The sequence below is a fragment of the Drosophila takahashii genome, chromosome 3L, assembly GCF_030179915.1.
Source record: "Drosophila takahashii strain IR98-3 E-12201 chromosome 3L, DtakHiC1v2, whole genome shotgun sequence".
Classification (NCBI taxonomy): Eukaryota; Metazoa; Arthropoda; class Insecta; order Diptera; family Drosophilidae; genus Drosophila; species Drosophila takahashii.
In genome coordinates, this window is record NC_091680.1 from 27,588,573 (window position 1) to 27,852,492 (window position 263,920).

At 36.6% G+C, this 263,920-nt stretch overlaps 8 protein-coding genes across 25 annotated transcripts; 5 read left to right on the plus strand and 3 right to left on the minus strand.

Moving 5' to 3' along the window:
* The first annotated feature begins 54,481 nt into the window (after window positions 1–54,481).
* On the plus strand, window positions 54,482–152,503 carry LOC108058107 (uncharacterized). Of its 2 annotated transcripts, XM_044392582.2 has the most exons (14): window positions 54,482–54,951; window positions 81,109–81,379; window positions 81,732–81,868; window positions 87,799–87,924; window positions 95,147–95,251; window positions 97,758–97,849; window positions 100,554–100,790; window positions 101,683–101,841; window positions 112,662–112,840; window positions 129,534–129,721; window positions 135,558–136,208; window positions 137,586–138,517; window positions 144,336–144,694; window positions 151,580–152,503. In XM_044392582.2, exons 2-14 carry the CDS (start codon window positions 81,109–81,111, stop codon window positions 151,930–151,932), a joined length of 3,789 nt encoding a protein of 1,262 aa, XP_044248517.1. In that variant the 5' UTR covers window positions 54,482–54,951; the 3' UTR covers window positions 151,933–152,503. The 2 variants fall into 2 exon arrangements, with proteins under 2 accessions (XP_044248517.1, XP_070071495.1); XM_070215394.1 differs by lacking the exons at window positions 54,482–54,951; window positions 81,109–81,379; window positions 81,732–81,868; ... (5 more) ...; window positions 112,662–112,840; window positions 129,534–129,721 and adding an exon at window positions 134,732–135,376.
* Window positions 152,504–158,389: 5,886 nt separating this feature from the next.
* On the plus strand, window positions 158,390–199,330 carry LOC108058109 (heparan sulfate 2-O-sulfotransferase pipe). Of its 14 annotated transcripts, XM_017142631.3 has the most exons (7): window positions 158,399–158,678; window positions 180,143–180,309; window positions 186,428–186,486; window positions 190,620–190,937; window positions 190,996–191,240; window positions 191,300–191,454; window positions 191,514–191,701. In XM_017142631.3, the coding sequence occupies exons 1-7, from the start codon at window positions 158,590–158,592 to the stop codon at window positions 191,690–191,692; spliced, it is 1,212 nt and encodes a 403-aa protein (XP_016998120.1). In that variant the 5' UTR covers window positions 158,399–158,589; the 3' UTR covers window positions 191,693–191,701. The 14 variants fall into 14 exon arrangements, 13 of the variants coding, with proteins under 13 accessions (XP_070070561.1, XP_016998122.1, XP_016998121.2 ...); XM_070214460.1 differs by lacking the exons at window positions 190,620–190,937; window positions 190,996–191,240; window positions 191,300–191,454; window positions 191,514–191,701 and adding exons at window positions 188,850–189,691; window positions 189,748–189,902; window positions 189,959–190,268 and having other exon boundaries at window positions 158,390–158,678; XM_017142633.3 differs by lacking the exons at window positions 190,620–190,937; window positions 190,996–191,240; window positions 191,300–191,454; window positions 191,514–191,701 and adding exons at window positions 197,289–197,848; window positions 197,915–198,069; window positions 199,155–199,330 and having other exon boundaries at window positions 158,393–158,678.
* Window positions 193,872–194,837, plus strand: LOC108058116 (heparan sulfate 2-O-sulfotransferase pipe-like). Its single transcript, XM_017142644.3, has 2 exons — window positions 193,872–193,995; window positions 194,143–194,837. The coding sequence occupies exons 1-2, from the start codon at window positions 193,878–193,880 to the stop codon at window positions 194,367–194,369; spliced, it is 345 nt and encodes a 114-aa protein (XP_016998133.1). The 5' UTR covers window positions 193,872–193,877; the 3' UTR covers window positions 194,370–194,837.
* Window positions 195,521–196,106, plus strand: LOC108058117 (heparan sulfate 2-O-sulfotransferase pipe-like). The gene is made up of 2 exons (XM_017142645.2): window positions 195,521–195,647; window positions 195,714–196,106. The coding sequence occupies exons 1-2, from the start codon at window positions 195,521–195,523 to the stop codon at window positions 195,902–195,904; spliced, it is 318 nt and encodes a 105-aa protein (XP_016998134.1). The 3' UTR covers window positions 195,905–196,106.
* A 130-nt stretch (window positions 199,331–199,460) lies between the features above and the next one.
* On the plus strand, window positions 199,461–200,857 carry LOC108058113 (heparan sulfate 2-O-sulfotransferase pipe-like). Its single transcript, XM_017142642.3, has 4 exons — window positions 199,461–199,549; window positions 199,634–200,193; window positions 200,294–200,448; window positions 200,524–200,857. The coding sequence occupies exons 2-4, from the start codon at window positions 199,634–199,636 to the stop codon at window positions 200,733–200,735; spliced, it is 927 nt and encodes a 308-aa protein (XP_016998131.1). The 5' UTR covers window positions 199,461–199,549; the 3' UTR covers window positions 200,736–200,857.
* On the minus strand, window positions 200,842–217,879 carry fal (SAM and HD domain containing deoxynucleoside triphosphate triphosphohydrolase falten). 3 transcript variants are annotated; one of them, XM_070214459.1, is made up of 6 exons: window positions 217,002–217,818; window positions 216,858–216,934; window positions 205,851–206,017; window positions 205,622–205,793; window positions 201,450–202,150; window positions 200,842–201,390 (listed from the first exon to the last, which is right to left on the minus strand). In XM_070214459.1, exons 1-6 carry the CDS (start codon window positions 217,744–217,746, stop codon window positions 201,324–201,326), a joined length of 1,929 nt encoding a protein of 642 aa, XP_070070560.1. In that variant the 5' UTR covers window positions 217,747–217,818; the 3' UTR covers window positions 200,842–201,323. The 3 variants fall into 3 exon arrangements, with proteins under 3 accessions (XP_070070560.1, XP_044248515.1, XP_016993489.2); XM_044392580.2 differs by lacking the exons at window positions 216,858–216,934; window positions 217,002–217,818 and adding an exon at window positions 209,708–210,009; XM_017138000.3 differs by lacking the exons at window positions 200,842–201,390; window positions 201,450–202,150; window positions 205,622–205,793; window positions 205,851–206,017 and adding exons at window positions 216,445–216,575; window positions 216,629–216,796 and having other exon boundaries at window positions 217,002–217,879.
* LOC138912989 (keratin, type II cytoskeletal 60 kDa, component III-like) lies at window positions 206,374–207,246 on the minus strand. 2 transcript variants are annotated; one of them, XM_070215095.1, is made up of 3 exons: window positions 207,063–207,246; window positions 206,800–206,864; window positions 206,374–206,743 (listed from the first exon to the last, which is right to left on the minus strand). In XM_070215095.1, the coding sequence occupies exons 1-3, from the start codon at window positions 207,171–207,173 to the stop codon at window positions 206,452–206,454; spliced, it is 468 nt and encodes a 155-aa protein (XP_070071196.1). In that variant the 5' UTR covers window positions 207,174–207,246; the 3' UTR covers window positions 206,374–206,451. The 2 variants fall into 2 exon arrangements, with proteins under 2 accessions (XP_070071196.1, XP_070071195.1); XM_070215094.1 differs by having other exon boundaries at window positions 206,378–206,743; window positions 206,800–207,008; window positions 207,063–207,242.
* A 13,096-nt stretch (window positions 217,880–230,975) lies between the features above and the next one.
* Window positions 230,976–233,007, minus strand: LOC123002421 (uncharacterized). Its single transcript, XM_070214949.1, has 7 exons — window positions 232,888–233,007; window positions 232,728–232,814; window positions 232,447–232,656; window positions 232,220–232,358; window positions 231,976–232,163; window positions 231,755–231,917; window positions 230,976–231,700 (listed from the first exon to the last, which is right to left on the minus strand). Exons 1-7 carry the CDS (start codon window positions 232,939–232,941, stop codon window positions 231,225–231,227), a joined length of 1,317 nt encoding a protein of 438 aa, XP_070071050.1. The 5' UTR covers window positions 232,942–233,007; the 3' UTR covers window positions 230,976–231,224.
* Between the last annotated feature and the right edge of the window lie 30,913 nt (window positions 233,008–263,920).

Here is a 263,920-nt window from a genome sequence, read left to right on the forward strand (position 1 = left end):
CACATTATATATAACTATATAAATCGAAGCAGAGACTAAAAGAGCTGCCATTTTGTTTGGGGTTTTCGGTTGCCTTGTTCTCTGTCTCTATATTTTCCGCAGCTTCCCTCCCTCAATTTTCGCCTGCCTTTGGTCTGCCGCTGTCTCTGACAATTTTCTTTTTCGGTTTTCCCTTATTTTTTCAGGTTTGGCTGCTGTTGCCACTCGTCGAATGTGTTTTGCCTTTTGTTCAAATTTATTGTCTATGTTTTTGAGGGAGAGAAAGGGGGACTATGGGTCTTATGGCATACAAATCGTTTGCCTCTACCAAAGTTTATCGATCTCTGTTTGTCTGCCTGTTTTTCGAGGGCCTTTGTAGCCTGTTTGTTTCCGGTTCTCAGACTTCGCCAGTCGAAGTAATTATGTTTTATCGCAAATGGGTCTTGAACATAAATGCAGTATTTAAGGTTTTGAGATATTTAACGCAGCAGTTAATTGAATGAAGTTCTTTTGAAAACCCTCGGCCAATGTTTATGATTTTGCTGGCCCTCCCTCTCTGACACTCCATCTCTCCTACATGTGTATATTTTGCACATATACCCAACAAAGTCGCAGGCATATAAATAAATTTCTAGTGTAGGCGTTGAAGGGCAGTGTACGGGGTTTTAGACATATATCAAATTGACAAACGCTTGACACAACTGATTGATCATAGTAGAACTCAATGTGAGGAAATAAAGCGACAAAAATGTTTCCTTAGAATATAGGAATGTGTTAGGCTGAAGCCAGAAAACAAGAGAGAACGCTATAGTCGGGTTCGTGTCCCGACTATCTAATACCCGTCACTCAGCTAAAGGGAGTGCGAGGGAGATAGATACATAAACAATGTTGATTGCAAATAATTTTTTAATGAATGGTCCGATTTGAAAAATGTCTTCTACATTTCGATAGGCATAAATATACACAACAAAATTGCATTTATACTTCTCGGAAATCTTTAAAGGCGGCCGCCAGACACATTTTAAAATCGTTAGTGGGCGATTGTGGGCGTTAGAGGGGGCGTGGCGCTCGGCTAAAATAAACTTGCGCTGCGTAGGAAGCCAAAGAATATGTGTGGGAAATCTCAACCTTCTAGCTTTTGTAGTTTCTGAGATCTCAGCGTTCATACAGACGGACAGACAGACAGACGGACAGACGGACATGGCTAGATCGACTCGGCTAGTGACCCTGATCAAGAATATATATACTTTATGGGGTCGGAAACGCTTCCTTCTAGCTGTTACATACTTTTGCACGAATCTAGTATACCCTTTTACTCTACGAGTAACGGGTATAAATACGAAGATTTTTGGTTGTGTTATGGTCAAGCGATTACACAAGTCAATGTATATTGCTTACTGAGTACTTTCGAACTCTTTCTTTGCTATCCTGACCGTGATCCTGGCCGGATTTTATTGGTCAAAGATTTATTTAAGAAGTATTTTATATTCAGTTTAAGCTACGAATAACTACCGTATTACTATTTACATCATAGGATGATTCATGAACGATGTATTCATCCGTATTGATCTTACTTCAAGAAGGAAAAACAAGCCTATGTTAACACTAGGTCCATGCTCAATAAATGGATGTTTTGGTACCATGTTTTTGGTCAATTTAGGTGTTTAGCAGACACATGACTTATAAAAAGGATTTCTTCTTACCCAATTTAACTTTGCCTTCACACATTCTCATAAGTTTGCGGGCATTCATTTGTAACTTTTTAACGAGCTTCCTTCTAGCTGTTACATACTTTTGCACGAATCTAGTATACCCTTTAACTCTACGAGTAACGGGTATAATAAAACTGCGATTAGTTTTAACTTCACAAAACAAACAATAGAACGGCTGAATTCCAATGACTTTTAATGCTGCGTTCCGACTATTACAATTTCGAAACGAAACGATACAATGAAACGATACTACAGTGTCGCAGTCAGATTTGGCTATTTTAAATCAGAGCAATGCACTATAGGCTGGATGACCACTTTTTGTGGCCTTAATTAATAACGTAAAAACGAAGCAACAATTTTATTTATTTATTTATTTAAAGTTAGCAAATATCTGCCAACATAAACATAGTACCCTACTCACATCAAGTGGAAGGGGGCAGGGACAGGTAAGTTAGGATGTTTGTTACAATTAAATTAACAGAGCATTCCGAGAATATCAAAAAATACAGTTCATTATATTGCGAACATAAAACGCGAAATGGATCATGTAACTCAAAGTTAGTTTTACAAATATCGAGGGCAATTGGTCGAAAGTGCCGAGTAGACCTTACAGGAATGGAGAAACGAATTTGACCAAGAAGGTAGCTTGAATTTACAAGTCCAGTAATTAATTTGTGCAGGAACATAACACCATGGCACGTTCGACGATCCTTGAGGGAGGGCAGGTTAAGTAGACGCAGTCTATCCACGTACGATGGCAGGTGTCGATGTGTTTCCCAGTTTAAACCACGTAGAGCAAACAGGTATTTTTTTTTTAATTGCATATATAATATTAAATTTATGTTTTTTATGAAAAAATGGGCATGGTCACGCCTTTTTTCAAAAAAAAAATTTTTTTTATGACAAAAATAAACTTTAAAAATTATATTTTTGTATTGTTTTGTTTATAATAAAAAGAATATAATTACCAAAAAAAAATTGAGTGACTTCCATTTTTTTGTTAAGTGCAATCGAGTTTTAATTATTAAAATCAATATAAGAAACACAAAACATTCAAAAATACTTTTTAACAAAGTTATTCTTTTGAAAAGATGGTGTTAAAAAATTTTTTAATTACTAATATATAAATAGAAAGATACCTGTATACCGTTCATTAAAAATATCATCGCAATTGACATTTGTGCACCAATTTTGCGTGTGTTTTGCCGTTTTAGGTCGAGGCCTTTAAATACAGATTTTGGAAAAAGTGGGCAAAAGTGGACCTTCAAATTACATTCATATGACAAGAATCGAAATCCCCACAACACAGTATAAATATTAAGGTGAAACTAGGTCACATTCTCTTTGTTTGTCTATTTAAAGATGAGTTTTTATTTCGAAAACATTGCAATGTTTAATACCTACACACAAAAAAAAAACTTGGTAAAATCAACTGTAATAATTGTCAAACAGGCCCCAACCAGCAAAATTGTCAATTCTACTAAGTAAATTGTCATTTCACAACAACAAAATACACACAATTAGCAAAGACACAAACCCAAAGCAAAAACAAAATACACGTAACTATTTTAATAGTTGCGTAACTATCTTTGTTGGTCAATTTTACCAAACAAATTTTTTTGTGTGTATGTAAGTAAATTCATAATTCCAAAGGTATATAAAAATCTGTAGCTAGGTAAGGTAAAAGGTACTCAATTATTTGTATACCTAGGTAAGGTAAAAGGTACCACTAAATTGTACCTAGGTACATACCTAGGTAAAAGTATCTAGGTATGTCCCAACACTGATAGTTTATAGTGTATTGCTAATGATTCCTAATTTGACAGACCCTATATCCTTAAGTTTTGACGTAAGTCGGGTCTATAGAAAACATATTAAAAACGAAGAAGCATGTATAAATAATGTAGGGGAGAGGTCTGCAGGTTGGGACGGTCAGTAGGTTGAGACACTCAATTTTTTCAAAACTTATCCACTAAATAAATTGTTTTTATACCCTTGCAGAGGGTATTATGATTTCAGTCAGAAGTTTGCAACGCAGTGAAGGAGACGTTTCCGACCCCATAAAGTATATATATTCTTGATCAGCATCACAAGACGAGTCGATCTAGCCATGCCCGTCTGTCCGTCTGTCTGTTTCTACACTCAAAAAATTTTTTTTCCTAAATTTTAGAAAATCGCCATAAAATGAAATTTTTTCTTAATTTTAGAAAATTTTCTGAATTTTAGAAATTGTTTTCTTGAATCTAGGAAAAAAGACCATAAAAACAGAATTTTATGAAAAACCTTTCTAAAATTTAGAAAAATGATTTTTTTTTCTTAAATCAATGGTGTTTTTTCCTAGTTTGCTCTCCAAAAGTTTTCTTAAATTAATGGCGATTTCGCCATTAAACTAAGAAAAAATGTACTTCAGCCCTTCCTATAATCTAGAAAGTCGCCATAAAAAATACGGTAAATTTTTCTAAATTTTAAGAATTTTTCTGAATTAAAACAAATGTTTTCTTGAAAACAAAAAAGTATAATTAGAAAATCACCATAGATTTAAGAAAAACTTTTTGTATTTCTTTTATGCTTCTCACTGTTTCTTCGAAACGAAAAAGAAGAAGACAAGGGGTTAGTCCGCGGCGCGTTGCGACGACAGTTTTGGCGTATGTATGTATATGTTTATGTGTGTTTGTGCGTATGATCGAGAATTTTCTTGTGCGTAGCTGTAACTTTTATTGCGTTGTTGTTTTGGAAATGCAGTCTCTCGCGAGAGAGTTGCTTGCGTTGCGCTGCATTTTGAACCCTTGTGCTCAGTTTTGGATGAGCATTCAAAGTAATAAGTTTGTGTTGAGCCCATTTCAGAAAGTTAAAGTGCGATCCCTCTAAGAGGCAATTAATAGGTAAGCAATTTAAATAAATTTAAATATAAATTTGGTAAGTGTGTGAAAATTTATGGTAAGCAAAGGCCATACTATTGCAGGCCGCAAATACTATCCTTCTCTAATATTAATTTTTATTTTCGATTGCAGGAATAATTTCAATTTCAGGTATTGTTGATAATTTGGCAGTAAGTAAATTTTAATAATAGGTAATATATTAAATACCTACTTAATATTAATATTAATAATTTTTATCTTTTTTGTTTTCTTTTCTTTTTTCTTTTTTGTTTAGGAAATATTTATAATGTAATTTTTATCATTTTTTGTTTTCTTTTCTCTTTTTTCTTTAGGAAATATTTATTATCTTATTTTTATCTTTTTTGTTTTGTTTTCCTTTTTTGTTTAGGAAATATTCATAATTTTCTTTTCATCCTTTTTATTTTCTTTTCTCTTTCTTGTTTAGGAAATAAAATAGTAAAATAAATATGTATACATTTTATTAAAATAAATAAAATTTTCTGAAAATAAAAAAAGTCCTTTCTTATTTTAAGAAAAAAAATTCTATTTTCAAGAAAAGTACTTTCTGGATTTAAGGAAATTTTTCGCAATTTTATGGCAATTTTTCTTGATTTTAGAAAAGTATTTCTGCTTTTCAGAAATTTTTTTCTAAATTTTAGAAAATTCCTTTCTAAAAAATACGCTAAATCGCCATCGACTGAAATTCATGGCGAATTTCTTGATTTAATGGCGATTTCGGGCTGTTTTTTTTTTGAGTGTACGCAAACTAGTCTCTCATTTTTTGAGCTATCGGGACGAAACTTTCGCAAAAGTCTTCTTTCTATTGCAGGTAGTATATATGTCGGAACCGACCGGATCGGACAACTATATCTTATAGCTCCCATAGGAAGGATCGGAAAAAAAAACTTTAAAAAATTCTAGCTTCGGTGTTTTTTGAAATATTACCTTCTACCTTCGGCGATGTTATTTTTTTAATATTTCTGAATTTTGAATTCATTATTTAAAAAATCGGACTACTATATCATATAGCTGCCATAGGAACGATCGGAAAATTAACAGAAAAGTAATAGGAAATAAATCACTATAGACGGCAGTCCATGTAGTGACGAAGCGCACCAGGAGAGTGTGCGAAGGCGACTACTATACATATATGAAATAAAAACAACTCTTAACGAGGTAAAAAACTAGTGACGACCGCACCTTCAACATACAAAAGTTCTGATATCAACATTTGTGACGAAAAATTATTACACTCGTCATTAAATAGACTTTCTAATATTTTCTCATTCGGCCCGCCCTAGCAAACTATTCCAGCCTTTTTCCCTTCACAGGCATTTTCTATTGCAGCGTGCCGAATGAGAAAATATTAGAAAGTCTATTTAATGACGAGTGTAATAATTTTTCGTCACAAATGTTGATATCAGAACTTTTGTATGTTGAAGGTGCGGTCGTCACTAGTTTTTTACCTCGTTAAGAGGTGTTTTTATTTGATATCAGAAGTTTTTGTTTGTTTACATTTGCTCTCATAGGAGCTAATATATACATTTAAATTTAAATTGGTCAATCATAATTTTTAAACTATTGTATTTTAACAAATTAAGTTAAAAATGCGTTGAAGTATTTCAAAATACCTTTTAATCGAGGTATAGCACATGTCTGTACCTTTAGTAGTGTAGAACTTACAAACTAACGAAATTTAGCTTTTTCCCGCTAAAGTAGCGGCTTTTTCCAAAAGTCGTAGAACAAAAGATTCCTATATGGAACTCTTAAGTGCAAATTTACTGATTCCATGACCCTAAAATACAGTTCGGATACCCTCCCACAAAATTCAATACTCAGGGAGCGTTAGTTGTTCTGAGCTGGCAAAAGTGGCTATTTTCGTTTCTGAATAACTTTTAAACGCGATTTTTTACATAAACATGATATATACCAAAATTTAAGGAATCTTAAGGGCTATACAGTTTAAAGTTGTAAGGAAAATCGTTAGAGCCGTTTTTGAGAAAATTAAAAAAAAGCTAAAAGAAAAGTTTAAACAAATTTTCTTTTGTTCATATATTTTTGACTATTACATTTACACAAATTGCATATAGAAAGCGTTTATAGCATTTAAAAATACCTTTCAAACGAGATGCAGCACAAGTCTGTAGCTTTGGTAGTATAGAAGTTACGGCTTTCCGAATTTTAGCTATTTATAGCTGTTTTCCCGCTAAACTAGCGGGTTTTTCTAAAAGTGGTAGAACAAAAGTTTTTTATATCGATGTGATGAACGTCATATCAAATTTTCAGAACTTAAAAAACATATTTTGGACAAGTGGACAAGTGGACAAACTGACAAACAGAATTAAATTTTCATTTTGGGAAGAAGAAGAAAATCTTATTTTGGCTATAACTTTTGAACGGAGCGTCGGATTTTATCATATGACCCCTCATTCGACGGGTATTTTTAATAGGAACACAACTAAAACATTGCGATGGGGCATTTATGGTTTTCTTAAAGTCTTGGTATGCAATCCTTTAAGTTTTTGCAATACCTTTCGATTGGTGTATTACTCATTACGATCTGACTATCACAGCAGATTTTCATTTCTTCGTGTATATAGAGTAGTCGCCTTCGCACACTCTCCTGGTGCGCTTCGTCACTACATGGACTGCCGTCCATAGTGATACACGAAGAAATGAAAATCTGCTGAATGAGAAAATATTAGAAAGTGTATTTAATGACGAGTGTAATAATTTTTCGTCACAAATGTTGATATCAGAACTTTTGTATGTTGAAGGTGCGATCGTCACTAGTTTTTTACCTCGTTAAGAGGTGCTTTTATTTGATTCTATATTCTTTGGTTTTTATTGTATTATCTTCTACTCTAGGATATCAAATAAAAACACCTCTTAACGAGGTAAAAAACTAGTGACGATCGCACCTTCAACATACAAAAGTTCTGATATCAACATTTGTGACGAAAAATTATTACACTCGTCATTAAATAGACTTTCTAATATTTTCTCATTCGGCCCGCCCTAGCAGACTATTCCAGCCTTTTTCCCTTCACAGGCATTTTCTATTGCATCGTGCCGAATGAAAAAATATTAGAAAGTCTATTTAATGATGAGTGTAATAATTTTTCGTCACAAATGTTGATATCAGAACTTTTGTATGTTGAAGGTGCGATCGTCACTAGTTTTTTACCTCGTTAAGAGGTGTTTTTATTTGATATCAGAAGTTTTTGTTTGTTTACATTTGCTCTCATAGGAGCTAATATATACATTTAAATTTAAATTGGTCAATCATAATTTGTAAGCCATTGTATTTAAACAAATTAAGTTAAAAAGTATTTCAAAATACCTTTTAAACGAGGTATGGCACATGTCTGTACCTTTAGTAGTGTAGAACTTACAAACTAACGAAATTTAGCCATTTTTAGCTTTTTTCCCGCTAAAGTAGCGGCTTTTTCCAAAAGTCGTAGAACAAAAGATTCCTATATGGAACTCTTAAGTGCAAATTTACTGATTCCATGACCCTAAAATACAGTTCGGATACCCTCCCACAAAATTCAATACTCAGGGAGCGTTAGTTGTTCTGAGCTGGCAAAAGTGGCTATTTTCGTTTCTGAATAACTTTTAAACGCGATTTTTTACATAAACATGATATATACCAAAATTTAAGGAATCTTAAGGGCTATACAGTTTAAAGTTGTAAGGAAAATCGTTAGAGCCGTTTTTGAGAAAATTAAAAAAAAGCTAAAAGAAAAGTTTAAACAAATTTTCTTTTGTTCATATATTTTTGACTATTACATTTACACAAATTGCATATAGAAAGCGTTTATAGCATTTAAAAATACCTTTCAAACGAGATGCAGCACAAGTCTGTAGCTTTGGTAGTATAGAAGTTACGGCTTTCCGAATTTTAGCTATTTATAGCTGTTTTCCCGCTAAACTAGCGGGTTTTTCTAAAAGTGGTAGAACAAAAGTTTTTTATATCGATGTGATGAACGTCATATCAAATTTTCAGAACTTAAAAAACATATTTTGGACAAGTGGACAAGTGGACAAACTGACAAACAGAATTAAATTTTCATTTTGGGAAGAAGAAGAAAATCTTATTTTGGCTATAACTTTTGAACGGAGCGTCGGATTTTATCATATGACCCCTCATTCGACGGGTATTTTTAATAGGAACACAACTAAAACATTGCGATGGGGCATTTATGGTTTTCTTAAAGTCTTGGTATGCAATCCTTTAAGTTTTTGCAATACCTTTCGATTGGTGTATTACTCATTACGATCTGACTATCACAGCAGATTTTCATTTCTTCGTGTATATAGAGTAGTCGCCTTCGCACACTCTCCTGGTGCGCTTCGTCACTACATGGACTGCCGTCCATAGTGATACACGAAGAAATGAAAATCTGCTGAATGAGAAAATATTAGAAAGTGTATTTAATGACGAGTGTAATAATTTTTCGTCACAAATGTTGATATCAGAACTTTTGTATGTTGAAGGTGCGATCGTCACTAGTTTTTTACCTCGTTAAGAGGTGCTTTTATTTGATTCTATATTCTTTGGTTTTTATTGTATTATCTTCTACTCTAGGATATCAAATAAAAACACCTCTTAACGAGGTAAAAAACTAGTGACGATCGCACCTTCAACATACAAAAGTTCTGATATCAACATTTGTGACGAAAAATTATTACACTCGTCATTAAATAGACTTTCTAATATTTTCTCATTCGGCCCGCCCTAGCAGACTATTCCAGCCTTTTTCCCTTCACAGGCATTTTCTATTGCATCGTGCCGAATGAAAAAATATTAGAAAGTCTATTTAATGATGAGTGTAATAATTTTTCGTCACAAATGTTGATATCAGAACTTTTGTATGTTGAAGGTGCGATCGTCACTAGTTTTTTACCTCGTTAAGAGGTGTTTTTATTTGATATCAGAAGTTTTTGTTTGTTTACATTTGCTCTCATAGGAGCTAATATATACATTTAAATTTAAATTGGTCAATCATAATTTGTAAGCCATTGTATTTAAACAAATTAAGTTAAAAAGTATTTCAAAATACCTTTTAAACGAGGTATGGCACATGTCTGTACCTTTAGTAGTGTAGAACTTACAAACTAACGAAATTTAGCCATTTTTAGCTTTTTTCCCGCTAAAGTAGCGGCTTTTTCCAAAAGTCGTAGAACAAAAGATTCCTATATGGAACTCTTAAGTGCAAATTTACTGATTCCATGACCCTAAAATACAGTTCGGATACCCTCACACAAAATTCAATACTCAGGAAGCTTTAGTTGTACGAGCTGGCAAAAGTGGCTATTTTCGTATAAAAATAACTTTTAAACGTGACTTTTTACAGTAATGTGTTACATACCAAAATTTTAGGAATCTCAAGGGCTATACAGTTTAACGTTTTCAAGAAAATCGTTAGAGCCGTTTTTGAGAAAAATAAAAAAAAGCTAAAAAAAAGTTTTCAAAAATTGTCTTTTGTTCATATCTTTTTAACTATTACATTTACACAAATTGCATATAAAAGGTGTTTATAGCATTTAAAAATACCTTTCAAACGAGATGCAGCACAAGTCTGTAGCTTTAGTAGTATAGAAGTTACGGCTTTCCGAATTTTAGCTATTTATAGCTGTTTTCCCGCTAAACTAGCGGGTTTTTCCAAAAGTGGTAGAACAAAAGTTTTTTATATCGATGTGATGAACGTCATATCAAATTTTCAGAACTTAAAAAACATATTTTGGACAAGTGGACAAGTGGACAAGTGGACAAGTGGACAAGTGGACAAGTGGACAAGCGGACAAGTGGACAAGTGGACAAACTGACAAACAGAATTAAATTTTCATTTTGGGAAGAAGAAGAAGAAAATCTTATTTTGGCTATAACTTTGGAACGGAGCGACGGATTTTGACAAATGACCCCTCATTCGACGGGTATTTTCAAAAGGAATACAACTAAAACATTGCGAGGGGGCATTTATCCCCACCGGCCCCAACAGCTCCAATTTTCGAAATTTTCACTTTTTCACTTTCACCGCTCTCTCTCCCAAGCCAATTGATTTTCTTAAAGTCTTGGTATGCAATCCTTTAAGTTTTTGCAATACCTTTCGATTGGTGTATTACTCATTACGATCGGACTATCACAGCAGATTTTCAATTTTGCGGCTATATAATAGTAGTCGCCTTCGCACACTCTCCTGGTGCGCTTCGTCACTACATGGACTGCCGTCCATAGTGATGACTCTTTTTAAATATTTCCGAATTTTAATTTTAATTTGATCAAAATCGGACGACTATATCGTATAGCTGCCATAGGAACGATCGGAAAGTTAATGAGAAATATTAGAAAATTGAACATTTTTGCGATTTGTTAATTAATAGGAATGATCTGCAAGGGTATATAAGCTTCGGCTGGCCGAAGCTTACTTCCTTTCTTGTTTTTTTTGTAGTCCTTTTTAGTGACAAAACTTTTGTGGAAAGCATTATAAGCCAGGCTCTAGCCAGATTTAAGCTGTGAGAGTCGTGTACCATTTTTCACAAAAAAGTTTTTGTCTACTTTTTTCAAAATTCCATTTAAAATTATAACGTCCTTAAATTAACTTGGTAAGAGATTTAAAACATTATTAATCAAAAAGGCCTTAGGCCAACAGAGGTCGCTTTCTGCCTAGTACATTTCTTTGATATTAGGGGAAAAGTGAATGTTCAAAGAGCCTTTTGATTTTAGTTGTTATTTGGTCTAAGTTCTTAGAAAATGGATAGGAAATAATTTAGGACGAACTAAAATTGATTAAATTAACATAAATAAATAGTTCCTTATAGTTTGGAGTACTTTTTGTGTGAGTATTATTGACTTTTAAAAGTGTCCTAACTTACAGACCTCCTTTTCAAAATGTCGTTTTTGGCACTTTTCAAAAAAATTTTTTTTTCAGTTTTCCCTAAGGAAAACAAATATTTTTTTTTGTTTTTTATTAAGCTAATAGACTAACCTTTCGATCAGTACCAAATGCGTAAAGTTTCATAAGTGAATGTCGAAATTGCAGATTAAAAACAAAAGGTGTACCAACCTACAGACCCCTACAATATTTGCCGAAAAGTATTCCCTATTAAAGTTTTAAAATTCAAAGGTTCTAGTTATTTTATTAAAAATACATTAAACAAAAACTTTACAATTATGAAAAAGCTTTAGATACACACAAAAAACCAAGAAAGAACGGTATCGTCGACTACTTCGACTATCAGATACCCGCTACTCAGCTAAAGGGAGTGCGACTGGGATGGAGATTTGCAGTCGTCAAAGCTAATGGCCCCATCCAGCGGTCGCTACTGACTCCATCCAGCGGCCATTTCATTTTTGGCTCATAACTTTTTAATGGATTGTCCGATGTCTAAATGTATTAATAGGCACAACAAAATGTAAATTAAACCTGTAAAGAGATATTTGTAAAATTAAACAAGAAAGGAAGCTACCTTCGGCCAGCCGAAGCTTATATACCCTTGTAGATAATGTAATGCTTACTCGGTGCAGTTCCAGGGATTCCAGATTCAGCGTTTCTATTTTAATTTTGTTTATACATAAGTAGTCGAGAATCAAAACGCCTACTTCCTACAAAGTTACAATGAATTTTCTTATATTAGTTTGCATTTTCCTATGGGAGCCTTAAGATATAGTGGTCCGATCCGGCTCGCTCCGACATATGTACTACCTGCAATAGAAAGAAGTCTTTCGGGAAAGTTTCATCGCGAAGGCTTTAAAACTGAGAGACTAGTTCGCATAGAAACGGACAGACGGACATGGCTAGATAGACTCGGCTATTGGTGCTGATCCAGAATATATATACTTTATGTGGTCGGAAACGTCTCCTTCACTGCGTTGCGAACATCTGACTAAAATTATAATACCCTCTACAAGGGTAAAAAATAAAATGCTTATACATATGAACACATGAATTCCGAATATAAATGGAAAACTAAATTGTAAAGCGTGCACTGTACAGAAAACTGCAAGCCCTCATCTCCAAAACGGAAACGGGAAGGCTACACTGTTTGCCAGCAATTCAAAAGATCTGAGGATAAGGCCATTGAGTAATACTCTAACTACTCTCGGACTCACCCCCGAAATTCGCGAAAAAAGTATCCTCGATGAACCGCGATTTCTTAAGAACTCTCATAACTATGGATGACTACATGTGTATTTTTATCATGATTATATCCATATTATCCATATTTTTATATCCAAGGGGAATTATATTAAATTCTTAAGAAATCGCGGTCCATCGAGGATACTTTTTTCGCAAATTTCGGGGGTGAGTCCACTTATCCAGAGTATTACCGGCCATTGCAATCTGCAGTTACTGGGGAAAATCTTTGAAAACATCAGGGAACACAACAAATATGATGGCACATCTCAAGCTAACGAATTTGTCGAGCCCATACTCTTCAGATTCAAAACGGAAAAAAGTAATCAATTATTTTTTCTTTCTTAATGGCCCAGTTTGTAAAAATATATTCTTATTTAAAAACATCGATGTTTTTTGTTCCGGTCTGTCTCCTGCTCTTGGTAGCAATCTTTTAACTAAAATTAAAATACCCTCTGCAAAGGTATATTTATGTTCAGTTTTATATGTGTAAAAACAAATGCAAATATACGCCAATCCAATAGAAATGTACATTTTTAGTCAAAACCATCGAAAAACATCCATGTTTTTTGACATAAACATCGAAAACATCGATGTTCCCATAAATCGATTTTTCTCCACCTCTACACAAAGAAAATTATCAAAAGTTTTAGGTGCAAAATAAGGGGTGAAACATTTTAAAAAGTAAAACGCTTTATACAAATTTGTTTTTCTTTGCAATTTTAAAACGTGGTCATTTTTATTTTTAAAACATTTTTATATGAAAACGGCACCTAAAACGTTGTATAATTTTCTCTGTGTACCCACAATCCCCCACTAACGATTTTAAAATGTGTCTGGCGGCCGCCTTTAAAGATTTCCGAGAAGTATAAATGCAATTTTGTTGTGTATATTTATCAAATAAAAACACCTCTTAACGAGGTAAAAAACTAGTGACGACCGCACCTTCAACATACAAAAGTTCTGATATCAACATTTGTGACGAAAAATTATTACACTCGTCATTAAATAGACTTTCTAATATTTTCTCATTCGGCCCGCCCTAGCAAACTATTCCAGCCTTTTTCCCTTTACAGGCATTTTCTATTGCAGCGTGACGAATGAGAAAAGATTAGAAAGTCTATTTAATGACGAGTGTAATAATTTTTCGTCACAAATGTTGATATCAGAACTTTTGTATGTTGAAGGTGCGGTCGTCACTAGTTTTTTACCTCGTTAAGAGGTGTTTTTATTTGATATCAGAAGTTTTTGTTTGTTTACATTTGCTCTCATAGGAGCTAATATATACATTTAAATTTAAATTGGTCAATCATAATTTTTAAACTATTGTATTTTAACAAATTAAGTTAAAAAGGCGTTGAAGTATTTCAAAATACCTTTTAAACGAGGTATAGCACATGTCTGTACCTTTAGTAGTGTAGAACTTACAAACTAACGAAATTTAGCTATTTATAGCTTTTTCCCGCTAAAGTAGCGGCTTATTCCAAAAGTCGTAGAACAAAAGATTCCTATATGGAACTCTTAAGTGCAAATTTACTGATTCCATGACCCTAAAATACAGTTCGGATACCCTCCCACAAAATTCAATACTCAGGGAGCGTTAATTGTTCGAGCTGGCAAAAGTGGCTATTTTCGTATAAAAATAACTTTTAAACGTGACTTTTTACAGTAATGTGTTATATACCAAAATTTAAGGAATCTCAAGGGCTATACAGTTTAAGGTTTTAAAGAAAATCGTTAGAGCCGTTTTTGAGAAAAATAAAAAAAAGCTAAAAAAAAGTTTTAAAAAATTGTCTTTTGTTCATATTTTTTTAATTATTACATTTACACAAATTGCATATAGAAGGCGTTTATAGCATTTAAAAATACCTTTCAAACGAGATGCAGCACAAGTCTGTAGCTTTAGTAGTATATAAGTTACGGATTTCCGAATTTTAGCTATTTATAGCTGTTTTCCCGCTAAACTAGCGAGTTTTTCCAAAAGTGGTAGAACAAAAGTTTTTCATATCGATGTGATGAACGTCATATCAAATTTTCAAAACTTAAAAAACATGTTTTGGACAAACTGACAAACTGACAAACTGACAAACAGAATTAAATTTTCATTTTGGGAAGACGAAGGAAATCTTATTTTGGCTATAACTTTTGAACGTCGGATTTTGACAAATGACCCCTCATTCGACGGGTATTTTCAAAAGGAATACAACTAAAACATTTCGAAGGGGCTTTTATCCCCACCGGCCCCAGCAGCTCCAAATTTCGAAATTTTCACTTTTTCACTTTCACCGCTCTCTCTCCCAAGCCAATTAATTTTCTTAGAGTCTTGGTATGCAATCCTGTTAGTTTTCGCAATACCTTTCGATAGGTGTATCATTCATTATGATCGGACCATCACAGTAGATTTTCATTTCTTCGTGTATATATAGTAGTCGCCTTCGCACACTCTCCTGGTGCGCTTCGTCACTACATGGACTGCCGTCCATAGTGATACCTATTGAAATGTAGAAGACATTTTTCAAATCGGACCATTCATTAAAAAGTTATACGCAATCAAAAAATGTTATATATCCATCTCCCTCGTACTCCCTTTAGCCGAATGACGGGTATTAGATAGTCGGGACACGAACCCGACTATAGCGTTCTCTCTTGTTTTAAATATTTATTTTCTAAAGGCTAATTTCATGCCCAACGCGTTTTTCTTACTAAATATTTTGTTGGTCTTCAACCTTCGTGGTATTTAGCAAAACATCGAACATTCCTTTTGGGTTGAAAATAGTAGAGGGTACTATATGATAACACATGGTCTTCATTTTGTTTCTTATGACATCTGCATGTTGGTAGAACTATTGGTCATAGTCGCAGTATTGGTTGCGCTCATGGTCGAATCTGTAAGCGAGAGCTCGATGAGCCAGATTGCAGTCATACTAAGCAAAATGGCCTAAGTAGCGGTTAAGGGCGGCAAACAAAAATTTGGAAACGCGAAATTTTTAAGGAATAATGGAATAGTAGAAATCAAGGAAGTAAAATAGTAAGAAGGAACAAAATAAATGAACAATTTTCTAAAAAGCTTTTCTACTATTATATTTGTTAAATACTATTCAATGACCAAAAAAAAAAAAAACAAATTACATGCACACAAAAAAATTTGCTTGGTAAAATTAACCAACAAAGATAGTTACGTAACTATTAAAATAGTAACGTGTATTTTGTTTTTGCTTTGGGTTTGTGTCTTTGCTAATTGTGTGTATTTTGTTGTTGTGGAATGACTATTTACTTAGTAGAATTGACAATTTTGCTGGTTGGGGCCTGTTCGACAATTATTACCAGGGCTGTGAACCCATATTATTTTTGCATGGGTTCGGTTCGGGGTTCAAACCTAATCGACAGATAATGTTCCGGTTTGCGAACCGGTTCAATGATGAGCCGGAGCAGGGTTCAGGTTCGAACCAGGGTTCACAAAAATAAATTTTTTTTTAATGATATAATAAAGTTAACATTTATTTCCATGTATTTTCATTGAAATATGTACCATAACATTAGGACTTATAAGTAAAGTTTCAAGATTTATGATTTATTAATTTTATTAATTTAGTAATTTTAATGTGGTCATACTGCGAAAAGTTTTGGAAGATGATAGTTATATATTATTAGATTGTTTGAGTTAGATGCAGTCATTGCATAGACAAAATATTTGGGCATTTTTATTTCCCTTAGTAAATAAACTTTACGTTAATATAATCAGAAAACCCCCCACAATGTTGAAAAAAAAACACGAACACACAAAATAAATTTTTCGTGAACCGAACCAAATATCAAAAAAAAAAGTTCCGGTTCGGTTCCGGTTCAATTATAAAAAAATTCGGCGCTTCGTTTTACGGTTCGGTTCGTTTTCTAAAAAAAGTGAACCACTCCGGTTCGGAGTGGTTCAGCTCCGGAGTGGTTCACAGCCCTGATTATTACAGTTGATTTTACCAAGTTTTTTTTTTGTGTGTGGAAATTTACGAAAGTATTAAAGTACTATTTTATAGCCGTTACTCTGAGTGTAAAAGGGTATATTGTATTCGTGCAAAAGTATGTAACAGCTAGAAGAAAGCATTTCCGACCCTATAAATATATATTCTTGATCAGGGTCACTAGCCGAGTCGATCTAGCCATGTCCGTCTGTCCGTCTGTCTGTCTGCTGTCTGTATGAACGCTGAGATCTCGGAAACTATAAAAGCTAGAAAGTTCTTTGGCTTCCTACGCAGCGCAAATTTTTTTTCAGCCGAGAGCCACGCCCCACTTATGCCCACAATCGTCCTAAACGATTTTAAAAGGTGTCAGCTCCCTTAAGCTGAGTGCCGGGTATCTGATAGTGGGGGCATCCGTTCCCTTTTGTTATATGTTGATTTTACATATTTTTTTGATTGTGTGTAATTAATTAATTTCTAAAAGTAATTTTAGTGATAGGGTCCAAACTCAAGGTAGTAGAAAACATTATAAAAACAATTATTAAATATTAAAAATCCAATTAAATTTACTAGAGCTATATTGCTCCAAAAAAAATAATTGAATTTTACTTGCAACTTTTGGTATATTTTAAGGAAAAAAAGTATTTTAAAGTATATACTTAAGAACACGACGGTATTTTAATTGTTAAGGCTCTACATTAAATTTTATTTCACTTTAATCGCTGTATAAGTTAAATCGTTTCTTTCCCCATAATTTTTATGAGTCAACCACACATTTTCAATAATTTTTTTTGATAATTTTCCTTTATTTTTACACTTTGTTATAGGGGGATTCCCTAAACTGTTGAATTGCTGAATTGTTGAATTTTGGTCAGCTGTTAATCAGCTGTTCCATACAAAGTCAACTTTCAGAAATCTCAACAATTCAACAGCCTCGGGGCTGTTGAAAATTTTGTTGAATTGCTGAAAAGCCAGAGTTGCCACCTTTTTTTAAAAGTCGTGACAACTCTGTAACATTTTAGTATCACCAGTACGCATTATTTATTTTAAAATCAACCTAGAAAGCATATTTGTGGTTCTTTTTACCTTGGTAACACTTTTAGACAGTAACTAGCAATAATAAATCAAATTTTACATGCTTTAAGTTCCGTGAAATTTTTCAACAAATAACAGCTGTTTGAAAATTCAACAGGAACCATTTTGGGTCGTTCCCTTAATTTTTTTTTTGTTGAATTTTCAACAATTTAGAAATTCAACAGTTTAGGAAATCCCCCTTTTTTATTTAATTTAATTTTTGATACTATCGATAGTATCGATAGTGGCCACCATCGATAGCCAAAAACATCGATAGTGTCCACTATCGATTTTTTAACAACCCTAGTCCTTACCTCTACACCCTTAAATCGTTCAGTGTCTTGAACTCCGTAGCTTAAGATCTTCGTCAGATTTACATTGCCGACCCACCTGAGAATCAAAATGCTTCGCCACAAACTCGAAGATTTACATTGCCGACCCACCTGAGAATCAAAATGCTTTGCCACAAACTCGGAGGAAAGGCAATCTCTGCTGCTGCATTGGCAGTTGGCCGTAAAATACTTACATTCCGGCTTCCGCTGCGCATTTCCACAAACAATTGCTGAATCGACCGCATCCTTTTCGTCCTCGTGCTTAATGGGCTGGGCTATTTCGGTGAAACCGTTCGTGGGAAGGGGGAAATCATTTTTATAAATATTTTCCACAGGAGCCACGGGTCCTGAACGTCCTGAATGAGTATCAGACCTTTTTCCTGCGTGTGTGCGCGATTTTGCTGCTCATCAATTGACACGGCAACGTGCATTTAATTTTTTATGCATGAAGTGTAAATTAAAATTAAATTGACTGTGCGGTGTCCAGTGTTTTACGTTAGAAAAGCATTCCCGGCGGCCACCGCTGGGTATGAATAATAAAAAATGATTATGGCGCAAAACTTAAAGTTGCCAGCGACCTCAGGAATGCTTTTTTCCCCCATTTATTTTTATATTTATATGTATACACTCGCTCCTTGTTTCCTTTTTTGTGTTGCCGCCGCTGCTGTTGTTGTTTTTAATTAAGTTATAAAATATTAATTTGCCCTGTTTTTATGGTTGTTTGTCCGCGTTGCTGCTGCTGCGGTTGACATGCATTTTGTGGTCGAAATCGCGCAGTGCCAATCCAGAGCCTTTCCCTGCATCCATCCTCCAGGGCCTTGGCCAGTGAAATATCAGCCAGTTTCGGCCAGGCTTACTGCGCCTCCAGCTTCCAGGCGAAGTACTGGTAAATCATCCAGCTTTTACACTGAAAAGTGGCTTTATGCCTTTTAAAGTTCATATTGCCTTGAAAATAATAATTTTTCTTATTAATAATTAAAATGCATTCTGACGAGCTGTTGGTTAATAGCCAATGGTTTTATATATTTCTCATATTTTAATATATCTAATAGTGCTATTTTCATAGAACTGGCTGTCAGGAGTTGCCTTTTAGCATTTTACGCGTCACACTGTGGGGCGCCTAGCACAAAAAGCCTGCCAAAATGTTTTTTTTTTTTTTTAAGATTTTCCAAAATGTTGCAATGCAACTTTAAAAACAATTTAATTCTCTATGAGTCAAAATCTGCCAAGTGGGCCACCCCTGTTCCGAAGGTCCGATTTTCATCGAACTTTTTTACTTTTCCGGTTCACAACGAAAATATAAGAACTTCATTTGAACGGTTTTGCGAAATTTTGAGTTTTACCGGAGTTATAGGGGTCAAAACATGGCATTTTTGACACTTTTTCGAAAAAGTTGCACTCAGTCATTAATTCATAACTTCGGAACGGTTAGAGATATCTTTATGATGTTTTCACTAATCGCTCAAGAATTATTATGGCTTTCCATAAAAAAATGTAAAAAAAAATTAAAAATTTTTGTTCTTAAAAATAAATCAACATTTTTTTTTAGTTTTTATTTTTTTCAGTGTTCTTCACCAGCTATAGAGTTTAAAACCATTTGAAAATAAAGTTTGATTCATTACGAAAAAGAACCAAAAAAAAAAAAGAGTGGCCCGGCCAAAGGTTTTTCGCAATATCGATTTGAAGAAGGGCGCACAGCGGTTTCCCATACAAAAACGGCTTGCTCATGAAAATTGGCTGGTCAACACATGCCGTTGCGCGCGTAGCGTCAGCCGACTGCAGCTGTCAATGAGGCACTTCTTGTCGTTTTGTATGGGAATCCGCTGTGCGCCCTTCTTCAAATCGATATTGCGAAAAACCTTTGTCCGGGCCACTCTTTTTTTTTTTTGGATCTTTTTCGTAATGAATCAAACTTCATTTTCAAATGGTTTTAAACTCTATAGCTGGTGAAGAACACTGAAAAAAATAAAAACTAAAAAAAAATGTTGATTTATTTTTAAGAAAAATAAATTTTAATTTTTTTTTACATTTTTTTATGGAAAGCCATAATAATTCTTGAGCGATTAGTGAAAACACCATAAAGATATCTTTTACCGTTCCGAAGTTATGAATTAATGACTGAGTGCAACTTTTTCGAAAAAGTGTCAAAAATGCCATGTTTTGACCCCTATAACTCCGGTAAAACTCAAAATTTCGCAAAACCGTTCAAATGAAGTTCTTATATTTTCGTTGTGAACCGGAAAAGTAAAAAAGTTCGATGAAAATCGGACCTTCGGAACAGGGGTGGCCCACTTGGCAGATTTTGACTCTATACAAATCCAAAGGAAAGAGTGATCTGTGATGAATGGTTCTCCCACTACAGATTTATAAAGTGGATTTTTCGAAACATAATTTTAGCCAATAAGAAAAAAAGGTATTTTTACACATCTTTAAAATTTTTCTGAAAGCGCCCAAGGGCCTAAGTTGTATATGTAACGATTGAAATTTTAAGAGCAACCAATTCTTAAAATATTAAAAAAACCATAAAAATTTTAGATACATAATTACTATTTTTTTTATTTTTTTAAAAGGGGTCCAAAAAAATTTGGATTTTTTGGATATTTTTGGACGTAAAGTAGTGTTACACCCTAGATCCCCGTTTAATTCTTATTTTTTTAAAAAGTTTAGATATTTAACTACATTTTCTGAAAAAATTAGCCTGCCCTTTTGTGCCTCTTCTGAGAAAACCGCAGTTTAAGTTAGCAAGAAATGTTCATAATTTGAAATATCGTCAGCCCTGGTAATCCGCGCCCCTTATCATCATGAAGATATTTTACTTATGTGAAGGTATTGATCAAGATAATGATAAATTAATAAACAAATTTGGGTTTAAAATTTTAAATTATGTTATTTTACTAAAAATACAGATATGAAATAAATACCGGTTTCTACCAGTTTTTTTTTTAAATAAGCTATATTTCCTTGATTGATTCTATGACATCTATAAGATATCATTGACCAATTAAAAAAAAAAGGTAATCATAGAGCTAAAATGATAAATTATGCCTTAATCCCAATTTATATGAACCAATATTGAAATAGAACCGAGACATTCCCCTTTGTAATAAGCGTTTATATGGCAGCTATAAGTTATAGTTGACCGATTTGAATAATTTTTTTTTTCAAAAATCAAGTTAAATTAAAAAAATATTGGAAAACTTAGAACCCTATAACTAATTTATTTATATTTTTTTTCTTAAAAAAAAATTTTTTTTTTTCTTAAAAATTTTCTACAACAAAAAAATTTCACTAAAAAAATTCACCTTATGATGTTTTTTTACATATTTAATTGCCTTTAAGAATGCCCCATCAAAAGATATTCGCTATAGGGCTTCGCTGATTTAAGGCAGTTTTTTGGCTTTTTCGCCCCACTGTGCGTCATTTAATTCGCTTCGATTTGCTGCCTTTTTCCGTCATATGCAAAAATTCTCAGATTTCCGGGACGCAGGGAGTTGACAACTGTTGCCCGGATTCAAGTTCTGGTAGTTGAGCTGAACCTGGTGCTCTTGACTATAATTTGCGATGGTATAGTTGGCTGCGTATTCGATTTCCCTTATCGCTGACTGAGTTTGCATGCTCCTGATTTTATAGAAAAGTTGAAAGTCCTACTTCACGCAATTTAATTTTTTTGACGCTTTTACACTAAGGCCTAGTACTCACTTCAATCAAAAAGCCAACGAAACGAAAATTTCTATACAAAATTTTGTATTTAAGAAAAAACAATGTAATGCCGGCCTAACAAACTTTTGTGAAGTGATTTCGAAATCGAAGTCGTTCTAGTATTAATATGTTTTTCAATCACTACACACAACAAAATTTTATTGGTAAAATTTACCTTTACGGATAGTTACGTAACTATTAAAATAGTTACGTGTATTTTGTTTTTGCTTTGGGTGTGTGTCATTGCTCATTGTGTGTATTTTGTTGTTGTGGAAGAACTATTTACTTAGTAGAATTGACAATTTTGCTGGTTGGGGCCTGTTTGACAATTATTACAGTTGATTTTACCAAGTTTTTTTTTGTGTGTATGGTATTAAAATCATTTTTAGCAAGAAATTAAAAATAGTCGTCTTACGAAACAAATTCACCTTGTTCTGAATTTAAAATATATTGTTGCATATTTTTAGACACTTAAAGTGACTTTAAGAAAGAAATGCTTTTGGCACCCTTCAACATTTTAGTTTGTTGTCTTTTTTGACAATAATATAATTATTATTATTATGGTAATACCCCAGCATGAAACAAATTCACCCTGACTTTTTATCATTTTTTTTTTGCAAAGAACAAGCTAAATTTAAAATATATTTAACCAACACTTTTAAATGATCTTTTTGCTCCGAAGCCAATTCAACATTCCACTATGGGGAAAAAGTCCGTTTTTTTGGCATAAACGCAAAAAATAAAAGTTACTAATTTAAAAAACAAATATTTTATTTTAATAGTAAAACGGTTAAACTTATTAGAACAATTTAAAAAAAAATTTTACGTGCCACCGATAATTTGTTGTAGCCTATCAAAGTCTATCGATTAACGTGCTCATCTCTAAGAAAAAAGCGCGCTAATTTTACTCCAAAGTTTCCCATCGTCGTGCAAAGTGTTCAGAGGGCGAAAAATTAAACAAAAATATGGAAAATTTACGTCAAGGTATGCTTAAATACTTCTCAAAACAAATTGTGTTGTAACTGTTTGCATTGTCCTGTTGTTTAATGTCTTGTGTATGTCTCTTTTAGCCGAAAACTAACAAAAGTTATTGTGTTCTGTTAAGCTTTAGTTAAGAATCTACGCCGATCGACGCAAGGTTGTAATATAAATGTATTAACAAAATGATAAAGAAACAGGTGTTATCATTGCTTTTTGCCCGTTTTTGCCCCTTTTTCAATAAATCACTGTTTAGCTGCATATGAATTCCGATGTTACAAACGATATTGAAAGTACGGAGGAAGACGAAGATGGTGAAATCAATTTCTTTGATTTGGATAGTGTTTATTTGGAAGCAGAACCTGAAGAAGAATGATTGAAGTTGGTGTCTAGGTATGGCAAACCCAATTTTTTAACTTTCTTGCTTGTTTCAGAGAGTTTCGATGGAGAATAATTAAATTTTATTTTATTAATATTATATCTTACATAAGTTATCTATATAAAAATGTTTTTTATTAATAAAAAAAATATTCTTACAAATTTTTAGGGGGTTGACCATAATGGGGAGGTGGTGGGTGGGTGGCTGTGGGTGGTGTTTTTACAACCGTATGGTTTTTTCAAAAAATGGAAAAAACCGAAATTCTATTTGTGCATAAGGAGTATATATTATAATTTTCAAGGCCCTATCTTTAAAACTAGAGTTTATGCCAAAAAAACGGAATTTTTCCCCATAGTGCATTCGTGGGAAGAGGAAGGACCTTTACTAATCTATTTAAGACGCTTCCTGTCTGGTTTATCTCTTCATCCATTTCATTTATTCATTGACAACTTGATAATCCCTGCCTGCAACTGTTAATCCTGCTTCACTTTTTTTACTTCCGTGCCATATCTGCCATCATCCACTTCCGTCTGTTGGTTCTAATCTCACAATTCCACAACCTAACCCAACTTTCATTGCTGTTGCTGCTAAAGACTGTAACATGACAGCTGTCATATGTTGCTATTCCCCTACATATATAAATCCTATACATATAGCACATTTCACAGCATTTTTTTTTCTATTTTACAATCCTTTGTCCCTCTCTGTTTTGTTCGTTTCTCTTTGTGTTTAGCATTCAATGTTTCCACGCACATGCACGTGCTGTGCTCTGTCCTTCTCTCATCCCGTATCGCTCTCTTTTGGAATATCTATCCTACGAGAGCTTTTCTTTTTCTCCGTTCTCTCGCCAGCTGACTGGAAACTGTGCTCAGTTTTTAAATAAAACATTTGGCTCTCGGTTTCCTAAATTTTCCTGATTTTCCATGCTCGAGATTTTCATTTGTACTGCTCTACATTTGTTCGCTGTCTTTGGTAGCGAGAGGAGCACAATTTTCTGTTGGAAAGTAGCGCTCTACAATTTCAAAGGTCTTTGTTTCAAGAATAGGCTTTATTGAACTGATGACGTAAACACCTGTGCTGCGTTCATTTATTTTTTATCTATTTACCCGTGAGAAACCACCTGATATCCATCACTTTGCTAGTTTATGTAGGAGGTGAGGACCTCAATAATTTGCGGCGCTTTTAAAAAAGAATGAATAAGTACTTTTTAAATTTTATTTAAAAAAAACCATGACTTTTAATTACCACAGCTTCTAAAGCTAATGAAACCAATTTTAAGAAGTTGAGATTGTTAGTTTACTATACTAAGGCCTATGGGGATAAATCCTTGAAAACGTATGGAAATTCAGTGTTTAAAGCCTTCTTTAACTTATGTAATCATGCGAACGAGGAAGCTGCTATAAAGAAAAGGAACAGTCTACATTTTTATGGGCCTAAAAACAGTGATAAATTTTTGACGGAAACGTAGTCTACACAAAAAAATTTGCTTGGTAAAATTGACCAACAAAGATAGTTACGTAACTATTAAAAAAGTTACGTGTATTTTGTTTTTGCTTTGGGTTTATGTCTTTGCTAATTGTGTGTATTTTGTTGTTGTGGAATGACCATTTACTTAGTAGAATTGACAATTTTGCTGGTTGGGGTCTGTTTGACAATTATTACAGTTGATTTTCCCAAGTTTTTTTTTTGTGTGTAGGGAGAACTCTAAGAAATATTGCAAAAGAAACTAGATCTTAAAAACCACTTTTGAATTTGATGAAAAATATCACAGTACCCTAAATTTTATACACTGAAATGCACGCAAAAAAGTAATAAATTGTTTGGGCGGAGAATAATCTTTGGGCATTTCTGAACCATATTGTCAAAGAAACTATATGCCTGAAGCCCTGTTTGACCCTCCGCATTAGCAAGAGAAAAATACTGGTATTTCGTTGTACCTTTGAGAAAAATATCATAGTTCCACAGCGTGGCTTAACAGGTAGAGGCCTTGCGACTTTGAATTTAAAATATTACAAAGCACCCATAAAATTTAAGATCACCTCGTGCTTCTAGAACAATGGCTAGCAGACTGGCGCATAAACGATAATAAACAAAAATGCAAACACGTTATCCCTGATGAACAATTTTATGCCACAAACAACTAAAGAAACATTGAAGCTTTAAAGCCCTTTAGAGTACAAAATACTCTTGTATAAAACCAATTTGGACATATGGTTCCGAGCCAGCAACTTAGAAATAATCCAGACAGCTAAATCAAAGATGTAAAGATATAACTGGAGCACCGTGGTATAAACGGAATGAAAATATTCATAAAGAATTAAAAATTGGCTCAGTTAAAGGCGAAAGCAAAGTATAATCTCAAGGTCCAAGCCCATCCTAATGTCCTTGCGCGGTTTCTAATCTATAACACTAGCTATACACGGCTACGGCGAAGAGATCTACCCTCCCAGCAACAATAGGACCCTTTATAATTAGATTTTCGTAAGTAAATCAATTTAATTTATTTCATGCCCGAATGCGACCTCCTGAATTTTTCTTGCCTTTTAATATAGGAATTTCCTATGTAAAGCGGTTGCAAAAGTTTCAGCATATATTAATTTTTTTCTGGCTTTTTGGATGTACTGATAGTAAGGCCCAGCTCTTAATAAAAGCGAATGGGCAGCCAATTCCATAGAAAAAGTGTACATTTTTATTGTGTAAGGGTCCGATTGGGAAGAACTTGCTTGCCCGAGTTTGAACCCACCAAATGACATGCTCCTAATATTTTTATAACCGTTACTCGTAGACTAAAAAGTAATGCAAAAGTATGTGACAACTAGAAGGATGCGTTTTCGACCCTATAAAGTATATATATTCTTGATCAGGGTCACTAGCCGAGTCGATCTAGCCATGTGTGTCTGTCCGTCTGTCTGTCTGTATGAACGCTGAGATCTCGGAAACTACAAAATCTAACAAGAGAGAACGCTATAGTCGGGTTGGTGTCCCGACTATCTAATACCCGTCATTCAGCTGAAGGGGTGGACAGGGGTGTACTCGGGTTAGTGTCCCGACTATCGTAACTCAGATAAAGGGAGTGCGAGGGAGATAGATATATAAAAAATTTTGATTGCGTATAACTTGTTAATGAATGGTCTGATTTGAAAAATGTCTTCTACATTTCGATAGGTATAAATATACACAACAAAATTTATACTTCTCGAAAACCTTTAAAAATGTGGGCGCAGGACACATTTTAAAATCGTTAGTGGCTTAGCTTAACCTTCTAGCTTTTGTAGTTTCCGAGATCTCAGCGTTCATACAGACGGACATGGCTAGATCGACTCGGCTAGTGACCCCGATCAAGAATATATGGGGTCGCAAACGCTTCCTTCTAGCTGTTACATACTTTTGCACGAATACAATATACCCTTTTACTCTACGAGTAACGGGTATAAAAAGTGGGGAAAACCCACACATATTCTTTGGCTTCCTACGCAGCGCAAGTTTGTTTCAGCCGAGCGCCACGCCCCTTCTAATGCCCACAATCGCCTTAAACGATATTAAAAGTGTCTGGCGCCTTCGCGTATTAAAAATTAATATAATACCGATCGAAATGTAGAATAAATTTTTTCAAATCGGACCATTTTTTTTATATATATATCCATTTCATATCTTCATCTCCCTCGCATAGTCGGAGCACCCGACTATAGCGTTCTTTCTTGTCTTCCTGTTGAACTTCATGTGCTCGCTTATGATGGCTAGATGGGGCCTAGCGGTTAGTGTGTTTGCGAAGGAGAAGACATCATGAGTTGTTCGTAATCATGCCTTGTGTTAAGATTTCAAAGTAAATCTAAGTAAAAGATTAAATAAGAAATTTAATTTTATGTTAAACGGTCATACAAACAAAAAAACGTTCTTTAATGAAGAAAAAATTATCAAATAAATTATTAAATACACAAAAAAACAAGAAAGGAAGCTAGCTTCGGCCAGCCGAAGCTTATATACCCTTGCAGATCATTCCTATTAATTAACAAATCGCAAAAATGTTCAATTTTCTAATATTTCTCATTATTTTCCGATCGTTCCTATGGCAGCTATATGATATAGTCGTCCGATTTTGATCAAATTAAAATTGAAATTCGGAAATATTTAAAAAGAGTTATATCCTAGAGTAGAAGAAAATACAATAAAAACCAAAGAAGCTAGAATTTATTTCCTATTACTTTTCTATTAATTTTCCCATCGTTCCTATGGCAGCTATATGACATAGTCGTCCAATTTTTTAAATATTTAATTCGAAATTCAGAAATATTTAAAAAATAACATCCGCAAAAGTAGAAGGTAATATTTCAAAAAACACCGAAGCTAGAATTTTTTTAACGTTTTCTTTTCCGATCCTTCCTATGGGAGCTATAAGATATAGTTGTCCGATCCGGTTGGTTCCGACATATATACTACCTGCAATAGAAAGAAGACTTTTGGGAAAGTTTCGTCCCGATAGCTCAAAAACTGAGAGACTAGTTTGCGTAGAAACAGACAGACGGACAGACGGACGGACAGACGGACAGACGGAAACGTCTCCTTCACTGCGTTGCAAACTTCTGACTGCAATCATAATACCCTCTGCAAGGGTATAAAAACAATAATATTTTTTCAAATACTTACTTACTTACGTTTTATGGAAAGTATTCTTCTTCTTAAAGTAATCGAGTCAAGTAATTACCTTTGGTGAGCGGTTTGCGACGGTCATTCGGTGCTTTAGATAATAATTCAATCTGAGTTTAAAGGCCCGCCCACTTCATAATAAATAACAACATAATCATAATCAATACCTGTCAAATGCATAAGCTGCCAATTTAGAGCAGTCGACAAAGGAGAAAATACAAATCACAATGGCTGCAAGAACAACCAAAACAACAACTCGACATCCGTTTTGCTGGCCCTTCAATAATGACATTTTCCACGGGGCGGGAAAAAAACCTAGAAAAGCGGAAGAGTGCGGCAGCGAGCCCGCTCATTAATGTTGTTTTTTGTCCCCTTCTTTTTATATTCCGCTTTTCTTGGCTGGCCAAACTACTTCAATTATTTGCTTTGCTTCCATTTTTGCCATTGAATAGAATTTAACGCTCATTGTTTGGCTGTTCCGCCTGGGTCTCCTTTTATTTTTTCCTTTCGCCCACCATCCAACCCCATCATCATCGTCATCATCGTTTGGACCCCTTTGTTCTACGCTAATTAAAAGAATTTCCAGCAGGTGTTTGTGGTTTGTCCAAAGCAAAGATGGAGAGCCAGAGAGAATGGAAGCTGCGGGAATACTGAAAATAGTTTTTGTATTTAAGCTACCGCAAAAGCTTTACAAAAAATTATTAGTTCACAGGTTTATTTTTAGCTAATTGACTTGAATTGATTCGAAATAACTTCATTTGTAGGTCAGCCAGGCCCATGTTAGATTTATCTTCGCCCTGCAATTTGTCAGGTTAATTTATCCACCAATCACCCCGAGTTCGGCAGCACTTAAAATTCTCTTTATTATTCTTCTTTTTTATTCCTTTGTCAGGCGCTGGCCCAGAAAATGTATTTTTGAGGCTATTTCTGGCGCTAGGCATTTGCATAAAATGCTTTCGAAGAAACATAAAATAGGGAGAACAGACCGAGCGCGGTTTTAAACGCCCGCGTGTTTATATGAAGAAAATCTCCTTCAATTGCGACGGATTTAATTTTTTCCTCAATGTGTTCGCTCTGGGTATCTTTGGCAGCTAACGAAGTGTAAATATTTACACAGTAGAATCTGATAGAAGTGGTTTAAATTCTATTTGGGCCGCAGAGTGTTTTACGCAATCATCTATTTGTAATTTGTTTTTAATGTGTGTGGCAAAGAACTTTGTTTTTGTTTTGCCATTATTCGGGAGGTGTCTATCTAACTGGATTTTCAAGGTTGAATGGTCCTTTAATGGATTTATTGTCTGTGATGGATGCGACAGGGAGGTGAAAGGTGATACAGATTTACAATTGTTGAAATATTTGCCACAATAGATCTGTTTAGAATTATTGTTTTCTATCTACCAGGGGACTACAGTATTTAAAAGATAAAAATTGCTTAAAACTGGAATGTAGGGGAGAAGGGGCCACGAATAGTAAGAAAAGTTTGGTTAGACGTAGCAGCTTAAGTAAGGAGCCATCGGAATGAGACTGGTATCATCGGAAAGACTGTTCTTTTGGTTTTAACTTTTTTCCACATAATTTTGAAGTCAATTGCAATCCCTTACCACTATAGGGTAAAAGAGATAATGTTCATAACATTTTTTTGGACACTAATCCTTTGATCTAAAATGGAGTACATTTGTTGTACTTTTCTTTCTAACCCTAATTTGCTATTAAAAAGGCGGGTAAAGCTCTTTGATGCGGAGCTCCACATCTTTGTAGGTTTATTATTTTTATACCCGTTACTCGTAGAGTAAAAGGGTATATTGTATTCGTTCAAAAGTATGTAACAGTGAGAAGGAAGGGTTTCCGACCCTATAAAGTATATATATTCTTGATCAGGGTCACTAGCCGAGTCGATATAGCAATGTCCGTCTGTCTGTCTGTCTGTCTGTCGGTCTGTATGAACGCTGAGATCTCAGAAACTACAAAAGCTAGAAAATTGAAATTTCCCACCCATATTCTTGGGCTTCCTTTTGAAGTCAATTGCAATCCCTTACCACTATAGGGTAAAAGAGATAATGTTCATAAAATTTTTTTGGACTCTTTGGACACTAATCCTTTGATCTAAAATGGAGTACATTTGTTGTACTTTTCTTTCTAACCCTAATTTGCTATTAAAAAGGCGGGTATAGCTCTTTGATGCGGAGCTCCACATCTTTGTAGGTTTATTATTTTTATACCCGTTACTCGTAGAGTAAAAGGGTATATTGTATTCGTTCAAAAGTATGTAACAGTGAGAAGGAAGCGTTTCCGACCCTATAAAGTATATATATTCTTGATCAGGGTCACTAGCCGAGTCGATATAGCAATGTCCGTCTGTCTGTCTGTCTGTCTGTCCGTCTGTATGAACGCTGAGATCTCAGAAACTACAAAAGCTAGAAGGTTGAAATTTCCCACCCATATTCTTGGGCTTCCTGCGCAGCGCAAGTTTATTTCAGCCGGGCGCCACGCCCCCCTTAACGCCCACTAACGATTTTCAAATGTGTCTGGCGCCCACATCTTTAAAGATTTCCGAAAAGTATAAATTCCATATTGTTACGTATATTTATACCTATCAAAATGTAGACAACCTTTCTTAAATCGGACCATTCATTAAAAAGTTATGCGCAATCAAAAAAATGTTATTTATCCATCTCCCTCGCACTTTCTTTAGCTGAGTGACGGGTATTGGATAGTCGGGACACCCACCCGACTATAGCGTTCTCTCTTGTTCTTTCTTGACTTCTACAATTCCATTATTCCTTAAAAATTTCGCCCAGTAAATAATATTTCTTTATGAATATTCTTAAGAATTCGCGGTCCGTCGAGAATAATTTTTTCGCGAATTTTGGAGGTGAGGACCGTAAACTAGAGTAACAAACTTGCGCTGCGTAGGAAGCCAAAAAATATGTGTGGGTAATCCCAACTTTCTAGCTTTTGTAGTTTCCGAGATCTCAGCGTTCATACAGACAGACAGACGGACAGGCAGACGGACAGACAGACGGACAGACAGACGGTAAGACGGACATGGCTAGATCGACTCGGCTAGTGACCCTGATCAAGAATATATATACTTTATGGGGTCGGAAACGCTTCCTTCTAGCTGTTACATACTTTTGCACGAATACAATGTACCCTTTCACTATATATACGAGTAACTGGTATAAACACATGAAATAAGCCGAGTTAATAGCTTAAACTGAACCTCCCTTTCGAGCGATTTTCCTTTATATTTGTTTAAGAACTTCATCCATCCATTTAATGAGCCCAGCGACTAGACGACTTAAGTAAAATACTCAAGTCATGACCTACCGCAACCTTGTACTCCCCCGCAGTTTTCACACCTCTTTCCTTTCAACATGAGGATTTTGTAATTTCAATATAATTTTCTTTCACGCACACAAAGACTCGCACATTACGTATACGACCCGGTGACGCAATGCGCTTGTGGTAAAGCAAAGAGCCGATTGTGTGTGTGTGCTTGTGCGAATACTTGCTACAGCTGCTTTTGTTTGCTAATATAATATTTTGTAGCATACTTAGCAGCGCGGTACCGGCTTGATTTTCCACCTCTTCACTCCGGAATTTTCTTTTTCTGCTTATTTGTAAGCCTTTGCAGTTCACTCAACTTTTACTTTACCCTGGTCGGTTACCTGTGCAAAGTCTAGACGAAACTCTGGCACACACACGCTCGTATAAATACCGACTTAATATGATAGACGCGTTAAAACCCTTTTTACTTTATTTTATATTTCTTTGCTGGCTCTCCCTCCTTTTCGTTGCTGCGTTGCTGTGGCAATTTAAGCAACAAACATTAAAACGATAACAAATTTCCACATGCCAGCGCTGAGATTACAAATTACGACACAAAACACAAGCCATGGTCGTGGCTAAAAGGGGAGGTGTCCCACAGAGGGCGGGTTATACGAAGTGTAAGAGGGTGGTGTCATAACTTCAAAACAGTTGCAATTATATAATGAGGCTCCGTGTTGGCGCTGAGAGTTATCAAACATATGTTGGCCGGTGCCTGGCTTTTGTGTGCATCGCTTCCAGAGGGTTGATTAAGTAGTTGGAGCATATGTACACAGAGAAAATAAGATTTTTTTAAATGTTTTAAAATGTCATTTGTAGGGGAGTGTAGGGTAATTTGACGAGTAGGGTAATGTGCCGAACTTGACGAATCTCACATATGACGTCACGATAAAAATTCCAAATAAATGTAGTCGTCTCCTCTCATCGTGTCGACAATGTTTTTACAGTAATATTATTAAGAAGTCCCGTAATTTGTTCGTGTGGTAATTTTTTCTAAAAAGATGGTGCACAAACTAGCAAACCTATTCAATTTATTTGTGTTTCAGCAGTTCCAGAGCGAACATGAGTGAAAAATAAAATCAGATAAATATATGCTCGTACAAATGAGATCTTAATCAACAGTTTTTGGTACTTGGCGTTTTTTTTGTTTGCGCCGTTTGAGAGTGACACCGTTTTTGCTTCAAGTGTACCTTGTAGGGTATCGTGACGAACCTTTTATATTGTATGGTGACAAATATTTTTTATTCACAAATTTTAGTTGTTATTGTTTATTTTGTGTAAAAACCTCTAATATTACCTGATAACATTAAATGCTGCAGTTTTATTGTAGTTATACCCGTTACTCGTAGAGTAAAGGGGTATATTAGATTCGTGCAAAAGTATGTAACAGCAAAGAGAATACATTATATAGAGAGGGCATAACTCTGACTTTCTGTTCAAACTGTTGTCGGCAAGGGGAAAAGGGGAAAAGAGCTTGTTCTATTTTTAGAATTCGTTTATTGAGTACACATTGCATAAGTGTAAGTGGGCTTTGTGTGTATGTGTTCGAGAACGTGGCAACACATTTTCGAGAAAATTTCATTTTTGTAATTTCTATAATCTAGGGCCAACAACATTTAAAAGTCAATAAGGGTTTTCTGTCCAACATTTTCAACTCGGTCTATGGTCGTGCTGGTTAAAGCGTTGATCAGCGATGTTGATGCGAGTTCGATCCCCGCAAGGGGCAGACGTTTTCTAATGTTGTTTTTTTCTTTTTTTTATGTCTCGAAATATATATACTTTTTTTTTTATTATTTTAGTTAAAAGCTAAACAATTTTTTTATATTTCTTTTCTTGTAGATTAACATCTTAAGATTATACAAAAAAGTTTTAAGTCAATCTAAAAGAACTTTGGAAGCTAGGATGTAATTAGTACTAGTAAAATTTTTCTAAAAAAAATCATTTTTGATTTTGCACGGCTTAATAAAATATTTAAAGTAAAAAAAAAAAATAAAACTTCCCAGGGCGGGTTTTTTCTATTCTTAAACGAAATGTAATTTTTGGCGCAAAACGTCTTTTTAAAGTGCTCTATACGTGTTTTACATATGACATGTTTTTCTCGAAACCACGTTTTTAAAAGTCCGTGTTCATCGGCATTTCTAAACGGCTCAACCGATCGTTTTTAAATTTGTCGCATATTTTTCTGCATAAAAAAAACCCGCCCCCAGGGAATCGTTTTTTTTTTTAAACTTTAAAAATTTTTTTGTTAAGCCCAAGTTCAAATTTTTTAGCTGAAAAACGCATTCTTGACTTTGGAAAATCAAAAAAAAATTCTTAAAATTAAAATAGTAAAGAACGGGCTTCCTAAGGGCTGGTTTTTTTTAATTCTTAAGCGAAATGTAAAAACAAATGTAAAAATGGAAATCCAATAATTTTTGGCGGTGGTAAAGAAATTATTCGAAGAATAATTCAAAAGGTTTGAATTAAATCCATCTTACCAGTTTTTATAGAAAAAATCAACAAAAAAATTACAAAATAGAAAAAAAACAAAATACTCTTAAAAAACAAAAAAAAAAACTCGCAAGAAATTGAAATTCTACAACGGGATTCGATCCCCGTACCGCTTAGATTGGTAGTCAGATGTCTTATCCACTGGGCCAAATGGCTAGCAGTGCTGCGGCCGAATAGATTTCAAGTAGAATCGAGCAGTGCGGGTTCTACTGTTAAAATGCGGGTTCCACCGCTAGAACCCGCCATACGACAGACTCTTTTGTATGACATGTCCTCTCTATATATTTATACTCTTTGGTAACAGGTAGAAGGAAGCGTTTGCGACCCTATAAACTATATATATTCTTGATCAGGATCACTAGCCGAGTCGATCTAGCCATGTCCGTCTGTCCGTCTGTCTGTCCGTCTGTCTGTCTGTCTGTATGAACGCTGAGATCTCGGAGACTATAAAAGCTACACACAAAAAAAAACTATGTAAAATTAACATAGAAAAATAGTATTTAACTATTTTCTGAATTTTTCATGTATTTTGTTGTTTTATTTTTTGGGTCATTGAATAGTATTTAACAATTAAAATAGTAGAAAACCTATTTACGAAATTTGCATGTATTAACTACTTTTTTCCTTCATATATTTTGTTGTTTTAAAAATACGATTATAAATTGTATGTCAACTATTTTTCTGGACTTAGGGTGGTTAGAGTATCCGACTCATAATCTCTGGGTCGTGAGTTCAAATCCCGTTTTTGCAGATGATATTTTTCTTTTTTTTTTTTTGTTAAATGTTGATTTCAAGTCTATAGATTTTCCTCTACAAAAAGCATTCTTCTGTGGCCTAGTGGTTAGAGTGCTTGCCACATAGGGGGGTAAAATCGCCACACCACACGGGCAATTTCGTCACCTGAAAAATGTAGGGAACTTTACGCCTGTAAGTATGCTACACTGATCAAGCGTACCATTTTTGTTGACGTCCTATATTTGTTGCTGCTGCCGGTAGTCTGTTCGTTAGCCAGCTCGTCAAATAAAGAATATGTATTTAAAATAGGTGCGAATAGGTACTTTTTTTAGAAATAATTATTTTTCTTCCGAAATTAATCACTAACGCAGAAATGCACATTATAGCACTGTATATTATATAAAAAATCGTGTATGTTATTCCTTTTGAATTGTGGCATACAGAAAAAATTTCGTCAAGAACTTAATGTAGCTTTTGAACTGTTAAAACCCATTTAATATTATAGCTTAATTATCTTGGCCTTCTGTGCAAAAAAATGCATTGGTTGTGTCATGCCGTCTTTAGGGACTAAAACAAAAAAAATCATATATTTTTAAGACTTATGGATTCCGAGATATTGCAGGTGACGAAATTGCCCCTGTGACGAAATTACCCCACTCTCCTCTATCTGTGAAATGTAAGTGTCTATAAATAACTTCCATATAAATTAATATAACAAATTAAATTAAAAATAAAATAAGTTAAAAACATAATTAAAAAAACAACAATTTTTTTCGGGGTAAATACTATTTTGTAGGTCATCTACTATTTTATAGGTAATCTACTATTTTTTTGGGGCATTTTCTATTTTTTATGGGTTGGGGCAGTTTTCACTATTAAATAGTTGATTTTACATAGTTTTTTTTTTTGTGTGTAGAAGATTGACATTATGCATGCAGATTCTAGGAGTTCCTACGCAGCGCAAGTTTGTTTTAAAAGGGTGCCACGCCCCCTGTAACGACCACAATCGCTTATATACGATTTTAAAAATTTCAATATTTCGGAAAAGTAAAAATGCAGTTTTATTGTATTTATCAATACCTAACGAAATGTAGAAGAAATTTTTTAAATCGGACCATTCGTTAAAAAGCGACGGCGGGTCAAAGTTTTTATCTTCATCTCCTTCGCACTCCCTTTAGCTGAGTAACGGGTATCTGATAGTCGGAGCACCCGACTATAGCGTTCTCTCTTGTTTTGTATTGGTTTTAGTCGTGCCGTCAGTTGGATAGGATGTCTCACGCCAAAAGCTGTGGGATCTAACTCCAATGGATTTTCGAATCGTACTTTTACAAAAATATGCTAAGTAGATGTGAGCAACTTTCTGCTTTTACACTTTTAAAAAATATTGATTTTTGGTAAAGTTACATTAAAAAACAAATCGTTCGTCACATTACCCTACAATTTTTAAAAGTGCAAAAAAAGAATGGTTCACGCCAAACGCTGTAGGATTTAGCTGCGTTGGAATTTCTAATCGTACTTTCACAGAAATATGCTCAGTGGATGTAAGCAACTTTTTGCTTTTACACTTTTTAAAAATATTGATTTTTGGAAAAATTACATTCAAAAATCGAATCGTTCGTCACCTTACCCTACACTCCCCTATTAAAAAAAATTTTTAACCATACAAATTTTAAAACTTACAATTTTAAATAACTATTTAAATACAAAAGTTTTTAAAAATCAAAAAAAAATTATGCATTGCAAAAGCTAATTGGGAAACATAAACGTTTTAAAATTATTTGGTCAAGTAAACATTAGAAAATAAATATTTCCGAGATCTCAGCGTTCATACACACAAAAAAAACTTGGTAAAATCAACTGTTATAATTGTCAATCAGTAAATAGTTACTTTCACAACAACAAATACACACAATTAGCAAAGAGACACACCTATATCCTTGACAAAATTGATAATTTTTTGTGGTTGGGGTCTTTTTGACAATTTTTTTTGTGTGTACAGTCAGACAGACAGACAGACGGACATGGCTATATCGACCCTGATCAATAATATATATATTTTATAGGGTCGGAAACGCTTCCTTCTCCCTGTTACATAAAAATTATTTATAATTTTGAACGGTTAAAAAAATATTTAAAGCTAAAAAATAAAAAAAAATCCCAAGAAAAAAATCTATTCTTAAACAAAATGTAAAAGCAGAACGGAAATCCTATATTTTTTGGCGGAGATACAGTGAACATGTGTGTTTTACGTTTGCGTTTTTCTCGAAACCACGTTTTGAAAATCCGTGTTCATTGGCATATCTAAACGAATCAACCAATCGTCTTCAAACTTGTCGTATATTTTTCTGGGAAGAATTAGTTTATTTTTTGGCTTTAAGTATTTTTTTTAAGCAAAATGTCGAATTTTTTAGGCGAAAAACGCAATTTTGACTTTGGGAGATCAAAGAAAATTCTTGAAAATAAAAAATAAAATCTTTTGTAATACATCAACTTTTTGATATAAGCTTTTCAAAACTAATCTCGCATCCCTCTTTAGAACATGTGTGTTTGCTTTGGTTCTTTTTTAGTTTATAATACATTTCCTGCGGCGCTTTTTGCGAATCCCTCTCTAGTTCCAGTGTGAGAAATGGTGGGAAGAGGTGGGGTCTCAACTTTTGCAACTATCGGAAGTCGTTAGCACTTTCACACAAACGCCAGAAGTGTAAGAATCAGTAGATGAAACAGTAGGGCAGACGGTATCCACATTCACCCAGCGCCTCATCATTAATGGGAACAGCAGCAGTTGCAACCCCCACATTCAATCCGTTCATAAAGCCCACACTATGCCGAATCTTTCAACTTCCTGGTCAGGGGCTGCCATGTTTGATTTCTTGCTTTATATGTAGGCTAACTTGTGTTTGCCGCTGTCAACTTGCGAAATTCGCCCGAGTTCCCTCCCTGATCCAAACGTCCTACTACGCCCACAATGTTGGCACATTAATTAATTGAAATGCTGCCGGCCATCCACTGAGCGAGAGGGATGTACCCGAAGAGAAAGGGAGGGCGATAGAGCAGTAGAAAGGGAGGGAAAGGGAACATAGTGCACGAGTATGTTCTGCTTGTTAGTTTAACTAGCGCCCGGCAATTAAACGAAAATTAATTATGCTACCTCGTAACAGAAGCAGAGGCAGCCCCAAGCAAAAAGCGTTAGCCTTGAACTTAGCAACCACAATTTAGTTGAAACATTTTACTGGCACTCTTGCACACTTTCATAAAACACCTACACGTGAAGGAAAATTAAGGTGGAGCGTTACACTTAAATTAGTCTTAACCCCTAAAAGATTAACAAAAGCGAGCGTGATGAACTTATAATTTTTAAATTGATTTAGTTATGTTGGGGGTGAAATAATACTAAGAACTCGTTTAAAAAACTTAATAATTTTTAAGAACCATGTGTATTTATTCTATGTGTTTATACATAGTGGTACGTCCACCTAAGGCCGCAAGATGCAAATGGAAAGGGTTAAAATTTCCAGTAACCGAAGTGTCCCTTTCTGAGGAAGCCAATCAGCTGGCTTTTCTCGAATGCCGAGGCCAGCGGAAATGTTGCCACCAGCCTTCCAGAGGCCCTGTCCCCTATCTCCTATCTCTGGCTAATACCTACTTAACTTTGACTTTGGTGACAGGCGACGGCTTTAATCAATGCCACGTCCCTGCCACCAGCGCAAGGTTAAAAAGTTCGTCCGGGCCATCTTTCCCCGTCTTTCTCCCCCTCTTTCTCCCTATCTTTCTCATTCCACAGTTTCTAGGGATGGCAGGGGGCGGGGTCGGGGTGCGAAAACGAGGGAAATTCATAATCCGCGCAAATCATTTTTCATTTTTTCGCTATTTCTCGGGAAAGGCAGCAAGAATTCTGGCCATCAATCAATTTCATGCTGCTTGAAGATGTAAAACTGCTTAAGTTACGTTGTACTTACATTTCACTTCACGGAGTTCTAGCGGTCTAAAGTCCCCCTTCACTAGCTTTTTATTCTCGAGCGCCACTGACTATTTTTTTTCTATATATTTTCCTTCTGGGTGTGTGGGGCTTGTCTTAAAAGCCAAGAGTCAGGCAAGCATAAACTCATTTCTATGCCCACTAAGGGTGAAGGATATAAGGGGTGAATTGGGCTTAATGAAAAAGGGTAATATGTTAAGAAAATTCTTAATTTCTGATTTAGTGAATTAAATTTTAAAATGAATCAATTTCAATTGAAAGAAAAAGCCTTAAGTTTTTCAATTAAAAATACATTGTTCAAAAAAAAGCAAGCATTTTTAGATACAACAACATTTATGTTTTTTAAATTCTCTTTCTAAAAAATAAAAATTTAAGCAATTCACGCCAAATAACACATTTTACTAGTTAAGAATTATTCCTTCATATCTTGGTATGGTTTTAAATTTGATTTAATTTCGCTTCCCCTTTTGAGTGCAATCTTATTTTAAATTTTATTCATAAGCCATTTAATAATGGGCTTCTCCTCTAGCCCTGATAAATTCGCACAACCTTCGAGGGCATTTATTTTGGCCATCATCCATCAACGTTTCCTTCACACTTGTTAAGTTTTCGCTTGGTCGTTACGTTTCGTTAGTCTCGTCTGGCCAGCTTCTTCCCATTCCGAATCCAAGGCTCCCTCGATTTTGGTTCTGATCCACCCAGGGGCCCCCAAACTGCCACTAAATATTGGTTCGTTTTCCAGGCCCTCGACTGCATTCTTTGCCGCCTTCCCATTTCTGGGCCACCTTGTGTCGCTGCTGTTACATTTTTATGATTTATGCCTTGGTCGGCAGTGTCATGAGCCCAATTAACATTTTGGTCCTGTCCAGCGGACCAACATTTTCTGGCTTGTCAACATTTTCGGGTCTCGTTTTTTCGTTTTTCGGCTTTCCCTTCTTCTCGGGGCTTTCTTTTGATACTCGTAATTTGATTGCTAACTGAGCTCTATTGCATTTGCCACTGCCTGCTTTCTGTGCCAAAAGTTCACAGCAATTATTTGCATATGGTAGGTCCCTTGGGTGGCGTGGAAAGTGGGTGGTCGAGTGGGCGTTTCACTGGGTGGTTGTACGGATGGGCGGATGGGGGGCTTAGTGTTGCGCTTCCAACTCTCTTTGCTCATTTGCTTTTCACAGTTGCCGCACAAAGTAAATTTTCGCGATGAGGGCCAGCGACTTTTATCTTTTTTAATATTATTCGAGTTTTCTACTCTCGTTTTATCAGCAATTGTCTTGAGTGCAGTGGGTGGGTGGTTTTATAATTTTTTGGGGCGGTCGGGGGCTTTTCGACACGTCAATTAGCTGGCTGCGAAGTTTTCAGCAGGCAAATCCCCAGGTGTAGACTAGCTTGTCTTTCGACTCATGCACTTTATACTTGTAATCGCTAACAACAACAGCCCGAACACGCATGCATACACTCAAAAAAAAATTTTAGAAAATCGCCTATGGATTTGCTTTACTGGCGATTTTTTTCTATATTTCTGGAATATTTCTTGAATTTAATGAATTTTGATTAATTGGAAGAAAATTTTCTTTACCAGTAGAAAATTTTTTTATTTTAAAGAAAAAAATCGCCAGTGAAGCAAATCCATAGGCGATTTTCTAAAATTCAGGGCGATTCATTTTCTGAGTGTAGTTAATAAATGCTAACAGCCGAATGGAAAACACGATGGGCGGGGAAACTAGAGCTGCTCCAGTGATGCGATAATACATAGATAGGAAAAGTAATAATTATTATTAAATAAATTAGTATTAGAAATACTAACTGTGGTCAAAAGTAGCAGTGAATGACAAATACATATATTGAAATTATATCAATTGGATATTGTAGTACATATATATATTCATATATCTCTAAAGATTATAAAATGAAAGACCGATTTTTAGGGGGATACGACCACAGCCTAAACCATAAGAGCCAGAGCAGCAAAATTTTTTCACAGTATTCCATTGGGGGCGTAGGCGCCCACTAAGGTCCGACATGTCCCCCCAGTGGCCCCAAACAGCTCCAATATCCATATTTAGAGCAAAAAATCATTAGATTTACTTAAGCTTAGCTTCTAAAGTGGTTGGAATTTCGAAATTTTGATTTTGCAGAATTTTAGGTCTTGAAAGGGCCTAATTAGAAATCTAAAAGAAATTTCGATATCCCCCATAATTTGGGGGCTACATTTAAAATTAACTTTTCGATTTAAAAAATCTAAACCGCTGCTCCGATCGAGATGATTTTTTGGTAAATGGTTATTCTATGGCCCAAATGCTTAAGTTTAATTTTTTAAGTTTTTAACATTTTTTTAAAGTATTTTTAACGAATTTATTTTGATTTCCTAAGTTATTGCGTTGCATTTTGTGGGGGCCCGCCGAGAGAGCGAAACCCAGAGAGCGGATGGCAAGAGAGCGACGGCCGAGAGAGCAACAGCCAAGAAATGGGGTGGTGTAGTGCTGCAAGGAAAGGGGAGGGGAAAGAGGCAATTTAAGTTAAATTTGTTTTGGATTTTAAAAACTTAAACTCCGATCAAAATGATTTTCGATCAATAGTCAGTCCTGTGGATCAAATGCTTCGGTTTTATTTTTCATTTTGTAGCAGAAGTAAGAACCTTTTTTAATTTCCACCATGGAAGAAAATAGAAAATTACTACAAATTCTGTAAGCAAAGCCAAAATGTTTCCAAGTTCAATATTAATCTTAAGATTCGAACTTTTGACCAAATACTTATGTACATATGTATATTTGGATATGTTTTGATTTGCTTATATGTATGTACAATACATGTACATACACACAATGTGTGTGTATGTTTCTATTCGAATGTAGATAATGTGCTTAAATACAAATAAAATAATTTATTTCCTTTCAGCCAATGCAAAATTGGAAGAGTTTAAAATTAATAATTATCAATCAAATGTTTAATCGGAAAATAATAAGTTACTTCGCTACTTTTGTATGGGATGTCAATCTTTTCGTGTGTGTACAAATGTTTTCGTTTCATTCAAAACAATAAATTTAAAAATAACAAATTAGAATTTAGAAACAAGTGTAAACTTGCGCGCAAATTAAAATTGCATTGATAACATTGTAACTGATAGAAGGTATAAAAATGCACTTCTTTTACTTAGATCGCATTCATTTATTATATAGCTCTACCAGTAGTCTTCGGAATCTCTCTCTTGAAGAATCTTCTAGAAAGGATGTTTACACAAAGGGTTTCAACAAACGCGCAAATAAGATATAAGAAAGTCCTGACAACCTAATTTCCAAACTGCAAACTAATTTTGAGCGAACGAAGTCGCTCCGGGTATAGCTAGTATCTTATAAATATACGTTAACCCTAATAAATAGCAAATTGACCAGCTCATATTGGCTTGATCTTTTATCAAAATACTTACTGTGCAAAATGTAGGTACTAGCTCTTCAGTAAGTTTTACTATATTGAAGGTAAAATTGCTTTGGGGTCATTGAACCCCTTGCTCAAGAGGTAAAATTAATCGAAACTCTCCACGCACCTCGTGTCACAATATATGTACCTTATCACGATCCCAACTCTGGGTCACGCACATTCTGTTTAATCTGCCGTTAAGCCAAAGCGCCTGCCTTGGTTCTACTGTCTCGACTTTTGGCAATTTAGTTTATTTATAGCTCTACGAAATATGAGCTCATGTTCGGGCTTATGTTCGCTATAAGTGCGAGCGAGAGGGCCACACTAACATGCTCTGCTGACACATCATAATTTCTGTCAGTGTATGGGTGTGTGTACCAGTGTGAGTGTGTCATCGTGTTCATGTTTCCAGTTCATGTTGTAATAGGGGGATTCCCTAAACTGTTGAATTGCTGAATTGTTGAAAATTCAATAAAAAATTTCAGCAATTAAGGGAACGACCCAAAATGGTTCCGGTTGAATTTTCAAACAGCTGTTATTTGTTGAAAAGTTTCACGGAACTTAAAGCATGTAAAGCATGATTTATTATTGCTAGTTACTGTCTAAAAGTGTTACCAAGGTAAAAAGAACCACAAATATGCTTTCTAAGTTGATTTTAAAATAAATAATGCGTACTGGTGATACTAAAATGTTACAGAGTTGCCACGACTTTTAAAAAAAGGTGACAACTCTGGCTTTTCAGCAATTCAACAAAATTTTCAGCAGCCCCAAGGCTGATGAATTGCTGAAATTTCTGAAAGTTGACTTTGTATGGAACAGCTGATTAACAGCTGACCAAAATTCAACAATTCAGCAATTCAACAGTTTAGGGAATCCCCCTAATATTTTAATGTGTGAAGCGACAACTGCTGCCGATGTCGTTTTCGAAAGGAAGCTGCCCAAGGTGAGGGGTATGTAAAGCTCCCGACACAGAATTAGGTATAAATCAAGCATTCTGATAGCATTAATTTAACGTTTTACCAGAGCCTTATATCATCTCAATATGCTGGCAGAGATCACATTCTAAGTGCTTTGCAGAGAGTAGGAATTCGGTAAATTACATTAGAGATAAATATGGGTTTTCGAGGCATGTGCTTAAAAAGAGAGTCCTTAATATTTGTCGTTTAGCGGAAGGATATTTAATTTTATTGCATACTTGAAGATTTTCTATTCATAAAAATGAATGTATTTAACAATAAACGAACAAAAAAAAATATTTTTACGAATTTCTAATGCCAAGTCTATGCCTTTTAAGTTGCTATTTACAGAATTCTTATACACTTTTACAACAAGTCACTAATTGAATTTTTCTTCTTAGTATTCTAGCGTTTTCAATAGTCTGAATTATTGGTTTCATAATTAACCTTGTTGATAACCCACTTCAGATCTCCCACTACCTAACTCTATTGGATGAATCATTCAATTTCATTGCGTTATCAATTCCCTGTTGGGTGTCAGGAACCTGAATCAACAGAGAACAAAGCCCGCCCGAAAGTCACAAACCCTTTCATTCATCATCGGCGCCTGGCAGTTGGCAAATTTGCACAAGCCAGGTAGACGGATGGGCATAAGGACAGAGCCAGCCGGGGCCGAAATACAATTAAAACCGAATCTAAACTCAAATTTTAAATCTTAAAACTTATCAGTTACCTTTTCGGCCAGCAGCAGCCTCAAACTGTAAACTTTCCATAGAATCTTTAAGTTTGCAGCTGGATCTTTGGTCAAAAGATACGGACGTACTCCATACACACGCACCTTTTGGCAAACACACTCAATTATAGATACAGACAGACAGACCCACAAACTTTCGTGGAAAACTTCTTGGCCACTTTGAAAATGAAGCGAATCTCGTCTGCCACTTCCCCAATTCGATTCCTGGCATTTGCTGTGCTCGGCAAAATGCATTTGCCATTCCAAACTAGTTCCAATTGATTAAGTTTCTGGTTAATGGATTGTTTACATACCTAAGCAGGCCGACTCCTCATGGATTGCAAGGCTGCAACTTTTGGCAATCACCACTGAATAGTAATTACGAATTCACAGCCTGACTTAATCTTCGATGAAGTCCGGAAGCAAAATTTATTTGGCCATCGGCGAAGGCCTGAAGTATTTAAGAGTCAAAATTTAATATTTTCCATTTGCAGGGTAAAAACGAATAAAGTTTGATTGCAATTTATGGTGGCGGCTGTAGAAGTTTAGTCATTTATTCAATTGCGAATCAACTTAAATATCTGATAGTCGAAGTACTCGACTATGAGATACCTGTTACTCAGCTAAAGGGAGTGCGAGGGAGATAGAGATATGCAGTCGTCAATGCTAGTGGCTCCATCTAGAGGCCTATAGAGGGTATAAATAAACACAGCAAAATGGCATTAAACCATTAATAAAATCTGAAAAAATGTGGGCGCCAGGCTTTTTTAGTAATCCTTTAAAGCGACTGTGGGCGAGGGATTGGCGCTCGGATGAAACAAACTTGCGCTGCGTAGGAAGAATATATATATGTTATATATATGTGATTAGATCTCAGCGTTCATACAGGCGGATATGGCTAGATTGACTCGGCTAGTGATCCTGATCAAGAATGTATATGCTTTAGAGGATCGGAAACGCTTCCTTCTCCCTGTGCACGAATACAATATATTATTTTACTGTACATTATAATTATATAGGATTATTATATAAGAAGCAACCGGGTTTTTCTCTGTGTGCCCACTAAAAACTGTATAATTATTTTCCTTTATGCCATAAAGCAGATTAAAAAACTTTTGTTTTTAATTAGAAGAAGCTCTGTTTCGGGCAACAAAAGAAGGCATGGAACTTCAGAGTAACTTTGCAAACAGTTCTTTGCGCGCATATAAATTACATGGAGAAAGAAAAGCGTGAAAAGCGCGAAAAGCGAGCAACATTCTTGCCAAAAAATGAATGAAATAAAACCAGATGAAAATCAAAATTAATGCAAAGCGCTCTTACAGCAGACTATGCGGCGTATGCGCAATGAGCTCTGCAATTCTTGGCCAAATTACGCATACGCCCCATGGGTAAGTGTGTGCCCATTGCGGGCTGCTTTTAAGTTGCGCCAGGGAATGTGAATTAATTTTGTTTTAATTAAGTTCTTATAAGTTTATTAAATTTAACAAGCATGTCTCAGGAACACATGCTCACCCACCAGAATTCGGTGCGACCAAAGAACTGACAACTATGAGGAGGAACATGGTGACGACTACGACTCCTGGCACATAAAACGTTTCAAAATTAATTAACAACTTATTTACATTATGACGGTTCTTAAGGTGCTTTGGATTGCGCTTGTGTGTATGTCGCCGTAACAAGATAGATGAGTACTCATGTCGGAAATCCTTTGACGAGAATTAAAGTGGTCCTAAAACTTATGAGGATTAAGTTCTTTAATTAAATTTTTATTAAACTCCAAGAAAAGCGTTCAGCTACAGTCAGCAGATTTAAATCCAACGTTTGCGCAATAAATATGTATTAATTTAGACAAAATCAATCAAAAAACTTAGGAAGCTACTTGAATGAACTGCGAAAATCAATAAAACAACAAATTGAGGTGATTAAATATGTTCAATTCAGTCAACATAGTCCCAAACTCAAGTAGTTTTCCGTTCAGCTGGGCTAGCTAGCTAAATTAATATATTAAGTCCGTAAGCTTCAATCCTTTTATGCATTTTCAATTAGCATAAACTTTTAAGTTGCGCAAAAGCCGACTCAGTGAAAATGGGCAAAACCCGTTCAACCAAATTAGATGTTCAATTTTCTATTCGGGTGTCGGTGTGATTTCGTTTGATTGTGTTGGCGTAGGCCAATTTTGTGCTTATCGTTTCATTGTTTATGTTAATTTTAGCTCATTTAATTTTAGTATTTTACAGTGGGCTCTGCCAGGCGTCCTGCCCAGTTTCCCTGAAATGTTTTGCGGTCCGTTTATCGCCTGATGCGAGGCAGCAAATGAAATGCGGTATGCAAATTGTGACGTTTTTGTAAAACACCAAATAAGCTTCTAATTAAGTTTTCATGATTGCTGGCATAACAATGTTTCGGGGTTGAATTGGGAGCCGGACCTTTTGGGGTGGTACGTGGATTTCGTTTCAAATATTTGCACAGTGAGGCGGTATGAAACTTCTCGTTTTAGAGCAAATACAAGTGAAGATTATCTGTGCGCAATTAAATATCTGTGTTCTAGGCGATTTTATTTAACGCTTTAAGCGAGCGTTGATAAAAACCATTTGTCCCCACCCAAATTAAGTTGACATTCACTTATCAACAGCAAATCGCTTTGGGAATTTATTCTCCGGCCACTGAGAGCTTTTTGCTTTCACTTCCCCCAGCCGCCAATGCCATTAACTCATTTTGCATGTCAGCTGAGCTCAAAAAAGTGAAATTCCGATGCATTAGGTTGACTGTATCCTCGGTTCTCCCACCCCCATGGGCCTTTCCCCCGAGACTTGACACTAAAAAAATATGGAAAGCAAGTCGGAGCATCGAAACAATGAAGGAAAATGTCGTGCATAATTTAAAAGAAAATTCTGCGGAAAACGATGTCAAGGTATCGCTGACTGAATTCTTCGGGGCTTGGCTATGACTATGATAATAATGGTGCATGTCCCAAGAGGATTTTCCTTTGATGCATTAGCTAGCAGATGTTTAATTTTGCAGTACATTCGGTAACACGAGAAATTCGAAATATTTAACATATAGATTTTAAGATCCATTAATAATGTCTTGAGTTAATAGTTCGATACGTTATCAAAGGTTTGCTTGTACATGTTAGATGGCACAGTAAATTAAAATTGAGCCAAACGAAAATGTGTCTTTTTCCTTTTACCTGTTACACGCCTTCCAATGAATATAATTTGCCACTTTACACTACGAGACACACGTTATACAGTTTTTTGATGTTCATTGTAGGGAAGATAAAAATTAATAATATTAACATATTTTTAATATCAACCTTCTGAACTTTTTGCATCTTGAGGTAAAAATTACATGTTTTCCTTGGTTGCGTTGTATATTGCTGCCGTATTCTTATGGCAGCTCCTTAAATAAACTTTTAAAGATTTTCCAACCCATTTGAGAGTTAACTTTTGTGTACTTAAATAGAAAAGTTTGCTCTTTTTCCTCTGTTCTCAGTCGACCTCTACCCGTTTCATAAATCTATTTGCCATTCAAATGCAAACGCTTTGCTCATAAAATTCTCCGAGCTGCAAATAAAAATATTCCAACAAGTCTGTATATACATAAAGCATTTGTCAACGGTTCCGCTCAAGCTTCCCGTTCCCCGCCCGCGTTTACCATCCCCTTTTCGTGCCGCTTTGCCTTTGGCGAGTCATTGAGGCGGCTGCTGCGTTGATCCTGTTCCTTGTTGAAAGCTGCATTTCCGGTCACTAATACAAGTCAAAGTACAAAGTTGCTTGGCTGCCTGACCTCCTACACAAGCCCACTCAACACTGCACTTAGAGAATTGGTGCTATTTGTATAAATTACAAATTTTAATTATTAATCGTATAATCGTGAAAAGGTTTCACTGGTCATGATTAGTTGATTTCTAATATTTTTCATTGAATTTAAGATCGCTCCTATGCTAGCCATTAATGAAACTATGAATAATAGAACTGGGAGTGGCGGTTAGAAAAAAATTATATCAATAAAATAATTAGCGGGCAAACTCTTTTCATAACTTTTTAATGTCGTCTTCGATGAGGATTTGGTCGATTTTATTTTGTAAACTGGTGATATCGAAACAAAACCTCATTTACACATTTACAAAATCTTTAAAGTGCGGGGGCTCTGTAGAATCATACATGGTCTTTATAGGCACTATAATGAAACTTACGAAATCTCTAGCTTTAAAAATGTGGTAGCCAGAGTAACAGATTCCGATTAGTTCAAATGGCGCCATCCCTTACTTTCAAATAACTTTTAATTTCAATTCTATTATGTAGCCGCAGACGACTCTTTACCTCGTGCTTTTGTTTTAATTAAAATTCAAAACAAAACCTGATTTATTTAAAAATGTGGGGGTTAAGCATACATTTTTCCAAAAATATCAAAACGTGTAAATATCAATGTGTACAATGAGTCAACAATTTGTATTTATAACTAAATTGTTTTCCGCAGTTTAAATTTTAAAAACAGCTATTTTAAACTTTTTACTACACCCAAAAAAAAAATCCTGAGTGTCAATTTAATAACTGTGGGTTAAAATGACACTGCCCCTAGGATCAAATTTTTGAGGTCAATTTGCTCCCAAATGAGTGTCAAAAGTACACCGCATTTTCAGAAAAAACGTATTTGATACTAAATAGTGTCATTTTGATAAAACTAGGTTCACATCGATCCCAATAATTATCATTTTTGATTTTCGAAGTTCGAAGTTCGATTTCGTTTATACTAGTCAAGAGTTCGCTCGCGCGCAAAATGGTTCGATGGCCCAGTTGGTAAGGCGTCTGCCTCTGATGCGAGAGGTCCCCGGTTCGAAACCCAGATAAATCAGAGTAGGTAAAAAGTTTTTAAAATGCAAATATATCATTTTAAGAACAAAAATGTTAAGTTGTGTTAGATTACTGATAAAAAAAAAAATAATGGTGTTGCGAGCGGGATTCGAACCTCGTTCCCCCGAGCACAAAATAATATCAGAACCTAGCGCCTTGGCCCCTGAGCCATGCCCATATTAATTTTTGCCTTGGCAGAATGGTTACAGGAGCTTTCAAGCAAATGTCAAATTTTATTTAATACTAAGAAAATGACACCGGCTAGTGGCTCTTTGACACCAAAAAGGGTCAAATTAATATTTTCGAAAGTATTAAAGTGACACCAGAATAGGGTCAATTTAATGACGTTCGGATCAAAGATATTTTTCCACTCAATAGTGTCACATTGACACCTAAATAGGGGCATATTGATGACTACTTTTTTTTGGGTGTAGCAAATTTGAAACACATTTAATCATACGTTTCTTGCCGTGGCCTCTTGGCTCTTCTCCACTCTTAACTCCCTGCCACGGCACTTAGCCAACGCCATTTTGGGCGGCCATCTCATCTATCCAGTCTCTACCCAATTCTCGCAGACCCTCTCTCTCTAGCTCTCTATATCCGTCACTATCTCTCTGTATGTCTCCGTGCCTCGCTGATGATTTAAGTGCACTTTGATGCACATTTTTCGTTGCTACTTGCAACAGAAGCAGCATCAGCAGCTGCCCCAGATAATTTAATTAAATTATACGCTTCCTTACGTGCGTGGGTGAATGGAGGGGTGTGGCAGGGCAGGGGATCAGGGGGTCAGGGAGTAATGGGTTAAGGGGGGCTCGCATTTTAATAAGGTTTGTTGGTTAGCTAGTTTTGAGGTTGAGCTGAGTGTAGTTTTGGTTTAGTTTTATGCGCCCAGACCCCAGCCTCTTTGTGCTTTTTGGGCTGCTAGCCATCTGGGTTGGAAAAGTAAAGGAAAGTGGGAGCGAGAAAGTGAGGAGAAAAGGGCGACGGGACGGTCGAGTAACTTAGCTTAAATGGATATTAAACCCATTTTTTGATTAAGTCATTAAAGCATCTACAATTACAAATAAATAAGAAAATCCCATGAAGTCCCATGAAGTAAATACAAAATATTTAAGACATAATATTGTTAAGCAGAAAGGATTTTTTAAACTAATGTGGAAATATAAATAATCGCCTTTTCCTTGACCATTCATTCCAAATGTCAAGGAGATGCTTACCTTGGGTAAAATAAATAAATGGCAATGCGTAAAAAAAAAATAAAAACGGAAATGCAAACTCATATGGAACATAATATTTTCATATAGCAGCTTCCATAAATCTACGTCCTTGTCGTAAATACCACCTCTTCATCATAATAGAAATTTATTGCATTTTATACCACTTTTGGGTACCTCGTCTTTCTCATAACCAGCAAAAAAGTGTTGAAAGTTATTCGTCAATGTCGAAACACGGTTGTTTGTGCAACACACGGTTGTCAGCGCAAGCCGCAACCGACATAAGATATATAAACAAAAAATAAAAAACAGAAGGCAAAACCCTTTTGGTGTTCATAAAGTCATCATGTTTTCATATTTGAAGACTGCAACCACATTGCTGTTTACTCATGTTCTTTAAGTAGTAACTGCCCAAAAAAAGTCGCTGCACGAACACTTTTTGAACAGCAAAAGGTAAACAAACTCCCGCAAAATTCCCAGCAAACAAACTTCAACTTTAACACACCCAAAATGTCTTCATTTTCACCTGTTTTCAACTGTTGTGCCTCCTTTGCCTTTCACATAACGCCTAACACAGTTGCAAACAACAACACAACGTAGCAAAAGAAAAACCTCAGACCCAAACATATTTGCATAAACAGAACCACACTTTGATGGTTTTGCGGAACTGAGGAAGAAGTCCAAGGTGTTTCAACTATTGTATAAAGTTGGAGTATTTGGATGCTAATTTTCTGTGGACTTGGAATTTAGATGCGTTAATTATGTTTAAAAAGAATTATATATTTGCTTTTACATTAGTTTTCGCTGAAAATTTCAACTATTTTTGTTTGTATACAAATGTGTTAAATTATAATGAGTACATTGTGGCCAAAAAGAGTGTTCTAATTTCGTCGTAAAGCATCTAAAACCTTTGGAGTACTCTCAACATTTCTTGCTGTTGTGCGACTGTGCTTGGCATCATCAGGTTAGTGTTTAACCTCTGCAGAGTGCTGCAGTCCACTCAAAAAGTCTTTGACTTGCTTTTCCACTACCCCTTTTGCCAAACTGGGACCGAGTAAAAAACTGAGGCAAACCAACCAGTAAACCAAGGCAGCCAGTCAGGCAGAGTTAACCAGTCGCCGTAGTCGTCATCATCATTATCCTCGTCGTCATCATAATCCCCGTAGCCGCTGTTGCTCGGCACAGCTTTTAGCCACTCGGCTTGCTCTTTAACGCGTTAACGGGTTAAGTTGCCTTTTGTGACCATGTTTTTGTTTTTAGCCGTGCCTAAAACAACAAGGGCGCGCCACAACAAAAGACGTTCTTGACATCATATTTTTTGTTAAGACTAGGATTTAAAACGATTTTTAAATTCCACCAAAAATAGACTATATTTTTTAAAATATTTTAAAATAGCTATTAATTTTTTGAAAATAGTATAAACTTACAATGCATTTAACTTAACAATCACACTTCAAACGATAGAACTTACGAAACTGTACTAGGACAGAAAAACTGAACACAAGAGTGTTATGTGTAATTAGTCGCGCTAATTTAGCCATAAGATGTGGGGCTACCCTGCTAAATGACTTTATGGTCACATTTTAAGGTCAATTCCGAGGTGACTTAAAGCCACCGCAGCCGCTAACCGACAGATTTATCCTATTTTAATCGACTGAGGGAAACGAGAAAAACGCTGCGACTCCGGAAACTTAATTTTTCCGAGCGCAACAACTGCGGCTACTTCAATTCTTTGACCGCGCATTCATCTCACTTGCAGGCGGGATGAGAAAAAAGACCAGAAAGAGCTTCCTGAGTGACAGTAGCTGACGGCCCCCCGATGTATATAGGCGTGGTGTTTTGTCTAGGATCTTTCTCGACTTCTCCCTGCTGGTTTTCCAAGCTGCCCACTTTTGACTGCGAGCTGTCGCACTGCCTGCGGCTTTAATTTTCTCCGGAAAAACTGTTAAATTTTCAAAGGTTACACACAAAAAAAAATGGATAGGAATCGTAGGTCAATTTGACCTTTTTTAATATCCTTTTTAACTTAATATGGGGCCAGGTAAATGTGATATGATCGAAAAATTAAGAACGATGTTTCGGTAATGAAGTACATCAGTTTGAATTTCGAATACGTCTTTCTCGCTTCCACTCATGTCATTTTGCTCGCCATATTGATTCCTGCGCTCTTTTTCGAAGTTAGAGAATCTCCGAAAGAGAGAATTCGGCAAAATGATATTATTTAATGTAAATTTTATGAATATTTCAGGTAGAATGTATATGAGTATGAATTACCTGAAAATTACCTGGACTTATCCATTTTACGGCGACGTGCTTTTTTTTGTGTGTACAAATTATACATGTTTTGATATCTATGTATGGAAATACTACAGAAAATAAGTCTAAACAAATGAATAATTTAATGTACATTGATGTCTTTCTGAATTAACGTAAGTTCTTAAAACTCGTTTTGGAAATGGTTTTGACTAAACTCTTTCACGCACTTAAATATTATATCTCAATGATTCCCAGAAATTTAAGCATTTTTACTTGGCCCAAGTTTATGGCACGTAAAACTTACTTAAGGCCATTACCATTCCCTAGAAGCCAACGACTTCTCCTAGGGCAATCATTATTTGCTTAGCACATCACTCGTCTTAAAGGGAAGCGAACCCTATTTTCTGGATTTCATTTCAAAGGGTTTTTTCCACGCCTTCTGCGGCATTTTTCTCCCGCAGAACTTTGTCATAATTTTGCAGCGAGGCACGTCGTCTTCTCCGTACTCCGGACTCCTGACTCCTGCGAATCCCCAGAATCCTCTGACGCCTGGCCCCGGGCCTTGGCTAGGCTGTCAGCGTGATAACTCCTTTTCGTGTTAAACATTTTCAACTCGCCTTAAGAGCGAGGCGGTGTGTGCGAGGGTTGTACGGGTTCTTTGGGTTGTATGGGTTATGCAGCAGCTGTCGCCTGTGCGGACGCACACAAACAACCTACACTCACACTCATGTGCACTGAAAGAAACTTTATGGTGGATTCACAAAAGTCGTGTAAGACAGCCATTCCAAGTCTATTTATACACAGATTTCTGAATTTCGTAATAATTTATTTATTTAAGAGTATGTTTTAAGGCTCTCACATAAATCCACGAGTTGTTGTATTAACGAGGGCACAATGGAACTTCCATAGCTCGAATTTTTGTGATATGAAAATAGAGCGTAAAGTAAAAGTGAGAAGCAATGTTATAATTTGAAGAACGTCAAATTATTAATAGTTTTTTTATTATTTTTTCGTATTTATTGACTTTACTTATACAGCTGATTTCTTTCAAAATAAGAGTTTTTTTATAATTTTCGCAATATAGATTGCACCTCAATAAGCTAAATAGAAGTATATGCTTTGTGCATCCTAAAGTACAACGTTATTTGAAGTAGATATAAACTATTTCTATGTTTGCTGCATATTTTTCACGGTGCAGCGATGCTTTCCTGTCGACCTCGGTCACACTCTGACTCTCGAGCGTCCATTGGATGGCAGGATGGTGGCAGGAGGCCTCCTCCTCGTGTCCTGCGAGGCTACGACTCTTTTGGAGTCAACTGCATGTCAGTTTTGTTCGCTCCTCCAGCTTTCGCCTGCTTTTGATTACAATGCTGGTTATGTTCTCACCCTCGGCGAGTGCAAGTGCGAGTGTGTGTGGCAGCCTCGTCCTGCTGGAACCAGGATCCAGGATCCCGGCATCGTTTGCCTCTGATAACACGTTAAGTGCGCTTGTTTATCCAGCAAGATAATTTGGACAAGTGTCACCTCTCGGATTTTCACGCGCCGGCTGAAAAATAAAAAGTAACCCCTGCGAAAATGTCGCAACTTTTCCGAAATATGTATGTATGCATGCATGCAGGGTCCCCGAGACTAACTAACTAGCTGCAGTCGGGGGTTAACTGCTGGATCAGGTGCAACTCCAGGTCCGGGTCCTGGCTTGTCTCATTTTATTTTGCGGTACCCGCCGTAATTTCGCCAGCCAACCGTTTTCGCAGCACACTTTTTGTTTTTCGGCAGAGGAGCATACGCGTAATTGGTGTTTGTGGTTAGTTTCGGGGTTATCCGCAGCATAAGGTGGATGTCACCTGCTGGCAGAGCGGGTGTTGGCACTTTAATGTTGGCTTAGGCCGATACTAAGCCTGGATATGCTGTTTCCATTTATGACATTTCAAAGGGTCTGTGAAGTCAAAAAACCTAAATACATTTTAATGTATCTAAAAGATTATAGCTATTTGATAGATTTTATTAATAAATTGTCTTTCCTTCTTGGAAAATAGTATAATCAACACTGTAACACCAAAACATGATAGTAGATCGAATTATTTTCACAAAAGGCCAAGTGTGTAAAAATATATGTTTATTTTCGATAAAAGCTGAAATTTTAAAAAGGTACTTCATATTCTTTTTGGAAGGCATTTCTACCATTTCTGTATGTTCAGGAAATATCGAAAATCCGAGCTTATCCTGAGCATCACAATGCCGTGCCAAAATTAACCCACATTAACCGGAGTCAAGTTGAAATCGAGAACAGAATAGCCCGGAAAAATGCGCATGTCCAACCGAATCCCTGACGCATGCAACATTTTTTGACAGCAATCAGATGTTTTGGAATGTTGGCGCCCAGGCACTCACACAGACGCACCGCAAACGCTCACACAGACGGGGAGAGCTTTGTTTTTGTTAACCTTGCCTAACGACGAATGGCGAAAACAAAACAAAAACGTGGAGAGGCGAAAGCGAGAGGCCGATGAGGGAGAGCACGGGCAGAGCATCGGAACGCGGAGAGAAATCGTGAATTGCGCAGGCGTAGAAAATCCGCTGAATGGAAGTGGGAGAAAAGCGGAAAACTCAGAGAGAGCGGCGAAAGCTTCTTTTTAGGCCTGCCTTTCGGGGCGTCCAGGATTCCGAGTTTGTGGCCAAGTCATTACGTTCGAACGTCAGTAGTTGGAACAAGGACGCGTAACGTGCAGAATCCCCAGCGCGCAGCCTTAAAAATCGCAAAAAATCGCCCAAGCGCGCTGTCACTAGGCGGATAAATAAAAAATTAAATTATTATGCAGCCATATACAAAAAATAGCTGTGCTGTCTATATCAAAGAGTTTCAAGTGCTTTAGTGCTTCTGTGTGTTATTGTGTTTTACCCAAGGGAAAATTGTGCCAAATCAGCAGATAGTCGTTACGTATACGCAACGTGTGCGGAGTGTTGTTTTATTGATTGCCAGGCATTAAAGCCACATTTAAACAAAAGGGAAAATGCTGATGAAACAGTGTAGCTTTAAAGAGCAGCCTCTTTTCTGAGGCCTGAGCAGTGAAATGTATGCAGCTAACAGTCAAGGTCGCCGACGCCTCATGTCACCCACAAAAACATAGGGATCTAAAAAAATAAAAACAATAATAATAAAAAGAAGCGAATCGTTTTCGCAAGGCATTGTGAAGTCATCAGCAGCTCATCAACAAAGCGAACTTAAAGTAAGCAAAGTGCCAAGTCAGTTCCAAAAATCGAAAATACCTTACGTGATACATTTGAAAGAAATGGGAAAATTCGGTGCGAAAAGGAGGTAATCCCACCGAGGCAGCCCTCCTTAGTGTGTGTACCACAAGCTTATCTGCTCGGTTAGACACACATGGATACATTATGTACTCTATATAAAGGCGGATATATATAGAGGGAGGGCAATCCTTAAGCCGGCTACAAAGACAAGTCTGCAGGCAGCCTCTTGTCGCTGGATTTTCGTATTCTTTTTTCTAGGACAACGAACCGAGTATCAACTGTTGGATTATTTTTGTATTGGTTATTTTCGTGCGCCCCAGCTGACATAGTTTTTGGCTTTTGTCTATTATTTGTGGCCTGTGACTGCATTACAGGTAGGCCTGCCAAACGAACTTTGAGACAGGTCAGGTCACAGAGTCAGGCTTGAGTGCTTGAGTAATGAAAATGTGACTTTTCAGCTTTGTTTTTGAGTCTATTGCAGGCAAATGCAATGGAATTGAGTGGATAATACACGCAAACGACTTTCTCTTCAGGGATCTAAGTTTTTAATTTAAATATATAAAAAGAAATCTAGTCAAATAAAAATTAAACAAATTATTATAATGGCTTATTGCTGTTAAACTTGTGAGAAAAAAAACAAATGAAGTTCACTTATAAAAGCGAAATAGATAGATAGAGGGAGATGGAGATATAAAACTTTGATCGGGCATAACTTTTTAACGAATGGTCCGATTTGAAAATTTCTTCGATCACTTCGATAGGTATAATAAATAAAACTGCATTTATACTACCCCAAAACCTTTAAAAATGTGGGCGCTAGCCACATTTTAAAAACGTTTGTGGGCGATTGTGGGCGTTGGAGGGGCCTGGCTCTCGGCTAAAATAAACTTGCGCTGCGTAGGAAGCCCAAGAATATGTGTGGGTAATCCCAACTTTCTAGCTTTTGTAGTTTCCGAGATCCCAGCGTTCATACGGACGGACAGACAGACAGACAGACAGACAGACAGACAGACAGACAGACAGACAGACAGACATGGCTACATGGGTATGATCAAGAATATATATACTTTATAGGATCGGAAACGCTTCCTTCTCCCTGTTTCATACTTTTGCACGAATACAGTATACTCTTTTACTCTACGAGTAACGGGTATAATAATGGAAAAGCAACTACACAGGTCGACAAAATAAAAACTTTTTCTTCAAGTACTTGATGATTGGACAATCTTGAAGTAAAGGTTCAAAGTACCTTTTTCAATAAATTATGGCTCAGGGCTACGAAGGGTTTTCTTACTATTAAGTCGCAAAAAGTGCCTAAAAATCGAAAATTTGGAACTTTGACCACGGACTTCTCAAAACTTCGACGTGATGGAAAGTTTCCAAGTATGAGGTAGTAATCTACAGCTGAAATCCTTTCAGGTTTGGTGGCTTTTATTTTTGGGCTTTTTTTTTTGTCGACCAGTGTTATAGCTTCTGTGTTTTTTGTTATATATTATTTTATTTTTGATTCTCCTGAATTTGTTTGAAAAAAAAAACGGAATACTATAACGGATAGCTGTCATAGAAACTTTTGGAAAATGATTTACAATATAGTACGAAAATAGATATAATTTTATTTTGGAATTGCAAACATTCTAAGTTTTTTTTTTCCAATATTTTTTTTTTGTAATAGTTCTACAATAAATTATTTATTTAATAGCAATAATCTGATGTACATAAACTTCGGCTCGCCGAAGCTAGCTTCCTTTCTTGTTCTGAGAGTTCTAAGATCTTAGAAGAGCTTATTTGCCATTAACTTCATGGAAGTGACGTCAAATAAATTCTTATAATATATTTGATATGTTACGTTTTTAAAGGAATCCCAACACTTTTTTGCTTATCAATGTACCCTCCACTTGTCTCAAGTTAATTTTGGTTTAAAGAATCTTGATGACGACCCATTATGCGTTATATACCAACTTTGTCATTGTACGAGTACGAGAAAAAGGAGGGAACACATCAACCCACATCAAGTGGAGGTTCCCGCCCACGTGGCGTATGAGTTATGCATTATGGCTTGCCGCTCCGAGACTTTCCCCAAATATATTTCCATCATCTCAGGCACTTTGTTTGCTTTACGCATTACCACAAATATTTGCCCATCGGACAACATATTCTTGTGTTGTCTTCTGGGTTTTTCTGCTGTTCTTCTGTTTTTCTGTGATTTTATACTTGTTTGTTACTTTGGCTTGTGGGCCGTGCGAGAACGAGGTCAGAACTAAAATCTAAGCCGTAAGCTCTAGGCAAAACAGCTGATGTCAGCAGAAAATGTGTGCACGTAACGTGTTTTTTGTTTCAGACTCTCTCGAGAACTGCACAGAAATAAAATACTGAGCACTTAAACGTTTTCACAGTAATTTTGTTTTACTAAAAAAGAGAATGTTAAACGTTGTCAAATAATTTTCTGAAGTGGTAATTTGCTATAGGAAATTTATGGCATTCAACAAAGTCTATAAACCAAAAAAAAAAGAGACACATTTTCTAAATGTTTGTAAATTATTAAGTAAATTTTTAAAATTCGTCATTTTAATTTAAGATAATTCTATTATAAATTAAAATCGATCTTTGAGTGCAATTATTATTTTGATTATTTTTTGGTATTAACTAAAATGTTTTTCATATATCCTTGAACTGCAAAATGAAATTAGTCTTTATGAAAAATCGTCAAGGCGGTGATTAAGCTTAGTTACATTTTTCCAAGTGCATAGGCAGACATACAAGTCACCGAAATGTAGGCGTGGCTATGGAGGTAGTTTGCCAACAGCCACTCGACCATGGCCGAGAGCAGTGTCAAAGACTTTTTGCGGGCTTTGATTTATCAGCAGTGCACCCCGCAGGCGACTGCACCCACACTCGTGGACCAGTTCCGAGTTCTCTGGCATAAATTAAGTGTTTATTTTGGCTTCAGCTGGGATATCGTTACATTTTATGCATGCCAAACTCCCCCGACTGGTCATCATAAATTTGTTTTCAGTAGCCCTCTTCTAGGCGATATGTGCTGTGTGTGCTTGTAACGAAAGTGTGCCACATCTGAAAGGGAAATGTTCGGAATTGATGAAAGTATTCCCATTGATTTTATTCAGCTGGGTCTTGGAAAAAAATATTAATCTGCTGATTTTAATTACTTAAAGTGAAATTTTAAAAATGTCTAGTACATTTATCAGAAAATATTTATTGGCTTACAACATTTAATTTGAAAATTTATGCTGGGATTTGGAGAAAAGTATCTCCTAGTCTACACTATTTTTATAAAAATAGTAACTTCAATTACTCAAAGTGAAAATTTAAAATGGTTCAAGATAATATCCATTTATCAGAAATAAATTGTTGCCTTACAACATTATTTTAAATATCTTGCATTAAATTGTTATGTAATATACATAAAATGTAGAAAAAATAAACAGAAAATAACTTATTAAAAACATAGTAAAACAAATGTACTCATACAAAAAAGAGTATTGCAGGCAGCTCTATTAATATGACTAATAAACATTTTTGTTGCCACTTGGCCGCGCACACAAGATTCATGTTATATATAAAAGCTTCTTCCATATTTAAAGCTAATGCCGTATGCACATTTCAATCTCGAACCGGAAAAACGCAAAAAGAAGTGAAAGGTGACGGGGAAAAAAGGAAACTCTCACTGATTTATGTTCTAGTTTTCCTGGCGATTTCTCGCTTTTTTCTGCGATTTCATTTTTCCGTTTTTGCCCTCTCTAACTAGTTTTTGAGAGTTGTGCAGCAGCATTTTACTCCAATTAAATTTTCATGCCATATGAGCATTTCGCACAGCAACTGGGACAACAACAAGGACGAGAGTGGCGCACAACGCGACGCTATTTTCAATTTCCGCTGCAAAGAAGTACAGAAAGGAATGCGATTTTTAACACAATTTCACTTTGCCGAGCCAACAACAGGCGGCGAGTGTGCTACTGTGTGAGTACTTGGCATAGAAAACGTTGACGACTAAAAACAACAGACCAGACCCCATCGAAAACCCATACCTATGCCCATGCCCATGCCCGACCAATTCCATCCGACCCAAAACCCGACGACCCGACACATCGACCCAGAAAAGCCCTCCGCCTCACTCACCGACTGACAGTTCAAGTCAAAATGCCCTTTTATTGAGATGTAAGTATTTTTGGGTCATTTCCGAATTGTGTTTGCGCAACAGAGGTAGACACTGGCAGAGTGAGAGGGCACGGCCAGAGTTTAAATATTAAAAACCTTGTAACAAAACTACTACGAAGCCCGAGAAAATCAATAGCCAACAGCGGCCAGAGTTGAAGGCTAAGCGTGGCCCCTACAAAATAAAAAAAACGAGGCAGTGGAAAAAAACATTTAGCCATCAACCAAAATGGGCTTTTGCATGCATAGATACACGAGACTTGCGAAGGATGGACACACATGATGAAAAAGGATACACATGCCTGCGAAAAAATAAAACAAGTAAAAAAGAGTGAAAACAGACAAGTTTTTAAAAAGCTTGTTTTATTGGCATTTAGCTCCGGCTTGTTTGAGAACACCATATAACATGATATTGTAATGTAAATATTTAAGCCAACACTGTTTTTCGTACAATACCTTGGAGTTGTAAAGCACGGATTTCATCACAAGTTGACAAGCGATTTAATGGATTTTAAGTTTTCATAATAATTAACAAAACAACTTTAAAAGAATAAATGGCTGCTGGCACCATGGATGCTTAAAACTGAATTTTTTATTGTTTTTTTTAGGGTGTTGGGTGTGCCCAACTTTGGTTTTTTGGAGTCCTTGCTATACTTAGGAACGTGTAGGCGATAGAACATAAGTTTTTTTAAGACTTTTTTTTTAGCAGCCCCCAAAGTCATGGGAAGTGAATATGTATGGCAGTGGCGGATCTAGGATTTGGTTTTGGGGGGTGATATCAGAAGAATTTTTTGTTGCATACTTTTTGGAGCATACCGTGGATCCGCGCATGATGTATGGCTTGTGGAAAATATGAAAAGTTCGATTTTGTGTTCCCGTATATTTTAGACACGACAAGTAGCAGAAAAGGAAAGCACACTATTTTGGATATTATGTGCCAACTCTTCGTAGACCCGAAATCCCGTATAACATCAATCAAATTTAAGTATCAGACATATGTAGCACACCGTTATCCAAATGCGGAACCGGGATCCATTTGCTGGCCAACATATCAAATCTAAATTACCATAATGTGACCGACATTTTATTCGGGGTTTCCGTGATACTGGTACTTTCACTTTGACTTTTACCGACCCCCCAGCTATTTTATGAGTCCCTCCTTTCAAGTGAACTCTTCTTTGGGCCATTTTGACTGCTCTTGGCCCTCTCGCGTGTATGAGCTTAATATATCGCGGCCTTATAATGTACGTTCTGCTGTTTGCTCTTTGCCTTGCATGCTGAAAATGGAACTCGGAACTCTCGGGGTAAAAACAAATTACATATGAGTTTGGTCCCCGTTCCACGTTCTCCACAGCCCTCCACCCCTTTTTGCGTTTTTCACAGTCGCTTCAAGGCCACAAAAGCGGTCAGGCCGTAGTCGGTCAAAGTTGGTTGCTGTTTGGGTTTAGCTTTGCAATTATATTGTACTGTGTTTCCTTTTTTCGGAGGGGCAAACTCTCGGCTCTAATGAAAAATGTTTGCAGGCAGAGCGGCTGCTTTTCATGTTTTCATAAATAATTAAATTTCTCGTTTTGTTTGGCCTTTGTGTGCAGCAAGAGCGCAATAAAAAATAAAATTGAAATGGGCACAGGGTCGCCACTAATTAGGAGCGTATTTCACTGGACTTCGTTCCCAGAACGGATGCATTAAATTTGCAGAGAACAGAGTGGGTGGGAGCGGGGCGGGGGGAGTGTTCGAGGGCTCAGTTCAAGTTGCTTCTTGTCAAGTTGCTGTTGCCAATTATGCAAAGTTTTCGGAAGCAACTTGACGTGGCCAATTGCAAACTGAAGCACTTGGCCTGGCTTTTTCAGGGCTCGGAGTATCTGTTTTCGATAGAGTGCCCAATGGCCATTTGACAAGATAAGAAACATAAAATAAACAATGTTGTCTTTGAGGCTGGCCAATAAAAATTTTGATATTGTTTGTTTTTACTTTTTTACAAACATTTTTTAAGCATAAATATGACCTAAAAGAAATTATAATTTCCGAGTTCCATGCATTCCCATTTCAGTTTATTGATTAAAATAGGTAGCAATTTCGTCACTTGACAGTTTCGTTTGCCAGCTAACTTCTCACATTCTCGACTTGGCCACAATTACCCAATGCAACTGAACAATCTGTAAGGGAATATATAAAACTTTGTCCTGATTAAATCGATGACAACCTTTTCCGGCAAGTTTCGTTTTTGCTTTCGTGGCTCGAGACTCTAGTAAGTTTTTCTTTTCGTTTTTTCTAAAACGAAATTGAACTGTGCCATTGGCAGGCCCAAGAGGGCTGTTGTTTGTTGTTGGCTGTTACACTCGTCCGCCCGCCACGCCCTCTTTCTCCTTGGAAAGATGTAACTTCTACGGGCTCCTACGTGTCCGTTGCGCTCTGTTTGCGTGAGGCGGAGGAATGCAAGGACCTGCGAGTCCACGGCTCCATCTCCCTTTTTCACTTACATGCCATTTCATTTTCCGGCTTTTCTATTTCTATTTCGCTTTATTTTTATTTTTGTTGCCAAAGTTTATAAGTTTCGCAGAATTTTCTGCTGTGCCATCGGTTTTGGCCGTTGTCCCAAAAGTCAAGCATCAATTTGATCAACTCTTGGCGCCAGTCTTTAATATGTTTTCAATTTTTTCCTTCTTTTACTCCAAGACATACTGCAGTTTCCTCATATCTCGGCAAAATCCTCAACCAGTTTATTGTTTTTCTTGCTCAGAGCTTGTTACACGCCATTTAGTTTCACTCTGCATATGAAAAGGGAAGAGGGAAATGTTTGCCGGAGCCACAACAAATGCAAAATGAGAAAATATTTCGACTGCGTTTAAAAATTTTCCTGCAGATGGCAATACTTTCACGCACATGACATGAACTTTCGAATAAATTTGCAGACAAAGTTAGTTTGGAAGCGAATTTTCTTGGTCACAGCAATTGCTTTTTGTGTCCCGTCTTGTTTTTATTGCTGAGCAGCTAATTTGAAAGTTTTTTCAGAAATAAGAAATCAAGAGATTGATGCTGGACAAATTGCAAAAGTCACGTAAATTGTATTGCATTCTATGCTAAAATAAAATCGTCATTTACTAAATATTATTTTATAAAAGTAAATTCAAATTCGTGCTGTGATAATATTTTTCTGCTGTCATATATTTCGGTTTGGCGTTTGTTCAATCACAAATACCGGTCAACCGGCAGCAATTGTTATCTATCGTCCTTGGTTTGTGGCTGTCAAAAAATGCCATCAATTAATTTTAAAAGTGGAATTATGAATGAAAAAAACTAAATATAAACTCGTTTATAGGTTCGCAAACAGAAAAAGAATTTAAATGGAAAATGCTTGAAAGCCCTAAAGCAAATTTGAGCCTTTTTTGTGATTTTTGTTTGGCGTAATTTGATTTGCATAAAAACTAAATAAATTGCCAAGATAAAACTCCACAAAGCTATGACAGCAAGTGCTCAGACAAATGAAAAAAGGGATACGTGATACTCAGTTACTGGCCACAGAAAATCAAGTGCCAATAAATACCAAAAATTCTACAATAAACACGCGCCAGGATAAAAGTGCAGGGCACGTTGGAATTGGAAACGAGTGGATATCAAACATTCAGCTGGTTCATAAACAACTGATTCTCAAGAGAAAAGGGGACTTACTCCTTTGTATATTTATTTGCTTCCAAAGTAGAGGTGGAGAATAATCGATTTTTGGGAACATTAATGTTTTCGATGTTTATCTCAAAAAAACATCGATGTTTTTGACCAAAAATTGACATTTCTATTGGATTGGCGTATATTTCCATTTGTTTTTACACATATAAAAATGAACATACATATACCTTTGCAGAGGGTATTTTAATTTCAGCTAAAAGATTGCTACCAAGAGCAGGAGACAAACCGGAACGAAAAACATCGATGTTTTTAAATAAAAAAAAATTTTTAAAAACTGGGCCATTAAGAAAGAAAAAATAATTGATTACTTTTTCCGTTTTGAATCTGAAGAGTATGGGCTCTACAAATTCGCTGCTTGAGATGTTCCATCATATTTGTTGTGTTCCCTGATGTTTTCAAAGATTTTCCCCAGTAACTGCAGATTGCAATGGCCGGTAATACTCTGGATAAGTGGACTCACCCCCGAAATTCGCTAAAAAAATATCCTCGATGGATCGCGATTTCTTAAGAATTTAATATAATCCCCCTTAGACAGCGATTTCTTTTGATTATCATAATAAGTCATACAAATAATTTCGGTTTCTAGGCGTGTATTTTTAACTTGTTCAAATTTGACGAAGTGTAGCTTCCAAACTAATGTAGGAATTCAATGCCGTGTATAAGAAAGTTAGAGTCTTTTATGGTTGAAATCCGTTTACCACAACTCAAGTAAGGAATTAAAAAAATGTTAAAATCGGTTTTTACACTTACAAAAAAATTGGATCCATAAAGAAAAATTTAAGTGCCATTTTCTTAATCAGGAAGACGTACCTTACCGGAAAACAAAGTTTTCTTTATTGGTATATTTCATCGATTTTTTTTGTAAACTGGTGTAATAGAACAAATATTATTTGAGCTAAACTAAAAATTTTGAGTATAGTTTGATTATTTTTATGAGAAACACAATCAATATACGCAAAAGTTAGTTTTTGGGTATTTTTCTACCCGTTACTCGTAGAGTAAAAGGGTATACTGTATTTGTGCAAAAGTATGTAACAGCTAGAAGAAAGCGTTTCCGACCCCATAAAGTTTATATATTCTTGATCAGGGTCAGTAGCCGAGTCGATCTAGCCATGTCCGTCTGTCAGTCTGTATGAACGCTGAGATTTAGGAAACTACAAAAGGTTGAGATTTTCCTCACATATTTTGGGCCTCCTACGCAGCGAAAGTTTATTTCTCTTTCTCTCTCTAACGCCCACAATCGCCCATTAACGATTTTAAAATGTGTCCTGCACCCACATCTTAAAAGATTTCCGAGAAGTATAAATACAATTTTGTTGTGTATATTTATACCTATCGAAATGTAGAAGACATTTTTCAAATCGGACTATTCATTAAAAAATTATTTGCAATCAACATTGTTTATATATCTATCTCCCTCGCACTGCCTTTAGCTGAGTGACGGGTATTAGATAGTCGGGACACCAACCCGACTATAGCATTCTCTCTTGTTTTATACTGAATCCCTCATTTACATGTTAAAGTATTAAATTAAAAGCAAAACAGGCAGCGATTCAGGGCTAGAAATCCACTTTACAAAACCGTGAGAATAAATGTCCCGAGCGACATGTCCCAAACGAATGTGTTTGAAACTGCATAAAAGAAAACAAGAAAGGAAGCTAGCTTCGGCCAGCCGAAGCTTAAATACCCTTGCAGATCATTCCTATTAATTAACAAATCGCAAAAATGTTCAATTAATATCATTAATCTCATTAATTTTCCGATCGTTCCTATGGCAGCTATATGATATAGTCGTCCGATTTTGATCAAATTAAAATTGAAATTCGGAAATATTTAAAAAGAGTCATATCCTAGAGTAGAAGATAATACAATAAAAACGAAAGAAGCTAGAATTTATTTCCTATTACTTTTCCATTAATTTCCCGATCGTTCCTATGGCAGCTATATGATATAGTAGTCCGATTTTTTAAATAATTAATTCGAAATTCAGAAATATTTAAAAAATAACATCCCCAAAAGTAGAAGGTGATATTTCAAAAAACACCGAAGCTAGAATTTTTTTTAACGTTTTTTTCTCCGATCCTTCCTATGGGAGCTATAAGATATAGTTGTCCGATCCGGTCGGTTCCGACATATATACTACCTGCAATAGAAAGAAGACTTTTGGGAAAGTTTCATCCCGATAGCTCAAAAACTGAGAGACTAGTTTGCGTAGAAACAGACAGACGGACAGACGGACAGACGGACAGACGGACAGACGGACAGACGGTCAGACGGACAGACGGACAGACGGACATGGCTAGATCGACTCGTCTAGTGATGCTGATCAAGAATATATATACTTTATGGGGTCGGAAACGTCTCCTTCACTGCGTTGCAAACTTCTGACTGAAATCATAATACCCTCTGCAAGGGTATAACAAGCATACAATTTTTGAGTAAAACCAAAAACGGTTCACGGGTTGCAAAAAATAAAAATCCCATTTTTATACCCTTGCAAAGGGTATTATAATTTCAGACAGATGTTTGCAACGCAGCGAAGGAGACGTTTCCGACCACATAAGGTATATATATTCTTGATCAGCACCAATAGCCGAGTCTATCTAGCCATGTCCATCTGTCTGATAGTTTTTGGCGGAGATACAGTGGTCACAAATATCACAAAAAAATATATCTTTGGTGTTTTTTGACATATAACCTTTTACTTTTGGCCAGGGATCGCACGTAAGAATTACTTTTTTAAAAAAATTGACAAATAAGTCTTATTTTTCAATTTTTATTATAAAAGTTGACAAATAACTCTTATGCTTCAATTTTGTTGATTTTTATAATAAAAATTGAAGCATAAGAGTTATTTGTCAACTTTTATAATAAAATAAAGATTGAATTGAAATAACTCTTGAACTGTGGGGTACATTGGTTTAAAATTTATATATGTATAATCTACGCTTTAATACCTTTCTGTTGATATGCCATATGTCCCCAACATATTTTTTATAATAATAATATTTTTTACATCATCAAAAATATTTTGGGGACATATGGCATATCAACAGAAAGGTATTAAAGCGTAGATTATACATATATAAATTTTAAACCAATGCACCCCACAGTTCAAGAGTTATTTCAATTCAATTTTTATTATAAAAGTTGACAAATATTTGTTGATTTTTATAATAAAAATTGGAGCATAAGAGTTATTTGTCAACTTTTATAATAAAAATTGAAAAATAAGACTTATTTGTCAATTTTTTTAAAAAAGTAATTCTTACTTGCGATCCCTGCTTTTGGCAATACCGTTTTTATATAATTCTGTATTTTAAATTAAAGTTTAATAAAATCCAACGTCTATATCATATAGCTGCCATAGGAACGATCGAAAAATTAATGGGAATTAATTAATTATTGCTTCGTTGGTTTTTAAATTATTATTATTTAATTCTACTCTGGGATATAACTGTTTTTAAATATTTACGAATTTGGATTTTAATTTTATCAAAATTGAACTACTAAATCATATAGCTGCCAAAAGAAAAAATAGGAAATTTAACATTTTTGCGAATTATTCATAGGAATGATCTGCAAGGGTATACATGCTACATGTTTAAGTGCGTTTTTTTCGAAACCACGCAAGTCCGGCCGTTATCAGCACTTTTAAACGGCTTAAATCAAAAAGTCAATTTTTTTAAGCTAAATAACGCATTTTTGACTTTGGAAGATTAAGTAAAATCCTTAAAAATAACAAAATTAGAAAATTGAGCTCCCCAGGGGACGGGATTTTGACATTTTTAAGCGATATGTAAAAGTTAGTTGATATTTTGATGTCGAAGACCCTACAAACAAAAACAAATGTACAACAAAACAAGAGAGAACGCTATAGTCGAATTGGTGTCCCGACTATCTAATAACCGTCACTCAGCTAAAGGGACTATCCCGACTATCTAATAATCGTAACTCAGCTAAAGGAAGTGCGAGGGAGATAGATATATAAACAATTTTGATTGCGTATAACTTTTTAATGAATGGTCCGATTTGAAAAATGTCATTGACATTTCGATAGGTACAAATATACACAACAAAATTGCATTTATACTTCTCAGAAGTCTTTAAAGATGTGGGCGCAGGACACATTTTAAAATCGTTAGTGGGCGATTGTGGGCGTTAGAGGGGGCGTGGCGCACGGTTGAAATCAACTTGCGTTACGTAGGAGGCCCAAGAATATTTGTGGAAAATCTCAATCTTCTAGCTTTTGTAGTTTTTGAGATCTCAGCGTTCATAAGGACAGACAGACAGACGGACAGACGGACATGGCTAGATCGACTCGGCTTGGGATCCTGATCAAGAATAAAAATACTTTATGGGGTCGGAAATGCTTCCTTCTAGCTGTTACATACTTTTGCACGAATACAATATACCCTTTTACTCTACGAGTAACAGGTATACAAATAGGACAAAACGACAAACACACATTTAGGTCTCGTTCAATGAGTACTGGAAAAAATAAACAAAAAAAATTAAATAGGCGTTTGGTCTATTTTATTAGGTATTGACAAAACAAATAAATTTCAGTTAAGGTTGTCGCCACCATTTTTGTTTAAAATTTATGTGCGTTCTACGGTGTGGGCGTGGCACAAATGAGTAACAAACTTTTGTTTAAGCAGGAGATCAGGAATCAGAATGTTTAATCACAACTCTTTGGTTCTTATCGTTTCGATTCACACGGACAGACCGACATGGCTAGATTGACTCGGTTAGTAATCCTGATCGAGAATATGTATAATTTATACGGCCGGAAATACGGTAAAAACTTCCGACTGTTGTCGAATATGGTTAATAATATATTTGTTTACAATTCTTACAAATACCGCATCAAAATGAATGCGAAATTGAATACCCTTATCCAATAGTGAGCTTTTTTCTTTTAAGTTTTTTGGTGGGAAAGTTCATTTTCCAATAGGCGCCAATATCGCTTTGATTGTACGCTCCCTAAAAACTAGGCCATAGTATTCAACAAAAACAGACGACGGCAAAAATTGAGGACGTTGCCGCTCGCTCCTTTCTCCGCTTCCTCTCTATTTTCCACAATTTCCCCTTTTTTCTAGTGGAGCTTGTCAAGTGGCTGCTTCAGAGCGTACTGTTCTGAGCAATGTGGACTAAGTTGAGCTCGGCTGCTCTTCTATTGATTGCATTAAAGTCGGAGAAAGTCGGGATACAACGAAGTATTAGTTTTACGTACATTAAAATTCAATTTACGTCCGTTCGATTTAGCTGCCGTCTTCTGACAGTTGGAATTTTAATTAAAGCCACCAATGACAGGCTGATAAGGGTCATTGATTAGGAAACATGGCCGAGCAGTTGAATTGGCAGCCAAGTGTGCCCATATAAATGGGGTGAAAAACCTACAAATTCTAAACACACACATAGCACAGTAGGACATAATCAAACATTAACCGGGAAAAAGTAAATGTCACTAAAGTAATTTATTGTTCAAGGTGTAGCCACAAATTAAATCAAAGTTGTTGGCGAAGAGGTTACTTCGGTTAGGCTGGGCTAATTAAAGAAGCATAAATAAAATTAGGGGAGTGTAGGGTAAGGTGACGAACGATTCGTTTTTTGAATGTTACTCTTCTAAAAGTCAATATTTTTCAAAAGTGTAAACGCAGAACGTTGCCTACATCTACTGAGCATACCCCTGTAAAATTCGGATTCGAAACTCCAATGCAGCCAAATCCCACAGGGTTTGGCGTGAACCCTTCTTTTTTTGCACTTTCAAAAGTTGTAGGGTAATGTGACGAACGATTTGTTCTTTAATGTAACTTTTTCAAAAATCAATATTTTTTTAAGTGTCACTATTAAAAACAACAATAAAACTGCAGCAGTAAATGTTATCTGGTATTATTATATTTTTTTTTACAAATAATCAACGATAACAATTAAAATTCCTGAATAAAGAAAGTTCGTCACAATACCCTTCAAAAAGTTCGTCACGATACCTTACAAGGTAGACTTGGAGCAAAAACGGTGTCACTCTCAAACGGCGCAAAAGAAAAAAACGCGAGGTACCAAAAACTGTTGATAAAGATCTCATGTATACGTGCATATATTTGCCTGATTTTATTTTCCACTAATCTTTGCTCTGGCACTGCTGAAACACAAGTAAATTGAATAGGTTTGCTAGTTTGCGCACCACATTTTTAGCGAAAATTACCTCACGAACAAATTACGGGACTTCTTATTAATATTACTGTAAATATATTGTCGACACGATAAGGGGAGACGACTACATTTATTTGGAATTTTTGTCGTGACGTCATATATGAGATTCGACGAGTTCGTCACATTATCCTACTCGTCAAATTACCCTACACTCCCCTATAGTTTGAGAACTACAAAATGAGAAAAAAATACAAAATAATGATAATCAAATTAATTTAAGTAATATTATTTTGGGATTCAAAAACGGAATGATTCGTTTTTTTAAATGAGATTTGCTTACCAAGATTTTCATAAAAAAGTTTCAGTTCAAGCAACAATATTTGTATATATTTTGGAGCTAAATTTAGTTTTTAATATTCCTAAAAACAAGGTAACTTAACTGATTCTGGTTTATTTTCTAATTTAAAATATATACAAATTTATTAAAAATTTACTCTCCCTTACAACACTTCTTTGAGTGGTTCTTCATTAAGATATTCGGCGTATTCAGGTGCAAAACATTGCCAACATTTTTGACTAATTAAGTCATTCAGCGCAGAGGTGAGGAGTCGGCTTCGTGGTTGTCTGACATTTTGGCCGTAATGTTCAGGTGACACGCAAACACGTAGACAATCAACGCCATCAGAGGCCATGACAATGGGGATCCTTGCCATTTCGGGCCGAAACAGAATAATTCCGAGAGTCGGGCTTAGCATATTTGAAAGTTTTGTCGCAGGCCTCCCAATTGCTGTTACTGCTACTGCCATTATTATAGTTATTTGTCAGCACTAGTGGAGTTAGAAAGTGGCGCTGACTAAACAAATTAGCACATTTTCATGTTGTTATGCAATGGAATTGCTAGTTTCCGTTCTGCTTTAGCGTTTGCCTTTCCAGGTGACAACCAGGTGAAGTGTCCTAATGAAGGTAAGAGGAAAATGGCTACAAATGGGCTATGACCCTTAACATCGGCGGGTAGGTCTCGGATTTTTGGCCTCTTAATGAGCAGCGTTTCACAAATATGGCGAGGACATCTGTGGAAATTGGCCAGGATTACCTCAGTTGGGGTTGCGCTTGTATAATATGTGTGCAGATTATTATCTGCATATTTTATTAAATCATTTTTCTTAGCAGAAAAAAAATTGAAATCATAACAAGCTCAAACTAGTGTTTCATTATATAGAGTTGTAAAAAAGTTATCAATCAAATGAATTGTGTTACCATTCATGAGCGAAACTATATAAAAAGGATTCTAGAACTCAAATTTCAATCAGCTATTAAATTAAAAACCCTCCTGGGCTCGCTATGCGCATTTTACATTCTCTGTTTTATGGCAGCCGCATTCCCCGAATATCCCAGTTTTTTTGTACTGTTTACATTCTGTCACTCCTTCTTTTCTGCCCTTCGTGCCTACCTATGCTTTTAATTAAAGCCACAAAAATGCAGCACACAAGAGAAAAACGAGGAAAAGAGACACGTTTTACTGCAACCAATTAAACCATAACGAATACATTATAATTTTATTTTTATTTTAATATTTATGTGTTTTTCGCTATGCGCCCCAAGTGGGTACCTGACTATGTGTGTGTGTGTCATAAAACGGCGCCCAATTACTTAAAACTAACGAAAAATTCCCCACCAAAGTCCCCAGGTCCCCGAAGCCGTAGCATTTTCCTTTCGCAAATATAAATATCACACCTTTCCACCCGCCCACATATCTATTTTAATATGTACGCACACATATATCCTAATTTTCCTCCAAGACAATGAAAGCATCTACAACTATACAGCTTTGCCATTCCCGGCTGCGTGTAGTGCAGTGTATTCCGAGTAATCAAAAATGCAAATCGAGCCCATGAATTTCGAATTAGTTTTTAGCCTGGCAGGACACGGAGGGCGGCGGCAAAAATGGGTGGAGTGTTTAGGCCACGCGGATTTTAGGCTAACGAACACACGTACTCCACTAGGGCCGTATCCTTCGCCCCCACAGCTGTACGTGTAACAAATTTGTATCAGTTAGGCCGTGGCCAGGAGGACTGAAGGATTGGAGGATTCGTTCCCTGGCAGCGTTTACCTGGTTTACCTGTACGCCTCGTAACCAAAACCTACAGAGCGAAAAAAACAAAAAGTACACGAAAATAGTTCACGGCATTGCGCGTGAGGCAACAGTGAAAAACAGAGAGATGGTTTCGTGAGGCCAATTAAATGCTGCATATTTGGAGTGTCTTCATCCACAGAACGTTGAAAAGGGAGTATCAAGGTACTTCTGACACGTCAGTCATAAATCGTAGGGTGAATCGTTATTGATAATAATAACCATTGATCAAATTCATAGTTCCCTAATTTACTTTATCAGCTAAATTAAAACATGATAATAATTTTTACAAGTGAACAGAAACGAGAATTTAAAATTCTGTATTTTATTAATGTCAACATATCGATCAAATCAACCATACCAGTTACTACCAAATAAAAATGCGTTATTATATTCGTTGATAGGAATCTAACATGAAGAAGGAGGCATTTCCGACCATAGAAAGTGCTCTAATAATGCATTACATAACTATTACTTTCCTAAATGAGCGACTAAAATACCAATTTTTTTTATAGAACTATAAAAAAAGGTGGCTTTTCCTGCTTCGAAATACAAATATTCACGCGACCATCACTGCGATCCCGAAAGAGGCTTATAGCGTACTGAGGCCTGTGATTTGTGGCCTCTGTTGGTTTTCGACTCGGGATCATCCTGTGCCAGTGCCGCTACCCATCTCCATTTTCCCTCAATGTACGTGACGCGCATTTCCGCAAGTCTGCCTATCAAATATAAAGTGCCAGCAATTTATATTTCAACGCAGCGGAAAATGGGGGGCGGCAGTGGAATTCTGGCAGTCAAAGCCAAGCAAATCAATGTAAATATTTTTAAGGAAAACGCCACAGAAAAGGAAGGGAAGCCAAAAGGTTAAAGCGATTGTGGACTGGAAAATGCAGGCCGAGTCAAGAACTGCATTTGTCGGCTTTCGAAAGCTTTCCTTTTATTTTCCCGGTATTCGTTTTTTCGGTTGGCTTCTGCTCCTTCAGCCCACTCCCAGTGGCATTTTCAATTTTACTTTATATGCAAATTTGGCATTTTGTAGCAACTGCTGCCATTGATAGCTCTCAGTCTCTCTCTCCCAGTCTCCGCTATATTTTTCACTTTGGTTCCGTAACCCATTCGGAGCCGGGTCTTTAAGCCAGCTTTACTTGGCCGGCCATTGCATTTGAATTTCTATAAATTTTTCATTTTCCATTTAGTTGCAGTGCCACACCACAAAATAAAGCGAACATTTGTTTCCAGCACAAACTAAATCCCCTAAAAGTCTTGCAATGTGTTTACGGCTGTTTTTCCTTAATTTGAAATGTGGAAGAATATTTTTGGAAGTGTGGTGCCTGAATTCGAAACTAACCTATGGCATTTTGGGTTCTATGGTAATAAATAAAATATCCACAAATGGTGGATTTAAGTTCTCAGTTTGATTTAAAATATTCAAAGCACTCTAATTGGTATAATTGGTTTCATTTAAATGACAATCACTTGGTAATGTGAGTCTCTTAAACTCATTAGGTCAAGAAGATTACCGGTGCAAGGGTATTGTAATTTCAGTCAAAAGAGTGCAACGCAGTGAAGAAGGCATTTCAGGCCTATGACCAACCTTATTAAAAAAGACGATATAGCCATGTCCGTTTGTCTGTCAGACTGTACAAAAAGTAGTTCCTCAGTAGTAAAGCTATATGCATAAAAAGACTTTTATTTGCATAAACGGAAAACAGTTTATAATTTGTAGGGAATAATAAAAAAATGAACAAACAAATAATTTAGCTGTCTTTCTACACAAATTGTTTCTTGCATGACACGGGTTGCATGGTTTCGGAATTCCAAAGTTGGGATCCCTAGGATTTGGAATCTGAGGTGAATAACTATTTTCCTAGCTGCAACATTTTATTTATCAGTTTTTGTTTTTTATAATCAAGACTTACGCCAGTTTTGTTTTAATGAGGAATAAGAAATTTATAGCATTAACTTGTAATATAATTTGTCCATTCTGCATTTCGTCTGCATGCCATAAATATACCCCAAAACTAAGGCACTCAGGCACGTCATATTCGTTCAAACACTACCTAAAAGCAGCATTTTCCCACCAACTGCCATTAATCTCGGATACTCCTAAAGCCGCCACACGTAGGTGGGGACTTTGGTACCCCTGCAACCCCTCATACGCCGTAAGTCCCCTGGCCACACACTAATGGCACTCTGATGCTGCTAACAAAGTCTAAAAATCCGACCGAAAACTGTTTGCCATCGCACGACTCTGTCGCCGCCGCTGGCGATGGGCAAAAGTGTCAAAGTGCTAAAGTATGTTCAAAGATTCATAAGATTAAATGCAAAAGCCTACGTCGCGGCTCCTCTTTCTCTTGGTCCCATCGTCTATATTCCTATCTTTATTTGCCGTTGTGGTGTCTAAAAGCCAGCCCTATGCTGCTAATAATTGGTAAGACAGACTTTAAGGCAGACTGTGTCAAAAATATAATACACCTAAATATTAAAATGAAAACAAAAACACTTGAAGGCTAAATCGTAGATAACATTCTCAAGGTTTAAGCAAAATGCTGATTAAATTCTAGGCATCTGAAATCGCGTAGCCAAAAAGACTAGTGAAGAATTCACCCACTATGTCTTTCAACAGCATGTAAGACATGGCGTATGCGCAATGTGTGTGCAGCCCAAGACGATGAAACTCATTATGCCCTGTTCGAGGGAAGCAAAGGAAGCGAATGGAATGGATGGAAAAGAAAAGCCAAAGTCTAGTCCTGGCGCCGAAGGCTACCGACGTCGTCTGGCCAGTCCTTGAATTCACCTCGAGATTTTCATTTGGCCTAGCCCAATGCGTTATACTCCCTGCATTAGCTTTACCCAAAGGTTCATTGCCCCATGGCTCTTCATTTTTCTCTATTTTTTTAAGAAATTATACGTAGAGACAGCGTGAATTTCAATTTTCGCCAGCCTGCTTCGCGTTTCTTTCTCTGTTCGGAATGCCCCGGCGTAGTGAGCGCGAAAAATTTAAATTGAAAATGCAAAATGCTCATATGCAATTTGTTTGGAAGAAAAGCAGAGGGGGGCTATGGCGCTTTTTACAGTTTGCCGGGCATAAAAATCCACGACGGTCTACATTGTTGTCAGTTTGTAGCTTTGGCTACAATCGTTTGCTTTACGACCACACCCACATACATGCTGGCAGGACAAGAGCATTTGGCATTTTATGCGAAATGTTTCCTCGGCGAAGGAGCCGTCGGGATTCGGCATTATAGTTGTATGAAATCCCCTCCCTTGCTACCAATTCCAACTTTAGCTGCAAATTCCCACCATTCCGCTCTTTGGCTTGGCTTTAAAATTAAGTTTACATTTTTAATGTGCAAAAAGTCTTTGGCCCTTCGCCTTTGGAACTGCGTCAGTTTTATGTTTGCCAACATTAATGGTCATGACTTTTGGTATTTTTGCTCGCAAGTTGATAGTCAGCATGAGAAATAGTTCAAAAGGACATAAGGAACAGGAGTATGTGGCGAATAAGTCATATCGTATGCCGAATGATAGGGGTGTACAAAATGTCAGTTGGACGAAGGAAACGCAGGGGACTTTGATTAAATTCCTGCTCATTGTTGTGGAACTAGTGTTAGAGTAATTGTCAAAGATATGGAAAAATTTAGTTGCATAACACTTGTTTACAGCCAAAATGCTCCCCGGCAATTGGTGGCAAATTCTGTTAGTGCTGGACCCCTAGATCACGAAAATACCACACTTTTTTTCGATGGCACAGTTTTTTTTAAAGAATTTTTAAAGTTTAAAATGTTAAATTTCGTACTTTTTTCCAATTTTTTCTTATATCTCGGCAGATATCCACCCGATTGGGCCATTTTTTGGTTTTTTTTTTAAGTCAATAGATCAGAGCTTAACTTTGGCATACAGATCAATCTGATTGGATAAGTAATGGCTTCGCAGCAACTCGACAATGATGAAAAATGTGGTTTTTGGTCGACTGTAAGTCGGCTGTCTATATCGTAAAAACTCGAATAAATCCGTTGAAAAATCATAATGAGTACCAAATTAATGTTTATATTCTACCAAATAAAACAAGCCGGACATGGCCCAAATCCATGGAAAATTGGATTTATGGTGGATTTTTAAAGTTCTGATTTTTCAACTTTCTTCGGTCGAAAGAGTTCAAATTTAAGTTTTATCGCAGGCGGTATGTAGGTATGTGGTATATTAACAAGTTCCGATCATTCAACTCCATTTACAAAAAATAACGTAAGTCTGTACAATGGGCTTTTCCTCCGATTAATTCGCTTTCCCAATTGTAATCGACTTATCCGCCGCCGAATTCATCAGGGCGTTTAAGCAGTGTCCGTACAGTAATGTTTTCCTCTCGGTTCCTTGGGAACCCGCTTTGATTGAGCCGCGTTGGTCAAATCACGTTGCAATTGCCACAGACGGAGCTGGAGCGCAAACGAGAGGAGAAACGAGACTCATTAGTCCGAAGCGTGATGCGTGACACCAACTTTAAATTGTGCAAAGACAGGCGACAGGACCTCTGCGCTGTTCCAGCATCCGCGCATCCTTCCCAACCATTTCCATTTCCATCATATTGCAGCGTAATCTTGGCCATTACTCAAAAAGTAGCTTCGCACGTAGAACGAGAAAAAAATTGCAGCCAGTGGTACACCAGGGAAAATATTCAATACTTAATCCAAATTTCGAACTAAAAACTTAATTTAATTAAATAACAGAATGAACTGAAAACGGTTATAACTTGTGTAAATATAACAAGAGAGAACGCTATAGTCGGGTTGGTGTCCCGACTATTTAATACCCGTCACTCAGCTAAAAGAAATGCGAACGCTGTACTCGGGTTCGTGTCCCGACTATAATCGTAGCTCAGCTAAATGAAGTGCGAGGGAGATAGATATATGTAGATATTTTGATTGCGTATAACTTTTTAATGAATGGTCCGATTTGAAAAAAGTCTTCTACATTTCGATAGGTATAAATATACACAACAAAATTGCATTTATACTTCTCGGAAATCTTTAAAGATGTGGGCGTAGGACACATTTTAAAATCGTTAATGGGCGATTTTGGGCGTTAGAGGGGGCGTGGCGCTCGGCTGAAATAAAATTGCGCTGCGTAGGAGGCCCAAGAATATGTGTGGAATATCTCAACCTTCTAGCTTTTGTAGTTTCCGAGATCTCAGCGTTCATACAGACGGACATGGCTAGATCGACTCGGCTAGTGACCCTGATCAAGAATATATAAATGTTATAGGGTCGGAAACGATTCATTCTACCTGTTTCATACTTTTGCACGAATCTAATATACCCTTTTACTCTACGAGTAACGGGTATAAAAAGAAAACGTCTGAACGAGATTATAGTTCTGACAATCGCACCTTCAACTTACAAGTACCTGATGTTGAAATCTTTTAAGAAATATGATTATACATAAATCCTACTAAATAAATAAGTTGCGGAAATATTCTTTTTGAGAATTAAAATTAAATAATTAATATTTTTTTTTTTTAGTTTTTCTTATATCACTCTAATGTGGACTGCAACTTTTTGCATTAATCTTTATCGCATTTTTGCGCATTCTTTTATTTCTTGTCTCTTAAATTAAAAACTGAAAGCTTGATTTTTTTAAGGGTTGCGATATATTTCTTAATTTTTTCTTTTACGTTGGAAATTTCATTAATTGCTCCAGTCAAAAAAATTGTGTTTTTTTAATTACTCAAACGCTGAGTAGGCCATAACGGCAAGGTATTTACAATGCCAACAGGGTAATGTAAACACGAAGATTTTCTTGAATGTATTTAATAGTTTACTTTGTTATGGTGGATCTATTTATTAATAATATTTTTCGAAAATATACCTATAGATTTGATTTACTCAAACAAATTAAAATATTTAGATTGTATGACGCCTATGTAAATATTATTATAATATAAAGCCCAATCGCATTTTACTATATTTTCATTTTAAATACAATTTTTGGATTAATAAAAATGTTTTATTCATAACTATGCTCACCATTAACCTTTTCGTGTTCTTTGTAATAATTACAATACTTTGTCGATACCCTGTCCCTTTAGGTAACTTTTAGTTCTTTTTCGAGTGAAATTTACAAATATCTAAATTCGAACATGTAACTTTTTTATTTTTGTCTAAGTTATTAGTCAATTGCAAAAAAAATAAATATTAACAATATGCTATCTTAATTTGAAAAATTAAAATAGTGAATTTAATGTTATGTAAACGTTATTTTGCCAGATCCTAATTGTTTGCTGTGTAGCCTGGCTCTGCGGGTGACACTCGCACTCTGTTTGTGTTTGTGTTGCCGTTTTGCCCAGCAGCACCTTCCCCCGCCCAGCACCCACCCCCTCGGCCTTGCGCCTCTGTCATTGCCACAGTCGCCTGGGTGCTGCCTTTGAAATCAGATTCCGCTGTAGTTCCCCTGCGCCTCCCCTAATGGCTTTGTTATGCTAATTTCTTGACGCCTGCTGGCCATTGGAGTCGCCTTTTGCTCCTTGGCCAGCCGGCTTTTGATGCTGTTTCTTATTAATTTAATTATAAATATTATTTTTTTTTCGGTTGTTGTTTTGTGTGGCAATTGCTTCAGTAGCAGGAAATGGAAAAACTCAAATGTCCACAGTTGCAGCGTAATTCTAAACATGTTGTCGACCAGAGATTTCTAATTTCAGCTTAGTGAGCTTTACACTGTGAAAAGTAATTAATCCAGATTTTGTCCTTTGATAAATACTTTAATTTGGTAAAAAACATGATTATTTTTCCCCCTTAATTTTTGTATCGTGTATGAATAAGTGATATTTTTACTGTTTTGCATTCTAATATTCTTGACTTCCCTTTTTTATTTTAGTGATGTCAACACAGCTAAACTAAATAAGGACACTCTCATGTATTAAAGAAAGACAACTGAATGAATATTTACAAAGCATTTAAAACCGTAATTTAGTCAATCGAGTACTTTTTCTGTGGGCTTTTGGCATTCACTTTTCTGGCCCAGATGCGATTATTTACAGTTGTAAGACCAAAGAACGTCGTTATCATTGGTTTCTCCCATACTCCTTCACGTAGCGCTGGCAGAAAAAGTGAAACTCTGCCATTTGCCGAAAGGGACTTAGCTGGAAAGCCTTTCATAAGCATCGCATAAATTCTTTGTCAATTGTGGCAAATTCTTAGCCATCCTGTTGGTCACTCGTCCTGCAGTTCCTTTCTTTCTCTATCTCTTCCTTTCTAATTGTGCCATGTGTGTGCTGGTGAAGTCTTCAAATTGTAACTAGAATTTGATTGTGCCGGGGCATGAGAGTACATTGATTGGATTAGATCCGGAAAGAACGACTGCCAGTAACATGTGACATGGACACAAAAAATGGTTAACCTTAAATTATAGATTTTAGAGTTACTTGCCCATGTCTCTCGGATTTGTATTTCATCTTGTCTACGATTATTTAGTAGCGCTATACTCCATTTTAGTTACATTTTAAGTTTCAAAATTTGAAGGCGTATTAAAACCCCTTGGCTTGTTTGCCTTCTTCCTTATTGGTTAAATATGGTTTTCAGTTCTTTTATGTTTTGTATTTATTCAAGTATTCCTCTCCCGGAAATCGCTTACTCAATGTTTCTTCTTTGGAGCTTCTTTCATTGTTGTTTGCCTGTCTTTCTTCGCTCTCCTTTAACCTCAGTCGGTCCTGTTTGCTGGCATGTGCCTTAGGAATGGATTACAAGCCGCTTCCCTGTTTTTTCCCGGCTCTGCCTTTGACCCGAGGGTGGCTGCTGGTGCTGCAACCGATTATCTTTCGACTTTCCTTCCTTATCTCTGGTTATTATCCTTCCAGCTCAGCGGCAGCCTTATTCATGATTTCCAGCTGCTTGGAACTGCATTCTTAAGCTCGATCAAACAGGAAGCTGGGCGAATATGCATTGAATTAAGTGAGCGATACTCGTAATTTTGTGTGTGTCCTGGGCCAGCCAGTAGAGTTTTATAATTAAAATTCCCTGGTCACGGAACCCTTCGCACATAGGTGCATTGCCCTACAGAATTTAAATGTCGTTTTACCAGAATGGCCGGGTGTGTGCGCTCGTCGTTCAAGTGAAACTTTAGACATAAAAGTCAGACCCCTTAAAATCCTTTTTTCTGTGTCCACCCTTTCGGTCTTTATTGTTGTTGCTGGCTAAAACCGTGCAGACATTTGGACCCAACTACTTGAAGTTTTATGCCCCGTTTCTTTACTTCTTTTCCCTTTTTTCCTGCCACATGGGAGGACTTTATGGCGCATACGTGTGGGTTCCTTTGGGCGCATATTGAAAACCCAGCATTGTTATGACTTTGAAACAAACTGAGGGCGAAAGCATCTTTACTCCTTAGCCCTCAACCTAATGGCAGGTGCAAGAAAAAATGCGGGGCTGAAAAAAGCGAGCAGGAATAAACCTGTTATCGGTCTGCGTGCTCAAAAGCGCACTTGATTGCTCAAATCCTTTGTGTATCCCCTTTTAAGCCTTTTGTTTTCCATTATGCGCCGGAAGTGTTGTAAACACTTCAGCACGGGACAGCAGCCACAGCCACGGCAAGAATAACAGTAGCCCGAGAAGAACTAAAAGGGCAAGGAAAAGTCCAAGTCCAAGACAGCGTCTCAAGCCCCACTTATTTGAGCGCAAAAAATTTTCCTGACAAATAAAGAACAAAATTTGCAAGACTAAAATTTTTAAAATACTTTTAGAGAAAATAAATGTGTGTATAAAAAATAAATATTAATAAACCGTATTTTTAAGAATCGGAATTTTTAATAAAAACTTTATCATGAATAATACTTATTGTTAACAATAAAAATCTTAAAAATAAAAATAATCAATTTTTAAAATTGACTAAACTAGGTTATTTTAAAAATTTCTTATTACGTGTGGTTTTGTAGATTTGACGTCTTTCGTAATAAAAATGAAGCAGAAGAAGGCATGCGGAAATAAAGCATAATAATGTGGCATGACAATCTAGGGGCTGAGAAAAAGATGGGACAGGGGAAATGCAACGCGTGCCAAACGGGAAAACACTCATAACGCTTGGCTCCCCATTTTCCCGGTTCTCTTCTTCTGAGTCGGACCCTCGTGGCTTTCTCCTGTCAATATGTTTCCCGCTCGACTTGTGCTATAATTGTGTCTTCCCTCTCCGGAACGCTTGCCATATACTCGTATGAGCGAGTCGGCGGGGTTAAGGAATGGAGATAATGCCAACCGGGACACTTTCAGTTACTTAGCCCAACAATCTGGGGAGCGTCTGCTGCTCGGGGACTGAAGGACTAAAGGACCGAATCTCACCCGGACGTCTGCTTGCCTTCATTGTTCTTGTTTTAGAAACTTCCAAGTGGCCAACGAAAAATATCCCAACTGAAGCTAAAATAATTAGCTGGGGGCTAAGCAGAAATTGCAGAAAAATGAGAAGGCCACGAGGGGCAGCTGGTAGAGATGAAAGGAGGAAGATGGTGGAGGGGATAGGGATACAAGAATGACAAAGAACTTAAAGTGAAGACACGTGAGGGAATACCTAAAGGCTTCGACATTTTCATCAAAGTTGGTAGAAATTTAATGGGACTACAAACTAGAGTTGTCTTGTGCTCATTTCTAAAGAGGTCTTTATCATTACTGTCCTAAGTATTCATACTTTAACTTTAATCTTTGAGTTCCAATATTCTTACCCAATGCTAAAGGGCCATGCGTTTACCTTTGTGACTGCATTTCACAACTTAAAGAGTAAATAGCCACAGCTCCATCTTTGCCATCCGTTTGCTTCCTGATTTGCGGAAACAACTGACGGGTTGAACATCCCCTGTCTGTTCAAACTCGCACTACTCATCTAGGTCAGCTGGCGGTCGTTTGCTTCGACTCACCGCCATCTCATTTTCCGGTTGACAGGACCGCTTTGATTCCAGCACATCACCTGACAATTTGTTGACTCAACTAATCTCCTGCCCCGCCCTCTCCGCCCATTTCAGATGCCCAGGATGGGGAGACGTCACAAACACTGCCATCATCGCGTGTGCGGTTCATCTTCATCTCCGCTGCAGCGGCTGGTGGAGCTGCAGCTCCTTCTGCCGGCGCTCCTGGTCCTCCTGCTGGCCACCACCCTGGGACTCGCCTGCCGCGTCTCCGAGTTCTCCTGCAAGGGCAGCGGGAACAGCGGCACCATCTGCGTGCCCCTGGACAAATACTGCGACGGACGCAGCGATTGCGCCGATGGCAAGGATGAGCCCAAACATTGCTCCGGTGAGTGAATGCCGCCAGCTGTCGTCCGCCATTCCGCTGAAGGGATTAACAAATAGTACAGTAAACAATCGAAGTAGCGAACTAGGGAACACGCTTAATTTTTTCGTTACTCGTATTATATCTATATTTCCTATGAATTCTTTATTGAAAACTATCTACACTAATATGCATTATTTATTAAATTTTTTTTAGTGAATTGCAATAATGATCTAATTAGTAAATATTAACGTTAGCAAAAATTGTGAGCTTATTAAAAGATCTCATAAAATACTGTTCACTACTTTGATCGTTTACTGTAGTTTACGCTACTTACCCTCCAACTCACGTTGTTTTTTTCCAACTCCGCCCACAGTCTGCAATCGTACATATTATGGCGATATCGGACGCACCTATGCCATAAAAGTGCCAACGCCACAGTGGAATAAATTGCCTTTCCTCTGTCACTTGACATTCACAGCATCCGGTCATGATCAAGGCGACATTGTGCAGGTGAGTAGCGGTGAAGGTTCCTTCTGATGGTTGACAGTGATGAGAATGGTCTGGGTACTTTTGCCTAATTTCATATTGATGTATTAACTGTAAATTCAAAACATTTCTGCCTGAATATAAATTGAGAAATTACAATTTAAAAGAAATTTGAAATACAAATTTTTATTTAGTACATTAAATTTAAGAAACAGCCTAAATTGTGATCAATAAAGTCCTCGCCTTTAGTGAGCTTAACTGACATTCCTAATTTATATTTCGTAGAGTTAATCTTTTCGTTCTCATCGTAAACCTAATGTTGAAATGAAAACACCAGTTTACAAAAAAAAATCGATGAAATATACCATGAATGAAACTTTTGTTTTTCGGTAAAGTACGTCTTCCTGATTTCGGTTTTTAGGCGTGTATTTTTAACGAAGCCATTTATGCCAGCATTTTTGCTTTTTTTCTAACTTTTTCAACTTTGACGAAATGTAGCTTCCAAACTAATGAATTGAACTCAATGCAATGTATAAGAAAGTTGGAGGGCATTCTATTACCTGTAAAATGAGTGAATTATGGTTGAAATCGGTTAACCACAACTCAAGTTAGAAATTAAAAAAGGGTCAAAAACGTTTTTTACACTTTAAAAAAAATGTTATCCATAAAAAAAATTTTAAGTGCCAATTTCTTAATCAGGAAGACGTACCTTACCGGAAAACAAAGGTTTCATTCATGGTATATTTCATCGATTTTTTTTTGTAAACTGGTGAAATTCAAGACAAAAAATTATGGAACTTCAGAGTTTAAAATCAACCTATAGTTAAACTCGAAAACGTTCAAAAATCAGACTACATCGTTAAGTGTTATTTGGCAGTATCGGCTTATTTATACTGATTCCTTGCTCACCACTGGTGTTGGTGATGCCGAATCAGTGGAGTGTTTGTCCGGCTTGTGTTGTTGTCCGCTGTCCGCTTGTTGGCTTTAGTGCGCTGTAGGCCAAAGATTAGCCGTGCGTCAGCGAAATAAAAGTGCAATGCACACACACACACGCTCTTGAGGGCAGAATGAGGAAGGTCCTGCAGGAGTGCACTCTAATGGGAAGCGACACACCCACACCCACCCACCCACAGACAGCGACACGCACAAATGCACCGCCGTGAAATATTCCGAGACACATTCGCCGTTTCCAACAATGGCAACCCGATTCGTACATATCACAAGAGAAACTGTATGTGCCTGCCATCTGGACAAGGTATATGGGTTCTATGGAGAAATGTGTGGAAATTATTGTGGGAAAAAAACAAATTGTATAGAAACTTGGTGGCTTAAGAGATCATCTCCTTTTAATAATAATTGCTAAGAATTTAAAATATTTCAATTTAAAGCAATTTAGAAAATTTATATAATGAAAATAAAAATAGAAAATAATATAAATGAACCACCAATTTAAGTTATGCCCATTATTATTTTTTGTTAGTTAATTACTTACTCACTTACTTCAAAAATCAGAATATTTTCAAGTAAACCCTTTATATATTGGAACATCAAGGAGACTTATGCAAATTTTTCGGTTAACTAATAAAAGAAAATAAAAGCCCGGAAAAGAACAGATTGCAGAAGTAGCACTATTGAAAGCCAAAACTAACAATACACACAAAAAAAATTTGCTTGGTGAAATTGACCAACAAAGATAGTTACGTAACTATTAAAATAGTTACGTGTATTTTGTTTTTGCTTTGGGTTTGTGTCCTTGCTAATTGTGTGTATTTTGTTTTTGTGGAATGACTATTTACTTAGTAGAATTAACAATTTTGCTGGTTGGGGCCTGTTTGACAATTATTACAGTTGATTTTACCAAGTTTTTTTTTGTGTGTACTATTGGATATTATCTATATAAATTTGACCGCGATTAAAATAAATCAAAGTTTAATTTTCATCCTTTGTGTTTAAAATACCGTCCTGTCTTAAAAAAACCAAAAGAAATCGATCGTTGTACCTTCCCTATTTCAGGGTATTTTAAAATCTCCATTTATTCCTATTCTCGCTTTCTCTGCACATTGTTCGTGCTTGTTAGGTAGAATGTCTCCATTTCTTGCATTGGCGGCATATCTCCTGACATTTTTGGGGGCTCTGGCATTTGGTGCGTGCTTAATTAGGACTCCCAGCGATTGCAGTCGAGTCCTAGTCATCCCGTCTCCTCTTTAAGTGGAACTGAGCTCTTTAAAACGCCTTTGGGGACACCGAAAAAGAAAGAAAAATAGGTGAGAGGTAGATGGAAAAGTAAGCAAACAAATTGAATAACACAGATGAAGGGGAGCCACCCACGTTGACAATGAAATTAGACACGCTTCAAAACATTTTTGGCGAGCCGTCAGAGAAACGTCAATTTCAATTTCGAAAATAATTGATTTCCTCTGCAATTTGCGTAAACATCGCAATGAGCAGTTGAGTCCCCGGAAGTGGTAGTCAGCAAATCTGTTTCCCTGCTCCCATGCCACTCCATTTGCTCCTTAAATTTCCCCAATCCGCATGGGAGTCCCGCACATATATATTTGAATAGGTATGCGGGATGATGTATGCAAAATGTTCCTTCGTGGGCTTTGCACCTTGCACAAATCTGTCATGCATAAGGTATAACTTTTTATTTTGTGTTTCCGAATTTGTAGACGATTTTTTCTATAGAACGTAGGTACACCATAAGAAAAAGAGTTTTGTGGCATTAGGAAAAACTTTAAAGTCTTAATCAATTAACCACGAAATTAATATTAAATAGAGGATGAACAACAACAACAAACATCTCACTGTTAAACTTATTGTTAATAACACTGTGCAGCATTTTTAGTGCTTTTTAAATTTACCTCGATGGATGCTATATTTTTAGATTCGTTACGAATTCCCAAGTTAAACTGCGTTTTCCAAAAAGTTCCCCGACGCAAGGATTCTTAGCAAAAGGACCTTAAAGTTCGAAAAATACTGAAATTGGCCAACTTTGCGGAGCTCTTAGAGGCAAATGGATGCATGGCTTAGTTCGAAGTTAAAGTTTTTTAAAAGATACACCCTTTATCTTTTAAACCCTATACTTAAAAAATTTTTAAGATTTTGTTTAAGGCAGAAACAAATTCTAGAAAACATAGTCAAAAAACAAAAAAGTATACAGCTGCGGTCAAAATGGTAGTAGTGTTGCCGCCCTGTGTATTTAAAAGTTTGTTGTTGTAATTGATATTTTCCTGGTAATATTGTATTGATTATAATTTTACTATTAGACTAATTGGATAAGAAAAAATTACAACATCAAACTTTTAAAAACACAAGGCGGCAACACTGCTACTATTTTGACCGCAGCTGTATGTTTTTCAGTTTTTAGACTATGTTTTTTGGAATTTATTTCTGCCTTAAACAAAATCCTAAAATTATTTTATGTATGGGGTTCGAAAGATAAAGGGTGTATCTTTTAAAAAACTTTAACTTCGAACCAAGCCATGCATCCATTTTCCTCTGAGAGCTCCGCAAAGTTGGTCAATTTCAGCATTTTTCGAACTTTGAGGTCCTTTTGCTAAGAATCCTTGCGTCGGGGAACTTTTAGGAAAACGCAGTTTAACTTGGGAATTCGTAACGAATCCAAAAATATAGCATTCATCGAGGATAATTTTTGATGCTGCATAGTGTAATTAATGTCTTATTTACTTACTTTATGAAAATTGAACTAACTAAATACATATGCGGAAAATTATCTTTTAATAAATAATAGAACATGGAGCTCATGCGCGGATCGGGTGAAAAAATAAAGAAATTTTGGTATTCCAAAAGTATGCAACAAAAAAATTGTTCCAATGTCACCCCCCACAAAAAAATCCTAGATCCGCCACTGATGGAGCTGATCGCAAGAAAACGGTTCCGAAAACATTAAAGATTTTGGAAAATTAGACAAATACCTAGAATTGTAAAAATGGAAATAAAATTTTGTTAATAATTGTAAACGAAGGAGTTGTAATTTTTTTCAGTATACGTTTTCTTCTTCGCCTCTCCATCGTCGCATATAAATCATGCGGTTGGCTTTCCGAGGCTTCCCTGAGTTTTCCGCTTCCCTTCGTACTTTTTTATATTTTTTGCTTCTCACTCGATTGCGTCTGTGTGGGAAATTGCTTGAAATAATAATGTTAGACATTGGCGCGGACGAGAACCAGGGAGCCGTTGTCGGTGCTGCTGTCTGTTTGTACATATTGATTGATGATTGTCAGCCAAAGTCCCAGACCTTCGCAGAAGGGAGAAGTTTAAATTGCCTTGGACTCAGCCATTTATCCAAGGGCTAATTTTTAATGGAAATACCTTAACCCAAACTTAGCAATATGTTTGCTTTAATCAAAAAGCCGACAGCGCTAGCTTTGTTCGTAATTAAAGCTGGGTTTTCACGCCCGCTAATGGACAGGAAAATGTATGCAACAAATCAACCAAAAGGTACACTTTTTGTTAACAAAAAAGCAGACAGAACTTTGCATAAATCAAGCCATTTTTTATTATAAACAATTCCAGTTTACTGTCCCCAGCTTTTATTTATTTGTACCCTATTTTTTTATTGTTCATTGTAAATTATGTGTATGTATATGCAAATATATTTAGCCTGCGCTTAATAGTTAAGTTTTTAAAGGAGTTTTTCATAAGGTTTTTTGACTTTTCCCAAAGTTTGTTGATGTATTTTTGCGCTTATAATATTTTTATAATTAGAATGAAATTGATATTGCTCTTTTGTGGACCTCTCAGTTGGATATAGATGGTGGAATTTTCGTGGAGCTTTTGGCATTTTTGTGGTCGAGTTCATAATGGATTTATTGTGTTAAAAATTTGAAATAAAGACCTAATATACTACCGCAAACAAATCAAAAATAAAACGGGTTGACACCACTGGTACTTAAAGTTTCTATTAATGCGGTGATGTTTTCGTTGAAGTTTCCCACTTTGACACGTCGGAGACCAAAAAACTTGGAGGAAAAAAACCATAAAACATGAGAGAACTCCTTAAAAAGCATACACTACACATAAATTATGCTTCCTCATTTGCCCAAGAGAATTTCCGGGGCGAGAAGTCCACGTTGAAGTCCAAAGCAAACTTGCAAATGCAAAAGTTTTTCAGAAAATTTCCCACTGTCGTCCAGTCGTCGCTTCTAATGAAGCCACAAATGCCATGCACGATGTGGATATGCCTCCCCATTCTGCCCGCTGTCACTTTTGCCTTTGTTTAATATTTCAAATTGGAAGTGAAAATCTCTCCGTCTGCGTAGGTGTTGGGGAATTTAACTAAATGAAAAGCAAGTGGCAGCCAACTGAAACCCGAGGCAGAACCCTTTTATTGGAGTTTTCTTTCCAATTTTCGACACACACTCTGGCAGGCATTTATTTGCATATTTTATTAAGAAAAATACATGAGCCTGCACGAGTACATAATGTACATATTGCATACAGGATTAGACACTTGACTCTCTGCCTCACAACTTCCTTACTTTGACCTTGACTTGACTCCCTGAGGCAGTGTGAGCGTGGTAGTTTCCCTTTTATGGCCAATCAAATATGCAAACAGTGGGCGGGCACAATGAGGCGTTGTGCGGTCCCTTAAATTTTTTGCAAATGGAATTTCATTTGCATAACTTCAAGAAAATATAAAGTATAGTTTTAATACCCTGCAAAGCCAGGCCAAGCTGGCCTCTAAGGATTTGAAGAATGTTAAAAGATTTATTAGAAGAAATGGTCTTTGAAAAAAAAGGAAGAACACCAAGTGAATTTTATCAAAATAAGAAAATACTCAACTTTCTTGTGTCGAATAAGACTGTAAGACTGTCTTCATTCTACGTCATTTTACTTCAAATATTTTATGTATTATCATTACGAATCAAAAACTTATAGCATAAGCCATACAAATATGAACATTGTAAAATTGAATTTTCCTATTTCTTTTTTAGATCATCTTTGATGGCTTTACGGTGGGAAGGTTCGACGAGGGCATGGTCGATACGGATGTGGATGGTTACGAAACGAACCTAAGTCCCACGGGCGAGTTGCCCGGCTGTCCCGAGGGCTTCATGCAGGTGAGAGGGCTGGAATTCCATTTATTAAAATTCATGTTACGTGATAATAAAAATAGTTTGCGGAAAATTGTGTCCGGGAGTTTGCACTCCATTTGCTTGCGTTGTGGGCTATAATTTCATGCCCAAGTGGGCGTTGGGTGTGCGTGGGCGGAGGGTGGAGAATCCGGCGAGGACTTTGGCTTGCCATCATTGGTAGCTTTCGTCGTTGTCGTTCTCGTCGTCGTCGTCGTTCGATTCAATCAATGTCCGAGTAATTCTGTAATTTTCTGTTTGGTTCTCCGTTGACAAATACCACATTAGCCCGGCAAATTGAATTGAATGCTGCGCCTGTGTGCGTGTCTCTGCCGATATATCGGTGTCTGTGTGTGTCCTGGCGATCCCGGGATTGGGAGCTTGAGTGCTGTTAGTGTTGTTGGGTCATATCCATTTGCCCTTCGTAGGGCCAAAAAGGAAAACTATTTAACATGTACCATGGCTCCGGCACTGGCACTGGATCTGTGTGCGTGGTGTATATTTTTATCGAAAATTTTGCGGACACATTCGGGAACGGACTGGTGGTGCTGTCCTCGCCCTTGTAATGCTAAAACCAAAATCCTGGCTAAATAAAATGTACGAAAAAGCTCACTAAATCCCTGTAATTGACTTGTGCAATATGTTTGAATGCCCCCTCCGCTCCACAAACGAATTCGCTTCTGTCTCAGTTTTTGTTTCAGTTTGCGTATCTGCATCTGTATCTTTATCTCGGTTTCGGGTTGACTGGCTCGGCTTGAACCGCTTTTGATAAAGCCCTGACTGACTGGTCGCTTTTCTTCCTTGCCCTCCGGATACCTTAAGCTGTTTTAATTTGGGGATTAAATAAAATATTCGCACAGAAGTGCTAAAACGCAAACAGTGAGAGAGATGTGTATGGTCACTTAATCTTCTGCCTTAAATAGATTGTGGAAAATGAAGTGGGTGAGCATATGCTTGGTTTATTAAAACTAAAATCCCTGGGAATTCTTTGTACAATTTTATAATTATTACGACTATGCTTTTTATACACCCAAGAAGTTATTTTCTTAAGTTTTGGGAATGAACGATTTATTGCCTAAAAGTAACATTTTCTGTAAAAGTTGTATTTTGGAACGAAAGAGACAATTTATTTTGTAATTTAAATAAAACAAAAAAAAATATTAACAAAGTGTCTAGTTGACACGATAAATAAATAAATAAATAATTTATTTCACTAATTACAAAAAGTTGGCGTTTATAAAGTCAAAATAATATGCGAGTGGAAAATGCATTTAGTTCCAAATTAGGTCATAAAATTACAATATTTAATAACGCTTACAATATAAACTCTTTCGATAGAGATTACTTAACTTTTTTTTTAGATTTTCCCTTCAACTTTTCTTATACCCCACAATCCCTAGGAATGGCGTTTCGTCCCTCTGTCCGACTGTTGAAAAACCATAAACCTCTATTAGTTTAGCTCCGTAGGCTCTGCAAACCGGCCTCCCCCTTCCGCCCCAGCCGGCCTTCTATATCTCCCTGTCGCTTTGTGCAACAATAAATTTTAACAAGCGTAGGGCGTGCGCTGACATTTTGCGGTGCCCGTCTCCGAAAAACTAAAAACGGGAGCTGGACAACGGGACATGGAATAGCCATCCAGTGCAGTCGCAGGCACTCCTGGGCTGTCCTGTTGAGGTTTCATTTGGCGCTTGACATGTGTACGGAGTTGAGGGATTTCCGCAAAGGACGAAGGGTGGAGTGGGCTTAAGGGCATGCATGTAGTTTTTCCTGCCGCTGCATTTTCCGGCAGCAGCAGCGTTTATACGATTGCAAAGGGTGACTGCCATTTTATTACTGAAAACGAGGGTTATGTTTGTACTTAGGAACATATATTGAAAAAATTGTATTTTTAAAATATATATGCACACTTTTTTTGACACTGCAACAAAATTAGAAAAAATATCTGATATTATTTTTTATTAAAAAAATAGCAAGAAATGGTTTATTTGCTTAAACTTTCGGTGTAAGTGCCGACATTTATCAACATCATCTGTAACAGGGCATTTCAAAATTCGTTACGCAAATCCGGCATTTCTTTAGAGTTTTTTTACATTTGGGCTTCCGCTTCGGTTTTAAAATGCAGTTAAATATTTTCATTTTTTTCAGTTGCTCGTGCATTGTTCATTGTTGTCGTTGCAGTTCTATATAGACTCGTAACTAACCGCAGGTTTGTGTTGTGTTTTCCCCCCTTCAAAACCTCCATTTTCATCGAAACTGGCGATTTTTTTCAGTAAAGGCAATTTTAACTGCTGACGCGGTTTTGTAACCCCCTCCTGACTCTCCGATCTGTATAAATAATGCGTGTCATGGCCTGGCCACATAAATTCTTGACCGAAACGGAAAATTTATATCCGCTGCCTTGCCCACATATACGTTTATGTATGATTTACCCAGGTTCAGGACCAGCACCCCGTGTCGAGTCTGAAGTTTCGGTTTAACCATTTATTCAATTTAGTTGGACATTCTGTCTCATGCATTTTGTAACAGGCCAAAAGGAGAGCGAAACTGGGCTGTCCTTATCTTGACCTTTTCGGAATTATTTTTAATAATTCAGCAAACAATCTTTGGCTGTTCGTGGGAAGGAGGATCCAATCCTTAAGTACAGTTTTAACTCCCCTTAAACTTATCAAACCAAAATGTCTATTATTGTCGGTATAATACAATCCATAGGTAAAAAAATTAAACACAGTTTTTCATTTTCAGTTTTTACTAAAAACTTATCCAGCAAATATTTTCTGATTAGTGGCAAGTTTTAGAGAGTACTTCGTTAGCGCAATCCCCTGCCTCTACTTCTGTTTCGAATTCCTGCTGGACCTTCTGTGTATTTCTTAATATTGCTAATCATAAATAATAAAGTTTATGCATAAACGTATTAACCTAAATCAACAGAGACAACAAAAGCAGCCGTTAGGCGGAGAAGGTGGTGGTTATCCTTGAGTGTCCTTGCGAGAGCAGCTTGAGCAAATGACTCAATATTTGACAATCATAACATCCCAGCCGTAGTAGCCTGACCCTCTGCTTCGTTCTCCCAAGCGAAGGACAACGAACTGAGGAGCGGAAGCAGCTTGGTCCTGCCTCAGTTTGTCAATAGTTTTATTGGACTAAATGTGTACGTATATAGATAACGCATATAGATTGGCTAACAACTTTGCCTTGGCGGAGCTCAGAATTCAAAGTTGACCACACGAAAGTTAGGGGAGGATATAGAGATGGGCTGAGCTTAGAAATGTTCTTGTATTATTTTTTAATTTTCCCCACTCTCATTTGTATTGCAAATTAAAAGCCTCCATGGCAAAGTAATTTATTTGTAATATGACAAATGCTTTAAATTACTATAAATCAACCAGACAGGGCAGACAGTGGGACGTAGTTGGAATTATGCGCTTAAATTGCTTCACAATTAAGTTTAAATACACACTGCAACAAAAGGATGTGTTGGGGAGGAAAAGGATCAAGAGAAGTACTGACAAGCGGCGGCTTTTGTTTGTTGTTGGCAGATTATGAAGCGAGAAGGATTCTGCGGAAGCCAGTACATCGACAATGTTGATAAAACTTTTATCGCGCTCAGTGTGTAATATCTGTGTGCGTAAGAGCGAAATCCCTGGGCCCTGAACAATGTATTGCAGATATTTGAGGGTGAGGTCAGAATGCATCCAAAAATCAAAATAATGGTCTTAAGAGACTAATGATAAGTTGAGGATGGGGCGAAACCGTCTTCTCGTGTTACGCTAACATTAGTCTTGGTTCTCAGCTGACTCAATCCAATTAAACATTTATTTCTTAAACCTTTGTTCTCTCGATTAAATTTTATATTTTCACGCAACTTGATTACCCAATAACTAGTTATTCTTCTTTTTTTTATATATTTATGTTTATTACCTCTTTTGCGTTTGATTTTAACCTTCAAAAGTGGTATATAAAGCACCACTTTCAATTATCTTTAAAGTTTTAAGTGGACCAAAATTTAACCCATGGGCAGCCCAAAAAATAGCTTGTACAATAATAATTCAATCAATTTAAAACCAACACAGAACGTAGCAGAAAAAGCAGAGATAGGCCAAAGATGGTAACGAGGGCAGGGGGGTGAGGAAAAAAGCGAGAAAAGGACACACACACAAGGACCAAGCTCCAATAATTCGTTATGAAGTCGATGCTAATAACGCTCCAATGCACACAATGAACATGATGACGATGATGAAGAGGAGCGAGCATTGGGGTATAAAAGACGAAGAAGCTGAAGAGGGGAAAAAGGCAGTACACTCAAAAAAAGATACCAAAATCCGAAACTTTATTGATGGCCTAGTTTTGCCCAAAAATATCAAAGCAGAACACCTAAGAATACGCGCTCTTAGTTAATTTTTTTTTATTTTTTTTGTAATGTTTTTACAAAATTTAACAAAAACATGTACAATTACCTTTACATATATTGGTTTTAAGAAGAAATTTGCATTTCACAAATATCAGGCTTTTATTGAACCTTGTTATAAAAGAAGAGAACATATTTTTTTCTGAAAATGTACCTTTTTTACTGCCAAAATTATACAGAAGTTTCCAAATTAAAAACAAGAGAGAACGCTATAGTCGCTACATTTCGATAGGAATTCATAAACACAATAAAACTGCATTTTTACTTTTCCGAAATATTGAAATTTTTAAAATCGTATATAAGCGATTGTGGGTGTTAGAGAGGGCGTGGCACTCTTTTGAAACAAACTTGCGCTGCGTAGGAACTCCTAGAACCTGCATGCAAAATGTCAATCTTCTAGCTTTTATAGTTTCCGAGATCTCAGCGTTCATACGGACAAACAGACAGACGGACAGACGGACATGGCTATATCGACTCGGCTAGTGACCCTGATCAAGAATATATATACTTTATAGGGTCGGAAATGCTTCCTTTTAGCTGTTACATACTTTTGCACGAATACAATATACCCTTTTACTCTACGAGTAACGGGTATAAAAAGGTTTTGAGTGTAAGATAAAGAGGCCTGTGACCAGGACTCGTACAGGGTTTGCAATGAATTTACACAAAATCGAAATCAGAAAATTACCATTATGCCAGGCAGTCAAGCCTGCCTGTGGGCTCCGTCCTGCCACGACCCGTTGCCGAGACCCGAACCCCGATCCCAATCCCAATCCCCATCCACTATTCATCCTGCCAATGAGATAGAGGAGGCCGACGGACTTGCACTGGCCATTCAATATGACAGCAGCAATGGACCGACAGGACTCCAGTGCAACTGCAACTCTAACCAGTTACAAATATTGGCCAGACCTCGATTGGCGACTTTGCAATTACAGCAAAAATTGTTGTTTGAGTTTGAGGCAGCCGCAGGACATGTCCGGGGCAGAAAGGACACAGAGGACGCCGGGGGCCAGCCTCATCGGTCGTCGGTTCAGTTCAAATAACCCATTAACTAAAAACTTAATCAATTGGAACCCCAGTGTAAATGAGCTGCCGTTGCCGTTGCCTTTTCCAATCCCCACATTTATCGACTGTTGGCCACTGACCTAGGCCGCAGGCAGCAAAAAAAGTATTGAAAACCGGACCCGGCAGTGTCCTCATCGTGCTGGTATTAGCAATATTAATGCTGCCTATGCGAACTGGCTCAATAAATGCGTCCCGAATGGAGAATAGATTTGTGTGATTCTGTGTCGAATGCTGGGTATTTATGAATCAGGAAATGATCTAAATATGCCTTTGCATTGTAGTTTGTAGTTCTACCTGGGCATAACATTTAATTTTTAATTTTTATTGATGTAATATCCTAGCGTTGCAAGCGTAAGCCTATTATTATTCCGCCAGTCACTTTGACAAAAAATTGCTTATTATACCCTTGCAGAGGGTATTATAATTTCAGTCAGATGTTTGCAACGCAGTGAAGGAGTCATTTCCGACCACATAAAGTACATATATATTACTTATTTCTACTTCAATTAACGAAATGTAAAAATTGGGGGATAAGGAATAACGAATGGAAAATACCCTATTTGCCGTATAATCAAATAAAAAACGGACAAATATAGAAAAATAAAATATGATTAAAAGTGATAAAAATAACCAATGCTTTTAATACATTTCGTAAAAAAATATTTTGCTTTCCCAGAAACTGTAACGAAACTGTGACGAAACTCGTAACTTTCAAATCATGTAATAAAGTGAAACGGAGAAATGCAATTGAACTTCATTTTTATTGCATATTTATAATTTCGAAATTGTTTATGACCATAAAGTTGGGAAGTTATTTCGAAAATACAGCTTTTGCTGATTTTTTTCACTGTAATTTGGCATTTCTATGGGCTATAAATAAAAGTACGAAAATATAAATAGAGTAAGAGCAGAGCACTGACAGTTGTTAAAGAAAAAATACCTCTTAAAACAAAAAGGACCCCTATAAAGTCAATCAAATTGTAAGTACCTATTAATTTAATGATATTTAATTTACAAAGAAATAAAGGAAATAAAAATCCCCGTCTCTAGGGCAGAGTACCACAACCCATTACAATTTTCTCCATTTACAGTTCCTCTTTTTGCGACTGTATTAATATTTTAACCACCATACGTTTGCCTAGCTTTGGGCATCTTTTTTTTTGGTCGAAATGTAAATACATTTATGGGGCAGCACTTGCAGTTGCCGTTTCAATTGGGTGCCGTGTTGTTTCAGCTGCTGGTCGCACACCTTCGACTATGGCCAACGATTTTTCGCTTGCATAAAATAGCGGTTCGATGGTGGGCTAAAGGAGAGCCTTTTGGGGACCGTTGCCAAGTGCCACGCTGCGCTGCACGAAAAGCAGGGAAACAATCAAATATTGAGCGGAGAGGTGGCCGGGAAAATAAAACATTACACTGCACAACACGCACTCATAATCCATTAGCCCGACGCCAGATGGCCCCCTGTAGTGTGCGTTTATTAATTTTTCATGCGTTTTTCACTTGCCCAGTGCCAATAAAATCAATAAGGGTGCACGAACTATATAACTTAACCCAATTTTTTAATGCGCCTGGGATGGTGTGTGTACTGCATGCGGCTTTAAATGTTGCAGCCCAGCATTTTGCCGAGCTGTGCGAAATTGCTTTTAGCCTTTCTGTTTGGTTGTCTGTGGGCGTGTCACCAGCGGAACAAACTTGATTTTTAATTAATTAAATTTTTATTTATTTACTTGGCAGCTCAGCGAATTGGGACGCCCATTCACCGGCGGTTCCTGGTGCGGCAAGGCCACTGGACCGCAATTGTACTTTAGCGAAACATCCACGGTGACAGCGTCGGTGAAGGTGAGTGCAAGTGCAAGTGAGAGGCAGCACTAGCGAACTGGCCAGGGCGACTGGAACTTTGGGATCTTGGCTCAGTGAGCGTGTTTAAATTACATACCCTAGCTGACACATCGAGCAGTTATGCTTTTACAAGCTAAGAAACATATAAAATGACAAAAAAATTGTATCTATAAAATTAAAATATTAATTATCGGTATATTATTATTTAAGATACATTTTTAAATTCCTTCTTTTAAAAAAATAATGTAATAATTAAAATTTAATATTAGTTTAATCATGTTAGCGGAGTAATTTTCGTTGTCTTCCAACAATATTGTGTTTTTGACTGATTGATTCATTCTAGCTTAGAATATTTTTAGCATTATCGACAATGCATTATTATTTTTATATTTTCGTTAGCTTTCCATAGTATATCTGCATCCACTTAAATTACTCTACTAGAGAGTGAAATCATCAGTTCATCCCAAAGTTTACATGTCCGGCTTTTCATTTTAAATTGAACAACTTTTCCTGCCCTCAACACACGGCGTATGCGTAATATTTTCTTAAGGCAGTCATCCGTTGAAGCAGTGCCGTTGCCACTTTTTGATTAATTTTTAAATAAACGCTCTGCCAAATGGAAAAAGCATCGTAAAGGACACGTCCATGGAAAGCTCTTGGTTGGGAACATGGTTTCAGTTACTGCCGTCGAGTTGCCGCGCATAAATTATGAAAATTAATAAAAGTCCATTCGGTATGTGAGAGAAAACTGCTTCAGACACTTCTTGTCCGAAAAGTGTTGATGAGCAGTTGACATGGCCATAGAGAAAAATCAAAGAAGAAATCGCGAGTTGCATAATTGAAGAGAAATTGCGTGTGGAGATAAAAATATTCCTCGTTAAGCATGCATTTGGATTACGTTATGTCCAGAGGAAAGCGTCTCCTATTTGGTTAGTTAAGGTTTTATTAGAATCCGATAAGATGTATAAGTCTAAAATAGAGAACTTCAATTCGAATTATATCCATTTAGACACTCATAAAAAAAATCGCCATTGATTCAAGAAATTCGCTATTGATTCAAGAAAATCGCCTGTGATTTTCATCCAACGGCGATTCGTTATTAATTATGGGAAATCAATTTCTTGAATTTACGGTTTCGCCTTTCTAAAAATTATTACCAAGTTTTTTGAATTTTACGGCAAAAAACCCTAAAATGAAGACAAATTTTCTTAAAAATAGGAAAATAAAAGTATTTTTGTTTGTAAACATTTTTATTAAATTTTGTCCGACTGATTTTTTGAATCACTTTTGCATTTAGGTTTGTTTCTTGCTCTGAAATCTCTCTGAAATGCTGAAATTGGCCAACTTTCCGGAGCTCTCTGGGGCAAATGGATGCATGGTTTGATTCGATGTTTAAGTTTTTTAAAAGATATAACAACAATCTTTTAAATACACAGGGCGGCAACACTACTACTATTTTGACCGCAGCTGTATACTTTTATGTTTTTTGACTATGTTTTCTAGAAATTGTTTCTGCCTTAAAAAAAATCCTAAAATTATTTTATAGGATTTGAAAGATAAAGGGTGTATATTTTAAAAAAAACTTTAACATCGAATCAAACCATGCATCCATTTGCCTCAGAGAGCTCCGCAAAGTTGGCCAATTTCAGCATTTTTCGAACTTTGAGGTCCTTTTGCTAAGAATCCTTGCGTCGGGGAACTTTTTGGAAAACGCAGTTTAACTTGGAAATTCGTAACGAATCCAAAACTATAGCATCCATCGAGGTAAATTTAGAAAGCACTAAAAATGTTGCACAGTGTAATCGTTCACGAACTGGAAATAATACTATACTAATAGAAATTTTTTGGTTTTTTTAAATCAGTTGACCTGCTGGACTTCCATCGTGGTCACCGCAAGCCGCTATAAAAAATAAGGGTTCCGAAAGAATTGCCATAACTTCGTAAATTATTCAATTTTTTCGCTCAAATGACAATCACATCGTGAAAATAGGGTACATTTTTATTTAGTTAATTTAAATTTAAATTTATTATAAATGTTTATTAATAACAATGCATTTTAAGTACAGAAAAAACTTTTTGTAAACATATAAAAGACTTAATGAAAAATTCTTACCTCGACTGATCTCGAACCCGCGACCGTTCACACCATAGAAAGACATCTTAACTACTCGGCCACGCGTCTACTTATTCATTTTCTAAAAATTAATGGCGAATTTCCACAAACTTAAGAAAATTTTTCTATAATCAAGAAAAAGTTTCTTAATTCAATCGCGTTTTAAAATCACGTGCGATTTTCTAAAATTAGGGGCGATTGTTTTTCTGAGTGTATGATTTATGTTCAGTTTAGCTTTATTAAACTCATTAGCAATCCATTTCAGCTCAGTTTTCCATCACAGAGAGAGCACCTGCAGTCATTTTTCCGTTGATACATTTTCAAATTGATTGCAGTTTTTGGCATTCTAACATTTGAAATTGCATTCTACTACCGCTTTCCGTTTTCTTGCAGGTATTTCATCCACCACGCAATATCCGAGACGAAAAGCCCTTTGAGTTCAGCATAAGATATAAATTTATAAGCCAGTCGGATGCAGTTGTGAGGTAAGTTTCTGCACCGAATTGCACCGGCAAACTTACAAATATCTGTACATCTCGAAAACTATTCAATTGATATTGGTTCGGTGCATTTCCCGTCTTTCCTCATACCGATTTTCCCATACTGTCAGCCAACCGAGGTAATGTCATCAGTCTGCTTCAGCTTTGCCCGCTCGAGTTTTCATCTTTCCATAGATGTTTCTATTTCTATTTCAGGCTCTGGCTCGACTCGAAGGTTCTTGCTTAGAGCTTAAATCTTTCTACCTGAAGGAACAATGCCACTTGGTTGCCTTGGGGATGGCTTTTCGGGAAATTCCTAGGGGAGGCAGCCTGCATAAAGCATGAGCTCGTGTACTGTCTAGTTTCCCAATACAGTATATCCTCACCTCATGTATTTGTAGTGCAATCCATTTGAGCCTTGTGCCTAGGCATGTGTCAAATTTGTCTGCGTATCGCTTTCCCTCTTTTTACATCTCTTTCCATGTGTCGCGCTTTTTGTTTGCAAGTGGAAAATTAGAGTGAGAGGAAAGTAGAAATTGAAATGCATTTTTACACCTGAATAAGTTTCAGAGAATTTACAACTGCAATAGGGCCGCACAGCAAACCAAGAACTCATTTTCATCGACACACTGGGGAAAATTGAAGAACAGTCGTTTTTTTAAGTCGTTAGAAAAACTTCGGCAAGCCCTTCAACTTAAAAAAAATAAATTAAATATTGTTAAAAATATTAAATACGAATTAATTTTCGGTCTTTCCTTTGGCAGCTAAAAAATATTGTCAAACGATTTTAAAAAAATTTAAATAATTTAATATTCTAAAATTAAAAAAAATTCTTTTTTGAAAATATAAGATGGAGCTTAAACCAACAAAACTATAAAATGGTTCGAGTATTTTCCCATTACTTCTCTCATTTTTAAAAATTAAATTCAAAATTCGGATACTACACAAAATGTAAAGCCCCAGAGAAGAATATAATATGTTTAAAAAATATGTTACATTCTTTTCACGTATGTAATATACCCTACCCCTCTATAATGACGGGTATAAACATAGTATATTTTGCCTTTAATATTAAAAACAAGAAAGGAAGCTGCCTTCGGCCAGCCGAAGCTTATATACCCTTGCAGATAAAAGAATGCTCACTCGGTGCAGTTCCATGGATTCCAGATTCAGCGTTTCTATTTATCTAAATTTTGTTTTTAAGTAGGGGAGAGTGGGGGAATTTCGTCAGCATTTTTTCAAAGCTATTTTTTGTCCATCTTGAGACACGTTATCATATTTCTATTTTTATTGTTGAATGCGGTTAGCACCAAGCTTTAAAATGTGACATTCCCCTATTTTTTAATTAGCTTTGTGATTTATAAAAAATAAAATGTAAAACCAATATCTTGGGGCAATCTCGCCACACAGGGGGGTAAAATCACCACACCACCGGGGCAATTTCGTCACCTGAAAAATAAAGGGAGTTTAACGCCTGTAAATATGCTACACTGATCAAGCGTACCATTTTTGTTGACGTCCTATATTTGTTGCTGCTGCTGGTAGTCTGTTCGTTAGCCAGCTCGTCAAATATAAAAATATGTATTTAAAATAGGTGCGAATTTACCCTTAGCGTAGGGTGGCGAAATTTCCCCAGACCGTACTTTTTTAGAAATAATTATTTTTCTTCCGATATTAGGCGCGAAGTTAAAAATCACTGACACAGAAATGCACATTATAGCACTGTGTATTATATAAAAAATCGTGTATCTTATTCCTTTTGAATTGTGGCATACAGAAAAAATTTATTCGAGAACTAAATGTAGCTTTTCAACTGTTAAAACACATTTAATATTATAGCTTAATTATCTTGGCCTTCTGTGCAAAACAAATGCATTGGTTGTGTCTGGCCGTCTTGAAGGACTAAAACAAAAAAATTATATATTTTTACGAGTTATGGATTCCGAGATATTGCAGGTGACGAAATTGCCCCTGTGACGAAATTCCCCCATTCTCCCCTAGTCAAGAATCAAAACGCCTATTTCCTACAAAGTTACAAAGTTTATTATATTTGTTTGAATATTCCTATGGGAGCCCTAAGATATAGTGGTCCGATCCGGCTCGCTCCGACATATGTACTACGTGCAATAGAAAGAAGACTTTCGTAAAAGTTTCATCGCGATAGCTTTAAAACTGAGAGACTAGTTCGCATAGAAACGGACAGACGGGCAGACGGACAGACGGTCGGAAACGTCTTCTTCACAGCGTTGCAAACATCTGACTGAAATTATATATTATGTATTATATAATACCCTCAACAAGGGTATACAAATCGGAACCTAAAGAATATTTCTTGACTTTTTATAATATAATAATAATAAAAGGATTGACCCAAGGCTCTTATTAAGTGAACGACGTTTTGGTAGATATTTTTTTAAAGTGAAAAGACCGTACATTGTCCCTGAATCGTGTGCACACCATTAGCAAACTAAACAATGATCAGAGCCCGAGGTATGGCCATCTATACATATCGGTCGGTGTGCGTGTGAAATACCCGTAGCACATTTTATGCAAATTGCACTTCTTTGTGTTCTTGGTGCTGCCCAGCCTTAAATACCATTCAAAATGTACTCGCACGGGCCGAAAACGAACCAGAACCGAGACTGAAAATTGCTAAACTCACACAACACTTAGTGAACTGAGAACTGAACCTTTTGGCCTCTTTTTCCAGATACGGCCTGCCCGATAAGCCGCTCGAATTGGGCCGTGTGACACCTGGCACCTATTGTACCAGGCAATTCGATGAATGCTATCGTAACAAGTGTCGCCTGCAAAGTCCGAATTATCCTGGCATGTATCCGAGGAACGTAACCTGCTACTGGACGATCCGGCAGAAGGAAGTCCCGACCAGCAAGCACGCCATGATTGCCGTTAGCCAGGAAAATCAGCACAAGGCCTTGGTGAAGCGGTAAGTGGGGCGGGGGTTGCTCCATAGAATCTCGAATGACTACCTGCATTGGAGAGCATTAAATAAGCATTACCATTCTGTTCCCGAATTCAACTCCCGAATTGAATGGGATTCATACACATATCCCGGCCATGCAAAGTGCATCTGCATCTGCATTTGTTTGACAAATTTCAATTTAGCAAATTGCTAAGCGAAGTTCCAGTTTGCAGTTTGTTAACTGACGGCACAAATGAAACTGTTTCGTGTTCGAGAATGTTAAGCATTCGTCGCCCAAAAGTTTTGTATATTCCAATTAAAAGCAGCAAACAGGCAGCCGATGCATTTTGTATGCAAAGCCGTACTAAAGGACAGCATGTGAAGTTTGTAATTGGATTGATGGGATTAGGTAAATGTATTTTTGATATTAGCTGCCATTTATTTTCAATTTTCAACGAGAACAACTCGGTTTTTAACTCAGATGAATTGCAAAGTCAGCTGGATAGCAGTTGACATTTTCATATAAAAAGGACTCCAAAAAGCAGGCATACATTCTAAATTCGTTTAATGTTTTCATAAAGAATACACTTCTTTAAGTCTAGTTCTAAATGCGAGTTTGGGGGTCCGCACACCCAAAAGTATTTTTCTTTTCCTCTTTTTATTTGGCACAAATCATTTTTATTTTCCTCATTTTTGCTTATACCTACCGACAAATGCTTTTTAGATTATTTTCATACAACAACTACTACTATTTTGACCCCAGCTGTGTGTATTTTACAGCATAGCTTTGCCAAATGAAAATGTTTTCATTTCATTTCAATTTGATTTCTTTTCTCCTTTTTTCAATTGTACATATTGTTTGTGCTCTTTGGCTTACCCTACCAATATGATTTATTTTTTTCACCCACATTCACAGCTCGATAGCCAGCTTTAATAAGACCTCACGGTCCATTCGAGCCTGGTCGGACTGTACGGGTGAACGGGACCATTTAATTTTCTACGATGGCAGTTCCACCAACGATCCCGTTTTGGCCAAATACTGTGGAGGAGATTGGTTACCACGCGTTGTTTCACGGTAAGTCTAACCAGATAATAACATAACAAAGCTTTGACGTTTTAAAAAACATCATCTTTATCTTGATACGAGAAAAGGAGAAAGAGAAAGGCATGAAGCAAAGAAAGCGACAGACATAGGACATTTATTTAACGCCATTTCTCCATTTTATGAAAAAGTTAAATATGAGCACAGCAAAGCTCATAATACATTTACAAAATAAGATAGACAGACATTTTTAATGAGCATGTGTGTGAGAGTGTGCTACTATGTGATAATGTCAGTAAAGTCCATGGTGATGACACATAGTGCCCTCCAACCAATATGAGATATAGAGTTTGAGAAACATTAATCCCCATGCCTGCAATTCAATTTTATCGAAAGAAATAAGAGATTATTATATAATAATTATTATATAAGTACATTCCATTCACGTCACCAAATATTGCATTTAATGGTCAGTTTCCAAATTTATTGTGTATATTTAAAAACTTTATAATGCCTTAATAAATAACAAAGAAACGCTTACTACTTAACACCTTTGGAAATTTCATATTTCGTCATAATCTTAAAAAAAAAAATTTATTTTTACTAAGGAAACCGAAAAGTATTTTTAAAGCCATCTAGAATTTTTAGCCCAACATCGCTCAAATTTAAATTAGCGCTTTTAATTAAAATTCTGATCCAAATTGGTTTTTAAGTCCACAAAAAAACTTGATACGAATTGATCAAATTGATCACACTACAATTTTCAGTTTACATTTAACATTATTTCTTGGTAAAAATAATGTAAAGAACACACAAATTTCACATGTGCATTTTGAATTGAGACTGATAAGTTTGGTTTGTGTGTATAGATTTAAACATTTTTTAATATTTCAAAAACACAGCAATTAAAATAAAAAGTTATTATTTTCCATCAACTCAAAAGAAGAAGAAGCAACACAGATTTTCAAAAACGGCTAGCTTACATAGTTTTATAATTCGCTAGGCAAAAGTGATTTGCGAATCACGTTGAATTGGAAAATAGTTAATTACCTAAATATTTATTGGACATTTTTATGCACACATATAAATTTTGTAATATTTGAAAAACCGAAAAAAAACACATTCTTATTTTTCCAAAACTTAAAGCGTTTAGCATCAGACCAGACAAAAATAAGTCAATGTTTCTTAAAACTTCTAACATAAAGAGCTAACTATATGACTAGCCAAAAGTGATTTTCGAATAAAATTTTGATTTTCGAATGAAAGGCGAATCCATTTTTTCTCATCACTGCTGGGTCTGTTATGTGGGTTTGAGACCGCAGCCTAGTGCACTGCACTGCAGTTTTGGCTCGGGGCACATGTGTTCCAATTCACTTACACAGATACAAAGAGCCGCACACAGTTACAAAACGGGCGGGAGTGTGTGCGCCTGACAATTGTGCGCAATGCTTAAGCAAAACCGGAAATTGAGTTGCTCTGCAGACAGTAACCGAAGGACAGACGCTGAGATCGGCCGACAGACAGTTGGAGCGAAAAGTGTAAAAGAGATGCGAAATTCGAGATACAGAGACTTTAGCACAAACTCACATACAGCCGCAGAAAACATCCTGGCGCACACATGGAAATAAATAGATTTATGCTGCCGTTTGAAACTTTGCTAGTGCCATCTATTGAAAACATTTTGATGCATGATTTATGCAATGGGAAAATTTTCCTCATTAGTTTCCAAGCTGCCAGCATTTAGATCATGAACCACAAATTCTTAAAGACACAGCCCAGCCTTTCAAAAGCAATTTTTAGTTTCAAGCTCCGACGCACTCATGCACACCTGCGGCGTCCTGGAGTTTGTTTTAAGCAATTAAAATGAAACTAATAACCGGGGAGGTTTTGGATTAGTTGGTGGAACTAGTTCGCTTATTAGTGAGACTGTTTTTTCGGCGCAGAAGATTTCAGCTTTTTAAACTTTGGGTTGATATTGGTTTTTGCTTCTATGAAACTGTTAAACAACAAAATTGAATAATGCTGTAATTGAAAAAAAAAAACACAAATAAAAGGTTAAAATGTAAAGCCTATATTAAAACAAGAGAGAAAGCTGTAGTCGGGGGCCCCGTCTGTCAGATACCCGTTACTCAGCTTAAGGGAGTGCGAGGGAGATGGATATGTAAAGCTTTGATCAGGCGTAACTTTTTAAATTGCATTTATACTTCACCAAAATCTTTTAATGTGTGGGCGCCAGACACATTTTAAAATCGTTTGTGGGCAATTGTGAGCGTTAGAGGGAGCGTGGCGCTCGGCTGAAATAAACTTGCGCTGCGTAGCAAGCCCAAGAATATGCGTGGGAAATCCCAAGTTTTTGTAGTTTCCGAGATCTCAGCGTTCATCCGGAAGAACAGGCAGGCAGACGGACAGACAGACATGGCTATATCGACTCGGCTAGTAACCCTGATCAAGAATATATATGCTTTATAGCGTCGGAAACGCGCCCTTCTCCCTGTTAAATACTTTTGCACGAATAGAATATACCCTTTTACTCTGCGAGTAACGAGTATAATTAGCACACTCAGAAAAAAAACCAAGCACATTGTGCTTGTTTCAAGCCCAAATGGTCTTGAAAGTGCGTCAGGTACGAAATGGGCTTGTTTTTTCATTTCAAGAACGTTTTATTCTTAAACCGACATTCTTAATTTGAGAACATTTTCGGGCGTAATTAAGTATGAAATGTTCTTGAACCCAGAATTAATTATACTTAAATTAAGTATAAATTCTACTTAAACAACGTATAATTTAGAAAAAGAACATTTTAAAATTATAAAAATTTAATGAAAATTGCTTTGGAGTGAAGGGGTAATATTATTATTTGTACAATTTTAATCCGATTTACTTGTAAATGAGGTATAAGTTATGCTCAAATGAAGTATGAAATATTCTTAATCTAATAGTATAAATCATTGTGTTGTTTTATTAGTTAACAATACTTATTTTGTATAATCTTAAACTTAATTACTGATAAATGTATAAAGATTTGTAGATAAAAATGTGTTTTATACTTACGAAACATTTTTGTTAAAATCACATACCTCTCCTAGGATTCGATCCCGCAACCTCACGCACCACAGTCGGACGTTCTAACAGCTCGGCCACGCTCGCTCTTACGCGGCGATGACCAAAAAACCTACATAAGTACTTATATTTGCATACTTAATTTAAGTACAACGTGTACTTGTTTTGAGAATTTAATTCTTAGTTTTAAAAAATATAAAACAAAAACACCTTTAACAAGGTAAAATGGAGTGACGATCGCACCATCAACATACAAAAGTTCTGATACCACATTTTGTGACAAAAAATGCTTGTACATTCGACTAAATAAGTATTCTTTATAAAATAATCTCATTCGGCACGCTGCAATAGAATATGCTTTTAAAGACCATATCATTCGACGCGTATTGTCAGTAAAAATACAAGTCGGACATTTATCCCTACCGGCCCCAAAAGCTCCAATTTTCAAAATTTTCACACTTTCAACGCCCTCTTTCCCAAACCAATTGATTGGTGTATAACTCGTTACCATTAAATATTTTGAATTCTGCGGCTATATAATAGTAGTCGCCTTCGCAAACTCTCCTGGTGCGCTTCGTCACTACGTGGACTTACGCGCACAGTGATTTATCTCCTTGTGATTTTATGTAAATGTTTTAAAACACATAATCCGTAATTTGCTTTTTTCTCCCCGAATTAAACATAAAATCGGCTTGTTTTGAGAATTTAATTCTTAGCTATGAATTTAAATGTTTTTCAAATCGAATCGTATTTTGGCATATATGACGCACGTTTTTCACAGTATTTAATAACAATTATTATTTTCAAAATTTTCTCCAATTTAAAAAAAATTTGCTTGTTTTGAGGATCGAATTCTTAATTTTTAATAATATTAAACTACTTGTGTTTTATAAACATATGTACCTACATTATACAGTTTTTGTGAACTAATATTGTCTTTTTTAGTCTAGCCCCAATTCTATTTTACTTTAATCAATATTGGTACTCGTTAACTAAATTAATTAGTACATTTTAACATTGCCTTAAGCACAAATTGTACTTGTCAAAATGCTTTTTATTTTTTAATTTTAATACTACTGATGAGAATAATTCATTCTTATTTACAGAATACTAAAACCTAATTTTCTGAAACTAGGAACTTTTAGTAATCACATTAAGAATGTTTGTGCTTACCAAGAAAAAATATTTTTTTAGAATAAATTATACTTGGGTTTAGGATAAATCGTTCTTGTTTCGTCCTGTTTATTGAATTATGTTCTGGAATCAAGCACATTTGCGGATAATTTGGGTTTTAAGAATGATTTATTCTTAATTCAAGAACGCCCAACATTCTCATTCTTAAAACAAGCCCAAAAAATACTATCCGAAATTAAGTATAAATCGCGCTCAAATTTAGGATGCGTTTTTTTCTGAGTGCAGGTAACAGGTTTAAATATTAGTTTTAGCTTATACATTGTCCATTGTATTTGTCGAAAGAAAGCGTTTTCGAACCCATAAATTATTTATAATTTTGATTAGAATCACTAACCGAATCGATCTCTGTCTGTCCGTATGGAAGCTGAGATATCGGAAACTACAATTTCATTCTCTCTTGTTCCAAATTAATATTTACTCATTACCAGTGCATGTAAATAGCACTTAGGGCCGGTTTCTCGAGTGCCGGCTAAGATTTCTCGTTTTGAACACAACCGAAAAAGCCGTACAGATTTTTCGTTCTTATGGCAGCTGTGTGATAAAGTGGTCCGATTTCTTAAAAATTTAATTCGATATAATTAAAAAATAATATTTCCAAGAGTAGAAGGTAATAGTTAAAAAAAAAACCGATCTCTCCTATGCGAGCTATAAGATATAGTTGTCCAATCAGGCCGGTTCCGACAAGTATCCTAATAAATTCCTAAGCCCAGAAATTAATTTATTAAAGGATTTTAAGCTTCAAAGCATTTTTTATCAACCTTTATACATCTCCTTAGTTACCAGAATAATTGTATCTCCATAAAATATGCAACACATTTATCACCAAAAATACCGAACCAACGACTCATTGGGTTTAGAGAGTAATAAATTCTTCTTCTCTCGAAGCCCATAAAAACACTTTCAGTACATCCCCAAAATGCCAGAATGCAGCTCTCAGCCACGCCCATGCATTCAAGTGACCTAGTCGTCCCCAATCTCCACACAACCACCTTAAGCCCCCTTTGACGGCGCCTTTGGCCATTTATCTTGCACTTGAGAATTTGTTTTTGTTGTCTTTCGGTCTTCGGTCAGGGCCAAAAGTTTGCTCTTTTTCTAAATCTCCCTCTGCCCACTTGGTGACCTCTTGAGACATGCACATAAACTTTGATTTTTTTTAGGGAAAAGTGTCTTTTTTTTTGCTGGTGTATGCAGCTGTAAAAACACACCATAAAATATCCCAATTACTCAATCGCCAAATTAAGAAACACATCTCTATTTTGTTAAAAGAGGAACAACACGGCATATCCTAAAACAATATATTCTAACTACATAATTATTTCTTGAATATAGATTATATGGGCACTTCCAAAAAAAAGTCCACCAAGCCAAAAACCTTGAAACTTGAATAAAACATATTTCCACATGATTTTGCCCCGATATTAGTTTCTAATTAGTTGGATACTGAGCTTAACTACAAATTTGGAGTATAAAAACCCCCACCAATATACGCAAAAATCAGTTTTTGGCAATTTTTTTGTTATTTTTTGGACCTGTCTTCTGTTGTTAATTTATCCTATAGGAATGCTAATATGTGACATTTTTCTGTACTAAATGCTTCATTCACATGATAAACTATTAAGTTAAAAGCAAAACATCCAGCAATTGAGAGATAGAGCTAAAGAAATCCGCTTTACAAAACAGTCGGAAAAAATGTCCCGAGCGACATGTCCCGAGCGAATGTGGTTGAAACTGCATAAAAAAAAACGGCAAAGAATTTTTGAGTAAAACCAAAAGCATTTCACAACGACATGTTTGAACAACATTCTAAAAAAATCGCATTCAAATATTCCATCAGAATTCGCTAATTTCTGGTGTTGTATGAACTTCCCCGAAATCCACTTCTATTTTTATCCCGAGCGAATACGGCAGTTTTTTACCGATATCTTAAAACTAAAAGTGGTACAAAATCAAGATTTTTACCAAAAATAGAGCTTGAGAAGAGTGAAAAGAAAAGCCCATAATTAAAATTAAAATCCATTGTTTTACAATTTTTGGAAGTGCCCATATATAGATTTTACATAAGTTTACTAATATTAATTTGAATTTTAAGTTCCTTATATATTTTCGCTTGTAAAAATGTTGAAGTAATGATGATCGCTTTGCCGAGTGCCCCTTAATCTCTTAATGAGTTGCAGTCTCGAATTTATTGACATCCTTTCCATATCCTTGGGAAAATCTTATAAGCGTGCACAGGTGCCAGAAAGGGGAACCCGGGAAGGGGAAAGCGCATCAAATATGCATAGAGCATAATATGCACATGAAGGAGAAAACGAACGAAGCAAAAGACGCTCAGAGAACTTGATGGAAAAGTGGGTGCCCAAGAAAAACGGCATTAAAAAGCCAGGACCGTAGCTCATGCAGCGCTTTCCATCTTCCCGCGCAGCCCTCATTTTTCACATCCTTCTTCTCGCAAATCACGGAAAATAACATTTTTCTGAAGGAATAAATACTTTTGTTTTAAGGAAACTTGTATTTAATTTTTCTACAAAGATTTAGTTTGTCCTTTTAATAAACAAACCTACGCAAAATTTAATAGATTTAAAAAACACACCTCTTATTGAAGGGAACTTGTGTTTTTGATCGTTTAAACTATAAGTATAATTATAATTATTTAAGTAACAAATGACCTTAATCATAAAGTTTTCAATCATCTATCTATTTATCAATTTATCTATCATATTATTTATTAGGTAAATACCTATTTTTTTTTCCCCGTGCACTCTGTCAACGTCATACGCGACATGAGCACACGAATTATAAATGCACACATACACGCGACGAGGGAAAGCCCGCCTTTTCCATATGCAAACATCTCTCGCTTTGCTTCTCACCTCAGTCACGGTTCTCTGACTTTGTACGAAAATCGCATATGCACACAAGGACGAGAGAAAATGAGTGAGGAGATGAGGGAAAAGCTACATGAAAATTATTAATTTCCCAGCGTAACTTAAAATTGCAACAAGCTAAAGGTGGCGTGAGACGTAGGTGTTTTATTGGTTTCTTTTTCTCGTTTTTCCCTTTTTTGGAGGTGAGGAAAGGAAAAGCTGGAAAAATTGTACTTTCTCTTAGCTGCAGCAGCAGCTGTTGATTTTCCTTTAAGTAAATGTTAATTTTTGTTAGCCAAGAAAAGAAAGCGATAACTTTTTAAATTGCATATTAATTTTTTATGGCGTAAATTTTCCTCCCCTTTTTTCCCTTACACTTTTTGTGGTTGCACTTTGCGGATTAGACTTGATGAAAATCGAGGAAAGAAAGGGGATGTATGCTTTTGGTTAATACTAATTTTTGGGTGAGAGGTTGAGTCTTTGAAAGGTTGCGAAGAAACTTTATAGATTTTTGTAGAAAGAAATGCTTACCAAATATCATTATCATTATCAGTGATAAAGACAATTATTCAACCTGAAAATTTATAAAAATATTATATAGCTACAATTACATAATTCATGGTCATTTTACATTTTTTTTTTGTGTAAAATGTGAAAAAAGACTGTTATTCAAAAAGTATGCAACACTAATTTTTTTGTGATCGCCGCATTAAAATGGCGTATAATTTACTTTGGTACTGGCCCTTTAATCACTTAAAATTTCCGTCTGCTTTCAAACTCTCCTAAAACCCCAGGCTTTCAAAAGCCCTCGAGGCACCCATGGTGACCGCAATTCCATAGAATTTCGAGGGGGATATTCAGGGAGGAAACTGCTGCCATTTGCGGTCAGGACACTCTGACGCTTAGGAGAAGTTTTACGTGTATTGATACCCGACAAAGGACAGCGATTTAGAACAGAGGTCGGGCGGGAGAGGAGAATTCAAGAAGGGAAATCGGCTATGGATTCGTGTTGATTTTACGACACCCACAAGTGTGCCGCAGGCCATAAAGTAACCAAATGCCACGCAAGTACGCGTATAGACTGACACCCATGCAGCAACATTGGAATACATTAAAAAAATAGTTTTAAGTTTAAAAAACCTTTAAGCATATTAATCTTAACAAAGCTTTTCATCTGCATAATACAAATAAAAATGTAAGCGAATAATCTTTTACATTTTAAGGGATTATTTTGTATAATTTGTAATATTTAATTTTCCATAAATGAATAAGAAGAAAAAAATTTCGCAAATGCCTTGCGAAAACTTTATCGTTGAATTTGGAAAGATACCAGAATTTTTCTAAGTACACCAACACACACAGGCCCAGCCGAAAAGGACATTCCCAAGGAACCAGGACATCCCCCATCTGAATTCCAGAGACCCGAGTGGGGACCAAACATTTGTGTCGCTTTATTAAAAATTAATTTACTTTTCATTTGCAGTTTATTCACTCAAAAAAAAATTTTAGAAAATCGCCTATGGATTTGCTTTACTGGCGATTTTTTTCTATATTTCTGGAATATTTCTTGAATTTAATGAATTTTGATTAATTGGAAGAAAATTTTCTTTACCAGTAGAAAATTTTTTTATTTTAAAGAAAAAAATCGCCAGTGAAGCAAATCCATAGGCGATTTTCTAAAATTCAGGGCGATTCATTTTCTGAGTGTTGCACTTGGCACTGACAGAAGCCATTGCAGCTGCTCACTAACCTTCGAACCCACGCCCCTCTGATCCAACGCCCCCATCTAAGAGCACGTTTCGCTTAAATAATAAGGAGCTTTGCCACTCACACTTGGCCACACTTACACGTATTAAAAAGCCATTTTGTTGGCCATGTTTGATGGCTTTTGACATCGTCTGCGTGAGCGTTTCTTTTTAAGTATTCAAAGTCTTGGCTGAGGTGCGTGGGTGTGTGTTGGCGTCAGTGTGAGGGAGCTCAGTTTCCGTTTTATTTTATGTCAAGCCACATTACGCATACGCTGTGTGTGCGCACCTCTTGCTGGGGCAATAAAAATTCAATTTGATGTTTAAATTGAAAACTTTGAACATAATTTATATGACCATGAATGCAGCATGCTAAGAAGACGGCAGAGGTCTGGAAACCTGAAAAAATTATTTTTCAAGTGCTACGTGCCTAAAAGAAAAAAAGTTAGTAATAAAACTATTTAATTTTAGCCGAATCTCTGTTTAACATTTACAAGCATTGGACAAGCTAATGAAAATGTTTTAGAACATGCTGGTAGTGGTGCTGTTAACAATGAAAAAATATCCTTTTCTATACCTTTTCTACCTAATATTTTATGTACAACAATAAATGCTTCTTTGAAAATCATACCTAGAATGGTCGCGAGAACTCAACGTTTATGAAAAATAGATGTCACTGCCATAGCCGCTATTTCGCCGCGTAAATGTAGCGACAGGCTACATTCCCAAGAGTAGAAGGTAATATTTCAAAATGCACCGAAGCTAGATTTTTTTAACGTTTTTCGATCTTTTCTATGGGAGCTTTGTGATATAGTTGTCCAATCCGGGCGGTTCCGTCTTATATACTACCTGGAATAGAAATATAACGGACAGACAGACGGACAGACGGACAGACGAACGGACAGACGAACTAGGCTAGATTGACTAGCCTAGTGATGCTGATCAAGAATAAATAATATATACTTTAAGGAGTCGGCAACGTCTCCTTCACTGCGTTGCAAACTGCTGACTGAAATCATTATACCCTCTGCAAGGGTATAATAAATATAAAAGGGTAGAAATGCTTTTGGTGCAACACCCACTAGCGACTGACATTTCATAATTTTTGGCCAGAAAATCAAAAGACAAACGGCAACATTTTTGGCCCAACTCGACTCAGTTACTTTGTTATGCCAAAAAATTTGCCTAAAACTTTCGAGCAACGCCCAACGCCCACCAACGAGACAATGGCGAAAAAAGTTAATTTGGCAGCAAAAATGCAAACAACCAGACGGAGCGGACACTTTAAATAGCCCAAAACAAAGCGGCAGAACACTGCGTCATACTTTTGGGCGCGGTCCGTCGGCATTTTGGCAAAACGCCCACCGAGCTGGTTGTTTGTGCTATTTTGTTGGCTGTTTTGGGTTTGTTGCCTCTTTCGTGGGCAAAAAGTTTACGACTTTTCTTGTTTGCCGAATTGTGCAAATTAAATTTATGTGAGCTGAAGTTTTTTCACGCCTCTAATTGGAGTGCCAGTGGCCTGGTTATGAACAAACATCACAGGCTGCGCTAGCTAGAGGATATCACGGGACGTAGGAGGGATATTGGGGAAAACTTCTGAGATTTCTTGTGCAAAAAGTTTCAGTGGGTTGGGTGAGTGGCGTCCTGATGCCCAAAAACACCAAATTTAAAACAAGCAGATAAGCCAATATCGAGCTGAATTTAATAACAGTATTGAACGTGATAAAACAATAAAAGAAAGCATTAAGCATGGTTAACGAAAATGTGCTGAAAAATCAAATTAACTTTTTCTACTTTTACCACTAAGATAAGATAATATTTAATCATCATTGGTTAATGTTTATAAGTTAAGAAAAATATAAATATTTTTGTCTTTGTAAAATTTTACCACATCTTTTAAATAAATACATTTTTAAAATAAACGTTTTATTTTAAATTTTAAATCTCTCGCAGCATTAATTTATTTTCAATTGATTTCTCTCGCTTTCAGCGGCCCTGAGATGCTGGTGGCCTTTCACTCCAGCCCGTTTTCAGCGCCTTTGCAACAGGGAATTCCAAATCGGGGCTTCGAACTGGACGTGGACATACTCTTCACCGATTCCGACTCGTTTGACTTTGCCCAGGGCACCAAGAACCTGTGCGAGTTCCACATAAATGCCTCGAATCCAGGTAAGAGAAGAGCCCCACAAATGAATATGAATAACCATAATTAATGGCAATTAAAGCGTGGCTCAGCTGCAGGTGCGGCAAACTTTCCCAGAAAGGACACTATCAACTGGGTCAGCATTTTGCATATCTTATGCCCCACTCCTTGCAATTTGCACTTCTCTCGCAACTTTTTTGAATTACTCCTCTTCTGGCCATCGTCTTCTTTATTAAATGCGGGAGTACGTCCTCTTCTTTGCTTTTAACTGGAAATTATTATTTATATTGCCTGCTGATGAATGCTTCTTGGCCGAACACTCTGTTGGATGCTTAATGGCCATAAAAACAATCAGATGTCGAAAGCCAACTCCTTTCCGTGTTTTTGTGGCTCTGTGTAACCAGAGTAGTTTGTCGAGGTGTCGTTATTTAAAGGGCGTGGCCGCAACTAAACTCCTCTATTAGCCTTTGGCTCTAATCTAAGCAGACTAAATGAGATTTTAATTAAATTCAAGGCCAGACAAACCCCCACGGAAACCCAAAACATAAGCCGGCCAAATGGCTTTTTAGGCTTGACTTGATGTGGCGTACAAAAAGAAAAGTATGAGTAATTGCTTGGGCAGCGATAATGTTCGGAATAATTTTCAGCCGAGGAGGGGCCAATTAAATGTCTGGGATGCGGCCCCATTATAAATTATTATCTGGAGGGAAAGAGAAGGGAAAAAATAAATCTTTTTTTTATTGTTTTTTTTGTGGGTTCGGATACAAGCAAAAATTTCCAAACCAAATAAATATTAGTGATTTACCATTTCTCTTCTACTTCGAAAGCAACACATTTACTTACATTTCTTTAAATTATCTGGAAAAACACCCTTTGATTAAGCGGAAAATAATTTCTGGAGTAACCCTAGATTTTTATTCCAACATTAATTGGAATTCCTCACTAACCGAATGTTATGGTTGAAGGAGTACCCTATTTCAAGCTGGTTTTTTTATGATTTCCCCCACTACCGCTAACTTTCTTCTCCTTCTGCGTCTTTCACCTAAGCTTTCCCCTTGGCTTGGTTTTCCCTGGAATTTCATGCACCCTGGTCAGCAGTCAGCTGCATTTAATTGAAAAATTATTAAATAAAATTTCAGGCTGCCCTCCAGAGCCTCTTGGGTGCCAGAACTCGGCAACTCCAGAACCGCTCCATCAATTTAGTGCAGCAGCCGCAGCGGTGGCCAAAAGTAGGCAACGCCATGGCAGCCGCTAATGTTCATTAATTTGCACTTAATAACTTTTGAGTAGATTTTATTTTGCTGGCCAAGCCGAAAACGTTGGGCTTTTATTATGTTCCTCGACGCTTTTTTATCTCGCAAAAAAGGAAGAAAATCGAGAGAACTCTCATTTGAAATTAGTTTTTTGGTTGAGCAGGCAATTTTGGCAGAGAAAATCAACTCAAACCCTGTTTATTTTCTCTACTTCTTGTGCTTTACATAACAGCTTTTATATGCCTTGTTGCTGTGCTCATTAACTTTCTAGCTTATATATGTATTTTGCTATATGTATTCGACGGTTGTTGTTTCTGTTTGTGCTTAATTTTTGACCGTTTAATTTTGGGAAATGCTTTTCGTCCTCATCCCTCAATTTCTTGGCTTTTTCACTTCGGTTTGGCTTATTGCGTTGGCTGGGAAATTGAGCAGATGTGTCTGCTATCATTAGGCCAAGATTTGTGGGTAGGTGGGAGTTATCTGTTCTGAATGGCTATTCCGTAGCGATCTATTATAGTTATACTTTACTCGGCGTATAAAATCTTTAAGTATTTAAATAAACCCGATGGAAAATATGTTCTTCTTATTAAATAAAAGGGTTTCAGTTAGTAAGTTTTTTTAAATGATTTATTGAAATAGATTTTAACTTTTAAACCAATAATAAAACCCTGTTCTAGCGACTAGCTTGATTTCAAGCATTGAATAATCTAAATTTAAGACAATAAAAACATCTGTTATCTATGGCAAAAGAAACTAATTAGAAATAACAAATCGCATTCCAATAATGCAAAATGTGACCAAAATTGAAAATTTGTTGCGAATTCCTTCCTGTCGGGCAACATTTGTGGCGTGTTCAATTAGGGGAGCTCGGCATTCGTATGAAGCATTTATTTATATTGGCCAAGGAGCCGCGCTCTGTGGGGGGAGGAGAGTTAGAAGGAGTTGGCCAACAATTCAGGCAAACAAGGCGGTATAATTGTTTTGTTATCGACACACGCACACTCCCCCACGGATACGCCCCTCTTAGCAAATATTTTCAGGGGTGAGGCGGGAGCATTGCGCGATACAAATAAATTATTAGGGGGGTGCAACATGATTTTAATTAAAGTTTTAACGAAAACCAAATATTTATTGTTTCATTTTGCTTTCATTTGTTCGCTGTGTGCGGTTTTACTCCCCCTCCACCCCCCAAAGCATTCTTTTTAGCAACACAAACAACAACATCATTAAGCATGGGGGACGCAAAAATTCAATATGCAATTGTATTTGAATATTTGCAAATTTTAGCAGCAAAACGGACGCAAACAAGGACAATTTATTATGAACAGCAAAGGTCATTGCAATGTTATACATAATCATCAGTGTGCGGTTTTCAATAGAATTCTCGTAGAATATTCAATGCAAATAATGCGCTGGGACCACGCGGCGTATGATTAATAAACTGCAGATGCAGATGTTTTGTGTACAGAACTTTGGATCGAGCTTCGCTCATTGCGTTGATTACGTAACAGAATCTGTTGCATATTTAATTCGTTTTGATTTGGCCATAACTTTTTCAATTAACTTTAATTAAATGTGCAACTTTTCGCCCAGTCAGAGAAGAAACCCTCTGGGTCTGTGGTGTGTGTCGATTTTAATTAAATTTTGTTTGCTTGTATTTTCCGCTGACAGCCCTTGGAAGCGTTTAAAGTATGTTTAAATCAATCGCAATAACACCGCCGAGTTTTGCCAACTTTAACCAAATGCTCTTTGGTATTTTCATAGTCAGAAAACGATTGTCATAGCTGCCAATTGCCGATCCAATTATTTCCTAAAAGGATTTCTTCGTCAACCAAGCGTTATCTGACCCAATCAATATTCGATTCTATCCGGAGTCACTAATTAGTGCTAATCAACTCCAGCCAAACATTCCACATGCGATAGCCGCCCACAAAAGCGGAAAAAACTCCATCCGGCGAACATTTGAACATGTCCATTGCCATGGCAACTTGTTCTCACATCTAATGCCGCCAATCAGAGTTGGGTAATAAATTACCCTATATGAAATTGCTGTAAGATTTGCTCAAATCATTTATGCCAACTAAGCAGGCACAAGAGGAATTCACAAACAGTGCTGAAGAGATGGGTGGAAGGGCCGGAGGGGGATCACAGATGCTTTGGATTTATTGCCATGCGAAATAAAAGATTTTACCAATTTATTAGTTGGCCGACCTAAAAGGAATTAAAATGATTTTCACAGTAATTTAAGAATTTCTTTTTTTTATGTAACAATTTAAGTAACAATTTACTTAGGTTCAACTTTTTAACGAATGCACAGTGGTTGCGCCCATAGGCCAAAATTTAAAAAATCGCCAGTACAAAAAATTATTGATAAGTAAACAAATTGTCTCAAAAACAAGAGAGAACGTTATAGTCGGGTGCCCCGACTATCAGATACCCGTTACTCAGGTAAAGGGAGTGCGAGGGAGATGGAGATTATAGATAGAATACGTTGATCACGCATAACTTTTTAACGAATGGTCCGATTTGAAAAATTTCTTCTACATTTCGATAGGTATTGATAAACACAATAAAACTGCATTTTTACTTTTCCAAAATATTAAAATTTTTATAATCGTAAATAAGCGATTGTGGGCGTTAGAGGGGGCGTGGCACCATTTTGAAACAAACTTGCGCTGCGTAGGAACTCCTAAAATCTGCATGCAAAATGCCAATCTTCTAGCTTTTATAGTTTCTGAGATCCCAGCGTTTATACAGACAGACAGACGGACAGACAGACGGACAGACGGACATGGCTAGATCGACTCGGCTAGTGATCCTGATCAAGAATATATATACTTTATGGGGTCGGAAACGCTTCCTTCTCCCTGTTACATACATTTGCACGAATACAATATACCCTTTTACTCTACGAGTAACGGGTATAAGATTCAAATTAATACCTTTAAGTTTTTTTTCCAAATAAAACTCACATAAATCCTTTTTAAGTTTATATTAAAAGTTCAAAATGTGTCTACAGTTAACATTCAAATCTGTCAAAATAATTATGCCGACTAGTGTATAAGTCAAATAATTGTTTGCATTTTGCAAAAGATAATAGTTTAATAAACAACATTCCAAAAGAAAAAAATTAAACAAAAAAGGAAGCTAGCTTCGGCCAGCCGAAGCTTATATACCCTTGCAGATCATTCCTATTAATTAACAAATCGCAAAAATGTTCAATTTTCTAATATTTCTCATTAATTTTCCGATCGTTCCTATGGCAGCTATATTATATAGTCGTCCGATTTTGATCAAATTAAAATTGAAATTCGGAAATATTTAAAAAGAGTCATATCCTAGAGTAGAAGATAATACAATAAAAACCAAAGAAGCTAAAATTTATTTCCTATTACTTTTCCATTAATTTTCCGATCGTTCCTATGGCAGCTATATGATATAGTAGTCCGATTTTTTAAATAATTAATTCGAAATTCAGAAATATTAAAAAAATAACATCCCCAAAAGTAGAAGGTAATATTTCAAAAAACACCGAAGCTAGAATTTTTATACCCTTGCAGAGGGTATTATGATTTCAGTCAGAAGTTTGCAACGCAGTGAAGGAGACGTTTCCGACCCCATAAAGTATATATATTCTTGATCAGCATCACTAGACGAGTCGATCTAGCCATGTCCGTCTGTCCGTCCGTCTGTCCGTCTGTCCGTCCGTTTCTACGCAAACTAGTCTCTCAATTTTCAAGCTATCGGGATAAAACTTTCCCAAAAGTCTTCTTTCTATTGCAGGTAGTATATAAGTCGGAACGAGCCGGATCGGATAACTATATCATACAGCTCTCATAGGAACAATCGGGAAAAAAAATTTAAAAAAAATTATATTTTGGGTGTTTTTGAACCTATAACATCCTACTTTTGGAAATGCCATTTTTTATCTAATTCTGAATTTCGAATAAAATTTTTTCAAAATCGGACGATTTTATCATATAGCTGCCATAGGAACGATCGGAAAATTAATGGGAATATAATAGGAAATAAATTATTGCTTCGTTGGTTTTTATTGTATTCTCTTCTACTCTAGGATATAACTCTTTTCAAATATTTTCGAATTTCGATTTTAATTTTATCAAAATCGAACTACTATATCATATAGCTGCCATTGAAACGAACGCAAAATTAATGAGAAATAATAGGAAAATTAACATTTTTGCGATTTGTAAATTAAGAGGAATTATCTGCAAGGGTATATAAGCTTCGGCTGGCCGAAGCTAGCTTCCTTTCTTGTTTAAAGTTTTTTTTTCCGATCCTTCCTATGGGAGCTATAAGATATGGGGCTGTCCATATATTACGTAATCATCTAGGGGGGGGGGGGGGGGTCCACCAAATGATTACTCTAGTACAATATTGTTTTTTTTTGTATGAAGAATTGATTACATGGGGGGGGGGGGTCAAAAATCGCCGAAATTGTGATTACGTAATATATGGACAGCCCCTATAGTTGTCCGATCCGGTCGGCTCCGACATATATAGTCATCATCTGTTTCTACGCAAACTAGTCTCTCAATTTTCAAGCTATCGGGATAAAACTTTCCCAAAAGTCTTCTTTCTATTGCAGGTAGTATATAAGTCGGAACCAACCGGATCGGACAACTATATCTTATAGCTCCCATAGGAAGGATCGGAAAAAAAAACTTTAAAAAATTCTAGCTTCGGTGTTTTTGGAAATATTACCTTCTACTTTTGGGGATGTTATTTTTTAAATATTTCTGAATTTCGAATTAGTTATTTAAAAAATCGGACTACTATATCATATAGCTGCCATAGGAACGATCGGAAAATTAATGGAAAAATAATAGGAAATAAATTTTAGCTTCTTTGGTTTTTATTGTATTATCTTCTACTCTAGGATATGACTGAATTTCAATTTTAATTTGATCAAAATCGGACGACTATATCATATAGCTGCCATAGGAACGATCGGAAAATTAATGAGAAATATTAGAAAATTGAACATTTTTGCGATTTGTTAATTAATAGGAATGATCTGCAAGGGTATATAAGCTTCGGCTGGCCGAAGCTAGCTTCCTTTCTTGTCTTATATATGTTTGAATATTCCTATGGGAGCCTTAAGATATAGTGGTCCGATCCGGCTCGCTCCGACATATGTACTACCTGCAATAGAAAGAAGACTTTCGGGAAAGTTTCATCGCGATAGCTTTAAAACTGAGAGACTAGTTCGCATAGAAACGGACAGACGGACATGGCTAGATAGACTCGGCTATTGGTGCTGATCAAGAATATATATATACTTTATTTGGTCGGAAACGTCTCCTTCACTGCGTTGCAAACATCTGACTAAAATTATAATACCCTCTACAAGGGTATACAAATTGATCAAATATGGGCAATTCTCTGGGGATGTCAACCAAGCCAAAAAGCTTAAAACTTAATAAAAACATACACACAAAAAAAAAACTTGGTGAAATCAACTGTAACAAGAAAGGAAGCTAGCTTCGGCCAGCCGAAGCTTATATACCCTTGCAGATAATTCCTCTTAATTTACAAATCGCAAAAATGTTAATTTTCCTATTATTTCTCATTAATTTTGCGTTCGTTTCAATGGCAGCTATATGATATAGTAGTTCGATTTTGATAAAATTAAAATCGAAATTCGAAAATATTTGAAAAGAGTTATATCCTAGAGTAGAAGAGAATACAATAAAAACCAACGAAGCAATAATTTATTTCCTATTATATTCCCATTAATTTTCCGATCGTTCCTATGGCAGCTATATGATAAAATCGTCCGATTTTGAAAAAATTGTATTCGAAATTCAGAATTAGATAAAAAATGGCATTTCCAAAAGTAGGATGTTATAGGTTCAAAAACACCCAAAATATAATTTTTTTTAAATTTTTTTTCCCGATTGTTCCTATGAGAGCTGTATGATATAGTTATCCGATCCGGCTCGTTCCGACTTATATACTACCTGCAATAGAAAGAAGACTTTTGGGAAAGTTTTATCCCGATAGCTTGAAAATTGAGAGACTAGTTTGCGTAGAAACGGACGGACAGACGGACAGACGGACGGACAGACGGACATGGCTAGATCGACTCGTCTAGTGATGCTGATCAAGAATATATATACTTTATGGGGTCGGAAACGTCTCCTTCACTGCGTTGCAAACTTCTGACTGAAATCATAATACCCTCTGCAAGGGTATAATAATTGTCAAACAGGCCCCAACCAGCGAAATTGTCAATTCTACTAAGTAAATAGTTATTCCACAGCAACAAAATACACACAATTAGCAAAGACACAAACCCAAAGCAAAAACAAAATACACGTAAATACTTAAATAGTTACGTTACTATTTTTGTTGGTCAATTTTACCAAGCAAATTTTTTTGTGAGTACTTCTATACGATTTTGCACTGATATTTGATTCTAGTTAGACGGATCATCAACTAAGCTGAGTATCCTTGGATAATTTTCCATGACAATACCTGTTATATTGACAACAAAGTCATTTTTTGGTATTTTTTAAAGTGGCTATTGAACTGTTTTTTGACGTTACGGTTACAGAAAAACCACCTAAGAAAAAGACGGAAAAAATTGTCGCGTGCGACATGTAGCGTGTGACAGTCACTTCGATGCCAATAAAAAATTAACCACTCAATATTTTGAATTCAAACCAAATACCAGGGAATCAAACCGAATCTTATTTCGGTTCCGGTACTGGTCCCATACCGAATCTGCTTATTCGGTAAACGGTTATACTTCTGTATTGATGTTTTGGTTCCGGTTCTAGTACCGGTACGCACCGGTACGGCTTAAAAACATTTCAATTAATACTTAAAAAGGATTTATGTGAGTTTTATTTGGAAAAAAACTTGAAGGTAAGATCATTAAAATTAATTTGAATCTTATACCCGTTACTCGTAGAGTAAAAGGGTATATTAGATTCGTGCAAAAGTATGTAACAGGTAGAAGGAAGCGTTTCCGACCCTATAAACTGTATATATTCTTGATCAGGATCACTAGCCGAGTCGATCTAGCCATGTCCATCTCTCCGTCTGTCCGTCTGTCTGTCCATCTGTCTGCCTGTATGAACGCTGAGATCTCGGAAACTACAAAACTTAGAAGGTTGAGATTTCCCACACATATTCTTGGGCTTCCTACGCAGCGAAAGTTTATTTCAGCCACTAACGATTTTAAAATGTGTCTGGCGCCCACACCTTTAAAGATTTCCGATAAGTATAAATGCAGTTTTGTTGTGCATATTTATACCTATCGAAATGTACAAGATAGAATGATAGAAGAATGTAGACATTTTTCGAATCGGACAATTCATTAAAAAGATATACGCAATAAAAAAAATGGTATATATCCGTCTCCCTCGCACTCCCTTTAGCCGATTGACGGGTATTAGATAGTCGGGACACGAACCCAACTATAGCGTTCTCTCTTGCTTGATATAAAATATACAAATCAAGATTTTTATTATTTTTAACTTATTTATTTCTAAGACGAATTAGGGTTATTGGCGCCAAAAAATGCCAGATTTTCAACTTGTTTAGATACAGAATGTTTCTGCTACAGCGATATTTTCTTACATGAGCAGTACATCTGCTAAAAAGAGACGGGAAGAAGTTGATTAGCGGATAGTGGGGGTGATAAATACTTAGGATATTTTTTTATTCAGGATTTTTAACGAATTTAGTAAATAAGTACCAAAACCGTACCGCTACCAGCAATACGGTAACCGGTTCTAAATTAAATTTTTATTTTGGTATCGGTACCAGTTCCGGTTTTTTATAAGAAATCGGTTTATTTCGGTTATCGGTTATCGGTTCCGGTTAAAGAATATTCCTTCACGTTTCGTTACAATCGAAAGTTAAGCAGGAAGTCATAGCCCTAGCACATATTTTAGTGCTAATCAAGACCTTTAATTTGAGACTAGTGCCAAAAGATAAGAAGGCCTGGAAGATGGTTTTACCTGCAAAGGGTACGAACGTCGCGTGCGACAGCAGAGAATTGCCCATATGCCGGCCCCTTAGCTTATTAAAAAAAAGACCTTTATTTTTTTTAATTTTCATATGGGAAATATAAAAATTGTATTATTTAAAAATATGTTCAACATTTTAATTCCAATCTTATTTGACAGCTACTGTTTTTTAGTGTTCACTGCCAATTTCGGAAAAGTTGTTTTGGCGTTCATTGATTTACGGATTATTGTTGATGTCCATAGGTCGGGGAATCGCAGAATCGCCCGCCCCAACTTAAATTTCTTCTAAGACCTACCACTCCTCCCAGCCGTGTTTACAGCGCCGCCCTCAGCTGTTGTTACACCTAAAGTTTCGAAAAGTTTTTCAGCAAACTTTAAACCAAACCTTTTAATTTTGTTGCCTTCTTTTTAATTTTTCTTTCTGAACGTTTGTGGAAATTTTCCTTTTTAATTTCATAAAGTCAACAGACGAAAACAAAGAAAGGGAAAGCAAACAATGAAGCGTGGAACGGCGAGCAAAGACAAAAGGAATTTTTATTTAATGTGCTAGTAAGGGCAAAGTTGGTTAGGGAAGTAATATGTAAAATTAAAGGTCTTCTGGAGAGGAATTGAAACTAATTCGGTGCTGCGAAATACGCAACCGCTATCATAGAAATTGGGTTGATATCGGCTGAAATTCTCCTGGTTTTGTGCTCATGGCTCTCAAGGGGGGAAATCCAAGGAAATGCGATTGCGCTGTTAGAGAAGCTGGCGAATATTTGCTGTTTAGTTTGCTTATTGAGTTGCAATTTTGTTTGCAATCAGCGGATGGGAAGAGGAAGCAATAGAAAACAACAACAGAAATGGCCAGGGGTGGAAAAAGGGGGTGGGGGGGAGGATGATTGGCAAACAACAAATTAGCATATTTGCACATAACGGCATCATTTTATTTGCATTCGAATATGTGTGGGAGTGTGCGAATTGGTGTTTTCGCATGTGTGTATGCGCTTTTATGTAATATAAATATTTAAACGTGAATTTGTCAATGAAGAGCAACTTTCTGTTGCAGCTTTCTATTAACTGTGTGCCATTTTTTGTGGGATTTGATTTTTAGGCAAATATTGAAAATACTACAGCTTGTTTACCTAAAAATAATTCCAGAACAGGGATTATCCAAGAGCTCGCCTTAAAGTGCTTTAATCAATTTTAATGTGGCAACGGTTTTCGCTTATCTGAATCCTTCAACTTTTGTGCGACCAAACATTAATTGGCTGAAAGCTTTGCCAACTTAATTTTCCATGGAAATTAATTATTAGGGCAAACACCCGAAATACGGAATTTTCCATTGGGGACATGGGGCATGCCTCTGCATATATTTATTAAGCTACTTTCTGCCCCCAGCTGGAAATTTCGTAAATTTTGGTTTTGGTCGTGCACAAAAACATAATTAACTTGCTCGATGCGATGCATATACGTATGACCGACAAATGTGGCGGCAAAAATTGGAGCGAGGGGCGAAAAATGTATGTTTTTGTTTGCTTCTCATTTATTATTTATTACGTTTAATTTGCTTTCCTCGCCAGCCCAATCATTTCCCGCTTTTTGGCTTGGGGTTTGTTATTCCTGTTGCAGTCATTTTGGTTATTGGTAAATTTAAAACTGTTTGATTTTGATTTAGTTTGGTTACACGAAAACAATTTTTAAAATCCCTTATTAAAAATGATTTTACACACGCCAAACACACATTTTCAATCATAAGTAAAACGAAAAAGCGCTATGCCCAAAACAAAGGTATTAAATAATTTTTTAAAATAAAAGTATTCAAACGCTTTATTAGTAAACCTTTCCTGTCTTAATTGGGAGCTATTTTCTTTTTAATATCATCCAATTATAATAATTCAAATAATTCATATAGCTTTTTGGCTACAGAGTTACTTTAAAAAAGCTAAATAAAAAATAAGGATGAATTTAAATTTGCTGAGAAAAAATGAATTGAAATCAGCCAAAAGCGTCTGGCATATTTATCAGTTTAATGTTGAATGACCATTAGGCTTATGGCGATTTACCGGCAATTCAACAAAAACCAATTCAGCACCATCAAATATGCGTGACAATCCATTAAGTGATATATACGCAGTGGAACCGACTTGCATTTGAAATCGCCCGGGTTGGAAATGGTCTCGAATCTGGTTCGGTTTTTGGTCTGGCTAATTGTTTGGATGTGTTGAATGTAATGCAGCATAAAACGAAAATAAACATGCCCAGTTGGGGAATTCGCCATGGGCAGATATACTCTATACATAACGGCCTGCGGGGCGAGTTCTATTTAATTTGCGCCCTGGCTCGCACCCGAAAATCGAAAAACAACAACCACAGCGGCAATCCAATAAACAATCAACGAGGAAAAGGGGCATGAATGGAAATGGAAATGCTACTCAATCAGCAATAGTTAGTTTCCAGCTCCTTCTCCCCGTTGCCCGTTCCGCGTCCCCGTCCCCCCTGCAATCAATAAAAGTAACACCCCATAATTTAATGCCCCGAATGTGTTGCGACTACATTTTGCGGTTTCTGGCCAAGGGAAAAAATACAAAGGCCAACGTGGCCGTCCGCCACCATCATTTCGCCACCGCCGGCGGCCCAAATGCACTCTAATAATAAATCGCAGAAATAACAATTTTATTGCCAGCGCTTGCGGTTTTCCTATACCTGGTCCACGGCTTCCGGGCCCACAAGCTCACCTGTCTGCACAGTGTTGCCACTCGATAGTCGCACTTTATGGCCAGCTGATAAGCATATTATTATTATTGCTACTATTACGCACCCACACAGTCGCGCCTGCGAATCTCACTGGCTTGAATTATTCCAGTACGTGTGCGTTGCCATATAGTGCCCCTGTATATATCGGGGCCCTGGCTACGGAACACTCATTGTTGTAATGCCCACGCAGTCGGCGCAAATGTGTCGAAGCGAAATTTATTACAGCCAACTCGTGCCAGCTGAGCTTTCGCGGAAATTAGGGGTGTGCGTGCGATAGTATTTTGATTTTTCCAGAAATTCATACTATACTTTTACTTACAAAATAAAAAAATATCGAAAGAAGAATCATTTTCTTTCGCCACTTAATTTATTCAAAAACATATATTGATTAAATTAATACATTATTGTACTAAAATAATCATAAATATAATGAGTTTAATCCGTTGTTCATCTAATTCTATATTTTACATACATACTTAATTGGTATTTGAATAAGATATTAAATTAATTCATTTATCCCTTTGATTTTTTATAATTATGATTGTTTATACTAATATGCAATATTGCAATAATATTGGTTTTTTGCTTTCATTCACCATTAGTTCTGGTATCACTCATACTTCCATCGCTAGGTATGAGTGCTCCCGGCCATCTGTTAACTAATTCAGATGCCATGGCAGGAATGGCCAATGATTACATTTCATGTGCCATACACAGAAAAAAATATGACAAAATATCATATTAATATTTGTTGGTTAATTTGATCTTTTTTAAGGACCAAGTTTCGTCATATCAATCTAACATGAAGAAATATTATTTTGATCTTATTTCATATTAATTTTTGAAAAAAAATACTGAATTCGGTATTTAAAACAAGTATATTTACAATTTATATGAAATCGTATGACTTTGATATGAAAAAATATCAAATGTCGTTTCGAATTTAGTTCGAAAGGGAGATATAGTGTTCCACAGTTTACAACACTGAGATTGTGCATCACTGCAAAAACAGCTGGCCCAACTTTGAGACCAAAAATATTCGAGAACAAGGTGTTTTTATTGTCAAATGAAATCAATTTATTTTTTTTTTGAGTGCTAAGTCGAAACATTACAAAGTTGTGGTGATTTTAACTTTGCCGTCGAGTTAGCACACAATTTAAAGACATTTCGGTTCTGAATGTGCGTATGTGTGTGTGCCGGCCGCAGTTTTACGTTGTGTGTGTCACAGGCAAAACTAAAATAATAAAATATTGAAGATTTTGCTGGCCCACCTATACATATGTACACCGACTCAAAAAAATGTGAAATGATTAGAATTAAATTGTTTTAATATAAAATAAAAATTTCTGTTTTACTGGGGGGTACTAATATACACGAAATAATATCATTTTGATGAACAAAATTGATATAAAAATATCATTTTGATGACAAAAATTGATATAAAAAATATCATTTTGATGACCAAAAAGTTCAAATGTTATTTTAAACACTAATCTTTCTTAAGATTGAATTGATATTTAAAAATATCAACTTGATATTCTCGAAAATATCAACTTGATATGTTCGAAATATCAATCTTGCATTAATTAATATCGGCCCAAATTTGATATGAAATAATGTTAACTTGAGTGCAATTTCATATCAATTTTTTTTTCTGTGTATGCATTGGCATACTCACACACTTATATCCCTTCATATGTACCTACATATCTCTCATGTGCCGAGTTGTCGATTATTTTGAGCATTTTAGTTGCTATGTGAAATCACAATTCCCTAGCGAGTTGAAAAATGTTATTGAGATTTCTGTTGACAGTTTCGACTGCAAATTTAATGAATGTTCACTTTGGTTGAGCCACTCCGCACAGAGGGACTAAAAAATCATACACTCGCATGCATTTGAAATGCGAGTTAAATTTGATTTGTATATTTCAACTGACGTAAATGGAATAAACAATGGATTTGAGGTTTTAATAACAATGAGGTATTCATTATTCCTCGGTCTACCTCCTCAACGCCCGAATGTAGGCAGCACTTTTTAAACTCCCATTCAGCTTTCGCTGCTTTGAAGGAGCATGTTTAAAGGCCACTTTACTTTTATACGCCACAACCAGCGAAATGTGACAATAAAAATCGCATAAAAACGTATTACTTAGATAGCTCTCACACATAGGACACGGTAAAAAATAACGTAAAGGTGAAAAATATGTGAAACTTAAAATTTTTGCAATCAGAATGGATTAACAATACAACAATATAAATGGATTAACTTCAGATAAAATAATACCAAATTTTAACAATATGGTAACTAGAAGCTTTGTTTTATTTGGTTTCTGATTATATTAATTTTTTGCTTATTAATTGAAGACACTCTTGGCAAATATGAATGCTTGAGTCAAAATAAATTACATAGCAATGAGGCAAAACTTTGCATTAATCAGAATTTTTCAAGTGTATAATCGAGTAAGGGGAGCAGGCCTCCAAATGCCTTGACTCCACAAATTCGTCTCACACCAAAATAAAAAAGCGGGCTCAGTGGGCCGACAACTTTTTCCCTGTGGCAGCTTCACCAACTTTTCCCTTCTGTCTGCCACTCGATGCGGCACGGCACACATCAAAAGTCTTTGGCCTCTTTCGCCGGCAAGTTGGAAAAGCTGTCGCAGCGGCTTGAATCGACGCAGGTGTTATCATCGATACCGTTGACGATTGTTTCCTTTATATCGACTGGCACTTCAACCAGCTCCTCTTCTCCCCCTTTTCACCATTTCCCAGCTTTTCCTGCTGGCGCATTGCTACAAAACGTGGCGACTTTTGCCAATTGAAACGCCGAGTAGATGTTGCCTTTTGCCTTGCTCCTCCGCTTTTTGCGGCGTTGTTTTGCTCCCGTTGCCTTTTTTAATTTGTCACTTGAATCAAAAGTTGCCAAAGTTGTTCCAGGCTGAAGCTGTGTAGCTCTGGGTTTTGGTTTGCTCTCCGCATTGTTAGCCTGGTTCGTTTCGCTGCTTCTTTGTTGCCGCTTCCTTTTGGCAACTTTAATTAAAGCCGAGAGCCGGAATTGCAATATTAGGCAGCGCCGCAGCTTTAACATTGTATTTGGCTCAAATTATATACACACAAAGTTGGCTTTGGATTTCTGTCTGGAAATTAAAAACTGTGGGTTATGCAGAAAACGGAGTACGACAATAAGATAATTGAACTTTGAAAAAAGTCTTATCTACACATTATGGGGCATTTGACCACTTTTCTTGGCCGAAATTAATAACTCGGTCAATTCAAAAGATATTGACTTGAAACTTTACCAGTCGAAATTTGTTGCTACGCATATTATATATGAGAATCATCCGGATCGGACAACTATATCATATAGCTGCCAAAGAAACGATCAAATTTACTTTGCTGTTTTTAGAGATAAATGCACATAACTTTAAAAATAGCAATTATGTCAGTTTTTAAAACAATATTAAAAGTTTCGTACAAATCGGAAGACTATATCCGAAAGTTCTCAAAAAGAAGGGCAAAGGAAAGTATTTAATCTACATTTGTACGACTTTTTTGTTCAACATTTTTTTTTAAAGCCGCTAAAGTTTACTTAAGTTAGTCAATTACAAAGCTAAGTATTTCTACTCTATTTTGATAATAATTTAAAGCCAGAAAAGTACTTACTTCCTTAGCCACCAGTGCAAACGATAGGAGTGTGTGAAATTTGAGGTTAAGGTCTTAAAAATTAAATTACAGAAAAAGTGGCAATAAGTGGCGATTCTGACCATATACATTTTAACAGCAATTAAATAATCTACAAATCCCAATAGGTTCCAGAAGTGGACTCCGCTGGACTCACTTTGTTGCTCCATTTGAAATTTAGTTTTCTTCCGAAAATGTACTTGCTAGACCACTTCCTTTAACACTCATTTATAAGAAAAAGCCGTCTGATTTTTGTCGTCTAACCACACAACTACTTAGTACATAGCATAATCCTTTAAATCCAATCCAAAAAGTTTACTTGGATTGCTTAAAAACTCAAATTTACAGCATTTTAAAACTGCAAGCAAAAAGTCGAAATACAACAGCCCGATAATTGAATTTCGAACAGCTGATTTAACAGATTCTAACTTCACAGAGGCGACCTCTATCGGATTTCTGTAAACGTAACATTGTTAAATGGTCTTCTGTTAACACATCACCAAACAACATTTTTTGTTTTAACGACTTTTAAAAAATGGGTTTTGGCCAACCAAGGTGGTCAAATGCCCCATAGTGCTACATTTCAAATTTTGTGTTAAAAATTAAATTTTAACGAACTTCCATTAGTTCGATCACTCAATAAAAGTGTAAAAACGACTACTGTTTTATTTATATTGTATCTTACATTTGAATAAATTTTTATTTAGTAAATGGAATTAAAAAAATAAAGTAAATCAATTCCATTAGTTTCATGCCTTTTTGCTTACAATTTTTTTTGCTTAAAAGCTCACTATCTGCCTACAGTATTCCAGAGATAAAAATAATATAAAAAAACAAAGGGAAGCACCAGCCAGGCACAGATTGTAAATTAACCTAAATCACGTGTAAGCCGCTTGTCATACAATGTTCTTAGGACATATTAAAAAGCGTCGAGGAGGACGAGCGACTGTGCACATGGGTGTACATAAATATCTATATCCTATATATATGCGCTTATGAATATTATAATCCTCCTCACTCACTCCCCTGATTTTTCTTCTTTTTTCCAGATGATGTGCTATTCTCGCGTCGCGGCCGCATGGGACGCATTGTGAGTCCGCGTCACACGCTTCCGCCGAATACGACATGCACGTACCACTTTCACGGATATCCTGGTGACCTGATTTGGTTATCGTTCACCAGCTACAATCTGCAGATCCTGCAGCAGGCGATACACGACAACAATACACTGGGACGGGTGAGTTGAGTCGAGTTTTGCTGAACGTCTGTGTTTGCGCCATAAAGCGTTTAACCAAACGGCAGTCGACGGGGCGGGGGTAAGATTGCATTGAAAAAAATACATTTTTATAATTACGCCTCAGACAATAATGAAAACAAGAGAGAACGCTATAGTCGGGTTCGTGTCCCGACTATCAAATACCCGTCACTCGGCTAAAGGGAGTGCGAGGGAGATGCATATATAACATTTTTTTGATTGCGTATAACTTTTTAGTGAATGGTCCGATTTAAAAAATGTCTTCTACATTTCGATAGGTATTAATATACACAACAAAATTGCATTTATACTTCTCGGAAATCTTTAAAGATGTGTGCGCAGGACACATTTTAAAATCGTTAGTGGGCGATTGTGGGCTTTAGAGGGGGCGTGGCGCTCGGCTGAAATAAACTTGCCCTGCGTAGGAGGCCCAAGAATATGTGTAGAAAATCTTAATTTCTAGCTTTCGAGATCTCAGCGTTCATACGGACAGACAGACGGACAGACGGACATGGCTAGATCGACTCGGTTAGTGACCTTGATTAAGAATATATATTGTATATACTTTATGGGGTCGGAAACGCTTCCTTCTAGCTGTTAAATACTTTTGCACGAATACATATACCCTTTTACTCTACGAGTAACGGGTATAAAAATCTGTAGAGTTAAATAGGCTGTCTCTCGAAATCGAAATCATCTTACGGTGCTTATCCACAAACGATTTTGCCAATTTCATGAAATGAAAGCGTGATTTAGGCATCGCATAATTAGATTTAATTTTCCTTTCGTTAAATCAATTCAAATTATAGTTACAGTAGTAATTGGATCAAGTTCTTAGAAATCAAACGATTCGAAGATTTATACTAAGGATTATAAATTAAAGGCAATTTGAAATTCGTATTTGCTTTAAGCAAAATATGTGTTTATGAACGTATTAAAACATATAAAACAAGAAAGGAAGCTACCTTCGGCCAGCCGAAGCTTATATAACCTTGCAGATAAAGTAATGCTCACTCGGTGCAGTTCCAGGGATTCCAGATTCAGCGTTTCTATGTTTGAATTTTGTTTTTAAAGAGTCAAGAATTAAAACGCCTACTTCCTACAAGTAACAATGAATTTTCTTATATATGTTTGAATATTCCTATGGGAGCCTTAAGATATAGTGGTTCGATCCGGCTCGCTCCGACATATGTACTACCTGCAATAGAAAGAAGACTTTCGGGAAAGTTTCATCGCGATATCTTTAAAACTGAGAGACTAGTTCGCATAGAAACGGACAGACGGACAGACAGACAGACGGACATGGCTAGATAGACTCGGCTATTGGTCCTGATCAAGAATATATATACTTTATGTGGTCGGAAACGTCTCCTTCACTGCGTTGCAAACTTCTGACTGAAATTATAATACCCTCTACAAGGGTATAAAGATAAAAAAATTAAATTAATTTTTCTCTAACTCGAATTGTCTTCAACTAGAAATTTTTCTTGGATAATAGAGATTTGATTTATGGAAGTTCGACCGCATGTTTATGTATCTTTCCTGAGGGAAGTCATTATGAATGCAACGACTTATTCTTTAATGCCAGAGACTATTTTGCAGTGTGGGCATGCAGCTCCTGTTATAGTTAACCGTTTACATAAATGCATAAAATTTATGCCCGAGGGAAGGATGCAGATGGGTTGTGGATGGGACTCGGGCAATGTGGGTGGCTGTGGGTGACTTACACAGTTTGCCGTTTGCATTGTATTTTAAATGCACTGCGTCTACGCCAGCGGCGTCTCCTCCATATGCCATTGTCTTTGGCCCCCTTTCCCCCATTTATATCTTCTGATCCCCTCTACATGTCTTGCTATTAGTGCCAGTCGGTCGACACTTTGTCTCTGCTGGCCAATTAAAAATGCAGCCATAGAACTGCACCGTATAAAATGTATAATTAAGTGAAAGCTTACGCAACTCCTAACGAGACATTTTTGAGTCTGAAGTCGGCCCCCAGCAAAAGCAACTGCGTCAAAATGCGGCACTGACGACAACAACAGACAGCTATAATAATGTCCCGCTCTTTCTTTCGACACTTGTCGTTCTGTCTATTTCTGTGCTGCACGGCGAAAAATTTATTTGTAATGCCATATAGATATATAAATTAAGAATCCCGTTTCTACAAAACTAATTATAGCCGAAATTGGTGATTTGGCAGGTCGGCAGCTAACACGACATTGAGGAGTCCATCTATTTCAAATCCTTTCAAATCCCCAGTGTTTTTTCCCGGTGCTTCCATCATTGTGGTGTGTGCATTTTAAATGTTCGTTGTCGCCTGCCTAACGGTCCGTGAATTGTGTCAAGGTAGAACGTTGAGTTCGCCTGGTCGAGCTACGATAGCGCGTAATGTCGGGTCAGCGAGTGCCTCAAAGGATGAAATGCTGCCCCCAGTCCCAGTCCCCAGATAAGTGAATGGTCATTTAGGCTAGGCCAGGCGAAAGTTCATTCGAGTTGCAGGCTGGAGGGACTGCGCCAAGGGGCTCTGATTTATGTTAAAGTGCGGTGATTTATGCCTAACTCGTAACTGCACATGAAGTAAGGAAAGGGGGGTCAACAACAGAGTTATCGTTATATCTGTTTATAATTAATAAGACATATGACTATGATAATTCAAATAATTAATGACAAAGGTTAACGGCAAATAGTTATACGTAGAACTTATTTAAAGAAAAGTATTAACTCACTTTAACAAAATGCGCATATATATTAGAAGATTTATATACAAATTTGTATTATTTAGGTTGAGTTTTTAAAAATGTTTTTTAATTTTTTTGTGAATATTTTGAACAATGTTTTAATATACTCAACGAGAAAAATATTAAACATAAGATCTATATTCTTTCCATAAGTCCAAAAATCAATAAATTTCTATAACTTATTCAAATGTGTAGAAGACTTTAGGGGCTTTTAAATGGTAAAGTCGAAACCGCTGTAGTCTTTTAAAGCTACTTGTCTAAGTGCTTGGAACTTCCCAACCTTTCTTTCATTTCTAGTATGGGCCAAAAGATCACAGGGCACAAACTTGAATTGAAATAATAGAAGGTGAAATGGAATGATATAGGGGAGATGTCAACGTTTTGCGTGGTCTCATAAATGTCGTCGCGTTACAAGTATTTTAAACATTTCTCGGCAGCCACACTCCAATCATTCCCATTCCCATTGCTTTTTTCACTTCGTCGGGGAGTTTTAACTTTGGTTCTTAATTTAAAAAGTTTGCTGTGCCTCGCTTTCTCTTGTGTGTATGTTGGTTTATATTTTTCATTTGTTCCTTTTTTATTTTAGAAAATTCACATTCACTTGTTTGTGAGCTTGTTGTTCTTCGTCACACTTCCCCGGGAAAAATGGTATCGCCCACGTTTCAACGACTTCAGCTCCCCAGTACCTGCTGTTTTTGTTTTTGTCCCTTTTTCCTTGCTGCTACAAAATTCATGAACTGTTTTTGCCGTTTCCATTCTCGTACTCCCGCCCACCGGAGTCGCCCGTTTTGTGTTTTATTTTACACATATTTTTGCTCTGTCACTTTTTATTGTACTCCCGTTGTAGCCGCTAAAGAGGGGTTGATATGAATGCACAGAAACAAATTTTGTGTTCCAAAAAGGTAGGATCTATAAATAATTTTTTGCTCATTCACTGTTTTGGTTATGACACATTTCTGGGACTAAAATTTGTTTCTGTGCATTCATATCAACCCCTCTTATTCTATTTTATATTATCCATCTGGGCTTTCATAATGTAATGTTGAGGCACCAAACATTTCTTACCAAATATCTGTATAGTTATACCTTTTTCCTAAAAAAAAATATTTTCAAATGAGTAATAAATTATTTTTAGATTCCAACATTTAAATGATTAAAAATATAATTAAAAAATTAAAACAATCAGCATTTTTTTTCGTGTACAGTGGGTGGTTGAGGGGTCGGTAGGTGTACAGATAGTAGGTGTTACTGCAAAGGTGTTTTGCTTTATTTCGCTCGCTGCCCCCTCGATATATATTTCTTTTTTCCATTTGTTGTTTATTTGTGTGCTGCTGGCAGCTTTTCATTTTTCGCAATTTAAAGTGTAGGTGAGGCAACTGCAATTGACACGGACAGAGGCAGCATCCTGCGCGGGGCGGGGGGCGTGGCCCAAAAACGGAAGGGACAATTGTGTGGGTGTTGGCTGAGAGTTCAGTCACCATTTATCTGTCCTCTTTCCGTTTTTCAATGGGTTTGCCAAATTAATTGGCATCGAAATTTTACAAACGCTTGCTGAATGTGTCTGCCAAAAATAAATTAGATGCCTCTGTTTCACGTGGCACACGTCTAGACGGAGAACGACCTTGAGTATATGGAATGCTGTTGGCAATTTATCTGATTAGAAGGCAGGTGGAAAGTTTTCACAGCCTCTTCGTCCTTCGAAAACGTCTCGAGGAATTTGTTAAAGTAATCAAGGTGCAGCATGTGTGGCATGCCTTTGAGTGTGGGTATTATTGGCATGGTTTCTCTGTGGAATTTAATAAATTCAAAAGCAGGGAAAGTGTTGGCGATTTTAGCATTTTAGGAATTTCATATCAGATACGATTATGAAATATTTAGAGAAGAAAATTAATATGCCCAATATTAAGAGTTTAAGATGGGGAAAATAGTTTGGCAACATAATTAATATTTTTTGTGGACAATAAATAACTCGACAAATTAGTTCTTTGGGTGCAATTTAATAAGCCTTTAAAATACCGGTATCAAAAGGCAGTTATTACCTAAAAATTAAAATTTGGACAACTAGATTGCCGTCTGTTATTATTAGTCCGTTGGTCTTTTCTTAAGCCTGCAGAGATTTTTGTGCCATATCGCATTAAATTTCAAGGATCTTGATGGCAAGAATGTAAAAGTAAAATTATCCAGGAAATCAAGTAAATTAAATGAGCAGAGGCACCAGGCTTAAATGGCTGTCAGTTAGTTTCTGGGCCGACACTTCGAGCCACTGACTTTGTCCGGGTCCGGAGTGCGTTACTTCAGTTTCTTCACTCAAGCCACAGCTGTTTGCAACTGTCTTTTTCATTATTAACACAGTCAACAATAATCAGGCCTAGGCGGAATGGAACGGAGGGGAATGCTGGGGGAAACATAAACATTGTCAGCCAGGAGGCGTCTAGGAAAAATATTTAATGCCTGCAAACAACAACAAGGAGACTCGAAGAATGTAAAGACTGTGACTACAACTACAAAAGGCGGCGACTATGGCGGGGCGTAGCTGGGGACAGTGACAAACGACAAATAACTCACACTTGGAACTGTTTGAATATGACATGTGACAACCGGAGAGCGAGCGGGCAAACTAACAAAGGGGAAAACAACCAGCTAAAGGGAAAGCGTGAAAAACGCATGGGATGAAAAACATGACACATGCTCAGCAAAAAATTTAAACATTTCTGGAAAATTTTGGTTTGAAGAAGTCTAAAGTTTAAAGTCAAGGCTATCATTTATTCCTTATTATTTGTCTTCAGTGCGCTACGCTAAATTTTTAATCAGTCTAAAAATATATTTCATAACAATCTAATAACAAAATGTCTACTATTTTTTTAACGATTAAAATAAAGGAACATTTTCTCCAAGCAACAAAGTAATATTTTTAAAAGTCTTTTAAAGTAAAAGTTGGAAAATTTCTCAAAAAAGGAATTTAGAAGAAAACAATTAATAGTATCTCCAGTTTTTCGTAGTGCAGATACAAATAATGTCAACAAGAGAATTAAACAATAACATATGTTCGCTTTCTTTTCCGCTCTCCTATTGTCTTTCTCCAGAGCGATCTGCCACCGTGGATAACCCGCCTGAGGATGTGGGACAGTTATGGGACGTATGTGCCCATGAAATCGACAAGTTCAACCACCGGCCAACCGCCCCCGCCGCCCCCCGTTGCCTCGTCGGCGGATGGGGGCAAGCCCACCCTCCTGAATCAGAGCAACTACGGCAGCTACTACTACAGTGCCAGCAATCCGAAGCTGAATAGGAATCTGCGGGTGAACATCGACAATGCCTGGAATCCGGTGGACACCTATATCTACGGGCCCACGCAATCGAGTGTTTTCAACCAGGAGAACAAGTACAGTGGCTACCAGGGAGGAGGTCCCGGCGGAGCAGCGGCTGGATCTGGTGGCCCCGGCAAACCTTTATCCGGAGTCAAGGACAGCCTCAACTTCATATCCAGTGGCAAATCCTCCAAGGAAGTCTCAGCTGCCGCCGTCGTCAGCTCGGATCGGAATAGTGCGGTGGCTTTGATGAGCACGAAGGGAAAGAGAAGGCTTATGCTGGAAATCTACGATTACGAAACTCCAAAGTTGTGTGATCATACGGCCATTGGGAGTGGAGTGAGCGGAAGCAGTGCCCTAATGGGGGGCAATAAACAGAGACCCTGCAGCCCGTTGGAGAGCTACGTGAGCACCGGACGAGACTTGGTATGTTGTTTGGAATAAATATTACTTTAAAAAAATTATAAAAAAGATAATTACAAATTACAAATTATTTGGTTGCGATTTTAGTATTAATATAATATTTTGTATCGCAAATTAGTACATATATGATTGCCTACAAGTTATTTTACTTGTTAAACTTTCAGTTTTAATTAGATATTTCGTAGCTGCCGAAAACTAGACAACAATTCATCCTTCGCGACGACAGACCTATTGAAACAGTAGCCTACCTTCAGGCTTCATTGAAATAAACGAAAATAAGAACCTAGCCAAAGGACTTTCTAATTTGTCAGCTGCCGCGTGTTTGTTTTGTTCGTTTTGGCGCATGGCTTAAAAAAATAAAATTAAAGAAGTAGGGAAACACGACTTTGTGACTGCACCTTGGCTGCCGGGCGAGTGCCGAATGCCGAGTGCCCAATTTGGCACGCCCAAGGGCTCTCACAAATAAATAAAACGCAACTGGAGAGCTGGGAGCTGGAAACTGGGAATTTTTTGGCAGAGTGCAGAGCGCTTCGTGTTTGCTTTAAACTTGACAAAATTAATCAAATTAAACACTCGACTGCATCGCCAGACGTGCACAAATAACGAAGGAGCAAAGCGAATTTTCCAGAGGCGGGCGCCAAATTCAAATTCGCCAAAGCCCCGCACACACACAGCACACAAAGGCAAATACGGTGGGCGGGGGTGTGTCCGTGGGCGCGTCAGTGGGTGCGGCAGTGGGTGGCGCAGGGGGCCGGCGGCACCGGCGGCATGCACGGACAAACAGACAACCGCAATAAGCTTGCTTAGCCTTTTTGACGTCGCTCGTCGCTGACAAATATGAACTGCAAATATTGTGATGCCAATTTGAAGCCTCCGCGCATTGTGCAATTCTCCACTCAGAAAATATTTATTTAGAAGTTTAATAATACATAAATTACAAGAAATTCGTAAAATAAAGATTGGATTTACGTTTTTCTAAATACTACTTTTTCAAAAGGCACTTAAGGTTAGCTTTCTTTGTCAATAATGAATTATACAAGTGGATATTACTTATTAAAAATTCTCATAGACATAACGCAAGCAATTTTACATTTTGAAAGAATTTAAAAAAATTTTTAATGTTGTACTACTTCTATAATTTTTAATCATCACGCAATTAATGGAGCCATAGGTATTTTAGCTTTGTATCTATAATTAAATTCGATTCGCTAGTCATCTCTGAAGTTATTGAATAAACATTCTTTTTTAAGTGTAATTACTAAAGTGTTTTGAATATATTTTCATGAACATAAATAGAATAATAATATTCAAGTATTAAATTTGTTTAGGCCAACGAGATTTCAGTGTATTCCAACGCTCAAATATTTTTTTTCTTTGCAGAAACTGGAGTTCCACACGCATACAGGCACCGCCTTGTTCCCAGCGCAGTTTGCTCTAAACTACGAATTTGTGGACACGGAACAAGGTGGCGAAACTTGGGCGGGAAGGCGAGGGGAAGATCCTGTACCGCCACTCTGCTCAAGAATTTTCAAGAAACGCAAGGGCAACATCCAGGTTCCGAGGAACGTCTTTCTTTACGGACGAGGTGGCGCCAAGAATATAACCTGCTTGTATCGCTTTGAGGCGGGTCCTTCGGAGAGGGTCAAGTTGGTCCTGCACAACGTATCCTTTGGAGAAGGTACAGCCTGCACTACGGACTCCGATCTGCATACGGGCAGGCCCCGCTGCAATCAACTGGATCCCGAAGGTCGAATCACTGAGCTGCGACTTTTTGATGTTCCGTTTAGGGATGTGAAAATTCAACTGGGCTGCTTCTGCGATAATTCTAGTGCCTTGTACAGCAATGCACCGCTTACATTCGTTTCCCATTCGAGGATTATGGAGCTTTCATTCACGGTTACGCGGTTAAATATATCGGAGGATTTTGCGGATGTCTTCTTCTCGGCATCCTATGAATTTAAAAGGCAACCGGACTGTAGAAAACAGCTGAAACTGAAGGGCGCTGGAGGAGAGGACGAACTTAAATACCCACTAAAAACGCAGGATGCCAGTTGCGAAGGCTTGGCTTGGTATATTGAAGCCCAATCGGCTGAGAGGTCGCTTTTCGTTCAGACTTGGGGCGCCTATCTGCCCGTGGATCCCACTTCCGAAGATGCCATGAGGTGTCACACGAAGAACCGGCTGATGATATATTCCGGACGACCTCTGCGACCCATGAGGGTGGTGTGTCCGGCCCAAAGTGGACCGAGGCCAATGTCGCTCCACATATTCTCAGAGGACTGGACTAATGGGCAGCCTTTGTTCATGAACAAGTAAGTGGAAAATAAAGCGTTAAAGAACAATAGATCAAGATTTATTAATAATAGTTCCTACATTTTTTATTAAGTTGATTATTCTTATAAGACCGTTTGTACTAGAAACTGAAATATTTACAATTTCACGCTCTGTTGTCGTAGAAACAAGCCTGCCAGGCCAATTACCCGGTCGCCATGAAAACTTAAAAAATCTACCACACACAAATAAAAAATGGACCGGACTTGAAAACATTCATGCCTAATGGTACCAAGACCCTTTCCTCTATCAAGTGCATGCGAGTTAAGTCAACTCGAGCATGCGAACACAGAAAGCCTCTTAGCTTGAGTATATTTTGGGAGTTTTTCACTCAAAATTAATTGCATTTTAATAGTTGCTAATATTTCAAAAAAAAACTTCTGCTCCTATTTGTCCTGGTAGTAGTCTTTTCGAGCTCGTCGTTATTTTCCCCAGAGCTCTATCAAAAAGTCCTGCTTAAAAATGCAATAACAGGAAATGGCTACGACGGCAACAAAATACAGGAAATTGAGCGCAAAGAAATATGCCATATAAGAGGCGAAAAAAATGAGAACGTAAACGAGACGAAGTCCAGGCAAACAAACATGGCCGTCAGACATAAACACATGTAAACAACTACGGTAAAATAATTAGGTCTTTTAAGGTTTCGGACAACCCAATCTTGCAGTCACAAGTTTTTTAAAAGTTATCGAATCCATATAAGGTTGGCGAAGTCAAATGGGAATTTTATTAAGTAAAAAAAGTACAAACAATGTACTTTACGCAATTTTTTGTTTTTTTTTTTCTAACTAAGATTTCTTTAACGATAAAGATATGGAATTATGGCAAATATTTAATTAAATTTCAAGAATGAAAATACCAGATTTTAAAATTGAATAAAAATGTATATATATAATTTTCAGTTCGACTTCCCTCCTTTATTTGTTTATAAAAAATACTATCATTTTCACCTTTGCTGTTCACATGAAGCATGCAAAACGAGCATGGGGCGAAGACAGGTGAATAAAGGGGTGTAGGGGGATGATACGGGTAAGAGCCTTTGCCCGCTGGAACTTGGCCTTATGTGCTCCGGCAATTTATGTCCAAGGTGCGTGCCACCGAAATGAACCGTTGAACCTGGACATTACACTCGTTTCTTGGGAAGAGTCCGGGCAGTTGACCAACCTTCTGTCCCTTTTCCTGGTCCTGCATTTAACGTGTTGCCATTAAATTTTATGGGCAACTTTTTTTGCCTTTTGTCCATGTTTGCATTTTGCTCCATTTTGTCGCCGCAGAACATATAAAAGGGAGAGAGGATGGAGAAAAAAGAAGAGAAGGAATATTGCATTGTGGACGACATGTGAAAACATATTTTTATGGGACCCTAAAGGGTAATTGGACATTGCACTGGATATCCGAGCTGGCTAATGAGTGTGTTGAGCCTTTTTAGATAATTAATTGTGAGCTTTTCAACTCAGCTGTGAATTAAAATGGCCAGACTCGAAAGCACTGTAATGCTCAAGAGTGATTGTGGGGAAGTAAATAGGGTGGACATTAAATAGGACAATTTTCAAACGTAGACATTAACAAAAACTAAAAAAACGACTTAAAAATGTTTTTCTATTGAATAAATGTAAAGGTAAATCATACAAAAAAGGAGAAAATCCATCAAATAAGTCATTTTAATAAGTCTAAGATATCTGCATATCTCTAACCTACGAGAAGAAAATAAAAAAACGCAAAGAAGACAGGAATATTAAATCTTTTGTGGTGTCATTTTATTAATTTTCAGCAAATTTAAGTGAGCCAAATTTAATCCAACCAAACTTTAACGGCTAACTCGCTTAATGCGCAACTTAAGCCGAACTGCGAATAAGATATTTGTTAACTTAAAAGTTTCGAGTAATTAGTTGCACTTGAGCAACTACTAGGCTGTGGAGATATCAAGAACATAGTAAAGGAAATACCCAGATAAATGGATTAAAAGTTATGAAGTGCGCGACAGAAGCACGGTAACGCTAAGCATCCTCGTCAGGGAAATTTTGACAGTGCGGTTGCTACCATTTTTAGGATCATTAAACATATTTTTAAAGACAATATAATAAATATATATAGGGTGTTCAATTGCGTTGCAAACGTTGTAAAGTGTAAAAGTGTAAGGCAGTTCCAACAAAAATTTCTATACAAAATAGTTTTCAAAAGTAGGCCTTGAAAACTATTTTGTATAAAAAGTAGGCCTTGAAAACTATTTTGTATAGAAATTGTTGTTGGAATTGATTTACACTTTTACACTTTACAAAGTTTGCAACGCAATTTAACACCCTAATCAGTGCTGCCATCACTCAGCTTGAAAAACAGGATAGATAAGCCACAAAAAACAGGGAAAACAAGAAAGGAAGCTAGCTTCGGCCAGCCGAAGCTTATATACCCTTGCAGATCATTCCTATTAATTAACAAATCGCAAAAATGTTAATTTTCTAATATTTCTCATTAATTTTCCGATCGTTCCTATGGCAGCTATATGATATAGTCGTCCGATTTTGATCAAATTAAAATTGAAATTCGGAAATATTTAAAAAGAGTCATATCCTAGAGTAAAGGATAATACAATAAAAATCAAAGAAGCTAGAATTTATTTCCTATTACTTTTCCATTAATTTTCCGATCGTTCCTATGGCAGCTATATGATATAGTAGTCCGATTTTTTAAATAATTAATTCGAAATTCAGAAATATTTAAAAAATAACATCCCCAAAAGTAGAAGGTAATATTTCAAAAAACACCGAAGCTAGAATTTTTTAAAGTTTTTTTCTTCCGATCCTTCCTATGGGAGCTATAAGATATAGTTGTCCGATCCGGTCGGCTCCGACATATATACTACCTGCAATAGAAAGAAGACTTTTGCGAAAGTTTCGTCCCGATAGCTCAAAAACTGAGAGACTAGTTTGCGTAGAAACAGACAGACGGACAGACGGACAGACAGACAGACGGACAGACGGACAGACGGACGGACAGACGGACAGACGGACAGACGGACATGGCTAGATCGACTCGTCTTGTGATGCTGATCAAGAATATATATACTTTATGGGGTCGGAAACGTCTCCTTCACTGCGTTGCAAACTTCTGACTGAAATCATAATACCCTCTGCAAGGGTATAAAAAGGACAAAAAATTTAAGAAAAGGACAAAAAAAAGGACAAAAGTAAATGTGCCTACATTTTTCTGTTTTTACCAATGGGTTATATATTTACTTAATATAAATGGATTTTAAATAAAATTTAATTATGTAATGATCTACTGCGCCCGACTCACAACCTTCTTTGTTTGATCATTTTACCATGGTATATTTTTGTGCGTATACGTAATAATCTAAAAATATTATAATAATTAATGCATTTCAAGTAACTATATTCGTAATACAAAAAAATTAAATATCTGCGTCAAACCCGAAAAAGAGTCGTTCAAATCTGAATTTTTTTTCTGACAAAAAAGCAGAGAGTAAAAATTAAGAAATTTTAAAAGTGCTTTCCTCTTTTTTTTGCTACAGAAAAAATCGTACTATAAAGAAAATCCATCGACTGCTTTACGTCTCTTTGATAATTTGTCAAAAGAATTATTTTTCAAGTGCCGAACTGTAAGAATGATGGTTAAAAAGGCATTTTAGCAAATAAAAACAGGTTTATACACTTTCGACTAGCAAAAATAACACTCAAAACCTTTTTTTTGAAAAAAGGATAGATTTCCGGATTTCCGGATTTAAAGCCGTTAAAAAAAGGACAGATCTGTCCGGAAAGAGGACAATATGGCAGCACTGACCCTAATACTGATTAACAGTATATAGGAATGTAGTGGTTTTTTGTACATACAATATGGTACAATATTGTTCCTGAAATTGTTAAGAAAAGTGTAAATATGCACCTTAAACAATTTTTACAGCCGACAAAAAATGTTAACAAGTTATAATTTTGTATTTGATCAATAAAAGTAAAAAAAGCAAGAGAGAACACTATAGTCGAGTACTTTGACTATCAGATACCCGTAACTCAGCTAAAGGGAGTGCGAGGGAGATGGAGAATGCAGTTGTCAAAGCTACTGGCTTCTTTTAGCGGCCATTTCAGTTTTTCCTCATAAGTTTTGAACTACAAAGGGTCTAGAAAATTTCGACTAGCACGAAAAAATGAATAATACAAAACTAGTGAAAAAGCAACTTGTCTGGGACTGGTACCTTTCTGACAAAAAAAAACCTTACAAATATTTAATTGGTAGAACAAATACATGTTAAAGTCCAGTTAAAAGATAACTGGAATTTAACTAGTTGCAGTTGAAACAAATATGATCTAAAACAAGAGAGAACGCTATAGTCGGGTTCGTGTCCCGACTATCAAATACCCGTCACTATGTCCGAGGCAATATATATGTGAAAATCACTGTTTTAGAATTATGTCACACTAAAAATCATAAACCTTGTTAGTGCATTACAAAATGTGATGCGTATATGGCTCAATCAGTAAGTGTGTCTACAAATCCAAAGGTCCTGGGTTCAAGTCCTAGAGAGGGCGACTTGTCTAAAAAAAAGTAAGTTTGTTTTAATTCCATTTAATTATCATTTACCGTATTTGATTACAAAATAATTATAAGAATTCCTCTAAGGACCGCGCCTGTTAATTGGCTGCTAATAAGGAGAGCGTCAAGTTAAAAAATTTACGTAGGGGAGTGTAGGGTAATTTGACGAGTAGGGTAATGTGACGAACTCGTCGAATCTCATATATGACGTCACGACAAAAATTCCAAATAAATGTAGTCGTCTCCCCTTATCGTGTCGACAATGTATTTACAGTAATATTAATAAGAAGTCCCGTAATTTGTTCGTGAGGTAATTTTCGCTAAAAATGTGGTGCGCAAACTAGCAAACCCATTCAATTTACTTGTGTTTCAGCAGTGCCAGAGCAAAGATGAGTGGAAAATAAAATCAGGCAAATATATGCACGTATACATGAGATCTTTATCAACAGTTTTTGGTACCTCGCGTTTTTTTCTTTTGCGCCGTTTGAGAGTGACACCGTTTTTGCTCCAAGTCTACCTTGTAGGGTATCGTGACGAACTTTTTGTAGGGTATTGTGACGAACTTTTTTTATTCAAGAATTTTAACTGTTATCGTTGATTATTTGTAAAAAAAATATAATAATACCAGATAACATTTACTGCTGCAGTTTTATTGTTGTTTTTAATAGTGACGTCAATTTAATTTTATTTAAAAAAAAATTTGCACTTTGACCATTTTTTTTTTGTAAGTTTGGGTATTATCTTATTACTTTTTTCTTTTCCGTATCGAAAATAACCTTTCCGTAAATAATATATAAAAAAATGTATTTTTTTGTTTGTAAAAAGGATGGTTTACACCAAACGCTGTGGGATTTGGCTACGTTGAAATTTCGAATCCAAATTTTTTTTAGAAATATGCTCAGTAAATGTAAGCAACTTTCTGCTTTTACACTTTTAAAAAATATTGATTTTTGGAGAAGTTACATTAAAGAACAAATCGTTCGTCACATTACCCTACAACTTTTGAAAGTGCAAAAAAAGTAGGGTTCACGCCAAACGCTGTGGGATTTAGCTGCATTGGAATTTCGAATTTCGAATTTTACAGGGATATGCTCAGTAGATGTAAGCAACTTTCTGCGTTTACACTTTTGAAAAATATTGATTTTTACAAAAGTTACATTCAAAAAACGAATCGTTCGTCACCTTACCCTACACTCCCCTACAATATTTTTCCACAGTGATATAACAACCACAATTTCCATCCATCTTTTCCAGACCAATCAGCCTGGTGCTGGAACCCATCCTAAAGGAGCCAGGCGACATCTCCTTCACGTGGCTGGAGATCCATCGCACCAAGAATGCGCTGCTCCAGCAGTTGGACCTGCATGTAAATGCGAGCGTGACCACGGGCATGGGTTCCCAGACCTCCTCCCAATCCTCCCCGGGATCCAATTCGGGGACCGGTGGGTTGGGTTCCAGTGGGTCAGGATCTGCTGCCAAGGCCGGAGGCTCTTCTAGTGGGGCAACGGCCAACGAAACGCTGAACGAATTCGGCTTCTTTCCCAAGGAGTCGGACTGCGAATACAAATGTCCTGAAATTGATGCATGCATTGCGGCCAGCCTGTGGTGTGATGGTAAGTACAGATTGCCAGTTGAGGCCACAGACCATCTCTCAGAGGGCTGCCGAATAGGTTTTGCATGAGTGCACTGAATGTAGAATAGTTGATAGAAGTCCAGAAAAATGTATGCATTTTTCAATATAGGTCAACAAAAATCTACCTATTAAAAAGATTACACGTTAAACACATCTTAGGCAATTGTATGATTACAGTGGACCTTCCTTACAATAATTATGATTTTAAGGAGATTGATGGTAATATTGTTTTCTTCAAATATAAATTAAAGGAAAATTATTTGAAAATTCAATTCAATTAGCTATTTCTATACCATTCTTGTAACACTCAATAGAGTCCTCGAACTCCCCTCTTGTCCTGGAGTTTTGCATTATTTGTACGTGATTTGGCGCTTAGTCTTGGGCTTTGGGCTATCCATTTGCATCGTGCGCTCGGCAGTAGGCAACCAAAAATTTCACTTGTGGCTGGCTTGTCTGTTAATTTCAAAGCAGGCCGTCGACGTTTTTGTAATCAGGCAAAGTTTCCTGACAACTCCACACAGGCTGTACCAGTCCTGCTGGTTGTTAGTTGCTTCGTTGGTCGGTTGTCGTCGTTGCCGGTGGTTGTTGGTTGTTGGCGGTTGTTGGCGACTGGTGGGATGGCTAGATGTTGGACAAACCCGCAGCAGCAAAACCCCGAAATGTCTTGCGCAAAAAGTTTGTCCCAGTCCGGCAGCAGCCCAACCCAAATGGCCGCAACAGCTGGGCCAAACTTATTTGCAATGCACTTGAGAGATGAAGGACAGGAAAAAATACTGAAAAATAAGGAAAGAGCATAGACTTTGAAGTACCCTTTTTTAAAAGGATACCTTGCATGTATAATTTAATTGGCTGACACTTTTCAAAGCAATGGGTTCATAAATTATAAGACAACCGAAAAGTTAATTGTGTGCGAATTTAACAACAAATATTTATCCGCGCGTGTAAAACGAATATTGTAAATATTTTTGAATAAAATATTATTCAAATCATCGCTTGTCTTGATTCAAATCAATAAATACATAGATACCTAAATTACGGTTGGATATATCAGTATAACATTTAAAGGGGGTATGACTGCATTTTACTAATACATGAGATGCTGACTTTTTAGACTCTTTTAAGCGATTGCTTGAGGGGAAAAATGCAAGAGCTAGTCCGGTCTTTGCCTTTTTAGCTTCAATTATTTATGGGCAACCAGGCGCGTCTGCATCTGGAGCTGGTTAACCGCAAAAGCCAGGGCATTAAACAAGCTTTCGGACCCCACGGGCCACTCAAGTGACACTGCATTCAATTTGTAACCTTAGAGTAGGCCAGCCAGCTACGATGTTCGTGCTCCCTCCCTAAAACCCCAATCTACTTTCAATTTTTCAATCAGCGCTCGAAACCGCCTCTATCTCGGTTACTGAATCTGTTCTTACCCTCTTGCAGAGGGTATAGGAAAAAAAATCGAACAAAATTATAGCTTCGATGTTGTTTGACATATAACCTCCTACACACAAAAAAAAAACTTGGTAAAATCAACTGTAATAATTGTCAAACAGGCCCCAACCAGCAAAATTGTCAATTCTACTAAGTAAATAGTCATTTCACAACAACAAAATACACACAATTAGCAAAGTCTTAAACCCAAAGCAACTATCTTTGTTGGTCAATTTTACCAAGCAAATTTTTTTGTGGGTATTCGTGCAAAAGTATGTAACAGCTAGAAAGAAGCATTTCCGACCCTATACCGTCTGTCCGTCTGTCTGTCTGTCTGTCTGTCTGTCTGTCTGTCTGTCTGTCTGTCTGTCTGTCTGTCTGTCTGTCTGTCTGTCTGTCTGTCTGTCTGTCTGTCTGTCTGTCTGTCTGTCTGTCTGTCTGTCTGTCTGTCTGTCTGTCTGTCTGTCTGTCGGTCTGTCTGTCTGTCTGTCTGTCTGTCTGTCTGTCTGTCTGTCTGTCTGTCTGTCTGTCTGTCTGTCTGTCCGTATGAACGCTGAGATCTCGGAAACTATAAAAGCTAGAAGATTGACATTTTGCATGCAGATTCTAGGAGTTCCTACGGAGCGCAAGTTTGTTTCAAAAGGGTGCCACGCCCCCTCTAACGCCCACAATCGCTTATATACGATTTTAAAAATTTCAATATTTCGGAAAAGTAAAAATGCAGTTTTATTGTGTTTATCAATACCTATTGAAATGTAGAAGAAATTTTTTAAATCGGATCATTCGTTAAAAAGTTACGGCGGATCAAAGTTTTTATCCCCATTTCCTTCGCACTCCCTTTAGATGAGTAACGGGTATCTGATAGTCAGGGCACCCGACTATAGCGTTCTCTCTTGTTTAATGTAGTATAGTTTTTTGTCACTAAATAATTGTAAATCAAATAATTTTTTTTAAATAAGCTTATCTTAAAAAAAAAGTGTAGGTATATAAATTGTAAAAAAAAATATTGAACTATTTGGAATAAATTTAATCTAAAACAAGAGAGAACGCTATAGTCGGGTTGGTGTCCCGACTCTCTAATACCCGTCACTCAGCTAAAGGGAGTGCGAGGGAGATGGATATATTGATTGATTTGATTGCGCATAACTTTTTAATGAATGGTCAAATACATTTCGATAGGTATAAATATACACAACAAAATTGCATTTATAACTACTTCTCGGAAATCTTTAAAGGTGTGGGCGCCGATTTTAGCGGGCGATTGTGGGCGTTAGAGGGGGCGCACAGTGTAAGATTTTGCCAATCTAGGGGAACTTAAATCAGTAGGAGTCGAATTTTTAAAGATATCGGCTTCAAATTTGGAGTGAATATTCTAGTAGGCCCAACGATTATGTTGGACATAAAAAAAAAAACTGCTTTTTTTAAGATAAAAACGGAAAAAAAAATATTTAAAAAAAATGTTCGACATTTTTAAGTATTTTCGTATTTTTTGTTATAATTTTCGCCAACTTAAAAAATTTTGTTTTTAATTTTTGGAGACCACTTTTTTTTTTTTTTTGAAAAATGTTGAATTTTGGTTATATGCTCATGTTTTTAGCTGAAACTTCGATGTTATAAGCTGAGCAGCTGCAAATAAGGTTTTATATTAAAGATAATTGATAACAAAAACTAAAAAACTTTGGTTTATATTTTTACACACAAACTTCATGTGTACATCGTCTAGTGGAGACAGCGACTCATAAATGTCTTCTTGAGCACTTACACCAGTTTACAAAAAAAAATCGATGAAATATACCATGAATGAAACCTTTGTTTTCCGGTAAGGTACGTCTTCCTGATTAAGAAAATGACACCTAAAATTTTTTATATGGATAAAATTTTTTTTAAAGTGTAAAAAACATTTTTGAAACTTTTTTAATTTCTAACTTGAGTTGTGGTTAACCGATTTCAACTCATGTGACTCATTTTACAGGTAATAGAATGCCCTCCAACTTTCTTATACATTGCATTGAGTTCCATTCATTAGTTTAGAAGCTACATTTCGTCAAAGTTAAAAAAGTTAGAAAAAATGCAAAAATGCTGGCATAAATGGCTTCGTTAAAAATACACGCCTAAAAATCGAAATTATTTTTATAACTTCTACTGGTAGAAGGTGCTTTGACAAAAAAAACAAGCTATTGATTATTACAATCCACCAGCAACTTATTTTGATATGCATTTTTGAAGCTTGCGACAACGGTGTTTTTTTGGCCGTTTACAGCTGTTAACTGCCACAACAGGGCTCTAACAGAGCTGTAATACCCGTTTTTCCCAACGTAAAAAATCGATATAAAATCGAACTATTGATTGATTTTTTTGTTGATGGTCTTGTTAGTTGACTGAAAGATGTATCTTTAAGTATAAGTCATAAAACTAATTTCGGTTTTTAGGCGTGTATTTTTAACGATGCCATTTATGCCAGCATTTTTGCATTTTTTCTCACTTTTACAACTTTGACGAAGTGTAGCTTCCAAACTAATGAATGGAACTCAATGCAGTGTATAAGAAAGTTGGAGAGCATTCTATTACCTGTTAAATTAGTTTTTTATGGTTGAAATCGGTTAGCCACAACTCAAGTTAGAAATTGAAAAAGGGTCAAAAACGTTTTTTACACTTTAAAAAAAAAATTATCCATAAAAAAAATTTTAAGTGCCATTTTCTGAATCAGGAAGACGTACCTTACCGGAAAACAAAGGTTTCATTCATGGTATATTTCATCGATTTTTTTTTGTAAACTGGTGTTATTAGCCGTTTTACGGTATGATCAATAAGGGATTGTAAACTTATTTCAGCATAGGATTCTCTTACTTTTATACCAGTAGGATAGCATAACATTTTTGGCTCCTTAACGAGATCAGAACATGCATATAATTTTGGACAGACAATTTTTGTGGTATTGTACTTCTATTTCTACAGAAGGGCAAGTGCTTGATCTGCTGAAAGGTGTTTTGCAGTGCTATTAAAAGATAATTTAGCTTAATTATAGTCCCCTGGACGGGGGAGCATTTGGTAATTCATTAATTAATTTAGCTGAATCCCGTTTTCCTTCTGCCCGCAAAGCCTGCTCTGCAGCTGATAGCAATTGATTCTCATCTATCGTAGGCAACAATTCTTGGCTTTTCCTTTTTTGTGTTTTAGGAAAACACTCAGAAAAGACTTTTTGTGACCTCCCTCTTGTACTTGAGGTGGAAGCAATGACATCAATGCGACAGTCTTCGCCATTTAATGTGACCTGAAGGCCACTTGCATTATGAGCAAAAAACCTGGCTTTATCTCTCCTAGATTTCTCAAATCTGTTTTGAAACTCAAAAGACAGTTTACTCATGTGTAATTTCAATTTGGAGTGATCAATGTCATTGCCAAACACCATCACTGCGTGCTTTACAAGAGCGTCTCGCTGAGCGGTTTTTATGTTTTTCGACCAAACCTCGAAAAATGCAGCACGTCTTATTTCACTCATTTCTAAATAGAAGGTCTTTGGGCAAATATGGGCAAGATTTTATTTTAGATTCTGAATCAGAATGAATGCATGCGAATGATGTATGTTCTGGTTGGATAGAATACGATAGAATAATATAAGTTTTTTTCCACCAAAAAACAGAAATATAAAAAAATACACTTACTTTTTGGCACTTTTTTCAAAAAATGAAAAAAAAAAATTTTTTGGTCCCAAAAAAATTTGTTTGTTTTTAAAAGTTGTCTAAAGTTTCTGGGAAAAATAACTTTTGGCTGCTCCCACTGATCACGCGATGCAATTGATAAGACTAAACTTTGTCAACTGTTGCTCGCTTCCCAGTGCAATTTTGCATGCATTTCTAAAGTCCAGCTTTAAAAACCGTTATCTCCCAAAAATAAATTATTTGTTTTGTTTTGTGCCTGTTTTCGTAATAGTTGAACATTTCTAAAAGTGCTGCTAAAAGCTCATCGACCTCAAAAATAGTTCAACTTTTGCTAAAAGTTCCGCTAGATTGGCAAAATCCTACACTGTGGGGCGTGGCGCTCGGCTGAAATAAACTTGCGCTGCTTAGGAAGCCCAAGAATATGTGTGGGAAATCTCAGCCTTCTAGCTTTGTCCGAGATCTCAGCGTTCATACAGACAGGCAGACAGAAAAAGCCTGGCGCCCACATTTTAACAAATTTGGTAAAAGTTTAAATGTTACTTTTTTGTGTTTTTAGTACTAATCGAAATGTAGAAAAATATTTTAAAATGAAATAGCCGCTAGACGGAGCCAGTAGCGTTGATCTCTCTCGCACCCCCTTCAACTAAGTAACGGGTATCTCATAGTCAAAGTACTCGACTTTAGCGTTCTCTCTTATTAATCATACCCTCTTCTGGTGATAACGAACAATCGGAAACTAAACAGAAAAAAAGAGGGAACGCTTTGTCTAGTCTCTCAACTATTACTAGCGCCCCCTACGTTAATTACTCATTACTTTTTCATTAATGGTCCGATTTGTACAATCTTTGGCTTACCCATGAGTATTGAGAAAATATTTTTAGGACGATCAATTTAGGTATTGACCAAACAAATATATAACAAACTTGCGCTAAATCAGAATATAAGGATTCTGCTGGTGCAATTTCTACTCTTTTGGTCTTAAAGTTTCCTAGATCACACCGTTCAAAGAGACAGGGCTAGATCGTCTTTCCCACGATTACAATATTTCCTTTCTATGAGAAACTGTTATAATTAGACATACTAGACATAATTCGACATATTTTTCCTCTACTCTGGTGTACAGCTTTTTTTTAAGTTTTAGAACTTCGAAATAAGTTTTAAAACAAGATATAACGATATACCAAAACGCACCGGCTATTGACTAGTAGGGTTGTTAAAAAATCGACAGTGGACACCATCGATGTTTCTGGCTATCGATGGTGGTCACATCGGTGGTGGTCACATCATAAATTAAAGAAAATAAAAAACAAATTATTAAAATAAAGGAAAATTATGAAAAGCAAATTATTGAAAATGTGCGGTTGACTCATAAAAATTAGGGGGAAAGAAACGGTCTAACTTTTACAGCGACTAAAGTGAAACAAAATTCGATGTTGAGCCTTAACAATTAAAATACCGTCGTGTTCTTAACTATATAATTTAAAATACTTTTTTTCCCTTAAAATCAATACCAACAGTTGCATTTAAAATTCAATTATTTTTTTTGAGTGATAGTATCGATTGTGGGTTCAAACCATCGATGTTTCCTAAATATTAAAACCATCGATAGTATCGATAGTGCTATCCATTTTTTTTACCAACCCTATTGACTACCCATTACTTGGCTAAAGGGTATACATATAATGTTTGTCTTGCCTAATTTAGCTTCCTTTCTTGTTTCTATTTGACATACGACATAATAACAGAAATCATCCACTTTTCTAAATGCCTCCTTCTCTGCTTTTCAGGTCACCACAACTGCCCCAGTGGGTTCGACGAGTCGGAGGAGGAGTGCGGCACGGCTCGCAAGCTGCTGGAACTGCCGGGCGGCGTTTTTGCCGCACTGGGCTGCATTGCGGCCGCCTTGACCGCCTGCCTCATATTCTGCATGTTCGGCCTGATGAGGAAACGGAAAAAGTCTGTAGTCCAAAAGGGCGCCGGAGTGGGTGGAATGGGCGTGGGAGGAATGGGCGTTGGCGGGATGGGCGTGGGCATTGGGTTCATGAACGGAGCGAGCAACGGCAATGTTTCAGCCGCCAGCATCGGAACCCTGAAGAAGGACTTCAAGAAGGAAGCACTCTACATAGACCCGGCCTCCTGACACGGACTCCAGCCGGTCGAATACATCCACGTGGATCGGGAGACCACCGTGTGATATGTTGCCGCCGGCTGTGGCATTACCTATGACCATGTGGAGCTTTCCATGGAACTGGCCTGACCGATGGATCAGTCCGCTGATCCCGTTCAAAATCTGGCCTGGAGATTTTAAAGATACAGAGTCGACGTCTGGAGGTATGAGGACACTAAATGAAACTACATTTTAAGCCGATAACTTTTTCTAAACGCTTCTGGAAGTGACAAAATGTGCATAAGCAAAAATGTGTGTATGTAGACATTAGAAAAAGATTTATTTAGTTCATTATTATTTATTAGTTTTTTGTTTATTAATTTTTTTTAATTATTTAGATAGTCTGTATATAGGTTTATTTTAAAAACTAAGTTAAGAGGAAGTCAGGATCTGGAAAATATTGCATTGAGAATTTTTGCTGATATAAGTTTTAATTCCCGTTGTATTTCCAAATGATCACTATTTCAACATAAAAAATTTCGATCGACTGTAATTGATAGAAAACCAATTAATTCAAGTTGTGTCGACTAATTTAAAAAAATAACATTTTTTCTATCTACAGGGGTGGTCAAATGTATTTTCACAAATGTTAATGTTAACTGTACTTATATTTTGAACTTATAATATAAACTTTTGGCACCTATAGAAAGAGCACTTCAATTCCGTTTAAATGACACAAAAATTTTCTTAACCCATTAAGACCCCTTTGAAAAGTGAGCAAATTTAGCGAAAGTCAAATTTTCAACTTTTTCCCTGGGGCTTAAAACAAAAATGTTTTGATGCAAAGTTGTTCCCCAATCAAAATTAATAATAACAGCAAAAAAAAAATTTCAGAATATTTTTCCTTGTATTTTTTATGATTTTTTGAATGGAGACCTCTCAGTAAAATTTTGTATGAAAAGGAAGAAAAAGCGGCAAAAATAGCTATTTTCAAAAAATCATAAAAAATACAAGGAAAAATATTTTGCAATTTTTTTTTTTTTGCAGTTATTATTAATTTTGATTAGGGAACAACTTTGCATCAAAACATTTTTGTTTTAAGCCCCAGAGAAAAAGTTGAAAATTTGACTTTCAAAAAAAATTGTCTAATTTTCCCACTTTTCAAAGGGTGCTTAATGGGTTAAGAAAATTTTTGTGACATTTAAACGGAATTGAAGTGCTCTTCCAAAGGTGCCAAAATGTTTATATTATAAGTTCAAAATATGAGTACAGTTAACATTCAAATTTGTGAAAATACTTTTGACTAGGGTTGTATATTAAAAAAATTAAATGATCCGTATATCATATGTACTATTCCCCCAGCGGTTTCCAAAACAAAACGCAAATGAGTAATTTTTTTGCGGTTAAATAAATTTAAAAATCTAAGCCGTATACAATTTGTATATCTTACCAATTATGTCACGATAAATGCTTAAAACCTAAAATGGTTTGATATTTATTTATTAATAAAACCAGTCTTGACTTCTTCATGTCATTCTAATTGAACTACGTACGGCACGCGAAATAATACAAAAAAAAACTATTGTAAATTAGGTACCTTTAAAACAGTTAAATCAGATAAAGAGAGCGAATTCGTGGGCAGTTCATAGATGCCTTCGGCATATTTACCACATAGCACTAGCACCCATTAAAAAAAGGTTAAAAATAACAATTAGCAACTAAATGGAGGAGATCATTAACTACAATGAAATTGTATAAAAAGAGAAACTCAAAGAGCAGACCCCTATTCGTAGAGCATCTCTGGCACTAACTTTTAAGTGATTAGACTAGGTAAAACAACTGTTAGCAGCATTTGAAAAGGAGTTGGGGAAGGTCGAAGGAAATCTCTAAAGTGTTGTGATCTAAGGCATGCACATACTGAACTATGTTTAAACACAAGCAAATCGAAGCATTTACATGATTAATACTCACAGCCGGATACGTGGTATGATATACATACTTATATTTGTATAGGTATTAGCTACATAGAATATTAAGATGACAGCACTTTTGGGTTTTTATCGTACAGCACAAACGCATAAGCAAAAGACATCACTTAGTGGTTTATAATATACAAGTCGTATAACAAGTTATTAAGCTAAAATTGTTACTAATGAATTAAGTAGAACTCCAAAACAGAGATATGTTCACTTTTCATCTTAATCAAACTGCCAAAGGATTATAAAACAGAAAACAATCAATGTAAATATTTCTGACGAGCAATTACTTGTTTTATGTTACCATTTACCATTTATGTTCGTAATATGAACACAAATTGTTTCCAATAAGTAGTAGCAGTAAGTTATATTCCTAAAGTTATACAGACTTTGTAAAAACTACTTGCGAAGAATAATAATAAACTGTATGCAAAACTACCATTTAAGTCACGGCCCATAACCCATAGAAACAATCAAACTTTTGGCAGTTGCAGTAGGATTAAGCCAACCCCAAAAAAAAAGCGTAAAAACAAGACATAAGTACTTTATTTTATGGATATTAAAACTAGGAAAAAAAATTATAAAACTAAAAACAAAACATTCACTGGCTGCAATGAGAATTTTAAAAATTTAAGAAACTGCTATATGCAGGTATAGTCCACACCCATATAAACCTATTAAAATTTCACCTACAACCAAAAAGTGTTTGTATAAAAAAAATATAGGTATGTATGATTTAGTCAGCATAAAAAGGTAAAAGGAAATATATAGGTACATAAAATAAATGAAACATTTTTGGTTGGCATTTTTTGATAGCAAATAACGTAAATATTTATAGCCGAAAAAAAGAACGAAACGCACTTTGTACAATTTAGTAAAAATCAAAGAAAACTTATTTTCAGACACACACCACAGCATACATATAAGATATTTTACACGCATTCAAATAAGAGGTCAAATAATACTGAAAAATATATGAAAACGAAAACAAATTAAATTAATTAAGAATGGCGCCTAGGCCAAAAATGCATTTTTGCTGCCGGCAAATTTGGTGGAAACAAAAAATAAGAAATAACGTTGGCAGTGCATTTAAATAGGTAGCTTTAAGTCCAGCTGGAAATGGATCGACCCATGCTGCAACTACTTTGTTGGCCACCAATGTCACATACAAAAACTCACATCTCAATCATCAGTTCGGTTCAGTTCCTTCTCTCAACCAAACCAAACCAAACTATGGAAATTTCTGTGCCAACTGTGTTTAAAGTAGAATTCAAAGATAAAATACGAATAAAAAGGAGAGCGAGTGAAGAAATTGAATTATGACAGCGCATAAAACATTGCATGTAATTTATTTGAAATATTTGAAAAAAAGACGTAGACGAAAAAGAGGAAAAAACTGTGTGCGAGATGGTAAATAATAATAAAATACAGACAGCTGTGTAAATAGTCGAACTGCGTACAGTCTACGCATATTTAATTAAAAACGCAAAATAGAAACCCAATGAGATGGAGTAAGGGAAAGGAGATCATGTCTTATGTTCAATATTTTTTAACTCCCTTCACTTCATTTCGCAGTTGGATAGCGTAAGTTTCACTTGTATGATAAATAAAACTAAACCAAATATTTATATAGAGATATTATACGTACATATATGAAAAAGAAAACCCTAAAATAATGACGCACTGAATCAAATAGATGAAACGAGTATTTAAAACCAAGACAATTAAAACCAAAAAGAACTTTAAACAAAAATAAAAGTGAAGAAAAAATGAAATTTAAAACAGAGCACCTGTCTTTATTAGCCGAATTTGGGACTGCGGGTGGATGGGTGAGTTGGGGGAATTGTAGGTGCAGTGCCAACTGTTCCGTTTGACGCTTGGGGGAAAACCGTTGGCCAAACTAAGGCAAACTCAAAATCGTGTCCAAATAGCTGGGAGTCAAGTAGGCCACAGATTTTGATTGCCCGCATCCGGGCGACCATCGGTGGACATCCTCGAAAATTCAGAACATCGAACGAGATGGTGTTAAAGCCAAGCCGGCTGCTTCGGGCGTGGGTTCTCACCGGTGGGGACTGGGACTCGGTTTTTGGTTTGGGTTGTCCATCCGTTCCTGCCCCGCCCAATGGGCGACGTTAACATTAACCCGCATAAAACATAAGCCACCGAGCCTGGTGCTCGTGTTGTGTGCTCTCCTTACCACAGATTCCCACTCCGCCCCTCGCACTCCCCGGTCTGCTCAGTTTCTGGCCCTGGCAACTTTGGCCCCTGGACTTGGCCAAAATGGCTTTGATAAGCGTGGGCGACAGAAAGTCCCGAAAATACTAACGAGGCGTGCCAAAGGAGTTTTCGTAAATACTTTTAAAAGGTTTAACATCAAGGTAACTACTTGGATATGTAAGAAAATAAATAGAGAGGTGGTTTTTGTTCTAATTATTATTATTTTTATAACCCAACAAGTAAAAATTTTTATTGGGGTTTGTTTTATAGTTAGGCTGGGAATGACAATAAATATTTATTATTTTGTACTATCATACACACAAAAAAATTTGCTTGGAAAAATTGACCAACAAAGATAGTTACGTAACTATTAAAATAGTTACGTGTATTTTGTTTTTGCTTTGGGTTTGTGTCTTTGCTAATTGTGTGTATTTTGTTGTTGTGAAATGACAATTTACTTAGTAGAATTGACAATTTTGCTAGTTGGGGCCTGTTTGACAATTATTACAGTTGATTTTACCAAGTTTTTTTTTGTGTGCAGTAACACACACATTCGCCTATTTATATTTGCACCTAGGGCCAATTGCAGTTGTTTACAATTGAGTGGCCAGCTCGGCAGAATCGCGACAATAACAAACGAGCAATTGGCAGCAAAAAAAACAATAACAACGGGCGAAGATACGGCCACCACAATTGGACAGCTGATAAACTTAACCCGAAAGCTGACAGCCCAACAACTCGTCAGCTTTCATGTTTTGAAATAGAAGAAAGAGTCCGATCATTCAGATGGCTTGTTTATCTCAATCGATTTGGCGAATCATCAGATGCAATCGGCAACAACTCGGCAAGTCTTTGGCAACTCACTGGAATTTTTCAGGCATATTTGCTTTCTTGGTGCTAATTACAGAAATGCCTTAAATTATTACCGTATAAAATAAAAGCATGTGCCGCCAACAATTTTTTTTTGCATTTTATTACCATATCTTAGGTGTTTTTATGTTGAGGCTGGCACTTTTCGATTTTTTGTCATTGTTATCGAGAAATTTACACGAATTTCCAGCTTGTTGCTGAAATAAAAAAAGGTTAGTAAGTTTGAACAATCAGTTTTTTGTCGTTCTTAAAAAAGTGTGGACCTAGCAGATAGTTGTGGGTAAACGCTTAAATTTGCCAGCCGTCTGACGCCAGTTAGTGGACAAGTAAGGTACAGTGCCAAAACAAATTTTGTGAATTTTAGAAAATAATAAATTCTTTTATTTTGGTTAAATTAATCAATCATTATTTTGAGTTATCAAATTAAAAACTTATTGGAAAATTAAAATTCTACACCGATTAAAATATCAAAGAAACTAATCAATTTATATATTAATTCTAAACTATTGAGTAGAATATCTTAATAAGATATGTATTAACTTAATACTTTCGAAATATTAACATTAAACGTTCGGTATAGAATTAAAGCTGCAAAATGTCAGCTTTATTACAGTATTAAATCAATACATCTAATATATTTTAAGAAAAAAGTTGTTTTTTCATATTTGCAAAGTAACTACTTTAAGCCACTGTGCCACAAGTTTTATATGTACATATGTATATACAGTGGAATAAGGGTCAATGAGCTTTGTGGACAGCAAGTGAGGAGACCGAGTTAACTTGACTCTTATAGATATTTTAGATTTGACTGTGGCCAAAACGGAGTATTATTATCCAGAGTTCGCCAACGAACGATATGAGAAACCAAAACTCGAGAAGAATCTTTTATTTATGCACGACTGGCCAAAACTAATCGATGGAAATTACAAAAGCGGGAAGGTCAACTTTTCGACTACCCATTAAGGGGGAGAAGTTCAAAGGTAAACCTGTTCTTAATTCTAATTCTCTTCCTTTAAGAAATAAATTGAAACCAGTCGAGCTGATCTTTAAGTTCTTCTTTTTGCCAACGTGGTTCTGATCACACGCAATATGTTCTTTTTGGTTAAAAATGATTGTTTGAGTTGGAGCGGCCAGCTGTTTCAATAGAGGATATTGGAACAAGTGCCCAAAATTAGATTCCTTGCGCGGAGAATAAAGAGACTGCTGTTTGCACGACCTAAATAAATATGTCTAAGTAGATTAATGTCAGATGTCGGGTAATAATAAAAATGTTACCACAGACAAATGGACTACAGTCACGTCCCCAAAGTGAGCCGACCCCCGAACAAAGAGCAGCGAAAAGAGCGAATAAACAGAGCCGAAGAGAGCGATCTTGGGCGCAGAAGAAAATGGTAAAAGCAAACTGCGGTAAGCCGCTGCCGACGTCTTAAAGTTGGCCAAAAAGGCAGCCAAGTGCCCCCAGGAACATTCAGTCAAGCCGCGATCGCCGAGCTCTACGGACGTCTCTCTCTCCAAATCTCTTCGTGAATCGGAGTGAACTTAAGTGCTGACCGGAAAATTCTTTCGGCCAAGAAAGTTCTTCGAAAAAGATCTCTATCGATTGTGTTTTTTGTGTAATTCCCGTTGGATGTCTCTGAACGCCGAACGATCGTACAAAATGAAACTGCGCGATGTGGAAAATGCCTTCAAGTACCGGCGCATACCGTATCCCAAGCGGTAAGTGTGAACCGTCCAAGAAAAGCCAGCGGAGAAAAGATATCTTTCACTGGAGAATGAAGTTCGATCCAAAGAGGAAATGCAATTGAGTTCCAGTTTATGTTTAATTGAAAACCGGTCATAATTGCCATTGAATGGCCTGAGAATAGAGTTGGTAGATTGAAAATTGCGTTCGCCTCACCGCCTGAAGATTAAAAAGACTTTGCTCTCGATTCTCCGTAAAAAGCGTTTAACTTTCCGTTTTTCGCAGCTGGCTAAAAGTGAAAGACATTTCAGGGTCGTCGCATTTGATAAATACAATTAAATAAAAACCTAAATTGCTGGCAAAACAGTTTAAACATTTTTGTTGGACTTTAAGTACTGCCAGCAAGTAAATTAATTGCAGCTATTTCTACACATGAAAAAAAAAATTTTTTTCTATTATTCAATTGCCTTTGGATCTCGTTTTGAGCTTTAAAAATTATGCGAATTTTAATGAGTTTGTTAATTGAAGATAGTTTTAAAAGTTTTAGTTCAAACAATCATGTCGGAACTTCAATACTGCCATCTAGTTAACTAATGGAATCTATTCCTACACATTGAAAAATATAGATATGTAGAAATAATTCATATTTTAATTGATTTTACAAAATTACAAAGTTATAAAAAAAATTGTAAAAGTAAAATATTATAAACATTTTAAGACGGCTTGTAAACTAATACCGTCAGGTAAAGTAGTGCTGTAAAGTTTTTAAACTTGTAAATTGAAAATAACACTAGTTTACAGCCGAAATGCTCCCCAGCAATTGATGGCAAATTCTGTTAGATTTGGATCCCTAGATCACGAAAATAGCACTAAAATTTTTTTCGATGGCACAGTTTTTTTTTAAAGATTTTTTAAAGTTTGAAATGTTAAATTTCGGACTTTTTTCGAATTTCTTCTTATATCTCGGCAGATATCCACTCGGTTGGGCCAGTTTTAGTTTTATTTTAAAGTCAATAGATCAGAGCTTAACTTTGCCATACAGATCAATACGATTGGATGAGTAATGGCAGCGCAGAAGCTTGACAAAGATGAAAAATGAGTTTTTTGGTCAAATGTAAGTCGGCTGTACATATCGTAAAAACTCGAAATAAATCCGTTGAAAAATCATAACGAGTACAAACATAAAGTTTGCATCCTACCAAATAAAACAAGCCGGATATGGCCCAAATCCATGGAAAACTGGATTTATGGTGGATTTTTAAAGTTTGGATTTTTTCACTTTTTTCGGTTGACAGAGTCCAAATTTAAGATTTATCATAGGCGGCGACATGTAAACAAAAATAATTGGTGTTGGCAGCCGGGTCACTAAATAAATTTAACATTTCGAACTTTAAAAAATCTTTAAAAAAAAACTGTCCCATCGAAAAAAAAATAAGTGCTATTTTTGTGATCTAGGGGTCCAGCACTAACAGAATTTGCCATCAATTGCTGGGGAGCACACCAAGAATATTATTTTGTAAACTAGTGTAATTTTTAAATTTTTATATAATTTTTAATGTTTTCCTATGTGCATTTATTTTTGTCTTTTTTCAATTCTTGCTCTAGTTTACAAGCTGCTATCTTGTTTATAGTTTTTTCATTGCTGTTTTTCATTTTCAATTCTTCTCATAATTCATTTGGTGTAGCACCTTGGGGCCAGTTTACAGAGATGAAAAAAAGGAAAACCACAAAAGCCGAGCTCAGCTTCAACTATTTCAAGTGGCCGAAAGAGCTCTGTCTTAGCCACTTCCCTCACACTGCATTGTCTGTGCCTACATTTTTCGGTGTTTGTTCTGGCCTTTTACAGAACGCAACTCGACTGAGTTCAGTTCGGTTTAGTTCAGATAAAAGTTAAGAGCCCGCTGACTTGACTGCCTGCTCATTAGTCGATGGTTGATGGTCGACGGACGGCGGGTTATTTGGCCGCCCATAACAATTTTGGCTATTAAAAGGTGTTTAGGCCAGAGATCTCAGCCACTGCGTCCGCTATTGTGCAATGTTCGCTCTTTTTTTACGTTTGTATGGCCAAAAATTGTTGCAACGAGTGCGTCGAGATGTAAACTAATGATATACTGACTTATGTTATGGACTAATTGGCTTTTGGGAAACGATTTTTTGCTCTTGTTGATTTTCAAAATCTGTGTGAGAATTTACTTTTCATCAGTCATGGCTAACAGATATTTGCATCTCAGTGTGAGGTATAATGGTTTGTTTGTAAGTTTCTTAAAAAAGATAACAATTGCTGGTAGCTAAATATTTCTTACCAATTTTAAATTCTTTCAACATTTGTAAAAGTTATTTTATTTCTGCGTAAAATGTATTAAACTCCATTAAACTTTTTTTGCCCTATTTATTAAGTCCCCTTTTATTAACGCGATGCGAATCCCATTTCCGTTTATTTGCAGAACAAATTATTACATTAAATGTATGAATTACTGGCGTTAATTAAACGCATGAGTTAAATGTATATATGTACTTTTTGTGATTACCACTCTCAGTAGCATAAATTTCACGCTCATTTTGATAATTTCATGCAGCTGCAAACTCTCAGTCAATCAGTTGGTCATTCAGTCAGTCCGACAATCAATCAGGCAAACATTTATTTTTTACACATTTCCGATTGCACAGCTGATTTAGCGAAAGGACAATCTTAAAATTTGCACAACAAAATTATGCAAATATTCAAATAAGGATATGATTTATAGCGAGTGAAAAGAATCTTCATGGAGTGAACAACAATTTCCCAGCAATGTGCGTTATTTGCACGACTCTTTTGTGCATTTCCAAATTGATATTAATTAATTAAATTAATTGGTTTTGCTTAAACAACTCTCCGACAGATGTTTGGCAGCTTCATTAACCGGGCACGCGATAAATAAGCATACGGAGAAAATGAGTTCGTTGCACTCAGTTGATAAAAACCTGTCAAATGGATTCATTTAATGAGTAGAATCAAACTGCGTTATGCAACACATTCCCGTGAATTAGCATAAATTACGTTGTCTGATTTGTTATCCATATAGATTAGGGCTTACCTAATACAACATTAACTCTTATTTTCACTGCAAGCCGAAGCGTGACAGGAATTATTTAGAACGCCCCAAAAACCGGGTCAAGTGGGGAAAAGAGACGGGAGATTCAAGCCAGAGAAACTGTAGCTGGATCTTCTGTGTCTTTCCTCTCGAAGTCTCTCTTTCTTACCAATTTCTTTCTTTCTTCGGGCGCCACGACATGCAGTCACTCACACTCGCGTAATTACTTTCAGTGATGTGCTTGCTTTTCTTTATTTTGTTTTCAGTTTTGTCTTGTGTTTTGTTTTATTTTGTCTGTCTTATTGCAATGGAAATGATGTATATTGGGGATTTTACACGCTGCCGGTGGGCCACGGGAAAGTTAATTATTGCCGTCTGTCTGCGGCGGGTGGCAAATTAAAAAAAATAATAACACTGGTCGACAAAAAAAAAGCCCAAGAATAAAAGCTACCAATCCTGAAAGGATTTTAGCTGTAGATTACTACCTCATACTTGAAAACATTCCATCACGTCGAAGTTTTGAGAAATCCGTGTTCAAAGTTCCAAATTTTCGATTTTTAGGCACTTTTTGCGACTTAATAGTAAGAAAACCCTTCGTAGCCCAGAGCCACAATTTAGCGGAAAAGGTACTTTGAACCTTTAACTTCAAGATTGTCCAATCACAAAGTTGGGCGACCTCTACTTCTTTAGCTACAATGGATTTTACTGAAGTACTTTTTGTCACTTTTTTTCATCTATAGTAGCCTGATATTTTTAATGTATTGAATGTGTACGGGTCTCAGTTCAACAAGGAAAATATCAGGCTACTATAGATGAAAAAAAGTGACAAAAAGTACTTCTGTAAAATCCATTGTAGCTAAACAAATAGAGGTCGCCCAACTTTGTGATTGGACAATCTTGAAGTTAAAGGTTCAGGGTACCATTTCCGCTAAATTGTGGCTCTGGGCTACGAAAGGTTTTCTTACTATTAAGCCGCAAAAAGTGCCTAAAAATCGAAAATTTGGAACTTTGACCACGGATTTCTAAAAACTTCGACGTGATGGAAAGTTTCCAAGTATGAGGTAGTAATCTACAGCTAAAATTCTTTTAGGTTTTGTAGCGTTTATTCTTGGGCCAAGAAAAAGTCTTGATTTTGTCGACCTGTGTAATTATTAAAAACGAAAATTATTTTTTAAAATGTCCATTTTTTAAAATGCAATTACGCTTTTGTGGGCCTTACTTTCTTAAAAAAGGAATATAGGTGTTTTATTTGTACAAAAATTGGGTAAAATTACTTTTTATAACACCAGTATCGCGTAGAGTAAGAGGGATTAATGTATTTGGTGAAAAGTTTATAACAAATAGAAGGACTCTGATCAAGAATATATATACTTTATAGGGTCGGAAACATTATACCCTTTTACTCTACGATTAACGGGTATAATCATTTCAATAACATTTTATACTAGCTCACTATCTGCCACTGAAATATCTACGGACCCAATTAGTAAAATGATAGTATAGCCACTCAATGATATTTTGAAAAAAGTTTAACGTCTACGAAGTGTGCAGAACACTGAGGGCCAAATTAAGCTAACTTTAAGCCGCATCATCGGTGAAACTATAGCACCCTGCGCCTACATTTCGCTCCCTATTCACTGATAATTTCGCACGCAACTTTTGGCTAGTGAAAGCCCACAAAATATTCACATGTTTTGTATACATTATAGCAATTTATGACCGCAGCCGTTTAGCACCTTTCAGAAGAGATGACCAACAATTTTAGTGAGCCAATTTCAGAAAGCAACAAACGCCCACCATCAGTCTATAACTACATGGCTGTTATTAGTTGGTCATAAAAACAAAAACTTTGGTTATGCCTGTGTGGACACCGAAAACAAACGCCCTCTCCCACGGAAAATGAGATGAAAGAGTTTTTCTACATTATGTAAAAGCGGTCAAATGTCGCTCTGAGTTACGAATAAAAATGCAAAGAAATTCGCATTATTTTTAGCATAGTAAAGACTGTATAAAAAAGACACAAGCTGATTAGCACAATCATGTGAAAAATGTGCAACACTTTTGGCTAAAAATAAAGCAAGTGCAAAAAAACGCAGACCGTGCAGACAAGTGGAAATTATGTGTATAGCTTTCACTTGATATACAAATATGGGCTTTGGGACAAAGGGGGCGTGGCCAGCAATGCGTAACAGCCAAGTGATGATGACAATGATGAATTTTTTGTCTTCTGGCGGGTTTCAAGTTTGAAGTTTGCCAAGTGTAAATTGCTGGGCAAAAGGTGAAGTTGAGCCGAAAGTGGAATTATTTTGGCTAGCTCAAAGTCATCGAAATGACATTTAAATTGAAAAAGTCATTCAAATAGTCAAGGTAGAGGTTAAAATAAGTCTAAGCCATAAATTTAAACATTTTTTACGTTTACGTTACGTAGAGGGTTGAGAATTAAATATTTTTGCGTAAATTTTTTAATCCCACCTTAAACATAGTTTGTAGTTGAACAAATGATCATCAACTAATTACCCTTTCACCTGCCTGATAAACACAATGAACATAACTCATTAATACCACTTCAGCCAACATAGCCCCTTTAATTTATTTAAGCACTTCCTTGTCCGAAAAGACTTTCATAAAAATTATCTTTTTGCAACGTGTTCAAAAACTTAAAAAAAACACATTAAACCTCCTTTCAATTTTCGTTTTTCCCGAAACATATCAAGATGTGTGACCGCTAAGTTTCTGGTACTTTCTCATAAAATTTAATTGTTTTTGATCAAAAACGTATGCAAAATGCTAAAAAAAAAGAAACCGGGCTGAAATGTGGAAAAAGTAAAATTTTTGTTTACTTGCTTGCAAGCGTTTTGCGTTTTGTTTTAAGTTTGCCAAATGCAGACGAGACAAAATTGAATTTAATTTCTTTGCCGCTTCTCCACTCACATAGCGAAAGTGAGTTAACACTCAGCTTCAGATCCGAACTTGGGGCTTCCTCGAGTATGTAAATCACCTTTTTTGCAGCCGGCGAACTGCTGGAGATTTATGGGCGCCAGCTACTTAGGCGAGCAGAATATTTTACGGTGGGACATGTCTGGGATCCCAAGAGATACATAGATTCCCAGGTGGGTGGTGCTTTTAACCATTTATAGAGGAACTCCATCAGCAAGTGAAAGCATCGAACTGCAATTAGCGGGGGCGCATTTATTATTCTTTTCACTTTTCTGGCTGCCAAGATATTAAAAAAACTAGTGGTGTTAATTGGAAATAACAACATATCCGTTTCAGATTCACACTTGTTTTATAAAGAAAAGCTTCTATAAGACCGCTGGAATCGAATTATTTTATTGAACATCTTCAAATTGTGTCAAAAAATATTAAAAATAATGATATTTTTTATAATTTAAAATGTATTTTAATAGGTCAGATATCTTACAGAAGCATATTTCTTAATAAATCAGGTATCTGGCTTAAATTTAAAGAATTTTTGTCGATATGTGGAAATTAAGAATATGTTCCTTTGTGTTCCGCTCCCTTGCACTTGAGAAGTCGAACAGGCCATTTCATCAACTCCCGAGAAAACTAAAAAAACTGCAATAAACCAGTTTGATAGTTGGCAAATATTGGCCAAGACCGAAACAAATGCACTTTCAAATGCAGGCAAAGCCTGGTAGTCGAACAGTCGAAAAAAAGGCGAAGGCAACGCCTAGGCAGTAAAAAACCAAACTACAAGATTCCGTGAGCATATAAAGAGCAGAGTCTAGAAACCGACCCCCAACAATGGACCAGACCAAATTGAAATTGTAACAAAATGCTCACGACAAATATGCGGCTTTTGTCTGTCCCGACTTACAAGTTTTTCCCCATTTTCCGCCTTCCTCTCTCACTATATATAAGTATATCTCTTGCCTTTTGGCTGTGCCACTCCAAAAGCCAAAAGCTGCATCATGACGTAATGACCACATGAAGCAGCTCGGCCAAGTCATGTGCCTCTCGCTTCTCGCTGGCTTTTAGGCTAAACCGCAAACGGAAAATCGGTCCACAGCTCGAGGAGGATCCCGAGCCTTACTATAATTAAATATTTTTTTAATTGCGCTCTCTGCGGTCTTTTAATTGCCAGGGGGATTGGCCTAGCCATGACAAGTATGTGAGGAAAAAATCTTGCCTGCATTTTCCTGAAGTGGTCATTCCAGATTTAAATAGCATTAGGACTAAAGATAGGAGCTATTATGGCCCACAAATAATTAAAGTTTATGATACTTAAGCCACTGAAATAATTTATGGGGAATCTTATGTGATTTTGAAGGTGTTAAATTAAGCAACTGGAAAAGATTTAGATTTCCCAGAAGTTATTTACATTGTCATAAAATCTATTGGCTAGCCAAGTGCATTTTAATGAAACGAGTACGATGTTTATTTTCAGTATATTTTAACACAATTATTGTGCTTCTTTGCTAGTTTGAAAATACTATTAATTTAGCTTAGAACTTTTTAACGTGCCAAGTACGTGAAATATAAATTAGTGTAATAGAATATAATCATATTTTTTAATGATTGTCTTTGGGGACCAAACAGCTGCTTATGAAAGTATTCCTAACTTTTAAGCCAAACAAATGCTTGGATTACTCACAATGGCAGCAGTAATACCATAAACTTTAGGGATCATTAAAGCATTGGTTTGATTACCTTAAATTGCCGGCCGCTGAAAGAGTTAACGAATTGGAATTGCTCTGTAAAAGAAAGTTAAATTGATCCCTAATGAATGTCGGATGTTGTAACCTGCCATTGAACACCCCCAATAAGACTTGTAATCCAATTTCCCCCCTTTTCCCTCGAATGTGGCAGCTGTTACTCGGAACTCGGTGAAAGGAGGTTGGCAAATCAAAATTGATTTTAATGATGCCTTCGTTTCGGATCGCTTATCGGACATGTACCGAACATCATGTTCGTAAATCATAAATCTTGCTATCATTTCGTTTTGTTACCACCTGATGGGAGGAGATCTTGGGTGGTTTTTGCCCAAACATTTTTCATTTCTAGGGGCAAACACATGAGTCTTTGGATTCGGGTGAGGAATAACTGCCGAAAGACGCCCGGATGGGGTCACGAGCTGTGCGTGTACTTTCCACAGCAACTGTTTTAGAGTCTTGAACCAATGTTTGTATATTAGGTGGAGCCTTCGTTATGAGGCAGGTGCAGCCGGTATTCACCTGCCTTTCACTAAACAAAAGCCAATAATGCCAGGTGAGTTGGCATGAGTTTAGCCTAGCTTACACCCAGAAAAAAAAATTACCTTAATTTAAGTCCACGTTCCTTAAATTAAGAAACGATGGACTAAAAATGGGTAAATAAGGCTATACATAAACTTAAAAGTTTTCATCCCATATACTTACATTTTAAGTCTAAGGGCTAGTACTCAACCCAACAAAAAGTCATCCAAAACAAAAACTTCATATGAAAAAAACGTCAAAAAAATTTGTTTCATACGAAGTTTTTTGTTTTGGACGACTTTTTGTTGGGTAGAGTACTAGCCTAAGACTACTAAGACTTAAATTTTATATGAAAATTTTTAAATCCACATATAGGCTTGTTAGCCATTTTAAAGCTATTATTCCTTAAATCAAGGTCAAGGACTTAAATTAAGGAAATTTTTTTTCCTGAGTGTAGTTGAAATCTTATGTTTGTTTTAATTGTTTTGAAGATTTTGATAATAACAAAGTTGTACACCTTTTTAATTAACCACATTTATGTCATAAAGTAAATAATTTATTTTCAATTCATTACATATTTTGCTTTTATTACTGCCAATGTAAAGTCATTCAGATATTTATATTTCTTAAGCATTAATTTTCCATTTTTATCTAATTAACAGTGATTATAGAGAGTTGTGCCTCAATCGAATGTCATTATTTTGTAGCACTTTGAAATTCAGGCCAATAAATAAACGTCAAGCTGAATTAATTGAATTTCCTGTTTGGCTGATTGGAACACTTAAACTAAACATCCTAAGAACTAAATTTCTTAGAACAATTTGGAAGATAAATCAACCGCTAGAAACGGCCAACATCCTTTCTCTATTCTAATGACTTCCAATTAACATAAATGCAATGGCAAACATGCGACAGACAAATACCTGCAAGGGAAATTGAATTGCTTAATTAATTTCCACACTCGCTTCCCCCTTCAAAAACAAGTGAGCAGAGCAGAAAGGCAAATAAAATGAAAAATAAAATTTAATTTTAATGCAGCTTAGTCTCGTTTAGTCAAAGATGTCCCACAGGATACATATCCATTCTTATGATTTTCGTTTCTTCTCTTTGCGATTTTTATGAGCGAATCGAGTTTTTCCTTCGGTCGCCGGTTAAACAAGTTGCCGAGACGATGGCGACCTACTTTTGGCATCGCCTGTGACTGGGACTGAGACTTCGGATTCGGACTGAGACTGTAAATGAGAAAAAGTTGGAGATCTCTGCCTGGGCGGTGGCGAAGAGACACCGAAAATATCATCAGTATCAGGAAAATGTAGTAACAATAAAAATGTTCTCTAAAATATAGAATTCCCACATTATGATTTTAAATTCTTTCCGTTTCCAATATCAGATAATCATTTTAATCAATTTACATTATTATAGAGTAATCTCAACCCTCTGCTCCACAAAAATATTTCGACTCTCTTAATCCATGAGACATAAATGTATTTCGTCTCTATTTTTCTAAGTGCACTTTTGCCTTGTCTGTGGCGCCACTTTCTTTGGCGTCCAGTTGACTGGTTGACACCAATTTGAATGGCAAGTTTCTGTCAGGCGGCCTGCTCTTTTTACATCACAAATGAGCAGAAAATCGGATCGGGTTCGCCATGTGAAAGTCAAGGAGTGATACAAATACCTTATACTTAAGAGCCCTCCCACCCCTTCAGGTGGGCCCGTCTAAAAGGAGGTTTCGGTTAACGCAAATTGGCGAATGTGGCCAAAGGGGATTGAGCAGCTGCCGTGGAGAAAGGATTCCTTGCTTGGGTCAAAGCAATCGGCAGAGAAAATTAAAGTAGTCACCGGTTTAATAATCTTTGGGCGGTTCAATAGCAACGTTAGTTTTTCTTGGTATAGTAGATATAATTTCAATTATCACCATGGTGATTATAGGAGGGTTGTAAGTAAGAGTAACGTTATCATACTTGCGTTAGCAAGTATTAAAATTCATCGATGGAATTATAGAAAGAAAAAAACTTTTCCTCTACTTTTATAATTTTTTTATCTTTTTTACGAGTTAATAAGTTTTAGACAAAACTAAAAGGTATCCTAAAATATACATCAAAAAGAAGTTAAACTTAATCTACATTAAACTTTTTTAAAAATGGTTTTCTATTTTCTTTCTTAAACTACGACTCCGTCTTCCAAACCTTTCGACAATGGCTTCAAGCTCTTTATCCAGTCCTTGGAAAATTATCTGTAAACTCTCTTTGTCAATATCAATTTTCCATGCCGCAAGTCGTCTCAGGTAAGATAATGACAACAATGCAAATGCTTAGCATGGCCAGGGAGCTCGGGAAAGCCAACTCGAATTTCCAACGCAAGACACAATATTTTGCCCCGCCCCAAATGCACTTTGGAGCCCATGCAGGCGTTAAATGAGGAGCGTTTGACAACTGGGAGGCGCCACCTTATCCCTATTGCCCCTCTAGTCGGTTGCAGTTGTTGTCTGAAGCCGCCAGAGATCAGAAATTAGTGTGCCAAGAAGTTTGGCCCAGAGCCGCCCACATATTCTTATTCCATGCACAGGAAATAAATGCGCGGACATACGAATTTAGTTCAAATTTCAATTGTAATTCATTCGTATTAATTTACGGAATTCTTTGATCGATTGATATGTTTAGTTTCATAAGGGTCATGGAAATTAGGAGGTTTACAAATCTAAAGGGAGGTTAAATTTTCCAAAGTTTTAAAAGGCGATGGTAATTTTTGATAACTTTTCCGGGTGTAGCCGGTGCCACTTCCCCTCCCCCTCCGCCTGCCCCTCCCCCTGCCGCTCGCACACACACGTACACAGAGAGCAGGCAAAAATTAATTGCAATGCCGCAAATGACAGCGTCAAGTAGTAAAAGTAAGCACCCACGAAGCCGAAGACGGAGATGAGATGGAGGCCAAGAAGCAGGAGTTCCGGAGTCCCGAAATTGGGCTGCCTTTGCCAGGGGGCAGAGCAGGTGGTGGGCGGTGGGAGGAAAGAGGGCCGCAGGGGCGAAGGACGTGTCACGTGCGCCGGCTGCAACAAGGACGAGCTCGTTAAAGGAAACGACAACGATGGCGACAACAGCAACAAATACCGTCGAGTTGTTCGCTTCTGTTGTCGAGTGCGTAAATTTTGGTTGTTGCTGCTGTTGTTGATACAAAATGTTATTAACATTCGCTGCAAGTCAAATAAGTAAGAGCAAGAGAGGGAAACGAGAGTTGTAAAGCCGTCCTAGTCTCACTTGGCCGCCCTTTGCTGGTTTCAGTATTGTGTCTGAAATATTTGAAGAAATGTAGATAAAAGAAAAATAAGTGAAACATTGAAAACGATCAACTAATTGTAGCCTACATTTAAAATTATAAAAAAATTTAGTTTAATAATTCTGTAACACACAAATGGTCTATATGCGTTTATTTATATTTGCAATGCAAGCCACTATACATCTAGTTGTAAATTATTATTAATCCACTTTATATCATTTACCTGAAAAAGCCACAGAAAACGTTCATTATCATTAAGAAGACTCTTCAAGCCTAGCCGCCTCCGAAATCTGCTGCTCTCATTGCTCCATTATCGCATTAAAAATAAACATCCGCCGCGAAATCAGTTGCCATAACAGTTAATTGTTTACAATTTGACCCACAAAAGCAATTTGGCACACAACTCATACCACTCCCCTCACCGAGGGCTGTTCTACACACCAGCAAATCCGGCAGACTTATGGCCATGATATGAAATTCGTTAATTATCAACACACATCTCTTCGCTCTCCGTCTCCATGGACAACTAAGAATTCTAGCCCGGCAGTAAAACAAATGACAACTGGAGTGTGTTAATGGACGACGTCACCATGCTGCCAGCCGCATTTGCTGCAGGTAGCATGAGCAGCAACACCTTCAATTTGACTGAACAACTCGAAAAATAGCGGAGAGAAGAAGCAATTTGCGGAAGGCATAACATAACCTATTTACCCATACAATAATACTGCCGGAAAAGTTCAGAAGGATTTGCTAAATCTCGCAGAACGGTAATAAAATTTTATGAAGATAAAAAAAACCTATTTTATACTTGGTAACATTAATTCTGAAGTTATTTCCGATTCTAGATTTAAATCCATTTTCTTAGTAGGTTAAGATTTTCACATTTTTTAAGTGTTTGAAAGAAAATTTAAGCCACTCTTAATGAACTCGCAGTTCCATTTTTGCCACAAGTCTTCATTTCTCCACCCACAGATGTGTTGTGTACTTAGGACTTTTATGTGAGTACTAGACGAAATTTAGGAGCAAGCTCGGGGGGCAGATACTTGAAAAGCCCGCACGTAGGTTTTACAACTTAATTACAAGCCGCGTTAATCTAAGCCTCATTTGGCTTCACCACACTCGTTCACTATTCATTTGACATTCACATAGTACGGGAATGGAACAGGGAACTCAAATGGGAGCATAACAAGCAAAATGAAATGGGTTGAATGACATTTTAATTGGATGCTATATAAAGAGATAAGCACTAAACATCAGCTTAAAAACTTAAGAAATAACTTTGATTTAGGGTAATATTATTTATTTTGACAATAAATTTAGTGGCCTTCTAAGTGCATTGTTAAAAACTCGTAAAATAAAAATACTTTTTTTTAATAGATAGATTGGTAATCAAAATGAAAAAATGGATTCGCTTTTATGTTCAATAACTTTAAACTTGCTTTGGATATTTTCTTTGGTCGTTACCAAAGCTTATAGAAATAATTATGTAGAATTAGGAAACGCATGGCAAAATGTACTGTAACAATGAAGACCGTTTGTCAATTCTAAAAGTTGAGAACTATTCAATAAAACGTTGGTCAAACATTAGCTCAGCGTAAAATCTTTAAACAGCTGTCACTTTTGTGAGTTACTTTTCGTTAATTTTTTTGCCATCAGCTTTTTTTCTTTAAACAAAAGAGCAAATTGTCTCGCCACTGATAATGATGAATACGATAATGATGATGTTTTTGGCCAAGATTGACACTTTTATTCAACGACCATGACTGTGACTCTGACTTTTAGCCACAGCTCGATTTGCACAGATACATCTATCCATCAAGCTATCTAACTACAGTTGAACTTAACTAACTCGAATTTTTTCGAACTCCGTTTTTGGCGAATTAAATAACACTTTTTTTTTTTTATTATACCTAGTTGGACCATTAAATCTTCCATAATTTAAATTGAAATGTTAAAAAGTAAATAAAAGACTAAATCTATTATGCAGATAGATAAAGATACAAATTTAAGGAGTAGATAAGTTGTGTTTTTATACACTCCTGGCTGCTAAAATGGTTTTAAAGTTTACTTTACAGATCACTATAGCTAACTTTGAAGCTAAAAAATAAAAAATCAAGTGTGTAATACAAATTTAATTTAAACAATCAACTGTGTATTATTGAGTGTCTTACGGTTTTTTGTTTGGAATCAAAAGACATTCAATCCCAATACAATTGATTTATTGGAGCTATACTGTATCTATTTGTATCGGGATAGGCAAAAACAATTTGTCGCGTGAGGAGGGGAGTGATAGATTTGCAGCGGAGCGTTGCAGTCGCACGTTCCTTGAAAACACCGCACAATTCGCAATTGAAAGTTGAGTTGTATTTTTAGTTTTTTTTTCATCTTTTGCACAGTAACCGCAGTTAGCCATTTGATCGAAAAGAAGACCTTTTCCCAGCACAGAATGTTGTGTCCGGTTGGAATTTTATTTTTTACTTTTTACTCTGCTTTCTTTTATGGGATCACGTTCTATTTGAAACGTGAATTATTTGCAACAAGCCAGTTGATGGATGGAAGTAAATCATGATACAGAAAGAGGAGAAAGGTAGAAAAGGAATAGGAGAGCATAGAGCAAACGAGTGGAGGATAAAGCCCAGTTCCGCACATTCAACTCAATTTTTTAAGTGCGTGTTAAGCGCCACTTTATACCATACGGTATGCGATTTACGATATTCGATACAGGCGTGAAATGCCTCCGAAATATTTTCTTTCTTCTACCAGCATCGAGTAATCGTTTTGTTTTTGATTATTATTTTGCGGCTGCTGAACGCTTCGGCTGGCAAAGTCATTAACTTTTATTTTTTGTATTATATTTCACTTGAGCGTGCCGAAGAAGATTACAATAATTTCGGGCAAGTCGTCGCCTTTGGCTTAATTGTATGTGGATTTTGAGGCTGCACTCATTAAACTTGGAGGCTAATGACTGACTAACATGGAAAATGGTGAAAAACTGATTATAGCTAAGAAATATCTGTAAAGAATATAGAAAATATTCGAAATACAAAGAGTTTAGTGCATATTTCACAGACTCTTTTAGTGCGTTAAATGCCATGCATAGGCAATAATTTACTTTTTAGAGCGTAAGTCAAAAAAGTGCCAAAAACGCTTTCACCATTGAAAGCCACTACCGAAATTCCATTAAAGTCCAGGCAAATTTGTTAGACCCTCTCGCCCAGTTTAAACATTGTCTAAAAGCAATTTTGTTGACCCAACTTTTTTTGGCCGTTCGCTTGTTTACTTAAAATTTATCACAATTACTTTACCACATAAAACGCTATGAAAAACGAGGAAAACTGTTTTTTTGATGAGTTTTTAAATGCTGACAGAGTCTTGTTATTAGAGTAAACAAACCACAGAAAAATAACGAAATAAAAGAGCAGCGGCAAATGCAAAACAAAAAAATACGAAGAATAATGGTAAAATGTAGTTCAAAAATGGCATAACATTTGTGAAATTAAAATAAACACAGTTCCAATCTGTGGACGGTTGTTGCTGCTTTTGTTTTGCGGCTTCAATTAAATCATATGCCAAGCTTTGCTGGCTTTTCATGCTGCAGAAAAGCGTTGCTATAGCTTACTACAGCTGTAGCTACTTATACAATAAAGTATCAACCGCCCCCTAGTCTCCATCTCTTTCCCACTTGAAATCGGGATAGGTACGTGCAAAAACAAAAACAAAACCAAATCCGAAAAACTGAAAAGAAAAACAATTGCATAAAAAATTCACATGACTCGAATGGTTCGCGCTCGTCTCTTTTGAGATTATACAACTTTCTAATCAAAATATTATTTTATTATTACTACTCATGGCGCGTTTTTTGTTTAATTTCGAACCCTGCTTTACTTCACTTTTCGTGGCGTCACTAAATTCAATTGCTCAATTGACTCAATCAGCTGTAACTAAACTTTTTGTCTCAATTTTCTACGGTTACATTTCAGAAACAGAGTTTTCGGTACGCACTTTTCGTCTGATGTTTTGCCCGAAAAATTATTGGTGGATGTGGGTCAGTTTTGCCTCCATCAGCTGCCTAAGTAAAACCAAAAATCATCGACTGGGCACGTAGAACGTTTTAATTACAATTGGCCTAGTTTCGCTGTGAGCCGAGATTTTGGACCGTTCTCTTGTTGCTATGTCTGATGGATATCTATCTGCTGGTCCATGGCACGGAGACTGCTATCAGATTAGAGTTAATAGTTTAATTGGGAGTGGGCCAGGGGAATTTTTGGACCGAGCCCTAGGGAAATGTGATTGAATGTGAGAGAAATCTGGGTATATGGGTTGAATGTTGTTCTAACAATTTTAAAGCTACAACGTTTTCTGTTAAAACAAAAATTCAAAAATAAATTTTTTCGCATTTTAGGCCCAACTAAAAACTGTTTCTTAGTTATTTAGCCGAGTACATCGAACAATTGTTTTAAAAATATTAATTTGAGTGGAAGAAAATTTACAAGCCTTGATTAACAATTAACAACTCAAATAATTTTCAAAAACTCTAAAAAGTCCAAATTGTATTTCGAATTTCCTCGCAACATCCAAAGAAACACCAACAGTTTCCTCTCCCAGATGAAATCCCAAAAAATCGTTTCAAATTGGTTTCATACGACCTCAAATGTACTCACCTTTTTGGAATACAGCCTAACGGAACTTCCAGCTTTAGAGATTAAACCTTGACCGAAGCGACCTCATTGCACCTCTCTATGCGCTTCTCACACACTTTTCCTACGGGCTTACACAACAAAAGCGGAAGGCCTCATTAACTGACCTTAGTTGACAATTTTAATGGGCCTTTCAGCGGGACCCACGAAAATTGCCTAATGAAGTGCCCATGGATTGCGAATGCCAGCCAAAAGTCAAGCGAAAGGTTCCCAAAAAATGTGGTGGCTGAAAGTTTGTTGAACTTTTGTTACGCCAAAAAACGCGGAAAAAATTTAATTTCTTTGAATATTAAATCAGGCAAATCATTGTGTGACCCGGGGGCAAACTAGTTATAAAAAGATCTGCCGCCTGAAGATTGGGTTATGTCATGGTGCCCGGCATTTCCACCAAAATGCTAATGCCCAGGAAAGAATAGTTATCCAAAGTCGGGGCGAGAGCATCTGGCCATGTTCTTCGACAGCATGATTTCATATTTCATACCTTCGCGTTCTTTCAACTTGTTTGGCCACTTCTAATCGTAATGCCGCTGGCTTGGGGGCAAATCTGGGTTCAAACACCTTTCGAAAACTTGCCTATTGCGTGTATTGATTGGAGTGTGTAGCTCCGAAGCGCGACTCGGTTTTTTCATCTTCGCAGATCCCCCATCGAAAATCGGACTCATTGCGAAAGAAATCTTCATGTCTCTAACAATTTGTTGCGCCTGCTCTGCAAGTCAACCAAGATGGAGCTGCTGGAGCTGGAGTTGCTTCATTGTATATCACTGAAGCATATTTCGAGTGGCTGTTAACAGTGCGAGGTCCATAACATGAATTGTCAATACAACGGGTTTTTTGAAATAAAGCTTAGAAGCCACAAAAAAAATTATATTTTTAACCAATTCTAGTCCTTGGCCGAGATAATAATTTAATATTGAATAAGCAGCAATTTCCTATGAATTTTGCACACTTGAAACATTGTTTCACTTACACGAGCTCCACTGTAATTTTTCTTTGAACCGCGCATTTTGCAATCTTCATTTCTAATGCCTCGGAAACTGGCTGCAATTTTGTTAGCCGCTTGCCGTTTTACAGTTTGATTAGCTGGAAAATTTGCCATCGTTTAATTAAATTATGTTTGCAGTTGGTAGTTGATGCCTAGGCTTACGTGTATGGGCAGTCGAATGACAATAAGCGGAAATGGCAATTTGCATGCAACGGCAGCTGACTATACCATTTCCAGCCCCTTGTTCCCGATCCCAAATAATTCTCCGAAGTGAAAGGTGCGGTCTGTTGGCCAACAAATGCTGACGGATAAACGGAAAGCATCTTGGCCAATGAACTCTGCGTTCTAAGGCAACTTCTTGGTGATTCTGCAATTTCTCCGCTCTGAGTTGGGAATTGATTTCGCTGAAAAATTGCTGGATATGCATGAACCGTAAGAATAATCAAAGCAACCGGCGTACCTATAGTGATGGCTGCTAAATGCAAAACACGCACAAAGGTATCTCTAAAGTACCTCACCTCGTTCCTCATGGGTGGGGAAATACACAGTTAGTCTGAGTTTAGTTGGTAATGCTAGTCATTTGACTTAGATCATGCATTTACGTTTATATAACAGTTAGGAAATATAACATAAAATAGCATAAATAAATCAAAATGTTGAAATCCAAACACTGATCCGAGATTCCAGAATTTCTTCCTAGAAAAAGACAGCTTAACTTCAAAATATCAGTATCCCATCGTCCCATTTCTCTCATTACCGACATGCACGCACATATTTCAATCATCTTGATGAAGCTGTAGCCAACTGTGCCACTGTGGAAATCGAGCTCGAAGCTATTACTCTTGGAGCCACATCACCCCCATCGGCCACGCCCATCCGCCCCCTCGGAGCGAGGGAAATAGAACTCACATCGCATACGTATAGTATAGTAGTATGTTGAAAGTCCCAAAAAAAAGCGCTAACGAACTAAGTGTGGCCGAGGTCCCTGGTTCTGGGTCCCTAATGGCCTGCACATGTGCTACGTGGCAGCAAACGAACTGCAGTTGGACCAACCAAAGTACACCCCCTTAACTCCGAAATCCCCAACTCCCCTTCTGAATTGTACAAAGAAATCGACGCAGTCACGTAAAATTATTTTAATAATCACATAACTTTCGGCATTTACACGCCAGGCGACCCAACGGGAGTAGCAAACAAAATGTCAATAAATTTCGGACTTTTTGTTTGGGCTGAGCAAAAAATATATATTTACAAGTGCAAACAAAATTATAGAAATATATAAAAATATATACAAAATATAAAAAAATATTTTAAATAGGTAATATAATATCTATTTATTTTGCATTATTTAATAAAAATACAACAAATTAAGCATGATTTTGAAGGAATCATCAAAATTTGTATTCTAACCACAGCTGTATATGGTAACAACGTTGGGATGCGCAGAGAAAAGAATAAGTTTTTGGTGGCTAGAGGGCTTAAGTGGGATTTGCGAGGAACTTTAGTGTCAACTTTAACAATAAGTTGTGAAAAAACGGCACCATAAATGCCTAGCCGAAACATTTGCTTGCACATAAGCCGCAAAACTTTTGACGGCCACTGTGGGCTAATGAAATGAAGCCTTCCCCAAAAAACATACATAACATACATAGCAACTTGAGCTGATTCCCCACAGCAGGGGGCCGTCTGAAGGATTTTTCCTTTCTGGTCAGCCCCTGGACACAGTTTCAGCTATCAATTGCATCTGTCTATCCCGCAGATACATTTCACTAAAGTCTAACCTGGGATTTTTCCGGGACTCCCCCGTTGTCGCTCTTTGATATTCTGCCCAGCTGAGCAGCTCCAGTGCAGTCGTTCGAAATAAATTACTCTGTGCACCTAATGACAAACTAAACCAGACCCCGACTCCTCGAACTTTACTCTGGCCTGAAGTTAGAGAGGAGATCGCTGGTTGTCATTATATTTTTCCCTCGGTAGCTTTAAGCTTGAGACAAACTGGAGTAAACAGTTTAAAAATGGAGCTCAAACATTTAAAATTAAACAAATTTTTTGAATACATATATTTTTTGGTATATTCTCCAGATTTCCGAGTGTATTAAAGCTTTCGACTTCTAATCCCATTTTACTCCCAGTTTCTGTTGTTGTATTTGTTTCCCTTTTATGGCCGCATTTATTGTCATTATTATTTTGATACCGTTTTTTAAGTTTTCTGCTGTTGTCTGCCCAGTTTTCCTGCTATCTGCCCGTAGATTTATGCCAACAAAAGCCAACAATAAAAAACATACACTCCGTTTTTGCTTTTAATTTTGTTTCTTCCCAGTGCTGTCCAGTCGGAGCAGCGGACAGCTGCATTAAAAAGTTGCTAAAGAAAACAGTTTGCATTGCAATTTTTACTCGGTTTTATTTTTCAACTCTCTTTAGGAGGTTCGTTGTTTTCTTCTATTTCTTTGTGCTTTGTTGTGTTATCAACGTTGGGCAGTAGTAAAAAATATCAAAACAAAATAAAAATAGATATGTACTTAAATATATACTTTTTGTGTGTGCTTTAGAAGTGACCAGGGCCCACAAAAGGTTGTCCGGTCTGTTGCAACTCGGTTAAGCCCTCCCAACTGGGTCATTGTTGTCCGATCTGGCTTACCGACTCAAGCAGAAGTAATGCCAAATCTGAACGCTGCGAATTCAATTTGATATGAAAATATATGCATAAAAGGAGAATAATTGAATAAAATACATCGACGTAAAACAATAACATTTTCTCATTGCATTAAAACCAGACTTTCCTCTGAGGGATAGATATATTTGAAATATTTGACATCAATCGAAAAAAGTAAACGCAAAATTAAGTTAGCTGCACCCACAATCTTTTTATACCCGTTACTCGTAGAGTAAAAGGGTATATTGTATTCGTGCAAAAGTATGTAACAGCTAGAAGGGAGCATTTCCGACCCTATAAAGTATATATATTCTTGATCAGGGTCACTAGCCGAGTCGATCTAGCCATGTCCGTCTGTCCGTCTGTCTGTCTGTCTGTCCGTATGAACACTGAGATCTCGGAAACTATAAAAGCTAGAAGATTGACATTTTGCATGCAGATTCTAGGAGTTCCTACGCAGCGCAAGTTTGTTTCAAAAGGGTGCCACGCCCCCTCTAACGCCCACAATCGCTTATATACGATTTTAAAAATTTCAATATTTCGGAAAAGTAAAAAAGCAGTTCTATGGTGTTTATCAATATTTATGGAAATGTAGACAAATTTTTTTAAATCGGACCATTCGTTAAAAAGTTACGGCGGATAAAAGTTTTTATCCCCATCTCCTTCGCACTCCCTTTAGCTGAGTAACGGGTATCTGATAGTCGGGGCACCCGACTATAGCGTTCTGTCTTGTTATTACTTTTTTTTTAACGACCTCATACTAATAACAATTTTAATTGACAATTGACTATTTTAATTGAATCTGAGATGCATAGACACGATTTCAATCCTTAATTAACATTAAAGACCATTTAAATAGTAAAATGTTTTTACTTTATAAAATATAATATACCCAATGATGATAACATAGTCATAATGTTAGGACTGATATTTATGGAGTGTGTTTCAAAAATAATTGTCAGTAAAAAACTGCGTCAAGTATAGTGATTTACTGCGAGTATAGTTGAAATGTAACAATTTATTTATTTAAGCGATGCAATTTGAAGAATATGAAACTTGCAATTAAAAATTGTTGAAACTATAGGTTTGATTGTTTTAAAGAAAGGTCTAGAGAGTTTGAAATACCTCTATCGGCGAGCTGTACCGCACACCTGTCAAGCGTCCCTTGGAGCAACACCCTACAACTCATCCCGTATTGTTTGTTAATTTCTTTTATAATTTTTGCAATTTCTCTTCACTCACTAGCAGTGCAATTCTGGTGTCCCTTCGCCGATTTTTGCTTTGTTGTTCCGTTTTATTCCGTTCCAGCTTTTCAGAACTTAATTAAATGTTGTCACAGCGCACACTTTGTAGTCCTGGCGCCTGGACCTTTTGCCCCTATACCACCTTTTTATTTCCTTCGAGTCCTGGGAATCCTGGGAATCCTGGGGACAGGAAACAGGGAACCGCCCCGCTGGCTGTTTGTGACAGCCATTCGAAGTGTAAATGAAATAATAGCTGCTAAAAACCAATTTGGCGTAAATTATAAAAGCTTAATGGCCATTATAAATGGTGAACAGTCCCCGTCCCCTTTCATCGACCTGTTGGGTAACCTTTGACTAACAATTTATTTGCTTGTTCTCTTGCAGTTCCGTGGAGCTGATCGCCCTGCTGGCTATTTCGTGCACCTTCTTCCTGTTCATGCACACGAACAAATTGAACAGTCGCCTCAAGGAGATGGAGGTGAAGCTGCAACCGTCGGAGTTTTCGGCCCTGGGCCTAACGGGCAACCACATCAGCGGACACGATGCGGGCAGTAAGTCACTATCCCTCAGATTCAGATACCCACTTCCCCCAGATGCCATTATCTCAGATGCATATCTAACGCATAGCATCGCATCGGATCGCACCTCCCCTCATCTCATCTCGTTTCCATTGCGGAACAATGGACTCAAGGGCACAATGTGGACTAGAATTTGCGCTCGATTGCATTCGCGTTGCGTTGCCTATCGGTTAAGGCATCAGATTTGGACAGGAAGTTTGGCAAAGTGCAAAAAACGGTGGGAAGAAAATAGGGTACGAGTAAGGGATATTGTGGGAATTTTGCAGACTAAACGTTTAGTTGGTTACCACTTAAAGAACACAACTGTTTTTAATGTTTATCTACAATACACAATTCAATACATATATTGGAGGGGATTTCAAACAAAACATATTAGCTCAGAAAAAACTTTAAAAAAAACAAGAAAATGTTTGTTTGGTTTAATTACTTCAGTTGTTTAACTCGGATTAAAAAAATTGTTACTAAACATTAACTTATCGGAACTGTCTGACCCACCCTTTTGATCTATTCAATACCTCTTATGATAGCCAGTTACACCCAATTGATTTTTAATTACCGCATTGACCCAAACCTCAAGCCAGGCAAAAAACAACAGATTCAGGGAGACTGAGACCTTTGTTAAAATTTCCCGTTGGCGCTTGCCATAAATTAGTTGATCGTTTTAGTCTAAATTAGAGCTCGAGAATTAATTATGGAATATTTCGTAAATGTAGCACAAAGAGAAAATATAAATAAATGGATGTTCATATAAACCATTTGTGTGTACTTTTGGAATAGCACTAATAAACTGGCAAATTAAAATCAACATAATATATGGTCGATGCATTCATAGATTGCTGCTGCTACAAATATGAGCAGTGCACACTTTAATTATAATATGCATGAGCTTACATATATATTGTGTTTATATATTTTTTGTTCATTAGATAGCCCCCTTTTGTCAATATTTTAGTGCATTAATAAATTATTTAGGAGCGACAGGTCCGCTAGGAAAAAGGTTTGGGGCATTATCATCGTGACTGGGAATTTAACCTTTTGACGTAGCGTTAAGCCCGATTTTGTTTTTGTGGCTGGTATAAATAATGCATAATATTATTAATTCAATTAGTTTGCAAAATAATGATAAAAGCAACAATAGGAAATAGGGGATTAATTGGCGTGAATTTAAAATCACAGAAATCCCTTCGTGGTTTCTGAATTAAAGCTCTATGCGGAGTAAATTTTATTTAAATAAAAATAAATGCATAGAAATAAAAATGTATCAAATCTGATTTTATATGTTCAGGGTTTATAAATACACATTACAAAAAACGGTTTTAGTTTTCTTCTTGTGTGGACAGTCATCCCAAATAATTTGAAATACCCCCATTGAGATCACATTACCCAGGACCACAAAAGCCATCACTTGACACCTTTTTGATCCACAACAATGTTTGCCAAACATACTACAAATACCAAAAGCCAAACCACAAATTGAGTGCATAAACAATAAAAAATTAAAAGAGCACTATTGCTGGCAAATGAAAATACGCATTGGGGCGGCACTTGAGATTCTGCCACTCAATAGTCTGTCTAGTCTGTCAAAAAACCACAATCAGGCCGCTTCCAACCAACTAATAACGCTATTATTAGGCAACCGCGGAAAAATTCAAATCGAATCAAAACTCTCTGAAAATGCAAAACCCTAATTTCCATGCCGGAAGTTTGGCGGGTTGCTCGGGCCGTGCAATTCCACTTGCAAATTAGGCAAACGTTGCCCCAACCTCGCAACGGCAGCTGTGCCAAGTGATCTCCACTTGGTTGATTTTCGCGGCGAAAATGGGACTTGAAGGGGCCTGAAGAAAGAAAACAGAAGACTTCACGCCTAGCTGCAGTGATTGCCAAACAACAACAGCAGTCAGCTGGTGCTCTGTGGTAACGAAGAAAGACTTTCTATAGGAGCCGAAAATACAATACCCTGCCAGATCGATTTCACTTTCTTTAAAATCGAGTACTTCCGTTCAATAGTTCAAATGTATCTTTAGGTCTTTTATTTTTAAGGATAATCACATTATAGTTATATCTCATTTAGTTTACTTTTATAATGCCAAACGATCGTGGTTATAACTTTTTTCCTATAATTGTATTTATTTTATTTTTTTATTTAAGTACCGTAATAATCGGTAACTAATATTCAAAGCACAATGAAAAAAGGACGATGAACCGATAAAAAATCAAATAAAAGGACAGATAATAAAATATAGATTAATAAATTCATTAGGTTCTTAAAAATTTTTCTAATTAATCAAATCATAAGCAGAAATAAAATTTTTTTTAAAGATCATATGCAACCCATTTCTCTGGTAAGAATTTTGAATTGAAATTATCTGCGTAACTATTTCATCCAATCTTTAAAAAAATTTCGAGAGAGTAAAAGCGTAAATTCCATAGCCAAAAGCGGTTTTCCACTGTACCGTGAGTGATGATGATGATAATGACGATGTGGAAGAGGATAAAGTCGGGCCAGATGCGACGGCCTTTCAGAGAGCACTTGTGGGTTATGTTTGCTGCACAGCTGGTGGCATCTTCATTGTTGCCGCTCTTGCATTTGGGTCTGCGCACGCGTCAATTGCCGACAGTTACAAATTGTCCCCGGTTAGCCCCTCTCCAAAAAAAACCTGGCTAATGGCAAAAAAACAAATGGCCAAAAAAAAAAATAAAATATTTTGGAAAAAAGGAAAACTAAATAACACCTTGTGACGGTGATGGAGTTTTCCTCTGGGCTGAAGACAAAACGAAATAAACAGTGAGAAATACAGGAAAAAGGTTTACCTTCAGCCAGTTGTTCATCCATTCATAAATATTTCATTTAATTGACTCACACGACTCGGGGTCGAGTACGAGATAAAGATACGAATATGACGACGTACTCAACTTGCCATCATGATGATGATGACACCGTTTGTTGCCGCTCGTCGATGTCGGTTTTTGTCTGCCTGCTTTTTTGTACTTATTTTTTATATGTATTTGGTTGGCAACATTGAACTTGACTTAAGTTAATTAACGGTGCTGAACGATGCAAGCCAAGTTGTCTGGCGGTTGGTTAATTTCGTGGTCTAATGAGCAAAAGGAAATGGGAAGGGAAAATAGAAAGAATCTTGTGCATTTAGGAAAGTATGTGTTTAAAAAGAGTGGGTTAAGCGGACAATGATTTAAGAAAGAAATTGATCCATTTCCTAACAACATTTTCATTATCACCCATTAAATATATTAAATTATTTTATTTGAATGCTTTAAAAAGCATATTTTAGTATTAGTATTTGCATACAAATTAATAAAGTGTACCAATGTTATTATGAACATGCTGAAAACATTATTATTTATAAACAAACTCCCGTTACTCAGCTGAGTGTGAGGAAAATTGAGACTTGCAAGCAGCAAAGCAATTTTGCTCAAAATACTTTATTTGCTCATAACTTTTAAATAAATGGTCCAATTTTAAAATTTTTACATTTCGATAGGAATATGGCATTTACACTTTTACAAAAACAGTAAAGATTTGGGCGCCAGTCCTTTCAGGCGATTGTGCGCGTTAGAGTGAGCCTGCCGCTCGACTGCGTAGAAATCCCAATACATCGTACCCTTTTATCTACGAGTAAAGGGTGCAAATAAAGGATAAATAACGTGAATGATACTGCAAAAAGCAAGTCCTCCAAAAATTCGGAGTATTGGTTTTTATAATACGCAATGCAAGATATTCAGCACCGGTCAGCCATTAATTATTTTAATATATCTGTTTTTCCTACCTTTAACAAATGTGAGGAATCTTTGTTGTTGTCAACAGTTACCCTTGACGTACTAGCAACACTCTTTAGAACCTTTCAGCACTCTACCTGACACAAGCCATTGTCTCAAAAGTAAGAGACCAAACCAGCAATTGTTTGCACCTTTAACTGGCACACTAACAACAATCTTAGCAAAAATGTAGCAATACCAACTTTGCCCCTGGCTAAAATGCATAGCAAACCAGTTCTTTGCGCTCACTACCGAACCGGGCAGCTTTATTTTCAATTAGACAGCCACAAGACACGAACTAAGCCACGGACCCAAACACCCATAGAAATAGCACCAACGGCAATGGGAAACCTCCACCTACAGAGAGAGAAAGTGTTTCGAAACTTAATACTAAATTGAGATGTCAAGATGAGTATTTAATATCACTAAATATATATTTTTTAACCTCTCTACATTTTTAAATTAAACCTTTACTTGACATTCAATAAGATTGGATTTCAGTGCTTTAACGTTTTTTCCTCTGTATATCAAGTTCGCTGGGTAGCCAAACTAAGTGTTTTGGAGCTGAGGTCCAATTCAGTTGGAAAATGCAAGCAAGCAAGCAATTTGTGTTGGCAGGGGCGGAACCAAGGGGCTCGTATAATTTTGGAGCCAGATGTTGAGATAGGGTGTGATAGAGAGATTGAGAAGTGAAACACAACATTAACCTAATGAACGAGGTTTTAAGTGGGGTAGATTTAGAACAAGAGGCAAGGCTCTTTACACAAGGAAGTTGTCACGTAGAATAGGGAAAAGAAAAAAATCCTGGATGCTATAAATTACTTAGGAATTTTAACTTAAACCTTCTGGAAATAATAATAATTACAATTTTATGCTATTTGAAGAGAGATTTTCTTTAAATTTTACTTATTACAAAAAAATCAAATTTTTCGAAAAATTAAAAATTGTATATTATTATTACCCCTTTCCCGCTTTTATTTCATACCACATACAATTCATTCAGAGCCAATTCTCATAATTATTCTGAAATGCCTCATATTCTACAAGCTGCGACATATGCTACGTTGTTCACCTTCGGTGCATTGGCAGTTCAAGTGGCCAATAACCGGAGCTAGGCTAAGATTGAAGGTTGCATTAGAACACCAAAAAAAGTCAGATCCAATCAGAGCCAATGAACAAGGGACAAAATGGGACGAAGTGACCCAATTTCCAAACCGCACAAAACGAAAACATACAACAGTGCGAAAAAGAATCAAAATAAAAAGTGACAAATAAAAGAAGGGCAGGCTTCTATTTTAAGGTTCCGACCGCAAAATGTTTTTCTCTCTTGGTTCAGTGACTTTGTTGTCCGCGGTTTTTGCAGAAACTCGGTCGAAACCAGTTGGTGCAACACTTTCATTCATTCACATTTTCCAGCGAAACTGCCCAATTGACCAAATACAACAGATCTGGTTTAAAGGCAATCGGACTGGATATACGCAGACTTCCTTGTTCAGTTCGCGGCGAATTATGAAATACTCGGCCATAAAAACCAAAGCCGAGCCAAAACAAAAGTGAACCGACCCACACTACACTTGAAAATCAAGATGTTTTCCGCATCTCTCTGTCCAACTGATCAATGGCAGTCATTTACTAGTTTGACTCAAATTGTACGAACTGCCAGCGACTTGAGCTGGACAAATGTCTGGCATCAGCATTTTAATTGACCGCACGACACGCAGAAATATCCATTTGCATGCGTTTACTTCTTGGGCCGCTAAGAAATGGGGGAAACCTTTCAAATCCACCGGGGATGATCCCTATCGCAGCCCAAGAGAGCCGGAAAAGTGAAAGGAATCATGATGAGCTTGCATATTTATTGCACTCGTCTTTATTTATTTATCATAGCTGTAAATGGCCCCAACTTCGACTTGGGCCTCGACATCCCCGTCAAACATTGCATAAACACTTTCGGGCCCAAATGAAAAGTAAAAGTATTCGGATTGCTTCCTTGGCGTCAGATTTTAAGGTCACCGATTATTTCAACTTAATTGGGTTCGAGATGATAACTGATATTAGTAATCATGGCGATGTTAGATGATAATTGGATTGTCGTGAGATGTTTATTAAGGTATCAAGAAAGGTACATGGCAAGTGGGTTTACTTTACTACCTATAAAAAATAATATATTTATTTATTTACATACTGTTAGCTTAATGTTACAAATTAAAGCAACAGGGATATACAAATCAATATTTTGTTCCTTATCTCATTCAAACAAGTCAACGTTTAAACTGTTATAATTCGAACTCTTTTAAACCTTTGCGACATTTTTCAGAGCACGACGACATCAACACTTTACATGGCACCTACCAATATCTGAAGAGCACCGGCCAGGTAAGCACAGTTTATATTTAACTCGCCTTTTGCCATATCGCCGTAAAACATTGTTGCATACATTATTGGTGGTTCATATTGCGATAGAGAAACCATCAAAGAAAGTCCATTAAAAGCGGCCGACATGTGGAACGGTAGTTTCAGCTCCTTGGTGTTTGATATTGCATTCAGCCTACAGCATACAGCATTTAGTATTTTGCCTGCCCGAAAAAAAATCATCCCTTGTGTTTCTCTCTCTGTCTCGCTCATACGCTGTCTTTGTCGCACTCATTGTGTCAGCGAGGATCCCATACTATCCGTAGCTTTCTCCTATTAAGACCTCACCCACATACAACACGAACAACACCCCACACACTAGATTTAAACAGTTTAGCCAATTAGCTATCTGGTAGACTATCAGCTATCCCTATACCTATACCTACAACTGTACCTATTCCTATACCGACTCTGATTCTAGCTAGATGTACACTATCCTAAAGATCTCTCTCCTAACACTAACCAAACTACGAAAATTACACTTCGACTTTGTCTTGGAATTTTGTCAGCGCAGTCTTTTTTTTTTGTTCGTTAGCTAGTTGCGACATAGAAGCGATAGAAAATCGATTTATAAAGATTAAATAGTAAAGGTAAGTGTCCGTTGTGGGGAGGATTAATATTTATGCCTATGTGCCCAGCTGTGCAGTGAGCAACTTTTTGCGAAATTTCTAAGTCGATGGGATGCCCCAGGTGCCATGTTTGTTGCTTCCAAAAAAAAAAAATTTAAATGCAAACCGCTTGAAGTCTATTTTTATAAAACTTTATATGTTGTCCTACCTGTGTTTGACTCGTTTATGTGCGTGTATCTCTGTGTCTGTGCCCCCAACACCAAGCAACCTGTAGCCTGCAACCTGAAAACTACTCCAACTAGCACTCCCAACTTTTGCAATCCGGCAGCTAAAACACCTGACCGCCGCACAGCTGAACAACACCCCGCGAGCCCAACTGGACACGATATTGTTCAATCGGATCACGAAGACTGGCAGCGAAAAGATGATGGAGTTGCTCAAGATCCTGGGCCAGCGCAATAATTTCGAGGCTCGTCGCGATGTAGAGGGATTCTACGAAGTCGTCTTAATGCACGACGCCTATGCCAAGAACTTTTTACGCACTGAAGTGCTCAACTGCAGCAGAGCCAACACATATACGAAACATGTGGCCTTTTTGGACTTTGACCGATTGGACGAACCCTGGCCGATATACATTAACATGGTTCGAGACCCCATCGAGCGACTGGTCAGTTGGTTTTACTACGCCCGCGCCCCATGGTATTTGGCCGAAAGAAGGGAAGTCTTTGGGGACGCCGTCAAAATGCCCAGTATAGAGTGGCTCAAAAAGGACTTTAACCGCTGCATCGAGGAGCACGATCCCGAGTGCGTGTTCGAGCAAATGGAATTGGGAAATCTGGGCGACCATAGACGACAGTCACTATATCTTTGCGGTCAGGTCCAGGAGGTGTGCATGTGAGTAGCTGTTCTAGAGGTAGGAGGGATGAACAGATTTAAAAGAGGTTGATCGGAAAGTGAGGGAAAGCGGCCTAGAAAAAAATCTTCCGAAATTACACCACAAAACCCTTCAACAAAGTTTTGCCGAAAGGAAAGCTTTGCTAGCCTGCTAATAAATATTATTGTAGGAGAATTATCTTGGGACGTATATTAGCAATAAACTTATTTTAGTCCAACCTTCTGAAATCAATCAAAAAGTAATTTCCAAATTAAATTCCTTCGATTTTCGATCAGCACACTTTTAGTTCAAAGCCCACATCAAAATCTTCGTTAGCTAGACCAAACTGTGACTGAAACCCAACCATTTTTAGGCCCTTCAACTCCCACGAGGCCATGCAACGGGCCAAGAAGAACGTGGAGGAGCACTATGCAGTGGTTGGGACCTGGGAAGATACGAATACCACGCTATCGGTCCTAGAGGGCTACGTACCACGATTCTTCACCGGGGCCAAAGACGAGTATTACGCTTTGAAGAAAAAGTTGGGAAATGTGAACCGAAATGTCTTCAGACCCACTCTCAGTGATAAGGCGAGGGTCATACTCAGCCAAAATCTCACACGGGAAATCGAGTTGTATCAGTTCATCAGACATCGTCTGTACAAGCAGTATATAGCCCTGCAGCTGGATATAGATCCCAAGATGAGGGATTAGTAGAGCACTAGACACTAAGGGTTCGTTGAAGAGTAATAAATCTATTCTAATTTTCGTATTGCTTCGATCTTTTCCGGAATAATTCTAACCCTAGCTTGGTGAACTTTCGATTGGGCCAGCTTCGATAGATTTCGCAAAGATTTTGCCTCATATAGCTTATCGTCTATGCAGCCGGTTGGATATAATGTACACGATCGCCGTAGCAGCGATGAGGAGTTGCGGGATCCAGAGGGACATGGACATCATCACGATCACCACTCGCACCACCACCATGTGCATCATCAGGGAAAGATCGATGGCCATAACCACAAGGCGGCCCATGACAAACAGCTGGCAGTGCCCCACAATAAAAATAAGGAAGACGATGTCCACTACGAAGACGACGAGGAGGATGAGGACGAGGACGATGATTTGGCCAATGGTGTTGGAACCAGCGACGATGAAGGTTTCAATTTCAAAGCCGATCTTCTGAACAACACAAAATTTGCCGAGGTGGACTTTGTCTTCTTCAATCGAGTCCCGAAAGTGGGCAGTCAATCGTTGATGGAACTAATGGCTCGGCTGGGCAAGATCAATGGCTTTACCCATGCCCGCAATAAAGGCAGTGCCCATGAAACGGTCATCATGAACAAACAGCGGCAGAATGATCTTGTGGCCGATCTCCTGACTCGGCCAAAACCACATATATATAGCCAGCATATCGCATACATTAACTTTACTCGCTTCCATTTGCCAAAGCCGATTTATATTAACTTAATTCGCGATCCTATCGATCGGATTATCAGCTGGCACTATTATATCCGGGCACCGTGGTACTATCGCGATATGCAGGCCAAGCTGGGTGACAAGGCCGTTCCCATGCCCTCGGAGGAGTTTATGAATCTCGACCTGGACACCTGTGTGAAGAATCACGATCCTCACTGTACCTTTACCCAAATGCAGGTGAAGAATCCAGTGGGCGATCATCGCCGCCAGACACTTTTCTTTTGCGGGATGAATCAGAAGCTGTGCATGTAAGTAGGAACTAGATAGGGACTTTAATGCGCTCCTAACCGGAAACCATCGATAGGCCCTTCAACTCCGAGGCCGCCATGCAAAAGGCCAAGCGAACAGTGGAAACGGAATACGCAGTGGTGGGCACCTGGGAGGATACAAATATTACGCTTTCTGTTCTGGAGGCCTATATACCACGATATTTCCGCAACGCCAAAGTGGCCTACTACTGTAAGAAGGTTTAAGCCTAAGCCGAGGCCATATCTGAATCCGCTTAATTTTTTCAGTGGGTAAAGACCGTCTGTCGCGAGTAAATCGCAACAATGTCACTCGAATCGTCAGCGACGAAACTCGACTTATTTTGAGGAAAAATCTCACCAACGAGATCGAGTTTTACGAGTTTTGCAAACAGCGTTTGTACCTCCAGTATGCTGCTTTGAGTCATGGAAAGCGATTTGGGGAGGATGACTATATTTTGGTGCCCGAACAGCAGAACGATTACAATGAGGAGTATTAGTAGGTGCCCTTTTGATAAGAGCCAGTTAAATAAGAGATAAGCCAGCATAAAATGTATAATTAATAAAAACAATCTCAGGACTGTATATAACACATACAAATAAAAGAAATTAAACAGAATGCTACAGTTGTATTGATCTCAAATATCAAGATGTTTATCATATTTAGGGAAACACAATAGAAGCATTAAAAACCCTTCTTTCACGATTTATCAAATGATTCTTATGTGCACTTTTAATATGATTTTCGATGAAGACTGCCTTCGATTGCTTTTTGTATGAATATTTTCCAAAATACCTTCGTGTGAACACAGTGTTCGGTTGCTTTCTGTGTACCTCGAATCCCGCCCAGAGCTTTTTGTGTATCCTCATCCGTACTGCTAGTATCTGTGGTTGTTTCTATTTTCTACACCTGTGCCCTGACCTTTTGCAGCTGTGGCGATTGAATCCAAAGTTTCTAAATAACACCAAGTTTCATAAGGGTGATATTCTCTACTACAATCGGGTCCCCAAGACGGGCAGTGAAACCCTGATCGAGTTGATGATACAACTGGGTAAAAAGAACGATTTCCAAAACGAACGGGCACCGTTTTCAAAGCCCGTGGGAATATACTGGTCCGTAGAGCGCCAACAACAAGAAGCCGTGCGCATCATGGAACTGCAGGAGGAACTAGCTTTTGTCTATGTGGAGCATATGAACTACATGAATGTCCGGCCGTTCCACTTACCCCAGCCAATCTACATTAATATGGTAGGACAAAAAATCTGCCCCGCGGAGGCTTGCTCACTTACTCACCTTAATTTATTAGATTCGTGACCCCGTTGAAAGAGTCATCAGCTGGTTCTACTATAAACGCACACCGTGGAACTCGGTCAAAATGTTTAGGGTCACCGGAAAATTCGAGAATCGCACCCATTACGTCAAGAACTTTGAAGATTGTGTCTTAACGCGCGATCCAGAATGTCGTTATGATCACGGTCTAATGTTCAAAGAAGACCTCGCCGATCACAAGCGTCAGAGTCTGTTCTTCTGTGGACACTCACCCATTTGCGAGTAGGTAGTTTTGATATTCTGCTAGTTTCCAGACTTAACGGTAAGGTTTTCCTCTCAAGACCCTTCAATACCCCGGGAGCAATTGCAAGGGCCAAACAGAATGTAGAACGCGATTACTCGGTAGTCGGTTCGTGGGAGGATGTGAATGTCACTTTGGCAGTCCTCGAAAGCTATATACCTCGGTTTTTCAAAGGCAGCACGGATCTGTACTATGGTAATGTTCCCACAAAGTTGCTATTTATAGGTGCTTAAAATACCCATGTCTCCCCCTAGAACCCGTTAATGGCCTGGCTTTTAAGAAGCAGAACATCAACCACTGGAAGCCGAAGATTAGCGAACGCATCAAGCGAATAATGCGAGCCAACTTCACGCAGGAATATGAATTTTATTATTTTTGCAAGCAGCGCTTATATCGACAATACTTTGCAATAAATAGGCACCTGCATTTCTGAGGAACAGTATCCTTTTTTCGTTTTTCCATTAACTTTACTCCGCAAAATCCTGTAGTTTATTTTATGTTTCGATGTCGATGTTGGTTTTGACTCTTGTTTTAAAAGGAATTGGACTTATTTCTCTCTCCAATTTTAAGCTGGAAAACTTGGACGCGGCTCAACTAAATAATACCCGAAATGCGGATCGTGATTTTGTATTCTACAATCGTCTGGAAAAGACAGGAAGTCAGTCGATGACGCGACTCATGAAGCAACTGGGTGATCGTCTTGGATACGACACTTACAGAAATATCATCCGCCTTGCAAAACCAATCACTGATAGCGATGAGGATGAGAGAGATCTAGTGGATCAGCTCTTCGAACTGGGGGAAAACGCTGCTTACGTGGAGCATGCAAATTGGATCAACTTCACAAAGCACGGGAGTCCACGCCCAATTTACATCAACATGGTCCGCGATCCCATACAAAAGGTGATCAGCGCCTACTATTACCAACGGCATCCGCTAATCTTCGCCCAGGGAATGATGCGGAATCCCAAGAAGCGAATTCAGACTAAGGATTATTTCGACACCACATTCAACGATTGCGTTAGGAATCGGATACCCCCATACTGTGTTTTTGATGCCCACAATCCGTTTAACGGCGATTGGAGAAGATTTTCGCTTCACCTCTGTGGAAACTCGGAAATTTGCACGTAGGTTTTATCCGCTCAGAACAGAAATCTAGGCTTTTATTCGTGAACCAGCTTTAAAGGGAATAGAAATACTTTAAAGAAACTTTATTTTTGTTGAAAACTATACCATACGAATGGTTATAAAGTTAAATTGAAGTACAATGAATTAGTGTTCAAAACTTAAAATTCTATCCCATTAAAACTTGAGGGCGAAATAAGGCTTTTTTCAGGGAGTAAAGTTAATATTGATCTTCTTACTTAGGCATTTCAACTCCGAAACTACCACGCAAATCGCCAAAAGGAATGTGGAACGGGAGTATGCGGTCGTGGGTAGTTGGGAGGATACAAATGTGACCTTGGCTGTTTTAGAAGCCTACATACCGCGATTTTTTGCCAATGCCAGGAGTGTGTACTATAGTAGGTTTATCCATACGGAAAATTAAAAAGAATCTACTCAGCTAATTTCAAACTCTCTTACTTAGACAAAACAGATAAATTTACGATAAATAAAGTGTCCCATGACACTCACCTGGATAAGGATGTGGAGGAGTATCTGAGGAGCAGTTTCTCCTTCGAGATTGAGCTATACCTGTTTATCAAACAGCGACTCTACAAACAGTACATTGCAGTGCACAATGACGAATTTTAGGCGCCTTAGTTTTATATACCATGAAATTTACCAAATTAAATAAACGATGGACTTTGCCAAATGATCTTTACACCTAAATTTCAACTCGAGTCTACTTCCCCTTCTTTCGCTACTAATCATTTAGAAAAACTTTGTTGCTTGAATTCACTCTCCGCTCTGCCACCCATACCAGAAATTAATTCAAGGGTGACCAACGACCTTTGCAGATCCTTCAGCTAAGTCCTGAAAAACTTAACAATACCCCCAAGGCGGAAATAGATGTGTTGTTTTTCAATCGGGTCCCAAAGACAGGAAGTATGCAGCTGATAGAACTTATGAGACAGCTGGGAAAAGTCCATGACTATGAGGTGGAAAAGGATCCCCAAAATGGAGGAGTCATTCCTCTTCTGGAAACCGCTGAGGAAAGCGACATGATCGACAATATTGTGAACTTTGAGGATGGCACAGTATTCGCCAGTCATGTGAATTTCCTAAACTTTACCAAGCATGAACAGCCGAGGCCCATTTATATCAATATGGTTCGCGATCCCGTGGAGAGAGTTATCAGCTGGTATTACTACATCCGAGCTCCGTGGATTTTTGTGCCTGGAAGAAGGCGTAATAATCGCGAAATGCCCAACCCCAAGTGGGTAAACACCGAATACGATCAGTGCGTTTCCAGTGGCGAAAAAGTATGCACCTACATTGAAAATTCTCTGCTGGAACATGTGGGTGATCATCGGCGACAGACTCTGTTCTTCTGCGGCCACAATGAGTTTCAGTGCACGTGAGTTAGGTTTGCGGACACATTTTTTCTTTTAGTTCAACTCCGTCCAACCCCTTTTAGACCCTTTAATGCTCGCCTGCCCCTTCAATTGGCCAAAATGAATGTGGAACGAGAATACTCTGTGGTGGGGACTTGGGAGCATACGAACGAAACCCTTGCTGTTTTAGAGGCCTACGTTCCTCGCTATTTTGCGGATGCCTCCAAAATGTACTACTGTAAGTTCCTGCGGGAAGTAAATCAAAAAAAATGTATACGTCTTTAAAATCATGATTGAAAAATCTCAAGTTTGCTGATTTTGGATTTACATTTTTCTTTAGAATCTACAGAATCTTCAAAAGTTTATAGAATCATATATTTTACAGCGGGTCTGCATGTCGACAAGCAAAATGTTAACCCAATGAAGCCGCATATATCGCAGGATATTTTAGATATGGTTCGTCGGAATTTCACACGTGAAATCGAGTTCTATCAATTCTGTCGTCAGCGTTTGCACAAGCAGTACCTTGCGATCAAACTGAACGATCTCAAGCGGGTGGACAAGTCATTGGCCAGATTAAGTGAGGCTAAAGATATGGCTATCAACAACTAGTTTATTTAGATTTATAATTAATCGAAATTAATAAAAATGACTGGAGAAACTAAGACTTTCCTTAAATGCCGAAAAGTTTACCTTCGAGTTATCTCAGTTAAACAATAATCCCTACTGTCTACAGCTTTTTTTATCAAAATACCATTTTCTCTTTCCTCTAAAACCAAGACTAAGGGTGGGAAAGGTGCTGTCTTGCTGAAAGACTACTGATCCCATCGGGGGATACTAAAGTTAGTTCATCCGAATCTTGAGTAAAGCAAATAAATTACTAGTAAACTAAGCTCTTCTATTAATTTAAAACTATCGCTTAATAACCGACCAATAAAAACGAAACTATCCTTTTATTCTGCTCGACCTTCCGATTTCAACGGGAAATACTCTATATCGCTTTATAATCGGAACGAATAGAATTCATAAGACCGCTGCTTACTAACCAGGCATGGAATAGGATCACCAGGCTGATATTCCTCTTATCGAACCCTTATCACCTTTAGCTCCAGCACCTGAGCACGAATCGTCTTAACAACACAAAAAATGCGGAAATCGATGTACTGTTCTTTAATCGCGCCGCCAAAGTCGGAAGTGAAGCCATGCTGGAGCTCTTCATTGCTCTAGAAAAGTACAATGACGATCTTACACTGGAAAGACATGGGCTCCATACGAAATCCTTTCGCCAAATGGACAAAAAGCAGCGACGTGAGTCCGCCGAGTTTATCACCGATCTGGAGGAGGGTACCATGTATATAGAGCACATAAATTGGCTTGATTTCGACGAATTCGACTTACCCAAACCTATTTACATCAACTTGGTTCGTGATCCCGTTGAAAGGGTTATAAGTTGGTTCTTCTACGCCCGAAGTTCCTACAAGAATGCCATCGAGTACAAGAAGAGGCCTGATCAAAAGATAAAACCCGAGTCCTGGTATAAGAAGAACTTTAATGATTGTGTGAGGAGTGGAGATCCAGAGTGTCAATACGTGCCGCATACAGTCAAGGATACGTTTGCCAATTTCAAGAGACAATCATTGTTTTATTGCGGTCATCACGATGATTGCATGTAAGTAGTTAGGGATAGTAAGATGTTTCCCCAAGACTATAGGCCAATCTAATGGTGATTTTTTAGTCCCTTCAACTCACCGACTGCCGTTCAAATGGCCAAGGAGCACGTGGAAAGGGATTACGCTGTTGTAGGCAGTTGGGAGGACACGAATGTAACCCTAACCGTCCTTGAGAATTACATCCCACGATTCTTTCGCGGTGCCAAGCTTATGTATGAAAGTAGGTCCCTAAGGTCAGACAAACCGTAGAAACAGAACTCATTTTGTTTACCCCATTTCCAAACAGTGCATAATAACAAGATCACCAATCGGAACAAGAACAAACGCAAGCCGTTCATAGAGCCAGAAGTCAAGGAGATGATACGCAAGAACTTTACTAACGAGTACGAGTTTTATTACTTCTGCAAGCAGCGTTTGTATAAACAGTATTTGGCCCTCAATCTGAAGGAGTTGGAGAAGCATGGTCTTTTAAACTAGTTGGGTTAGAGTCCGACATTTAGATTGTAGTAGGTGATATATATGCGAACAAATCTTCACATTTTAATAAAAATTAGTCAGTAAAACCGTAGACTAGAGCCACACTTTTCTTACACGTTGTCATTTCTGTGTCTTATCGTTTGTTGTGTGGCATCAAGCCTTCCAATGAAGCTTCTAAAACCCTTATCCCATACCATATCCCCAAATAGTTAGGAGACCTAACACCTCGCCGACTAAACAATACAGCCAAGGCCGAAATGGATCGTCTTTTTTTCACGAGATGCGCCAAAGTGGGCAGCGAGTCGCTGATGGAGTTCATGGAGCATCTGCAGGATATCAACAATTTTCGGGTGGATAAATATGGATTCAGCAAGAAAACAAAAAGGCAACTGAAACCGCTGGCACAGGCCCGAACTGCTGGCTACGTCTACAACATGGACGAGGGATCGGTTTACATAGAGCATATTCCTTGGATCGATTTCAATGAGTACAATCTCCCCAAGCCCATCTTCATCAATCTGGTTCGCGACCCCGTGGAGCGTATGATCAGCTGGTATTACTACGTCAGGAACTCTTACAGGAATGCCATATTCTACCGAAACAACCCCCTGGCTCCCATTAAGCCCACTGCTTGGTTCAAGAAGACCTACAACGACTGTGTGAGGAGTGGGGACCCGGAATGTCAGTATGTTCCATTGGCAGTGCACGATGTGGAGGGAAACTTTAAAAGGCAATCGATATTCTTCTGCGGGCACGATCAGGACTGTTTGTGAGTGCTGCGGAGGGCGAAATGACCCTACCTCCAGAGAAGTGTTCCTAACCATAACCCCTTTTCAGGCCATTCAATTCTCCCCTGGCTGTTCAGATAGCCAAGCGTAGGGTTGAATCCGAGTATGCTGTAGTGGGAACTTGGGAGGAGACTAACATAACTTTAACCGTCTTGGAGCATTATATTCCCCGTTATTTCGCTAGAGCTAAAATGATATTTCACAGTAAGAAGCCTAAATCAAAGATATCTCGACCTTAGCACTTACAAAATCTACCTTCTAGTGTATCAGAAGACATTACAGAATCGCAATCGCAATAATAGAAAGCCCCAGGTGGATGCAGATGTCAGGGCCATGGTCAGGCGTAATTTCACCCACGAATACGACTTTTACTACTTCTGCAAACAGCGTCTCTATATGCAGTATATAGCCCTTAAGCGAAATGAAATTGAACGACTGAACCCCTAATTTCTAAGACTGAACTTTCGTTAGTTAATGATATAGATTTTCTGTAGCTCTCTAATAAAGTACTCAATAGTAAATGTAACTAACACGTAAAAAACCCATAGGTAGTCCCATAAAATATCTAAGACCAATCCAATCTATATACATCGCAGCTTGCTTCGTTGAGCAGCGAAAAGTTGAACAACACTCGACATTCCCAACTGGATGTGATCTTTTTCAATCGTGGAGCCAAAGTTGGAAGTGAGGCTTTAATGGAACTCACCCAAACCATGGCTCCCTATAATAATATGACAGTGGTCACCAAGGGACCCATCAATGTTGTATCCCGCACCCGATCGCCTGGAGAACGAATGATACAGGCCCTTTGGGTGACCGAGTTGGAGCCAGGCACTATATACATAGAACATTGCAATTGGTTGGACTTCCGCAGATATCAGTTACCAAGACCGATCTATATCAACCTGGTTCGCGATCCTGTGGAGCGGATGATAAGTTGGTATTACTACGTTCGCAGTGGCTATCGCAACGCCATCCACCATCGACGATTTCCCAACGCGACAATACAATCGGAGAAGTGGTTCAAAAAGAGCTATAACGATTGTGTTCGAAGTGGTGACCCCGAGTGTCAATATGTGCCTGGAAGTATTAAAGAGGCAGTGGGTAATTACAAAAGGCAAACTCTCTTCTTCTGCGGTAACAATCGGGAGTGTTTGTAAGTGGATTTAAAAGCAGTTCGTCTTTCCATATGGAGAACTCTCAAGTGGAAAATATTTTTCAGACCCTTCGACTCTCAACGCGCCATTCAGCTAGCTAAATTAAATGTGGAACGGGACTACGCAGTTGTCGGAACTTGGGAAGAGACTAACATAACACTAACTGTATTGGAAGCCTACATTCCACGATTCTTCAGGGGTGTCAGGAATATTTTTGAGTGTAGGTTGCATTTTATTCTGCTTCTAATTCTTATTAAATCAGATTTAAAGGAGATTAGAAGAGAGATTTATGGGAAACTTGAACACTTTGAAGCTGGCTAGATACTGGGATAGTTATCAGTGTTAGTTAGTTTCACCATACACACTCTGTTTATCATCCCACTCATCTGTGTTTTGTTTTGGACATTTAATGGAGCCTACATGTTTTGTAGTACAAAAACCCCTGACCTTCCCAGCTCGGACGGGTGACCCTAATGAATCTGAACAACACTCGATACGCGGGCTCTGATCTAGTGGTCTTCAACCGACCAACCCGAGTGGACAGCGAGCAAATGCTGCCACTTTTCAGGCAACTCGCTGCCATGAATGATATAAATGTGGTGCTGAATGGACCTGTTAGAACGATGAATAGAACTCGTACTGAGAAGGAACAACTAACCGAATCGGAATGGGCCAATGAACTGGAAAGTGGTTCCATTTATATGGCGCACTCTAATTGGCTGGACTTTGCAAGCTTTGGATTCAAGAAACCAATCTATATTTCCCTAGTGAAGGATCCCATCGATCGGATGGTTACAGATTTCTACAAGAGACGCTCTTGGGTTAAGAGAGCAATTTATAGAAGGATGTATCCAGGACGTCGTGAGAGGCCCGATGAGTGGTACCAACAGAGTTTCAATGAGTGTGTGAAGAGTGGAAATCCAGAATGCCTCTTTGTCCAATTCTCAGTAGCGGATTACATTCAGGACTTTAAAAGACAGTCCCTTTACTTCTGCGGCAATGAACCCGATTGCTTGTGAGTAGTTTAAGACATTGTTAACTTTAATTTGAAGTATTACCGTTCTGTAGACCTTTCAATTCAAACTATGCCATACAAATAGCAAAGCAAAGAGTGGAAAGGGAATATTCTGTGGTGGGCACTTTTGAAGAGAGAAACATAACCCTGACTGTGCTGGAGAAATACATTCCCAGATTCTTCAATCATGCTCGATTTCTATATAAACGTAGGTAGACCCAGGGGCTAGGCTCAAAAAGTGTTCAAGTATGCTCACAAAGTGTCGAGAGTCATGAATTTATCTCTTTCAGTGCACAGCAAAAGTATTCGAAACCGGAATCGGAATAATCGTAAACCCCACATAGATCCTGATGTTAGGGAGATGGTAAGGCGGAATTTTACCAACGAATATGAGTTCTACTACTTTTGCAAGCAGCGTTTGTACAAACAATATTTGGCCCTGCAACTCGAGAATAATCTTCATTAAAAATTTCTGATGGAAATAGATATAATAAATAACACAAATTTCTTCGAAAGATATTTTATATTTTGTACAATAAGTTGGGTCTACGGGGTTCCCCTATCTTATCTTAAAGCCAGGTCTATAGGATTGGTTTAAGAAATGCCTCTGCTCAGTTAAAAGTCCCAACAGGTGAGACAACCAACCCTTTGCCCTGAATGCATATCAAGCACCAATGATGTAAAGGTAATTGAAAACTCAAAAATACGAATTTTAACCTTTATTTTTTTTAAATTATTTGTAACATTTTCTTTAAAAACTTCTTACCAGATGTCCTCCCTCAACGTCCGGGACTTGAATAATACCCGCAAGGCTCAAATGGAACTGGTATTTTTTAATCGAGTTCCAAAAGTTGGCAGTCAAACGTTCATGGAGCTTCTTCGTCGACTTTCCGAGCGTAATAATTTTCAGTTCCATCGTGATGCCGTCCAAAAAGTGGAGACAATTCGATTGGCGGAGGATCAACAGCAAGAAATGGCCGAGGTGATCAGTGAGCTTCCGGAACCATCGGTCTTCATCAAGCATGTGTGCTTTACCAACTTTACCAAATTCAATCTGCCCAAACCCATATACCTAAATGTGGTTCGTGATCCTGTGGAGCGTGTTATCAGTTGGTTTTACTACGTGAGGGCTCCTTGGTATTTTGTGGAGCGCAAGGCTGCTTTTCCGGATCTACCATTGCCCCATCCCGCTTGGCTAAAGAAGGATTTCGAGACGTGTGTACTTAATGGCGACCAAGAGTGTACCTATACTCAAGGAGTCACGGTGGAGGGAATTGGCGATCATCGCCGTCAAAGCCTTTTTTTCTGTGGTCACGACTACGAGTGCACGTAAGTTTTCCATTTTAACTACTCAAATCAGTACAATTTCTAACCGCAAATAATAAAAATCTAATATCTTATTTGTTTAATGATCTCATTTAATTTATAGACCCTTTAACACTGTGGGTGCCCTGGAGCGAGCTAAGTTTGCGGTAGAGCAGCAATATGCTGTTGTTGGTGTACTCGAAGATCTCAACACCACACTCTCTGTCCTGGAAAAATATGTACCACGATTCTTTGAAGGGGTTCGAGATATTTATGCAAGTAAGATGTTGGAAATCAAATAGTCAAGTTAGCTTCTATACTTCTAACCACATTTATGTTTTTCTTACCCTATAGCTAGCGCCGAATACTTAACAAAGATCAACAAGAACAACTTTAAGCCGCCGGTCAGCGAACATGTAAAGGATATAGTGCGTCGGAATTTTACGAATGAGATCGAGTTCTATCAGTTTTGCCGCCAGAGACTCCACAAACAATATCTAGCTGCCCACTTACCCCAGCGAATTATCACGGATTCAGTACATCTTCCGGCCCTGCCTGGCAATTAAATTGCTTCCTTTTTAAATCACGAACGAATGTAGAAAAAATATGACCAACAAAATCGTACTCAAACGTGTAGTCAGCTAAGTTCCCCAATATGATTTAGCAAACTGATTGTTTTTTCTTGTGTATATTTCAAAATGGTTATCAAAAATATGACAAATCCATCTTATATTTATATTGATTAGTAAGTACTTAATGTTAGAAAGACCTGAATTTGAATTGTGATGTCTTCAAGTAAACTGTTGAAATTTTTGTTTTAGTATTTTAGTTTTAAGAAGATTATGATAATACAATGTATAAACTAATAAATGAATATTTTAAGAACACTTCGCTTTTGTACTGGTTTCGCTGTTTTGACTATGAAATGATAAACATAATGATGAAATCAACGATTTTTAACATAATAATGGGTAACAAAACATGAACAGCAATGCAAACTTTCGCAAAACGAATGCAACCATTTGAGTATTTATACATAATGTCATTTAATGTATGTTTTAAAAATATAGATTGAGAAATGAAAGAAAACAATAACATACGATTGACGGCTTTATCGTGAACTATTTTACTAACTGGGTCTCTGGTCGAGATTTTTATTCTAACTTATAGCACTTGTTGATTATCGTCGGATTCGAGCATCGGTTAATTGGACGTTTTTTGCTGTAGATAGATTAAAACATTTAGTAACTAGTTATGATTGTTAAATATGATTTGTATACCGCTTATTGCCAAAAAAAGCGAAAGCCTCTTCTGGTTTCATAGCCTCCCAAGGTCCAGGTATTTCTTTGTGCACCCTTATTATATGCGATGTAGAACTATCATTGTTTGGTACTTCCACAATTCGTTGGGAATCCTTTATATATATCGATATGGGATCCTTTTCAATCACATTTAAAATATTATCATCGTGTAATTTTAGCCATTCTGGACTTTCCGATTGAATGCTCAATAATTCAGGTGCCAAACGTTGTACTGCTCCGGCAAAAATGGCATCCATGGCACAAGTTAGGGGGCATTGATAAGCAGAAACATGTAGCCGCCACCTTGCCTCGAACAAGCGATAAATACGATGATAGTCCTGATAACGATACTCAATGCGTTGTCCATCGGCAGATATGCGCGCTTGAAGAAATACATCATCAAAGTCCATTTCCGCTGAGTTAAGTACTTTTAAACGTTTGTTATCACGGCGCAGATAATCCCATTTATCGACATCCAAGCCGCAGCGACTATTATGAACAATATCGAAGATGTAGGTATGCCCCAACATAGGGAATGACAGAGAGTCACTGCAGCCCAAAATCAAAGCCTTTATCAACTGAACTCCTCGCCCGCAACCATCGTCTCTCAAGGAGACCAGCCCCTGATGGCGGGCGTTGTTAAAAATGAGATCAACACAGGCCAATGCGTTTTTCTCGTGCTAAAAGAAAAACAATTAATATAGTGCGTCAGAAAAATTGTAGCACCCATATACAGTTGCGAAAAAAATAATAGCACCACTTCCGTTTTTTATACCTTTGCAGAGGGTATTATGATTTCAGTCAGAAGTTTGCAACGCAGTGAAGGAGACGTTTCCGACCCCATAAAGTATATATATTCTTGATCAGCATCACAAGACGAGTCGATCTAGCCATGTCCGTCTGTCCGTCCGTCTGTCCGTCTGTCTGTTTTTACGCAAACTAGTCTCTCAGTTTTTGAGCTATCGGGATGAAACTTTCCCAAAAGTCTTCTTTCTATTGCAGGTAGTATATATGTCGGAGCCGACCGGATCGGACAACTATATCTTATGGCTCCCATAGGAACAATCGGAAAAAAAAACTTTAAAAAATTCTAGCTTCGGTGTTTTTTGAAATATTACCTTCTACTTTTGGGGATGTTATTTTTTAAATATATCTGAATTTCGAATTAATTATTTAAAAAATCGGACTACTATATCTTATAACTGCCATAGGAACGATCGGAAAATTAATGGAAAAGTAATAGGAAATAAATTTTAGCTTCTTTGGTTTTTATTGTATTATCCCCTACTCTAGGATATGACTCTTTTTAAATATTTTCGAATTTCAATTTTAATTTGATCAAAATCGGACGACTATATCATATAGCTGCCATAGGAACGATCGGAAAATTAATGAGAAATATTAGAAAAATGAACATTTTTGCGATTTGTAAATTAATAGGAATGATCTGCAAGGGTATATAAGCTTCGGCTGTATAAACGATATATTTTTTTTAGATTTGAATAAAACTAACTTTTCCTGATATCCAGACATCAAATTGATTACCATTTGGCAATACAAGGACATGTGGAAAATTTTCCAAGTCGGAAAAGAAAAATATTCAAAAAAGAAGCATATTGGAGGGAAAACGGTCATGAAAACCGGTTCGATTGGTTAGGTTTTTGATCATCTTCATTAAGAATGGCATAAACTTTGAAGGATATCATAGAAAAACCGAGTCCTGGCCCATTTTTCCTTCCAAAATGTTTTATCACAAAGCACAAAGAATCTTATCAGGGCCAAAACTAAACTAAAACACGTCCTTAAAACAAGAAAAAAAGCTAGCTTCGGCCAGCCGAAGCTTATATACCCTTGCAGATCGTTCCTATTAACTTACAAATCGCAAAAATTTTAAATTTCGTATTTTTTTTATCCTTCCCCATTGTAGCTATATAATATAGTCGTCCGATTTTTGTTAAATTTAATTCAAAAGTATAAGAGAATACAATAAAAACCAACGGAGCTATAATTTGTTTCCAATTAATTTCCCATTAATTTTTCGATCGTTCCTATGGCAGCTATATGATATAGTCGTCCGATTTTGATAAAATGAAAATTGAAATTCGGAAATATTTAAAAAGAGTCATGTTCTAAAGTAGAAGAGAATACAATAAAAACCAAAAAAGCTAAAATTTATTTCTGTGTAACTTTTCCATTAATTTTCCGATCGTTCCTATGACAGCTATATGATATAGTCGTCCGATTTTTAAAATATTTTATTCAAAATTCTGAAATATTTAAAAAATAATATTTCCAAGAGTAGAAGGTTTTATTTCAAAAAACACCGAAGCTAGAATTTTTTTAACGTTTCCTTCCTATGGGAGCTATAAGATATAGTTATCCGATCCGGTTGGTTCCGACATATATACTACCTGCAATAGAAAGAAGACTTTTGGGAAAGTTTCATCACGATAGCTTCAAAACTGAGAGACTAGTTTGCGTAGAAACGGACGGACAGACGGACAGACGGACGGACAGACGGACATGACTAGATCGATTCGTCTAGTGATGCTGATCAAGAATATATATACTTTATGGGGTCGGAAACGTCTCCTTCACTGCGTTGCAAACTTCTGACTGAAATCATAATACCCTCTGCAGGGGTATAATAATAGCGAATATTTTAATAGTTGGATAATGTTTTAATAAACAAATTTATAAAACATGCCCTTAAAAAAAATACTATCTAACATATTTACAAGGGCATAGGTCTCATCAAAAAAACTTACAAATGAATGCCCGCAAACTTATGAGAATGTGTGAAGGCAAAGTTAAATTGGGTAAGAAGAAATCCTTTTTAGAAGTCATGTGTCTTCTAAACACCTAAATTGACCAAAAACATGGTACCAAAATATCCATTTATTGAGCATGGACCTAGTATTAACATAGGCTTGTTTTTCCTTCTTGAAGTAAGATCAATACGGATGGATACATCGTTCATTAATCATCCTATGATGTAAACATTGATACGGTAGTAATTCGTAGCTTAAACAAAATACAAAATACTTTTTAAATGAATCTTTGACCAATATAATCTGGCCTGGATCACGGTCAGGATAGCAAAGAAAGAGTTCGAAAGTACTCAGTAAGCAATATACTTGTGTACTCTCTTGACCATAAAACAACCAAAAATCTTTGAGTTTTTTTTTTTTAAAACAGTTTACAGGGGTGGTCAAAAGTATTTTCACAAATGTAAATGTTAACTGTACTTATATTTTGAGCTAATAATATAAACTTTTGGCACCTATAGAAAGAGCACTTCAATTCTGTTTAAATGACACAAAAATGTTCTTAACCCATTAAGACCCCTTTGAAAAGTGAGCAAATTTTGCGAAAGTCAAATTTTCAACTTTTTTTCTGGGGCTTAAAACAAAAATGTTTTGATGCAAAGTTGTTCCCCAATCAAAATTATTAATAACTGCAAAAAAAAAGATTTCAAAATATTTTTCCTTGTATTTTTTATGATTTTTTGAATGGAGACATCTCAGTAAAATTTTGTATGAAAAGGAAGAAAATGCGGCTAAAATAGCTATTTTCAAATAATCATAAAAAATACAAGGAAAAATATTTTGAAATTTTCTTTTTTGCAGTTATTATTAATTTTGATTGGGGAACAACTTTGCATCAAAACAGTTTTAAGCGCCAGGAAAAAAGTTGAAAATTTTATTTTCAAAAAAAATTGTCTAATTTGCTCACTTTTCAAAGGGTGCTTAATGGGTTAAGAACATTTTTTTGTCTTTTAAACGGAATTGAAGTGCTCTTTCCATAGGTGCCAAAATGTTTATATTATAAGTTCAAAATATGAGTACAGTTAACATTCAAATTTGAGAAAATACTTTTGACTAGGGTTGTATACAGTTTTTAGATTAACTTAGAGAAGTGGTGCTATTATTTTTTTCGTAGGTTTTTCCAGTGTTGCATAGATTTTCTTAAATAAGTACAGAAACCTTTTATAAAGCTAACATTTTTTTTTTCATATTTAACTTATGTTTAGGCTTACTATTTAAAACACGTTTTGAAAAGTTAAACAAGTTAAAAAATGTGAGTAGGGTGACTAGTTAAAATTTTTTTGTGTTAGTGGTGCTATTATTTTTTTTCGCAGCTGTACTTACGTCAAAATTATGATTGCTTGCAAGCTCCCACGCATGTGACATTGGTCCATGTCCAATATCGTGGAGGAGGGCGGCTATCTCCACCGCCTGACGACACCAATCCGGCAGTTTTGGCTTATAATGCGAATTCCGTTCGATGGCCCTTAGGTGATCCTGCGCACTTTTGTATGTTCTTTAATATAAAATAATAATTAAGATTTTAATTTAAATTACGCCTTTCCAAGATTACCCAAGACAATGCTCATATCGCTTGTGATTAGCCTTCTTATCGAGGGACCACGGCAGGAGACCCAATTGATGAACATGTTTAAGCCGCTGAAAGAGAGGATGCTCCACGATCTCCTGAATATGGCTGGGCAGTTCAATTACACCGTGTACCTCATCCTCAATAAGCATCTGAAAGAAATGAACATTATACATATAACTCTATTAATTTATTTGTAGTAGAAAATATATTCTAATAAAATAAATGTAAAAACAAATTAAATTTTAAAGGACCTGTAATAATGGTAATTGTTATACCCGTTACTCGTAGAGTAAAAGGGTACATTGTATTGCAAAAGTAAGTAACAAGTAGAAGGAAGCGTTTCCAACCCCATAAATGCAATTTTGTTGTGTTTATTTATAACTATCGAAATGTAGAAGAAATTTTATAAATCGGACCATTCGTTAAATAGTTATGACCGATCAAAGTTTTATAAATCCATCTCCCTCGCACTCCCTTTAGCTGAGTAACGAGTATCTGATAGTCAATATCTTTTTGTAATTAATTATCTCGTTTCGTTTAAATACACATTATATTAATATAATTTATGAATTTTAAATTGAATTTAGCTGCTGCTTCCACCGCCACTGCTTCCACCGCCACTGCTTCCACCGCCACTGCTTCCTCCACTGCTACCTCCACTGCTACCTCCACTGCTACTTCCACTACAACTTCCACTAGTTCCAGCACTGAAGCTTCCACCTCCGCCTCTACCGCCTCTACTCCCCATACACATGGAGACTAAACAGAGACTTAAGCATATAATGTCTGGAATTAAGCCCATGGCTGCCATAATATACTCCTTCTTCTCGAGCTGACCATCTATCATCCGCTGAATGTTAAGAACAAGCGATGCACTACGGGTGAGTACTTTGGTAAAAATGTTGGAAAATTTCAAACAGGATACTCTTACCAATATGGGAGGATCAGCATTTGGCCTGCTGCGTACATTGCCAATAAAACAGTAGTGCTATCAGACTTCCAAAAAATAAGAAAATTTATAATTGAGAAGTAAATAAAGACTGCCAAAGCTTGCTTCCAATTTTTCAATAGGGTATTTAAGGTACTTTCATGAAATAAAACAACAACGGCTGCAATAGTTAATGAAATAACCATGCTTATCTGCAAAAGTCGATCTACATTTTTCTAGTCTTTTTAAAAACACTATGCTCTTACAGTCACTTGGGCAAGAACCTTCCGGTAATATTTTGGCCGCTTCAATGTGTTATCATGCGGAATATCGCTACCCAAAGGAGGGGGTAAAATCAAGCTGGCTGAAAATGCCATTTTTAAGAAGTAAAATTTTGTTTATTCAATCGAAGTTTTCAGCTAACAGTGTACGACTATAAACGCTGGGTCACTATATTTGATCAAAAAGTTGATATACACAACCAAAATTATGCAACTATGGCATATTAAATAGTAGAAGACAATAAGCATGGTTTTATGTGAAGATTATAATCTACATATATCTTCGGAATAGAAAACATGGAAATTGGGTCAATGGCCAAGATGTATGGCCAAGGTATTTGATTTTTGATTTTTGTTCCCTTGCAGAAGTTAACAACGGAGTAAATAAGGCGTTTCCCAACCTATAAAGTATACATATTCTTGATTTTCATCATTAGATAAGCCGATCTAGAAATAAAGGAAAACATGAAAGGAAGCTAGCTTCGGCAAGCCGAAGCTTATATACCCTTGCAGATCATTAATTTAATTAATTAATTTACAAATTGCAAAAATGTTAAGTTTTCTATTATTTCTCATTAATTTTTCGATCGTTCCTATGGAAACTATATGATATAGTAGTTCGATCTTTTTAAAATTAAAATCGAAACTCGGAAATATTTAAAAAGAGACATTTCCCAGAGTAGAAGGAAATGTAATAAAACAAAGATATAATTTTGTTCCTATTTATTTCTATTTAATTTTCCGACCGTTTCTATGGCAGCTATTTGAAATAGTAATCCGATTTTCAAAATATTTAATTCAAAATTCAGAAATATTAAAAAAATAATATTCCCAAGAGTAGAAGGTAATGTTTAAAACAAGAGAGAACGCTATAGTCGGGTTGGTGTCCCAACTATCTAATACCCGTCACCCAGCTAAAGGGAGTGCAAACGCTGTACTCGGGTTGGTGTCCCGACTAATAATTAATTCAAAGTACTTTTTCCGCTAAATTGTGCCTCTGGGCTACGAAGGGTTTTCTTACTATTAAGTAGCAAAAAGTGCCTAAAAATCGAAAATTTGGAACTTTCACCACGGATTTCTCAAAACTTCGACGTGATGGAAAATTTCCAAGTATAAGGTAGTAATCTATTCTTTTATTCTTGGGCTTTTTTTTTGTCGACCAGTGTAATCGTAACTCAGCTAATGGGAGTGCGAGGGAGATAGATATATATTGACAATTTTGAATGCGTATAACTTTTTAATGGATGGTCCGATTTGAAAAATGTCTTCTACATTTTGATAGATATAAATATACACAACAAAATTGCACTTATACTTCTTGGAAATCTTTAAAGATGTGGGTGCAGGACCCATTTTAAAATCGTTAGTGGGCGATTGTGGGCGTTAGAGGGGGCGTGGCGCTCGGCTGAAATAAACTTGCGCTGCGTAGGAAGCCAAAGAATATGTGTGGAAAATCTCAACCTTTTAGCTTTTGTAATTTCTGAGATCTCAGCGTTCATACAGACGGACAGACGGACATGGCTAGGTCGGAAACGCTTCCTTCTAGCTGTTACATACTTTTGCACGAATACAATATACCCTTTTCTCTACGAGTAACGGGTATAAAAACACCGAAGCTAGAATTTGTAAATGTTTTTTTCCGTTCCTTCCTATGGGAGCTATAAGATATAGTTGTCCGATCCGGTCGATTCTGACTTATATACTACCTTTTGGGAAAGTTTCATTTTTACCAAGTTTTTTTTTGTGTGTATACACATCTTTTCTAGTTAATAAACTCAGTATTCGGAACAAAAAATGTTTGTCAGCGTAAAATAAGGATTGGATTTCAGCAAGCTCATCTGAGTTTCCCACTTTTTGTATACAAATAAACTGTAAACATAGCAATAGTTTATTAAAAGTGGGAGAAAAGTAAAAAAAGCTGTTGTTGCCCCCTCGTAAGTTAAAAAAATTGGAAATAATTTGATTTTAATTTTAATAATGGGCTTTTCTTTTAACCCTTCCCAAGCTCTATTTTGCGTAAAAATCTTGATTTTGTACCACTTTTAGTTTTTAAGATATCGTTAAAAAACTGCCGTATTCGCTCGGGACAAAAATAGAAGTGGATTTCGGGGAAGTTCATTCAACACCAGAATTTAGCAAAATCTGATGGAATATATAAATGCGATTTTTATACCCTTGCAGAGGGTTTCAGTCAGAAGTTTGCAACGCAGTGAAGGAGACGTTTCCGACCCCATAAAGTACATATATCAGGGATCGCAAGTAAGAGTTACTTTTTTAAAAAAATTGACAAATAAGTTTTATTTTTCAATTTTTATTATAAAAGTTGACAAATAACTCTTATGCTTCAATTTTTATTACTCCCCTTAACTCCGCCTCTGAAGCGGACTGTCTATAACAAACAGCCGATCCATGCATGTATTTATGTACATAATTCTGATCACCATTTAATAAGAAATCATCCCGGCTACAAAAATAAACAAATGAAATGAACAATAAGTGGAAACACTACTTTAATGATCGCAACAAGACCGAAATAGGTCAAGTGCATTTTTTGCATTTTGCAATCAGCTGTTTTAGTTGCACAGCTGTGCCGTTCCCATGGTAACCTAAATTAAAGCGGGAAAACTTACCGATGGGCGTGTTGGTGGTTGTGCTTGCAATTCGTTTTGTTGTTGCTGTTGCTGGGCAAACGGGAGCTTCGAGTTATTTGGATCCAAGGAAGGGGGAAGAGGGCGGCGTCGCTGCGCGGGGGAGCGTGTAACGGCGCTGGCTGACATTCTAAATGGATTCCCGTTCATCGGCAACCTGCGTCCAAAATAAAAACGAAAATGCGAGCAGCACGACGTCGTGAAAGCTGTCTTCCCACCGATTTGTGCTATTATATTACATCAGGAACTTTGTTTTCAATTGTGCGCAGTGTTACCGCGGGTTTGGAGAATGATTACACCGTCCGGCTCGCAGAAAATATACCATTTTCTTTTTCAAATATACCAAAAATACTGCATTTGCTAACTTAGCGAAGACACCCTCCTACTCCCCAAATTTTAGTATATAAATTATTATAGTATATAAATTTGGCGCGAATATTATCGATAACAGACATTTTTAAAGAGCAAATGGTTTATTCCTAAATACCGTTATTATTTTATTTTTTATTTACCCGTTACACGTAAACTAACTATATTTGGAATCCCAGGAACAGCACCGATCGAGTGAGGACTTAACTTTGGGTACTTATTGAAAATGTATATGAACTTCGGCTTGCCGTTGTTAACTTCCTTTCTTGTTTAGGGCTAGTACTCCACCCAACAAAAACTCGTCCAAAACAAAAAACTTCATATAAAAAATTCATATGAAAACAAGAAAGGAAGCTAGCTTCGGCTTGCCGATCTGCCCTTGCAGATCACTCCTATTAATTTACAAATCGCCAAAATGTTAAGTTTCCTATTATTTCACATTAACTTTTTGATGGTTCCTATGGCAGCTATATGATGGTTCGATCTTTTTAAAATTAAAACATAACTTCGGAAATATTTAAAAAGAGTCATTTCTTAGAGTAGAAGAGAATGTAATACAAATCAACAAAGCTGACTTGTCAAAAAAGTAAAGTATATATAGTCTTGATCAGCATCAATAGCCGAGTCCATCTAGCCATGGCCGCCTGTCCGTCGGTCCGTCTGTCAATTTCTATGCGAACTAGTCCCTCAGTTGTTAAGCTATCGCGATGAAACTTTCCCAAAAGTCTTCTTTCTATTGCACACACAAAAAAATTTGCTTGGTAAAATTGACCAACAAAGATAGTTACGTAACTATTAAAATAGTTACGAGTATTTTGTTTTTGCTTTGGGTTTGTGTCTTTGCTAATTGTGTTGTTTTTGTTGTTGTGAAATGACTATTTACTTAGTAGAATTGACAATTTTGCTGGTTGGGGCCTGTTTGACAATTATTACAGTTGATTTTACGAAGTTTTTTTTTTGTGTGCAGGTAGTACATATGTCGGAACGAGTCGGATCGGAATAATCAAAAAAAATAATAGAAAAACCATTGTAACTTTGTAGAAAGTAGGCGTTTTGATTTGTGACATGGTAAAAACAACATTTTAAGAAGGCATACCTGCAAGGGTATATAAACTTCCGCAGGCCGAAGTTAACTTCCTTTCTTGTTTTATAAACAATTCACACAGAGAAAAAAAACCAAGAACATTGCACTCAAATCAAGAACATTTGTTCTTAAAAACCGGGTAAGCACAAATGTTCTCATTTCGAGTTGAATGTTCTTAATCTCAGAACGAAATAGCGTTAGCCAAAAATCCGACATTAAGTTCACTTCGTTCTATTTTCAAGTTGATTTTGTTCTTAATTCAAGAACATTTTTAAATCAAATGGGTACAAAAATAAGTTCATTTGTTCAATTTTCAGCACTTTTTTCTCTCAATTCTATAGCATTTTGAGTTTGATTTTAGCTAAGGATAAGAGTAATTTATAAGTAATATTAAAAAGGTAGTTGTCCAATTACACCTTATAAAGGTGCGGGTTGCCCTTGACTTCCAGCTAGTGTGAAAGTTTTTTAAAGACTTAAGCCAGAATCTGAATTGAGCTTGGTTCGTGAAGGGCTAGAACCAGTTGGGAATTATATATAAGACGAAAAGGGCAAATCTAATGGTAAGGTCGTATTGGAGCAAAGGAAAATGGTCTAGTGCGTTCTAGGTGTCAAACGAAAACATCCTAACGCGTTCTAGGACATCCAAAAAAAATTAGAGAATAGAGTTTTGAATCATTTTAAGTTGAAATGCAACTTCATTTCGGTTCTTTCTTTAATCCCTTTCGTTCTCAAACTAGGAACATTTTGAGATATTGTGGTTTTTGAGAACAAAATCGATTTGATTTAAGATACATGTGCTAAAATAATAACGATTCCTTCTTATTTCAAGAACTTTTTAAGCTCAACTAGATTTTAAAAACCAATTCAACTTAATTCAAGCACATTTATAACATTTTGAACTTGAAAAAGGCCTTTCTATTTTTAAGAACATTTTCAACTCAGATGAGAACGTCAGAATTAGTCTATAAAAATGTTTTTACACGTTTTGGCAAACAACGAATTGAGAAGGAGACAGTTGTTAAGCACAATCCGCGACAGACAGCACTTAAGGAACAATTCTGATATTTTTAACCTTCCCGATCGGCAGTAAGTTAGCATTAATTAAAAATTGCAAGTATCGAAAGCTTAAATATGTAAGATTTCCAGATTTATACAATCTTAGGCTCAGATGACACATTCAATTTTTAACGTCAATTTATTGTAGCAATTTTTCTTTAATGGGACTTTAAACGATCACGAGAAAGAATCAAATATTTTTGGCTGCTCTACACACAAAAAAATTTGCTTGGTAAAATTGACCAACAAAGATAGTTACGTAACTATTAAAATAGTTACGTGTACTTTGTTTTTGCTTTGGGTTTGTGTCTTTGCTAATTGTGTGTATTTTGTTGTTGTGAAATGACTATTTACTTAGTAGAATTGACAATTTTGCTGGTTGGGGCCTGTTTGACAATTATTACAGTTGATTTTACCAAGTTTTTTTTTGTGTGTACACTAACACCAGTTTACAAAAAAAAATCGATGCAATATACCATGAGGGAAACCTTTGCTTTCCGGTAAGGTACGTCTTCCTGATTAAGAAAATGGCACTTGCAATTTTTTTTATGGATTCCATTTTTTTTTAAGTGTAAAAAACGTTTTTGACACTTTTTTAATTTCTAACTCGAATTGTGGTTAACCGATTTCAACCATAAAAGCCCTCCAACTTTCTTATACACGACATTGAGTTTCATTCATTGGTTTAGAAGCTACATTTCGTCAAAGCTGAAAAAGTTAGCATAAATGGCTTCGTTAAAAATACACGCCTAAAAACCGAAATTAGTTTTATAACTTCTACTGGTAGAAGGTGCTTTGACAAAAAAAAAACAAGCTATTGATCATAACAATCCACCAGCAAATTACATTGATATTCATTTTTGAAACTTGCGACAACGGTGTTTTTTTTGGCCGTTTACAGCTGTTAACTGACACAACAGGGCTCTAACAGGGCTGTAATACCCATTTTTCCCAACGTAAAAAATCGATACAAAATCGAGCTATTGATTGTTTTTTTTGTTGATGGTCTTGTTAGTTGACTTAAACATGTATCTTTAATTATAAGTCATAAAACTAATTTCGGTTTTTAGGCGTATATTTTTAGCGATGCCATTTATGCCAGCATTTTTGCATTTTTTCTCACTTTTACAACTTTGACGAAGTGTAGCTTCTAAACTAATAAATGGAACTCAATGCAGTGTATAAGAGAGTATGCAGAGTATAAGTTGGAGGGCATTCTATTACCTGTAAAATCAGTCATTTATGGTTGAAATCGGTTAACCACAACTCAAGTTATAAATTAAAAAAGTGTCAAAAAGTCTTTTACACTTTACACTTAAAAAAAAATTGTATCCTTAAAAAAAAATTGAAGTGCCATTTTCTTAATCAGGAAGACGTACCTTACCGAAAAACAAAGGTTTCATTCATGGTATATTTCATCGATTTTTTTTGTAAACTGGTGTTATCGATCATTAAATGGAGGGTTGAAAAAATAATTGTAGTTTTTAAATAGATTAAAAAATGACTTTTACTTTTTGTCATTTACTAATTGTCAAAACACTTGAAACGTAACTTTTAATCATTAAAATTGTTAAAGGACTAGTAAACTATGAGAAAATATGAATTCCATAAGGATCCGATAAGAGTGAGAGAGTAGCCCTACTTGCTGCGACATTTTTTCATAGTGGTCGAGTCGAGGCCTTGTTAAAAAAATTCGATATTTTAAAAAGTAAAAAAACAACGTGATACTTGATCTCTGATGGATTTCCCACGATAGTTCTGCTGAACGCACATGATTACTAATCATGATGCAAGAATTTTACATCAGTGATAAACTGATCCATCAGTGATCAGGTATCATGTTGTTCTGCTGAACGCGCCCAATGGCTTCACCATTTTAACAAAAACCGGTTGTAAGTAACAAAATAGCGCATATGTTAAGTTAAAATACATTTTTTTTTTGTGGGGAACCCGTTCATAAAATTTTTTTAAATCTTAATTTGTTTTTATGTTTAAGAAATTAAAAATTCAATTTTTTTAAAAGAAGAGGTTTTAAAGGGATTATTGCAACAGCCACAAAGTCAATCGGATTACTACAACCGGAGATACAGATTTTCAATGAAAGGGTAGGGGAGAGTGGGACAATTTTGTCAGCATTTTTTCAAAGCTTTTTTTGTCCATCTTGAGATACGTTATCATATTTATATTTTTATTGTTGAATGCGGCTAGAACCAAGCTTTAAAATGTGACATTCCCCTTTTTTTAATTACCTTGGTGATTTATAAAAAATTAAAAACTAAAACCAATATACTGTGGCATATGGGGGGATATAGGGGGGTAAAATTTTTGTTGACGTCCTATATTTGTGGCTGCTGCCGGTAGTCTGTTCGTTAGCCAGCTCGTCAAATAAAAAATATATGTATTTAAAATAGGTGCGAATTTACCCTAAGCATAGGGTGGCAAAATTTCCCCACACAGTACTTTTTTAGAAATAATTATTTTACTTCCGAAATTAGGCGCGAAGTTAAAAATCACTAACGCAGAAATGCACATTATAGCACTGTGTATTATATGAAAAAACCTGTATCTTATCCCTTTTCAGTTGTGGCATACAGAAAAAACACATTTAATATTCTTAATATTAATATCTTGGCCTTCTGTGCGAAAAAAATGCATTGGTTGAGTCACGCTGTCTTGAAGGACTAAAACAAAAAAATTCTATTTTTTTAAGACTTATGGATTCCGAGATATTGCAAGTGACGAAATTGCCCCAGTGACGAAATTACCCCACTCTCCCCTACCATAAAAATATTATTGAATTATAAAGCTATCGCGAAGTATATTTAAAGAATTCATTTGTATACTGCGGAAAATTAAATCATATGCTTGGCGGAAAGTTTCCGTGTGAATTTTTCGGAAGTTAACAGAGTAACAACAGAGGGAAATTCGATTCCGAGCAGTTCTTTCGGAAATGAGTCTTGGAACAGGTCTGGGAAATTGGAATCCGTGTGAAACTTTCGGAAGTGAAAACTATAACAGGGCCGATAGTGATCCGATTTTTAAAATATGTAATTCGAAATTCAGAAATATTTAAAAAATTATATTCCCAAGAGTAGAAGGTAATATTTTAAAAAACACTAGAATTTTGTAACTTCTTTTTCCGATCCTTCCTATGGGAGCTATAAGATATAGTTTTCCGATCCGGTTGGTTCCGACTTATACCTGCAATAGAAAGAAGACTTTTGGGAAAATTGTATCCCGATAGCTCCAAAACTGAGAGACTAGTGTGCGTAGAAACAGACAGGCGGACATGGCTAGATCGACTCGTCTAGTGATGCTGATGAAGAATATATATACTTTATGGGGTCGGAAACGTCTCCTTTACTGCGTTGCAAACTTCTGAATGAAATCATTATACCCTCTGCAAGTGTATAAAAATGTCAAGAAATGTGTCATATGAAGTTTTTGTTTTGGACGACTTTTTGTTGGGTTGAGTACTAGCCCTTAAGATAAAATATTTTTATTAAAGCAAAACGTCGAATTAAAAAAAAACACATTTTTGACTTTGGAAGATTTAAAAAAAAATTTTGAATTAAAATATGTTTTTCCCAGGGGTCGGGTTTTCTTTGTTTTTTTTTTTTAAGCCCGTTACTCATATAGTAAAAGGGTGCAAAAATATGAAACAGCTAGATGGAAGCGTTTCCGACCCCATAAAGTATATATATACTTGATCAGGGTCACTAGCCGAGTCGATCTAGCCATGTCCGTCTGTCGGTCCGTATGAACGCTGAGATCTCGGAAACTACAAAAGCTAGAAGGTTGAGATTTTCCAAACATATTCTTGGTTTCTACGCAGCGCAAGTTTATTTCAGCCGAGCGCCACGCCCCATCTAACGCCCACAATCGCCCACTAACGATTTTAAAATGTGTCTGGCGCCCACACCTTTAAAAATTTTCGAGAAGTATAAATGTAATTTTGTTGTGTATATTTATACCTATCGAAATGTAGAAGATAAATCAAATCGGACCATTCATTAAAAAGTTATGCGCAATCAAAATTGTATATATCCATCTCCTTTGCACTCTCTTTAGCTGAGTGACGCGTGTTAGATAGTCGGGACACCAACCCTACCATAGCGTTCTCTCTTGTTTTTTTAATCCGATCATTTTTGGCGGAGATATCGGCTATAAAAATTAGTGGGCGTTATTCTCATAATTATGTTACTTTATTAAAATTACTTTTATAATGCCTTTTTGCAATTAAACGCTCTTATGGAGACTCGACTTATGCTCATCCTCAGCAAATGCCTGGACTTTGAATTGTATAAGAATTATAGTATATCCGAGAATAGTGACCAGCATCTGTAAACCCACACTAGCAAGCAAATCACTTCAAATATTACAATAATATTTACCCCCCCGAAGTATTTTAAGTTGATGTCGAAGAATCCGCCGCAGGTGAAGAGTAGTTTAAGATGTTGCATCTGCAAGGAGTACTCCTGCAGTCCTCTGATTAACATGGGGAAATCGGATGCTGCAGACATGCAACGAATCTGATGAAGGATTCGCAGGAAGCAGTTATACTAGATATGTTCAATGTGTACAAAATCAATCAATTGAAAAGTAAATTTGAAGTCCAATTACCGAGTTGATACACCGCTGACTTAGAAGGCAGGCCATTAGAAGATTTATTAGCAGAATAGAGCAGGTGCAGAATCGGTCTTGAAAGGATATAAGATAAGATATAAGGTGACAATGGATATTTAATGTTATACAATCATTACCTACCATAGCGGCAGCAATCATTGTCGAGGAATGTATTAATGTAGGCCCAGTTGATCACGTGAAGGATGGTGAGTCCATTGAAGATAAACAGCAAGATCATAGGCAGGGAGAAGTAGCTACACAGCTCTCCCTCCAGTCTCCAAATGCGCCCAAGAAGCAACTGATTCCGCTTGAGAGCAACACATACTGCTTGGAGCATGTCCTGCCGGTTGCAGTCCTCCAATTCCGCCTGCAGCTGAAGAAGTGTGTGGCGCAATCGCAGCAGCAGTTCGTGGACCATCAGCACAAATACGCAATATTCCAGACACTTGAGCTGCTGCATTATTGTGACAAACTCGGTGAGAATCTTACTGGGCCAGCTGACATAGGGACCCATGGCCAATAGAGTGAATCTGGGCATTAGGCCCACCAGTAGGGTCATCCACAAACCCACAGTGAAGGCCAAACGGAAGCGGAAACTGAGTAGCTGCTTTTGTCCACCGAAACACTGCGAAGCTTGATCTATTTCCTTCTCCAGACTCGCAATGTCCTCGTAGATTCCAGCAAGCCGCCGGTAGTTGAACAGCATGTTTAAATGGTTGGCGATGGCCATCAAAGAGTAGAGGCTCTTTTGTATGTTACCCATGACCCTGGTGAAGTCTCCTACATTGTAATCCAAGACTTCCTCGTTTATGGCTACAATGTTTAAGTAGGACACAACCAAGACCAGCACAATGATTGAAGCTGCATAGCACACGTATCCACCCATCAAGTAACATCTCAATCGCTTATGTGAGGTATTGCCAAAACTTTGCGGCGGTGGCGCAAGAGCAAGCACAGAAAATATCTGGAGATACGGAAGGGCTGTGGCCAACAAACGGCTACTTTTGGCAACCATACTAGCTGAGTTATAGAAACATACTGAAAAGCATACTAATAACCTACGGACAGTGACCTTAGTGTGTACCTACACTGATAAAAACACCTAGTAAATCCAAAGATTTCATATTCAATCCAAATATTTTTCACTTTGATTTTCATCCATTGCGGCTTTTATTAAACTTAAATATGTTCATATTAACATTTTTTCAATATTAAATTTAATTATGGAAATATTTACTTTAGAGAAGAAAAAGAGATTGGCTTGAATGCTCATGTAAGCACCCTTGTTTTTTATAGCAAACCCGGGAACATTGAAATTCAATTACAAGAGAACCATGGCCGACCGCCAAATTCTTTTTGCACGTAAATTCTTAAGAAATCGCGGTCCGTCGAGGATAATTTTTTCGCGAATTTCGGGGGTGAGCCCGCTAATGTATAGTATTACCAAGAAAATAATATTGGCATGGCTCAGGGGTCAAGTGTGCAACTATTTTGTGCTCGGGGGTATGAGGTTTAATGCCCGCTCACGACATAACTTTTTCTTTTTTTTTGGTAGTCGTATTAATACTTTTTTAATACAGTATTGTTTTTTAAATTGTTATGGAAGTGTTAGATATATATAAATATATATATATATATATATGCATCATAAAAACCTTTTACTAATAGCCTATTTACACTTGGGTGGAGTTATGGAGTTTTTTTTAGATAGGTTGAGTATAGGCAACTAGATGTGGGAAAAAGTTGGGTACTTTAGGGTTTTTGATATTTCTGAGTATTTTTTTGGTATATTTTGTAAAATAAACAACAAACACTAGCTGTCATAACCCGATATTTGGAGTTAGGCCCATTTATAGTAGTCGGGTTACGTGGCTCACTCGATATACCCCACATAGTGTGACTAGACTATTGCTCTGCCTTAGTTGGGTTTTGAGCCCGGGTCCTCCCGCATTAGAGGCAGACGCCTTACCAATTGCGCCATCGCACCATGTACGCGGGAGTGCAAAAGTTCAACTTGAATGTGAAGTTATCGTGTTCGCGAACATTTAAAACTTTCTACAACTTAAAATAGAACATTTTTCATATGCTAATTTTATTTAAATACTTTGAATAGGTAAAATTAATATGAAACATTTTTAGTTTCAGTACGTTTTTTTTAATTCTGAATGTATTAACAATAAATATAAAACTTTTTCAAATAAATAATTCCTTCTTGGATTTAAATATTTTAATATTAAACTAAGCATTTTAATATGTTTCGTATTTAATACAACGTTATTTGTATTAAATTTAAATACCAAATATAAGATTTTGCATTCAATAGGCGGATATTTGTATTTACTATTCCATTTTTTTATCAGTGTAGGTACCTGAAATTTAGCTAGGGGTATTTGCATTTTCATATTTGTTGGTCTACACTCAGAGCGCTAACGCTTTAAAATTATAAATTTTTAGAAATATTTTTCTAAAAAATATAAAAATGTTCCCCATAAATTCCACATTTTGAAAATTTTGTATTTTTGGAATGATAATTAGATTAGAAAATTTTTCTAAAATTCAATGCGTTTTTCTGAGCGTTTGTTGTACACTATATTTTTCTATTAAGGAAACAAACTAGTTTTTGCGTAACTGATTATCAAGCATTGAATTAATGAAAGATAGTTTATAATCTAAATTACTTTTTATCTCTTGTGGTTTAGGTTGATTGTGTACCTTACTCATACCCACCAAAACCAATTCGCATATCTAATTATTCAATAACAAAAGGCAAGTACATTTTACTAATTAGATAGATAGGGTGGTATACCCTTGCCTTGAGATTTTTATTTGTCTGCACTCAAAAAAGTGTTTACCTAGTTTTTAGAAAATCGCCAAAAATCGATTTATCTTTCTAATTAAAAACAAATTTTAAATTTCTGAAATTTCTGGCACTGTTTGTGAATCGTCACTGTGAAGGAAGTAAGAAAATTAACTTTAAAAATTCCAAAACAATTCACAAAAATCTGATGAGTGTTCTAAAAATTAAGGGCATAGGTGTCTTTGGATCAAAAATGCATTGTAGATGAAATGCTGTTCACAAATGAAGACTTTTAAACTTTGCTAAGACTTTAAATTTTTGAATGCGCCCACATTCTCTTTTGTTTCAGTTAGATTGAATTTTCCAAAACCGTATAAAAGAGACATGTAACTATTTAATTCCGAAAAGATTACCAAAATTGATTGACCACTCCTGAAGATATATCCCAAAAGATAAAGAAAATTGGTGATTTTCTTAAATTAAAGATACCGCAAATACCAGAGCTGAAGGACTATAGGCGTAGTGGCAACTTATGCTTAGAAAAGCCTCTTTTATCGAAATAAAATAGTGACAGGCCTGGACACCGATCCATGTCACATTTTGTCGGCCTGTGTAATTGTTGAATTTTTGGTCAGCTGTTAATATGCTGTTCCATACAAAGATAACTTTCAGATATTTCAGCAATTCAACAACCTCGAGGCTGTTAAAAATTTTGTTGAATTCTTGAAAACCAGAGGTCTCACCTCATTCTACTAAAAGTCATGGCAAGTCTGCAGCATTTTACTAGCATCAGCTCGCATGATTTACTTTAAAATTAAATTAGAAGGGGTATTAGTAATTCTTTTTACCTTGCTAACAATTTTAGACAGTAACTAATAGGGTCTTCCCACAGAGCTCCATCCAACATCTACCATCCGTTGAACGGATGCACTATGGGTAATTTGACAATTTTTTGTGGCATTAATTAATATCTTAAAAACTACGCAATATTTAAAAGCTTTGTTTCTTGATTATACTATATAATTACTATTTAAAAAAAAAAAAATCTTTTATTAACGCAAAGAAAAGAAAAATTTTTAAATTATTTTAATAAGAACACTTTATTCATTTTTTAAAAATATATAAAAGTTACACATTTTTGTATTTTTTGACTCAAATTTTATTTTTATAATTATTACCATTATAATTTCTAACAAAAATACTATAAACCCTTTATAACAAAGTTATTTCAGCGAAACAATGACGTAACCTAATTTTTATACCCTTGCAGAGGGTATTATGATTTCAGTCAGAAGTTTGCAACGCAGTGAAGGAGACGTTTCCGACCCCATAAAGTATATATATTCTTGATCAGCATCACAAGACGAGTCGATCTAGCCATGTCCGTCTGTCCGTCTGTCCGTCTGTCTGTTTCTACGCAAACTAGTCTCTCAGTTTTTGAGCTATCGGGATGAAACTTTCCCAAAAGTCTTCTTTCTATTGCAGGTAGTATATATGTCGGAGCCGACCGGATCGGACAACTATATCTTATGGCTCCCATAGGAACAATCGGGAAAAAAAAAAACTTTAAAAAATTCTAGCTTCGGTGTTTTTTGAAATATTACCTTCTACTTTTGGGGATGTTATTTTTTAAATATATCTGAATTTCGAATTAATTATTTAAAAAAACGGACTACTATATCATATAGCTGCCATAGGAACGATCGGAAAATTAATGGAAAAGTAATAGGAAATAAATTTTAGCTTCTTTGGATTTTATTGTATTATCTTCTACTCTAGGGTATGACTCTTTTTAAATATTTCCGAATTTCAATTTTAATTTAATCAAAATCGGACGACTATATCATATAGCTGCCATAGAAACGATCGGAAAATTAATGGAAAAGTAATAATAATTTTGTATTTTTGGAATGATAATTAGATTAGAAAATTTTTCTAAAATTCAATGCGTTTTTCTGAGCGTTTGTTGTACACTATATTTTTCTATTAAGGAAACAAACTAGTTTTTGCGTAACTGATTATCAAGCATTGAATTAATGAAAGATAGTTTATAATCTAAATTACTTTTTATCTCTTGTGGTTTAGGTTGATTGTGTACCTTACTCATACCCACCAAAACCAATTCGCATATCTAATTATTCAATAACAAAAGGCAAGTACATTTTACTAATTAGATAGATAGGGTGGTATACCCTTGCCTTGAGATTTTTATTTGTCTGCACTCAAAAAAGTGTTTACCTAGTTTTTAGAAAATCGCCAAAAATCGATTTATCTTTCTAATTAAAAACAAATTTTAAATTTCTGAAATTTCTGGCACTGTTTGTGAATCGTCACTGTGAAGGAAGTAAGAAAATTAACTTTAAAAATTCCAAAACAATTCACAAAAATCTGATGAGTGTTCTAAAAATTAAGGGCATAGGTGTCTTTGGATCAAAAATGCATTGTAGATGAAATGCTGTTCACAAATGAAGACTTTTAAACTTTGCTAAGACTTTAGACAGTAACTAATAGGGTCTTCCCACAGAGCTCCATCCAACATCTACCATCCGTTGAACGGATGCACTATGGGTAATTTGACAATTTTTTGTGGCATTAATTAATATCTTAAAAACTACGCAATATTTAAAAGCTTTGTTTCTTGATTATACTATATAATTACTATTTAAAAAAAAAAATTATTTTATTAACGCAAAGAAAAGAAAAATTTTTAAATTATTTTAATAAGAACACTTTATTCATTTTTTAAAAATATATAAAAGTTACACATTTTTGTATTTTTTGACTCAAATTTTATTTTTATAATTATTACCATTATAATTTCTAACAAAAATACTATAAACCCTTTATAACAAAGTTATTTCAGCGAAACAATGACGTAACCTAATTTTTATACCCTTGCAGAGGGTATTATGATTTCAGTCAGAAGTTTGCAACGCAGTGAAGGAGACGTTTCCGACCCCATAAAGTATATATATTCTTGATCAGCATCACAAGACGAGTCGATCTAGCCATGTCCGTCTGTCCGTCTGTCCGTCTGTCCGTCTGTCCGTCCGTCTGTCCGTCTGTCCGTCTGTCTGTTTCTACGCAAACTAGTCTCTCAGTTTTTGAGCTATCGGGATGAAACTTTCCCAAAAGTCTTCTTTCTATTGCAGGTAGTATATATGTCGGAGCCGACCGGATCGGACAACTATATCTTATGGCTCCCATAGGAACAATCGGGAAAAAAAAAACTTTAAAAAATTCTAGCTTCGGTGTTTTTTGAAATATTACCTTCTACTTTTGGGGATGTTATTTTTTAAATATATCTGAATTTCGAATTAATTATTTAAAAAAACGGACTACTATATCATATAGCTGCCATAGGAACGATCGGAAAATTAATGGAAAAGTAATAGGAAATAAATTTTAGCTTCTTTGGATTTTATTGTATTATCTTCTACTCTAGGGTATGACTCTTTTTAAATATTTCCGAATTTCAATTTTAATTTAATCAAAATCGGACGACTATATCATATAGCTGCCATAGAAACGATCGGAAAATTAATGGAAAAGTAATAGGAAATAAATTCTAGCTTCTTTGGTTTTTATCACTATGGACGGCAGTCCATGTAGTGACGAAGCGCACCAGGAGAGTGTGCGAAGGCGACTACTATATATACACGAAGAAATGAAAATCTACTGTGATGGTCCGATCATAATGAATGATACACCTATCGAAAGGTATTACGAAAACTAACAGGATTGCATACCAAGACTCTAAGAAAATCAATTGGTTTGGGAGAGAGAGCGGTGAAAGTGAAAAAGTGAAAATTTCGAAATTTGGAGCTGTTGGGGCCGGTGGGGATAAATGCCCCCTCGTGTTCAGCTTCGGCTTCGTTTCAGCTGCGGCTGCGTTTTCTTCTCTCCTTTCCTCTCCCGCGCGGTGTGCGTGTGGTTTTTCCCTAGGTGTTAGTGCCCTCCGTGGGTCTTTGCGTTGTCTCTTATACTATCCTTATTTACTTATCTACTTATCTACACTTATTTTTATAAAATTGTGAGGTATTCCTCACAACACCAAACGCTGTGGGATTTGGCTACGTCGAAATTTCGAATCCAAATTTTTTTAGAAATATGCTCAGTAAATGTAAGCAACTTTCTGCTTTTACGCTTTTAAAAAAATATTGATTTTTGGAGAAGTTACATTAAAGAACAAATCGTTCGTCACATTACCCTACAACTTTTGAAAGTGCAAAAAAGTAGGGTTCACGCCAAACGCTGTGGGATTTAGCTGCATTGGAATTTCGAATTTCGAATTTTAAGGGGATATGCTCAGTAGATGTAAGCAACTTTCTGCTTTTGACAAATATTGATTTTTACAAAAGTTACATTCAAAAAACGAATCGTTCGTCACCTTACCCTACACTCCCCTATTGATATATAAAACAAATTTAATATTTTGTTGGGCCACCACGGGCATCAATAACTGCCTGTAAACGTCTGGGCATTGAAGCAGCTAAATTTTCCAGCTCTTCACTTGTTATTTTGGCCCACTCCTCTTGGAGCCTCTCTTTAAGCATGGCTGCACTACTTATGGCGTGTTTTCGAATTTTTCGCTCCAATATTTCCCATACGTGCTCTATAATATTTAAGTCCGGGCTTTGCGGTGCACTATGGGAAAAAAGTCAATTTTTTTGGCATAAAATCAACTTATTTTACAAATTATTTTTAAAAATTAAATATATTTTGTGAATTTACATACCCTAATTAGCCAAGAACAGTTATCAAAGATTTTTTACTAACAACACTATAGTGTTGATAAGCGAACAAAGTCAGCTCTTCGATTGACTTTGTTGTGTGCGTAAATTAGTGAAAAATCTTTGCAAACTTTCAGTGCTTATTTTGTGGAGCAACAAAATGGTTTATTATTTCTGATCATGTCAAATCTTAGCAAAGGTATTTATAAATGTATCTTGTCCAATTGTGAACTGTTTTAAATGTGCATCTTTTTAGCTTAAAACTAACAAGTTTGGTTGTGTTCCGTGGTGTACAACTTATAAATGGCACAAAGTTGCAAAAAGGTAAAAACGCAAAGTTATTACCAAATGTATCCTTAATATCGCAAAACTAATAATTTTTGCAACTTTTTGCACGTTTCTTCAAAAAAATTACTTAAATACAGCAACTTATAAACATAAAAAAAAATATTTTTTAAATAAAAAAACAATCTAAGTGGCTTTCATTAATCTTAAAAATTGAATTTATGGAAAGGGACAAGTCAAGTGAAAATCCTGGCTGCAAAGGGCTCAAATATAAAGAAGCTGGACCCCAATTAAAGCTAAAATTGGCATCTGCTATTAGATAATATTTCACTTTTCTTGTACATGTCAGCAATTTTTTTTTTTTACATATTTTAAAAATTAACGTAATCCGAAATTATTTTACCGTCTTACCAATACAAATACAAATTTTTTTAAATCCCTGCCAATTAATTTGAATATGCGGCGTGGGCGGTGGATGAAAGCAATGGTCCGATTCAAAAAGCAACAAAAACCGAAATTACAGCTTTATCTTAATAGTATATATAAAAAATTTATAAATTGTATCTCTAAAACTAGAGTTTATGCCAAAAAAATAGACTTTTTTCCCATAGTGCGGTGGTGAATTTAATTGCCGGGGAGCATAATAGAGCAGCCAATCCTTCACGATCTTCGCCGTGTGCTTGGGATCGTTATCCTGTTGGAAGATCCAGCTCGAACCGAGGCCTAATTTGTCCACAGAGGCTTTGAAATTATTTTCTAATATGGTCTTATATTGAAAGCGATCCATAATACCCTCGACGATGACCAAATTTCCAACCCCCGAGGCTGCAACTGCTCCCCACACCATGACACTCCCACCACCGTGCTTTACGGTCGGAATGAGATGCTTGGGATCCATGGCTGTATTGGGTTTTCTCCAAACTTTTGCTTTTCCATCGTATCCAAATATATTATATTTGGACTCATCCGTAAATAAAACCTTTTTCCAGAACTCCAAGTCTTTGTTTAGATGCAAACGAAGTGCACGGTTTTTCTCGCTTATGAGAGGTTTCTTGCGAGGAGTCCTGCTCCGGAATCCTTCCTTGTTGAGAGTCCGTGTTATTGTGCGTGAGTGGACAACAATTTTGGACCTTTCGGCTATCTCCTGGGCCAAATTGGTTGCATGTACCTTGTGGTTTTGATTCACTTCATTACGGATGAAGGAAATGTCCCTGCGATTAAGCTTCTTTGGACGGCCACTGCGCGGCTTACTTTCCAATTTCTTCGATTCTTGGAAATTTTTACAAATTGTTTGCACCGTCGCTTTGCTTAAATCTAATAATTTAGCTATTTCGGCGAAAGATTTTTTATCTTTTCTATGTTTTACAACTAATTTTCGCACAGGAAGACAAATTTCGAGGAGACATTTTCGCGATTAAATCGATCACCAAGTCATGAAATGAAATGAGACCAAGACCAAATACTATACCAAGCCTAAAACAAAACAAAACGGTACTTTACCGTTAGGTTTTAGCTGGAAAAAACAGGGGAAACAGCTGACCAACAAATCGTATGTACACTTTTGTTAGTGCCTTTTTTACGTTTTTTGTTAATAACTTAAAAAGTTGTTTATGTATAAGAATGAAATTTTGGATTTTGAGTAATAATAACATTTAAAACAGAACTGCATCATCGTATGTAGACTTTTGTCCGCCACTGTACATACATAAGTAGTCAAGAATCAAAACGCCTACTTCCTACAAAGTTACAATGAATTTTCTTATATATGTTTGAATATTCCTATGGGAGCCTTAAGATATAGTGGTCCGATCCGGCTCGCTCCGACATATGTACTATCTGCAATAGAAAGAAGACTTTCGGAAAAGTTTCATAGCGATGGCCTTAAAACTGAGGGACTAGTTCGCATAGAAACGGACAGACGGACATGGCTAGATAGACTCGTCTATTGGTGCTGATCAAGAATATATATACTTTATGTGGTCGGAAACGTCTCCTTCACTGCGTTGCAAACATCTGACTGAAATTATAATACCCTCTACAAGGGTATAATGAAACTTATTTCTGGTAAAAATTTCATGGTAAAAGAAATTGTAGTTATTGAGAAATTAATAAAAACAGGCCGCCTTTGCAAAAAGTTGGCATCACTGTCGTGAAAATGTCCTATTTTTGCCAGATAAAACGCCGGCTGTGAAGAAGAAGACATGTAAGTAAAAAAGTACAACATTTTTGTTTATTATTAATTTAAACTAATAAGCTTTGCTAATATTCAGGGGTAAACATAGGTTACCAGGGCAAGACACCATATTCTTCCGATTCATTCGCGATAATATCGACATTGCCAAAGGATTTACTCAGGGCGACCGCATTCTTGTGAAAGGACCTGGCCATTGAGTTAAATCTCCATGGTAGTCCATGTAAAACCGTTTGTAAGCGTCCTAGCCTCTCGCAGTTTATGCCTTCGCAAGTACTCTAGAGCAGACGGCATTTTATTTCGCTTTTAAAATTCTTGCCAACTTACACCCAGAAAAAAAAAATGACCTAAAATGTCAAAAAATGGCCTAGAATTTAGGTAAAATTGGCCTTAAACTGGGGCTAAGTCCTTAAATGGCCTAAAATTTAGGATTCCATGACCTAAAAATTTAGGCCATAAATGGCCTAAAATGGGGGTAATTTTTAACCTAGATTTGAGGTAATTGGCTGCCTAAAAATGTAAGAAAACTCCCAATCCAAAATTTTAGGCATTTAACGGCCTAAAATTCGAGTAATTTGTGGCCTTGATTCTAGGTTATGGGCTGCCTATAAACAACCCCATGTCCGATATTTAAGGCATCCAACGGCCTAAAATTTTGGCCAGCATTGACCTTGAATTTGAGCCTCTCATTTTGACCCCAGCCTAATTTTTAGGACAAATTTGACCTAAAAATTAAGGTAATAACTACCTTATTGTAAAAATAAATACAGATTTGTATTATTGTCTTTTATTTATTTCAATGTACTTCATTTTCAGTTATAACTAATTAAAATTGTTTTGGCTTAACATAGTTTTTATCTTTAAGAGCATGTATATGAATAGGCGGGTTAGTTATATTCTTAAGATTAAATATTTTATGTGTTCCATATCCGATGACCTCGTACCAATAATAATTTGGAATAAATTGTGTAAGTAGCTCCTGAACAAATAAGTATGTTTCTTCTTCAAGTAAAATAACATCTTTTATAACATAATAATTATTAATATTTTTAAATATAACATATTTTTGTTTATAACGAAAACTAAAGTTCTTACAATATGTAAAGCATTTTGCCGATGAAAAATCTAATTCAGGAAAGGCTTCTTGAAATTGTTGATAGTGAACTGAATTTTCAAATTTACACGATGTTTTACTGTAAATAATACTTGGCTTTCTATAATTAAGAATCTTGTCAGCAAAGTTAAAGTTAATTTTATAAGCTAAGGAAATACACGCATTTTTTCTATTATTGATATTTTTAAGGTAAGATTTTAAATTTCGGTGCTTTGACTCAAACTGGAACGTCCAGAGATATCGAAGCGGTCCAGATTTTTTTATTATTCTACCGTAATGGCTTAAGAAGTGGTGTTTTGGCTTTAATGTATCATTAAAAAGTTCTATATATTTGGTATTATGATATATTATCAGTTCTTCTGTTTTTTTAATATCTTCATCAGTACAATCGAATAGTAAAAGATAACACTGTGCAGCATTTTTAGTGCTTTTTAAATTTACCTCGATGGATGCTATATTTTTGGATTCGTTACGAATTTCCAAGTTAAACTGCGTTTTTCAAAAAGTTCCCCGACGCAAGGATATTTAGCAAAAGGACCTCAAAGTTCAAAAAATGCAGAAATTGGCCAACTTTCCGGAGCTCTCAGAGACAAATGGATGCATGGCTTGGTTCGGAGTTAAAGTTTTTAAAAAGATACACCCTTTATCTTTCAAACCCCATACATAAAATAATTTTAGGATTTTTTTTAAGGCAGAAATAAATTCTAAAAAACATAGTCAAAAAACTGAAAAACATACAGCTGCGGTCAAAATAGTAGCAGTGTTGCCGCCTTGTGTTTTTAAAAGTTTGATGTTGTAATTTTTTCTTATCCAATTAGTCTAATAGTAAAATTATAATCAATACAATATTACCAGGAAAAGATCAATTACAACAACAAACTTTTAAATACACAGGGCGGCAACACTACTACCATTTTGACCGCAGCTGTATACTTTTATGTTTTTTGACTATGTTTTCTAGAATTTGTTTCTGCCTTAGAAAAAATCTTAAAAATTTTTTAAGTATGGGGTTTAAAAGATAAAGGGTGTATCTTTTAAAAAACTTTAACTTCGAACCAAGCCATGCATCCATTTGCCTCTGAGAGCTCCGCAAAGTTGGTCAATTTCAGCATTTTTCGAACTTTGAGGTCCTTTTGCTAAGAATCCTTGCGTCGGGGAACTCTTTGGAAAACGCAGTTTAACTTGGGAATTCATAACGAATCCAAAAATATAGCTTCCATCGAGGTTAATTTTTGATGCTGCATAGTGTAATCAAGGAGCTCTAATAAGTTAATTACAAATTTCCAAACTGCATCTTCTGAAGAAATCTTGTCTGCAACCATAAAAGGAAAGTGAAATATAAAACAAAGCATTTCACGTGCAGACATCTTTATGGTATTCTTTTGCAAGTGTGACGACTTTAGAGGTGGAGATTGATTGTCAATTTCCGTTTCACCGTAATTTAAATTTTGCTTCCTTATATTTAAAAATTCCAAAGTGAAAACTTTTTGTTTAATAAAATATTTAACAATGTGGCAAACGTCGTATTTTAAAACTCCTTCAAAAACATCGTGAAGGATGTCGGAAGAATAGTTTTCAATCACGGAGAAGTCAGTGAGCCTATTAAAAATTGAATTTTCTCTCAAGCCAAAAGTTTGGTTGTTGCAGTCTTCTACGTAATCAGATTCACTTCTAATCAATTCGACATTTTCTGACGGGGAAGTATGAGTTTCTTCCTTTGACATTCTGCAAGTTCGGCAGAAGTATGTACTGGAAAAAGATCTGCTATATCCAAGAACGCAATTTAAAGCAAGATTATCTCCGATAACCAGACCCACAGTAAAATAAATAGTTCTAATTCCTTCATCAGTTTTGAGTTTGATACCATTCTGAGACAAGTCATTAAGCGTTTCTATCAAACTATAAAAACATCTATCATTTCCAAAAGTTTTAACAGTGGTAGATTGAAATAAGGCAGCACAAAATATTTCTCTATAGCCTAGTGGAGATGAAGGCAAAGACACATATGCAGCCAGCAAAGAGCCTGTATGTGAACCTAATGGGTTGTTGGTTTCAAAGTCGTCAAAATATAAAAATATTGGCATGCGAAACTCATCAGACGATCTATTATTAAATTTGGATTGCCATCGAAGTCCATTTATGAAATTTTTATAAGTAGATTGTTTTGCTAAGTAATTTAAATGGCTTTTATAATCGTCATAAACATAAGGAAGCTCAAAAAATTTTCTTAAATAGAATTTAAGAGGAAATACTTCCGCTTTTGTTTTGAGTGGACCCAGAGTCATCCGGTTTTCAGATCGCAACGATTGTACGGTATTATCAATAGTAACTATTTTTGCTGACTCCCACAAATCTTTGGATATTAGCTCTTTTATCATCATATATTCAGAATTACATTTCTGAAAGGGACTTTTGCAAAAATGTACTACCGATTTAAGTTTATCAGAAGCTTCAGAGCCAGAAGGGATAATTGCCAATATATTTTCAAGTTCATCTTTTATAGGCAATGTCATGAATTCCCTTACAGAGTTTTGCATTGTGATTGCCGTTTTTCTAGGTAACGACATGTCTGCGTAACTCTTTAGGCACATTTTTAAGGCCGAGCTCTTTAGATCTGGTTTTTCAGAGTCATTGGTTTGAACGGAAGCCGAATCTGTAGCATATTTAGATATCTCCGAAGTCGATGTTGTACTTGAGCAATCAAGACTTAAATCTGGTAGGCCGCTATTTAAAATCTCCTCTGGCGCAAAGTTCTCTATTTGAAAAAAACCATTATTACATTTTTTTCGTTCGTTTTTCATATGTTTTATTAAGTTTTTATGGCAAGTAAAGCTTTGGCTACAATCAGCAAATCCACAAGTAAAAGAACTAACAAAATGAAGATGGATTTTTTTAATATGATCATAAAATAAATGTAAGTTTTCAAAAAAGGTTTCTCTGCCATGACATAATTTACATATTACTTGCATTTTGAGAAAGTTTTTAAAAAAATAAAAAAAAAATTAAAATTGTTTCAAAAAACTTAAACCCTACACAAAAAAAAAATGTAACAAAATTCAATTAAAGAAAATAAGAAAAACTATACTTAAAAATACATATAACTATAAGAAGCAACCCAAACATAAAAAAACTAAACAAAAAAAAAGTGAAAGTAAAAAGGAAAAAAAAAATTAATAAAATTCAAAATTTAAAAAGAATATTTAAATCAAAATTATATGCACTCATGAAAGTAAGAACTTGTTTTTCATTTTAGGTCATTAATTAATGACTTCACCGAGGGATGTATATCTTTATCGGATAACTTGAAGTTAAAGAAATATTCTTGAAAAAACAACCATACTAACTTACACGACTCAGGATATTTAAGATCAAGGACATAAAAAAGTTTAAAGCAAGACTCAATGGCGCTTAAAATGTTTGTAAACTTATAGTAAATATCGGCATAATAAACGAAAAATTCAGTAGCTTCCAAAACGGTTGGACCGATGCCACAGATAATTGGCTGTAGACATTCGTTACACTTCAACTGTTCTTCGATTTTTTCTTTTATAGCACTCTCCAACTCGGCGGACGATGAAAACTGTGCGAAAAAACTTTGTCGCGAGTCTTGAATTGTTACCTTTACGCCAATTTTCTCGTTGTTTCCCTTCTTAACCACTTTACGAGCCGTTGGTTTCAAGATGGCATGTAAAATTGTAATGGTTGCAATATTAAGTTGATCTGGAAGCAGGGACTTATAAATATGGTAGACCTAAGCAGAGTAGGAAACTTTACCGTCGTCTGCTAAATCCGTTTTTAATTTCTTCAGTATTTCCAGGCTGTAATTTTCCTTCACTCTTTCTTGCGATAGTTGCAGGAACTTTGATCGAAATGTTGACCATTGAGTTTCCAAATCGATGATAGTCTCTGGATACTTAAGCTCAAAATCTCGACTTATCTAAACAAAAATGTATAATTAATATTCATTTTGATAACAAAGATACAGATAAGCTTACCAATTCATGTCCAAAACTCTGTCTTAAAATAGGCCATTCTTCAAGAATTGCGTTTAAGTTCTTGCTTCCAGTTTGAATCGACAATTTTCTCTCTGAGAAGGTGTGTTCCCAATGTTCCTTGACTATATTCAATGGGGCAACATTGCATTTGAGCCAGTACTTTGCATTATTATTATAGTTATCGTTCTCTAAATAAAATGCAACAAATTATTAATAATACTACATGTATTTAAGTTTAAAGCACCTTCGTCAGCAGGCTCATCTCCGTCGTCTTCAATGTTGACTGTTGACTCAAGGACTCTTCGTTTGGCCAAGGAGTTTCTATACCTGCAGCACAAAACACCTCCAGCTTTTTTATTTTTGATTTGCAGATAGTAAGTCTCCTATCAAAATATAATTCAATAAGTAAACACGTTTTGAAACTTAAATTTAGAAAAATATTCCTTTCTATTAACATAATATAGTTACTACCTTCACTTCAGTTGGAAACATTTCGACTAATTGCTCTGAAATTTCTTTAAACCTCCTAGGTTGCCAATCGATTCCATTACTGATTAAAAAATCGCAAATTAAGTTGCTTATCAGTTTGCGGTGACTCGGCTCAAGGTAGCCCTTCTTTCGATAAAGTGCTTGGATGTTTACAAATTGTGGGTATACTTTTAAAATGCCTAAAGCAGAAACCTAGTAGAGGTATAATAATAATTTAGTAATGTAAGGATGAATATTAAAATTCGAATTGTTTTTTTTCTTGCCTGTACTCCGACTTGGCTACTAGCATTATTCCCCTTTTCGCCAATTTGGTTATACCCAATAGGTCTATTTTCAGAAAGTCCATTTTTCTGAAAATTAGTATAGAAATTTTTAGCAACTATAAAAAACATAAACGGACATTTTTATGACTACAATGCTCACCCATTCATTAAAGCGGTTAACTTCGTGCTCAAATCGAACACGCTCCCCAAACATATGTTTGGGAACTATTTCCTTTAAGTGTTCACCGGTCAGTAAAAGTATGGTAGTTTCATCATATCCATGTTCTATTTTTAAAATACAAAATTAATTTTGGCGTTTGGTTTTATATTTAGCACTCTTTCAGCTTCTCGCATTTAAAATCTTTTAATATTTGTTCCATATCTAAAATAAATGTAAGCCTACTGCGCAGCACGAACTGAACGAACCCATACAAGCGTTCATACATATGAAATATATGTATATATATGAGTGAATACAAAAACATTCACTTGCGCATTAGTAAATTTAATGTGGTATATTAACTTATTAGGCCAACATATTAAAGCCTTTTCTTTTACAGTAGAATTTGAAATTGAATAAAGCTACTATAAAGTAAGTGCGCAGTTGCATCTATGAATGTGTGTCAAAACGAAAGTTCTAGAAGAATGCAGATGCATGTATATATGTACATACGTATGTACATATGTGTGTAAAATGGAAAGTTCCGGGAAAAATGAGTTCCTTACTTTTAATGACCTTTTTCTTACAATTGGGAAGTCTGCAGTTTACTTTTGTGTATACTATCCTTTTAACCTGTGTTATTTAGATTACTTACCAGAATATTAATTGATCCAAGCCAGGACACTTGTACACATTCACTTTGACTTTCACGAAATGTAATGCACACTATTATTGTGTATTGTCTTGTGTGCTTCTTCTTCTTGAAGGTCCAGTGTTGGTAATTTCCGTTCGCTATTTTTTGGTCACACTGGCTCAAAAACATAAGCAAACTTAAAATTCAAATTTTTAATTTGTATTTTATCAGCGAAATCAACCGTATGCTATATCTATTGTTACAGTACTCGTTAGTCATTGTAAATAGTCTTCGACCCTTGAGAGAGTATTTTAATTAAGGATTTAACTAGGTTGTTATCGGAATTGATCGATAGCTCAAGAAATATATAAAATTAATTATTTCTTGCGCGGTATTTTTGTGAGCCTAAGTACTGCCGTCCAAAAACTTCAACCAAAATTTTGACACCAAAAATGTTGTGACGTTTTTTATATGAAGTATTTGGTTTTGGACGACTTTTTTTGGGTTGAGTACTAGCCCTTATATCGGATTTTTCAACACTTTTATATAGCTGCCTTATAATAGTTAAACATTATCTTTCCTAAAATAGTACCTTAAATCAGGGACCGTAAATAATCATTATTTGAGATTTTTATTTTAAAAGGCCTACTGAGATTTGTACTAGTTTTAGTCAACAATTTAACTGGTTTTTATCCACTTTATAGACATGAACAAATAACAGTTAACTTGCTTTCCAGATTTGTTGACATGCATAGACCTTGTGGACAATAGTAAAAAGAACGTAATTTTTGACGTTTAAAACAAAAAATCACAGTAGTATTTTTAAAATAAAAATCTCAAATAATGATTATTTACGGTCCCTGCCTTAAATAATTTATTAAATACAAATAAGCAATACAATTATTATTTGGTTAGGATCAGCATCAATATTTAACAGACATAATTAGTTAAAAAGGTTTTCAACTGTTAAATATATTTAGGTAAAGTGCAATAATTTTAAGGCCCAAGATGACCTAAAATATTAGGCTATATGTTCCCTAAAAGCTAGGGCAAATAGTCCAAAAATTAAGATTTTTAGGCAGTACATGACCTAAAAATGAACTTTTAGTCCATTTTAAATTTTTTAGGCTATGCATGACCTAAAATTTTGTCCATCATTTTTCTGGGTGTAGAAATGAAAATAAACCAACGCAGCTGCGGCAAACCGCTGCCCAGGGCTGCAATATATAGCCTGGCGGGTAATTCAGATTTTTAATTTGTTTCTTTTATTATGTACAATATGCGCTTTAAACATATATTCTTTTTGTAATTTTGCAAGAAAAACATAAATGAAGTTTAAAACTTATTGGAAAATAGTCCAAATAAGTCAAATAAAATTCGATAATTATTGAATGCGAAGGCGACTACTATTATATAGCCGCAAAATTGAAAATCTGCTGTGATAGTCCGATCGTAATGAGTAATACACCAATCGAAAGGTATTGCAAAAACTTAAAGGATTGCATACCAAGACTTTAAGAAAATTAATTGGATTGGGAGAGAGAGCGGTGAAAGTGAAAAAGTGCAAATTTCAAAATTTGGAGCTGTTGGGGCCGTTGGGAATAAATGCCCCCTCGCAATGTTTAAGTTGTGTTCCTATTAAAAATACCCGTCCAATGAGGGGTCATATGATAAAATCCGACGCTCCGTTCAAAAGTTATAGCCAAAGATTTTCTGATGAATGAGAAAATATTAGAAAGTCTATTTAATGACGAGTGTAATAATTTTTCGTCACAAATGTTGATATCAGAACTTTGGTTTGTTGAAGGTGCGATCGTCACTAGTTTTTTACCTCGTTAAGAGGTGTTTTTATTTGATTGAATATTCGATATTTAGTGTATGCGTCCAGCCCTGATCGTTTTTTGGTAAATTTTCCGAAAAAAGAAAATCTCTCGAATTCCTGTGACACCAACGGTTTCGGTGGGTTAGTTTCTAAACCAACCGTCCCCAAATCCGTCGACGGTTTCTGTGACACCCCTGATTGTAAACCAGCTGGGTTAACAAACAGCAAGCAAATTAACTGGCGCCAATTTTGAAATATTACAAAATGTTAGGCTTAAGGGGCCCGAGGAAAAACTCCCATGTCTATCAAATGATGGCCATGACCATAGAAGAACAGGACATTGATGTATCGGACTGAAGTACGCACGAAGTTAAAGAACCTCACGCGGAAGTACATGTAAGTCAACATAAAATGCTTTTGAATTTTTTTTTTTTTTTTTTTTAGAAGAGAGAAATGGTCGGCCCCAGTGGTGGCGCACCATCGAGTTGGACATTGTTCGATAAGGTGGACCGAATCCTCGGGAGTTTCGCGGTCCACAACATGGAGTCCCGTACGGTGCAGACCAGTGCTGCCATCACTCAGCTTAAAAAAAAGGACAGATCAGCCAAGAAAAAACGGGAAAAAAAGGACAAAAAAACGGATAAAAGTTAATCATTACAAAATTTAATGTTTTCTTATGTTAAAGTATTGAAATTATGAATTTATAGCACAGAAATTAGATTAGTTTAATGGCAGAATCAATAATTTCGTCATCCTCGGTTGCCTCTTCGGAGTATGCAGCTTTGGTACCAATCATTTTAAGGTACTTATTAGGTATATTGTAATTGTGGCAGCATGATCCGTGTCGTCGTAGGCCAAATCTTTTAACATAAAAAATTTACAATTATAATAAATGTGGTTAAAGATAATTACAAATATACCTTATTAACAGAATTGCGTTAAGAACTTGGTCTTTACCAGAGATACCTGACTGAAAACTCTCTCCACCTCAGCATTAGACCACGGCAGTGTTAACAAATTAATTGCAATGTTCGCCAACTCAAAAAATTGGTCGTTTCCTGCTGCGTCCTTGTAATTCAATACCTCGGCCCAGAATTGAACGGTATTCTGAATATGCTCCCACTTTATGAGGTTGATATTATTACATTGTAATATAATTTTATCAATTTCACTGCTTTTACCTTGGAATACTTCAAGAATACTGGAAATGCAAGACTTGTGCGCTTTTAATACGTTTTCCACAGAAAACAAATCTATATTTTGCAAAATTGCAAAATTTTCCGGCAATCTAATGTGAAAAGCAAAATTAGTGAAACTAATTATGAAAAAATACAATTTTACCTTTGAATGAGTTGATGTATAAGGCATTTAACAAAATCGATGCATTTGGTACGAATGCGATATTTCGAATCTTTAAGTTCTTGAACTTTTGATTCAAACTCGTAGCCTAAGTATAGGTTCCGGTTTACAAAGCGGGGGAAATCATCTTTGAAAATATCGACATCGACATCTGGAGCTATAACTTTTTGTTTTAAGGTATTGATTCCAAAAATGAGATCCCTCAGAAGTTTTGTCGGATTAGAGTCGCGGCTTTGAAAACTTTTATTTATCCTCTGCATATCTTCCAAAATAGGCCTAAGGAACACCAGATATGCTAAATTTTCCTCGTCGTTGTATAAATCTCGTAAAATTTCGGCCTTATGACAATTTTCATTCAAAGCAGCATGGTTAAAATGTGTTTTTAACTCATTCCATTGTTGTAGAATTCTCTTAACTGCACACTCAATTGATAGCCACCTAGTATCACAGACTCTAGGGATTTTTAGTGGAGCCTTTATAAATTACAATATTTTCTTATTAATTATAAGTAAATAATATATTCAATTGACTACTGGGACAAACACACACTTCATATCCAAAGTTATTAATAGGTAATTAGTACTAAAACGAGGACTTATTAGTTATCTGAAAAAGATACACATTGGAGTGTTAAAACATATATAAATTTTACTACCCATATCATTTAAGGTTTTACCTCATCGTTATAAAGACTTTCGTATAGATTCTTATAAGAAATTTGCCTGCTAGAGCTCTTGCAAAACCACGCGTAAGTTTCGCTCACTAGAAACTCAAGAGTTTGAGGCAATGTTTGCTTGCAAGCAGTGTTTACAGCTAATTGCACAGAGTGTCACACACACTTTATTAACCTTAAATTTGGAACCTCCTTTTTGACTTCGGCGTAGACCCCTCCTTTTTTGCCAATCATGACATTTGCGTTGTCTGTTCCGATGCCTATAAGGTTTTTTAATGGTAGTTTCAGGTCCAGCAATTCCGCACGCAGGCATTCGGTGATGCATGAAGCAGTTCCATTTTCAATTGAAATTAAAGTCAAAAATGTTGACACAATTTTTTTGTGCTCAACACTGTAATAAATTACAGCAAAACCTAAAAAATTATACATATTAAAAAAAGTTCTAAGAAGCAATGGCTTTTGTCTTACCGAGAAGTTTTGTTATGCTTATATCTGTAGATTCATCAATCAACAAACTATATTTTGAATTTCCAATGTCGTGCCGCAAATCCTCTTGGAAATGAGGTGCTAGAACGTGTTTTATTATATTGGTGCATTTTGTGCGGCGCAATTGAATAAGAGCGGCGCCAAAATGATGTTGGCATATATCAGTTAAATGCCCAACTGGTTCAATAGAACTATGTTGAGCTATATACATTGATAACGCCGCCTCCTGCACACAAACATCGTCTTTCGGCTTTGGTTGAAAATTAATCTTATTAGATTGCGCAAAAGGTAAAGCGTTTTGCACATGTTTTTTTGTAATCATGTGCGCACGAATTTGATCAACTTTGGAATTCAGTCTGCATTTGCAATATTTGCAGTATGCCTTTGTGGAGTCTTTAGGATCTCGACACATCCAATTCTTAAACTCTGCTTGTTAGCCACGATTCCCGAAACTTTTGTTTGTAGATTTCCTTAGGCATCTTGAAAGTCGACGAAAACAGGGACGCTACAATAGTTGTGTGACCATACTACAGCACCAAACAATCCACCGATAGCTTTACAGAACTATCGAACGATACTCAAAGGTTTATTTAATGTGACCAAGAATAAAATAGTATGGATTTTGAAAAAAAAATATATTCAGTTTGTTAAGAAAAAAAAGGACAGATTTACGGATAGGGGATGTTTTGATTTTTTTCCAGCTAAGGCAGTTTAAAAAAGGACAGATCTGTCCGGAAAAAGGACAAAATGGCAGCACTGGTGCAGACCACCCGTAATGTATTCAGATCAAAATTAAAATATTAAATATTATCACTGTTTCTTTTAGAATTGCAGAGATTTTGTGAAACCGAAGAGAACATTATCGAGCTTGACCACTCAGAGATGGCCAGCGTGGTGAGCTGGCAACCAACCAGGAGCTTATAGCTCTTGCTAGAGAGCGAAACGATCTACAGAGGGAGCAACAGCAGCAGACCCGTGAGCACCAGAGTGGGGAAAATACTCCGCGAAATGGCAGAACAGAATGCAGCATATCAAGCCAGCCTTCTTGAAATTTCTAAAAACAATAATAAAAAGACAAAAATTTATTATTTAAATTTGTAAATTTACAATTTACAATTTCATGTTAATTAATAAAAACAAATAATTGACAATTTAATTTATTTATTTTAAATTAAAATTTACAAATGGCGGAGAAGAATGCGGCGTTTTAAGCCATTCTACTTGAAATCTTAAAACACAATAAAAACAAATTATTTATAATTTAATTAGTTTATTATAGGTCAAATTAAGAAAATGTTCAGGAATAGCGCATCTATTGGTCTGTGCCGACCTGACAAAATCAGATGAGGTGTTGCTTTTATCCGGTTGTGGGCGGTGTCTGTTCTGATAAAAATTCCAGCTTTCGGTAAACATTAACCAATAACACTATGCAGCATCAAAAATTAACCTCGATGAATGCTATATTTTTGGATTCGTTACGAATTCCCAAGTTAAACTGCGTTTTCTAAAGAGTTCCCCGACGCAAGGATTCTTAGCAAAAGGACCTCAAAGTTCGAAAAATGCTGAACTTGACCAACTTTGCGGAGCTCTCAGAGGCAAATGGATGCATGGCTTGGTTCGAAGTTAAAGTTTTTAAAAAGATACACCCTTTATCTTTCAAACCCCATACACAAAATAATTTTAGGATTTTTTTTAAGGCAGAAATAAATTCCAAAAAACATAGTCAAAAAACTGAAAAACATACAGCTGCGGTCAAAATAGTAGCAGTGTTGCCGCCTTGTGTATTTATAAGTTTGATGTTGTAATTTTTTCTTATCCAATTAGTCTAATAGTAAAATTATAATCAATCAAATATTACCAGGAAAAGCTCAATTACAACAACAAACTTTTAAATACACAGGGCGGCAACACTACTACCATTTTGACCGCAGCTGTATACTTTTATGTTTTTTGACTATGTTTTCTAGAATTTGTTTCTGCCTTAATAAAAAAATCTTAAAAATTTTTTAAGTATGGGGTTTAAAAGATAAAGGGTGTATCTTTTAAAAAACTTTAACATCGAATCAAGCCATGCATCCATTTGCCTCTGAGAGCTCCGCAAAGTTGGCCAATTTCAGCATTTTTCGAACTTTGAGGTCCTTTTGCTAAGAATCCTTGCGTCGGGGAACTATTTGGAAAACGCAGTTTAACTTGGGAATTCGTAACGAATCCAAAAATATAGCATCCATTGAGGTAAATTTAAAAAGCACTAAAAATGCTGCACAGTGTAATTTGTCCTACGTGACTATCGCACTAATTATAAGTTATAAACTTGTAGCGTTAGGAAAGCATTTTAAAACTTGTAGCGTTAGGAAAGCATTTTAAAATAAATTAATGTCCGACTTTTTTGCATTCAAGAGCAAATAAAAATACAGCATTATTCGTCGGTCGACTATCCAATCCCTTCCCAATTCGACGAAACCTTGCTTTTAGATGTCCATATGCGTTCTCAACAACGCGGCTGGCTCTTGACAATTGAAAATTAAAGGTTTTTTATTGCACTGATTGCATTCATTGGGGATGTCGAAAATATATCAAAGTATCGATGATATTTAAAAAAATATTATCAAAGCGATATTTTTTGTGCCGAAATATCGATATTATTTGTAAATGGTATTTTGTTCCTTTCTAATGGTTGACTTTTGGCTTGCCTGATTACTCCTGAAAGTTCAGTTGCATCCTGAAAGATTGGCATCTGCCCTAAAATGCGTGGTTTGCGATGCCCGCAGTTGTATGACGGACCAGCATATTAAGCGAGTATTTTTAAAGTCTTTAGTGCGGTCAGCGGTCAATCCACGACATTGTTCGGCTGATTCATTAGAGCATTCATTAAAGGCTTAGAAAGGGACAAATATATATATATATGTACTGTGATTTGTTTGGATAAGATGGCATGTTCACTTAGAATTTAGACGTTAAATTTAAAATTTTTAATTCAAATAACTTTAATTGGTTAAATCATTAACGTTTGAATACTGTAATCACGCGTTGGATCTTTGGCCCATTTTATTGAACTTGGCTCTTTTTTGCTTGAAGCGATAAAAAATATTTTAAACTTGAAAAAGACGAATTAATCTTTTTATTAATGCTTTTTTTTACAATTTTAAAAGTCATTAATATCTAAACCCAGAAGTGCCACATCGAAACAGAATTGTTCCGCTGGTATGGTAATTTGGTATATGGGCGGTTCTTTTACAAACCTTTTCTTGGGTCACATTTTTGATTTGCCAGTAACTTTTTTTTACGTGTACTGTTCGGAAAATAAGTAAACACGTGTATAAGAATTTGACCGAAAAAGAAGTGTTTTTATAATTTTTTTTAGTTTGCTAAAAAACGTCAAATTTGAAAAGGTAGGGGAGAGTGGGGCAATTTCGTCACCTGCAATATCTCGGTATCCATAAGTCGTAAAAATATATAATTTTTTTGTTTTAGTCCTTCAAGACAAGACACAACCAATGCATTTTTTTTTGCACAGAAGGCCAAGATAATTAAGCTATAATATTAAATGTGTTTAAATAGTTCAAAACCTAGATTTAGTTCTCGACGAAGTTTTTTCTGTATGCCACAATTGAAAAGGGATAAGATATTTTTTTTTTTTCATACACAGTGCTATAAAGTGCATTTCTGCGTTAGTGATTTTTAACCTCGGGCATAATTTCGGAAGAAAAATAGTTATATTTTTCAAAAAAAGTACTGTGTGGGTAAATTTGCACCTACTTTAAATACATATTTTTTTAGTAATCCGATTGACTTTGTGTCTTTTGCAAAAATCCTTTTAAAACCTCTTCTTTTAAAAAAATTGAATTTTTAATTTCTTAAACATAAAAACAAATTAAGATTTAAAAAATTTTTTTGAACGGGTTCCCCACAAAAAAAAATGTATTTTAACTTAACATATGCGCTATTTTGTTAGTTACAACCGGTTTTTGTTAGAATGGTGAAGCCATTGGGCGCGTTCAGCAGAACAACATGATACCTGATCACTGATGGATTAGTTTATCACTGATGTAAAATTCTTGCATCATGATTAGTAATCATGTGCGTTCAGCAGAACTATCGTGGGAAATCCATCAGAGATCAGGTATCACGTTGTTTGTTTTACTTTTTAAAATATCGCATTTTTTTAACAAGGCCTCGACTCGACTAGTATGAAAAAACGTCGCAGCAAGTAGGGCTACTCTCTCACTCTTATCGGATCCTTATGGAATTCATATTTTCTCATAGTTTACTAGTCCTTTAACAATTTTTAATGATTAAAAGTTACGTTTTAAGTGTTTTGACAATTAGTAAATAACAAAAAGTAAAAGTAATTTTTTAATCTATTAAAAAACTACAATTATTTTTTTAACCCTCCATTTAATAAACGATAACACCAGTTTACAAAAAAAAATCGATGAAATATACCATGAATGAAACCTTTGTTTTCCGGTAAGGTACGTCTTCCTGATTAAGAAAATGGCACTTACATTTTTTTTTAAGGATACAAATTTTTTTTAAGTGTAAAGTGTAAAAGACTTTTTTGACACTTTTTATACCCTTGTAGAGGGTATTATAATTTCAGTCAGATGTTTGCAACGCAGTGAAGGAGACGTTTCCGACCCCATAAAGTATATATATTCTTGATCAGCGTCACAAGACGAGTCGATCTAGCCATGTCCGTCTGTCTGTTTCTACGCAAACTAGTCTCTCAGTTTTTGAGCTATCGGGACGAAACTTTCGCAAAATTCTTCTTTCTATTGCAGGTAGTACATATGTCGGAACCGACCGGATCGGACAACTATATCTTTATAAATGATATATGTATTTTTTGTTAATACATTTTATTTCCGTTGTATAATTTGTATTTTATTTTGTTTTCTAAATGTTATATTTAACTACGAGAACAGAAATGCTCTTCTTAAAAAATGTAATGCCATTCTCGTGCTTAGGTAGTATCATCGCTAATACATCGAGGACATCGATATAAATTTTGACACACCGATATAACATGAAGCTTTCGTGCGATATATCGGGCAAAATGACGCAAGTGTGCTCCAACGGTTTTTTATTTGAAACATTGAAAAAAAATATTCTTATTTAGCGTTTTTAACGAAAACTATTAGTTTTACAGAAAAAATATATAAAACATAAAATACTCATTTATTTAATAGCTTTCATTTCTCCTAGCTAGCTATTTGATTAAGGTTTTATATTCGAAGATATTTAAGAAAAACAGTTTTTACCGTTATTTTCCATGATCCCGTTATTTGCGCCAACTTTGACTATTTTTCCAATAATCAGGACCCCAAATAACGTGGATTTTGAAAGTTTGAACGAAATCGGAGGTTGGAGCTAAATGGAAGTTCACCCGATCATTTCTTTTAATTTACAAAAAAAAAGCAGAAAAACAAAACAAAATATTTGTGTTTACCGGAATGGGGATTGAACTCACGACCCGGACTACATTAGCTATCAAATATTTGGTGGCAAGAATCATTTACTCCCTAGGCCAGCCCTTTAGAAGGTTCCTGTGAGTAATGTCATACTCATTATGAAAATATTTGTACTCAAGTTGGAAATTGAAGAACTTGTTTCCTAAAATTAAGATTTTTTTGATCAATTCAAGTTTTTTTTCTTAAAGTGAGTTCAATTTGTACTCAATATAAGTTATTTTTCAACATTTGTACTCAAAATCAGTACATCCTGAAAATGAGAATACAAATACTCAATTTCAGAACGTCAGAATTCTCTCTGTGTGTGCATGTTCGACACTATGGTCGTCCTGATCTCTTTATAACATTTACATGCAATCCTGATATAACCAGAATGTTGTATCCGGGTCAACAAGCTCATGATCGCCATGACATTATTGCTCGAATTTTCCATTTAAAGGTAAGTGTTAAGGAACCGATGTTAATAATAGGCGAAACAGTTTAAGGCCTTAAAAGAGCTTTAAAGAGAGTTTAAAAAAACTTTGTGTTGCTGCTTCGCCGGTTTTTTCTCAAGTTGCTCCTTTTACGTAGAGCTGCCATACTATAAGGGAGTGTAGGGTAAGGTGACGAACGATTCGTTTTTTTAATGCAACTTTTCCAAAAAGCAATATTTTTTTAAAGTGTAAAAGCAGAAAGTTGCTTACATTTACTGGGAATATTTTTGTAAAAGTACGTTTTAAAATTCCAACGGAGCTAAGTCCTACAGCGTTTGGCGTGAACCATTTTTTTTTTTCACTTTCAAAAGTTGTAGGGTAAGGTGACAAACGATTCGTTTTTATACCCGTTACTCGTAGAGGCATGCGCGGATCCACGGGGGGTGATATGGGTGATATATCACCCCCCACTCGGGTGAAAAATGAAAGAAATTTTGGTATTCAAAAAGTATGCAACAAAAAAAATGTTTTGATATTACCCCCCACAAAAAATCCTGGATCCGCCACTGGTGAAAGGGTATATTGTATTCGTGCAAAATTATGTAACAGGGAGAAAAAAGCGTTTCTGACCCTATAAAGGATATATATTCTTGATCAGGGTCACTAGCCGAGTCGATCTAGCCATGTCCGTCTGTCCGTCTGTCTGTCTGTCTGTCTGTCCGTATGAACGCTGAGATCTCGGAAACTACAAAAGCTAGAAGGTTAAGATTTCCCGCACATATTCTTGGGCTTCCTACGCAGCGCAAGTTTATTTCAGCCGAGGGCCACGGCCCCTCTTACGTCCAAAATCGCCCACTAACGATTTTAAAATGTGTTTTGCGCCCACATCTTTAAAGATAAATGCAATTTTGTTGTGTATATTTATACCTATCGAAATGTAGTAAGCATTTTTCAAATCGGACCATACATTAAAAAGTTATACGCAATCAAAATGTTCTATATATCTATCTCCCTCGCACTTCCTTTATCTGAGTTACCATTATTAGTCGGGACACCAACCCGAGTACAGCGTTCGCACTCCCTTTAGCTGAGTGACGGGTATTAGATAGTCGGGACATTAACCCGACTACAGCGTTCTCTCTTGTTTTTTTTTATGGAGATACGTAAGCTGGAACATTTTTGTTGCAGGTGTCCCTATTATTTTTCAAATAATTATGTGTACTACCTATAAAGTTTGTTATATAACTTAAAAACTAAACAAAAAATAAACTTTTTTTTTCATTTCCAGTTTCTTTAGTGTATTTTGATTTCAAAATGGTATTACGTGATTTTATAGAGCTAAAAATTGAAGTATGGCGACTATTTAAAAGTTGCTCGAGTAGGTGGTGCTATTATTTTTTGTTTACAGCTGTACATTAGGGCGGTCCAAAAAATGAAATCTTGTTCTCCCCCCTTCATGTCGAAAATCATCAAAAAAAATTTTGTTGATCATGAAATCATTAACGTTTGAATACTGTAATCACGCGTTGGATCTTTGGCCCATTTTATTGAACTTGGCTCTTTTTTGCTTGAAGCGATAAAAAATATTTTAAACTTGAAAAAGACGAATTAATCTTTTTAATAATGCTTTTTTTTTACAATTTTAAAAGTCATTAATATCTAAACCCAGAAGTGCCACATCGAAACAGAATTGTTCCGCTGGTATGGTAATTTGGTATATGGGCGGTTCTTTTACAAACCTTTTCTTGGGTCACATTTTTGATTTGCCAGTAACTTTTTTTTACGTGTACTGTTCGGAAAATAAGTAAACACGTGTATAAGAATTTGACCGAAAAAGAAGTGTTTTTATAATTTTTTTTAGTTTGCTAAAAAACGTCAAATTTGAAAAGGTAGGGGAGAGTGGGGCAATTTCGTCACCTGCAATATCTCGGTATCCATAAGTCGTAAAAATATATAATTTTTTTGTTTTAGTCCTTCAAGACAAGACACAACCAATGCATTTTTTTTTGCACAGAAGGCCAAGATAATTAAGCTATAATATTAAATGTGCTTAAATAGTTCAAAGCCTAGATTTAGTTCTCGACGAAGTTTTTTCTGTATGCCACAATTGAAAAGGGATAAGATATTTTTTTTTTTTCATACACAGTGCTATAAAGTGCATTTCTGCGTTAGTGATTTTTAACCTCGGGCATAATTTCGGAAGAAAAATAGTTATATTTTTCAAAAAAAGTACTGTGTGGGTAAATTTGCACCTACTTTAAATACATATTTTTTTAGTAATCCGATTGACTTTGTGTCTTTTGCAAAAATCCTTTTAAAACCTCTTCTTTTAAAAAAATTGAATTTTTAATTTCTTAAACATAAAAACAAATTAAGATTTAAAAAATTTTTTTGAACGGGTTCCCCACAAAAAAAAATGTATTTTAACTTAACATATGCGCTATTTTGTTAGTTACAACCGGTTTTTGTTAGAATGGTGAAGCCATTGGGCGCGTTCAGCAGAACAACATGATACCTGATCACTGATGGATTAGTTTATCACTGATGTAAAATTCTTGCATCATGATTAGTAATCATGTGCGTTCAGCAGAACTATCGTGGGAAATCCATCAGAGATCAGGTATCACGTTGTTTGTTTTACTTTTTAAAATATCGCATTTTTTTAACAAGGCCTCGACTCGACTAGTATGAAAAAACGTCGCAGCAAGTAGGGCTACTCTCTCACTCTTATCGGATCCTTATGGAATTCATATTTTCTCATAGTTTACTAGTCCTTTAACAATTTTTAATGATTAAAAGTTACGTTTTAAGTGTTTTGACAATTAGTAAATAACAAAAAGTAAAAGTAATTTTTTAATCTATTAAAAAACTACAATTATTTTTTTAACCCTCCATTTAATAAACGATAACACCAGTTTACAAAAAAAAATCGATGAAATATACCATGAATGAAACCTTTGTTTTCCGGTAAGGTACGTCTTCCTGATTAAGAAAATGGCACTTACATTTTTTTTTAAGGATACAAATTTTTTTTAAGTGTAAAGTGTAAAAGACTTTTTTGACACTTTTTATACCCTTGTAGAGGGTATTATAATTTCAGTCAGATGTTTGCAACGCAGTGAAGGAGACGTTTCCGACCCCATAAAGTATATATATTCTTGATCAGCGTCACAAGACGAGTCGATCTAGCCATGTCCGTCTGTCTGTTTCTACGCAAACTAGTCTCTCAGTTTTTGAGCTATCGGGACGAAACTTTCGCAAAATTCTTCTTTCTATTGCAGGTAGTACATATGTCGGAACCGACCGGATCGGACAACTATATCTTTATAAATGATATATGTATTTTTTGTTAATACATTTTATTTCCGTTGTATAATTTGTATTTTATTTTGTTTTCTAAATGTTATATTTAACTACGAGAACAGAAATGCTCTTTTTAAAAAAATGTAATGCCATTCTCGTGCTTAGGTAGTATCATCGCTAATACATCAAGGACATCGATATAAATTTTGACACACCGATATAACATGAAGCTTTCGTGCGATATATCGGGCAAAATGACGCAAGTGTGCTCCAACGGTTTTTTATTTGAAACATTGAAAAAATATTCTTATTTAGCGTTTTTAACGAAAACTATTAGTTTTACAGAAAAAATATATAAAACAACATATATAAAAATTGAAGTATGGCGACTATTTAAAAGTTGCTCGAGTAGGTGGTGCTATTATTTTTTTCACAGCTGTACATTAGGGCGGTCCAAAAAATGAAATCTTGTTCTCCCCCCTTCATGTCGAAAATCATCAAAAAAAATTTTGTTGAGGTTTAGACCTTGCGAAACGTCTTCAAAGTTTCCTGTAAAAATACCCATACGACCTATAGGCCAGCCAGAACTTTTTTTTTAAATATCGTTTTCCCCTCTCCAACTTATGAACCTAAAAATGGAGAAAAATGACGAAATGTTTTTGGTTGGGAAACTAATATCTGAAATAGCCACATCGGACTTTCCAACGAAAAGGACCGTACTTTCTAATGTCCTCTATGGGACTAGATTTAAAGGAAAATCTGTACTGGAAAGTGCAAAAGAAGTGGAAAAGGAATATTCGAGTCCGCCCTTTCCAAATGTTAATAGGAAAGCATTTGAGTATGGTGCCGACTTCCCAAGATGCTGGAAGCACATTAAACCAAGGAAGACTGGCCTACTTAATTTCTCTGAGCATCATCTTGAACTGGTTCAAAAGCGAAACGACTATCAAGAATTCTTGCAGCTGTCGATTCTATTTATAAATGGAAAGTCAGAGAAAAAGAGTCTAATCGATTTAAGCGCCTGGAGGTATTCACCAAGCCATGGATGGCCAAAACAATTTATGCCATTAAAGTCCTAATATTTTCAAGCCAAGTTGAAATTTCAAGCGAGGAGCGACTAGGATTGGAACACACAAAAAAAAAACTATGTAAAATCAACTATTTAATAGTGAAAACTGCCCCAACCCATAAAAAATAGAAAATGCCCCAAAAAATAGTAGATTACCTATAAAATAGTAGATGACCTACAAAATAGTATTTAACCCGAAAAAAATTGTTTTTTTTTTAATTATGTTTTTAACTTTTTTTTAATTTTTAATTTAATTTGTTATATTAATTTATATGGAAGTTATTTATAGACACATTTCACAGATACTTAAACTTACAAATCAGGTTTTTTGCCTCCGCTGGGAATCGAACCGGGGCCGCAACCATCGGAGTAAAGCACTCTAACCACTAGGCCACAGAAGAATGCTTTTTAGAGGAAAATCTATAGACTTAAAATCAACATTTAACAAAAAAAAAAAGAAGAAAAATATCATCTGCAAAAGCAGGATTTGAACTCACGACCCAGAGATTATGAGTCGGATACTCTAACCACCCTAGGTCCAGAAAAATAGAAAAATAGTAAAACAACAAAATATATGAAGGAAAAAAATAGTTGTGTTACGATATTAATTGTGGTGTTACTATTTAATGCCCCAAAAAATAAAACAACAAAATACACGCAAACAAATAAGATAGTTTTGCTACGATATTAATTGAGACGTTACTATTAACTTGCCAAATGAATAAAACAACAAAATACATGCAAATTTCGTAAATAGGTTTTCTACTATTTTAATTGTTAAATACAATGACCCAAAAAATAAAACAACAAAATACATGAAAAATTCAGAAAATATTGAAATACTATTTTTCTATGTTAATTTTACATAGTTTTTTTTTTGTGTGAAGACATTTATGTTTTTTGTGATAACTGCATATTTAATTGTTTGGTTCGAGTGCAGTCTTGCTAAGAAATCACCATACTTACCCTGAAATTCATTCAGCGAATGCACGAATATGGCAAAATTGATTAAACATTGATTGACTGGAGACTACAAGTTTTATTTAAACATCAGGGATATCCAGCAGTTTCTCGGTAATTGATTCTTTAAATAGTGAATATAATTTATTAATACAGAATATGGAATATCCTCATTTATTTCAAAGAAAAGTCTTAATTTCTTTGATCGGTGGGAGCTTTCATCGTCCTGGCTTGAGCAAGAAGATTATAAAAGAAACCAAGAAATCGTGAATTTTTTTTTTGCGTCGTAAACGATGTAGCAGAGCGAGCAGTCCAAACGACGAAAATCTATAACAAGATGTCTAAGGACAAGGGCCAAACGCAATACGTTATGCAATGCGTCGAGCATCACAGAAAAGTGTATCCTAATTGCAATAGAAAAACCCTGTCTAATTCATTTGAATACTTTAAGGAGTTTAAGACTCTCAAGGCAGCAACAGCCAAAAAAAAAACAACGGGACCTCCATTTAGTATATCCATCAAGGAGATATGTACATGCCGAAGAAGGTTCGCCTACCATGTGCGCCGCGAAAGCTAGCTGACGATCACAACAATTCCAGCGAATGTGGAACAATAAAGTTTTCAGATCAGAGTCCCAATCGGATATCCTGCATTTGCTTGGGTCACGGGGGGTCAAATCTTTGAGATAGTCGCAGCGAAAACAGGTCGTTTTTAAATTACTATTATCAATTATTGTTCTTAAATAAATAATATACATATTTTTTTTTACGTTTAATTATGAATGTTGCCTTATTTGTCTAATTTTATTATGGTCTGTTGCATACTTTTTGAATAGAAAAATTCCTTTCATTTTTCACCTGAGTAGGAGGTGATATATCACACATATCACCTTCGTGGATAGGCTCATGGTCTATGGGGATCTATTTATTAAACGATTTTTTCGAAGAAAATAGTCATTTTTTTTAGAGTGAAAGGTTTTAATGACTAATTAAGCATTTTGAGGACTGCAATACCTTATATGAGCTACATCAAGTTAAGAGTCTTTCGCGAGAGTATTTCGAATTTGTTCTCGATATAAAACGCGTTCTCGCCTCGGCCATTTTCAGCCAGGGCTGTGAACCACTCCGGAGCTGAACCACTCCGACCCGAAGTGGTTCACTTTTTTTAGAAAACGAACCGAACCGTAAACCGGAGCGCCGAATTTTTTTATAATTGAACCGGAACCGAACCGGAACTTTTTTGATATTCGGTTCGGTTCACGAAAAATTTATTTTGTGTGTTCGTGTTTTTTTATTCAACATTGTGGGGGGTTTTCTGATCATAATAACATAGAGTTTATTTACTAAGGGAAATAAAAATGCGCAAATATTTTGTCTATGCAATGACTGCATCTAACTCAAACAATATAATAATACATACTTCGATAACTTTTCAGTATGACCACATTAAAATTACATGATTAAATCAAAGAGTATATATAGGGGAGTGTAGGGTAAGGTGACGAACGATTCGTTTTTTGAATGTAACTTTTGTAAAAATCAATATTTTTCAAAAGTGTAAACGCAGAAAGTTGCTTACATCTACTGAGCATATCCCTGTACAATTCGAAATTCGAAATTCCAATGCAGCTAAATCCCACAGCGTTTGGCGTGAACCCTACTTTTTTTGCACTTTCAAAAGTTGTAGGGTAATGTGACGAACGATTTGTTCTTTAATGTAACTTCTCCAAAAATCAATATTTTTTAAAAGTGTAAAAGCAGAAAGTTGCTTACATTTACTGAGCATATTTCTAAAAAAATTTGGATTCGAAATTTCAACGTAGTTAAATCCCACAGCGTTTGGTGTAAACGATCCTTTTTACAAACAAAAAAATACATTTTTTTATATATTATTTACGGAAAGGTTATTTTCGATACGGAAAAGAAAAAAGTAATAAGATAATACCCAAACTTACAATAAAAAAATGGTCAAAGTGCAAATTTTTTTTTAAATTAAATTAAACTGACGTCACTATTAAAAACAACAATAAAACTGCAGCAGTAAATGTTATCTGGTATTATTATATTTTTTTTTACAAATAATCAACGATAACAGTTAAAATTCTTGAATAAAAAAAGTTCGTCACAATACCCTACAAAAAGTTCGTCACGATACCCTACATGGTAGACTTGGAGCAAAAACGGTGTCACTCTCAAACGGCGCAAAAGAAAAAAACGCGGGGTACCAAAAACTGTTGATAAAGATCTCATGTATACGTGCATATATTTGCCTGATTTTATTTTCCTCTCATCTTTGCTCTGGCACTGCTGAAACACAAGTAAATTGAATGGGTTTGCTAGTTTGCGCACCACATTTTTAGCGAAAATTACCTCACGAACAAATTACGGGACTTCTTATTAATATTACTGTAAATACATTGTCGACACGATAAGGGGAGACGACTACATTTATTTGGAATTTTTGTCGTGACGTCATATATGAGATTCGACGAGTTCGTCACATTACCCTACTCGTCAAATTACCCTACACTCCCCTACTCTTTGCCTTAAGTGGTAAACACTTTATAAATCATAAATCTTGTAACTTTACTTATAAGTCTTATTGTTATGGTACATATTTCAATGAAAATACATGGAAAAAAAGGTTGTCTTTATTATTTCATTAAAAAAAAATTATTTTTTTTGAACCCTGGCTCGAACCTGGCTGCGTTCACCAGAACAACATGTAATCAGTAATCAGTGATCAAGTGTGTTCTGCTGAACGCTCATGATACATAACCATGCTATAAAAGTAATCGGCTTGAACCTATCGGTATCGATGCACCCCGCCAAAAACAGCTGTTCTTTTGATTTACTGAAATGGATGGTACGTATATTTTCTTTAATAAGGAATATCTAATTAGCCTTTTTAATATTACACAGCGGAAATCAAAATCTGGACAACTGGGGTCACAAAACTTCTTTTAGCTTTGTATTTTGAAAAAAAAGAAGACTTCTGAAGCCCCAAAGTAAAAAATAAACATGTCTGGCGCGACATACAACAAGCAATGGAGGGCCACGGTATAACCGACCTGGACCCAGATAAGTTGGATAGAAAGTTTAGGAACCTAAAAAAAACGTACGACAACATTAAGGTAAAAAATCGCAGCACGAGCCAAAGAGCCTCAAAGTGGGAGTTCTTCTCCGAAATGTAATCCATTTTCGAGAATAATTTGGCCATGAGCGGTGCCCGCACCTTGGCTACAAATATGACCGAGGAGGAGAACGACGAGCAGCGTACTTGGACGGGTATTATGAAGAAATGGAATCGTCCTGCGCCACTCCCACAACGTCCTGCGGAGCAGAAACGCACGAGTCTGGTGAAGGCGAAAAGGAAGGTGGGAGCCGCAAACGAAAGGCCAGAGTCCAGAAGGGCCAGTACTACCAAAAGAAGAAGGCGCTGGAGGCAGAGAGCGGAAAAGTAGAGGAGCTTAAAAAGTTGACCGCCGTAATGGAGGAAAGCAATAGGCTGCAGGCTGAGCGGAACGATTTCCTAAAAGAATTTTTAAGCAAAATGAACAAGTAAATAAAAATAAAAACATGGTTATAGCATAATGAAGAAGTGAAAATAAATACATAGTTATAGTTATAGGAGATCTCTTTAAATGAAAACAAAATATACTTTGTAACGTGTTTTTATTAAAAAAGCTTATTGTAACATATTTTTAAAAGTATCTCTTTTTATAGACGCCTCAGATAATTGTCTTTCCGATGCTGTTGACCTATTACAAGTCACTATTTCCTCATCGTTTACTTCGAAAATATCCCAGTCTTCTTCACCATTGATTAAAATAAAATTGTGCAACATGCATGGCAAAACTAGGAGATTTAATTTCCAAATACTTCAACCTTCGAAACTTACCCAACCTTACTAACTCAAATGCTCTTTCTATAATGGATCCTTTAGATGAAAATCTTACGTTATATAGGGTTTGCCATGTACTTAAATGTCCATTATATCTGTACAGTATTAACAAAAATTTACTTAATGGGAAAGCAGAGTCGCCTATTAAATGCCTGTCCTCAGAAAGAAGCGGATTTTCCTGGTTTGCCAGCTTGGAAAACTGAGGGCTTGATTTAAACACTCGAGCATCGTGCATTCTGCCTGGTTGTCCAACAAAAACATCTATAAAGCGACCAGTACTGTCACATATGCCCTGAAGGATTACACAGGCCGACATGGGTCGGCCTGCCACCATTTTATTTCGATAAATCAGGCTTTAAGCATAAGTTGCCACTACGCCTATAGTCCATCAGCTCTGGTATTTGCGGTATCTTTAATTTAAGAAAATCACAAATTTTCTTCGTCTTTTGGGATATATCTTCAAGAGTGGTCAACCAATTTTGGTAATCTTTTCGGAATTAAATAGTTACATGTCTCTTTTATTCGGTCGTTTTGAAAAATTCAATCCAACTCAACCACAAGAGGAGGTGGGCGCAGTCAAAATTTTAAAGTCACTGCAAAGTTTAAAAATCTTCATTTGTGAACGGCGTTTAAAAATTAAATAAAAATATTTTCTTCTACGATGCATTTTTGATCCAAAGACACCCTATGTTTTTAATTTTTAGGACACTCATCAGGTTTTTGTGAATTGTTTTGGAATTTTTAAAATTGTTTTTCTTACTTCCTTCACAGTGACAATTCACAAACAGTGCCCAAACCTGTCACTATTTTACGTAACGAATAACTATTTTTGAGCACAAGTGACCCTTGCTTTAAAAATATTTATACATGGGCGTAAGTTAAAAGCTGGAGGGGGATTACACTTCAGTCAAATCAGCCCCCAAAGATTAGTAGGCTACGCTCACGTGCTTATATTCAAAGCAAAACTACTTAGACCGTTTAGAAATATGTTATTTAAAATGCACTTATTATTTTAGCTTTCTAATAAAGGAATAGCCTCTATATGACCAAATTTGTTTAATTCGATACTATCGCGATAGTATCGACGGTTTCCGAAAATAACCTCGAAAACATCGATAGATATAATAATGTAGAGACGCCATTTGCTCTGCAGCTCTCTTCGGCGAATTCGGCAATGATGCCACCTAGGCGAAATCGAAACTTTCCCTAATTTTTACTATGTTCGCTTTACGGTGAGTTTTATGGAAATTTATATATCTGCACCGCTCTCACTCACTGTTTTGTTTTTGTATGTGGACTCCCACCACTACCGCTGTTGCTTCGCACATGTTGGATGCGGTGAGAAATCTATGTTCGCTTCGAACTTGGCCTTGAATTGGCTCTCAGCAGAGCTTGGGCAGAGGTTCGGGCAGAGGTTCTCTGGATTTCACCTTGCGCACTGTTAACTTTTCACTCCATTTCTTGCGCACTGTTAACTTTTCACTCCATTTCACTATGGGGCATTTAACCTTTCTTGGCCGAAATTAATAACTCGGTCAATTCAAAAGATATTGACTTGAAACTTTACCAGTCGCCATATTTTATCCCTACGCATATTATACATGAGAATCATCCGGATCGGACAACTATATCATATAGCTGCCATAGAAACGATCAAATTAACTTTGCTGTTTTTGGAGATAAATACACATAACTTTAAAAATAGCAATTATGTCAGTTTATAAAACAATATTAAAAGTTTCGTTCAAGTCGGACGACTATATCCTAAATTTCTCAAAAAGAAGGGCAAAGGAAAGAATTTACTTTACATTTGTACGACTTTTTGTACAAGTTGTAGCGGAACTTTTGTTTTAAAGCCCCTAAAGTCCACTTAAGTTAGTCAATTACAAAGCTAAGAATTTCTACTCTATTTTGATAATAATTTAAAGCAGCGGTCGGCACACACATACAATAACATTTTGTTTAATATTTGTATGAGTAAATTGTAGTGGGCAGATCATCAGAGTGTGTGTGCAGACCGCTGTTCTACATTATACGTGTGCGAGCAGCGCGCCGGCAGAACAAAACCCTATGCTCACCTAATAGGACGCTGCCGACCGCTGATTTAAAGCCAGAAAAGTCCTTACTTTCTTAGCCGTGCAAACGACAGGAGTGTGTGAAATTTGAGGTTATGGTCTAAAAAATTAAATTACAGAAAAAGTGGCAATAAGTGGCGATTCTGACTATATACATTTTAGCAACAATTAAATAATCTACAAATCCCAATAGGTTCCAGAAGTGGACTCCGCTGGACTCTCTTTGTTGCTCCATTTGAAATTTAGTTTTCTTACGAAAATGTACTTGTTAGACCACTCCCTTTAACACTCATTTCTAAGAAAAATCCGTCTGATTTTTGTCGTCTAACCACACAACTACTTAGTACATAGCATAATCCTTTAAATCCAATCCAAAAAGTTTACTTAGATTGCTTAGAAACTCAAATTTAAAGCACTTTAAAACTGCAAGCAAAAAGTCGAAATAAATAATTAAATTTCGAACAGCTGATTTAACAGCTTCTAACAGAGGCGACCTCTATTGGATTTCTGTAAACGCAACATTGTTAAATGGTCTTCTGTTAACACATCCTCAAACAACATTTTTTGTTTTAACGACTTTTAAAACCAGTTGGTTCTTTTCAGAAAACAAAGCAGTTTGGGTATGCTGGTGCCTTGTATGGCTGCAAGGTTTGGAAGCGTGTAGCTTCCTAGTGTTTGAAAACGTTTGAGGTTGTGTGCTGGGCAGAAGCACAGGAGGTGTTCAATGTTCTCCTCTTCTTCTATCTGTTTGCAGCTGCGACAGTAGTCGTAGCTGCTGAGTCCTGCGCGCGTGTGTCCCTAAAAGACAGTGGCCCGTGAGGGCATTAATTAAGGTGGAAATGTCTGCCCTGTTACATTGTAAGAGGGTTTTGGTTCTTTTCGGATTATAGTTACCCCAGGTAAGCCTGGAGGTGTGGCATGTTGGGATCGTACAATCTTTGCTTGAGGAGAAGCTTGCAGGTAGCTATGGGCATGCCCACCGTGTCCTTATCGCGAAGGATGTCGGTGGTTGTTCCTTGTCTTGCTAGTTCGTCCGCTATGTAGTTGCCTTCAATGTTACGGTGTCCAGGCACCCAAATGAGGCTGATTCTGAGATGAGTGGCCATCTCGTTCAGAGATTTGCGGCATTCAGAGATAGTAAGTGAGTTGGTTGAGTAGGAGTCGAGGGCCCTGAGGGCTGCTTGACTGTCCGAAAATATGAAGATGTCTGTGTTGCAGTGTTTTGTTGTATCCAGGTAAGACATGGCTTCCTGGATTGCCATCACTTCCACTTGGAAGACACTACAGTGATCTGGTAGTCGAAAGGAGACTTTTATGTCCAGTTCAGGCGAGAAAACTCCCCCTCCTGTTTGCAAGTTAAGCTTGGAGCTATCCGTGTATATGTTGACGGCGTTCTCAATCTGGTGAGGGAGGTGGTCCCATTCTGAGCGGGTGGGTATGAGAACCTTATAAGTTTTTTCGAAGTTGACTGTGGGTGGTACGTAGTCTGTTCTGTGTGGTATATAACGCTGGTTTGTAAGTATACGGGAGTGACCTGATGAACCTGTTGACCAAGCCGACGCTTCGCGGAGCCTCAGCGCCGTTGCTGATGCCCAGCTTTTGGCAAGCAGGTCTAGAGGTTCTAGGTCAAGAATTGTATTCAATGCTTCAGTGGCGGTTGTGCGAAGCACCCCACTTATGCAGACTTCTGCGCTTCTTTGGATCTTGTTCAGATTCTTGAGGTTGCAATACTTTTCTAGGGAGTGCCACCAGACGATGATTCCATAGAGGAGTATGGGTCTGACTATTGCAGTGTATAGCCAGTGAACTATTACGGGAGAGAAGCGCCACTTTCTCCCTATAGCTTTTTTACAAGCAAAGAGTGCTATGGCCGCTTTGCGTGTGCGGTCCGCGATGTTCTCTGCCCAGAGGAGTTTCTTGTCTAGGATGACGCCTAAATACTTTGCTTGGTTGCTAAGAGTAAGGCGAGTTTGGAGTAGTTTTGGGAGAGTTAGACTTGGTATCTTATACTTCCTTGTAAATAGAACTAATTCTGTCTTTTCTGGGTTGACACCCAGTCCGCAGCACGCTGTCCACCTTGAGAGTGAGGATAGGGCTGTCTCCATCAGGTTGCATAGCGTTTGAGGAAATTTTCCTTGCATTAGGATAACCACGTCGTCCGCATAGGCCACCACTTTTGTTCCCGCTTCCTCTAGAAGTAATAGAAGTTTATTAACAACTATAACCCATAGCAGAGGGGAAAGTACACCGCCTTGCGGTGTTCCTCTACTAACGTTCCTAGTCGATTGTGCTGATCCCATAGTGGAGTACACTACCCTACTGGTGAGTATGGTGTGAATGAGTCCCACTATAGGACGCTCAATGCCTAGTTCCGTCATAGCGCCAGTGATAGCCGTTGGGGTGACATTGTTGAAAGCGCCTTCTATGTCTAGAAAGGCTGCCAGGGAGTATTCCTTGTTATGGAACCCTCTCTCTATATACGATACTAGGGAGTGAAGGGCAGTATCTGTTGATCTGCCTTTAGGGTACGCATGTTGTGCATTTGAGATTAAACTAGGGTTGATAGTTAGTCTGATGTGTGTGTCAATTAGCCTTTCCAGGGTCTTTAACAAGAAGGAGGAGAGGCTTATTGGACGGAAGTCCTTTGGAGAGGTGTGAGAGGGCTTGCCGGCCTTTGGTATAAATATTACTTTAATGTCCAGCCATCTGGATGGTATGTGATTCAGTGCCAGACAGCCGTGGAATATGACCGTCAGCCATGGAAGGGTAGTATCTATTGTTCGTTGAAGTTGTGCAGGGAAAAAGCCGTCAGGGCCAGGTGATTTGAAGGGCTTAAACGAGTTAATCGCCCATTTGATGCGTTCAGGGTTTGAAATGTTGTCTATGCTCTGTTCGTCGAGGCTTTCCACTAAATGGAGGTCCTCTACTGCTTGTGTGTTATTAGGGAAGTGGGTGTCTAGCAGGAGTTCTAAAGTTTCCTGGCTGTTTCCCGTCCAGGTGTCTTCATTGGTTTTTAGGTATCCAACGGTTACTGGAGATTTTGCCAAGATTCTTCTGAGCCTGGACGCTTCCGCTGTAGATTCTATGCTACTGCAGAAGTTGGCCCATTCTCTTCGCTTTGAAGCTCTAATTTCCTTTTTGTAATGGCTTAGCTTCGTATGGTACGTGTTCCAGGAAGCCTCGCTGTTGCTATATTTAGCTCTGTTAAAATGACTTCTGCAGTCGCTTTTAAGGGCCGCTAGGGTAGTGTTCCACCAAGGCGGTTTGTGTTTTGTTTTGACTGTTCTGCTTGGGCAGGCCTTTTTAATGGCCTCCCCACAGATGTCAGTGAAAGTATTGACTAGGTTTTCTAGTTCATGACTGTCGAGTACGCGAGTCGGTGGAGTATTTAGGTTTCTATCGAGGAGTTTTTTGTAGTACCCCCAGTTAGTGCGTCTTAGATTTCTTATGCTCTCGGGGGGAGGGCATTCTAGAGATATTGTAAATTCTACATATCGGTGGTCGGAGAAGGAGTGTTCGGCTCCCACTTTCCACTCTTCAAGATGGTTGAGTAGGGTGTCGGATATCAGGGTAATGTCTAAAACTTCCCTCCTATTTCTAGTGATGAAAGTAGGGTCATTACCTTTGTTGCAGATGAATAAGTTGGATTGAAGGAGATAGTCATAAAGTAACTCACCCCTTTCGTTCGTATTTGTACTTCCCCATTGTGTGTGGTGTGAGTTGGCGTCTCCACCCAGGATGAGTTCCTTAGATGAGTATGTTTGTATGAGTTGTTGTGTTATGATGTTTGGTAGTGGCCCCTCTTGGTCATGAGCCAGGTAAAACGATGATATGGTGTGATGAGTGTGTGAGTTTAGCTCCAGCCTGACCGTGGTAAGGTCGCCTTCGCTAAACTGTGGGATTAGAAATGTATTAAAGTGTGTCTTAGTGAGAATGCAGGTCCTAGGTTTACCCTTACCCTTAATGTGAAAAAGCTTGTATGTGGGTGTTGATAAGCCACAGATGTTGTCACCAACAATCCATGGCTCTTGGATGAGGACTATGTCTATTTTGCCCGTTGCCAGGCGGGTGAGGAGGGCATCAGATGCTGCCTTGTTGTGGTGCAGATTAATCTGTAGATACTGCACCATTTTGCGGGTTGGGCTGGGGCTGGGTACCCTCTACTTCCTCCACAATGTCCTGGAGCACACTGCGGGTGCTCAACTGCTTCAGAGTCTCTGTGAGCTCCGAATCGGTCGACACGTACCCTGTGTGGAGTGACTCCTCATGCTCCATCTCGTCGTCGCTTGGGGGTTCGTAGGACGCACATGCAGCCAGATTGTCTGCCGCTAGCTTGTCCGTGTCGTATATTCGGAGTGTCGCCTTGTCGAAACCGTAGTTGACACGGTTCTGTGATGCTGCCAGGGGTTCCAGGCATGCCTGGTTGAGTAGAATCACTACGTTCATGGTGACGCGTTCAGTCTTCTCAACCTTCACCACCTTCCAACCTTCTGTTGGGAGCTTGGGGTTGAACCTTGTCAAGAGGCTAAGAATAGCCTCTGGCTCAGAGGGTTCAGACGGCAACCACACCCTCGCCCTTGGTCTGGACGGGATATCCGCTGCCTCGCAGACGGCTAGCTTGGCCCCGGGGTAGACCTCGCCAACTTTGGTAATGGCAGCCTTGTAGAGCGCTGCCGATCTCTCGTCCTCACAGGCGATTAACTTTACGTTGCCCTGGTACCACCCTGCATCTGTGCAGTCAGGTGGTGGTCCTGGGTTTTCGTCCAGCACTTTCAAGGCCACCGTCGCAAGTGCCCGCCTAACCTGACCCCACTGGTTCCTTGGGATCCTGCCGCCTTCATCGTTCTGGTCGATGACGCCGATGATCTTCCGATCCTTCACCACTTCGGCAAAGGATCTAGACCACGTGCCGCGGCTGGTTGTCTTGGCCTTCTTGCTCGCTGGTTGAGCCACTTCGATCGACCTCTCCCGCTTGTTGCTGTCGCTTGGTGCCTTTGCGGGGTCGAAGTCTGGGATTACTGCCTTTGCCCAGGCTATGTCCTCCTGGATCTTTTGGTAGTCCTCCTTGGAAGTCTGATCCTCTCTTATGGGGTTGGTGGCCAGACGTTTTAAGATGCGGTGTGCCTTCTTACGTTCCAGTGGTCCTGCCTGATTTGGTGGTGTCCGCTTGAACTCTTTAGCCCTGGTACTTACCACAAGGTCAGCCCTAGCACCTCCCTCCGGTTGGTTTGGCTGGTTAGCCGCCCCAGCGTTGGTGGGTGTTTTGGTCTGGCCCTTGCGGTTCGTGGGGGCTACCCGGCTGCGTGGTCCGCTGGCCTTGGCTGGTGTTGATGTTGTATGAGTAGGGGCTTTCGGTACGGCACCCTTGCTCACTTGGTCGTCACTGGTAGTGACTTCCGACTTTTTAAGAGAGTCGGACTCCGCTTTTGATTTATTGTTAGTATTTAGATTCTCCATGTTAATTCCCACGAGCTGCGGAGAAAGGACAGGTCCACCCGGGCAGAGATCCGCTGTACCCGGGTAAGGCTGATTAGAACAGGCGGTCGCCACTTGCCTGAGACCACCGTTAGAGACTGAGTTATTTGTTGACTCGGGCTCCCAGCCAGATTGACTCTCGGCACGGTTCGAGTGACACCTTAGTCCAGCCCGGGGTGAGATGATTGTTGGGGGAATAGGGGTGAAATTTTTTCGAAAAAAATAAATTTTCAATTGTATTTCCCCCCTTAACCCCCATACTAAAACCACTCAAATTGAATTCGGGCGCTGCAATGGTGCCTATATAGTTTCTTACCAAGGATCGCAAATAAGAGTTAACTTATTCAAAAAATTGACAAATAAGTCTTATTTTTCAATTTTTATTATAAAAGTTGACAAAAACCTTTTATGCTTCCATTTTTATTATACCAAGAAAGGAAGTTAACTTCGGCCAGCCGAAGTTTATATACCCTTGCAGGTATGCCTACTTAAAATTTTGTTTTTACATTGTCAAAAATCAAAACGCCTACTTTCTACAAAGTTACAATAGTTTTTCTATTATTTTTTTGATTATTCCTATGGGAGCCATAAGATATAGTGGTCCGATCTGGCTCGTTCCGACATATGCACTACCTGCAATAGAAAGAAGACTTTTGGGAAAGTTTCATCGCGATAGCTTTAAAACTGAGGGACTAGTTCGCATAGAAACGGACAGACGGACATGGCTAGATGGACTCGGCTATTGATGCTGATCAAGAATACATATACTTTATGTGGTCGGAAACGTCTCCTTCACTGCGTTGCAAACATCTGACTGAAATTATAATACCCTCTGCAAGGGTATAAAAATCAACAAATAAGAGTTTTTTGTCAACTCTTATAATATCAAGAAAGGAAGCTAGCTTCGGCCAGCCGAAGCTTATATACCCTTGCAGATAATTTCTATTAATTTACAAATCGCAAAAATGTTAATTCCTATTATTTCTCAATAATTTTGCGTTCGTTTCAATGAGGGCTATATGATATAGTAGTTCGATTTTGATAAAATTAAAATCGAAATTCAAAAATATTTGAAAAGAGTTATATCCTAGAGTAGAAGAGAATACAATAAAAACCAACGAAGCAATAATTTATTTCCTATTATATTCCCATTAATTTTCCGATCGTTCCTATGGCAGCTATATGATATAGTCGTCCGATTTTGAAAAAATTTTATTCGAAATTCAGAATTAGATAAAAAATGACATTTCCAAAAGTAGGATGTTAAGAACTTATTAAATGCCTATTGACGAAGTGCACGATAACAAAACTGCTCTATCGGTAAAAACGAATTGAATACAAACTTGTATGGACGGGCAATTTGTATTTATGTATAGATATCTCGCGTTGTGCGATTCACGTAGAACGGTTTAAGTTGTTGACCGATCTTTATGAAACATATACATGGGGCTTGAAAGATAAAAAGTGTATCTTTTAAAAAATTTTTTAAATTTACCTCGACGGATGCTATATTTTTGGATTCGCTACGAATTCCCAAGGTAAACTGCGTTTTCCAAAAAGTTCCCCGACGCAAGGATTCTTAGCAAAAGGGCCTCAAAGTTCGAAAAAGGCTGAAATTGGCCAACTTTCTAGAGCTCTCAGAGGCAATCGGATGCATGGTTTGATTCGATGTTAAAATTTTTTAAAAGATACACTCTTTATCTTTCAAACCCCATACTAAGAATAATTTTAGGTTTTTTTTTAAGGCAGAAATAAATTCCAGAAAACATTGTCAAAAAACTTAAAAACATACAGCTGCGGTCAAAATAGTAGTAGTGTTGCCGCCATGTGTTCTTAAAAATTTGATGCAGCTTAAAAGGAACTTTAACACTTAAGTATGGCTTGTGATTTCCTAAATTTTTTTTAAAAATACTACTCTTAATAAATAAAATCGATTTGGAAAAAAATTAGTACTTACACCGTAAAAAATGAGGTAAATTCTTGTCAAAAACCAAAGTTACATGCGGTTTTAACTTAAAAAAATAGTTACATTTTAAATTCTTAATTTTATAATTTTTTTTTTTTGATAGTAGATAAAACGACTAAAAAAATGAGATATGTTTCATAAAGACCGGTCAACAACTTAAACCGTTCTACGTGAATCGCACAACGCGAGATATCTATACATAAATACAAATTGCCCGTCCATACAAGTTTGTATGAAATTCGTAGCGAATCCAAAAATATAGCATCCGTCGAGGTAAATTTAAAAAATTTTTTAAAAGATACACTTTTTATCTTTCAAGCCCCATACTTACTTAAAATAATTTTAGGATTTTTTTTAAGGCAGAAATAAATTCCAGAAAACATAGTCAAAAACAAGAGAGAACGCTATAGTCGGGTTGTTGTCCCGACTATCTAATACCCGTCACTCAGCTAAAGGGAGTGCGAACGCTGTGTCGGGTTGGTGTCCCGACTAATAATCGTAACTCAGCTAAAGGGAGTGCGAGGGAGATAGATATATAATTTTTGATTGCGTATAACTTTTTAATGAATGGTCCGATTTGAAAAATGTCTTCTACATTTCGATAGGTATAAATATACACAACAAAATTGCATTTATACTTCGCGGAAATCTTTAAAGATGTGGCGCAGGACACATTTTAAAATCGTTAGTGGGCGATTGTGGGCGTTAGAGGGGGCGTGGCGCTCGGCTAAAATAAACTTGCGCTGCGTAGGAAGCCAAAGAATATGTGTGGGAAATCTCAACCTTCTAGCTTTTGTAGTTTCTGAGATCTCAGCGTTCATACAGACGGACAGACGGACAGACGGACAGACGGACAGACAGACAGACAGACAGACAGACAGACGGACAGACGGACATGGCTAGATCGACTCGGCTAGTGATCCTGATCAAGAATATATATACTTTATGGGGTCGGAAACGCTTCCTTCTAGCTGTTACATACTTTTGCACGAATCTAGTATACCCTTTTACTCTACGAGTAACGGGTATAAACATAAAAGTATACAGCTGCGGTCAAAATAGTAGTAGTGTTGCCGCCCTGTGTATTTAAAAGTTAGCATCCATCGAGGTACATTTCTGATGCTGCATAGCGTAATTTATTAATTTAATTTAAATTATTAAATAATATAGATTTATATTTATATTTTATATTTATATTATTTGCACGTTTTTGCCCATTTAAAAAAAAAACACCAAATTTTTTAACTTTCTTTCTCTTTCTTCAGTGACTTAAGGTGAACGATAATAAAAATGTTTATTTAATAACTATCATATCCAATCTTATATTTGTTTTCTAAAAAAATATGTTTTCTAATAATTAAAAAAAATATTTTGAACATTTTTAGGGGGTTGTCCACTAAATTCTATTTGCGCATAAGCAATAT

Bases quoted from the DNA above. Each gene is read 5' to 3' on its own strand.
- LOC138912989 (XM_070215094.1), bottom strand. From the start codon at position 207,173: ATGGCATTTTCAGCCAGCTTGATTTTACCCCCTCCTTTGGGTAGCGAT. The intron at 207,009-207,062 runs GTAAGAGCATAG...CGACTTTTGCAG, and splicing joins AGGTTCTTGCCCAAGTGACT to ATAAGCATGGTTATTTCATT. The intron at 206,744-206,799 runs GTAAGAGTATCC...ACTCACCCGTAG, and splicing joins ATGCTGATCCTCCCATATTG to TGCATCGCTTGTTCTTAACA.
- LOC108058113 (XM_017142642.3), top strand. From the start codon at position 199,634: ATGTCCTCCCTCAACGTCCGGGACTTGAATAATACCCGCAAGGCTCAA. The intron at 200,194-200,293 runs GTAAGTTTTCCA...TTTAATTTATAG, and splicing joins GGTCACGACTACGAGTGCAC to ACCCTTTAACACTGTGGGTG. The intron at 200,449-200,523 runs GTAAGATGTTGG...CTTACCCTATAG, and splicing joins GGTTCGAGATATTTATGCAA to CTAGCGCCGAATACTTAACA.
- LOC108058117 (XM_017142645.2), top strand. From the start codon at position 195,521: ATGGCCAAGGAGCACGTGGAAAGGGATTACGCTGTTGTAGGCAGTTGG. The intron at 195,648-195,713 runs GTAGGTCCCTAA...ATTTCCAAACAG, and splicing joins TGCCAAGCTTATGTATGAAA to TGCATAATAACAAGATCACC.
- LOC108058107 (XM_044392582.2), top strand. From the start codon at position 81,109: ATGCCCAGGATGGGGAGACGTCACAAACACTGCCATCATCGCGTGTGC. The intron at 95,252-97,757 runs GTGAGTGCAAGT...GTTTTCTTGCAG, and splicing joins CGGTGACAGCGTCGGTGAAG to GTATTTCATCCACCACGCAA. The intron at 129,722-135,557 runs GTGAGTTGAGTC...GTCTTTCTCCAG, and splicing joins ACAACAATACACTGGGACGG to AGCGATCTGCCACCGTGGAT.
- fal (XM_070214459.1), bottom strand. From the start codon at position 217,746: ATGGGTGGATACGTGTGCTATGCAGCTTCAATCATTGTGCTGGTCTTG. The intron at 206,018-216,857 runs GTAATTGGACTT...CATTTCTTTCAG, and splicing joins GTCAGCGGTGTATCAACTCG to ATGCTTATTGAGGATGAGGT. The intron at 202,151-205,621 runs GTAAGTACAGCT...TTTTTCTTTTAG, and splicing joins CAAGCAATCATAATTTTGAC to CACGAGAAAAACGCATTGGC.
- LOC108058109 (XM_070214460.1), top strand. From the start codon at position 158,590: ATGTCTCTGAACGCCGAACGATCGTACAAAATGAAACTGCGCGATGTG. The intron at 186,487-188,849 runs GTAAGCACAGTT...TCGTCTATGCAG, and splicing joins ATCTGAAGAGCACCGGCCAG to CCGGTTGGATATAATGTACA. The intron at 189,692-189,747 runs GTAAGTAGGAAC...AACCATCGATAG, and splicing joins ATGAATCAGAAGCTGTGCAT to GCCCTTCAACTCCGAGGCCG.
- LOC123002421 (XM_070214949.1), bottom strand. From the start codon at position 232,941: ATGTTTGGGGAGCGTGTTCGATTTGAGCACGAAGTTAACCGCTTTAAT. The intron at 231,918-231,975 runs GTAAGCTTATCT...ATTTTTGTTTAG, and splicing joins AGAGTTTTGGACATGAATTG to ATAAGTCGAGATTTTGAGCT. The intron at 231,701-231,754 runs GTAAAGTTTCCT...CCCTGCTTCCAG, and splicing joins AACGGATTTAGCAGACGACG to ATCAACTTAATATTGCAACC.
- LOC108058116 (XM_017142644.3), top strand. From the start codon at position 193,878: ATGAATGTGGAACGAGAATACTCTGTGGTGGGGACTTGGGAGCATACG. The intron at 193,996-194,142 runs GTAAGTTCCTGC...TATATTTTACAG, and splicing joins TGCCTCCAAAATGTACTACT to CGGGTCTGCATGTCGACAAG.